Source organism: Lygodium microphyllum, chromosome 5 (assembly GCF_053477565.2).
Source record: "Lygodium microphyllum isolate KBCC chromosome 5, Lygodium_microphyllum_v1.1.10, whole genome shotgun sequence".
In the NCBI taxonomy this organism is placed as follows: Eukaryota; Viridiplantae; Streptophyta; class Polypodiopsida; order Schizaeales; family Lygodiaceae; genus Lygodium; species Lygodium microphyllum.
In genome coordinates this window covers 31,832,054-32,120,411 of record NC_141139.1, presented here as the reverse complement: position 1 = coordinate 32,120,411, position 288,358 = coordinate 31,832,054, and the positions used below count along the sequence as shown (strand labels likewise).

The 288,358-nt window shown below is 42.7% G+C and overlaps 1 protein-coding gene and 2 pseudogenes across 1 annotated transcript; 2 read left to right on the top strand and 1 right to left on the bottom strand.

Moving 5' to 3' along the window:
* Positions 1-94,902: 94,902 nt before the first annotated feature.
* LOC148035659 (putative serine protease EDA2) lies at positions 94,903-280,563 on the top strand. The gene is made up of 13 exons (XM_087677664.1): positions 94,903-95,179; positions 149,533-149,658; positions 151,381-151,548; positions 170,990-171,172; positions 202,034-202,150; positions 202,271-202,324; positions 202,430-202,501; positions 236,159-236,267; positions 257,696-257,792; positions 275,385-275,479; positions 275,753-275,827; positions 279,570-279,653; positions 279,974-280,563. Exons 1-13 carry the CDS (start codon positions 94,988-94,990, stop codon positions 280,078-280,080), a joined length of 1,479 nt encoding a protein of 492 aa, XP_087533790.1. The 5' UTR covers positions 94,903-94,987; the 3' UTR covers positions 280,081-280,563.
* On the top strand, positions 176,830-178,572 carry LOC148035661 (uncharacterized; annotated as a pseudogene).
* On the bottom strand, positions 212,155-212,921 carry LOC148035660 (uncharacterized; annotated as a pseudogene).
* Positions 280,564-288,358: the final 7,795 nt, after the last annotated feature.

Sequence of the window (288,358 nt, the reverse complement as noted above, 5' to 3'; positions counted from 1 at the left end):
AGAAGAAATTAGTAAGGATGGGAAAGAAATAAGAGAGTGAGAATGGAGGGAAGTAATCAAACGTCGAACTATAAAATTTAAATTGAATATTAGTTTTTACTTTAATGAGGATGAGTAAGATCTTGATTATGACAATCTTTGTCACCTTTATGGCAGCCTAAATTTCTAGGTTTGATGTGACTACAAGAATATCGCGACCAAAATATTTAAAAAATAAAAAATAACTTTATTTCTTAAAATATTTTCTCTCTTTAGGCACTTACAGGGCATTTTCGAGACCTCAAAACTCCCCTAATGCTTGAGAGTGAGGGAGAAAGAATGAGGGAGTGATGAGTGAGGAACTTAAGAAAGAGAGACTACTCATCATTCTTCCTCCTTTTCTTATTCTTCTTACCTATCTAAACAATGAGAAGGTACGAGCATGAGAATAAGGGATTAAGAGAGTGAGAGAGTAAGAGAGATTGATAGTGAGAGATTGGTTATGAGAAGAATGAGAGACTAGTTAGGAGGGATTGGGAGATGGGAGAGTGAGAATGAGAGAGATTGAGAGTGAGGAGCCAATTAGGAGAAGCTCCATTCTCTATCCTCTTCTCTTCTTCTCCTTCTTCTCTATTCTCCTCTTAGCATCTGAGTGGCTATAATAGACAAATCAAAAAAGAGAGTGGTAGAGAAAGAAGTGGTGAATTGAAAGGAGCCACACTTGAATCATGGAGATTATTAGAAAACCATATAATATATGAGACTACAACAACTATGGAGAACTACTATAATACTCAGTATATACATTCTTGAATGATCACTACACCCATTCTTGAATTATTTAGCTTTGTTATTTTCATGAAATTGAGAGAAGAGAACTAGTCACTTTGGAGCAAGAATATGAGTCGACTAGGTGATAGATAGCTTGAGCAAGAGAGAGATGAAGCACATTAAAAAATATATGTTTATCAATGTCTCATTCCCATTATTGAGCTCTTGTAGATCCTAACATTTTGGTTCCATTTTTGAAAGGCCAAAAGAATAAAGACAAGTAGAGCAAATTGTTTTGAGCATCAATGTTTCAAATAGAGGGTCTCATAAAAAATTTGTGGATCGACCAAATAGAGGACCTCACCAAAAATCCCATTAATTAGAGTATGATAGAATAGGCTAGTCAAGAGGCGAAATCAATAATGATTTTATTTGTGATTGGCAGTAGATTAGAGTTGTTTAGATTCACATAGTTTTAAAGAAATTAATAATCTTTTTATAAATTGTAAGTTCTCTAATATTTTGTGAGCAATGTTGTGCATTGTAGATTCTCAGCAACTTGTATGAGATTGATTGAGCTTCATGATTAATTTTCTTGAGAGCTTGAGTGGAGATTAGGAGTGGATAAAATTACAATTCTAGCTCACAATTATGAGACAAAGGCTTAGTCTACTTCCTGCCTATGGAAATCTATCCATAGTTGTTGATTGGGAAATCCCTACATCCTAAAATAGCTTTAGGTTTTCTATTCAAACTTTGAATAGGGCCTTCGAGGTACCCAAATCACCTAGAACAATGCTCAAATCATAAATTCCTTTGCCTTCAAAAGATATAAGAGAATTTGTGTGTAGTCTCTACCTAATTACAAATTCTACTACCCATGACCCATTCTGCTTAGACTATGACTCACTTACCCAATTGATGATCCATCTTGCTTAAATGACCCTTCTTGTATGGCCCATTACTTGCTAGGCCCAAGACTTACTTTCTCATCCTCCAACTAAAGAGTCATCCCACAATCAAGGAGCCTCCAACTCAAATGCCCATGACTAGCTTGTCTCTAGTCCATGACTACTAGCCTCGACCTTAGAACTACTAGCTTTCAACTCAAGTTCCCACAATTGGCTTGATAGTCCACGATTGAAAGTTCAACCCAAGACTACACATCCCTAGCCCATGGCTCTAGTAGCCTATAGTCTATTGGGAGTCTACCACCCCATCTAGTCTACTTGCTTGCTAGTCTACCTACCCACTTAGACTCCTTACCTAGGATGAGAAGTCCACCTTCTTGATTATTGAGACTTGAAGCCAAGACCATGGTTAATGCATTTGGAAATCAATATAAGGTATCCTCTTAAGAAAGACTAAAGCAGTACCTCTGAAAGAGACCATAAGAATAGTAAATGTACATGTTGACCATACAAGAGCACGAATTGAGGGAAAAAGAGAGTAAAAGATAGAAGGGTTGAGAGAAATAAGTGGTTGTAGGAGGAGAAGAGATGAGAGAGAGAAGGATTCATCTACGAGTAAGAGGAGAAGAGAGGAGCACTACAAGGGCAAGAAGACATACCGATAGTCGTTTCCAACATCAATAATGGCTGCATACTGAGACAAAAAAACAGTAGTGAAAAACCTAAGTGCAGCCTTTGTAGAGTGAACAAGAGAAAGTGAATGAAAGAGGGAGAGAGCTCGAAGCTTTGTGTGTGTGTGTGTGTGTGTGTGTGTGTGTGAGAGAGAGAGAGAGAGAGAGAGAGAGAGAGAGAGAGAGAGAGAGAGAGAGAGAGAGAGAGAGAGAGAGAGAGAGAGAGAGAGAGAAACCAACTGGCACTACTACTGCCACCATCACTACCCACAAATAAGAAAGAGAGCAGTGCAAAGGAGAAAAGGGAGAGAAACTGCGAAGGCAAAGGGTTTCTTCTTCAAGCCTTTGAGGTAGGTACATATTGTTTCTCCTCTCTTTGTTTTTGTATTTTCTTCTCTTCTCTTTATCTTTTTGTTTGTGAAGAGATGCATTGAGAGAGAGAGAGAGAGAGAGAGAGAGAGAGAGAGAGAGAGAGAGAGAAACAAAGAAGGGAGAGAAACAAAGAGGGAGAGAGAGGGGGGAGAAATAGAGAGAGGGAGGGAAAGAAAGAGAAGGAGAGAAACAAAGAGGAAGAGAGAGGGGGGAAGAGAAATAGAGAGAGAGTGGAGGGAGAGGGAGAGGGAGAGGGAGAGGGAGAGGGAGAGGGAGAGGGAGAGGGAGAGGGAGAGAAATAAAGAGAGGAAGGGAGGGAGTGTGGGGACCAAAAATGGGCCCAACACTAGCTCTAAGTCTCTAGTTGGGCCTCTACGCTCAACCAAAACACCCCACAGTCTCACGGCCAGGACCCTCTAGAGGCTATAACCATACTAATCTAACTTAAGCATGCATTCATACTATTTATAGTCCAATGGATCCCTTCCTAACTCTTCATAGGGAGTATCCAAACACATCGATGTCTAGCACCTCACAACACATACACAAGGAGTACCCCTCGACTGACTACTGCAGCTGCATTACGGCTCTTCTACACCTCACGGATTGGTCCCAAGATGCACCATTTAAACATATAACACATACAATATATATTCCCCTCTTATCATCAATCATTCCAAAAGATAAAGTATAATCCTCACTAAATAAGTCCCTCAAAGGAAACGAATCACTAACCCTATAGCTTGGGACTTCTCCCCCTCAATGTGGGTCAATGTTCGTAAAAGAAAGTACTATGTATCCACCATGTGTATTTCCAATGCCATGCAATGAATGCATTGCAAGAGTGGATGATCTGTCATGCTCAACCATTTTATTTATTCAGAATAGCATTGTGACAGTGCACGAACAGTTCTCTTCATGCTTTTCACACTAACACATTTGCTTCATTGCATAGGGAATAGCACCAACTATACTCATGCTATTGAATCCTTTAACTTTCAAAACAAGCATGTCCTATATGTAATATGTATTAAAAAAAATTAAATGTTAGTCTATATTCAGTACTCACGACCCCCTCTCCTCCGTACCATTTTATATTATACTTGTGGTGGTAGATGTAGAGAATGTTTTTATGTCATTGTCTTATCAATAAAGCAATAAATTACACACTATAGCATGGAAATGGGGCTAATTTGAGACTAAACCTCATAATCTAGGTCCATCATACATCCACAAACACATTTGTAAATTTTTTGTGCATTTGTAAAAAAAATTAATTTAGTTTTAAAAATTTGTTGTATTTCTCTGATTTTCTAATTCAACGTGATTAAGATTACTGAGATACATCGTTATCTTTCATTTCATTCCTAAGAACATGACTTTCTCACCCGAAACAGGTACATGCAAGTATTGTACAAGGTTTAGGTAAAGCACATAATTCTTGATTGACTATTTTGATGTGGTGAGTGATTCCTTTATGCCGGATGATATGGATCTGCTAGAAGTCAATGGTTCGAAAATCCTCTGCTTTATTGGTCTTGTGTGTCCATTCGGATCTCCATGCCAATTGGCAATGATCCATGAAACTCTTGTATTATATCATCCATATAATACATAATGTGTTGAGTCATAGAATATCTCAAGTGCCAATCTAATATGCCTATTAAGATTTGTATATCATGTGGCTGCTATCCTTGTAACAACTACTCTATAATACCCATGTTTCATACAATGTATTGAGTCAAATCAGACTCCTATTCATTATAATAAATTCTATTTTAGCAAAATTCTTTGAGTATTCTTATGCTATTCTTTTCATTATATTTCATGTAAATGGTATTATTAAAGTGATGCCTTGAAATTGAATCTATACTTTGTGTCGATATACATATCCACATGTGTTTTGATATTGATGTTTGTGTCTGTTTACAAAAGTATAAACATCTCTTAATGTCATGTTGATTTGTATGGCATATTGGTGATTACTAGATAGACTTAAAATGCTTATTATTTAGGGATTAATACATAATTCTTTACATATAATGCCTAGGTTATAATGCTTGAGAGAAGAATAAGCATTCTCTTGATAAAAGTACGTAACAGAAAAGATGAAGAAGGGAATTGGATCAGTGATACGTATCATTGCTCGTCTTGGGTACATATGCATCCAAGTATGAAGGAAGCTTTCAAGGTGAAAGCATTTGCAATTGCAGATATGTTAAAGCATTGGAAGGGTAAAATTTTAGCTCTTAGACAAAGGAATGTTTATTCTCACCTTGTAACAGAGGCGTTTGTATAACATGTATTCATGCAAAAACAAATACATATTGCGCCCACTATGCCCTTTCAATGAAACATTGCAAACAGTAAGTATTTGCAACTCATTGAGAATGAGAAATTTCATGATATCTATGTAACTATTTGTCTCGTATTTATAGAAGTATACCCTTTGGATTGCTGTGAGTGGCAAAATGTCGAGAGTTTCACAAGTTCTTTTAAGTATTACCACCTCAAAATTGGTAGATTGCTCTTTGAGGGGCATACAGCTAAGTAGCTCACAGAGGACCTTGTTTTTTTCTATGATTCCAAGTACATATTGCCCAAGGGGGGTCGAGAATATGGAACCCTTGAGTCTATGCACATATCGAATCTCAATAGCATAGAATGGCCATTTTGTAGTAGCAACATTTTGCACATGGGTAGCACAAAAATTTCAGCAGACATATTGAACTCTATGAAGCCAAGCACCAACTCAAAGAATGTACATCTAAGCTTGTTCATACCCATTGCAATTTTTGCACATATGTTCAAGGAATGTAAGGGTTTGAGACATACCAAAAGCACGTACGTCATAAAAAGTGCATTGGAGAATTATGTAAGGATTCTAGGCAAAACTTGGACATAAAAAATGACTCACAATCCTAACACAGTGGAGTGTCGAGTCACAACAAGGGTCATGGCTTTCAAGTAAAATGTTTCCCTCTTAGTTGACTATTATCTTAGTTTGGGATGGATCGGCTAACTTTCCTTTCCAATTGCAAGTACTTTGTCACACTACAAACTTTATGCCTAGTGTTCAAGTATCATATATGGAGGATGCTCAAGGGTAAATGGTTGTGCCTTAATCAAGACACGCATGAAAGTGCAGCTGTGGATGTTACTGTCATTTGTGAGGGCCGCGAGCCCCAAGTGTTGCAAATGGAGGATGATTGGTCCTTGAGTATAATGCGCCAGGAAATTATAATGTTAATGTCGAATCCACCTATTAGCTTCTATTTAAAACTATATGGTAGGAAAATTCGAAGCCACGAGCTAAAGATACTGTTACCAGTGGAAAGTGTATGACTCCACATATTTTAGAAATTGTAGAGTCTCCCTAAAAATCCCAACAAAACAAGTTGTAATATCCAACACTTGTAAATTTTCAAAAAAAATTGCCAATAGAATATTTTCTCTTGCAAACTTATAATATTTAACAATTATGGTATTTATGAAAAATCATACACTTGCTATACACTTTTTACATCAACACATTTATATATGCATGTAAACTTTACAAAGACATAAGTAAAGCCATAACTAAATAATGTATATGAATAGCCCTTAATAGTTCAAAACTTAAGGTTTTTAAGGTAGAACTACTTTAGTTCTTGTTTCATTGTTTCATTTCACACTTTCTCTCTTCATCTCTTTATATCCACCACATCCCTCCTACCTACTACAATGGATGATCACGCACACTTTAACGAGTGGATCCACAAGACTATCTTTGCCACAGCCAAGGTGACGAGATATTTCAGGTTTTCTCTAAGAACTTCAACCTTGAAAGCATGCTCTCATCGTTGAATCCCCCCCTTCAGGTTTTGGAAGACTTTGTGAGCACCATTACTACCTACACATACTCCATCAAGGGATCCGACATGACTCAGGTGCCTCTTGAACAGCTCATGGTATTTCAAGTATGGAAGAATCACCAAAAAGTGTTGAATAGGTGTCTGGCCCATGTGCATCCTTCGCACAAAGTATGCACTGTTCCCATCGGTAGTGCACTAGGTACAACACCTTTGGATCTCATGGAGTGTGCTTGTGCATTGGTAATTTACCTCCTTGCATTGGATACACCCCTAGAGGAGGAGAGTGATGAAGGTATAACTCCACATGTTGTTGCTATCACATACACGGAAAAGAACCGATTAAAGAGCTCATAAATGTTGAAGAGGAACATCGGATGGTGGCAGACCAAGGGTTGGCTCTCATTGTGCCATCTTCTTCAGAGAACATCCACAAGTCGACAAACCCAACCCTGCCTCCTTGATGCCCATTGAAGTAGATAGTGTACAATACTTACTTCTGTCAAATGTGCTGCAATACTTGGAAATGAAGGAAAAATAGTCGTTTTCCATCTTAATCAGGGATTCGATGGAAGACCTGATCGATTATGATTACGTGGATATGCATCCAATGATGGTAGAGATTGGAAGATATGATGGCACAAGCTTAGATACAATGAGTGCCATCATAGCAGCACATGAGCATATTACCTTGGTTGAAGAAGATCACCTTGTGCCGGATGCTGAATTTGAAGCACTACAGCATGATCTGTTCGAACCAAGGCCCTAGCTTCCAACCAAGGAGTTTGTAGATTCCTCTTCCCAAAGAGGTGCCTCACCTGACATACGAGGAAATGAAGATACAAGTTAATCTAGAGAAGGTGATATTTCTAAGTACCATATATTTTTATGTGATGAAACTTGACAGTAGGGCGCATCGGGTCCCCGAGAGTCCACTGGTGAAATCTTGGGAAAAAATGATGCTCAGATGCTAGACTCTAGGGGACTTGATGCACCCTACCATCAAGTTTCATCGCTTTCTGATAACTCTAGGTTAGTTGCTAAATATATTGTTTGATTTGACTTTGTCATTCAGGACATGTTGTATATAGATAAGTTTGCATCAAGGCAAGGAGGAGCTCAGCATGCGGATCGACGGAAGGCTTCAGCTCTAAAGGAGAACATTGGCAACCTTGTTGTAGACTTGGTGGTCTTCCATAAGAAGTTCTCACTACGAGGGCAAGAAAAAATCATGTAAATTTGAGCTTTTACCAAGTTTGGACCTTTTCGAGTGATAGCTATGACATCTAGCTTGGAGAAGGTGGTGCTAATCAAGCGGTCAAAGCTTCTTTACTTGTTTGACCAAAAACGTGGTGGAGCAATGTGTGTGCTTGCTACATTAGGTGACCTTGCTAAAGTGTCAAATCCGCTTCTCTTAGAGAAAGAGCAAAAGGGGGAGCGTGTCATTTTTGAATCAAAGAAGGAACTTCTATTTTCATCGAAAGTTGGTCCCTTCTCTCCACCAATGAAAATGCCAAGGAACGAATGAGAGTTCTTGTTGGCTATCGGCTTTTTGTATCTATATTTTAATTTATCCCTATAAATAAATATTTATTGAATAATTATGTGATTCGTGTAAATGTGACGATAATGTGTGGTGCGTGAATGATGCATTCGTATACATTAACATAATCTAATTTAATTCTGTCAACGTGTAGTAGTACACTTGCGATTGTGCATAAGCAATAACGTAACTCGTATACGTACGTATTATTGCTTTCGATGCATGCGTACGTTAAACAAAAATTAAGAGTCGTGTGTTTCAAGAGACAAAACAAAAGAACTTTACTCAATTATTTGAATTCAGTACACATCGCATGAGATATTTATATATATATATATATACTAATGTGGCAGAGTATACAAAAAAATTTTGCCTTCGAAGAGGCTATGATGCTATAACACTCATTATAAAACCTTGCATCATTAATATCATAACCTATGGAGGAGTCCCCTTGCAGTATCGAAGTCGAACGATAGAGTTCATGTCTTTATCTGTGATTATGATGCACTTTGCGTGGATGGCCGCTAGTTGTGTATCATCAAACAAGTCTATGAGAAACCCCTCTGTAGCCATTTGCAGAGCCTCCATAACTGCAGCAGTCCACCTTCCTACTGGTGGGCCATTCCGCACTCACGTCCAAAATCTTTCCATCCCTTTCAACTCCAAGGCTTGCATGATTTCCCCAACAACCTTATGAAAAGATCTTTTCGGATGAGAAGCTCGTATCTGCTCTAGATTCTCCTTATCTCCCGAAGGGCGAGAGTGCCCGATTTCCAACTCCTCTTCTTCAGTGGTGGTCATTGTGCACTATGTGGAGCACTAGAGGAGGCTCCACCTTGTGCTCCAGGTGGTGGGCCTTGGCATGAGGCCTGCCCATGGCCGAAATGTCGACATGCTTGCTTGCTGTGTGCCATGCAAGGTCAAGGAGAGCAAGATGGAGAAGAGACAGAGGTTGGGTGAGAGAATGGAGGAAGAAAAGAAAGCAATATGTAAAAGTGAGAAGAAGAATGAACTTTTAACCCATTTAAACCCCAAAACTGGGTTAATGCAGCTTCATAGGCAATGTCCATCGTGTGATCGTAAATCCGTAATTTTTTATCGAAATGTGATGAAACTTCACACGAGCACTCGTTAGGTAGCCAAGAGCCTTTTTTTTGGAAAAAAAAGTGCCTGCAAACCCTTGGTCCAAAGTGTGGCGTCTGGAGCAAGATAGACGCCAAACTTCAGACCAAGGGTCTACATGCATTTTTTTCCCAAATTATGCTAGGAAAGTGACTCCATATGCCAGACTTCAAACCATGGGTCTGCATGCATTTTTTTTTCAAAAAATAATAATTTGGGATATTGGCCCATAACGAGTGTGCATGTGAAGTTTCATTGCATTCGGATATAGTTTAGTATTTTAAAAATTACCCCACACCAAAATTATGGATGGATTGATAAATCGAGAAATCAACATCGCAACTACTGGCCCTTAAAAACTTCTTACCACATAGACTATACAAAGGCATCAGGAGTAAAGTTTGCAACAAGAAATGGTAAATTTTTACATGTTTTTTTATTGAAATTAATAGTGCTAGCAAAAACTGTAAGTAAGAGTTGAAAATATAGAAAAAATGCATGGTCAAAGTTGAGAGCGAAGGACAAGAGTAAAAATTTAATTCATATTTTAAGGGCGCGTACAATAGTTTTGCAATGGGACATAGTCATATGTCTAATGCACGAGGAGAACACTATGCCAAAAAAGATAACATTACAAACTGTGTTCATTCCATTGGAACAAATGCATCCTTCACTACATTTCTTACAAGTTGGAAGTCCTTGGGAGTTACAGTGATGCACTTCACATGTATTGCACAACATTGAGCATTAGTCATCAAGTCAACTAAAAAGGCCTCTGCAGCACACTATAGAGCATGAAGACATTCTTTTGTGAAGCGATCAGGTCTTATCCTAACCTTGTGTCAAAAACTGCCTCATGCTTTCTGTGCGGTAGAGGTCTTGCACAATCTTGTAACAAGTCTCGAGAAGCTCACCTTTAGAATGATGAGATCAAAAGAGCATTGATACCTCCCGGTTTCTCTCGAGGCCATTATACTTGGCTTCCGCTTGCGTTTCTTGTGGGAATGCTGAGGAGGACCCTTGTGAGGGTGGCTTGAGGAAGCTGGGTTAGGTTGAGAAGGGAAAGCACCTGAGCTAGTAGCTACTCTAAGGGGCTGAACATGATATGGGGATCTGAGCGGAAGCTTATTTGCAACTACCTTAGGCCTAGCCATCTTTCTTGCACAAGAGATGTGAGAACTCAATGAATAAGATAGAAAGTGAAACCCTTTTTTATATAACCCTAAACTGTAAAACTCATTCACATAGATGCACACTCTCTCTTTCTCTCTTAAACTATGAATTGCATTCACACTAAACACATTGTTCATCTTACTATCTTAGCTCCCTTTGAACCCATTTGCTGCCTTGTCAAAGCCTTGTTTCTAGCCACTTTGCATGGTTTTCTTTGGCACTTAAGGCTTCATAACGCACTCTTTTAGTGACATGACGTGATTCCATCATGTCTGCATCCGATTCATCAACACTTTCATTTGCTCTCTTTTGCGAGGGTTTAGCTTCATCCACTACTATAATCCTATACCACCAAGGTAGTAATTGGATCATTGGATTGCTACCATTCACCCCTCCACCATGATCAATTTTTCTTTGTTATACACCATGCGCTTGAATTTTCCATTCCTTGTGTGGACCAACTCCGATGCTTCCCTTTTTTGCAAGGTATGGCCCATGTGCCTCAAGGATATGCTACAAAGACATATATCACACATGAGTAAAACTATGCTCAATCATTTAATACAATTCATACAATTTTAATATAATAACTTAGTACGCACCATGTAATGTGTGATAGAGCTTTTTTCCCATGCTTTCATAGAAGCTATGCACAACATCGATAAATTCTTGCTTATCTTCATTGTTAAACACCATCTTGCTAACTAAGGGAGCCAATTTGTTAAGACTTGTCCAAACCTTAGCTTTTGCCAACCTTGTTTTTCCTCCATTACTTCGATCAGGAACTGCAAAATGTAACTTTTCCACCCATCATAGTCCTACAACCTACAAACCATGACATTCTCTTCCTCATTGATGGGTGCTGAGAGAAACTTCCTAGCCTTTGCTCCTCCAAAGCAAGGCTTTTTTGACAAGTTATCATATTTTCCTAATCTCTTCTCATCTTTTTCAATCGTCACTTGATGTTTGTGTAGCCCAATTTCTGATAGCACTCGCTCCACATTCCTACATGTTGCAATGGCTTCTTTTTCTAGTTGCATCCTATAAGCAAAGCAAATCTATTCATATACAAGTTTTTCCATAATTCTAACAAAAGCATGCAATGAACAAATGTGAATGTGATCCAGTGGAATGTTGAAGATGGGCTTCCAAGTGGTATCTTCTCTATTACACGTCGGTGTAGCACTTGTCACTCTTTGCCAGTTCTTCTTTCCGTCCTTTCCTTCCAACCTCTCTGTCAAGTAATATAGACATGGATTCTTTGTATTTGTACCATTGGAGATTCCACACATGCATTTTAAATTTTTCAAGTCTTCTGCAAGATGCCATTCAACCAAGTATTGACCATACCCTTCAACTGAGAGCATCTCACCATGTTCCTGATGATCGATGATACTTGATGCTTGTATGTATAAAGAATAGCTGCAGCACCTCAAATCTTTCCTTAGGAACTTCAAATGCAACGAGCCACCACACATGGCGGTCGAATTGAACACTAGAGTTCCCTGGTTTGTTCTTGTCAAATTGTAAAGCTCTATTCATCAGAGTTACACTAACTCTTTCAAGCTTTACTCATTTGATGACCTTACTTTCATCTAATTTTATAACAAACTGCAATTTACCATTACATTCCTCAATATACATATTGTAGTGCATTACCATTGCCGATTGCACCTTGTAAAATCTAAATAGTAATTATTGAGTTCAGTGAACTTCATCTCATATGCATTTTTGGTCCCAACCTTTACTGTTTCCATCTTCTATCAGCTCCAAAACCTTTGTATTAAGTTGCCCTCGGGCCTCTATTAACATTGAAGGTTGAGGAAGAGGCACAATTCTATTTCTCTATTAACTTTAAAGGTTGAGTAAGTTGTTGTGCTAATACCAGCCCTGCCATAAATGGATTGTATATCCACAGCTGAGAACTCATTTGACACATCTTTTAGTGTGCATTCAATCACATTTTCCTTCACAGCCTTAAACTTAGGATTGCTCAAAGCATTTTCAAATGTACTTGCCTTCAGCAATCTACTAATACATTATCCAACCTCACTGTCACCTAGGTTCTCATTTTGAGCTACCTTACATAGTTTGATACGTCACTTCCATTGGCCGCTATTCACAATTAACTCATTAATTGGCTTATTCTTTCGTTTGTGCTCTTGTGTTAGCTTGTTGTTGATCTTTCTCACGACATCTAATTGTGCCTTTGCCTCCTCATATGAGATACCAATGTCATGGATAGAAATAAATTGATTGTTTTGTTGAATTACAGTGTCATTCAGCTGTACCACTTGTCCTATGAGTTGTTGTATATGAAATTGATGTGCAGCGATCACATCATGATAATTTTTTATGGTTGCTTGGCAAGTTGTAAATACTTTGAACACCAGATCATTGAGCCGCCTAGTGTAACTGAGCAACCCATTTTCACCCTCACACACATACTTCAGAAAAATTGTGATTCTTGAGAAAGTTGGAGATCTATTGTTTAAGGGGTCAATTGGGTAGATTCTCCCATCAACCCACAAGTCCACATATTTCAATCCCATTTGCATGTAACTCTTTAAAACCTAAGGGTTGACACTATGATGCTGGATTCTTTTGAATAAAGAGGTGTATTCAATCTCTACCTCAATATGCAGTTCCTTCTTTCTTGTATTCATTTTACTATTAATAGAAACGAGGAGCCTACTTGGTTATCACAGGAGGTAGAGTGGAGATGCACAGAGAGGCACACAAAGGTGCCAAGGGAAAGGAGGGTGTAAGTAATTCACTCTGTTAATGAAGGTTGCATAAACACAAAGAACAGGTCACAATAAAGCCATGAGAGAGTATAAATATGGAGGAAAATAGCTCAAAGGGTAGGGATGTCCAAGACTTTTTATATTTTAGACATTTCTATTTTACCTCCAAAAACATTTCCAAAAAACACGAAATTTGATCGGTTGGTTTGTTTTTTTACCAAAAGCTAGAACATAAAAAATCCCCAAAATATCTTAAAAGAAACTTTTGAAATTTCATTTTCCTTATTCTCGATTTAAAAATCAATTACCTCATATCTACTAGTCATTTTGCATTGAAAACGAAGCACCACACTCTCGTAACTATCTCCTTTTTAATGTAAAATTTGATTGAAAAAGACTTCTTGAATGAGGAGAGAGAAGGAATCTAAGTATATCTTTGTAGATAATATAAAAAAGGCAAAACAAGATTGCAAAAGTGGAGAGAGAATAGGATGATTTTACTATTTTTCTCTCCTCTTTTTCTTATTTTAAGGAGGAGAGAGGGGGGACTAAAAGGTCCATTTATGAGTTCATTTGTTTTCTAATGCTAGGATGGAATGGAAAAGCCATATCAATTTTGAATAGACCCTCAAGGTCACTACCTTCAGCCAAGGTTTCCTTCGATTCTCCAAAATCCACAAGATATTCAACGATGCTCTGAAACTTTGATGGCTTGCTCTTGATTTCATAATCAAACTCCTGCAAAGTGATTAAACACTTTTCCAGGCAGTCAGGCGGCTGCAACTTATTCATCAATAGCCTCAGCCCCTCCACCTTCATATAAAATATTACCTTCTCATAGAGAATGTAATGCCTAAATTTCTTTCTCACAAATACCATCCCAAGGCACAACTTCTCCATGTAGGTGTAATTAGTATTGGATACCCCCAATATTAAATCAAGCTCTTACGAAGAGAGAAATAGAGAGAGGAAGGGAGGGAGAGAAAGAGAGAAGATGGGAGAGAAACAAAGAGGGGGAGAGAGAGAAATAGAGAGGGAGGGAAAGAAAGAGTAAGGGGACATAGAGGGAGAGAAACAAAGAAAGGGGGAAGAGAGAGATAAAGAGAGGGAGGGAGGGAGGGAAACGAAGAGCAAAGAAAGGAGGAGAGAGAAATAAAGAGAGTGATAGAAAGTTGTAGAAACAAAGAGGGAGAGGGAGGGAGGCAGGGAGAGAAAAAAATAGAAATAAAGAGAGAGGGAAGGGGAGGAAAATAAAGATACAAAGGAAGAGAGGGAAAGAAAGAAAAATAGAGAGAGAGAGAGAGAGAGAGAGAGAAGAGAGAGAGGGAGAGTTTCAAAGAAAAAGGAGAGAAGAGAGAGGAAAATAAAGGGAGCGAGGGAGCGAGGGAGCAAGGGAGACAAAGAGAGAGAGGGACAGAGACAAAGAGAGGGAGAAAGAAGGAGAGAGAGAAATAGAGAGAGAGGAGGCAAGAGGGGGGAAGAGGGGGAAGGGAGAAACAAAGAGGGAGGGGGAGAAATAGAAGTAAAGAGAGGAGAGAGAAAAATAGAGAAATAGAGGCAGGAATGAAAAGAAACAAATATAAAGACAAATAAAAATAAAGAAAAATAAATCTATAGAATGAGGGAGGGAGAGAACAAAAATATAGAGATTGAGAGGGATGGAGAGGTAAAAATAAAGAGAGTGATAGAGAGGAAGAGAGGAGAGAGAAAAAATAGAGAGATTGAGAAATAGAAACAAAGAGAGAGGGGGGAATAAAGATCCAGAGGGAGACAGTGGGGGAAAGATAGGAAAAAAGAGAGATGGATGGAGAGAAACAAAGAGAAGAGAAGGAGAGAGAGAGCGAGCGAGAGAGAGAGAGTGAGAGATGGAGGGAGGGAGGGAGAGAGAGAGAAATAGAAACAAGGAGGGGGGAAAGAGAAATAAAGATACATGGAGGAAGAGAGACAAAACGAGAGATGGAGGGAGAGAAACAAAGACAGAGAGAAGAAAAGAGAGGGAGAGAAACAAAGAAAGAGAGGAGAAGAGAGAGAAATAAATGGACACTCAAAAATGGATAAAGAGGGATAGAGGGAGAAAGAGAGTACGAAAGGGATATATGTCGGTCCCCATGGAGAGATAAACAGAAAGAGAACTAGAAAAAAATACAAAGGAAGGGAGGGAGGGAGAGAGGGAGGAAGAAAGGGAGTGATGATTTGAGATAGAGAAGTATATTGTTTGACATGACATAGGGAAAATGAACGATGATCAGGGCCACGATGTTCGAGATCGAGAGGTATATCTCAATCAGTGTGTCCCATATCCTTGCACTCACTTCAAGCTTGCAATTCAACAAAAATGCCATTTGCCTATCTATAGACCACATGTGATGCTTCGGCAAGTTTCAATCGAAAATCATTCATCAAGTGGTCTTGGACTTTGAGTTCATGGTGAGCAAAGTATGTATCAATCATGCTTTGCAATCAAACTCTAGTTGAAATAAACATTAATAATATTAAATGTGCCCTAGAAATATCCACAAGGAGATACCGGTCCATCTCAAGCAATGGACTTATTACAACCTATAAGCAGAGTTCATGGCCATGCAATGGAAGGAGCACTCGAGTCAATAAACTCTTTAAAGGGCACTCTGCTAATAACTGCACCCTTGATACTAATGGGGGACAGTCCAAACCTTCCTCAAATATGTTGAAGCCTAAGATAGAGACTATGATCGATGCATTACTATCCATGGATACAGGATCATCCAATCCATTAAGAGAGGAGGTGTCCATATCATTATACAATGGGTACTGAGTATCTCGCTTAAGGACACCCCTTACACTCTTAAGTATACAAGCAAAGTACGAATGGAGCAATGCAAGTGTGATTGAGTTATTTAGGTACATCCTATACTATTTTATCTTGATATATAAATAAGAAAAAAAATTGTTTTTTCAAATATATTTGGATTTTTTTTCAGGCTACTAAAATATCACATACTACCGTCTGGAAACACGATGCTCAAGTGTCGTGATGATGCCCGATATGTTATGAAAGCTTGGCATGGATTATAACAATATTCATACATGTGTCAGTAACTATGTACTCTTTCGAGGAGAATATAAGTCCATGGAAACGTGTCCAAAGTGTGGTGTTTACAGGTTGTAAAGGGAGCTCAAGCTCAGCCGCCAAGACCCATGGACCGCTTATTCCTTCAAGCATTTCCAGTGAGCACTAATGGCTGCCTCTCAGATAGTCGCGCGCTATCCCTCTCTACAAGTGTAATGAGCTTACCTTCATGCCCCATTTAGTTGCTTCCTCTCTCAAGCACTCTAATAGCTCCACGATTCATGATGAAAGCTCAAACATCCTCAAGCTGCTTCCTCCAAGCTCCATCCTCCATAGCCACGCACGAGATGAGAGAAGAGAAGAGAAGAGAATAAGAAGAGAGGATATGGTGGAGGGCTTCACCTCCAAGATCCCTCACCCTCACACACTCACTCTCTCACTCACTCACACTCCCTCCCTCAAGCACTCACAAGCAAACAAGCAAGAGAAGAGAATGAGAGAAGAAGAAGAGTCTGCTTTGCCACACACCAAAGAATGAGCTCTCATTCCCTTTTTGAACTTTATATACAGAACTCTAAATCCCTTTTGGGTGGTCATCCCCTTATCCCCTTTTTTACATGGGCGGCCATGGCCTAGGCCCTTTTTCCCATTGTCCTCCTATCTTCCTAGCTTCCTTCCTATCGCCCATCTTTACAATTTGCACAAGTGAAAGCCCGCCGACGCTCTTAAAATAAATCATGATGCGCCTTGCACTCTTTTACAAAAGTATTGACTTGCACTTTTTCTTGTGTGCCTTTCTCCTTAATTTAGGACTTTTCTGTACTTCTTGTGTTTCCATATTTTTCTTGGCGCACCTTCGTCTTCCATTTCACTTTTGCCTTGGCCTTGTCTTCTGCTTTAGATTTTCCAGATTTTCCACCTTGTTTGTCTGAGGGTTAACATTATCCCCCCTCCTAGATGAGTGATAATCCCATGGCACTGATATAGAGTGGTTGGAAGGGGTGATGGGTGTAGCCAAATGGCTTTTTTGAGTTTGTATACAAGTCCTTGCAAGGGATGGTGTTGGGTGGACCGACCCTTGAAATTGAAGATGTAGTTGGGGCGTGTCCTTTTTTGTTGCTATTGTTGAGGGGATTCGTCCTTTGAAATTGAAGATAAAGTTGGATGGATCCCGGCGTGGAGAGAGACGGATGTGCGGATCCATCTTTGAAATTGAAGATAAAGTTGGGCGGATCCGTCGTCTGGCCCTTCGTGGCTGCTTTCTCCTGCGACACTGTTCCAAATGAGCTTCTTCATTCACTTTTTTACTAGGGCTGCCTCAATCTACCTCCGCCTTGGTTTTCCTTCATGGGAACATTGTCGCATAAAATGGCCCCTCTCATAGGTGGTTGCTAGTCTCGAGACATTGCGGTTTTGAGTTGATAAGGGTTCGATGAGAAAGGGTGGACGTGTGAGTCAATGATGATGGGGCTGCAGAGGAATTGAGCTTGGGAAGAAACAAATCACCTGATTAAGGTGATGGGGAGCGGGGGCATATTGCATGGATGATGGAGCCACCAAAGTGGGTGATTGAGGCCTTTGTTTACACCTGGAAAGAAATGAAGGTGCATGTGCTAATGGAACTAGAAGATGGGTCTAACAAGCCCTCAATGGTGTCCCACACTTAAGGACCCAGTTTGTGCACAAGGAAGATGCAGTGCACGGGGCTTAAGGTGGCAGGTCCAACCATAGGCAAGAATTACCTTCCATGGTATGTCATGCCCTTAATGTGCCCTAAGCATGTGTGGTGGGGGATCAAAAAAGGCTAGGGTTAGACACAGAGCCAGACACAGAGCCGACTGGCCAAGGCCCCACCGAGCGCACCTAACTTGAGTACCCCTAGGTGCAGTGACTGTGACCTATGTGCAGCTTGTTGTGTCTACGTGTGATTTCTTTCTCCATTGTTGTTCTCTGTGATTGCCTTTTCGCTTTGTGAATCCTTGTCTTTTGTTTCTCTTTTCCTTATCTCTCCTCTTCTCCCTTTTTTTTTGGCCAAGTTGCATAGTCATGGCAGAAGTTAGTCTTCGCCATCAGAGTGAAGTTGAGAAGGGGGCTTAATAGATTTGGTAAGGAATTGGCGGCTTTGGAGATACCCCTGAGGTTTAGGCAGACTTGAAGGGTGGTGGTGGAGAGGAATGGATGATTGCAGTGGGTGAAGCGGCTTTGGAGATACCCCTGAGGTTTAGGCAGACTTGAAGGGTGATTATGGAGAGGAATGGATGATTGCAGTGGGTGAAGCGGCTATAATTCATATCCTCTAGAAGAGCTAAGCAAAATGAAGGTAGTAGAGTAGCTTGCATCACTAGTCAAGCCATTATGCAGCTATCTATAGCGTTAGGATCAAAATGAAGAACTGGAAGGCCGAGCTCTTGCAGAGTGGGATATTACTTAAGGAGTATCCTAAGCATTCTAGGGTAACTACAAGTAGTAATAAAGGTGGGGTGAGGGCATGAAGAGAATTCATTGGTAAAGTGGATTCGGGTATTATACAAATTTTCTAAAGTGAAGACATGGGAATTTTCATATGTAGTACAATGTGGATATTAAATTATTGGAAAATCATAGTGGCCGTAGACACTAGAGTCAAAATCCACTCCCACCCTTCGAGGGTAGGGCATAAAGATTGGGTCATTCCGCTCAAAGGATTGAGTGTTACAAAAGGCCATCCCAGTGTCCATGTTGGTGTTGCAGACCCTTCTTCTCCATGTAGGTTGGCATTCGTAGCCATAGGCATAGACCTTGCCACTTCAAAACTTTATTTTGCCAAAATTTGGCATCTTCAATGGCCCATAATGTGGGATTCTACTCTCTCTCCTCCAGCCATTTCTATCCAAGCCTACCTCTGATATTGATCACCTCCTCCACCACCTTGATGGGTATAACCCTACGCAAGGTGGTGAGGAATTGGAAGTTAAAGTCAAAGGGGCTCATGGACATTTCTTACCTCTCCCAAATTACAAGGTTGGCATGGAAGCTTGCTGGGGCATCGTCCTCACATGGTGGGATAGGTGCATGGGGTGCCCTCACTCACTTGCAATTCCATTTTCTTCTTGTTTCCTCCACCATTTGTTTTCTTCTTTCCCTCAATGTCACCTTTCTTTCTGTAGAGGTGTCTATGTGTTGCTACTCTTCAGGCCACAAGGAAGGAGACGGTGGGACAAGCTCTTTCTCATGTGGTACCATCTCAAAGATCATATCCACCTCCCTCTCCTGCCTCGGCTCCTGCTACTCTTCTTTAGTGAATCCAAGTGCGTCCACTTCCTGGTGGTCTTAGGCCTGCCAATAGGAGATAGTGGCATTGCTCTTCCAGGCTTGGGCCAACTCCCCTAGGTTGTGATGGCATTTGCAGTCCTGCTCTCAGGGCTCTACGAGCCATTTCTAGTTTCTTTTTCATGGCCACTATGGACTCCCCCTCCTCTGCTTGGGTAACGTCCAATAGGGTATTCAAGAAGGCGCTGGTGCATTTGGATGCTCACTTCGGCAGCCTCCGCTCTACTTTCAACAAGTATTTTGTCTTTTTCTACTTGAGCTAGATGGCGTGCTAAGGTTTTAACTCTTTTTTCATTCTGGTTTGGTCCATTCTTCTACTCTTATTTTCATGTCTTTGAGGCTTTCCCCCTGCCTTTGAGTTAGCACTGCCAACCTTTGTTCTTGATCTTCCATTTCTACTCTTAGCTTCTGTTGCTCTTTTTGTGCTAAGGCAACCTCTTAGGTTACTCTTTCCACCTGTCTTTCGTACCTACGAGCTCTTTCCTCCCTCAGCTCCTCTAGTTATTTTGTGGCTTTGGTGATTTTCTCCATTTCAGCTTGCAAATCTTTGTAGAGCCCCACAATCTATTCATTGTGGCACCGTAGACATCGTATGACCTTGGTTTCTTCGTCCAATCGCACTTGCCACTCCACTTCTGTGTCTTCTTTAGCTTGTAGTTGCTCCTTCAGCTCATTAACTTTCCTTTGGGCCATGGCTATTTGGCATGTTTTCTCCAACTGGAATGCAGCCATGGCCTCTTTTTCAGCTTCTAGCTCTACTCCTACAATTTTCTTCTCCTCCTTGGCTTTCTCTAGTTGAGAGAGAATCTCCTTTACATATTCATTGTATTCTCCGGGTGGCCTCTCTGTTGCGGGAACAAAGGTTGTGGAGGCTGCCACCTTTTGCCTCTTCAAGTCTTGCCTCGACTCGACATCTGCTGCAACCGGCCTTTTGGTTCCTACCACAGGGGTTCCTTCTCCTGCTCCTTGGCTCATTTATTTATTCACGAAGTACTGGACCCAAGCCATTAGGTTGCTGGCATCCACCTAGGTCATAGAACTGGATGTAGACATGGCGGTGGTGGTGGCGGGCGCCAGGGGAGTGAGAGTGGGGGTGATTGGGGCCTTTCCCTTCCCCTCTCGCACCGCAAGTGGCACGAACTCTAGCACGTGGGCGCTTGAGCTTGGTCATTCATCTTTAAGCGGGCTCACGATTTTCGACTCGTCTTGCCTGGACTGCTGCTCAATGGACCTATGTGTTGCGAGGGCCATGTCTTCCTCCTCTTGTCTTCTCAACTCCTCTTTCTACTTTTCTTGTGCAATTTTCTTCTTCATCTTCTTAGCATTTCCCCGGCTAGTCTGCTCTTCATGTTCCCTATTTTCTTCTTCCTCAATCAGTGTCCTTTCGCTGGACTGTGCCTCTTGTTCCTGGTGGGGTGGCGACTTGCTTGGTGTTTCATCCACTCCTTCTTCTCCTTCTTTTTGCCCTTGCCCCAAGGCTTCCTTAATGATGGCAGTAAGAACTCCACCGAATCCAATGGTTGCGGCCTTTGAAGATGAAGCTTTCCTTTTAGCCTTGGTGGCAAGGGATTCTCCTCCGACAGGCTGTCCTCCCTTTGCTAGAGCCTTTGCCGAGGTTTCAATGGTCTTCCTCAAAAAACCATTGAGGTTCACTTCATCTAGTGACCGTGTTGCAATGCTCTCTAATAGGGGGACATTAATGCGACTCATGATGGTATTGTATCTCTTTCTAGAAAACAATGTGTGCACCATCTTGGCTTGGAGTTGGACTTCAAGATCCAGAATATACGCCAAGCTGATGCCATCGTTAGTGTGGACCTTCACCTTGTCCATTCCTAGCAAGGCATATACGTCTCCCTTTGGCTTCCTCTCTACTTTGTTTACCCATCCCAATGCTCTTTCCACCAGCTCTGGGGTCAATTCAATCTACACTTGACAAGTTTCCTCTCCCTCATACACAGTTACAGTGCCATGGTTTCTGTGGAATCCACAAAACTTATGCACAATGAATGTAGTCTACTCCCTTTCCTATTTCTTCCATGTATTTCTGCAAATTCCATTGCTCAATGATCTACCTCACAGTCCTTTCTTCGATGGCCACGTCTTCTAAGTTGAAGATATACCTGGAACTTAAATTGATTGAAGGCTTGTGTCTCCACCAAAAGACTGTGTTTTGCATATTCTTCTTCTGAAAAAGGAAATTTGGCAGCCTTTTCTTGGCATGCCATGATGGGTGCCTATCATGAAACCATATTCACAATTAGCATTATTCATAATAGTCATAAACAAAAGAAAACAACTACATATTTGTTGAGCTGAATTGCTCGAGTGCAAAACTTGACATTTTTTCAAATTAGTCTATTGATTTCAAATTTTATTGACATTTTCTGCACTCACAAGTTGTTTCATCCTACTAATGTGTACCTTTCCTTTATTGTTTTCCTTATGTGTTTGGTTTGAGTGACCTTATCCTTACCTGATTTACCTTACCTTACCCCCTCCCCCTTGGAATTGAGAAGAATCCTTCTTAGGATTGAAGGCTAGAGTGTAGAGGGCGTTCTACACATAGGTATAGTGCTTTACTTTTGCATGAGCCAAGTATAGAAGTTTGGATCATATTCCATGTGAGTATACTGGTCCATATCAAAAGATCGAATGCCAAGCTGGGTGCTATAAGTAAGGACATCGAGCAAGAAGTCACTGGAGTCCATGCAACTAGCAATATGCAGTTCCTCCTTGGTGAGGATGTGATCTAAGTAGGGGTGTCCCTGAATATGTTCCTCCATGGGTCGGGCACGAATGGTCGTTAATACCCTATAAGAGGTTGACATATGATTTCTGATGCCGAGAAGTGCTTAAAAATATGAAAACTTTCCAAATTTCATGGGAAAAATAGACTTCGTCGAAGGTGGCGGTTGCAATCAGTACGAATTTAAGTGGCAATGCCCGAAAGTGCTTAAAAGACCCACTAGACAACATTTGGTGAATTTTTATAATTTTTTGGCATGTCAAACGAGACCCTGGGAGATGCTTCGAAGTGGAGGACTTCAAGATGGATGCCTTGGATTTTTTGAACTTCAATTCGAGTATTGGACGTAGAAACGGGAGTGCCCGGGAGGCCAAGGCCAAAATGGCAAGTGGGAATGGACTTTAAAAGTCCCAAAAGTCATGACCTTTGGGGGCTCCCTTTGGTAGCCCCAACCAAAAAATCAAATCGTAGGGAGGGGGAACGTTTTTCACACGCAGTCAGAAAGAGGGCGCCATTATCACATTTGATAGAGAGGGGGGTTGGAGAGCCTACAAGCAACCCCCCCAACTGATCTCATGCCCGGTCTACACTCAAACTTCTCTCCCTATCGCTTGTTTCCGTTCATCAAAAGGCTGCCTAGTTGTGGAGATCAAATTCATTCTTTCTCTCTCCTGCATAGAGGTACTTCATGTGGCAAGAATCAAAAAGAGAATCGGAAGATGGATGCTTGTCCAGGAGGCACCAGATTGTTCCAAGAGGCTGAGGAGGCTGAAGGCTAAAGATCTATGCTAAAATCCATGGATGCTTGGTCGATACACAATCCCAATTAAATATTCAAAAAACCCAAAACACGCAAAAAGGCAGTATGCTCTATTTTAGAAAAGAATTTTGCTTGTTTTTTATCATTCATGGTCTAAATGGTGCGCGCATCGGTGGAAATTTTATTTGAATGTTCCTTGCATTATGTTTGAGGGCTGCAATCACTGTTATGTAGAACCCGTATTGATTTAGAGCAATTATAAATTTTCAAAACTCGAAAAAACACTAATTTTGATGGAAATTGATAGTTTTTTTAATTTTGAGTGGGGAAAAATGAGTGCGCATGGGATAAAATAAGGAAAAATGTTGAGTTTCAGTTCAAATGATCAGTCATCATAAAAAAACTAGAAAATAGCTATTTTCTATTAAAAATAAATAGAAAAAATAGAGAAAAAATGAAATTTTTTAGGTTTCTTGCGTTCGAAAAAATTAGAAAATAAAGATCTGTGTATGTGAATGTCTGACAGGGCTGAAGCATGAGGTTAAGCCTCTGTTTGGCCCTTTTCCTTTCTGTTAAAGTGCATATTTATTGTTTTTACATACAAAAAATGACATGAAAAAATCCTCTACACCTATGCGCCGCAGCAAAATTGAAACGGTGAGGGGGAGGATGATGTTATACAATAGTTTAAGTGTTGAAATAATACAAAGTCTAATTGGTTTCTTTATGCATAACATTTAGCTTGCGGTTTATTTAAGAAATAATGGATCTAACAGCACGAGGTTTGCCTTGGTGCTAGGTTCCTACAACAAAGCATTGCGTATTAGCGGAAATTCACTAAAAGGATTGTTTTTGCACGACACATAGGCTGATTTTAAACCATAATTGTTTGTGCACAAAATAAGGCATACACTATTGCATAAATCATACACACATGGTATCTATTCCTGGTATACATAGCAATTGGTTGAAGTATAAATGGCCCACGCTAGAGAGAGTAAGGCACCCAAGCTATAGGTGTAGACAGTGGGTCCAAGGGGACAAGTAAGTGAGGACTAGTACATTCCTGGAATGATTTAATATTGGTACCAAGAGGGAGTTTGTTTCGTATGTGTTATATGTGTTAGCCACGCATCCAGGGGCCAATCCCTAAGGTATAGGAGGGTCACAATGGGGCCACGGCAATCAGCCGAGGGGTGTCTCCTATGTTGTTCTATGTGTTGAATTACACCAAAATGTGTAGGGTCTCCCTCTGAGGAGTCTAAGAAGGTTAAGGGTTGGACTATAAACATGATACAAACGCAAAATGTACGTACGATGAAAGGGCAATGTGTCCTGTAGACGCTCCTCGTGGGGTTGTCTTGTGCATGTCAGAGATCTAGCTAGTGCTATAGCCAATGCCGGCCCATTTTAGGTCCCATCAGTGGTGCGTCTATCGGGAACCATCAACAAGTGGTGGTTCTAGAATCTAGGGTTTCTGGGGACCAAATATTTGGTTTATGTCCTCTAACAATATGACCGTCAAGCCGAAATACAAAAAGCAAAACGTGCTGAGAGGGCTAGACGGTGGTTGGAGATTGTAAGACGCTATTTTTCTCAAAGGAGCAGCCCGTTACACATAAGCGGTAGTGGTTCTAGTAACCTAAGTGTTACAAGCAGCCCTTTGAGTGCAAGTGGAAGTCTTAGTACTTTCCTACTTCCAATTGATCAACCCACAACAAGTGGGGGTGTAGTTGCACCCACACAAACTCCTGTTGTGAATCCGGTTGTAGCCATGGCACAACCCATCGCAATTCCAACAAGTACACTGGATTTACTGGCATTAGGATCACCGTTGCCCATTTTCCACAGGTTAGCAAAAGAAGATGGAGAACTCCATATTAAGGAGTTTCAAACGCTCATGTTCAACTATCAGATCCAAGATAAAGGACACCTAATGATGTTCTTCAACATGACATTAGAAGGAAGAGCGGAAGTATGGTATCATGGTCTAGAAGTCAGAACCATAACTAGCAGTGCCCAATTCTTTACGGCTTTCCTTAGAGAGTTTGCTCCCAAGAAGGGTGGACAGTATTGGTTGCATGTCTTGAATGTAACATGCCAAGAGCCAAATGAGAATGTCCAGGCCTATGCCAAGAAACTAAAGCAAGTTCTTCGTAAACTTAATACTTATATTCCTATTCCAGTGGCTGCACAGTTGCAATATTTCCTACATGGATTGGATTTTAATATCCAGGTGCAGCTTAGCAGTGTCGCTTTGGCCAACATTCACACTACTATTACCCAAGCAGAAGGAGTGAAGTCACGCTTGCAAGCGGCTTATGCAGCAAGGATAAATTGGAATGGTAATAATTTGGCCTTAACCAATGGGAGTCAAGGTGACCCCATGTCAAACGCGAATGGGAGAGGGAGTATCATGGCAAATTTGCCTATGTTACCAGCTCCTCTTAGCATGACTATGCCCATGGCTAGTCAGGCGGCCTCACTAAATAGTGGTGGAAACCAAACAATGAATCCTAATGTTGTCCCAGTAGGTTAGCGGCCAATTCCTAATCAAGTAGTTAGGCTAATGGGACGACAGATAGATAATCGCAGCTATGAGTCGAGTGCCTCTAGTGTCCTTGGCGAAGTTAAGGACATGATGAAGCACTACACCGATATGATCTCTGAACAATATAGACAAATAGCTGTGGATGTCAATTTTCTTAAGAAGCAGCAAAATTTGATAGAGAGTCGACGCCCTGAGTAGGGTGCCCCCTCAAGATTCAACTGTAAGTGGTGTGGTGGCCAACATTTTCCTAAGAATTGTCCGAATGTCAAATTTGATATTTGTGAAAAGTCTGGCCACTTAGTTGCTACATGTTGGAGTAAGATTAGTTCTCTCCAACAAGGGAGTAAACAACCAGGTCCAATTAACCATCGCGCACAAGGGAATAATCTCTAGCAAGATGAGGAACCAAGACAAATACTGCAACGAGGAAATGCTATTGTAGAGGAGTTACCTCATGGTAGTGGAGTCAGCCTTATTGAGGTCGTATGTGTCAATGATGCTGAAACTTCTAATCTACGAGCCGTAACAAGAGGTCAAAAGATCAATGAGGGTGACAAAGGAATTGTAAAGCCTATTGAGGGAAGCCCTAAGCAAGATGTTAGGGAAAAGCGAGTCATGAATCCTGATATGGAAGGTAGACCTTTAAGACTTGTTGGTAATAAAGTTGATCCCAAGAAGGATAAAGGATTGCCAAGAAAGAAGGTAAAAGTTAAAAAGGAGTCACCAAAGCCGATTGAAAGACCAAAGGAGAGAATGGTTTGGCGTGAGAAGAGAACTTTGGCTAACTACCACGACTTTGACCTAGCAAGTTCTCTTTGAAAAGTTAAACAAGATGTGAATCTCCCACAATTGATTAAACTTTCTCCAGGAGTACGCAAGGAATTCAAGAAAATCTTGCATATAGGGTATATTGTAGAAGCTTTGGGCATAGCTAGAGTGGGAGAAGATTGGTTCGATCATGCTGAAAAGCATTGCCCTAGGGTTCCAGCGTATGTGGATGGAATATTAGTGGAGCACGCTATCGTGGACTTCTCTGTCAATATCATGAGTTCAAATTTGATGGAGAGGTTAGATCTAGAGATCCAAAAAGACGGCTCCACACTTCTTAGAATGGCTGATGACAGTCTAAGACAACCGAAAGGTTACATCACTAAAGTTCACGTTACAGTTGCAAACATGGAATGCTATCTGGATTTTAGGGTGATAAGGTTTGCAAGACGTCCTAGCTATCGAGTTTTGCTAAGTAGGACATGGATTCTACGGACAAATTGTCAAGTCGATATACTTGCTAGTCGAGTGATTCTAGGTCAAGGTGCCCATCATGTAATAGTGGATGCTTAGGTCTCCTCAGAGTGAGAGAGCTCCATTATCCTCCACTAAACTAGAAACAGTAGATGATCCATCTGGTAGTGAGACATCATGGAGTGATGGATCTAAAGAAGGGTCCACTACAGAGGATATTTATCAGATAACCTTGAATCAGCCGATAGAGCCTCAAGAACGAATAAGACATACGGACGTTATTGAGTTGGACCTTGGCATGCCTAATGACTAGGTTCCATGCTCAGTTCGAAAGAGAGAGAGGACTATGTGTCCGTGATTCAAGAGTTCCATGATATCTTTGCTTGGATCTATGATGGACTTAAGGGTATTCCTCCCAGTCTGGCTATGCATACCATTCCTGTAAAGGAAGATACCCACCCTGTACGTCAGAAAGTAAGGTGTATGCCTTTTGAACTAAGGGATGGGCTGTTTGAAGAGCTTCAGAAGTTGCGAAAGGCGGGTTTGATCTTTCCAGTTCAGCATACTGAATGGTGTTCACCAGTTGTGATTAGAAAGAAGAAGAATAATCAAATCCGTCTTTGTGTAGACTTTAGAGAGCTAAATAAACAGACTATTAAAGATTACTACCCGTTGTCGTTTATTGACCAAATTTTGGATCAATTGGCAAGTAGGGAAATATATTCATTCATGGATTGCTTTGCAGGGTATAACCAAATGGCGATTGCTGAGCAAGACAAGTTGAAAATGACATTTATCACTGCCTTCGGTACTTTTGTGTACCATGTGATGGCATTTGGGTTATGTAATGCACCTGGTTTGTGGCAAAGAACAGCCGACAAGACCTTTGGTGACATCTCCCCAGAGGAGTTGAAAGTATTCATTGATGACCTGGGGGCAGCCACCGTAAGAGAAAGGTAGTTGATTATTTTGTGAAAGTGTTTTGAGCGTTTCACACAATTTTGCATAGCTTTCAACCCGCAGAAGTGCATCTTTGGAGTGCCTTATGGACTATTGTTAGGCCATGTGGTCAGTTTGGTAGGGATTACGACTGACCCTGAAAGATCAAGGTCATAGTTGCCATGAGTCCACCACATACTCCAAAGAAAGTGCATAGCTTTCTGACATTGGTAGGGTATTATTGGAGGTTTATCAATGCCTTAGCAAAAAGAACATTGCCATTGACGAACCTATTGTGCTTTAACTGTCAGTTTTTATGGAGTGATGCTTGCAAAGTATCTTTTGATTATGTGAAGCAAGAGCTTGCCAAAGCACCTAAAAGGGGCGAAATGTTCTATATATTTTTAGCAGCAACCATGTATAGTATCAACTGCTGCTTATCCCAAATTTGGGAGGAAAAGTGATACCACCCAATAGCTTTTGCTAGTCAAAAGTTGGTATATCGGAGATTAACTACACCTATATGGAGAAGTTGTGCCTTGAGATGGTATTTGCAACCAAAAAGTTCATGCACTACATTCTTTATGAGAAGGTGGTTTTTTATACCAAGGCGGAAGGGCTTCAATTGTTGTTGAATAAGTTACAGCTGCCTGATCATCTAGCAAAGTGGTTAATCACTTTGCAGGAATTTGATTACGAGATTAAGAGTAAGCCACCAAAGCTACAGGGCATTGTTGAGTGTCTTGTGGATTTCGGAGAGCCAAAAGAGGTCTCGGCTGAAAAGGAAGTGATATGGAAACTTTGTTCAAGATTGATACGGTGTCTATGCCCTCCTGGTATGTTGCTATAACGTACTATCTTTCTACGGGAGAGACTGGAGCTACTTTATCAAAATTGGAGAAGAGAAAAATTAAAGAGCAAGCATTGAAATTTTCCTTAATCGCAGGAACACTATATCGGCAGGGTGTTGATGATATCTATCACCGATGTGTGATGCCTGACGAGGTTCCATTTATATTGGAAGAGTGCCATGACTCCACTTGTGGAGGGCACTTTGCTAGGCAGTTAACGGCACTGAAGGCTTTAAGAGCTGGATATTGGTGGCCGCCCATCTTCCATGATTCATTTCACTATGTCAAGAGATGTGATGCATGTCAAAGACATGACAGTAGAGAGAATAGGAAGCGTCCACTTATGCCGATTATGACTACCCTTCCATTTGAGAAGTGGGGCATCGATTTTGTGGGACCTATTACCCCGTCGTCTACTACTCAGAAAAGATACATTATAGTAGAAACTAATTACTTTACAAAGTGGTCAGAAGTACGGGCGACGAGCAGGACAATGCAAAAGAAACTGCCAGTTTCCTACTTGAGCAAATTATCTGCCGTTTTGGTCCACCAAAGGAAATAGTATCGGACTGTGGAACCCATTTTTTGAACAAGGTGATTAAAAGCATGACTAAACCATGGAAAATTAAGCATAACAAGATGACCCCCTATAATCCGCAAGCAAATGGAAAGTTGAGAGTACCAATAAGCAGCTTGTGGGTATCCTATCCAAAATAGTCTTCGAAAAGAAGCGGGACTGGGATACAAAATTATATGTGGTAGTTTGGGCGTATAACACGACGTTTAAGCAAGCCACTGGCCATACTCCATTTAAATTAGTTTACGGGGAGGAGTGTGTCTTGCCCTTAGAAATTGAGTTGCCAACCATAAGATTCGCAATCAATCATTCTTTGGATGATGAAGATGCCCTATTTGAGCGGTTTACGACTATAGCCCACTTGGATGAACTTAAATTGCAGAGTCTGTTGCACCAGGAGGTGGCTAAACATCGGATGAAGCGGTTGCATGACCTAAAAGCAAAGAAATATACCTTTAAGAAAGGAGAGTTAGTTCTATACTACGAAGCGTGTAGGAAGCTGTTTCCAGGAAAACTAGAACCTAGATGGGATGGCCCTTACAAGATAGTTCGGTTAGGTAAAAATAAATCCATGGCTTTATTAGTTGATCTACAGGCAGTGGAATTTAAGAATAAGGTTAATCTTAATAAGATTAAACCTTATTATTTTTAAATATACTAACGCACTAAATGCATTGCAAGTCCATACTGGGGCTAATTTGAGACCTGCAGGAGAGCTTAAATTGGTCGATGGGGCAGTTAATCCCTTATTTGGAGCACCCATATCTCGAGCAAAGATATCACCAGGGGAAGCTTATCTGGTGGAGCAAAGGATACAAAGTGATTGAGCAAGAAGACGATACCTTTGTGTAGACGTTCAAAGTTTTCTGCCATCACTGTTTGCAGATTTTGACAAGCATCCTTGTTGAGTTTAATGAAGAAGGTGGGATGGAGCCGTCAGTTCATCCTCTAAATATGTTGAATTTTGACTATCATAATTACGAATAGGGGAGTTCTTGATGGCTGGCTATGTTAACTCATTATGAACATACACGTTATACTTTGATGGAGCGTCCCGGGGGCCTAATAAAAAAGAGAGTGTTGGAGTAGTTATCCGAGATCCCCGACGTAGAGTTGCAATGAAATTAGCGATTTATCTCGGGGTAGGATTCACTAACAACATGGCAGAGTATAAAGCCTTGATTATGGGACTGAATATTGCCAAGAAAGGTAGTATTTGGCGGTTGTTGGTAAAGGGGGATTCCCAACTGATCTTAAATCAACTCGATGGGACATATACAGTCTGGAATCCATCCTTTGAATCATCGAACTGCTATAACCCTACTTGATGAATTTGAGAGCGTATCTCTTCAACTCATTCCACATTACTGGAATCAGTTTGTGGATTCCTTAGCTAATTTTGCTTATGAAGAGGACCTCTTCTCCAACAATGGTCCTAGTCTGGATGTCGCTCTTGATAATGAGACAGGACCTGGTCGCTTGTGGGGAATGTTATCAGACCACATGTTATATGGTAGGCGATGATTGATATGGGTAATGCGAAGAGTGGTCAAGACCCATCTACCACTATTATCCTGGACCCATAGGTTGATTAGATGGCATGTTATACGTATGCCTCTTGCTATATATGCAGGAGGTATGTGTCACAACTTGATGCATTTAGTTTAGGGCTGAGAGCCCTATTTTTCCCCTTGGAATGGAGCGTATTTTTGTATATCTGCCTTCTTCCAAGGAGGGATCTATATGAGATTGTTTGCTTGATTTCTTTAGGCCAAGAGGGTGAGTTATTTTAAGATTTCAATTATCTATCTCCTTAGTCCAAGAGGGCCAGTTAGTTTCGTCGTCTCATTTTTTATTTCTTTAGGCCAAGAGGGCTAGCTAGTTTGCAGTGAAATGTGCTATTTCTTTAGGCCAAGAGGGCCCATGTCTGTCTGGTGTAGGTACAGTTAATGGGTTTTTGTTATAGTGATTGCATCATACAGGTTGACGGAGTCGCTGGAGGGAGCCTTTGCTACGAAAGAGCTTCTTGTGCCCATTCTAGGTGGTTTCGTCCCCTCTCCGAGTCTTTTCCCTTAAGCAATTAATGATATATGTGCATGTAAGGGTTACTTTCTTTTGTACCCTGTTCTGCTGACCTGCTATGCGGTCGTTCTACGTGTTCCTGCTAGTTGTGAGGCAGTTAGAGAAGCCTACTAAAATAATGATGAAAAGAGGCAAATTTCTAAATATCTGAAAGACAATATATGAATATACAGAGGTGTGTAAAAAGGGGTTCTAACCCCTCTAAAAATAGAAAATGAAAGAAAGAAAAATCCTTGAGCTGTTGTTCATCGCCTTACGAAGGCCTGGTAGGTTCCTGGGGCCGAGACAAGACCCGGGGCCGATGCTCTATCTTCCTAGGGGTGGCTTCTAGCTGAAAAATAAGAAATGAATAAGAAGGTTAGAGCAAAAATAAAAGTGAGCGTTAGAATAGGATTCAGTGTTGCCTTGTGAGGGCTTGGTAGGTTCTTGGATACCAAGACAGGACCTGAGGCCGATGCCATGTTCTCCTTGGGTCACTATGAGCAAAAATAAAAGTGAGCGTTAGAATAGGATTCAGTGTCGCCTTGTGAGGGCTTGGTAGGTTCTTGGATACCAAGACAGGACCTGAGGCCGATGCCATGTTCTCCTTGGCTCCCTCCTTTTTACACGCCTAAGTATGGAAAATAATAGGCTAAAAGATCCAATGTGCTAAAAGATAATATTTGTTTATCATGCTATAGGAGTTCTCGCCTAGTAGAAGCTCCTAGTTGAGTTGTCCTTAGTTAGGTAGGTAGTTTAGACCACCACTTAGGATGACCTCTTTGATAGTTCTTTTTAGCTTGGTTGTGTTGGAGCAATTGGTTAGTGACTAGCTTTAGACTTTCCGTCAGATTATGCTAAACCTACTCCTCATGGCATCATGCCTTGGTTTTGACAAGGGGTAGGGTGAGAGCTGTGATGTGTTTGTTGTGTATCTATTTTGTATCAGCTTGATGCTCTTTGTGGTTGTGTTTATGTGCGGATCTGTTCATGGGATTCGACGGGCTGAGTCGCCCTATCCCGTGGTTGCTAATGACAGATGATTTTTGATACCGAGAAGTGCTTAAAAATAGGAAAAATCTCCAAATTTCATGGGAAAAATAGACTTCGTCAAAGGCGGCGATTGCAATCAGTACGAATTTAAGCAGCAATGCCCAAAAGTGCTTAAAGAGCCACTAAACGACAATTGGTGAATTTTCATAATTTTTTGGCATGTCAGACAAGACCCTGGGAGGTGCCCGACAGTGGAGGACTTCAAGACGGATGCCCATGATTTTTCGAACTTCAATTCGGGTACCAAACGTAGAAACGGGAGTGCCCGAGAGGCCAAGGCCAAAATGGCAAGTGGGAATGGACTTTAAAAGTCCCAAAAGTCATGAACTTTGGAGCCAAAAAATCAAATCGTGGGGGGGGGAGGGGGGGTTTGTTTTTCACACGCAATCAGAAAGAGGGTGCCATTATCACGTTTGATGGAGAGGGGGATTGGAGAGCCTACAAGCAACCCCCCCAACTGATCTCATGCCCGGTCTACACTCAATCTTCTCTCCCTATCGCTTGTTTCCATTCGTCAAAAGGCTGCCTAGTTGTGGAGATTAAATCCAGTCTTTCTTTCTCCTCTTTCTCTCTCCTGCATAGAGATACTTCATGTGGCAAGAATCAAAAAGAGAATCAGAAGATGGATGCTTGTCCAGGAGGCACCAGATTGGTCCAAGAGGCTGAGGAGGTTGAAGGCTAAAGATCTATGCAGAAATCCATGGCTAGTTGGTTGATACACAGTCCCAATTAAATATTCAGCAAACCCAAAATACGCAAAAAGGGGGTATGCTCTATTTTATGAAAGAATTTTGCTTGTTTTTTATCATTCATGGTCTAAATGGTGTGCGCATGGGTTGAAATTTTATTTGAATGTTACTTGCATTATGTTTGAGGGCTGCAATTACTGTTATGCAGAACCCGTATTGATTTATAGCAATTATAAATTTACAAAACTCCAAAAAACACTAATTTTGATGGAAATTGATAGTTTTTTTTATTTTGAGTGGGAAAAAATGAGTGGATATGAGATAAAATAAGAAAAAATATTGAGTTTTAGTTCAAATGATCAGTTCACTAGAAAAAAACCAGAAAATATCTTTTTTACATTAAAAATAAATAGAAAAAATAGAAAAAAATGGAAAAAAATGAGTTTCTTGCATTCAAAAAAATTGAAAAAATAAGATCTATATATGTGAATGTCTGACGGGGCTGAAGCATGAGGTTAAGCCTCAGTTTGGCCCTTTTTCTTTATGTTAAAGTACGTATTTATTGCTTTTACATACAAAAAATGACATTAAAAACCCTCTACACCTATGCACCACAGTAAAATTTAAACAGTGAGGGGGAGGATGATATTATACAATAGTTTAAGTGCTGAAATAATACAAAATCTAATTGGTCTCTTTATGCATAACATTTAGGATGCGGTTTATTTGAGAAATAATGGATCTAGCAGCATGAGGTTTGCCTTCGTGCTAGGTTCCTATAACAAAGCATTGTGTATTAGCAAAAATTCATTAAAATGATTGTTTTTGCACGACACATAGGTTGATTTTAAACCATAATTTTTTATGCATAAAATAAGGCATACACTATTGCATGAATCATATACACATGGTATATATTCCTTGTATGCATAGCAATTGGTTGAAGTATAAATGGCCCACGCTGGAGAGAGTAAGGCACCCAAGCTATAGGTCTAGACGATGAGTCCAAGGGGACAAGTGAGGACTGGTGCATTCCTGAAACGATATAATATTGGTACCAAGAGCAGAGTCTGTTTCGTATGTGTTATATGTGTTAGTGATGCATCGAGGGGCCAATCCCCAAGGTGTAGGAGGGTCGCAGTGGGGCCGCAACAATCAGCCGAGGGATGCCTCCTATACTACTCTACGTGGTGAATTACACCAAAATGTGTACATTCTCCCTCTGAGGAGTCTAAGAAGGTTAAGGGTTGGACTATAAACACTATACAAACGCAAAATGTACGTACGATGAAAGGGCAATGTGTCCTGTAGACGCTCCTGACGCGAGGTTGTGGGGTTGTCTTGTGCATGTCAAAGGTCCGGCTAGTGCTATAGCCAGTGCCGGCCCATTTTAGGTCTCATCAGAGGTTGAAGCAACATAAGTTGGGTCGTACTCCGATGTTTTGATTGCGCGTCGTTGCTCGACATTTGACATGACCCAATATCCCTCAAGCTCCCACTAGAGGCGAAGAGTGTACCATTTTTTCAAGAAAGGGGAGTTATTGGCTGCAAGCTATTTCAAGTCCTCTATCTCTTGATCGTTGGCACAAGCTATGCACTTGTCATATGAGGTGATGAGGCATTGTTGTTGCGCTTGTTCATGGGAAACCTTGGTGGCAATCAGCTCCATAGCTGCCTCCGAAGCCTTAACAAACACAAATTTCGATTCTTCCCAAGAACAAGGGAGTGTCTGTACTTTCGTTGATATAGGTTCATCCAAGAGTCCCAAGTCTAATCGGTCATAGCTTTTAGCAAGTGACATGAAAGTCATGTCCAAGCATCTAAGGCAAGCAACCAAGTCATCCCCCGTATTTTCAGCTAAGTATGCGGCAAGGTTAGAATTGATCGCCACTCATAAGAGGGTCTAAGGCCAATAGGTGGTTGAGGTTTGACAGAACTAGAGAGTTTAGCAGTTAATGGTCACAGCTTGGTTTGCTCTTTAGGTTGTAGCTTGGCCTCATGTTCGATGGGTTTGGTTGTAATTGCCGTTGTCATGGGACTAGATGCTTTTGAGATTCGAGGGGCACCATCAGTGCTAGATTTGGGTGGTTTGTTAGTAGTAGGCTACGGTTTTGGACAATAGATTAGTTTAGGCTCTGCTGATATAGGCTTTGGAGATCCTATGGGCTTGGTGGCCCAATTCTCTTATGGCCCAAGTGTTTCTGGTTTAATGTTTCGTGTGGCCAAGCTCGAGGGTGTAATGAAGGATTCTTAAGCTAAACTAGTTTAGCCTAATTCTAGCCTATGAACATGAAATTGACAAGAAATAGACAAGAAATTGGCAGGAAACCATAGCTAGAAGTGTCATTAACTATGAAATGAAATGATTACAAGGGAAGAAACAAACCAAACTTCTTGTTCCAAAATAGCATGATCCAAAATTTAATGGCTGCTCCCCTATTTATAGGTAACCCTAATCTAACCCTAGCAAGCCTTAAAATTCCTACATTACAAACTATCCCTTCTCGAAAAAGCTTTGTCCTCAAAGCTTGGGAATATAGAAAGAATTACAATGAAGGTGATGGTTGTAAACTGCTAAAAACTATCCAAATAGGGCTGTTGTAGGAGAATGGTCATAACTTTTGAAATACATGTCGGTTTTCAGGATACGAGATGTGATAATGAAGTAGACATCATATAGTACCTTCCCCAATCATAAATCTTGCAAATTGACTCAAATAAGTCAATTTATTTTATGACAAAAAATTTGGATTAAGTACCCCCATGATCAAAAGGAAATCCCTCAAAATAATAGTCACAATCATGGGTACATGTCCAAGAATCATGCATATCATCTATACCTCCCGAGTCAAATGGGAAACCACCCAAGAATTCATGATTACCACCATGAATACTAGGATCTTAGGGAAATGAGGCATCCGAATCATATGACATGTCAACACCATGATCATATACATGAGAATAAAAAAGAGCATGATCAACTATAGGCTGATGTATCTCATCACATCATAAGTATCCTCAAGTAGATCATCATCATATGAGTATACATTCTCATCCATTTCTGCAAATAACTCTCTTTGTAAGCCATCATCACATATCTATGCATCCTCATGCTCTTCATTGTCTATTAAACACTCTTCTTCACTTTGATCTTCATCTTCATGACTATCTTCATGCTAAAATTCATGCTCTTGGTCTTCTTGTTCTTCAGCTTGGTCCTCTTCCACATCTTCTTCATTGTCATCCTCTGCTTGAGTGTTGTCTTCTTCATTAGCTTCCTCATTTCCATCTATGCTATAACCTCCTTCAGTTTGCATGGTATACAATCTTGCATTAGTTACCATAGGCTGATCATAATGATTTCTTGCATTACATGGTTCATGCTGTCCATGGTCAACTAAATGTGGCCAAAAATAAGATGTATGATGCTCATTCCCATAAGATTGCCCTTGAAAGCATTCATGACAACTGCATTTGACATTGCTATGCTGCCCATAAGCATAGGCATTCTCATAGGTTTGGTTATAAGTGTGATGCCCAACATCATTTGGATGAGGTTCCAAAGAAGAAGCATATCCATCATGTAAATAAGACCCACCAAAATAACCTTGCTAAGGAGGACTGCATACATGGTTCTCATGAACAAATCTATCATAGACATAACCATTTTGTTGATGCTCTAATCCATTTGGAAGTGGATGACTTTGACCATCTTGGCATGAAACATGACATCCATAATGTCCAAAAGAACTCATAAAACTCTCTCCATTTCAAGAAGAAGAGGCATAAGGTCCACAGCCATCATATCTATAGATTGGAGTATCATAGGAAACACTTCCATATACATCAGTGCCATTCTCTTTTTCATGAGAAATACCATATTCATAAACATTTTGCTGAACTCTAGGTGCTTGTTCCATGCACCTATCAACAAAAGACACAAGCTCTTCAACTTTTATCTTCATTTCCCTGACATCTTTGACCAAATTTTCCATTGTAACCATGTTTTCCCGGTTACCCCTATGCACTGTTTTGGCCATAACTTGAGTAATATGGATCCAAATGAGGTGTTTGATAGCTCTAATCGAATCCCACGATGTTTAGCTTCAATTAGGAATCCTGGCTTTAATTTTGGTGTACCAATACCCCATTCTGGAAATGATTCTTTAATCCTGTCCATAGTAGACAGCACCCTATTTATGCCCTGTTTTGACCAAAAATCAACTTCATACCAACTCCAAAGCTTAGATTTGTATAATAGGCATTTGATAGGGTCACTTAGGCATCAAATGACTTGCATTAAATGCATAAGTACCAACACAAAGTCCTTTGCAAAGCTATAGGCATAACTCACTGCCAACCCAAAGCATTACATCATGATCTTCATATAGTATTCCATGATACATTGAAAAACTGCTCTGTTGTAAGCCCAACTGGCATACATTGTATACTCTCAACAATTTTATCAATTGTAGTTCAAAATCATTGAAAGCTCTACTAGATCACTTCAAGATAGAACCAAATCAAGAACCCATAGCTTGAATTGATAGCTATTTCAAAGATTCCAATGGGTTTGAATTATACCAAGTAGATGCAAAGAGAAGAGAACCCGATTGCTTGACCTTGCTTGTTGTACCTTTCTGAAGTAAATCTTATTGAAGGATGCCAAGGGAGTACTCAATCTTCAGGAATACCTGTTGATGCTAACACTGGAGAGCTCAATAGCATAAAAAGAATCCAAAGCTTGAAGAAGAATCCCAAGATTCAATAGGTCTTTGTCTATACCTTGCTGTCCAAGAAGAAGAATGAAGGAAAGAGTGCTCCAATCCTTGAATTTAAGCTCAAAGGTGACCAATCTTGGTAGTTGAAGTATGGTAGAAGCATCCTGAGGTTGAAAAAAGTAAAAGCCCCAAAAGATTGATCAAATATTTGATCAAAACTGGAAAAAGAAACCAAAATGTCCATAGAACCTCCATAACCAAGATCGCAAGAGCTTGAATCCAAGGCATGTCTTCATTATTGCTCCATTAGTTGATGTAGATGATGAAATCAAGGACATGAACCTCCAAGAGCAAAGATTACTTCAAGATTTGAGAGATTTCTCAAATAAAATCTTGCTATCCATGACTGTTATACCTAGGATTTCCATAGCTTCAAGAGATCAAGAAAGGGTGAAAGATCAAGTGAAAGATGGTGTATACTCCACAATAGCTCTCCATTTGTCCACCAAAACATGAATTCTTCAAATGATCCAAAGATGCCAAAATAGTAATGAATAAGATCTCTAATGTTCAAGTTTGTCAGATGAAAATTCTTCCTCCTTGGATGATCTATGAAGGAATGAATCTGGCTCTGTTGAATATCTTGGTGATGTAAAACAAAAAGTCAAGACTGACAAGGACAATTCCCAATTGGTGGAGTAGCTACTACAGACTTCAAGGGAGTTGAAATTGCACCAAGAACTAGAAATTGAGACACAACTGCTCCTCTTTTTCCTTCATTGTGTGATGCATCACAGAGAAATATTCCCAACTCCTGGACATGTAGAACCTTCATCAACTTGGAAAGAAAATCAGTTCCTGTAGCAGGGCTTTAGGGAAGTTTGGTGTCCCCATTCCACCGAATAGATGCTCATCAATCAATTAAGATGGTGAGCAAAGTTCTGGCATTTGGAATGAGGGTTCACAATTTTGAACTCATCCAATTGCTTAAACCGACTTCGCTTGATCGGCAACATAAAACTTGAGGCTGTGGCTTGCAGTATTCCTCAAAGTAAAACCTTTCCACCTGCTCTCATTCAAGAGAGTTGTGTAGAGATTGTGTGGTCTACAATGGAACCTTTCTCAGATTAATAGTCTTGAATCCTTCTCTCTGTTTTGCTTGGATGGAGCCTCTTTAGGTACCACTGCTATAGTCATTTTGATGTTTCCTTTTTGCACCCATAAATGTCCTCTTAGTCACATAACCCTTTTACATTGACAATTTTACCCTTTAATTCATCTCTAGCTGGCCACAAGCCGATCTTGAGAAGGTAGCAGCTTCAGGAAAGCCAAAGAGCCTTTGGGAAGAATTAGCTGATATAGGTGAAGAGTTTGTGGACTTTTTTGGAATTCCCCACAGGACCTTCGTTAAAGACAAAGCTCTCATGCCGATGATGCACTAATGTAGGCCAGAAAGCTTGTTGATGCCCCTTTTCTGCTGATTTTTGAATCATCAATGAGTGAGACAAAGCTCCGACAAATTCCATTTGCCAATTTCATCACAGCATACTGGTCCAAAAGGAGGCCTCAGAGGTTGGGGCTTGCATGTGCACAACTTTCTGTCAGTCCAAATGAGACAGTGTCTAGTACCAGCAATGATGTAAAGGATTTTTGGTGCAGAAAATGAGAAGATTCAAGATCTCCTGGTTCTAAATGTCACACCCCTATCTCTCGTACTAGAGACCATTGGAGGCGTGATGACCTATTATGGTAACTAGCCCGGTGTTTTGATTCAAGTATATGAAGGTGAGAGGACCAGGACAAGAGATAACAATCTCCTTAACAAATTTGAGCTATCAAGCATCCCTCCAGCCCCGCAGATCAATGTGTGCTTCGATATCAATACCAATGGCATCTTGAATGTGTCTTCCAAACATCGCAAGCCAAAGTGTGTCGTTCAAACTCCTAGTGCCTTCAGTGACAGGCCTGAACTCTAATCTTGAAGATCCTTCAAGATCCATGAGTGATCATAACTCCATGAAGCTTCAATGGTCTTCAATGCTTAGAGCTTCTTGTAGGTGATACAATGTGGTCTTCAATCTTGGGTGTAGATCAAGAAGAGATGTTGTGAAACCTTCCAATAGTGCAAATGAATTCAAGAACTAAAGAACCCTGACATTGAAGCACTTATCAATGCCTATGTTGTCCACAGTATTCTATCTTCAAGAAGACGACCAACCTTGCCTATGTTGGTCTAATAATGCGCAATGTTGATTGCCATGAGTAAGAGGATGCTTCAAGAGTTGCCAAAGATCAAAAGCCCCATAAAATGAATTATTAAATCTGGAAATTTTCACTACTGCAAATGACTGTCATGTCTAGGGTTTCAAGAAGAAGATGAGAGCTCAAAATATCATGCTTTGACTGAGCCTCATCACCAACATACTCATCTTTCCGCCCCATCCCAACCATTTCACCAATATGTCGAGGCCGACCAACAATGATTGGAAATACTGCTCGAGGTGCATCATCTCCTGCAAAACCAGCCTTAACCATACCCAATCCATAATCACATACAAGAGGTTGCACATCATCAGCATCACCCATTTTTCATTGGTACAAGAAACCTTGGGAAAGAGGCAAGCCTTGGTAGAGAGCACAGCCGAGATCTGCTCCCCTAGCAAAAGGGAGAAGGAATCTTCAAGAGCAAACAATGCAGAATCAGCTTGCCTTACTTTTGCTGAAGAAAAATGAGATCAATCATGGCTAAAATGGGGCTCCGTAGAGAGCTTATAAGCTATAGATTCAACCGCAAGGTACCATGGAAACCATTGGAGCCAAGCAAGGAGCCAAGGTAGTGAGATGGAAGAAGATTTCTTACACAAGAGCTTTAATGGAAGCTTGAAGAGAGAGAAAGAAACATGTATGTCCAAAAAGTAGTGAAGGTTTTACCCTTTTTCCAAATGCTTGTAGCCTTCTTTTTGCCAAAAGGCCTCAAAATGGACCACGACCTAACAAAGTTAGCTGGAGTCTGCCATTATCCACTAGATCATGCCAAGAACCTCCATCTTGACCAAGATTATGCCAAAAACCATCTTCTTGACCAAGATTAATGATAGGTACTTCAATTCTAACCACGATTTACTATGCAAGTCACCCCCAGTCAACTAGACACAGAAATCCATGGTTCTAACCAAACCAAACCGTAATGTAATCAAATTGTACATGTTGTAGCCAAATTGTACATGGACAATGACCTCCCTAGCAAGGTCATAATCATGAAAATGATGGAATTAAAGCCTGCCTTGGATCAAAGTAAGGCTCTGATACCAATGTAATGAAGGATTCTTAACCTAAACTGATTTAGCCTAATTCTAGCCTATGAACATGAAATTGACAAGAAATGGATAAGAAATTGGCAAGAAACCATAGCTAGAACTGTCATTAACTATGAAATGAAATGGTTACAAGGGAAGAAACAAACCAAACTTCTTGTTCCAAAATAGTATGATCCCAAATTTAGTGGCTACTCCCCTATTTGTAGGTAACGCTAATCTAACCCTAGCAAGCCTTAAAATTCCTACATTACAGAGGGTGGCATTTGAGTAGGTCCGTTGGTTGTTTTGGGTTTAGGTTGCCAAATCCAGGTGTTACCCTCATAGTAGCTTTGCGCTTGCAATAAGGTTTTGGGGACCCTCACGGCTTGACTGTACATCTATGTTTATAGTTTCGTCTTGGCCTTCTAGGTTTTGAGTGTGAGTCCTTAGCTTTGCGAGGGCATGGGTGTCTACTTCTAGGTGGCAGTCCTTGATGTCTAGGTACCCATTTGAACTGGGTTTCATTGGCTTCAGTGTTGGGTTCAACGAGTTGCGGGCATTGAGGCTTGGCGGGTTGTGACAAGTCATGACCCCCCTCCTTAGACTTGACGGTGGGGTTCTCTACTGGTGGCTTTGTGGACTGGGAAGGAGTCATGCCACCCTTGCTGAAACATGTAACTATTCGAACATTTCCCATGGCTAGGTGGATACATTGCAACTCGTAGTCGACATTACAATAAGATTGCTTCTTAAAAGTTTGTCCTAACAACAATTATGTGCCTGCATCTTTAGTTTTGGGCAACACATAGAAGATCATCGGCATGCGTTCAAACTCAATAGAAACTGCAATCTTGCACTTTCCTAAAAGTGAGTATGATCAGCCTCCATATGGGCTGAGCTTAGCGTTAGTGGGCTGTAATTGCGGTTTACCAATTTGGGTCCAATGGTCATGAATTAATACATTAGAGTCAGCTCCCTCATCAGCCAATGCATTGATGGTGCATGTGTGCTTGGTAGTGGCCATTATGCTTAGGTAAGCTAGTTCTATGGCTTCATCATCCTCATTGTCCATCTCAATGATAGTAGCTACTAGTACTTGGATAGGGGGTGCTAGCATTGGAGGCTCATGCAATGAGTGCATGGAAGGGAAGTACTTCTTTATGCAACTACCATTAAAGAAGCATACGCCTTCACCTTCTAAGGTTTTGAGTTCTACATTGCTAGTTCGACTAATGGTTCAAACCCTAAAAGGACCTAGCCCCCGAAACTTCATTTTATGCTTATGTCCTTTCACTGAGTACAACAGTACTAAGTCACCCTATTCATAGTTGCTCTGCTTGACATGCTTTTCAAACCAATGTTTATATCTTACCTTCTCGCATATTAGTGCATGGGTGGTTAGAAGCCGAGTTTCCGATAAGCGTTCGAGCTCAATCAGGTGTTCCATCCATGCCTCCTTCCCGTCCCATCTCTCTTGAAGGGCTATCATGAGGCTAGGCACGAAGAACTCTAAGGGTAGAATTGCCTATGTACCATAGGTCAACCTAAAGGGGGTCTGTCCTACAACCATCTTGTAAGCCATGTGGTAGGCCCACAAGGCCGCCATCAACTTGTTATCCCAATCACTACGCAAAGCAGAGATGACCTTGGTCAGGATGTTTACCAAGATTTTATTCGTGGATTCAGCTCGGCCTTTTGCCTGAGTGTAATAAGGCAATTATTTTCGATGGTTGATTAGGAAGGAGGATAGGAGGTGAGCTATCACTTCCTTGATGAAGTGTATGCCTTGGTCGCTAACTAGTTCGATGGGACAGCTGAATCATGAGATCACTTGCTCCCATACGAACTTGGTGGTGGTCGTAGCGTCATTTTTTATCATAGCTCATGCTTTTGCCCATTTTGTTAAATAGTCAATGGCAACAATGATATATTTGGCTTGAGAATGCTGTGATGCAGGACTAATGGGTCCAATGAAGTCAATCCCCCATTTCTCAAAGGGTTGTCGTGCAATAATTGGGGCTAGCTCCATGTGATCCTTATGAATAGCGACCTTAGTCCTTTGGCACTCATCACAATGCTTTACAAATCGTGTTGCATCTTGGAACAGGGTAGGCCACCACAGCTGGGGCATCAACACCTTGTGGGACATCGAGTCTCCGCTGAAGTGTCCTCTTGTGATTCCACCGTGTGTCTTTGTGAGTATCTCGTGCATCTCACGCTCACACATGCATCTATGCAATAACATGTCTTGCCTCAACCTATAGAGTTGGCCTACTATCAACAACTAATAGGGTTGGATCTTCAGAATGAACCGCCTGAGTCGGGCCTATTGGTCATTCTAGTAGTCCATGCTCAAGTACTTGAACTATGTCATTTGCCCAATACGGCGTCATGTCAGCTCTAAACAAATTCCTTTCGCTAGACAAGCTGAATAGATGTGCATCTAGCAGTTCTTCTACAATGCCTTTCCCAACGGATTCTCCTATGGGGATGTGAGACATATGGTCAGCCATGTAATGTTGCTTCCCTTTATGCACCACCACAAAGAAGTCAAACTCTAAAAGAAGAAGTAGCCATCTAGCGATGCGTCCTGTAGCGCACAGTTTGTTAACCAGTTCCACAAGGCTTGATGGTCAACAAAGAAGGTAAAATGCATAGCCAAAAGATAATGCCGAAATTTCTTTACAGTAAACACCATGTCCAAGCCCTCTCTCTCCATTATTGAGTAATTTATTTCGATCTCAATGAGTTGCCTGCTAGCAAAGCTCATCGGGTAATCCAGGTTGTGTTCACCAAGTTGGCAAAACACTGCTCCTACGGCAAATTTCAAAGCGTCAATGTGCACATGGAATGTGAGTTCCTGGTTTGGGGCTCATAGAATTGGTGTCGTGGTCAGATCCTTTTTTAGTTCCTCATACGCACATTGGCATTCCTTGGTCCATTCGAATATGATCAATAGCTTGTATAGAGGTCTAGCAATCAATGCATAGTTCAACACGAACTGTCGATAATACCCTATATGGCCTAAGAAGCACTGAACGCCCTTGTAACCAGTTGGGGGTGGAAGATCAAGAATGACCCTGAGCTTTGAGAAATTTGTGGCAATGTCGTTCTTTGACACCACATGTCCTAGGATTCATCCATGCTTCACCCAAAACTGGCACTTCAAGGGGTTCAATGAGAGACGATATAGTCAACACCATTCAAAGACCCGCTCGGAGGCTGTCTAAGTGTTCTTTCCAAGTAGAGTGAATACACGAGTCATCCACGGCTCTAACTCCTTTCTCAATATGTCTTTGAATATTGTGCACATCAGTCATTGAAAGGTGGCTGGTGTATTAGTCAACCCCAGCATGACTATGTAGGCAAAGACGCCCCATTCAGTGGCGAATGTGATCTTATGCCTATTATTAGGATGCACTTGCACCTGATTGTATCCAGAGAAGCCATCCAGAAAATTGCAGGCCTCTTTGCCAACCACTCTCTCAAGGCATTGGTGTATGGCAATGGGTAATTATCTCTCTTCGTAGCTGTATTTACCTTCTTGTAATTGACACGCACTCTAGTCTTTCCATTTTTCTTTAATACGATGACTATGGGGGAAACCCAAACAGTGTGTTCAATTTCATAGATGAATCTTGCTCTCATTAGCTTGTCAATTTCTTCCTTGACGGCGTGGGTATGCTTTGGATTCATGGGATACAGTCGATGCTTGACCGATGTTGCATCAGGTGTCATGGGTATGTTGTGAGTCACTAGACTTGGATCTAGTCCTTTGAGCTCTTCTAGGGACCAAGCAAAGACATCAATATACTCTCGTAAGAGAGCAATGAGACTTGTTTCCTCTTCCTTTGTCAAGTCATCAACTATAAAGATGGGTCGTGGTGTCTCCCCTTCCCTATCTAAATTAACCTCTTCCACCATGGCGGGTCCCTCGATTGGTTCGCCTGCTTGCCCCTATTTTTTGGCTCCTAGCAAGATCGCCACCCTATCTCCTTTTTTGAATTTCATAAATCGCTTTGGTAGGTCTTGCGATTTTCATTGCTCTTATGTCTGCATTTCCTGAGGCAGCTTCCATTGTTCCTCCCTTAATCACTAGCGTCTTAGGTGGACGGATAGGTCCCCCTTGGTGCATCTAGTCCTGGAAGTTCGAGGCATCTCAAGATCACTACTCAAAATTAAGCTCTCCGTATTCGCTAGAAGAGGGAGTCTCTCCTGGTGGTCACAACTCAGAAGGTGAATCGGTCCTTAGCAGTGGTGCATCACTCGGTTGTGTTAGAACTACCTACTCATAGTCAATTGCACATATGTGCTCTAACTGGGTTCAATCACAGTCCCTGCACATGACTCCTCTCTCCATCCTAAAGGCATTTTGCTTGTGTGGTCTGGAGTCAACTCGTATTCATTCGATTACAAGTCCCCTAATGTTGTATTCTATTGTATTGATTTCCCTTTCCCTCTCATCACTGAAGGAACAACAGTCTTCATATTCATCATCAGAGCTATCTCTGTCCGAATTGCTCCTCATTTTCCAAGTCCTGATACGTCTCTTCTGGCAGGTCCGGGATTAAAGCCCAATTTCACCTCAAGTTTAAATCGTGCACCTTGGACCATCGCCAATCAGGCGGCTCGTCCAAGAGATCTTGGAGTGGCTTGAGGTTAGTTGCCTGGTGAATCACCAGCCAACTTGTCAATCAAGTACCCTAGGATCTCAAGAAGCTCGCGTCTATTGCTCAGAACTTGGAATGTGATAGGATTGGGTCTTCTACGTAGGCCTCCAACCATCATGCAGATTGTATTAAGGGTGTGTCTCTAGTCTTGACAATCGTTTTGATAGCTTGTTCGTACTCCTCATTGTCCGAGAACGGTAGGTCGATGGTAGCAAGAACATGCATCCAGTCTCTCTCGTCCTCAAGACATGGGACATACTTGGTTAAGGGCCCGTAGGACTTCCTTATCTAGTTGTCACCCTTCACCATGGTGGAGATGGCATCTAGGTCAATCGGCGTAGTCTTCCAAGTGTCCATCTCTACTCTTACAGCCTCCATTCGATTGCCTAAGAAGATGAAACCATTGCCCCAGTCTTCTATGACTCTTGCATTGCGCATCCATGGCCGGCCTAGCAGGATGTCGTAGTCCACCCCCTTCACATGACTATAAATTCAATAGAGAACTCGACTTCTGCGATTTTTATTGGCCAAATCTTCAATACACCAAATGATTTTACCTTCATTCTATTAGCGAGTGTGACGTTGAACCTAGTAGCCTTGACCGGTGTGTTACCCCAAGTTTGGAGTGTTGCATGGCTTAGCACACTAACTTCCATTCTCGTGTCTATAATTCCCTTTTTTGTAATATCCCTCAGGCAGGACCACATGCATTCCTATGCCTTCCCAAAAAACATTGACGTGCAAGGATTCAAGCATGGAGTGTAGCGTGAGACTCGGTATTTTCGTTTCTGCATCATGCTCAAGTAAGTCTCTGGCCACTGGCTCATTTGAGTCGTCGACCCACTGTTTAACTCTTGCCATAGCATTGGATGCTACCTAAGCAGGTCACCTAAGCTTAGAGTCATAGGGGTGATCACTAATGTATTAAGGAGGTTGCTAGCCGCTTGCCTCTCTCTTAACTCTATAGTTCTTGGCCAATGGCCTTGACTGGTTTGCTAGCCTATAGCATTTAGACTTTGTCTAGGCCTTATTGCTTGTGGTGCCATCGCATCACTTGATTTTGGTTGTGGGGGAGAGGTTGGCGCGCTTATGCTTGAGAGATCATCGATCTCATCTTCTAATATGGGATCACCATCTTTTAGGTGCTCTTGGACCATTCCTTCACTTTCTCGATGGCTTCGAGCTGGCACTTCGAGTTGGGGTACTCCGACCTTAGCACTTTTCTTTTCAAATGGGGCCGATATTTCTACCTCTGCATCCATGAATTTGTTTCCAATAGGTAGTGTTGTGGCACTTTCGGTTTTGAGAGTGACCTTAGTGTCTGGCCTTTTCTTCCTTCATCTCCGCCGACTCTTCTTTCCAACTGAGGTTATGTCAAGGTTGCTAGGCCCTGGCAATGATATGTCGGCCTCCTTTGTCTGTGTGTGGGTCATGACATGAATTGTGATAGGCGTGGCCTCCCCATCGAGTGTCTTAACACCGACCGACCCCAATGGAAGCGATGGCTCGTTTGTCGAATTAGAGAATGGTTTCCGCCTAGTGAACAGCACCCTACCACGGCACCATGAGAACCACGAACCGGCCAAGAGAGGTTGCAAATGTACTTGTTGGCCACAAAAACCTGCAATAAACCTCTCCTTCACCAAGAACCATTTCTCCAAAACACACAAGAGGAAAGCACATAATAAATTGAACAATGCTTCCATCCTCACTCTCTTCCTCTTCCTCGCTCTCCATTAGATTTGGCAATGAAGCAGAAGAGAGGAAGAAATAATAATGAGAGAGATAAGAGTTGTGCCAAATGACGGAGAGAAAGAAATGAAGCGTGAGAGGAGAAGATAAAGGAAGAGAGAGGGTGTAACCACCTCAACCTCCCACCTCCTCAAATCACCCGACAAGCCTCCTCCTTTTCCTACTTGATATTATAAAAATTGGGTTGCATACATTTTGGCTAAGGTCTAAAAGACCCTTTATTTTTGGAATGGTACAAAAGGTATTTGACCTTTCTTTTCCTTTCCATATTTTAAGATGTGAGCCTAAGGACCCACATTGTTACATTGCTTCATATTTAAATTTTTACAAAGCGAGTACAAAAGCAAATGCCATTTCATAAAAGATGTTTCCATGTTGAGCACATTTTGGTGCCTTTATTTGCACATATTTTTTCTTGGTCATCATCTAGGGCAATCAACACAAAGATGAGTGATTCCACACTCAACACATCTCAGGTCGGCCTTGTCTCTATTAGCTTGCTCCCTCTCGAGATAGCACAAATAAACATGTCATGGGTGATCGCAAGTCCAACACACGATTGACTCTTGGGTCTGCCCTCCTAGGCCTCTGTCTCTCCCTCTACCTAGCACCATCACCAGCACTGGTCGTTAGTCCATAAGGACTGCATTGCCTTCTTCATCGTACGATACATAAGGGTTTACATAAGGCTCGTCATCATTCGACTCCTCCACGTAGTGGACTAGAGTATTACTCAGTGGATGGGTTGCATAGGGTCCAAGTGGTCTAGGGATTACCGGTAGGGTTTATCTCCATCCTAGGGATGGTTGGCTTAGCATCATTAGGTGTCGGGAGAGCCAACGGGGCTCCCCTTCCAAAGAGGTTCGGTGGCTTGTTTGCAAGGTAGGGTTGACCGTAAGGCTAAGGGTATGGGAGTCTTTAGGATAGTCGACATTGCAGGGAATCATGGCCAAACCTACCGCAATTAGTGCAAGGTCATGACCTAGGGTCGTGACACTCGGCTAAAAGGTGGTTTCCGCCACTATGGACGCATTGGCCGTCTCATCATCTCCTGCAATTCAGCTATTTCCATCTTCATCTCTGCTAGCACTTGTCCTGAATTAGTGCCCTTCCCTTTATCATGAGCACTTGGGCCTAGTCTTTCACTCGGCGTTGAGGCCCTCTCGGAATTCCTGGCACTGGACTCTTCTCAATTCAAGCCTTTGGAGCTTCTCTCCTTGAGCTGATCATCTACTCTAATGGCTTCTTCAAAGACCCTTGTCAATGCGTCTTGCTGCAAGCTCGAGTTGCCATCCAAGGCTTTGTAGAGCTCTTCACTTCATATTCCATTAATGAATACCGTCGACACCACTCTTTTGGTTGGTCTCTCACCCATAGGGATTCTCTTGAAGAGGCTCCTCACATGGGTCACGTAATCTCAAATGTCCTCTTTCTCTCTCTGCTTGACATTCATAAGTCGCACTACCAGGTTATTGGAGTATCCAAGTTCGAAAAATCTCTTAACGAAGAGATTTTTCAAGCCATTGAAATTGGCACACTCCGCAGCATCCAAACTCGTATACTAGGTCCTAGCCTTTGTCACCTAAACATAATCTGAAAGCTTGGGAGCATTGACTAGGATCAGTGAGGCCGTTGGCCTCACACACCTGCTCGAACTGCTCCATAAAGCTATACGGGTCATTGTTTGCTTGTTGGTATTTGTCCAGTTGCTTCACTATCACATGAATTTTCAATTGGCTCTTAGAGCCTTGGTTGACTCCTAACCTTGTCAGTAGCGATGTTGCTAATGTGGCAATGCTCTGCTCTACTGCCGTCTTATCTAGCAACCGCTTCGTCGAAGCTCACTCGGTGTGAGGTCTCCTCTAGCGCTCTCTTGCTCTTTAACCGATTTTTGCCTACTAGGGCTAGGACTCTCTGGATCTCTCGCATTTACATGCTCTAGCGTAAGCTCCTACTTGGTTGATCCTGGTTGTACGTGGCTAGGCCTTGCAGAGCCCTGCATGCTAGCTTCCTCTCCTTCTCAAGATCCACTATGATGTCCTCTACAGGTCTACCGCGGTGTTCTAGCTGGGTTTGAGCATGGTATTTGTTCACTAACTATTGGATAACCTCAGGAAAGTCTCCTAGGTCAAGTTACTTGTTGCTTCTACAACCTGAGTTTCCCTCTTCCATGTCTAAGACTTACTATTCTACCAAGTTGTCGATCATGTTGATGAGGCCAGGTAGATTCACTTCCACGATAGTGTCGATCCTTGTTGTGTATAGCCTTTTAGCTATGTTCTTCGCTTGGTCCTATTTTTGGGGATTCAATCACCCATCTATGTCTTGGGATCTTCTCTTACCAGTGGGTTCCTTCAAGGTTTTATGTCTAAGTGAGTTCCTTATTAATTACAACCAGTCCTCAACTTACCCTCACTCTATGCGCATGTGTGTGTGTGGGTGTATTCCTTTCCATGCACTGTGCACAATCAGGTTTTTAGCTCTTCTCAAGTGTGTTTCGAGTGCTAGAAATCAGAGTGAGTGAGAAAGCAAAGTGTCTACACAGCTCTAGCGTTCTTGTTTATGGGTTGGCCTAATAGGATTGTACATTCGGTTTCTGGCTGTCCTCGCCGACTTATAAGGTTTTTTGCTGTGCTATGTCGTTCAGCTTGCTCAGGGTCAATTTGGGGTATTACAACCAATCCACCGCACCAAAACATCAAGTTTGTGAAAACACGCCGATGCATGATTCCATGTTGTTCGGCCACGATTTCTAAGTCTATATATAACTACATGTGAGGCATTCGGTGGGTTCTTCCGGCATGGGTCACACTCTTCATTGGTCGGGGTTTGTCAAATTTCTAGATTTTCTCTCGCATGCTATGTTCAATTTACCAAAGTCTGATTTTGAAAATTGGACATCTGATTTTACCAATATTCGATTCTAGGAATCGGACAAGGTTCAGGTCCAATTTGTCCCAATCGGACAAGGTGTGTCGAATCGGACAACATGGCTTGGTCCAATTTGGCTATTATCCAATTCCCAAAATTGGATAGGGACACTTGGTCCGATTTGGATAGGTGTCCGATCGGACATGTCACTAGGTCCAATTCCGTAGTCCAATTGTTGCAATTGGATGATCAAGTGTCTGATCGGACGAGGTGGTGAGTCCGATTTCTTCTCATACGATTCTCAGAATCAGACAAAAGTGGGTTGTCCAATTTCATGTCAATTCTGGATGATCTGATTCTATGTGTGTATGGATCGGACAAGGTCTTTGGTCCAAGCGTCCGATTTCGCCACGGCCGAAAACACGTGTTGATTACAATTTGCTAAAAATCTCCACTCTAATGCCGCCACCACCTACAAGAACTTGCAGAAATCAAGCAAGGGTGTAGGCCAAGGGTATCTTGTACCTGAATCTCGCAGAAAACTCCGACATGCTCTAATCGATTCAATGTGGACTCGTGACCTGCTCTCTCTCTCTCTCTCTCTCTCTCTCTCTCTCTCTCTCTTTCTATATATATATATATATATATATATATCACACACACACACACACACACACACACACAAAGCCAGGACTGCAAATGCGGCTTTCCCTGGTCATCCCGGACCTTAAACCCTTGTTGAGCACAACCTTAGCCTTCCCGATCACTCCTCTTACAACTCCAACACATCTCAGCACTCATTTTCTCCTTTCTTTCCCTGTTTGTGCCTTGTTCAGGCTTGTTTTATAGCAACAAATCCTAAGCTTTCCACTCCGATTTCTCCATCCTATCCTACTCTAAATGCAACAAAAATCAAAAGCAAAGTACTAAAATGCTTTCTCCTATTCAATTAATCATCAAAAACCAAAAGTAATTACTTGTAGTACATATTAAAAACATAAAACCTCTTATATATCTCAAGCTCCAGTTCGGGGATGAAACCCTTACTTCGACACTCGATTTAAGCGTACAAGCGCTCAAGCTTGAATCCATTGGTCCCGGCAATGGAACCAAAATGTAAAGGGAGCTCAAGCTCAACTGCCAAGACCCACGGGCTGCTTATTCCTTCAAGCATTTCAAGTGAGCACTAATGGCTACCTCTCACACAACTAACGCACTATCCCTCTTTATGAGTATAGTGAGCTTACCTTCATGCCCAATTGAGTTGCTTCCTCTCTTAAGCACTCGATAGCTCCACGATTCGTGATGCAAGTTCAAGCATCCTCAAGCCGCTTCCTCCAAGCTCCATCATCCATAGCCACGCACAAGAGAAGAGAAGAGAAGAGAAGAGAAGAGAATAAGAAGAGAGGAGATGGTGGAGGGCTTCACCTCCAAGATCCCTCATCCTCACACACTCACTCTCTCCCTCACTCACATTCCCTCCCTCAAGCACTCACAAGCAAGCAAGCAAGAGAAGAGAAGGAGAGAAGAAGAAGATTCCACTTTGCCACACACTAAAGAATGAGCTCTCATTCCCTTTTTGAACTTTATATGCAAAACCCTAAATCCCTTTTGGGCGGTCATCCCCTTATCCCATTTTTTACATGGGCGGCCATGGTGGAGCCCCGAGAGGAACACCAAGGAAAAAGAAATTCTCTTGCAAGAAAAACTATCTTGTAATATCAACAAGCTTGTTTATTATGTTTCATATGATCACAATGAAGAAAAGAACACCGGGCACAACAAATCTTCATGCAGCATCATGTAGATCTCCCACGGATTTGATAGAATCAACCATATTCTTCAACATCTTCACAAAATCCATCAATAGAACAAAGAAAGCAAAAGAATACACCATCTTTGAATGGAAACACATCACATAGTATTCATCTTCAATATCTTCATAGTCTTCTCTCTCAATCTCTCCTATACAATCACTCTGGTTGAGTAGAATTGGCTATCTTTGACTCTCTCTCTCTCTCTCTCTCTCTCTCTCTCTCTCTCTCTCTCTCTCTCTCTCTCTCTCTCTCTCTCTCTCTCTCTCTCTCTCTCTCTCTCTCTCTCTCTCTCTCTCTCCATCAATAATACATCATATCCTTACTACAATCTCTCAAAAATCACTCTCAATAATCCTTCTTAGGTCGTGGATACCCCTCCCAAGAGGTATGTCTGATATGAAGAGTCACCAGAGCCACTACAGTGTCTTTTCATAGCTCATTACTGTCACTTCACTCTAGTCTTCACTTGAGTCTTCAGCAGCTACTTCTTCCACTTCTTTCAGCTCTTTTGTACTTGTATTCACCTCTTTCTAAGGCTAGAAAACTTTCCCAAGCTACACTCTCATCCATCAGAACACATACAGAAGCATACAGAACAGTCACAGAACAATACCAGAACAGCTACAGTACAGAACAGAACAGAAACAGAAGCTCTACAGAAGGTTACAGAAGGTCATCAAAACCACATAACTCATTCTTAAACCATTCCAAACTTTCACAAACCATTCAATAAGCTTTCACAATATCTCATTCTTCATCAATCAATACTCCATCCCTCCTTACAGAAGACAATCAGAACAAAACAGACCAAAACAGAACAAAATAGAAGGTATATAAAACCTATCAGAACCTATCAGAACATCACAGAACCACTAACAAACATCATGAACTTCCAAAACACAATCAATATCATCCAAAACACTCTCAAACCACTTCCAAACCAATCAATCATCTCATAAAATCAACCATTCAGCTCTCAAAAACAACAAAAATCAGCCAAAAAACAAGTCATTTCAACACTCAACATATCCCCACACTTAATAAGGAAGCATCCTCGCGACCCAGGAAAAAGGGAATACAAGTTCAGGGAAAAGCTCAACTTTGATCGTCAATATCTCTTCAAAAAGAATCCATCCACCACGACCCCAACTTATAACCTGGTTCTGATATAAAAATACAAAGAAAGGAAAACCCGTTTTACATTAACACTTCTGACCAAACTAAAAATCACAACAAATTTATAAAGGATATAATAGTTTTCTTCTTCTTCATCAGCATCAGCTTCAACTCTGCAACCACAACTCTAGCACCACAATTCTCCAAAATGTAGCTCGCACACGAAATCCAATAGGAAACCACCATATTCGTATTACATAAATGAACTCACAACACAAACACGAATACACAACACAACCATCTGAATGACTCCTCCAAAAAGAGAGATTTTCATTAAATAGCATCCACCATACATTGGAAAGGTATCAATGAAGATGATCCCTCTTTAAAGATTGATGTTGTCGGAAACGATCCATAGACAAGGATTCATCTACAAAGTTTTTGGGAGGATTTTGAAAAAATTGGAGACAGCACATCCTTTCCAACAGGACCAGGTATCTGCTAGGCAAACAAAGGGCATGAAAATACAATATATCAAGCTGTTGGGAATCAATGCTCACATTGACATTCATGCACAACTTTGGAATAGGCTTGGAATCATTATGAGAGTGCCTATGCATATACGCTAGGTACCAAGCAAAGTGAGCAGTTAATCTCACTGAAGGATCGGCAGACTGTGAATACTGCTGAGCAAAATGAACATAGTTCTGATAAGCTTGACTGGAGGCTGTCCATTCTCCTGGAATTACTGGCCAATTGATCTGAGGTCCTGTAAGGCAATCATCCAAACTCCATCCCCTTCTTTTGGAAATCTGATTATCAAACCCTTCACAGTCACTAACCAACTGAGGTGGATTAGATATAGAAGTGTTAGGAGAGGGTAATGGAATAAGGAAAAGTGGATGAAGGGAGGGATAGGAAAAATCATAAAAGGAAGAAAAGGTTAAAGAAGGAGTGGCAGAAATTTGGAGGGAATCACTAAGGAAGGGTGTTAACTGATAAATAGGAAATGTGGAGGGTACATTAAGGGATGGAGAAAGACAGGGTGGAGAAGGGAAAAATACCCTATCCTCAATAAAGGAACAGTATGTAAAAATGGGAATTTGAGGAAAAGATGAAGGTTGGAAAAGAAGGGGTAAAATAGTTGTGGAATTAGATTGACAAAGGGAAAGATATATAGCATAGCGGTGAGCCATTTGTTGGTAATAGAGGAGGGTAGGATTAGAAGGTCCTAAGAGAGATCATCTATGATAGGCATCAAAGAAGGTAGCATCAAACGGATTATGCTTTGAAAGATAGGCTAAGAGATCCATCCTTAGTTGATTAGTACTCTGGGTAGAGGTAGGAGCTGTGTTTTGTCTTTGATTCAGGACCACAGAATCATTCATGGGATGCTAGAAATTATCATGACAATCAGCCACTTTGGAGGAATAACTCTGGAACATGTCAGCTATGCGTAACTCCAAATGGTTGACATACAAAACAGCCTGTAAGACCACATCCCCCACATACCATGCCATATCCACCTCATCTGGAATTAACAAGTCTCCTCGTAGATACATGTATGACATCAACATGGTATCTGGCGTGACAGAATCTTCAAACACCATCCTTACTACCTCTGTCAACACCTCAGCAGACCAAGCCCTACTCCAGCCATCCTCTGGAAGAGGTAAATCCATCGTGGAAAGCTTCATGTAGAAGACCAACTTCTGCAAGTGGTAGTGGACAAAGAAAGAATGGTCTGGTAGAACATATTCCTGAAACTGCTCAAAGGTAGACCATAACAAGTCCATTCTGGACTGCAATCTTTCCACTTTATCTTGGAATAGAGGGCACAAAGTAGCCTGTCTCTGAAGAGCAGCCAAGTCCTGATGTGAAAGAGAAGGAATCAAGGGAACATTAGGGCTTGGAGGAACAGAGCGTGACTTTGCCAGTTGATCTTGCAACTGCTGGATTTGAGAGGCTTGGTTTGCCACTGTGTCATTAGCAGTCTGTAAAGCTGAAAGTTTGTCATCTAAGATAGCTTGGAACTCCTGTGCTTCTCTGGACATCATCTCCTTCTCCTCTGAAAGGCTAGCAACCTGTGATTGAGCCTCTAGTAACTGGATCTTCAAAGAAGAGATCTCATCTCTTTGGGTGGCAACCAGTTGGGTTTGTTGTTTCATTTGCTTGAACAAATCTGCTAGGGTATCCTTAGCAAAAGCTAACTCGGATGTTGCCTTATGCAACTGGTCCTTAGACTGCATGAGTTCTTCATTAAAAGACGCGTATAGCTGTTGAACACAGGCTGTCACGGACAATTCAATGGAACTTTGAATATCTTTACAGAGGAAAGGAATTGCATCTCCTGAGACTAGACTGTTCAGGGAGGGAACTGATATCTCCAATGATCCTTCTCGATGTGCTCTGAACAGGTTATTACAAGTGAGAAACCCAGGGAGATCACTGCCAGAGGTAGCAGGAATGGGTACTGAAGGAAGTACGGAAGGAGCTTTATCCGCTGCCCTCTTCAAGCTTTTGCGCTGTATGACCAGGGGAGGCGGAGAATCATCATCCTCTATGTCAATGGGTTCGGACTCATCTGAAGGTGGAGGAGGTACTGGATCTGATGGAGGAGGTGGAGGCACAGTCTTCTGTAAACCCGAATAGGTCAAGAAGGTAGACAAATAGGATCCATATGTGACATTGGTAACATTACCCCTGGTGACTTTGACGAAATGTTGATCCATTTTAGTAAGGAGGTAAGTGCTCCAATCAATAGCAACTCCTTTCAACACCATCCTGGAAGCTGTAAAAAGCTCTTTGGACAAGTACTGGGATGGCGTTTTGGCAGGCATAAACCTGTCCTGGAGAAACTGACAGATCGTCTTCCATACGGGATCAATGATCATAGAAAAGGAAACTCCTGAAGAGTTGATCACCTTCTTAACATCCAACATTTCCCTTGTCTGCTTTTGCAACAGCTTCAGAATCTCTTCATTAGAGAAAAGCTGACGAGTGGTAACAAAAGGTTCACCTTTGAAGGGAAGAGACAGAGCCTTCCCTAGGCCTCGAGGTGTCAAAGTCATAGAAATTCCCTGCACTAGTCCTGTCTTCTTGCTGTAAGAGGCCAGAAACTCATCACATAACGACGGATCCTCTAGAAGTAATGGAAAAGAAGTAGCCACAAAAGCAGCAAGTCCCGCCTTCGTGAGAGGCTCAAAAGTAAGTAGGGAAGAGTAATCCCTACTAACTAATGGGACGTATTGGATAGGGGGAGGAGCGTGAGAAGGCGCCATTCAGATGGGTACACACACACCACAAACACAGACAATCAAGGAGAATGCCTGCAAAGCAACAGACAAAAATCCAAGGATAAGAGAACAACCAAAACAATGAAACGGGACTCGACCAACTAACCCCAAGCAAACCACAACCTAGAAAAAATTCGACATGACCTCGAGACAAATGCGACCGAAAGCTTCATGCTATGCATCAGACAAACACCCAGAACCCCGTATCAGACAATAAAAGAAAAAACTGCACACCGTACGCGGAACCGTAACAAAGACAGGAAACCAAAACAATACCACATCCAACACCTATCAAGACTACATCGTTGATAAACCAGTGGTTGACTATGGCAATAACTCCAAGGACTGCGCATACCCATCCCACGAAACGGTTCGTTAAAAAGGGGAATTAAGTGCAGTGAGGGGGATTTAATTTAATGAAGGATTGATTTTAAGAAATTATTAAGAATGGGTGAATTTTTATTAGGTGATAAACCTTAGCAAGAAAACGGTGGTTCGTTCTTATAAATTTAATTACCAATTATTAGGTGAAAACGGTGCTTTAATTCGAATCTTGGACTTCGATACCCAGACTGGGTCTCTAAATGCAAGTTCATTGATTACAAATTAAGGTGATGTGGAGCGCTTTTTTGCCAGCGCGTGCTCATGTGACGGCTGGTTCATTTTAATGAAAATTTTTAAAGTGCCTCTATAGCGCACGTAGCGCGTGCTAAGTTAACGGTGGGTTTATTTTAATTAAAAAGTATGTGTGTATTTAGCGCGAATGCGCGTGCCATGGTGGGATTGTTTGTGTGTTTTTTGTTGTTTGCCGTGGTTGTTTTTTGTTTAGTTTGACATTAATCGTGGGTTTTTGGGTAGCTTGTGTGTATAATTTATTTAATTATTATTTTTAACGAATAAAAGAGAAATACCTGGTAGTGGGTGTATGAAAATGCAAAGAATGCGCTCTCCTCAATCCAAAAATATCTGGATTTTTTTTCTAGACGGTTAGTTGGTGTGTGGAGGAAAAATGTGTTATTTATATTTTATTTTTTTAAATTTGCGAGGAATTGAGGTGCGAAAGGAAATATTATAACACCTAAGAAAAATATGCCAAAAATAAATAAAAATGGTAAGGGAAGTGTTAGGAATTTTTCAGAAATTAATTTGGAATTTTTTAGCATTTTAAATGAATTTTAATCATATTTTTGGGTATTTGGAAAGATTTTGGAATTTTAAAAATAAGCAAAAATAATTGTTCTGAAATTTACAGGTTTAGAAAAATATGGCCATGGGTTGCAAAAATAAAAAGAAAGGATCCTAGATTTTTCTGTAATTTTTTTAAGAATTGAAAGTGGTTGGTAAGGATGTGTCTTGTATGTGTCAATGTTTTTGTGGGTTTGGTTTGTGTTGATTGTTGTAAATTAATGAATTGTTTGGAAATATGGGTTCCATGTATAAAAAATATTGTAAAGTGAAAAAGGAATGGAAAAAGGTCAAGGGGGGGTGAGAGGAAATTTGTAGAATTGTTTTAGAATTGTTTGGGGTATTTTTGACTAATGTAAAATGAGTTTTTGTTTGCTATTTGTTGGTTTTTTTTTTCTCTCTTTTTGTTTTTTAGGTAATTGTGAATAAATTTGTAAAATATGGAATTGTTTGGAATTGTGTAATAGGAAATTTCAGATTATAAATATATATATATATATATATATATATATATATATATATATATATATATATATAAAATGGTGGAAAAAGGTGTCAGTAATTTTGAAAAAAAGTTCAAAATGTTTGTCAAATTCGTTTATTATGATTTGTTTTAAATTTTAAGTGTGTTTAATGGAGGTGTGGATTTTTAAAAAAATGATCGTCGGGATGTCAAAAGGAATACACGGACACTCGTGACAGTTGCGCATGCATGAACCAGCACGCACCACCTCAATCAGCAAATTCAAGCGCGCGTCCCGCGCGTGAATAGCAGCTAAAAGATACTCCCGCGCGAACAACACACATACACTGGCATGCACACGAACGACTGTCGGGGGAGGGGAGGTGAAGCCAACGGGGATTGGGGGGAAAGCTGGCTAAGGGGGGTGGGGTGCGAATGGGTTTGAGGGATGGTTATGGGAGGAATGAGGGGTAGAAAGGGTGGGGGGTTAGTGGTGTGTGAAGGGGGGTTTGGGGGTGTGTGTGTGTATAGGTGGGAATGGGGGTGTGACTGGGGAGGGTATGTGGGTGGTGGGAAGGGGGGTTAGTGAGGGGGTGGAGTGGAATGGGTGGGAAGGGGGGTTAGTGGAGGACACGTGGAGGAGGCAGGAGGTCAACGGGTGTGGCAAAGGCGGCGGCTCGTCAGCAGGCACACGGGGGCGCCACGTGGCAAAGGCGGGCGTCAGAGGGCGACGACGAGGAGGGGCAGCGGGCGTCGGCGTCGTCACAGGGCGGACAGGGCTCGACGGGGCAGGCGTGGCGGCTGAGGGCGACGGCGAGGAGGGGCAGCGGGCATCGGCGTTCAACAGCGACGACGTCGTGGGAGGAAGGGCGCGGGCGTCGAGGTGTCAAGCGGCGAAGGACCGTCAGCACAGCAGGTGGCGGTGTCACAACATGGCCGTGGGCAACACGGGCGGAGTTGGAGCAGGGGCAGACACTGCGATGGCGAGGGCAGGAGCGACGTCGGCGTGCTGGACTGCAGAGGACGGGGAGGGGAAGAGGGAGGAGAAGGAGGGCGTCGTGAGGGAGGAGAGGAGGGGAGGATGAGAGAGGAGAAGAAGGGAAGGAGAGGGAAGGAGCAGAAGGGGAAGGAGAGGAGGTGGAGATGGAGGGAGAAGGAAGGGTGAAGGAGATGGAGGGTGAGGTGGAGATGGAGAGGGGATGGAAGAGGACACGCAGGAGCGGGAGAGGGAGAGAGGAAGGAAGGTAGTTGGGGTGGGGAAGGGTCGTGAGAGGGGAGGGGGGATAGGGAAAGGTAGCGGTAGGAAGGGCAATGGGCAGGGTAGGGGTAGGGTTATGGGCGGGGTAGGGTAAGGGGTACCCAGGGAAGGGTAGGGGTGGGGGAAATAGAAATGGGCGGGGTAGGGGCCCAAGAAAGAGGTAGACCCCCGTTCCGCGCGCGTGCGCGGAGCGGGGTAAAAAAAATTTGCCGTGACGGGATTGAAAGAGCGCCGGAACATCGCGACGGGGTACGTGGAGGTGACCGAGGCGAGTTAAGATGCGTAAAATCAAAAAAGGGCGCGTTCACGCGCAAGATGAGTCGCACGAAAACACGTAAAATTAAAGAAAAATTAATATCTCCCAATCCGGACGTCAAAAGGAAATACCGAAAAAACAAAAAGTGGGCACGACGACAGGGGGAAAACAAGGAAAATATATAACGGAGGTTCCGGGGGGGGGAAAGGGCGGTCACGTGCAAAAAACCCAAAAAAGAACCAAAAAACGCAATTAAAAATTAATATCGGAAGATCCGCGCATCGGAACGAGGTGCAAGAAAAAGGAAAACTGTGCAGAAAGACGTGTCCGACAACCCTATCACATCAAAACACAGTTCCGACGGAGATAAGATGCGTTCACGTGGGAAAAACCCAAAAAATAAACCCAAAAATGGGATCGAAAATTAATATCGGACAAACCATTCACCGGAATGACATGCAGAAAGAAGGAAAAATGTCCGCAAGAAGGGGTGGCACAGGGCTATCATGTTAAACCGCAGTTTCGGTGGAAGTAGGAGGGGTTCACATGCGAAAAACTCCAAAAATACACCCGAAAACGCATTTAAAAATTAATAAGTAAAAATTCGGAAGTCGAAAGAGGGGGGAGGAAAAAGGAAAAAGGAGGAGGAAGACACAAGAACACAGCTGTCAAATCAAATTGGAATTCCGATGCAAACAGGGCAGGTTCACATGGAAAAATGTCAAAAAGACGCATGAAAAAGTCTTAAAAAATCGGAAAATTAATATTGGACAAACCGTGTAGCGGAATGACTTGGAGTAAAAAGGGAAAATGTCAGGGGAAAAGTGGTTGGCAGGGCTATAACATCAAATCATGGTTTCGAAGCAAGAAAAGCGCATTCACATGGAAAACCGGCTAATTTACGCAAAATGCTTCAAAAATTAATAACTCGAAAACCGTGCACCGCAAAAGGGATAGGTAAAAAGGAAAAATGGTCATTGCAAAGAGAGGAACAGGGCTATAAGGTTGGATTTTGGACTTCATTGAACGTAGGATGCATTCACATGGCAAGACCTCAAAAGCAGGGAATGAAGGAAAACTGCAAGGCAACAGCCCCAAGGGTGGGTGGAACATAATCGGGTGGGTGGAAAGGGATCCCATTAGGGTAAAAGCAAGTCATGGCATACATGTATGAGCAGGTTAAGGCATATGCAGAAGGGTATGCAATGTAGACGCGTAGGGACGCGTCCCCACACTTAAAACCTCAATGGATAGGGTTAACCGAGCAACAGGGACCTAGGACCATGCCACAGACCATCCACTAACGTCCCTACACTTAAAACATGACCGTCACGAAGAAACCAAAGTGGGAGGGTTAGAAAAACTTGGCCCATTTCGTCAAGAAGCAAAGTTGAGTGTCGATTGCACGTCCAGTGTTGTTGTCGGCTTCTGGAGGTACCAAGGCATTTTTTTCAGCACACGTCCGTCATGGCAGGGACTACATGGCAGCACCCAGGGAGGTAGCTGATGGAAGGAATCGCAGGAAATTTATCGATGATGAGGGATATTGCACTCAACTCACAGTCACTCAAGTGGAATGAAAGAACTATCACTCGCCCCATGACTAATATCACTCAAGGAATAAGGATGGAAACCCATATCGCGTACCCGATTGAGGAATCGACAAGGGGGAGTGGTGCAGAAGGAGTATGCCAGAGTGCACAGTTGATGGTGCATTAGTGCGTCCAACCCGTCTGGCATAAGTGCAAGGAGGAAGGCAAGGGAGCCTTATAGTGCAATGTACAGAACAGGGTGGCGTGTCTTGTGATGATGGCAAAGACCCATCCCGTGGGTGCATAGGGAAACGGGAACATACCTTACTCCAAGTGTCGTAACGTCCCTCAATCTCACCTCTCGGTAATTGATTAAAGAAACTCCAGTCACACTCAGCCCACCCCCTATGTCTCACGCTCTGTTGAGAGATACAGGAGGGCAGCCTTTTCCTGAAGCCCGTTGATGTAATCCTCACAGTCACTTGTGCAAAGGTTGTATGCCTTGTGTCCATTTGATGGTGCATCGGTGCATCCCTCCCTGTGCCAGCATACGGTGCGAGAAGGAAGACCAGGGAGCCTTATGGTGCAGTGCACAAGAACAAATCGTGCTTTGTGCATTGAGAGGCCCATCCCATACGTGCAACACTTCATTCACACTTCTCACCTCTCATTTGATTTGAAGGGGAAAGACTGGTCTCTCGCCCCACCCTCTGTCTCACTCGTGGTTGATAGTTACAGAGGGCAACCCATACGCACGTCCCCATCCAGTTAGGATGAAAGCTCACATCACTTGATTGTTTGTCGATGAAGATCGCGTCGTCAGTTGTTGAAGAGGCGTACCCAAGGAGGTAGCCATCAAATCGAACGTTGTGTTGGATAAGAACATGGCGTCTGCTAGAGGACAGTTAGATGCTCTGCAGAAAGACCCAGGACACAGCGTACCAAGGGAGGCAGCTTCGGAATTGGATCCTGAAAATTTCAAGTGATGAATCCACTTTCTGGACTGCTGGGTGTTGCCACCTTTTCCACAGCTGGCTTCTCGCCCAAGGGTGTTTACCACCTTTTCTTGGAACAAGGCCTGCTATGACAGGGAATTGCTTCCTTTTCTCTCATAACAGATTTGTTTTTCTTATTATTTTTCTTTTTCTTTTCTTTTATTTTCCCCTATTCCCGAGGGTATTTCCACCTTTTCTCGAAGAATAGGTCGGCATGACAGGGACCTAAGTCCTTTTCTCCCATGACTGATATGTTTTGTTTTTTTTTTTCTTTCTTTCTTTCTTTCTTTTTTCTTTTTTTTCGAATTGAGCAAGGGAATGGTAGAAAGACCATTTGTCAGAACCCACCTCGCCACTGTCGCTGGTGGAAAATAGAGGATAAGAGATCAAGGCTGGAAGGGGGGTTTGAGGGGACAGAGGGTTGTCTCCACTTCATCAGGAGTGACTGAAGAACGGCTATCAAAAGTAGCATCATAAGAAGTACAGCACCCCGCCAATGAGGAAAAAGATCAAGTGACCATAATTATCAAGATCCCCAAGGAGGGAAGTACTTCTTCAGGCGATATCCATTGATCAGAAAGGGATCATCAGAGGCATCAACGGTCTGTACTTGGACAGAGCCATTAGGGTTGACGGCAAGTACCTTATAGGGGCCCATCCACCGCTGTTGGAGCTTGCCAGGAAACTTGCCAAATCGTGAATCATAGGCTAGGACCAAATCACCTTCTTTGAAGTCCTTGTGCTTGATGAAGCTATCATGGTAAGCCTTGCATCGAGCTTGCGTGGCTTCCATGCACTGTAGAGCCATCCTACGAATTTCGTCCAAACATTCCAAGTGCAGGAGACGGCGTTGCAGTGAATCATCGTTCCCCAAACGCTCTTTGATAGCCACTCTCAAAGAGGGCAATTCCAATTCAACAGGGAAAACAGCTTCTGTACCATACACCAGCTGGAAAGGTGTCTGTCCTGTTGCTGCTTTATGGGAGGTTTTCTATGCCCAGAGGGCCTCTATAAGTCGATCATCCCAATCACGACGATGTGCGGCAATCGTTCTTGTCAGAATCGAGCAGAGGATGCGATTGGTGACTTCGACTTGGCCGTTGGCTCTAGGGTAATAAGGAGTGGACTTGCAATGGCGGATCTTATACAACTCTGTCAACTCTTCCATGACTTTATTGAGGAAGTGAGTGCCTCTGTCACTTACCAGCTATAAGGGACTGCCAAAACGGGTGATGATATTCTCATACATGAACAAGGCCATGCTGTTACCATCGTCCCGCTTGAGGGCTTTAGCTTCACACCACTTTGTGACATAATCCGTACAGACGAGGATGTATCTGTTCTGTTTCCTTCTGGTAGGAGGATCGATCGGACCTACGAAGTCAATGCCCCACTTCTCAAACGGCTTCAGGGGAAGGATAGGTTGTAGTGGCATGGCACTTGTCTTCGTGGGTTTCCCCATTCTTTGACAAGCATCACATCTTTTACAATAATCATAGGCATCCTTGTGGATGGTAGGCCACCAATAACCTGCTAGCAGAGCCTTCCTGGCTATAGCTTCTCCTGCAAAGTGGCCTCCACATGGCTCATCATGGCAAGCCTTCAGAACAATCCCAATCTCATTTCCTGCAACACATCTTCTGAGCACTTCATCTTTGCCTTTCTTGTACAGTGCGCCACCTAGCAGGGTGTAGGGGGGCTGATTCTAGCATAAGCTTCTTCCTTTCCCGACTAGAAATACCAGGAGGATACTGTTGGGTTGCCAGCAGATTGGCAATGTCTGCATACCAGGGAGTTACAGTTTCTACCAAGAATAGGGAAGCATCAGGGAGGTCTGGATCATCCTGCTCCTCGTCTGCAGTTTGTGGGATACGCGACAGATGATCGGCCAAAACATGGGAACGACCAGGCTTAGTAATCACCTCAAAGTCGAACTCCTGAAATAGAAGGAGCCATCTCATCATTCGTCCTTTCACATCTGCTTTGTTCATCAGGAAAGATAGGGCCTCATGATCCACATAAAATTTAAAGTGGGTGGACATGAGGTAATGGCGAAACTTCTCTAGGGCAAACACCATTGCCAAGCACTCCAGCTCGGTCACTGTGTAGTTCCGTTCCCTATCAGTGACTTTTCGGCTTGCGTAGTAGATCGGTTGATCCAGCTTTGAGGAGCCCTTTTGGCAGAGGACAGCACCTAAGCCTTCAATTGATGCATCAGTGTGTACATGGAACTCTTTCGTCCAATCAAGAGGTTGCAGAATGGGTGCCTCAATCAGACACTGCTTCAGAGTGTGGAAGGCTTTTTCACATTCTTCCGTCCAAGTAAACTCTGCATCTTTCCTCAGAAGCTTGTGCAAGGAGGTTGCCTTTGTTGCAAAATAAGCTATGAACCTTCTGTAGTAACCCACATGGCCTAGGAATCCCCTCAACTGTTTGAGGTTGGTGGGTGCTGTTAGAGCTGCGATCTTTTCGATCTTTGCAGGGTCTGTTGATATCCCTTGTGCAGAGACAATGTGGCCCAACAGAACTCCAGAAGAGACCCCAAAGATACATTTGTCGGGGTTGAGGGAAATCCCATACTCCCGGCATCGGTCAAAGCATTGTTCCAGGTGTTCCCAGTGTTCACAGAGCAAACTATAGACACAGAAGTCATCCAAATATACCTCAATAAAGTTGTGCAGATGATTTTGAAATGCGGCCATCATGACTCGCTGGAAAGTAGCAGGGGCATTGCAGAGTCCAAATGGCATCACTCGGTAAGTGTAGGTCCCCCATTCTATGGTGAAGGTTGTTTTGGATTGGTCTTCTTCCGCCATTTGGACTTGATTATATCCGTTGAATCCATCCAGAAGGGAATAAAGCTCATGTCCTGCCACTGTGTCCAACAGTTGGTCTATGAAAGGGATAGAAAAGTGATCCTTCTTTGTTTTAGAATTGAGCTTTCGGAAATCCACACATATTCGTAATTTGCTATTCTTCTTGGGTACAACCACAATGGGTGAAACCCATTCACTATTTACCATCGGATAGATGAACTCGGCTTCCAGAAGCTTCAGCAACTCCGCTTTCACCAATGTGGAATAATTCGGGTTCATTCGCCTCTGTCGTTGCCGTACTGGCTTGGCATCAGGCTCCAAGTCAATATGATGTTGACATATTGTGGGATCAATCCCCTTTAGGTCTTTATAGGACCATGCAAACACATCCAAATTTTCTTTCAACAAGTTGTACAAGGTCGACAACTCCTCTTCTGGGAGGCTGCTACCCACCTTCAAGTGGCGTTCAGTGCCTTCTGCATCCACAAAGGTTAACTGGCTTTCACCTTCTACTTCACGGATGAAGGTCCCACGAACTACTTCTGGATATAGATCCGACTCCTTCAAGGGAGTGGTGTCCTCTTCTGATGTCCCACTAGAACCAACTTCTTCTTTTGGTGGAGACTTAGGTTGCTCCTTAAGATGTTGGAATGGGATTAGAGCCGTTTCGGGTTTGGTTTCAAAATTAATTACCTCTTGGTTTGAAGACTCCTCTTCTGAAGATGACACATCCAGGAACGTCACATAACAGGGACCCTCTGATACCTGTTGGGTTGGTGGGATAAGTGCTTGTTGGCACGATGCATCATCATCATCTTTCTTTGGCAAGGATGGGTTAGGACGGCATGAGCCACTATTGAAAGACGGCTTGTTCTTCTTAACCCACGTCTTATAAGAATTTTGCATATAAGAAGATCCATTTACCAAACCAAATGGTACCATCACCATTCTGTCCCATAGCATGAGCTCGTCTGCTTCTGAAGCTTCTGGTACTTCTTCTCCAAATGTATCCTCTTCGGGTGGAATAAACTCTTCTAGCTCACTTTCATAACCTTCTTTGTCCATATCATATCCATCCTCTTCTGTCTCTGTCTCTGTCTCTGTCTCTGTCTCTGCTTCTGTCTCTGTCTCTGCTTCTGTCTCTGTCTCTGCTTCTGTCTCTGCTTCTGCTTCTGCTTCTGTTTCTGCTTCTGTCTCTGTCTCTGCTTCTGCTTCTGCTTCTGCTTCTGCTTCTGCTTCTGTCTCTGTAGGCGCTCTGTAACAGAAGAACAGATTCTCTGTTTCCTCTCCTGCCTCTGTCTCAGCTGTGGCCATGTAACAGGGAGAGCAATACATCCATGCTTCTATCTCACTGTCAGAAGTGATTTCAGAAGTCATTCCTGGTTCATGCAGGAAGTATTCACACATTGATAATGGCTTTGCATCTTTTGGAAGTCGGCTTACAGTATCCACTGCTAAGGAATGTGCCACTGTTTTCTTGGGAAGGATCTGTTTGACAGCATCTCCGTCTGCTGATGTTCCATCTGTAACCTCATTAGGGGAGTCAGAAGATAATTCCAAGGAGGTGGATCCATGTCCTTTTTGAGAACCATACAGTTTCAGCACCACTTTGTTGGGTCCTCTATCCAAGGTCAAGGTTCTTTTGAACCAATCCGTCCTTGCTCGGGCTTCAAAAAGCCATGGTCTGCCCAGTAACAAAGGGTAGGATGTGCCATAAGAGTTTGGCTTCACCACCAGATAGGTTAGCCAATAATCTTTTCCAGTCACTGTAGTCTTCACATATGGGAGAATGCCCAAAGGCTTGATTCTACTCTGATCCGCCAGTCTGATGAGCCATTGGGTTGGTTGCACACCTTGTAGGCCTAGATCCTTCATTGTCGCATCCGTCATAATGTTTACTGATGAGCCTCCATCAATCAGTGCATTTGCAATAAAACAGCCTTCTATCCACACGCCAGTCTCTGGGGTACCTGGATCTAGAAAGGCGTTAGCTACGTCCACTTCTTTGATAGGCTCTGGAGCTTTGTTGGACTTTGTTGCTGTTGAGGGAGCAATCCTTAAGCCACGTCTTCTTGTCAGTATACTTTTGAATCTTTTTCGGCAACTGGGAGACAACATCAATAATTGTCGGAATGTGAGGTTTGGTTTAAAGGTATCTAAATCTCTGACTAGATCGTATTCCTTAATAGAATCCACTGGCTTCTCTAATCGGTTAGGGAATGGGGCAACACCCATTTTCATTTTCCCTCTTTCTTCCAATAGGGGAATCATGGGAACTTCTTCTGCTACTTGCGGCGCTTCCTCCTCTTCTGTATCCTGGACCTCTAGTTCTGTCTCTGTAACTGTCTCTGTAACTCTCTGTGGCATTGTAGGGCTCTGTACGGCACTGTCAGGCTCTGTTCTATTCTGTTCTTCTGGTGGAAGATTGAACTTCACTGTTCTGACAGGAGGGTTATTTTCTTGCTGGACAGGTGGTTCCTTCTGCTTTGCACGCGTGATGGCAGCAACTTCCAATTCCACTAAATTGGAGGTAGGCTCTTGGGCCTTGGCCGGACTATCAGTAGCACTGTTTTTCACTGGGGCTGGGCTTGGACAGTCTTTTGCAGTGTGGCCTTCTTCTTTGCATCGACTACATAAGGGCTTGTAATCCACTGACCTTCTGGGATTTGGACAATTTGGTGAGATGTGTCCCTTTTCTCCATATCTATAACACTCCACTTCTGATCTTTGACCACCGCCAGACTGTCTTCCTCTGTAACTTTGAGAGGGAAATCTTCTGGGTCCAAAATTAGGACCAAACTCTCTAGGCTTGGGTCCAATATCCTGTGTTGTCATTTTGGATTCCAGCAAGTTGAATCTTGTGTCTTCTTCCTTCCTTCTCCTATCATGCATCTCCTTCAGAGAGCAAATGTCCTCTGTATGGTTCTTCCGCAAACAATAGGAACAGAAGGCTCCAGGAATGGTTGGTTTTCGTGTACATTCAGTGGCTAAATGGCCTGCTTGATGACACTTACCACACCAAGTATTTGACCACATCACATCTCTTCCTGCTCCTACAACGTTGGATATGCTCGCGGTATTCACTTTCAGCGTCTGTAGCTGCTCTGTAATCACATCCATCAACTCCTTTTTTATGTTTGCAACTGAGTTGGATAAGTAATCCTTCAAGCTTTCTCCTCCGGACGTACTGGCAGGAGGGTTTTGAGGAGTCTCTGTAATCACTGCATAAATCGGTTGGGCTGGTACAGAGGGGTCTCTGTTCTGGTTCTGGTTCAGAGCTCCTATTTGAACTGTTGGCTGTTGGCTCCAGTTGGTAGGATTCCACTATTGCTGCTGATTTGGCATGGAGGAAATTGGTTGGGGCCATTGTTGTTGTGGTTGAACCACCATTTGAGGCATGGATTGTGGCCACTGTGGATTTGGTGCACTGTACTGTGATACTGGGGGCATCTGTTGGTAAGGATAGGGAACAGTCCCAGGAACTGCATTTGGTGGATACATCATTCCTGGCATCAGAGGAGGTAGGACTCCTCTTCCTGAATTCATCGCCAATCTAGCTTCCACTTCATCGTACAGTCTTGCACCTTCTGTTGCAGCTTGCAGGGTGGCTGGTCTTTGCAGTTCCACAAACTTACGGACTTCTGGTTGTAGTCCTCTGAGAAACACCCCCTTCTGAATGCCATCATCTAGATTATGGTTAGTCCATCTCTTCAGGATGGATTCCATTCGTGAGACATAGGCTTCTACTCTTTTTCCAGAAGACTGACTTAAGTTCATAAATTCCTCTCTCATCCGCTCTTCAAAACCTTCACGCCTGAATTTAATGAGGAAGGCCAACTTCAGGTCGTCCCATGTGCCAAAAGTTCCTACTGCTTGTCTCTCATACCACTGAAACGCCGCACCCTTGAAAGTGGCGGGGAATATTGCCAATCAATGCACAGGGGTTCTGGCATTGTTAGCCACATACGCTACCATAAACTCTGCTACATGAAGATCAGGGTCTTCATTGTACTCTCCCTTAAAAACTGGCAATGGGACTACATTCGCTGGCCTGTCATCAATATTTCCAAGACGGATCTGGCTTGGAAGTGGACCTCCAGCAGGAGGAGGAAGGGCTTAATGTGCCATTGGGACTTCTGTAAAGAGTTCCGCAAGGGCGTCAAAGGCGGCTTCTGGTGCGAGCTCGTTCTCAGCCTTGATTTTTGCTTTCTCTCTTCTCACGTACCTCTGGACTCGTTCTAATGCTTGCCTCTTTATTGCGTCATTCATCAAGGGGTTGGCTCCACTATGTTGTTAGTGCTCCACAGAGGGTAACAGAAGGCTTCAGTCTCAGGAGGACTCTCTTGCCAACATTTCTTCTACTTCTTTCTTTTCAACGTCCTTGAATTCTGCTTTCATTTCACTGCACAGAGGAAGGTATTCGATTTTGAAGGTGTCAAAATGCATACGTCTGAGCATTGTGGTGGTGCCATCATCATAGTAATGCCAGCTTCTGATAGTTTCAACAGTGTATGTTGTGAAAAACACTCTGTCTACCAACTTCCAGTGGGTTGCTAATTGAACAAACAGAAGATTATCAGTACACCAAGCATCCCATGTATCTTGCTGTTGAGCATCCACGAACAAATTCCAACTCTTTTCCTTCTTATCTTTGTGAACCTCTACAGACCAAGACTCCTGAAGCTTCTTCACAATCTCCCACTTGATGTTGTCTTGAAACTTCTCAATGAATGCCAAATCTTCCATGGATGGTCATTCTCTCTATTTCTGCTCTTCAGCTCCCAAACAGTTTGCCACCAAGATGCAAGTTTCTGCTGCTTCAACAGGAAGAGGAAACTGTCCACCACATAGAGCATGCATCATGATGGTGATGTATTTCCGCCATTGTGGGATGAACTTCTTGTGGAAAGTGGCTTTGATTATGAGGAATTCCAACTCTTCAGTGGAAGAAGGAACTTTACAAACATCCATTGAATTCTTCTCTTCTTGGCAATGCCATTTCCTTCATTTTCAGCCTCTTCTGGTGCTTGTTGATGGCAAGTTTCCCCGGCTGTGTACCAAAAACATGGAGCCCCAAGAGGAACACCAAGGAAAAAGGAATTCTCTTGCAAGAAAATCTATCTTGTAACATCAACAAGCTTGTTTATTATGTTTCATATGATCACAATGAAGAAAAGAACACCAGGCACAACAAATCTTCATGCAGCATCATGTAGATCTCCCACGGATTTGATAGAATCAACCATATTCTTCAACATCTTCACAAAATCCATCAATAGAACAAAGAAAGCAAAAGAATACACCATCTTTGAATGGAAATACATCACATAGTATTCATCTTCAATATCTTCATAGTCTTCTCTCTCAATCTCTCCTATACAATCACTCTGGTTGAGTAGAATTGGCTATCTTTGACTCTCTCTCTCTCTCTCTCTCTCTCTCTCTCTCTCTCTCTCTCTCTCTCTCTCTCTCTCTCTCTCTCTCTCTCTCTCTCTCTCTCCATCAATAATACATCATATCCTTACTACAATCTCTCAAAAATCACTCTCAATAATCCTTCTTAGGTCGTGGATACCCCTCCCAAGAGGTATGTCTGATATGAAGAGTCACCAGAGCCACTACAGTGTCTTTTCATAGCTCATTACTGTCACTTCACTCTAGTCTTCACTTGAGTCTTCAGCAGCTACTTCTTCCACTTCTTTCAGCTCTTTTGTACTTGTATTCACCTCTTTCTAAGGCTAGAAAACTTTCCCAAGCTACACTCTCATCCATCAGAACACATACAGAAGCATACAGAACAGTCACAGAACAATACCAGAACAGCTACAGTACAGAACAGAACAGAAACAGAAGCTCTACAGAAGGTTACAGAAGGTCATCAAAACCACATAACTCATTCTTAAACCATTCCAAACTTTCACAAACCATTCAATAAGCTTTCACAATATCTCATTCTTCATCAATCAATACTCCATCCCTCCTTACAGAAGACAATCAGAACAAAACAGACCAAAACAGAACAAAATAGAAGGTATATAAAACCTATCAGAACCTATCAGAACATCACAGAACCACTAACAAACATCATGAACTTCCAAAACACAATCAATATCATCCAAAACACTCTCAAACCACTTCCAAACCAATCAATCATCTCATAAAATCAACCATTCAGCTCTCAAAAACAACAAAAATCAGCCAAAAAACAAGTCATTTCAACACTCAACACATGGTCTAGGCCCTTTTTCCCATTGTCCTCCTATCTTCCTAGCTTCCATCCTACCGCCCATCTATCTTTACAATTTGCACAAGTGAGAGCCCGGCGCTCTTAAAATAAATCATGATGCGCCTTGCATTCTTTTACAAAAGTATTGACTTGTGCTTTTTCTTATGCGTCTTTCTCCTTGATTTAGGACTTTTCTATGCTTCTTATGTTTCCATATTTTTATTGGCGCACCTTCATCTTCTATTTCACTTTTCCCTTGGCCTTGTTTTTTGCTTTAGATTTTCTAGATTTTCCACCTTGTTCTTCTGAAGGTTAACATATGTATCACCAAGACCTATAGGGACAAACCATCTCGTTCCTTAGAAGATTCTCAGATACTTTTCACTTATACCATGTATCCATCACATGTTTTCAATATCATGCATAGTGAGCTTGATAATGTATGATACACAATATAGGTCCAGAGATGGAATCCATCGAATACTAGTAGACTCACGGGGAGGGAAGGGGGGTCACATTGACTCCACCTTTCCAAGCTTTGGACAAGAGCTAAGGAATCTTTGGCTTAGTCTTGCTATGGATGGCATGAATCTATTCAGACTCTGCTCAACTTTTTATAGTATGTAGCTAATAGTCCTTGTGAACTGTAACATCCCACCATGGCTTTCTATGAAGAAGGTACACCTGATCCTTATCTTGCTTGTTCTTGGGCATTACAAAGTCAAGAATATGGACATCTATATCTATCTATTAGTTGATGAGCTCAAGATTTTGTGGAAAGAGGAGATTACTATGGAAGACATGAGCAAGTATATTGGGAGGCAACCACCATTCTTATATAGACCATGGATGACTTTTCGGGATTCAAGAGTGCTTAGGTAAATGAGCTTCTATTTTGTTGTTGGCATCTCACATGACTTGTTTATATTTGTGTTGACTAGATATAGATATTATGACATGCTTGGTCAGCTCAGGTTATCATACATGTCCATTGTGTGGACCTCATCCTCCTTAGGTCTTATCCACTAAAGAGGAACACATGGTGAAGTAAATTATCAATTTTATCCACACATTGATGAGTATGATGTGCTCTCTCATATTCGCATTTTCTAAAGATAACCAACTAACAAGACTAAAATCCCATGATTAGAACAAGATATGTTAGGTTTGTCATGGCCATGATAGTAAGTACATCCAATATTTTATTACTTGGTGTTGATCTATAATTTGTAATGCATTAAATTTCTAACAGTTCATGCTACCAACAATCACGATCATGGGGTGTCTCACTCCAGAGATATGGCGATTTATAAGTTATCAAATTTAGTACAATGGATCTTGTAGAAGGAGATCAAGGCATCCTCCATTGAATCTAGAAGGCAAGGAGAAGTGGAGACCATCCATCTCTTTGAGAAGTACATACCCATGAGTATGCTCATGATACAAACTCACCTCTTCGTATATCTTGTAAACGAAGTGAAGATTGTAGGACCCGTTCATAGTAGATCTATGTTCTTCTTGGAGCACTTCATGAAAACCCTGAAAGGCTTTGTACAACAATGGGCTCATCCAAAGGGTAGCATGGCTAAAGGTTAGCTAGTGTCAGAGGCATTAGTGCATATTTTGGAGTGGTTGCCATAAGTGGATTCAGATAATAGAATGTTGTGAATGCTAAAGGATGACGATAGACTAACAGGAGATGTGGTGCTCAAAAATGGAATAGAGAAGAAGATGGATAGTGCCATGGACGAGAAAGTGAATTTGTTGTATCATGTATCCATGGAGAAGTGGCTCGGCAGATATGAGCAAGTAAGAAGAGAACACAAGGCATCATGATCAGAATTTTGGTGTAGTGTATGCCAATAGCCAATTTGATATCTCGAGGGCATGGAGGAGATGCCGTGGTTTGTGCCTACGAGATGGTTGCATGATGCCTTAACCATTGCTTTATGCCAAGAGGTGGAACTCTCTAAAGAAGAGTGGAAGTTCTCAAGGGAATGTAGTCCAAAGTTAACCATGTGATTTCTTTGTTGTTATATCTAGCAATTGTACATAGCAACTAACCTAAGTATTTTCATAAAAATCTATAGTGCAACATGGTCACATAGGTGACATTTCTGAGCTAGGTGCATTGACAAAATGCAGTCCATGATCGATTGTGGTGTCATGGCAAAGTTTAAGCAAGAAAGTCGATGATCAGCCACATATCCGAACATTATAGTGAATAAGATGCAATATTTTGGCAACCTGCAAAGTGTTCTTTTAGTAGATTATCATAGCTTCTCCATGATCATATTTGATGTACAATGGTTTAATGTGGTACTAGGAGGAGTAGGGATAATCGTTCAACAATGACCCTCCAAATTCTTGGAGGTAGACTTTGAGAAAAGATAGAATAATATGTGTAATAGATTTGTCTTACCAGATCAATGTGAATAGTGGCATGACCTTTTTTGTTAATTTTTCCATAGCAACACAAAACAACCACAAATGCTTTTTTGTTCTTTGTGGCAGGCTCTTATTTGATATTATTGAATAGGTAGTTTTCTATCCAAACCCACAACAATCTCATTAGTCGTATGTTATGCCATTGACATGTTGAAGCGCTCAAGTGGATGATAAAAGTAATATCCCTACTAATGTATACAAGAAGACTATGTAGGTAGAGGAGTCACTATTATGGGGGATGGAGGATGAGAAGGGTTTACAACATGCAGAGAGACAATTACGGGCAATTTAGGCAAAGATAATGGAGTACAAGAATACTTTGAGAATGAAGTAGACTCCTCTTTCCGTGAAGACCTATGCATAGACCTTCTAGTGTATGCCAAGCTATGCTAAGAGCTTATCATGGAGCCATAGGACTAATCATATTTACGTCCGCTTGTCAAATTTATTGACTATTTGCTTATATTTGTACTTTATTATATGTTTTAAAATAACATCCGTCTTTGCAAATATATATTATCATGCTTTACTTTCACCCTTATATTGATTGTGCTAACATCTTTTTTTGATTGTGCAGGTCACTATAGACCATCCAGAGAGAGTAGGATGAGTCGAGGGATGATAGATGAGAAGCTAGGAGATATTTATGCATATGTCTCCAGATCATATGGTACCCTTTAGGGATATGACAAACCAAGGGGTGTCTGAGGTGTCTCGATCATCATTTGGGTGTTCAGCACATTCCACCTTAACACACTTCAAGGATATGGCAAAGCAAGAGGTGTCTAGGCGTTCAACACATTCTACCTTAGCACGCTTTGGCATGTCGATCTCTGACATATAGAGTTGATGCTCCAAGCTAGGCATAGAGTGAGGCTCAAGGATTCCTCATTCAACTAGTTGAGGTGCTATTTGATACCTTGGAGACCTGCAAACTTCCTCTTCTCCTCCTTCTAGGGGTGTTCTAGAGGGATGTTGTGGAGATACAGATACTGTGACCCTACAACTAATCGCTACTCCTTGCTCCTGTATCACTTCTAGAGAGAATGGTTCAGGTGTGCACTATGGAGACATCAATGTAGTGTCCCCATTTTGTCACTCAAGTGGATGCTTATCACCTCCAAAATTTGCTACGTCTATAGGGGCATTTGCTCCCTTGACCCTAGGTTTCGCTCAACCGTTTGCAAGTGGCACCCCTATGGGTGCTACTCCAAGAGATACCATCCCTCTAAGTATGTTATGTGGGGGACAAGGGTCTTCTGGTTATACCTAGGAGCATAATCATAAATGGGAGAAGGCATATCTTAGTTGTACCCCACTTGAGTATGGATACTTAGTGGATGAGAAAATTGGTAGTGTGCTCATAAATGCTGAGGGAAGAAGGGTGATGGCATGCATGAGAGAGTTGTGCCAACAGGCATTTAGGCACAACATTCTAGACCATTGAAAAAAATACCAAAGGGAGGCAAGGAGTATACTGCCTCATTCTTACACGAGGAGTTCTCGATACCTACAGCAATGGCTAATCGATTTTCTAATGGATGGATGATGGACTGTATGCATGCATATATATCACATAAACAATCGAATGCATGCAAGGAAATCAAGAGTGGTGCTCCAAAGCCTAAGTGGTTGGATACAAAGGATTGGTGGAGACTCAAAGAGGAGGCTGCAGACTCTCTAGGACGATGCCAACAATAGCGAGAGACAGTGAGGGCACATGTATAAGGGTCGTGCATTATCTTCAAAGTGGAGGAAATAAAACTTATTTGGAGGATTTTGTAAGTTTTATTTTGGTTATATGCGTACGGTGGTCCAATAAGTCATGCCTCTTTCTTGTTTTCAATGTCTAAAATTTTTATGATGCATTATGTTATGTAGATTACTCTTTGGTTGTTTTATATTGTAGAGTCTATTCGACACTCTATTGCATGAGGATGAGCTCTTAGACAATGAGGAGTTATAGTAGTCACTTGGATTCGTGGAGCATCTATCCCTTTCTCTTTTTGCCCTATGGTCCATGTAGGCTCTTTCTATGTAGGCTTCCTTCGATATATTTCTCGTCTTTTGTGTGTGGACTCCCATTTTGTGATATTTATTCATACATTTGTCTATTTTGGATTTTTCTCCCTATCAATCCATGTAGTTTTATGAGATATCATTGTTGATATTGTACGTATTTGAAAATTGAATCAATGAACCCTTTCCTTCTAGCATCTCACAATGCATGTGTTTCGATAATAGTTGTATGCTCAACTTATAAATGATTTATGGAACATTGTTCAGTACATGTGGCTTGAAGGGTAGCAAGGCTACATGCCCTATCATCCTTTTTCCCCCCTCTACAACCATCACTATTAGCATCACAAATAAACCAATATGCATCACTATATGCGTTGCTTTGTGTCACTATGCAAAAAGTTACATATATTGTGATGCATATAGCAATGATTTTATAGAGACATGTATATCAATAGTTTTAGGGATAACAAGGGTAAAGTTTTAGATGAATAATTCTACCACTTTAAACGTTGATATGTGGCTTGTATCTTATAATGGAGAATGAAGAGATCCACATCTAAATAGCCATAGAATATCCAATATTTTGAAGAAGAGGAAGAGCTTTGTCTCAACATTGAAGCCAAAATCATGCCATAAATTGAAGAACAAAAACCCTATCACACCCTAAATTCCATAAGAGGCTACAAACAAAATATTTGCATACCCATGATTACTAAGAAAATATTTACAACTTCATTTGGCTACAAATTTTGCATCGAAACTCCAAACATGGTCAATTTCGAACTCAAAATGATTAGAACAGTACCACTATCAAAAGTTTTTATGGATTTTCATGCATGTTGAGTAGTCTCTGATACAATGGAACAACCTTCGATTAATGTTGATTAGACTAGTCAAGGAGGGTGGACACCAAGGAAAGAGCAATCTTCAAAGAAAACCCTATCATTGCAAAAACATCTTAGGGTGCAAGATCCTCAAGGCACGATGATCTAACTAGTGGAAAAGGCCAACAATTAGCTATTGGTACTAGAAAAGGACACTTGACCAACCATATATTTAGAGGCTATCAAGCAAAGAAGAAATCTAGGGACAGGTCAAGAATCAATTCATAGAAATAGCTAGTGTAAGCAAAGAATCAAGCCAAGGCATAGAACAAGAAAGGATTAACTATAGCAAGAAAAGGGGAGCTTTAAGTTCAAATCATGTAAGAAGGATGTGGACTAAGTTGAGTTGAGAAAGAAACAAATACCTTTGAATCTAAAAAGTGAGAATCTTGCCCACCAATCGCTCTCAAGAAGTTTTCTTTTTCCTTTTCTGTTAATTTCTTTTTCTTTTTGGTACAAGTAGGAGGAGACAAGCTAGATGTCATCCCCATGCTCTTTAGGAACTTCACATGGGGACCTAAGGGATTTTGCTAAGGAATGCAAGGTTTAGCATGTACCCCTTCTAATTAATCCTTACATTGAGTGGGGTAGTGGAGAGGAAAGGATGGTTACATTTCGAGAACCTAATATCACTCATGTCTTCTAAGAGACTCATGAAAAATGCTGGCAAGAGAGCAGCCCTTAACATTAGGCGGGTCATTCCATAACTGTCTATCCCTACATTGATGTCAAAATAGAGAGGTGTCATGCACTCTTCTTGTTGTACTGGCTTTTGTTTTAAGAGGAGTCACAAGAGATACATGTTATTATAGGTGGTAAGGAAGGCAGGGTAAGGGAATGCTATGAGCTCATCTAGGAAGTAAGCGATGGAAGGTCAGAGGACTTGAGCTCCAAAAACGAGACACTCTTCATGGTCGGAGGCATTGACATTATAGATCAAAGGGAAGTCATACCTGCCATGCTTCCCTTGGTCAAAATCCACACTATGGTGCATGTGGTAAGCCATGTAGGTGGGGTCATATGTGTAGCTAGCCTAGGACAAGTGTGTCACAAAGATTAAAACTTGTAGGCAAATTAAAAAGGGTCTATCAAGCCATTGAGGGCTAAGAGGCATTCGATTTTATTGGCATATAGATCCTTCCTTTGCTCCAAATATGTAGGATTGGACTTCCAAGAAGAATATAACAAGGGGGAACTAGAGGACCTAAGCTACAAAATTGTGCATAACATATATGTTTATATATATACCTATAAGTAATGTTTTACCCATTGAGTCTGGCATCAAGACATTCACTTAAAGGTTCAAGTTTGGCCTCTCAAGGTGCAAAAATGTAAGAACAAAGTTATATGGGAACTACAAGGTTGCATCCGAAAAGAAAAATGCAAACAAGAGGTTCAAGAGCGAAGAGAAGGGCAAGAAAGAGGATGATATGATAATAATCTAATCTAGTGGAGAAAAGACACCAATATCTCTAAGCCCTAATCAAGAACCCATTGTGCTTAGTCAAGGACACAAGCAAAAAATAGCATTAGAGTCCAATGCAAAAGTAGAAGAAAGACTCGTAGGAGCATAAGAACACAATTGAGAATCTACTACATAAATCCAAAAGACCTGCAGAAGCATAGGCGAATGACCACCGAACAACATTCAATCTCTACTAGTCCAAAACTTAGTAAAGATTCCTAGACATCCTTAGAGCAAGGAAAATTTGCATTACTATAAAAGAGTCATAAACATAGCACCAAATAGATGTGACCAAGACCATCACACCCCATCTAAATACATATAACTAGACAAGCATGAACCTTTAACACCCTTGACCTACCTACAAGTTAGGGTAATTGATAGCAAATGTTCAAGCTAGATGCACAAATTAATGAAGGAACAAAGCATAATGTTATTGCCTTAAAACATTTGAACCAAACTAGAACAATAAGAACTTGTATTCATTGATACTCAAATCCATCATCTTGGAGGCTTATCCTATTGGATGCTAGGCAAATGTAAGGATGCAATGATGGTGGAAAATGAAAGAATGACCATCCAACTTTTTGCCTTGCATAAACCAAAGGATGTAACGAGGGTACTTTTGGTAGACCTTTCAAAGCTAAGACATGCTATTAGGGCAATAGTTAGACTAGAATGATACATCTTGTAATGTCCTGCTGCTCTCACATACGACCCCGCCCCCTTAACTTTAAATGAAATAATCAAAATTTTTTAACGCCCCCTGTCGATGCCGCTGTGGCTGATGGAAGGAGGGGGAAGCCACAGAAATCACTTAGTGAGGAAGGGGGAGGGTAGTCAATGATGTCAAAAGCGGGTGACGACAGCAAAAAGAAAGTAGATAATGCCGACGAGGCTGAGGAAGCTGACGACGTGGTGGTGGGAGATGGAGAGACGATAAAGGCAATGACGATGTGGACGATAACCATGAGGGGGAGGAGCACACGAGTGCTACTTTCTTTCCCCCCAAAGACCTACATAAACCCCCATTATCAAGGAGATAGGAGGCCTAGAAGGGCAGAGGACGTTAATTTGCTAGCCCCATAGCTACCGAGAGCCCCCCCTCTTAAGCAAAGGATCTATAGACCACCTATTTTCCTTGTTGCTATTGAGAGAGAGAGAGAGAGAGAGAGAGAGAGAGAGAGAGAGAGAGAGAGAGAGAGAGAGAGAGAGAGAGAGAGAGAGAGAGAGAGAGAGAGAGAGGGGGAAGAAGAGAGAGAAGAAGGAGAAGAAGAAGAGAAGAAGAAGAAGAAAAGAGGGAGAGAGAGAAGAAGAAGAGAAGAAGAAGAGAGGAGAAGAAGAGAAGAGAGAGAGATAGGGAGAGGAAGACAAAGGGAGAGAGAGAAGAAGAGAAGAAGAATAGAAGAGAGAGAGATAGGGAGAGGAAGACAAAGGGAGAGAGAGAAGAAGAGAAGAAGAAGAAGAAGAGGGAAGAGAGGGAGAGAGGAGAGGAGAGAAGAGGAGAAGAAGAAGAAGAAAAAGAGAAAAAGAAAAAGAACAAGAGGGAAGAGAGGGAGCGAGAGAGGAGATAAGAGGAGAAGAAGGAGAAGAAGAAGAGAAGAAGAGGAGAGGAGAAGAAGTTTTATTGCCTTTCCCGCAAACTTAATCCAGTGAGCTTTCCCCCCCCTCTTCTGCTCAAGGGATTGCTGAAATTCCTGCGGAAATTACACCTAAAGTAAGGAAGATCGGGAATGGTCCCCCAAGTGAAGAATGTCGAGTGCGGGTGGCAATTCCACAAACTGCGACGAAGCCTCGTGCAAGGGCACCATTACCAACCCAATCGCAGTTTCGGTCGTAAGTAATGTATTTCCAAATTAATGGATGCTTGCTCGATTATTGCATGAGACATGTTAGGGCCGTATTATGCCGCTCAAGAATAGGACATTGAAAAGGATAAACTGCATCATAAGTATTTGAAGGATCGAATTCCCCAAATGTATGTATTAAGAGAAGTTGATTGCACTTAGATGCCGTACGATAAACTCATAAACAACATATAAGGCTTCAAGCATTGCCGTCTTCCCATCCTCACAATAATAGATGTGTTTCCACCACACCATTGGTATGACATAGCTTGCATATTTGATGGAAGGCATGATAAGTGATTTAGCCTAAGGAAATTCATTTTTGAAGCTCTAGGCTTTGCCCAAGCTCTTACTATCAACACGAACAAATAACTCATGTTTGGTAGATTGGAACCTTGATGTTATGCATAGTTAGCACAAATAACGATCGTGAGGGATAAAACTAAGATGCCTTGGGGACCGCCTAGCAACTACTACCTTCATCAACCCAACTCGGGGGATTGGGCTAGGTACGAATTACAATCCCAATCTTCAAAGGCAAGAGGAGAACTCTAAGGATTGGGAAACCCTTAGTCGAAGGAAAGACAAATGCTTTTGTACTTATTGGGAAGAGGGTTGGGTTATCAATCAATATAAGTGATTAATAGAACTTATGTTTTGTACAGTGTTCGAAGCCTTAGTCGAAAGAAGGGAGCGTTAAGTAATTCTTACGTAGAGTCACTCTTTGATCCCAAGGGGGAGAGCAAATACGCGATGGAAAGGTTCTCGTGGCTATTCCTGCAATGTTGGAAAAGGATACCATTGTTTTTTGTTGAATGATCAAATAACGTCCTAAATGCTTTTTCTTTAAAGTGATTGTTGGAATGTGATCTGAATGATTATTCCAAGTGCTTGTGCTTGAGGGTAAATGCATTGCAGGGGTCAGTATTGACAAGTTGCCATGGGAAATAAAGGAATGATTTTTTGAAATATGATATTAGGATGATTGCCTTGATTGTGCTTAATTCTTAATTGGATTAATTAAGGAAGGATATTTGCATGGGTGGATCATCTCCAAGATTGCACTGTAGATTACCCCGAGAGGGCATTGCTCGATTCATGAGCTGAAGGTCGAGTGGTGAAAAGGCCAACCACAAAAAGTGTGTCTCGCTCCTAGGTCACTTGGGGTCAGTGGAGCTCTGGACACCCCTTGCCAAGTCTGGAGCAAAGTTGAAAACTGTCATGAGCCCAATGTCTACAAGTGTTGGAAGATCCTATTCTAGATACTGGATAGAAATTATGGTGCCATGTGTTTTGGACCGGGTACTTCTTTGTCAGAAGGATTGCTTGCTCTGTATTCGTGTATGTGCCATAAAATTACGCAAATGAACCTCGTTCCCTAACAGGCCTAATTAAGGAAGCTGATTTTGAATGTCACACATAAAAGTGATAGGACCTAACTAGAAAACTAAAGCTATAAAGGGAAGCGGGTGGACAAAACCTCGACGGGTTTGTTTTATGGCAAGGTGGTTCCAAAGAACTAGGAGGCTTCTCACAAGGTTTTACCATCATTTGACCTCTAGGTATGGTTAGGTTAGAACCTGATTCATGTCATTTTAGGGGACTGGAATGGGACTATGCCCTATGGGCAAAGAGGTTGAGCAGCGCATCCCTCTTGTTCCCCATTCTCTTTGAACCAAGTGCGGTATGGATCTGCTTCAGATTGGGTATCTCTGCATAAGTAGGATGGTTCAAAATTCGATGCTAGAATGCTGTTAGAAGACCTTAACCCCTAGGAACCCAGATTTCAAGTCGATCCTAGTGGGTTTGGCCCCGCGAATGTTCCATTGTGGGGCAAACTCGAGAAACTCTATAGGCAACAAACCTTGGAACATTCCATGGGAGTGCTGGGTGGCGACGCTTAGATTCGTTTCTCGATGGACCACTAAAACATGTTTGGAGAGCCAATAGACATGCATGTTATAGTTGGTATTAGAGCCGAACTTCCCAATGCTACATGATTGATTAATGTTTGGTTCATAGATATATCCTCAAAACAGAATAACCTAAGTGGTATGGTTTGACTGTGGCACCTTCTGCACCCATGAATGCTGACATGCAAGAGAAGAAATTCCTTCTTAAGCAAATTAAGGCACCCGAGTTTGATGGAGAAGGGATAGACGTCGCAGCCGAGGTGGAGATATGGATTGAGTCGATGGATGATTATTTCTCTACTTCAAGAACCGCTTTCTCCAATCAAGCAATGATAGGCAAACTTAAGTTAGTTGGCCCAGGTCGAATATGGTGCAAACATCAAGGTGTTTCTGGAGCCGTTGTTACTTGGGCTGAGCTAAAAGATGTTGTACGCGGACGATACCTTCCACCAACCTGCCATACTTTGAAGGTGAATGAATTCTTCAAGCTCAAACAGCTAGAATTAACCTTGGAAGCCTACTACTCAAAGTTTGTAACCCTACTAAAATACGCACCGCCTATGGATATTGCGCGGCAAGTATCCAAGTTTTGCCATGGCCTGAACACTCCTCTAAACCACCATCTTGAAGCAATGTGTCCAACGGACTTGCAAGATGCCTTACTTCGAGCAAAGCCAATCATCCAAGAACTTGGATCAGGCAAAGATGTTTCCCGAGATCAAGACAAGAGATGCCACATGTACGGAGAGTTAGGGCACATCTGTAGGAGATGTCCCAATCGCCAATGTTTTCATTGCAATAAGCTAGGGAATGTCCAAGCGGACTGCCCTAACTTAAGTCTGGAAGATATCAAGCCCCCAAGGAAATGAAGCTAAATAGCGTAGTCTATGGATATATAGAGGAATCAGATGAAGACTAAGACCTAGAACCCACTACACCTTATCAAGATGGCTAGAAATCCTAGAAGTTTTATCGACATGTAATACAATTTATATTGAAAATAAATCCTACTCCTGTACCTACGATTGATTGCAATGTTATGAGTTACACTACTTGAGACACTCCTAACCCACAGGCCTTAAGCCCCATCAATGCTTGTCATCCCCAATTTTTTCCGAGATGAGGACATTTCGAATTGTCTAAGGGGGAGAGGATGTAATCTCCCGCCCACCCCGCATACGACCCCCCTTAACTTTAAATGAAATAATCAAAATTTTTAATGCTCCCTATCGACGCCGCTGGCTGGCGAAGGGAGAGGGAGCCACAGAAATCAGTTTAGCAAGGAAGGGGAATGGTAGTCAATGACGTCAAAAGCGGGTGACGACAGCAAAGAGGAAGTAGACAATGTCAACGAGGCTGAGGAAGTTGACGACATGGTGGTGGGAGATGGAGACGATGATAAAGGCAATGACGATGTGGATGATAACCACGAGGGGGAGGAGCACACGTGTGCTACTTTCTTTCCCCCCAAATACCTATATAAACCCCCATCGTTAAGAAGATAGGAGGCCTAGAAGGGCAGAGGACGTTAATTTGTTGGCCCCATTGTTGCCAAGAGTCCCCCCCTTAAGCGAAGGATTTATAGACCACCTCTTTGCCCTGTTGCCATTGAGAGAGAGGGGGAAAGAAGAGAGAGGGAGAGGGAGAGAAGAGAAGGAGAGAAGGAGAAGAAGAAGAGAAGAAGAAGAAGAAAAGAGGGAGAGAGAGAAGAAGAGAAGAAGAAGAAGAAGAGGGAAGAGAGGGAGAGAGAGGAGAGAAGAGGAGAGAAGAGGAGAAGAAGGAGAAGAAGAAGAGAAGAAGAAAAGAAGAAGAGGAGAGGAGAAGAAGAGAGAGGGGGAGAGAGAGGAGGAGAAGAGAAGAAGAAGAAGAAGAAGAAGGAGCTCTTCCCCTCCTTAGAGGAGGGTGGCTATACACATTCCCTCTTCCTTCTTCCCCAAGTTTGATTGCCTTTCCCGCAAACTTCATCCCTATCCTGCGAGCTTTTCCCCCCCTCTTTTGCTCAAGGGGCTATTGAAATTCCTGCGAAAATTACACCTAAAGCAAGGAAGATCGGGAATGGCCCCCAAGCGAAGAATGTCGAGTGCGGGTGGCAATCCCACAAACCGCAACGAAGCCTTGAGCGAGGGCACCACTACCAGCCCAACCGCGGTTCCGGTTGTAAGTAATGTATTTCCAAATTAATGGATGCTTGCTCGATTATCGCATGGGACACATTAGGGCCGTATTATGTTGCTCAAGAATAGGACATTGAAAAGGATAAACCGCATCATAAGTATTTGAAGGATCGGATTCCCCAAATGTGTGTATTAAGAGAAGTTAATTGCATTTAGATGCCATACGATAAACTCATAAACAACATATAAGGCTTCAAGCATTGCCGTCTTCCCATCCTCACAATAATAGATGTGTTTCCACCACACCATTGGTATGACATAGCTTGCATATTTGATGGAAGGCATGATAAGTGATTTAGCCTAAGGAAATTCATTTTTGAAGCTCTAGGCTTTGCCCAAGCTCTTACTATCAACACGAACTAATAACTCATGTTTGGTAGATTGGAACCTTGATGTTATGCATAGTTAGCGCAAATAACAATCATGAGGGCTAAAACTAAGATGCCTTGAGGACCGTCTGGCAACTACTGCCTTCATCAACCCAACTCGGGGGATTGGGCTAGGTATGAATTACAATCCCAATCTTCAAAGGCAAGAGGAGAACTCTAAGGATTGGGAAACCCTTAGTGAAGGAAAGACAAATGCTTTTGTACTTATTGGGAAGAGGGTTGGGTTATCGATCAATATAAGTGATTAATATAACTTATGTTTTGTACAGTGTTTGAAGCCTTAGTTGAAATAAGGGAGCGTTAAGTAATTCTTACATAGAATCCCTCTTTGATCCCAAGGGGGAGAGCAAATATGCGATGGAAAGGTTCTCATGACTATTCCTGCAATGTTGGAGAAGGATACCATTGTTTTTGTTGAATGATCAAATAACATTCTAAATGCTTTTTCTTTAAATTGATTGTTGGAATGTGATCTGAATGATTATTCCAAGTGCTTGTGCTTGAGGGTAAATGCATTGCAGGGGTCAATAATGACAAGTTGCCATGGGAAATAAAGAAATGATTTTGTGGAAGATGATATTAGGATGATTGCCTTAATTGTGCTTGATTCTTAATTGGATTAATTAAGGAAGGATATTTGCACGGGTGGATCATCTCCAAAATCGCACCATGGATTACCCCGAGAGGGCACTGCTCAATTCACGGGCCGAAGGTCGAGTAGTGGAAAGGCCAACCACAGAAAGTGTATCTCGCTCCTAGGTCACTTGGGGTCAGTGGAGCTCTGGACACCCCTTGTCGAGTCCAGAACGGAGTTGAAGACTGCCATGAGCCGAATGTCTGGAGGCGTTGGAAGATCCTATTCTAGATATTGGATAGAAATTATGGTGCCATGTGATTTGAATTGGGTACTTTTGTTGGACAGAAGGGAATATATAATTTCTCCTATATGGGCAGGAGACAAAGATTAGCTTGAAGATAAGTTAAGGAACTTATTTGTTAGAAGGATTGCTTGCTCTGTATTCGTGTCTGTGCCATAAAATTATGCAAATGAACCTCGTTCCCTAATAGGCCTAATTAAGGAAGCTAATTTTCAATGTCACACATAAATGTGATAGGACCTAACTAGAAAACTAAAGCTATCAAGGGAAGCGGGTGGACAAAACCCCGACGGGTTTGTTTTATGGCAAGGTGGTCCCAAAGAACTGGGAGACTTCTCACAAGGTTTTACCATCATTTGACCTCTAGGTATGGTTATGTTAGAACCCGATTCATGTCGTTTTAGGCGACTGGAATGGGACTATGCGTACGAGCAGAGAGGTTGAGTGGCACATCCCTCTTGTTTCCCATTCTCTTTGAACCAAGTGCGATATGGATTTGCTTCGGATTGGGTATCTCTGTGTAAAGTAGGATGGTCCAAAATTCGACGCTAGAATGATGTGAGGAGACTTTGACCCCTAGGAACCCAGATTTCAGGACGATCCTAGTGGGTTCGTCGAATGCGAACGTTCCATTGCGGGGCGAACTCAAGAGACCCTAAGTGACAAACCTTGGAACATTTCATGGGAGTGCTGGGTGGTGATACTTAGATTTGTTTCTCGATGGACTACTAAAACGTGCTTGGAGAGCCAATAGGTAGGCACATTACACATCTCAGCTTTCCTAGGGCCATACTCATCACCAAGTTTAGCCTCATAGGCCCCGATGATCCAAGACCAAAGCTAAGCATGGGAAAAGGAGCAGTCAACCCTAATTTGAATGTTTTAACTAGTAAGAAGACAAATGGATCAATTTATTCCCTAGAACAAGCTAAGCAAGAAAATCATAAACTAGTTAGTCAGTTCAACATTATCATTGCAACAAGTACAATACTATATGAAGCCAAGGAACTGAAGACCACATTACAAGAGAGAAGACAAGGTTTTGATCAAGGAAGAGATGCATGTGGCTAGTTGATTAGGCACATGTCACATTATCTAAGGTATTGTATGTTATATCATGTATCTAGTTGTTTGACCCCATGAACTAGATGTATATTCTTCTTCAATACGATCCAAATTTATACTGGTGGATTCTTCATTAAGTCACACTCCTCTTGTACATTTAAAAAAACCATCCTTTCTTGTACTTTAAGTTAAAAATCATTACACACAACGAGAAACACAAAGAGAAATCACACTAGCACTTCAAATTATCTTTCTTAACTAATTGAATGTTTCTCTTATGGTTGTACCATGTGGTTGTAGAATAAGAGTAGGTAAAAATTTACAATATCCCAAACTTGAAGAGGAGACCTGGCAATCTCGATCACTTCAATGTACAAACGAGGCTAGGAGGTTCTTCTTCAAGAATGACCCCACCAGCATCAAGAAATTATACTTCAATCACCTTGGCCCTTGACTTTTACTCTATGTAATTATGTGCATATAGCCAATCTAGAGAGAGGTGACGCTCCTACTTCTAATCAGCCTTTGAACTCAAATCTTTATGTATACAACGTTAAGAGCTTAATATATGATGATTTTATAGCACCACCCACAAAAAGAAAGGGATGGGGAAACAAAGAAAAGTAAAGGCACCCACAAGCACCATACAACACCTCAGGGTTTTCATGTTAAAGATGCTTAGTGGCCCCAATTGGCCAGCTCAATCTCTAACCCCCTATCCTTTCTTTCCCACTTTCCCCACATACATAAACTTAGAGCACATCAAGTGCAAGACATGCCAAGGGAGCATTAATCTACCTATATATGTATGTCTCCTTGAGTCACTTCCACCATCCCTTCTCCCTCTACCCCATTCAATACCCTTATGCCAAAGCATTTAACATGTGCATAGCAAGGTAACCAATGGCAAATATGCATTCTTCCATATGTCATCTATTTCTCATTGTAGAGGATGGATTTTTCATATACCTCAACTTAAGGAGATACCCTTGCTTCAACAATAACAACAACAACTACTAACAAGAAGAACCATGAAAAAATATGGTATTCTGAGAAAGTACTTCTTTGTAAGCACATGCACTCATGTAATATTTTCACCATAATCTATATACAGATTGGGTCCTCAAGTGTGGGCCAAACTCAAGACTTGATTAGATCTCAAACCATGTTCCAATCCAATAAAATCTATCTTGTACACAAGAATAGAAGACCAACACTCCCCTTAGGAAGTAAATGCATATGAGGTTTTTGTAGTTGAATAGAAGTTCTTAAAGGATGTTGAGCCATCACTTCTACTTCTACAATGAGCCTTCAACCTTCTACTGCACTCGATCCATTATCAACCCTTCAAGTTCCACCCAACAAGGAAGGACCACAAGTCAAGCATACAGGACCCAAAATCCTTGATAATTATTCAAGTGTATCAACAAGTACAAGACCCACAATCCTTGATGATGAGTCAAAAGCATATGAACAAGTACAAGACCCATAATCCTCAATAACCTTGATAATCCTCAATAACCTTAATAATTACATATTTAGTGTGTTACTTTAGGCATTATATGTATGCAAGGTAAATATGTAATTTTTTTCATCCATTACTTACAAATATGGGACTTTGTATTTTTGTAGAAACAAAGTGAGAGCTACCTAAGTCGCATGGAAGTTGCAATATCACCCAAGGTTAAACTAGAAGACCCACAATGGATGATGAGGTTTCAGGAGACTCTCCCTACTTGACCTTAGACCATGTCTAGAATGCACAAAGCGTGATGTAAAAAGAGAAGGATTGGTCATGAGTGGAAAAGGGATAGAGGATATCTAGCATAAGGTGGAAAAGGAATAGAGGGTATCCATCATAAAGTAGAAACCCAAACACTTAACATATGTATTGTATAAAAGTGAATAGAGAGTTTGTTTTTGTGGGTGTAAACTATTGAGAGCCTCTTCTTCTCTATCTTCTCCCTCTTCTTACTTGCTTCACCCTAGATTGAGAGTGAGGGAGTAGGTGACGAGATCCAGAAAGAGAAGCTACTAATCATTCTCCTCCTCCTCCTCCCCCCATGTTACGATCCAATTCCCATGTTATGATCCAAATAGTTAGAAGGTGAGAGCATGATAGTGAGGGATTGAGTGAGGAAGATAGTGAGAGAGATCAAGTGTAAGGGATTGGTAGGAAGAAGCTCCATTTTCCATCCTCTTCTTCTTTGTCTTCTTCTTCTTCTCATCCTCCTTCTTATTTATTCTCCTCTTAGTGATGGAGTGGTGATAGTAGATGGATCAAGGGAAGGAGTAGTAATGGATCAAGAGGAGCCACCCTTGAGTTGTGGAGCTTACCAAAAAATTGTACATCAAATTAGACTACAATGATGTGGAGGACTATGTTACCATTCATTACATCCATGCTTGATTTGTTTTAGATTATTTATTTCATGGAATTGAGAGGAGAGAACTAGTTGATTTAGAGAAAGAGTTTGAGCTGGCCAAGTGAGAGATGGCTTGAGCAAGAGGGAGAGAGAGGAAACACATGAAATTCTTTCTTTCGTGGAATTACGAGGAGAGAACCAATTGGTTTAGAGAAAGAGTTTGAGCTAGCTAGGTGAGAGATTGCTTGAGAGAGAGAGAGAGAGAGATCACATGAAATAATATGTATATCCTATTGTTGAGCTCTCATAGAGTCTAGCAATATTGATCATACTTTTGCGCATAGAAGTAAATTTACTTTAGAGATTTAGACCTAAGAGTGTTTTGCATTTGTTATTAATACATTGGAATTTGATTTGTATCAAAACGATATAAAAGCCTCTTATTGGCCTCTAAAACTTAAAAGTTTTTGCAAATTGTTTCAAAAGATTCAAGGGTTATCTTGTAAACATATTGATGCATCCAAAATTGCTATTGGAGTGATTTTATGCCAATCAATGGAATACAAGATGGATTTCCCCTATGACGTTGTAAGCAAGCAACATTGAAGTTTAAATGAACTATTCAATGATTGGAATAGAAGAATTGAGAATGACATATGCAATTAAGAAGTTCCAACATAATTTACTTGCAAATCCACTACCTTTTGTGTGGACCATGATGCTTTCCTTAATTTAGTGAACAAGTGCATAACATATTGTGTTACTGCATAATTAATTCTTTTGATTAAGTAGTTTGATTTCTTTGTGATCAGCAATATTGCATGGATGCTCACATGTCAAGGATCACAAGGTGGGAACTCATAGCAATAGGTATAATGCCCATACAATGTATGAACTTCTAGCTGCCCACTTGCTTCATGTCAAAATCAAGAGAAAGAAATATGTAGAGCCAAACCTTGCCTCCTATTAGGCTAATGATATTGTGTAGATTTTAGAAGAAGGACTTTTAGAGCACCTAATAGAGAAGGCTAGACTTACACACTGAACACACCAACACCTAATCCTATAAGCTGATAGTAAGAGCATTATATAGGTTAGAATGGGATGATATTTTGAGAAGGTTAGTGTGCCAATCTCAAGAATTGATTGCTATAAACATTCTAATCTATTTAGTTACAACTATAGATCTTCTATACCTAAGCTCAAAATGATATCATTAAGCATCACATGCATAAAGCATTTGGAACCCTAGTTATCAATGTTTCAAGAATTACATTTTGAAATGTTATGGCGTAGGCTCGGCTTATAATGTAAATCCTAAAGGACCAAACAATTTAAACTCCGATGACATATTTGTGGATCTATTAGACTTGACAATATATGAGCACATTTTCTCCATGCTTATCCATGACAACTAAGATGCTCCTAATAATAACTTTGTTCTAAGGTGTAGCTTTGACGATCGATAAATGAAGCTTATAAAATATCATGAAAATAATAGTTTGGCTAAGCTAACTTGACTATCTAATATGTTTGGCATGTAAATATTTCCTCTTATGCATAGTCTTATAAGTTTGATGCACAGACCCTCAAAGTTACCATAGGAACCTCTTCATATTTAGGGGGATTACCTTGCCATAAGTCCTTATTGGGTAGAACGTGAGGCATATAAGTAGTTGTTTAAAGCACCTAAGACCTTTTTTCTAGTCTTACAAAAAATAGTGGACATAGGCATCGCATGCCTTTAAACAAATCAAAATCCTTAGCTTTTATCTATAATTAAGATTCAAGTATATAGGTAACCAAGTAGAGTTCATATAAGATATGTTCATGTAAGATAATGCCAACCAAGTAGAGTTGTGATGCTTGCCAAGCATTGAAATACATAGACTTAGGTACCTTCAGCTACTTTGAAAACATGGGCCTTGGACTTTATCTTTTTGCATAACATGTTCACCTTTGTTTGAAGGAGAGTTAATCAATTTGCTAGTAATTTGTAGGTTCTAGTGCTCAAATGTCACCAAAAAGAGCAGCTTGCATATTGAGACTGCCATCAAAGATAGGCTTCTCTAGTCATTTGATCATCTTAGACAAGAGTAGTTTCACATCATGACATTCCCAAAAAACGATGAACTGATTTCTCCTCTTGTGGAAGGGGCAACGGTGGGAGGCATCCAAAACCTTAGAAACCTTATCTTTGATAGGGAGATGCATAACGATGACTCTTCATAACATGATATTGATTCAATGTGGGAGCGATATATCAGACAATCTTAAGCCTATGGATCTAGATCTTTAGCTTAGCAAATGGAAACTTAGCCTTTCATGCTTCCGTGCTCTTTAGATGTGTGCTACTTCTCACTACTTCAAATTCCTTACATGCGTTACATGTAAATCAAGGACTTACCTTTTGTGGTGATCCAAAACTTTGTGGGGTTTTGTCCACCTTACATTGAGCCATGGGCCAATAATCACTCAAATGGGCAAAGACTGTGGCAAGCCAACCCCCTTCCTTTTACAAGATAGCCCAAACTTGAGGGGAATCTCCTTGTGGGTAGGAAGAAACCGTTCAAGATCCTAGTAGTCGACCATCATTGTAGCCCTTTATTGTGAATCCTCTTAGATAAACAAGGGTCCTCCTTAATTTAGGTCTGGCCCTCTTCAAATATAGGTGAGAAAAGCCATATATACTAATCAAATGGAACATCACCCTTACCATTCACAACCCCACCTCACTTGCATTGAGAAATAAAGAGCTCTCCATGCCTTAAGGAGCCTAAAGGCAAATTTTGATGTGCATGCCTTAAGGGAGATAGAGTCAAAAAAGGCTACATGTAACCGCTATAGATCCTTCCAAGTGCAACCTGGAATACAAGCATTGGCAAATGTATACTCAATATAAAGGCCAAGGTTAATCAACCTCCATTCTCTTGAACCAAGACAAAGAAAGCCTAAGAGCCTTTTCTTGTAAGTTTTCTAGTCCTAGACCTCCATTAGACTTGGCAAACATGATGGTGAGCCAATAAATTCTCACCTATTAAACATTCAAACAAAGCCTTGAATATCTTGTTTTTGCTTCCAATAACTCTTTGAGAAGGGCAAGGCACCACTCATAAAAATAGTATTGGGAGAGAGGATTGCTTTGACAACCACCATTTTACTAGCCAAAGAAAGGGGTAAGACAACTAAATTTATCCAAAATTTTCCCATTTTCTCCAAATGCAAATGCAAGTGCTACTTCATGGGGGTAGCCAAGCTACCCGAATGCTTCACCAACATCAATTTATGTAGTATAGAATCATGGTAAGCTATCTTTGTAGCAGTTTATCAATAGCCACTCTATTTTGCTTTTGCTTATCTTAGATCCATATAATTTGGAAAAGTCATTGTAGACTTGCATCAATGCCTGAAAGGATTATTGATTAGATTGAACCATATTGGAGTTGTCATATTTGAATAATTGTGCTATAAGATTGATCTTTGGAGCTCAAAGTTCAAAGCAATTCACCGATATACAATCTAGAGGAGGCATTCTTTAAATATCATTGATATCATTAAATGGAAATTGGTACCGAATCATAGCCATTTGATTAAACCAATTACGAAATTCCAACTTATCAATAATAGGCTCTCTCAAAGTCCATGTTGACCAAGGCAAAGTCACATTTGGAGGTATCAACAATGTCAATAGCTAGACTTAGGTTAATATGGAATCATGGATTCTTTTGCCGTACACAAAATCATACTATCTAGAATGGCGAAACTTGGGTAGCATAAACTTAATTTGCAAAGCTAGTGTCTTCACCATGCCCTTATAGGCAACATTGAGCATAGTGAGTAGCCTCCAAGGTGACTCACGATGCTTTTTGGTGTCAACTTAACAAGGCCTCCATTAACTGAAGCAAGAATCTAACCTCTTCTAAAGTGATGAAGGAGCATGGCATTTCCACATAACTTCAAGAATTCCACACATAGGCCCTTAGGATAGGAGACTTGTTGTTTTCTGTATTCAAATTATAAACTTAATCTCATCCTTGGAGAATGGCTTGTCAATTTAGTGAGTCCAATATAGAGGTAGACTCATATCCATTACTTTTAAGCAGATCATCAACATGTCATCGTAGTTAGCATCTCTAGAGCCAAAATGACCCTTGAAGACTTTGCCAGTTGCATCATTGCTACCTTTGTGACACATCCTTAAGGATATTTGAAACCTACAATAGTCTCACATTACCTTTGGCCTTTAGATTATTGAAGTAAAAACTTGGTGTGATCATCATCAAACAAATCTGAGGTGACCCTCAACTGTATCTTGAGGCCTTTAGAACTATGAGCTGCTAAACTTGAAGGTAATCTCTAAACTCTTGTAAGAGATGTTGAAGAGAGAGATCAATAGGTATAACACTAGCAAAAATGATAGTTCTAAATTAACATATACTAACTGACATCTCTCTTCCAATGGCACCCCTCCTCTTGTCATAATCATTAGAGGCTTCCACAACAACATTCATAGCATTCACCCATCTACTAACAAAGTCTTGATATCTTGATGAGACCTTAAACCATTGTTCTTAGGAGGTAATAGTTTTATTGCTAGAGGGGCAATGGGCTTAAGTAGTGCTCCTCTACACATTAGGGCATGTTCTTAAGGAGATGACAGACTTAGATAGTTCTCCCTTGGGTAGAAAGTTGAACAGAACATCTATGCTTTTTTTGAGAGTGATAGTCACTCTTGTGTCATGAGCAACTCCACCAACATGTACGTCCCGAGTTTAGACACTAGGAAATTTAACATTACGTATGTTAAGAGTTCTTACTAGTACTCTCTTTCATAGTTGGGTGCATATGGAGTACCGTTTGATATTTACTTTTGTGACCAACTACTGTTGTTAATTTATATTTTAGTGTTCACAAAAATGATTTATGTTATTAATTCTCGTAGTAATTTTATTTGTGGTTAGACTCGATTAATGATATGTAGAGACATGTGAAGGATATGCTCACAGTGCTAGTTTGAGCATTCAAACTATATTTGATCATCTTATATTTATTTATATTTTTTGGTTACACTAGGAATATTTATTTTAGAGGCGTACTAGTGTCACATATTATTGATTTTTATAAGGCACTTAGTAGTAGATATTATTGATGGGTGTATGTCCAGAGGATTTAAATTGTTATTTCATAATTAATATGAAGGTTTATGTCCTAGTTTGATTTGCAAGCATAGTTAGAAAAGGTTGCTTATTATGTGGCTATAGATCTCCTTACATGGCTTTTTTCGCTTCTGCATGATCAATAGAGTGAGCTCAAAGGACTTCTAAGTAGTCAATATTGATGGCATCAGGAGAGCTCTTGCTCACCTTTTGCTTGGATGGCTATCCCCTTAGATGCATGTGGGAAGCAGGGAGGTGCCACATGTCAAAGCTACTGAAAGCTCTTTAGTGCACCACTCCCCATATCATAACTGTTAATGCCACTCATGCTCTGTTAGTGCCATGTTCTCTTTGCCTTCTTCTAGGATGGCTGCAATTAATGCTCTTAAAATTACATGGTCATAACCATATTAGTGGATGTTTGTGATTGAAATCTTTCAATGGTCCTTTTTGTCTTCTTATTCACCTCCATTTGCGTTCAATGCTTATTAATAATTCTCCTTCTTTTACTTATATTGTCACATACTATTTCTTGCATCTATCTTTTAAAAATAACTTAGCTCTTATCCAAATCACAATATTGACTCTTTATCCTCTTCCTCTAGATGTGGTAGATCTTTGGCTTTTGTTTGACTTTAGATAGTGGGTGTTGTAAATTCTTTGCTCTAATATATATGTTTTAACCAAAAAAACAAAAATATGTAAAATTTGTGAAAATTCCTAAAATACCTCCCAAATATTAAAAATAGAAAAATAACTTGTACAATTTTTGTAAATTGCTTTAAAATTTACCTATTCTCCAACTACCTTTGAGTGCCTTGAACAATAATCACCATTGAATGAATGAGTTCAATCAAGTAGAGAGAAATTAACCTCGTTTGTTCCTACCATCTAACTAGGGGATATAGAAAATGTATGCCTCTTTCTTCTTTGAATTGACTTTATTCCAAGGGCATTTTGGAAATTTTGAGGGTATGTTGGATGTGTTTTCGTAAATGTGGAAATTTCAGGGATATTTTGGTAATTTTCCAGAGAGAGAAAATGTTGCCACAATAGAAAAGCGAAAGAAGCTCGGCAGAGGCATGTGGGACTCAAATCATGTATAGCCTACTGGCAGTATGATGATGTGACCGTGTATCCATGGCGGCTCCCTGCTTTGCTGGGCTGGCTGTAGTGTTGTTCCTCCTGACGCCACCGGCTCGTGCCCTCCCCCCCTTCTTCAGAAGCTCCCTTCTTGACAGAATTGACGCTCCAGGGGCTTCCAGCAGAAGCTCGTATCTCACTCAAGATGCCAAGTGGATTTCTCAGCGCATCGATCATTTCACCTTGCAGGTACACACATAGACACAAGAAAAGAAAGAAAGAAGGAAATGAAGCTGTATTATCGTATACGCGTGGTCAAAGCAGCCTACGAGGCAAAATGGCGGGGGGGCAGATGTATCTGAAACCCAGGTTATCCATTATGGCAAACCGAAGATGAGCGTGAAACTCATATGACAAGCTGCGGAATGTCTAAGACGATCCATATCACTGCATAATGACCCTCGTGCGTCTATCCAGTGTATATGTGTAATATGTAATTATACTTCTATGTACATACATATGTATGTATGTATGTATGCATGTATGTATGTATAGAGAGAGAGAGAGAGAGAGAGAGAGAGCAGTGTGCGGCCATCCTCCCTACCATTCTCCCCAGAAATGATTTGGTCTCGTGGCGTTCGACAGTTTCTTGCCATTTGTTTAGTCTATTTGTGATGACTCTTGGAGAGAGAGAGAGAGAGAGAGAGAGAGAGAGAGAGAGAGAGAGAGAGATTGATGTTCTTAGAAGGCAAAAATGACCTATGAGCTATAATCATTTGCATGAAGATACAATGTTAAAAGCTGTAAGCTAACGCTAAACAACAAAACTCTAGCTGGTAAAGAAAGCTCTAGGTGTTACAATCTCATGTGGTATACAGGCCCAGCCCTAGCTCGAGCAATAATCTCCTAGATCCACATATGGATGTGCTGCTAGTGTCTATATCAGGGTGTAGGACATCTGGATTGGCCAAGCTGGATAGCTTGATCAATCAAAATCCCTTGTGTATGTGGTGTATGTGTAGGCTGTGGCAGTGTCAGAGTCCCTTTGATGATCCTCCTCTATGTGGACTGAGACTTTGTCTACTCTAAGGCCTCTTGAGTCTCCCTCGCGATGAAGAAATGTGTAAGTTGCCTTTGGATAGGGTCTTGGTGCCTTAGAGTTGTACTCTTGAGGAGTGTCTCATGAAGTTGTCATATCTCAAGGAGAAAAATGTCAAGGATTCGCTAGTTAGTAAAATCCATGACTCTAGATAGTGGTCCAAATTTGTCTCTAAAGAGACAACGGAAGCGGTCTCAAATCTCATACTATGTTGGGCAGTGACAAACATAGAACTCCTTTGTCTTTAGCTCTAGTTGACATATTTGATATATGTGTTTCTTTGGTGGTATAGATCTACATCTGCTAGTCTCAATCTCTAATTGATGTGAAGATAAATCCATCATTTGTAGTATGGAGAAGATGCTCTTTGTAGAAAGCCATCGTTCTCTTGGAGTATAGTTGGGCGAGGTCCATCCTAAAGACTTTGTCAATCTCTAAGTGTCTCAAAGTGAGAGATGGTGCATCAAGGGAGTACTGGAAGGCTTGGAGTCCTTGTTCTTCTCCTTCTCGTCTTCCTTTTTGTTATTTTCTATGCAATCCTTCTTCCAATGACTTGTCTTGCCACATTTATGCCAAGTGGTGTCCTCCTTCTTGGTCTTGTTATTCTTTTTTTTTCTCCTTACCTTTCTTTTTGTTATTTGCGTTTTGACATGTAAGAGCTTGCAAATTTCCTCTTGGAGGATTCTAGATCTAGACCTATCTTTTTGATCCAAAACCATAGGAACTAGCTTTCCTATTGGCATGTCTCAAAGTGATTAAAGAAGAGTATAAATCACTGAAACAGGGTGGTAGGTGTGACAAAAGACTCATTGCCATGTCCTTTGAAGAGATTGCCTTTCTAGCATTGAGAATCACCATTTGAAGAGTTTCTCAATGCTAGAAAGGCAATTTCTGGAGTTTGTCAATACGATCCTTCATGTGCACGTACAGAGACTCTTGCTCCATAGGCATTTTCCAATTATATAGCTGCTCCCAATGCAGCCATATCTATTTGCAAACTGTGATATGTGTCATGTGAGCAATGATTGCTAGTGTACAAGAGAGGAAGATGAATGAGCGAATGTGAGTGTTCAGCTTGTCCCAATGTGCTTGGGGCTTCTCCAATTGCAATTTCTCAGATTGAGCTTAGTCACAAGTTTTGCCAGGTCATAAGACTCTAGAAACTGTAGTTCTCACCATTGAGTTTCTGATCTTAGCAAAGAGCCATTAGGACATGGACCTTGCTGCCCATTGTCAAGAATAACAAGTATGCTCTGATACCATATCAAGAAAGGACTAAGCAACCTGAGAGACAATATGGTTTGCAAGGAGAAACACACAGTGTATACGGCAAACAATGAGAAGAGAAGAGAAACTCAGATGAATGAGATAAAGTAATGAATTGAATCTGATACAAGGGTGCCCTAGCATGAAGGATTCCTTGGAGCAGGGAGACGACTGAAGAATCCTTTGAGTCTGCAAACGCACGGATGATGAGGTGTTGCTTGGAGTAGGGAGACTGCCATCAAAGAGGAGGGGGCAGCCTGATATGTGCCTAAACTTGCAAGGGATAATTCTGATTTTTCATCAGAGTATATCCCTATTGACAAACACCTTTTTAGAGACAGGATCATAGAGTCTGTAGCCTTTGCTCTCACTACTATATCCCACAAAGTCTTGTTATCCAACTTTTTTCTGAGTACCTGGGGAATGTGTGCATATGCAAGATACCCAAAGGTACTACAGAAGGTTTCCAGCTGTTCCAAGCCTCAAAACGTGTAATTTTATTTAATGCTTTGGTGGGGCATCCGTTCAAAACATGGCAAGCACACATAACGGCTTCCATCCAAAAATTGTGTGGCAAGCTCTTTGCTTTTAGCATACATCTGGCCATCTCCACGAGTGACCGATTCTTCCTCTCTGCAACCCCATTTCTGTTGTGGAGTATAAGCAATAGTGAATTGATGAACAATGCTCTTCTGCTTCAAAAAAGAATTCAGCATAGAGAACATATATCCCCTCCCTCGGTCCGAATGGAGAGTCTTAATTTTACAACCAGATTGGTTCTCAACAAGTGCAACAAAAGCTAAGAATGCATCATACACTTCTAACTTTTTCACCAAAGAGTAGACCCATCAGAATCGAGTAAAATCATCAATAAAAGTCACAAAATAGTAACATCCTCCCAATGACTTTGTCTGCATAGGCCCATATATATTTGAATGTACTAATTGTAACTTGGCTGTGGCTCTAAAAGCAACATCACAGGGAAATGATGCATTTTTCCCAAAATATATCCTTCGTACAAGTCCTCAGGAGGTCTCTCCAAAAGAGGTAATCCATCTAGCATGTGTGTATGCTGTAAGAGTATCAAGCTACCAAAGTTCACATGCACCATGCGAGCATGCCAGAACTCTGCCTGTATCATAGCAAGAGTAAGAGTGGATGCCAAGTATGTTGACTGATCAATTGAAAGAGCATCCAACTTATATAACCCATGACATAAAGTGCCAGTCAAGACCAAAGTCATGCATTCCTTGTCTCTCACCATGCATCTGTCATCATCAAATGTGGCCTGTAATTCACAATGTGCCAAAGAAAAAATAGAGAGCAGATTCTTCTTTATACCGGACACAAACAAAGCCTCCTGTAGGTGGAGAATAGAGCCATAAATGGCTATGAGCACAATCTCCCCAATACCTCTAAGAGGGTATGATGCATTGTTGGCACGCTGTACAGACTTGCTAACTAGAGAAGCACCAATAGAAGCAAATAAATCTCTGTGAGATGTGATGTGCCTAGAAGCACCATTGTCAGAAAACCAAGTGCGTGCATCCTCAGTAGAGCTAAATTCTCGATTAGCCTAAGAAGTGTCATAATTGCATGTGTAAAAGCAATAGTCCTTGTCTACAACAAAAGACGCAGACTCAGTAGTAGTGGAAGGAGCATCAGAAAGAGAGATTCATGAATCCTTCTTCTTCTCCTTGGCAATGCGCTTTCTACACTCAGTGATGTAGTAGCTTGGCTTCTTGCAATAATGGCATTTTTCATTTTTGGCTTGCGTGCCCCCTTGTTTTTTTACTTCCCTATGAGGTGCCAGAAGTCCTAGAACTCTACAGAGCATTCTTTACTTGGCTACCTTTGCCCTTCTGTCTAGCCATAAAAGCCTACTTAGAGGCTATGACATCCATACCACTATTTCTTCTTGTTTGCTCCTCTTCTAGAAGCAAACTGACTAATCGAAGAAAAATAATCAGCTGTGTGGCAATCCTCATGGTGAGGTTTAAGGCCATATGAAAAGCCAAGTATGAAGGAGGTAATGAGTTCAATGTAGTAGATATCATCTGTGCATCTGAATAGTACTCATCGACATTCATAAGTTGCTCATGCAAGTCTTGAATTTTGTTCAAGTGATCCTGCATAGAATCACCCTCATTCATCTTCAATGTCTCTAGCTCTTTCTTTAAGAAAGAGATGCGAGCCTCATTCTTATCAGCAAACATCTACTCCAAAGTTAGCCAAGCTTCTCGTGAAGGAGCTGTTGAACGAATGTGGGGGATGATGGACCGCTGAATTGCCAATGCAATCAGCGACAAAGCCTGTGCATCTCGTGTATCCCATGCTTTTTGAGTTGCTAATCTTTGGGAAAGTGGCTGAAGTGGAGTAGGTTGAACAAGCTGAGGTGCCCGTTGTCCACGTTCTCTTGGAGGAGGAGTAGATGGAGCCACAACTTCGGGGCCTAACTTCTTCTCCATTGACATAGTCCCAAAGATTTTTCGCAACAAGTGCATTCTTCATCATGAAGGACCAAAGTGAGTAATTGTTACCATCCAATTTGTCCTCCTTGGATACATAGGTAAAGACATCACTTCCCTGATTTGCCATGATAATCAATGCCAAAAGAAGCAAAAGAGCAATGTCTAAGCTTGACCAAACTGGAAATCTCAAAATTTCCAGAAACTACAGCAAATAGCTTGCTGCAATTAATACAGTGAGGTACACTCTGTCAAAACTGTCTATAATGCACGCAGTCCAAGGTGCATTCAGTGTTCAACAACACTGTATGAGTAAAAACCCCAAAATTTCTTGCCCCAAAATTGTCCAAAATAGTCTATCACTGACTGAGATTGCAATACATGTGCAATGTCTTCAAAAACCTTAAAAGCCCCAAAATTTTTGATAAATTTCACAAGAAATTTGCATCAACCGTGTCCCAGACACGTATCCAGACTGTTGTACTTGTTGGGCAAAAGGTCCTTTTCCAGAGATGAATCTGGAGTAAAAAGATAAAAAAAAAAACTCTGAAATGTCGAGTTGAAGGTAGCAGGTGTAGGCCGTAGGAGCTCAGGCGAGGATGACAGAGGGTAGCATTGGCGGCACAAACCAAGCGCGTCATAGGCAGGGGCGGCACAAACCACGTGGCGGGCTGCTCAGATAGGTAGCACAAGCGAGTGCAGTGGGCGGTGGCCTGGTCGGGCGTAGTGGGCGGCGTCTTGGTTGGGTGTAGGGGGCGGCGTTGGGCAAGCGGATGGGCTGAAGACGTAGGGTCGAAATGGCGCAGGGCAGGAGTCACAAACGATTGGTGGTGCTCCCAGACGAGGTGGCAGGCAGCTGGTGCAGGCGAAGTCGCCAGTAGGCGTTGGATAGGGCGGCACTGGCGTTGTAGCCAAACTGGTGGAGGGTTATCTGGAGTAGCTCGCGGGGCATCCTTGAGACCTTGTAGGAGGGCACAGACTGTTGAGCAGGAGTAGGGCAGCTCCTAGAGCTGATAGTGGACAGGGGGCAGCTTTGTATCGAATAGGGACTCCTGTGAGCTGAGCAGAGCTGATCTGTGCAGAGCCTTAGCTGTGATACCAAATGTGAGAGAGAGGATCGAAGTTCAGCTTAGAGTGCAACAGACAGTGTGGAGAGTGAAGCACGACACCCAATATAATAGACTGAAAGAGTGTAATCAAAAAGTACAAAGTACAACCCTTAAACCTTAGGGTTGTAGGGGGTGTTCACACTCGAACACGATAAGTGCCCGTAAGTGTGTGACATAAGCACATACTAAATAAGACAATAAGTCTGGGGGAATAAATCTCTCGTACTGAGAGTAAAAAGTGCCCTAATGTCCTATTGATCATTGACACTCCTCTGTGAGTGTAGGTGTGAGTGAGAAAGCCAATAGATTCGTCTCAAGTATTCAAAACCCTCTCGAAACAGATAGTGGTATTTGCCTTGCATATCATAATATACCGTGCATCGACAGATGTAGTGTTCCTCTGTCTCTGACTCTGTGTTGCATAGTGGGTATATCCATTTCTTAGTCTACATGCCCTTTCATCTACTTGTCTTAATCATCAGGTGGTGGGATGAGGTGTGGATTTGACCAATAACTGGGCGCAATGTATCCATGTAACTAGGTCGGTTGATGGAACCATTCTTAGATACCTGAAGGAAGTGGGTCTGGTAGTGTGCCATCCTCATGCCATGGGGGGAGGGGGGTTGGATCCAAGTCTTCTCCGTATCTAATCTCAATATGTTTGCTTTGATCACATGGTTCAACTTTGATCGGCTTGGAGGAGATCCTACCATAACACGTCTTGCAACGCGACGCGATGACCTCGACATGACACGACGCGACCCGGCCCCGACATGATGCGACACGACCCTGTTTGACACGACACGACGCGACATGACATGGCGTGACGCACCACGTCGTGACACCCTCCGGGCGAGTTTTCTGCTGAAATTTGGAAGAGAATCTGATGTGCCAATAAAGTTGAGAGGGAACCGTGGCGTGATAAGAACGTGCGGCATACCATTCAAAAATGTCTTGGAAAGAGTTGAGGCTGTGGGAGGACACTTTCTTTGAAGAGGAAGATGAGCTATGTCACTGGCTCAAAATCACATACAAGAAGAAAGAGCTATGGCTCAAAATGATTGAGCAAACAAGGAAGACCATCAAGATGCTAAGGAAGACCCAACAAGGAGTCGATGTGTTGGATGATCTCGAAGAGAAAATTGAAGAGTTGGACGAAGACCTGGAAGAGGTCGACTACCAGTTGATCATGGTGCGAGAGAGAGCCAAACTGTGGCAAGTGAAGACGGCCGAGACCTCAACATGGAGCTACAAGAGAAAATCATACTAAGGTGGGATTGGGAAACTGCCTCTGAAATCTGAAGAAGCCAAAAAGAGGGCCGAACCATACTTGAAGCAGATGCGGGCTGAAAGAGTCCAAGAGCTGAAAAATGGAGCGAAGTCAACCAAAGAAGAACCAAAGAGCCAAGAGAAGCAAAAACGGGTGAAAGAAGAAGAAGAAATATGGTCGGACGAAGATGAAGATGAAGACAAGGGGGAGGATGAGCTCGACATTGATCCTGGAACACCTCGCCCCGAAGAAGAAGCCAACGGCTACTACCCCGACTACTACCTGGAAGACTACTACCCTGAAGGCTACCATGAAGATCAATATTTCGACCATAAATACCCTCATGAAGAAGGAGATGGATACTGCTACCTTGAAGATGTTCCCATCGACTACCACCCGGAAGGAGAATACCTCTACACCGACTACCCCTATCCCGAAGAATGCCAAACCGAAGAAGTTCCAGAAGAAGAAGAAATGATGGAATATTATGTGAAGAGAGAAGGATGGAAAATGGATGTGAGTTCAAAGGTAGAAAATATTATGATGGAGTTAGGATACAGAAAAGAAGAGGAAGCAAGGTGGACATGTCAGAGGGATGAACCACCGTACCCAAGAGTTGCAGCCTATTTGGTTGAAGAACCAGTGTTAAAAAAAGAGAAGGGGGAGGATGAGCTCGATACTGATCTTGGGACACCTCTACCCATTAAGATTGAGGGTGAGGCCAAGTTGGCACCCTCTTGCGAGGCACAGGATGCCTTTGATGAAGAAGTAGATGAAGAGATAGAGTTAGAAGATGAGAATGGAAGGGCGAAAGCACTCGGGGCAGGGCATCCGCCACATGGAACCAATACTCCTACTTTAGATGATGATATAGGTGAAGAAAAAGAAAAGAGAGAGGAGTTAGAAGAGAAGAATGAAAAAGAGGGGGAGAATGAGCTCAACCCAGATCTTGGAACACCTCGACCCCAACAACCCCAACAACAAGAATCAACCAAAAACCCTTGCAGCTCAATGATAATAGGCTAGGAAAAGAGTTGAAGGAGAGAATCATGAAAATATGGGATGAGATAGAAGAAGATGATAGGAAAGAAGAAGAAAGAGATTTGCTAGATGGAGCCATAGAGAAGACCAAGGAAAAGATGAGACAAGAAAATAGAAGAACAGAGATAGAAGAACAAGTCGAGTTAGCTAGGAAGAAGCTAGAAGAAGAAAAGAAGCTAGACCATGATAGGAAAAAGAAAACAAGTAGAAGAAAACAAGAAGAAGAAAGTTGGAAAAAAGATTGAGCAAGAAGAAAAAGACAAAAAAAGCAAGTTGAAAGAACAAGTATGGAGAGATAGGAAGCCAAAGGAAGAAGCTAGGCTAGAACAAGAAGAGCAAGAAAAGATAGAGCAAGGCAGGAAGGCCAAAGAAGAAAAGATAGAAGACAAGAAGGAAGAAAAAGAGCAAAAGATAGAGGAGAAAAGGAATGAGAATGAGATGAAGAGAAGGCGAAACCAAACGCTAAGAAACGGAGGCAGGCCAATAGAGCTAGGATGAGAGATGAGAATGAAGATGCCTCCAAAACCCCCCAAACTCAACTTGTGGCTGAGGATGAAGCAACCCCAGCTTTTACTCCAAGGCCACATCCCATCCCAGCCAAATCAGATCAAAGAAAGAACCAAGTGCACTTCAGCAATGGAGTCATTGGCTACGCCTTTGAGCCCGAAGAGGCAAACCCTTCTGAGCTTGAAAAGGAGTAAGAGGACAAAGCCTCAAAGGAGGGAGAGCATGAGGGAGTGCTTGCAATATGAACCAGCCAATGTAACTTAGTGCCATGAAGGGGACCTTGCTAGTTGAGCCTTGGAGAACTCTCCAACTCACTCTTAAGGTGAATGCCTTTGGACTATGGAACCCGTTGTTGGGACTATACTTAATGCTAACAAAGATTGAGATCTCGGCATTTAGGCCGCAAGCAGTGCAAGGAGTTGTCATTCTGATCTTATGGATCCGTGACACACGAAGCACAACCCAAATGGGCGTCACCCCAAGAGCCTCAAGGATACCTCTACTTCTGCAACCCAAAACCCGGTCTAAGTGTGACGACTTAGTCCATTCTCCACCAAGAATCTCAACTCCAAATGAGGTTAAGGAGAGCCAAAGAGGTGCCATGCACCGAGACCGCACCTTCCGTGCGAGAAGGCAAGGTGAACCAACCAGCTTGTCTAAGTACAAAGCAAGCAAGAAAGTGTTAAGAAGACTGCTAGGGTTTGCACTTAGGACACGCAGAGTGTACAACCGCGACAGAAACACAAAGGCAAAGATACAGACACAGACATAGACACAGACACAGAGGGCAAAACTCAAACCCTAAACGCAAAACTCAAAACTCAAACCCTAAACGCAAAACTCAAAACTCAAACACAAATAGAAGAAGGGAGAGAGAGCACAACTTTGAAGTGAATGAATACTGTAAATGAATGTAAGAGTGTACAGTGTGCTCAAGGGTAGAGCAATGTCGGAGTGTGACGTCCACCGAAGACGGATCTCAAGTCTGTGACCACCAGTCGGAGTGTAGGAGTGCTGAATAGTGAATGGCAGCAGGCTGGTCACCAAAATGCAGCAGTCTGGAGGCTGGAAACTAGTAAACGCAGCAGTGTACCACCGATCGGGGGCTGGAAACTGTGCACAGTCTGTTGTAAACAATAGGCTGAAACAGTGTTTGAGAGTGTCAAGGCCTGCAATGCTGAAAACGCAGGCTGGTTGACCCTGGAGATGATGGACAACAGGCTGAACAACAGTCTGGGACAGTTTGGAGCAATCGCCAGTAGCTGAGAGCTATCGCCTACAGCAATGGATAGGCTGAAGATGATGTGGCTGTAGTCGATGATGGCTGGACAGCAGATGGAGGCGGGTTGCAGGTTGGAAATTGGGCACCAACAACAGCAGAGGGTGTGTGGGCTGGTGTAACCTGCAAACAAGGATGATGGCTGAATGGGGGCAGCTTGTCTATTTATAGATGTGGAAGGGCGCCCCAAAAATTAGGGTTTCCACTAAACTTTCTCGTACCGCTCCCCGTTTTAGGGTTTCCACTGAACTCTCTCGAACTGCTCCCCGTTTTAGGGTTTTACTCTAAAAGAGCATTTTTAGTGTGTTTTGGGGTTGTTTAAGAGGCTAATCAGCAAGTAATGCATATTTTAGCTCAACAGAAAGATCCGGTAAAGAGGTCAAAGAAAACAACCCAAGTACTTGACTTGGCGATGAGGGCAAAGCGTCTTGGCAAACGAACCAAGAGACCCAAGTCGCCAAGGCCCAAGGCGACGGCACGAAGAAAGGGAGGTCCGGTGTAAGGAGCAACTCAGCGGACTGTCTCCCTTAAGGCATGGCACAACATGGCAACAACCGCGCCACCACGCCTTGACCACAACATCGCGACAACTTGGGATTGTGTCTACAAAGCTTGGTATGCAAAGTCATAAGCACCAAGCTACCTCAAGTTAGGACTATGAAGCCTCCACTCCTCAAATGTAATTGAGTCGAGGATGGATTGGAATGAAAAAACAATAAAAGAACTAAGTCTAGATGGGTAGACCCTGGCCAGCTTGATAGCATAAGCTGACTGAAGACCCCCAAGTCGTAGTGCAACAGACACTGACCAGCTTGATGGAAAAGGTTGCGTTAAGAACCCACTAAGGAGTCAGTCGTTAATTACTGAGGACATCAATTCATTAAGCTGTGTTAAGACCCCGAAATGAGTCAAGAAACCGCCCTTAATTACTGAGGACATCAATTCATTAAGCGGGGGTGAGTGTAAGGGTACGGGCTTTGTAGCTATACCATGGCGTAGGAGCGAGAAACACCTATATAGGGAGTAGTTGTGACTCTAAGCTCAGCTTGGTTTCCACTCTACGTGTGATTCCCTATGCTCAGTGGTGAACCCTTATCTGTGCGGCGTCACGAGGGTGTAGTCCTGAGATGTGCCTCAATGTTGTACCTTTTGATATCACGAATACAAAGATTCCTTATTGATATATCTCGTGTGCCATTCCGCTATGCCTTTTTGTGCCTCGTGACAGGTTTTACCATGAAGTCACGTGAAGGTCTGTAGCAAATCCCGCTCCCCCCCCCCTCGAAAACCCCTAAACCCTAAAGTACTCTCTTTCTATAAAAATCTCTCCCTCTCCTCCATCTCATTCATCCTTTCAAGTCCTCCACCCCTCCTACTCCTTTCAAGCTCTCCATCTCTCTTGCTCTCTCAAGCTCTCTCCTCCCTTAACTTCTCAACCCTTCCAAGTTCCTTCTCCATCATCAAGCTCTAGCCTCTTTCTACTCCCTCAAGCTCTCTATTCTTCAACCTCTCTACCGTTTCCACTCCCTTCTTCAATCATCTCACCTAACTCGTGACCCTCTCTCCATACATCATCAATGGCACTCCCTCTTTACGAGGCCTTTCGCTTGCATTGTGCCTACTTTGAGTGAGTGAAGGAAAAATCCAACACTTGCAAGTAGCAATGCAATTATTGCCCAAAGATCTAAATCTCATCCGTTACTTGCCATCTCGACTACTTTTGGAAATTAGGAGGGGAGGCCACACCATGGCCTGGTATTCTTGATAGTGACTATTAAGATTGTCATCGGAAAGACTTGCCATTGAAGCGCCACAGAGGCCTTTCAAGGGCGAGTGAGGAGTTGGTCTGAAACTAGCCTTCCTCCTCGGATTGGGAGATAAATAATATGATTAGGCACTAATTAAAACAAGCATAAAATTCACATAAATTGAAAATGTACACTTTACCACTTTAATCTTGGACATTGGATACCTTGTTGGCCCTAAAATTGGTGTCCCTTGTAGTATTTCTTTATCTTATATTACAAATGGAAGGAGCATAACTGAGATTCTTTGATCTCCTTTGCTATTCCAAGTGCCTCTTGTAAAAAATGACCAGCAAGCCTCCAAACCAAATTGCCCCTTGATTTACTTGGGGATTGGCCTTCACCCTGCTCCTTGAAAGACAAATTCAGTCCGAAATCTGATCTTGCATGGTAGCCTTTTGAATCTCTCTGAAATTTCTTAATTTCAGTCGCTAGAATTCAAGTTCTAGGTCCTCAATTTTGAGCACGCATCTTGAGGCGGCTATCAAAACCTTGATTTCTGCAGTAAATTAGGGTTTACAGCAGATATTGACCAAAATCTCTTCCTTTGATGGCTCAAACTACTAGAAAATGTTGAGATAACTTGAGAGATGGCTAGGGGATGAGAGAAAATGCTGTAGATAGACAAATATTAGAGTTTCATTTTGAGAAAAGATGAAAAACTATTGTTGCCCTGCTCAAACAGCCATGGAAGTTATCACCTATAGCTTAGGACCACCAGAAAGACTTCCGCGCCATCCGATATGCTGTTACCTGCAAAAGGACCTTGGGTTGCTATCATCTACTCTTAGAGGCCTCCAAATTGTTGTCACATGTTGTAGGACTAAGCCTTGCTGGCTGCAAATCATAGTAGTAGTCTCTCCTTGCCTTGTAACAGTCTCCTCCTCTCTCACAATGGCTAGAATAGACTTCTACTAGCCCCCTAAAAACGTTTTTTCCATTTGCATGGGCAAATTTTGCCAAATGGTAGCCTTCTAATTTCATTTTTAGCATTATCTAGCTTATTAAATTAATTTTTAAAATATTACTTTAAAAAACTAATTTAATAATTATTCTAGTGCTATAAAGTTAATTTCACCAGCTAATAATTAAGTTGGCTAGGTCAATTTGTCTTCCAAGTATCCTTGAGCAGTTATTGACCCTTAGATTGGTATTAATTAATTAATTAATGCCTCATCTCTAATGTCACCATTGATATTAGTGGCTAATAAATTGGTCTAGGGCCAAATCTGACACCCAGTACCACCTAGTACCTGTTAAGGCATAACTTATTACAACTTTTGCCTTTGACACCCATTGCAACCTCGGGATCCTTAGCTTGTTACCATTAGATAATTGCCATAATATCTTAATTAAATGTTATCAGCAATATTAAAGCATCTCAAAATTTCATGTCCCTGGGACATGGTCTGTCCCGATCATGAAGTCTCGGATGTGGAATAAGGTCTCTCTTTAATGTCTCCGTTTTCTTCATTAAAGGGGCTTCTTCTATCCCATTTAGAAAAAGCCATTTGAGTGATGCATCTATACGAAAGAGGCAAGCCACTCTTGCTCAAGCGATGAGGCAAGTTTCTGATTCTCTTTCTTTTCTCAAGAAGAGGCGAAGGCAACTGGAAATAGAGATTGCATGCATCATAATTAAGTGCAATCTCTTTTTCTATATCCTCAAAGTGGATCAATGGAAGCGGATGGTAAAAGCCGTTGCTGTTGTCGGTTCACACAAGAGCTGGTACAATGCCATTTACAATGACATGCGTATTAAGAAACTTGATGAGAAAAGAGAGGATTGACAAGTTTCTTGAGCCCATGTGTGCTAGTTAGGTGAAGTACGGATGCTCTATCCTATTCGATGGATGGAGTAACCGCAAAAAAAGAGGGATGATTAACATCCTTGTCTCGTGCTCGCTTGGTTCTTACTTTGTACGAGCAGTGGATGCCAGCATAAGGGAAATAAGAACCATGGGCTCCTTAATGTATCGGCACATACGATAAGCCATCATTGAGGTAATCCTTCTAAATCCATTATTTTTCAATCTCTCTTTTCTTTGAATCTTTTAAATTTATTCTAACTTCATCGTGTGTAAGCTTATAGGTTGGTCCACAAAATGTTGTATAAGTTGTTACGGACAATGCCTTAAATTGTGCATTTATGGGATGGAAACTTAAGGATGAGTCTCCATCCATAGTATAAACACCATGCACTACACATTGTCTAGATCTTCTTATGAAAGATATAGGCAAGTTGGAGTGGGTGGCGAGGATTGTCAACGATGCTTGCACAATTGTTGGCTTTGTTAACCTCAAGGTCTGAGTTTTTGCGATTTATCAGTTATACTCGGACTTGGAATTGAAGAAGCCTTTGAAGTTTCAATTTGTGGCCATATGGCTTTTCCTTGAGCGTCTCTATGATGTCTATAACAAGCTCCAAAAAATGGTAATGTCGAATGCATTCAAGAAGTGGCTTGAATGGGAGTTCACATCAAGCCAAGTGGAAGCAAAGGCTGTTCAATTGCTTTGCTTAAAGGAGGAATTTTGGATGAATGTGAGAGGAATTGTCATTGTTGTCACTCCCATCCATAAGATGTTGAGCTAAAAATACATTAGCTTGACCTAAACAGTGCCAAAATATGCTTAATTAATGACGAAAACCTATTATTTTAAAAAGAAACGCAATCCTAGAGAGTTACTATGTCCCACATGCAAAACCCTAATTTGGGTGTCCCAAGCTTTCTATAAATATGCATGCAACCTACCACTCTCCCTTAATCTCATTTTTACAGGTTTCAGGAGCCGTACCTCTGTCGCTTACACCTTTTCGCAGGGGACATTGCAATCAGTTGTGTTTGCTATTGCCAGGGCTAATTGCCACCATTTGCATCAGTCGCTATCATTAGGAGCTATTACCATAATCATCTTCCTTGCGTTCGCAGTCAATCAGCATCTGCACTGTTGCCATTAGTTTCCACTTGTCGCCCATCACAATTAGCTTGTGTTTATGGGTTATGTAGAATCTTCAGTTTTTCTCTCTCCTCAGGTACTTGTGTTTTTAGTCTTTCTCTCTCTTGCATTGTCGTTTGCATCAGATCCAGTCTTCCTTGATTGCGTTTGTTGGTGTTCGAGACTCAGAGGCTGCCTTTGTTGCGATTCGGGATCCGTTCGGAGTACAATACACTCTAAGCTCATAACCTCTGCCCTGACCTCAGAGATACAAGAGTTCGTGGTTCAATATTTACTGTATAGTGTGTTTGCTGCATGAGTACTATATATTCATTATTCATTCACTTTATTATTCATTGTGTTCATTGTCTTTTGAGTTGCCCTAACCCTAACCCTAATAGTGTTTTGAGTTCATCAATTTGTGCTTTGTCGTACGATTGGTTTTGTGCATTTTGCATCTAGAGCATTTCTTTACATGGTATCAAAGTCAGGTACTCTTTGAGAAACCTTGGCCTTTGATTGGAAAGCTCATTCGTGAAAGTAGGAATAATAAAAGGATCAGATGACTTCGAACACATTTACAACACCGCTCCAGTCTCCATAGCTAAACATGGATAGAAACGATCAGGAGAGGGCCTCTCAGCTTGCTATTGCCTGATTAGATATTGGTGGAGAACCATCAGACTACGATGGAGTCCACAGACCATATCAAAATTTTACTGCTAAGTATGATCTCATCCTTATGCAAGGGGTTTAGCAGGAGGTTGAAGGTAAGCTTGGGTTTTCTCCTTTAGATTGGTGCACAGAACTAATGATCTTGCATGATCTTCAGAATATCACTACGGACCGTTGTCCATCGGTAAGTGGAACTTGGCTTGAATTACGTATCACTTTCATATTTCTTTTCTCCAATGCGAGGTAGTACGAATCCTATTATTTCAGATTCTATGCCAATTGATTATGTATTTTCTATTGGATCGGGAGATGCTCATTAAGAAGAGACTTTTCAAAACAAGCTTTGGTTTGTGAGTAACGAAGAAGACTGGTGTTTCTTCATGAACTCAAAACTAGGTAACAAGCCAAAAGAAGAACTTGTAGGTATTCCTATCCTTCCTTTTCCTTCAAATGATTTTATTTCTCATGGCCAATATGAAGTAGGTGCATTTTCATCAAGTGCATTTAATGGACAAAAGGAACCTATCATGTTTTCCACAAGAATATCCATCACAAATCTATTTGGGCTCCCACTGATCCCTCCCTCATCTTTTGCTGCACCTTCCTTTTTGCTTCTATTAAGTGCACCATATTATGCACCATACATCACACTAGGGGGTTCAACACATTTAAGCACAACCTTTAGGACCTCTACATACCCGTTTCTAGGTGGTGTAGCTATGATGGAGGCTCAACCTTCTACACTCACACTTTTGGGCTATCCTTTTGGGAGTGTATCCTAGACATACTCAAGTGTGGATCATTTGGCATCGCAGTTTGCCTCTATGGCATTATCTTGTGGATCATCCGACATTTGGAGAAGGCTATTGTGTCCTAGTGCCTCCCCCTATACCTATGGTATCATATGGACCTATGCCTGTTTTGATACCTTCACACTTCACAGACACCTCATGGTCCTAGTTTCTCATCTGTCAAGCATGCATGAAGTGACAAGACTCATTTCAACGGGTCAAACTACACCACTTGGTCAAATTTGATGAGGCTTGTTTTAAACTTTTAGAACCTATGGGATTTAGTGCAGGGGTTGGAACCCCGACGTAATCCCGCTCTTGTTCCATATGAGGTTAACCGCTCATGGAAGGCTCATAATGCCTTGGCTATTGTTGAGCTTATGCAGGGCTTGTTGCTTGAGTTTCACTCTCAGCTTTAGTATTTCGACTTAGCATCCGAGTGTTGGGCACACTTGACTCACTGCAATGTGGCTTGGGATAGAACTTGCCGCATCAATTTGGGTCATGAGCTCCAAAATTTCAAAATTAGAACCTAGGATGACTTGAAAGTCAAGTTGGTGAAGTATCGGCGCCTTCTCGTCGAGTTCTCAACCACTAGGGCTTCTAAGTCCTCTGACAATCAAGTTACCCCACTCCTTAACAATCCGCTAAGAAAATATCTCTATTTTGTGCAGCAGGTGATTTCATAGTCTTAGAAGCTCACATTTTATGAGTTTGAGTATCAGTTGTTGCATTACGCATAGTTGTTCGATCAATTTCATAACACGTCTTGGATAGGGGGGGCTTTAGTTGCATCTTCTCAAAGGGAGCAATTAGGCAAGGACATACAAAACTTAAATTAAAATCAACATCAAAATAGGGCTAGTGAATTCCAGTGAAACCCTCAATCCTTTCTTAAACGTGGATGAGAGAATGTACCTAAAAAGAATAGGTATTGTCAACATTGTTAAAAGACTGGCCATTATAACGACGAGTGTTGATCCAAGGGAAAAGGCACACAACCAAAATCCAAGAATTAGACCCCTGTACCCCAATTGGGTAATCCCCAATAGGGAAAGTAGGGTGGTGGCAATCCTTAGTAGGGGTAGTGGTGAGGCCAGATCCACACTGTTATATTAATAAGGTAAATTACGGGAAACAGGGACGAGGGATGTGTCAGAGTGCAGCAGTGCGGAAGCGTAGGACTGAGAGAGAGAGAACGCAGAGAGAGAAGAGAGAGAGAGAGAGATAGTGGAAGATGAAGATCTGCTGTATAAAGTGTGCTGTATACAAAGATATTCAGATATGTACACGGGCCCAGTGCGCTGGACTGCGTGTCTCCACCTCGACGATGCAACCTGCTGTTCACCTCGAAGTCCGCTGCAGTCTGCATTGTCTCCTGTCTGAAATCTGCGAACAGAGACGGAATTTGCGCGTGCCACCAGTCTGTAATCTGCGAGCAGAAAAGTGCGGGAGACTGCTGAAAAACTCGGCTATAAATAGCCAGAAACTGGGCGCCAGAAAAAGACCTGTCGGCTGCATTAAATGCAGCCGACTGACAGGACAGGTTGGACTGCCACGTGGCAGTCCGACTGTGCAGTCCGACTGCACCTGGACAGAAACTGTCCGACTGCACCTGGACAGGGTCTCTGACTGCTAACACCCCCTCTCAGAGCCTGGGTGGGGCAGAAGCCTGAGGGATCTGGAATGTCTCCGAAGTAGAGCCTGGGGAAGTGCCTTCGTAAACAAATCTGCAAGATTGTCCTCCGTCTTGCAGTACTCCACAGTGATAGTCTCATCCAGAAGCTTCTCTCTGATGAAGTGGTACTGGATCTCTATGTGCTTCGTCCAGGCATGAAAAACAGGATTCCGGGCCAAGGCAATGCAACTCTCATTGTCACATTGCAGCAAAGTAGGACGAGTCTGGGGGCAGCCAAGCTCCTCCAACAATCTCCGAAGCCACACAGCCTCACATGTGGTGGAAGACGCGGCCCGATACTCCGCCTCAGTAGACGAAAGGGCTACCGTGGTCTGCTTCTTGCTACTCCATGAGATAACACCTGCACCCAAGGTAAAACAGTAACCTGTAGTAGACCGCCTGTGGTCCACATCACCGGCCCAATCCGAGTTGCTCCAACCTGCAAGTACAAGATCTGAACCATCTGTCCCTGCGGGGTAATGAATCCCCAAATCAGACGTCCCCCTCAAATACCGAAGTATCCGCTGAGCAGCCTGCCAATGCACTGTCTGAGGGTCACTCATAAACCCTGCCAAGAGCCCAACAGCAAACCAAATATCAACACGAGTGTTGAGGAGCCAAATCAATGATCCAATCAACTGACGATAGCGGGAAGCATCCGCCATAGGAGAAGCTGAATGGAAAGTGGCCTTCCAGTTCAGATCCATAGGAGTAGAAAGGGTCCGACAATCCTCCATCGCAAAAGAAACCAAGAGCTCCTGTACATATCTCTGCTGAGAGATGAAGATCCCCGTCTGAGACTGATAAATCTCATGGCCCAAAAAGAAATGGAGTAGACCCAAGTCCGTCATCTCGAACGTCTGATGTAAAGCTGCCTTCGTCTCTTGGACCTTCTGTGCATGATCACCTGTGACAATCAAATCATCAACATACAACACAAAAAGCACACAACCATCCTCGGAAGTGTGAACATAAAGCTGCGGATCGGCCTTAGAATGCCGATATCCCAACTGTGACTGAAGGAATGAATCAATCTTCTCGTTCCATGCACGCGGAGCCTGCTTGAGGCCATACAAGGCCTTCTTCAACCTGTAGACTTTCCCATCTGAAGATCCAAAGCCAGGAGGTTGCTCGATATAGATCTCCTCCTTCAAATCACCATTGAGGAAGGCCGACTTCACATCCAACTGATAGACAGGCCATTGCCTATGGCCAGCCAAGGCAAGAACAGCTCGAATAGTCGCCATACGAGCAATGGGGGCAAAAGTATCATGACAATCAATCCCTGGGTGCTGTGCAAAACCTTTAGCAACAAGGCGAGCCTTGTGCTTGTCCAAAAAACCATTGCTAAGGTACTTGGTCTTGAAGACCCATTTGACGCCAATCACCTTCTTATTCGGGGGGCGTGACACAAGTGACCAAGTGCCATTCCTCTCAATAGCCTCCAACTCGGCTTCCATAGCTTTCTTCCATGGTGCGGACTGTAAAGCCTCCTTCACGGAGGTGGGCTCTCGATCCTGCATAACACGGGTCATCAAACAATAGTTAGAGCAAACAAGCTCCGTAGAATGTGCCTGGTGCCTTCATGACCGCCGCGGATCATCCTGCGGTCCCCACTCCTCAGGAATCCCCTCGATCCCTGAATCACGGAGTGTGTCACGGGCCCATCGAGGAGGAGGCCGGACCTCCCCTCGTCTTTCTCCATCAGCTGAAGACTCTGGAATATCCACCGGTGGTAACTCCTCGGGGGTGACCGGTGGAACAGTAGACTCTGTGTCAGAAACAGAATCAGAATCAAAAGGCACGGGCTCCAAAGGAACTGTAGCAGGAGCCCAACTCTCCTCTGGATCTCCCAGAACGGGATGCTCCTCACCCGTTGATATGGCCGGAACCTCCACAAACCACACATCTCGACTAGTGTACACATCCCGCTTGACGGGATCATACATTCGATAGCCTTGGGACTGGGAGCTGTAGCCAACAAATACCTGACTTCGAGAAGATGCTTCAAATTTATCACGGTGAGCCTTGGGAATGTGAACATAGGCATCACACCCAAAGACCCTAAAGTAAGAAACATCGGGCTTAGTCCCAAAGTAAGCCTCAAAAGGTGTCATCCCATCAACGGCCGAAGTGGGGGATCGATTAAGGATGTGGACGGCAGTAGCCACAGCCTCGGCCCACTGAAACTGAGGTGTCTGTCTGTGCTCCATCATGGTGCGCGCCATCTGGATCACATTGCGGTTTTTCCGTTCAAGAATGCCATTTTCTTGAGGAGTGTTGGTATTAGCAAACTCCTGGTGCATACATTTATCTGCACTAAAACGAGCAAACTCATTAGAAACAAATTCACCACCCTTGTCGGATCGCAAGGTCTTCAATCTCCGGCGTGATCGGTTGTAATGCCTGCACAAACGCAAAAGCAGCCCCCTCTGACTGTGAAAACTCAGCCTGCTAGGGCTCTTTCGTGTCCTGAAACTTCTTCACCCGCCGGAGGCGATGAAAAAGCAAAACCTGCACTTGAAAGCTGAAAACTCAAACTTCCTCCTCGTCAAACAGCAGTAAACAGCAGCAAATCCACCACCTGGACTCCTTTCCTGCGCACCCACGCTTGCTTCAGCCTTGTTCCGAGGCGCAGCCCTCCTGCCTGCCCTCAAACGCTGAAAACGCAGCCTTGTGTCGTGATAGAAACTCCTCTTCAGGTTGGTTCTGCACTCAGTCAGCCCTTCAACACTGCTCTGATACCATGTCAGAGTGCAGCAGTGCGGAAGCATAGGACTGAGAGAGAGAGAACGCAGAGAGAGAAGAGAGAGAAAGAGACAGTGGAAGATGAAGATCTGCTGTATAAAGTGTGCTGTATACAAAGATATGCAGATATGTACACGGGCGCAGTGCGCTGGACTGCGTGTCTCCACCTCGACGATGCAACCTGCTGTTCACCTCGAAGTCCGCTGCAGTCTGAACTGTCTCCTGTCTGAAATCTGCGAACAGAGACGGAATCTGCGCGTGCCACCAGTCTGTAATCTGCGAGCAGAAAAGTGCGGGAGACTGCTGAAAAACTCGGCTATAAATAGCCAGAAACTGGGCCCCAGAAAAAGACCTGTCGGCTGCATTAAATGCAGCCGACTGACAGGACAGGTCGGACTGCCACATGGCAGTCCGACTGTGCAGTCCGACTGCACCTGGATGGAAACTGTCCGACTGCACCTGGATAGGGTCTGTGACTGCTAACAGGATGACCGTCCGGGGCCTTGGGCGCCCGAACGGGGTTTAGGGGAGCCTAGAATTAAAGAGAGTCCAGGAATGGTAGGACTCACCAACAAATGATGGCTGGCAATCGGATTACGATGAGAGTTGCTAGCAATAACTAGGCAAGGCTGGGAGGCAAAAAGGATCTCGTGCCCTTTGAGTGTCGGACTATATTCTCTTGGGTTCTCTTCATCTTTTCAGTCGCTTAACATTGGTATCAGAGGAGGCGCAGGCGTTGGATTCTGCTTCTTGAGAAGTCGTCGGATCATTCTGTCTTCAAGAGCCGACGGGTCTCGCTCCGTTTACCCGCTCTGTTTACCCGTGAAGCTGTTCTTCCCCAGTGCCCTTATGACATGTCATACGAAATTTGACGTGAGGTTCATTTTTGCCACGTCACTTATTCGGCGAAAAGAGGCTGCCCTTCACGTCTAATGCCGTATCCTGGATCACGTGTATTCCGTGAGGTGCAATCAAATAAAATCAATGCTACCCTCTGGTCTCTCTGTGACCAGCCGATTGCACGCTATCCTCTACTATCTGGTATCTCTGTTGCCAGCCTCGATTGCACTTGTATGACAAGTACAGGTTGGGCAGAGAACAAATTCAGGAAAGGTGTATAGATGGTTTGCGTGACCATTAAGAAGGGGACTAAATACTAGCCGTTTCTGCCAATAAGCTCCATTTCCTGCGTGACCGGCTTAGTTCGGAAGATAAAAATTGTTCCTCACTCTTCGGGCTTACTAATAAAACCAGCAACAACTGCCCTGTCATTATAACAAGGGAAGTACTTTACTTTGTATGCAAATTTCTCATCTTTGCTTTCCAATTAGTGTATTAATGGCAGAAAAAGGGAAAGAAGGAGTAATGGAAGGTTCTAGTTCTGGGGACCACCCTATGGTAGATCCCCATGAAACGGAGATGCAAGAAGAATAGTGGGAAGAATTCTTTGCCACACGAGAACAATTTGATGATCTAACTGCTCGTGTGCAGGCACAGGGGGTTCAAATGGAATTTTTAACTCAAACACTCACTGAAATAAAATCTCAATTAACTTTATTACTAGAAAGGGATAAGAATAAGATAGAAACCTCGGATATCCCATCTTCATCGAAAAATTTAGATGTGACTATGCGAGATCCTAAGGAACCTCACCACAAGTTGAGGGATAATCCAGTTCTAAAAGATATGAAACCCCCTCAGTTTCACGGGGAGGAAAAAGATAGAAATAAAGACACTATCCTTAATTTTCTCCAAAAATGGAAAGATTTACATAAACTTAAAAATACTCCACCACATCTCCAAGCACTAGAGGCCAGTTTAACTTTGGGGCCAAAAGCGTATAAATGGTGGCGAACTTTAAAGGAGGCAAATAAAATACCTGAAACTTGGGCTCAATTTGAATCCGTCTTTTTGAAAGAATTCCTTCCTGAAAATGAAATGGAAAGAAATTGGGAAGATTGGGATTATGTCAGACAAAAGGGAAGACCCCTGCTGACATATTTGGAGGAATATCGTGAGATAATCCTCAAATTGGAAGGAATAGATGAATTTCAAAAGACGAGGATTCATTAGGGGACTAAATAAGGCCTGTAAAAAGGAGTTCACCTAAGACGCTGCAAGAGGCAATGAAGTTTGCATTAATCAATGAAGATAGTACGCGTCCAGGTACACTCACTAGTCTCACTGATACGGACCCCAAGTCTAAGGAATTTGAAACCTCAAAATTTGTGGGCAAATTTAAAAGGAAAATGCCATTTTTTAAGGGCAAAAAACAACCTTTTGAAAAGAAACAATATGTAAGGCCAAAGTTAAGTCCAGATGACTTTGATAAGGCCAAAAAAGAAAAGCTATGTTTCAATTGCCTATCCCCTAACCATGCTGCTTGGAATTGCCCTCAAAGGAAAAAGGGGGAAGACAAAGGAAAGGATAAGGACAAGGCCAAGGGAAAATAAAAATAAATCCATGTAGTGCAGACCTTAGAATTAAAGGAGCATGAAAGGTATAAATCTTTAGAGGTCTTGCACATGGATGTACAACACAAGTGTTGTATGTCAACTTCTATGTGGCAGCCTACTTTTGGGCCACATGATTTAGTTAGAGTGCATGGATTGATAGCTGGAAAGAGGGTTAGAGTCATGATTGATGACCCTGCTACCTATAATTTTATAAATTATGCACTTGTAAAAAAATTGAAACTTCCCCAACAAAAGAGTGAGCATCAATATGTTGTTCGTATGATGCAAGGTCAAGATAATAAAATATAGGATACAATGGTATCCAATTTGGAAATTGAGATTCAAGGATATAAAGATAAACTTGATTTCCAAATTATGAACATGGAAAGAGCCGATATTGCTCTAGGGAGGGAGTGGCTATGGGAATTGGAACCATCCTTAAAACGTAGTTATCATCATAATACACTGGAATTTGAAAGGGATGGTAAGACTTTTGTCATTCAAGGTGAATATGAAGTATCTGATAATCCTTTGTTGTGTTCCACTGAGGTTCAGAAGCTGATAAAGAAGGAAGTTTGTGAGGTATACATGTTATGGTCTCTTCCTGTACAAAACACTTTTACTTTTTGTAATATAAAGCAACAATTTTCTTATGTTTGTGAGTTGAATGTAAATAATGAATTAAGTAGTTTGTTAGATGAATAAAGATGTGTTTCCTTCTGATTTACCTAGTGGTCTTCCATCAGATAGGGGTGATATAAATCACCCAATTGACACAAATAAGGATACATACCCTATTTCTAAACCATCGTATAAGTTAAGTGAAACACAACACCAAGAAGTTGAAAGACAAATTAAGGATTACCTTGATAAAGGGTTTATACAACCCAGTAATTCACCTTGGGCTTCACCAATTTTATTAGTAAAGAAAAAAGATGGTTCTATGCGACTTTGTGTTGATTATAGAGCACTTAATAAAATAATGGTGAAGAATAAATTTTCTATGCCTAGAATGGAAGATCTTTTTAAACAATTACAAGGGGCAAAATTCTTCACAAAGATAGATTTAAGATCAGGCTATCACCAAGTAAGAATTAAGGCACAAGATGTTCCTAAGACAGCATTTCGTACTAGATATGGGCATTATGATTTTTTGGTGATGCCTTTTGGCCTCACTAATGCACCAGCTACCTTTATGAAGCTGATGAACAGTGTGTTACGGCCCTATCTAGGACATTTTGTAGTAGTCTTCTTGGATGATATCTTGATCTTTAGCAAATCAAGAGAAGAACATTTGGAACACTTATAATTGGTATTCCAACTGTTAAGAACACATTCCCTTTATGCGAAGAAAGCTAAATGTGAATTCTTCGCACAAGAGGTCAAATATTTGGGGCATATTATCTCGAAGGAGGGAATCAAGATGGATCCAAAAAAAGTAAGGGCAATTATTGAATGGCCATCTCCAAGGAACCTGGAAGAGCTGCAGATCTGTCTAGGTTTATCTGGATTTTATCATAGATTCATTCGAGATTATGCCAAAAAAGCTGTTCCAATGGCAGACCAACTTAAAGGGAAAGGAAAGAGCTTTAATTGGGGAACAGACCAAAATGAAAGTTTTCAAAAACTTAAGGTAGCTATTGCTACAGCTCCAGTACTATTAATTGTGGATCCCAATAAACCATTTGTGGTTGAAGCCGATGCTAGTGATAAGGCGATATGCGCGGTCTTATTACAAGAAGGTCGACTAGTTGCTTTTGAAAGTAAGAAATTAGACCGTGCAAAATAGAATTATTCTGTTTATGAGAGGGAGTTGTATGCAATAGTACATGCAATGAAGAAATGGAGGCACTATCTGTATGGTGCCAAACTTTTGATCTTGTCGGATCATGAAAGCATTAAGTGGCTTAATGATCAACCAGATCTACAAGGGCGTAAAGCCAGATGGGCCGAACTCCTCCAAGAGTTCGACTATGAGATAAGATATAGAAAAGGAAAGTATAATATAGTAGTTGATGCACTCAGCAGAATGCCCATCATAAATGAATTGAGTTTTACTCAGTTCACTTCCGACTTGCTTGAATCTTTAAAAGGGAAATGCCAGGTTGATCCGGCATATTCCAACATATGGGAAGCAATAAAAAATGGGGATCCAAATGAAAGTGCTTCTACTGAGGAAGGAATATTTGAGGATGTTCAACAAGGAAATGGAGCATCAGGGGTTGCTCAACCCGGATTCAAGTGGAAGAATTTTACCATTGATAATGGTTATTTACTCTACAAGGGTAGGGTATGTGTCCCAAAAGATAAAGAAATAAGGTGCCAGATACTCTTTGAGTGTCATGATACCCCTAGCGTGGGACATCCAGGAGTTAATAAGACTTATAGTCTTATTAAAAGGCAGTTCTATTGGCCTGGAATGAATAAGGACGTCCTTGACTATGTGGTCAAATGTAGTAAATGCCAGGTTAATAAAGCTGAAAGATTGAAAATGGGAGGACTTCTCCATCCACTAGAGATTCCTTCAGGAAAATGGGAGAGTATCTCCATGGATTTTATTGTTGCATTACCCAGAACACAGAGGGGGCACGACTCTGTGTGGGTGATTGTGGATAGGTTAACCAAAATGGCTAGGTTCATTCCAACTTCAACTGATGTTAAAACACCAGAACTGGCTAGATTGTTCGTAGAGAACATATACCGATTGTATGGCTTTCCGGCAAATATAGTTTCTGATCGGGATAGAAAATTTGATAGTCAATTTTGGCGTGCGGTATTTAGGAAGTTGGATACTAAACTTAGCATGAGTACGGCGGATCACCCGCAAACTGATGGGCAAACTGAAAGGGTTAACCAAATCCTTGAAGATATGCTTAGGGCATATGTAAGTAAAAGGCAAACTAATTGGGAAGAGTATCTACCGATAGCAGAGTTTGCATATAATAGTGCCAAGCACTCTTCCACTGGATATAGTCCATTTATGTTAATGTATGGGTTTCAGCCCAGAGCTGCTCATGCAGTAGGACTGCATAAGGAAAAGGTTCAGGCAGCTAAGGATTTTTTGGAGGATATGAATAATATATTAAAATTTGCTCAAGAAAATATTAAAAAAGCTCAAAATCGAGCTAGAGCATATGCAGATCCTCACCGAAGAGACATCTCCTTTGAAGAAGGAGAATTGGTCTATCTTAAAGTGCCTGAACAAACCAAAACCATGAAAACGGGACAATGTCCAAAGCTTTCACCCAGGTATTGTGGTCCTTTCACAATACTTAAAAAGGTGGAAGAACTGGCTTACAAGCTCCAACTACCTGCTGGTAGTAAAATACATCCAGTTTTTCCATGTAAGTAAGTTTAGGAAGAAGCTGGGTGATTTGGATAATGTAATCTTAAATGATAACATTGAGGAGCTATTAGATGACCAATCTAATCCACATGAACCAGAAAGAATATTAAATGTTCGTAACAAACGAACAAAGAATACTATTTATCAAGAGTGTTTGGTTAAGTGGAAAGATTGTTCAGAAGAAAGCTCAACATGGGAGCGAGTAAGTACCCTAAGGAAAAGGTTTCCCAATTTACAGTTAGACCTTCCAAGTATCGTTTTCGAGGACGAAACCGATTCTTAAGGGGAAGGAAATGTTATATTAATAAGGTAAATTACGGGAAACAGGCACGACGGATGACCGTTCGGGGCCTTGGGCGCCCGAACGGGGTTTAGGGGAGCCTAGAATTAAAGAGAGTCCAGGAATAGTAGGACTCACCAACAAATGACGGCTGGCAATCGGATTACGATGAGAGTTGCTAGCAATAACTAGGCAAGGCTGGGAGGCAAAAAGGATCTCGTGCCCTTTGAGTGTCGGACTGTATTCTCTTGGGTTCTCTTCATCTTTTCAGTCGCTTAACACACACTGCCACCGGTCCGTCATCACAATCGGCGAACTACTCAACTCTAGAGGGTTTGTCTGACTGGTTTTAGAGGTTCACATGGTTTCCTTAGAGACATCGGATGTGAGTCTTGTTCACATCTATGAGTTGCCTCCTGATGAGGTGCTTGTAAAGGCCTACTCATCATAACCGAGCATGTCAGTACTTGTTTGACTTGCGAACAACAAAGCTATCCATCACATGACTCACAGACATTTTTATTTTTCGAGCTCTTACAGCCGAGTGTGTCCAGGAAACAACTCCTTGATCAAGATTCAAGCCTAGGGTTGTGTTAGTTTTCCCACTGACCTTGGTCAGAGCTCGCTTCGCTAGATGATATCTATCATGTCCCATAGCTTTAGGTGAACTTCTTGTCCATTCAGCGACTTTGCTAGTTGGGGCGAGCAATTTTCTTCATAGCGACCATAGTTGAGGTCCTAGACTCTCAAACTAGTTTAGTGATTGCTCACGGCACGACATAGCCTAATGGCCTTTATCACATGACCCACTTTCTTATCGAGCCGACTACCGATGATTCGGAGTTTCATTGCTTCCAGGCTTTAGCCACTATAGGGTAGCCCATGGACTTTGAGCATCTTTGGCATTTTCGCTTAGAACATCTTGGCTACAGCTCTCTCTATGAGCTGTCGCGTCAAGGGATGGTTGAGGGCCTTTTATGAGAGTGCGTAATGGAAGAAGGAACTTGAACACAGACGAAGAGAGAGAGACAATTTGCAAGAGAAGAAGAAAAGAAACTTGTATTGAACAAGGAACAAATGCTGAATACATGAGGAGTGATTAGTCCTTGTATGCAGCCCACAACGTCAGTGAGGACACCAGATCAGACTGAAGATGATGGTAGCACCGGAAACAAAGGAAGATGATGGAGTTCGAGTATGCATCTTCCAAGGAAGGAGGGAAGATAATGATATATATAGTTGCCAAGTGGGAAATGGCTATAAATAGCCAAATATCCCAAAAATTGGCTGACTTGAAATTTGGGGCCAAAAATGTGACTGACCAGCATTTAATGTTGTTAGAAATGTCAGAAATGCTCAGAAAAATCCCAAAAAGGATAGACAATGTCGAGTAGAGGAGACAGGCTGAAAAATGCAGAAGCTATTCGGAAAATGCACATAAAATCCAAAGTGGGGGAGAAAATGCATTGAAATGCAATAAACTGAGTGCTCTAGAATGAGCTATCTCCTTCGTCAAAATAAGTGATAGGCAGATCAGAGCTCCTAAAGTCCTCATCTAATCAATAAAGACAACCCAAGTACCAAGCCTTGTAAGGCCATAAATTGAGAGGAATGGAAAGCCCAAGTCTGGAATATAAAGGTCCTGTGAAAAGGAGCTTGATGCGCAGTCGAAAATAAAGGCAAAGTGCCAACATTACAAATAGGCACTGAAATAATGTCACCAAGAGTGACGGAACCCTCAAAAGGGCATAGATCCTGCAACAGCTCACCTTGTGGAGTTATATGACTAGAAGCTCCACTATCAACCAGCCAAGGCCTCTCACAAGATGAGACAACCATTGAAGAAGGCTTCTCAACAGTATGAAGGAACATTGACTCATGGGTAACTGTTGGAGTAGAGGTAGAAGACTCGGATGTGTTAGCTCCATCCTTTGTTCTAGGATCAAGGCGAGGGTACTTCTTCCAACATTTCTCCTCTGCATGTGTTCCTTTCCCACAATATGGGCATTTAGGCTTCTTGGTGTCGGACTCGGAACCTAAAGAACTCTCTTGTCTTTTAGCCTTTGACTTTCCTTTTTTCTTCGTCCTCCCTCTTAAACCTGCAACAAAACCTTTGGTGGAGGTGGATCCATTGGCTACCTCTTTGGTGTGCTCGTCATGCTCTAAAACAAGCGGGGCAAGCTCTTCCCATAGAAGCTTCGCACTAGTCCTCAATGTAAGAAGGTTGATGTAGAAGACATCAAACCTAGTAGATGGTAGCTGAGTCAAACGAATCATAGCCATATCCTCTGAAGAGATCATGCTACCAAGGGACACAAGCTAATTACTCATGTCCTCCAACCTGTTGATATGATCCTTCATGGAAGAAGAATCATTAACAGTGAGCATTCATAATTTCTTCTCGAGAGTAATCCGGGGGGCAAATGTCTTTTGATGGTACAAAGAAACAAGTTTTGTCCACACTTCCATTGCTTTCTGCAACTTGTGCACATGCACTAGGACAGAATCTTGTAAGCTCATAAAGAGGAAAGATCGGGCTCTAGAGTTGAACCGATCCCATAAGACCACACGATCCATCGATTATCCAACAGTGGGATCCTCCACTAGACGGGGAATGGGTGGGTAACAAACTCCCAAAGATCGAAGGTATCATGGATACACTCTACTTTACACGACCAAAGCGAGTAGTTGGAACCATCAAGCTGGTCATCTTTGGGCAAAGAAGGGAGTATAGGCATTTGTATCGAGGGTGCCATGAAAGGCATATGAAGGCCAACAGAACGGGCTTTTTGTGAAACATGGGGAGAACAGGGAGGAGAGGGATCTCCTACAAATGGGCTAGGTGACCTCTAGTCATTGCGTGAACTAGTCTCTTAGAGGAAGGAATAGAGACCTCATCCTTTGAGTCAGCAAAGAACTAGTGATAAGACATCTTTGATATCCTGCAAGATACCGACAATAAATTTGCGTTTTGGCGGTAGACAGCCTTGAAACAAGGAAGAAACGATTACAAGATTACAAGAAAGTCGATGTAGAGGGTTCGTCTGGGGAAAATAGATTGTTGCCCCTGCATAAGGACTATTTGCGTTTGCTAAGGAGAGTTGTTGCCTAACCAAGGAACATTGCGTTTGCTGCAAAAGATTGTCGGCTGATTGAGGAAGCTCGTCGCCTCTAGCAAGAGAGGAAGTGGGCAGCAAAACGGGTACTTGCCATAAGAAAAGCGGATGCACCCAAGCAAAAAACTGCATTTTCAGCAAAACGCTGATAAGGCAAGGCCGCTTGTGGTAGTTTGGGGTGGTCTCCTCCATGAGAAATCAGTTGGGCGTCTCTCTTAGACAATGATACCATGCTTTGGTACCATGTGAGAGTGCGCAACGAAAGAAAGAACTTGAACACAGAGGAAGAGAGAGGGACAATTGCAAGAGAAGAAGAAAAGAAACCTTCATTGAACAAGGAATAAATGCTGAATACAGGAGGACTGATCAGTCCTTGCATGCAGTCCACAACGTCAGTGAAGGCACCAAATTAGATTGATGATGACAGTAGTACTAGAGATAGAGGAAGATGATGGAGTCGCAATGTGCACATGCCAAGGAAGGAGGGAAGATAATGATATATATGATTGCCTAGTTGGAAACGGCTATAAATAGCTAAATATCCCAAAAATTGGCCGACTTGAAATCAGAGGCTAAAAATATGGCCGACCAGCATTTAATATTGGTAAAAACATTAGAAATGCTTAGAAAAATCTTGGAAAGGATGGACAATGTGTGACAAGTGAGACAAGCTGAAGAATGTAGAAATTGCTTGAAAAATGCACACAAAATTCCGATTGGAGGAGAAAATGCACAGAAATGCAATAAGTTGAGTGCTCTAGAATGAGCTACCTCCTCCATCGAAACAAGTGATAGATAGGTCAGATCTCCTAAAGTTCTTGTCTGACTCAGACTAAGGCTCAGAGGTAGGAGATGACAAGGCATGATAAACATGACTGCTAACACCTTCTACGCCTAAAACTATCTTGAAAGGTCTGTAAAGCATGTTAGCTAGGTAAGCGACATCTAAGCAGTCTAATATCACTCATGTGGTGAAACCCCTTAGCCACATTCATGTAGATCTTTGTGGTCCCACATCCACTGCCGCCTTAAATAACGCATTGTACTTTTTTTTGATAGTGGATGATTTTTCTAGATACATGTGGGTGTATTTTCTCAAGCAAAAGTTTGACGCTTTCACTTATTTCATTGTTTGGATGTTGCTGATTCATAACCAAATTGGTCGTCGTGTGGGTACTATGAGGAGTGATTGTGATGGTGAGTTTATCTCCCACAAGTTTTGTGAGTTTCTACCGGAGCAGGGCATTGCACGCCATCTCACCTCTATCAACTCCCTTGCTCAGAATGGAGTCGTAGATCGTAGGAATTGGACTATTCTAAATATGACATGCTCTATGTTGTTTGTAGTAGAGCTCCTAAGTGCCTTTGGTCGAGGTTGTTAACACTTAAGTATACATCCTCAACTGATGCACAATAGCGGTGGTCTCTAAAAAGACTCCGTACGAGGCATTCTTTGGCTCTTGGCCTGTTATTTCTCACTTTAGAGTTTTCAATAGTTGTGCTTATATGGACACTTTTAATGACAAGATAGGAAAGGTCATCCCTCGAGCAGAGCTCTTGATCTTCGTCTTTGATGAGAGGGACATAGTGCAGTCCTCTACCCTGGACTCTTTGTTCTCACCTTCGCTTGTATCATTTGAGATCGTGCCTACTGAGTCAGGTCTACTCTCTGCTCTTGACCTTTCTGCGAATACTTCTGCTCCTAAGCCTCCTTCACGAGACTCGTTACCTCACTGGTACAAGTAGACTATGCGGGATTTGGGAATCCTTCCACCGGATTTCACTTTGGAGGGTCCTAGAAAGTTTGTTCGATTCATCCCTCATGCTTCACATGCAACGCTATTTAGAGTTGATTACATTGCCCATTTTGAGCCAAATAGTTGGCATGAGGCTCTCTAGGACCCTTTGTAGACTGCAATGGGACTTGGATATTGGTGGATTGACCTGGTCATCGGAATGAAGTGGATGTTTAGGACCAAGTTGAAGGCTGATGGTGCTTTAGAAAAATGCAAGGCTCGCCTTGTAATGCAAGGTTTCAGGCAAAAGCACGGGATTGACTATGAAGAAACCTTTACACCCATTGCTTGGTTAACATCATTTTGTTTGTTGATTGTGCTCGCTGCTCACTACGGTTGGCCGATCTATTAGATGGATGTCAAAGTGCATTTCTGAATGATTATTTGGAGGAGTGAGTCCATGTGGACTAGTCTCTCGGCTTTTTTTCTGTTGATTGAACTGACAAGGTATTTCACTTATATAAAGCTCTTTATGGATTGAAGTAAGCATTGAGATCTTGGTACCAAAAGATGAACAAGTTTTTACGGACTCTTGGATACCATTCTATCCCCTATGATTCAAATTTTGTAAGTGTGCACCACTAGCGCAGGGGTCAGCTATATCCTACTATATGTTGATGATATCCTACTCATTAACTCAGATTTTGCGGCTTTAGCAGAAATTAAGACACAACTTTGCACTACCTTCAAGATGATAGACTTAGAATTGCTGTCTTATTTCTTGGGGATAGAGATTGTTAGATTCGGGGGAAGTATCCTTCAGTCACAACAGAAGTACGCCCTATAGCTAGTGGAATAGTATTGCACTGATCAGACACGGCCAGTGGCCATGTCTCTAGATTCCACTGTCCATCTACACAAGAATACCTCAGGTCAGCCTTTTGATGCTCATACCTCGTTTTGTTGTAGGAAAATTACTTTGGTTGCTTCATACTAGGCCAGATATTGCATTCTCAGTTAGTTTGCTTAGTCAGTATCTTAATGCACTTAGAATGTTCCATTGGATTGCTTGTCTTCATGTATTAAGATATTTAAGTTGTACCTATAATTTTGGACTAACTTATGGTTATGGTTTATGCTTGTAGGGATACATTGATTTTGACTAGGTGGGAGATCTTGACACTCGATGTTCTCATGGTGGCTATTTCTTCAGTTAGTCTAGCAAGAGCCGGTGGCGACTTCTACAGCCGAGGTAGAGTATCAAGCTCTTTTCGATGGCACTACAGAGACCATCTATCTAAAAAACTTGCTGATTACATTACAGTTTTCTTGTGAGTCGTCTACAGTTGTCTATTGCAACAACTAGAGTGCCATTGCTCTTGCAGGCAATCCTATTGTGACCCCTCGGACATGGCATGTGGCAGTTCATTACCATTTCAGTAGAGAGTAGGTTAAGCTATGTACCATTTGCCTAGAGTTTGTGTCGTTAAGCGACAATTTTGCAAATATTTTGACCAAGGCGGTAAACTGGCCGGTTCTTAAGTATCTTCTACCACGGTTCGGCTTAGGTACATCTTTCTCTACTTCTTTTGATCGATGGGGAGAAGATGCTTTTCTCTTACTTCTTCTTCCAGTTTGAGAGGGGACGGTGTTGTTCTATTGATAGTGACAGTGATGATGTTTGCGGCTTTTTACTTTCAGACATTTATTTATTATGTATTTCGTATTTTGGATATTTATAACTTCATCCGTATTGTCAGAATGACATGATTGCAAAAGAGCGCTTGGACAAGTGAACAATTCTCTTGCGAGAGCATTGTCCAAGTGACACCGTTGCATCACATTTTGTATGGGCATGAAAATTTACGTTTTCCTTTGTATTACCCTATGCATTACCATTTTGTTTATGTAAATATGCATTTGTGCGTAGTTATCCCTTTTCGGTCACCCTTGGAGTGGTTGACTTTGGATCTACTGTATTCGTGGCATTGCATTTGGTAGTTTCTAAAGATAATTTTTCCCTATGCTTGTATATTGGCTTTGCTTGTCTTGCTTGCTTACCTGTCTTGCCTTTCTGTCCACATATTTTTTATATGATTGGTACACATACACACACATACACACTCTTAGAAATCCCGAGTCACTTATCCTAGTAGTATGTGGGGTTGTTTTGCTTGTATGAAGGTTATGAAATAATCCATCCTTATTTTCTTGTACTTCGGGACATAATGACTCAATGGGATGAAAACTGATTGCAAACTATCATTTAATGCTAAATCTTTTGAATAAATCGTACCAAAAGTCCTTTAAAAAAAAATCAAAAAGTCCATCGCTGATTTCATCCGCCTTTGCAGGACTGGTAGACCCCTAGGCAGCCGACGAGCACCTTTGGTCTGATGCCTTGGCCTCTCTAGGGTGATCACCTGGGCTCCCTTGGTACGATAATCATCGCCTCTATAGTCTTGGTAGGTCACTGGGTAACCAATGTGTACCCTTTGCCCGATGCCCTGGTTGCTTTGGGATGGAATGCCTTGGGGTTCAAGAAAATATATATTAAGGGCTTATTTCTCATGGCTTAATTTTGGCGTGAGAGGAGGTGTTGAGCAAAAAATGCATTAGCGTTACTTAAACAGCTCCAAAACACATTTATTTAATGAAAAAAACCTCTTATTTCAAAAAGAAACTCGATCCTAGTCAGTTACGATATCCCACATGTAAAATCCTAATTTGGGTGTCCCAAACTTTCTATAAATATGCATGCAGGCCACCATTTTTCCTTAGTCTCATTTGTGTAGGTTTCAGGAGTCGCATCTCTGTTGTCAACACCTCGTTTGCAGAGGATATCGCAGTCAGAGCCTTCCACCGTAGTTTTCTATCACATGGCATCTATTTTTAGGTTATGTACCTAGTGCTTATCTCTTGGAGTTGTCCCAATATTAGGGAATTTGCGTTTGTTGTTGCTAGTGCTAGTTGCTATCATCTGCATCAGTCACTATCATTAGGAGGTGTCAGCATCATCATTTTGCTTGCGTTTATAGTTAGTCTCTCTTCTCCAACTGTGGCTATCAACATCTGCATTGTCACCATGAGTTTTCACCTATTGCCCAGCACAATCAACTTGCGTTTACATGTTCTATACAATCTTCAGTTTTTCTTTGACCTCAAGTACCTGCGTTTTTAGTGTCTCTCTTCTGCACTGCCATTTGTATTAGATCTAGCCTTTCTTGGTAGCGTTTGCTAGTGTTCAATACTTGAAGGTTGCCTTTGTTGCAATTCAGGATCCATTTGGAGTACAATACACTCTACAACTCATAATCTCTGTCTTGATCCTAGAGATACGAGAGTTCAAGGCTCAATATTCATTGCATAGTGTGTTTGTTGCATGAGCATTGTATATTTAATATTCATTCACTTTATTATTCATTATGTTCATTGTCTTTGAGTTATCCTAACCCCCTAACCCTAATTGTGTTTTGAGTTTATTAGTCTGTGCTTTGTCGTACGATTGGTTTTGTACTTTTTGCGTTTAGAGCATTTCTTCAAAGAAGGTGCTTCGTATGACGGATATGGAGGAGGTTGGCCTCCTCTATCATCTTATGGTGGATGGGATAGAGGAGATATAATCATTGATCTTCTTGGATGGGAGGCATTTTCTTCATGGTACTCTTTTTATTTTCTTAAAAAAAAAGATTTATGCTTCTTTAAGTTGAAGAATTTATAATTCACATTGTCTCACTTTCTTTTTAAAAAAACCTCTAAATCTCTCTCTAAATCTCTACCCTCTTATATCTATATAGTGAAATCTTGGGCTTCTCCCTTAAAAGAGATGGTATTCTCTTTTTGAACAAGAAGAGATGGGAGTGGATAAAGCAATCCATTCATAGGTTCGTGGCACTCTTGCATCCCGTCTTAAAAAAATCCTCTCTTTTCATGGATGCCAATGTCCTTGTTGCTGACTGCGATATCTTTCTTCCAAAGGCTTTGGTAGAAGAGCACCATGGTGCCTTCCTCCAAGAGCTTGTAAATTATAGTGATTAAAGGGACATTGTTTTCTCATCCACCATTTGTTGGAAGCAGGAATCACTAGTGAAGTCTCTTTTTTGGTAGGATTCATTTGGCTACCAATTGCCTCACCTCCAAAGAGTGGCGTTATGTACTCTTGCATAGGTCGGAAAATCTCTTTATTTTTTTCACTTGATTCTAGTTACAACTTGCAAGTTTGAAGTTTAAACTTATTTTCTCTTCATATGGTTTAGGATTGTTTGTTGGGTGCATGTGAGAGAAATTGGTTCGCCTATTCCCTCTTGCACACTAAAATTCGTAATAGGCTTAGCACGCGGCAATTGGAGCAGCTAATTTATTGTCACTCCAATTTACGCCTGCTATATAATATGGATAAGATGTCTATGGCAAGCCATGTATACCATATTTTTCTACTTGTGTAGTGTGGTCCACCCAAAGAGCATATTGCAATATCCTCGGCCAATCCTTGATCTTTCCACCACAAGCTTTGGCTAAGGACTTCATTATAGGTGGATGTTCTCTTTGACTCTTTTCATTACCTTTAGGACTAAGCTGAAGTTAAAGTTAGTTTAATGCCATGTTTAGAGAAAAATTCTCTAGTCTCATGTGCATCCGACTCTTCTCGATATGCAGTAATCTTCCCAACACATCGATAACTGCAAAAGATCTCCTCAAGCATAGTTGTTTTTAGACATGTCTGAAAAAATTTCAGAGTTTGTAGAGACGTCTGAAAAACACATTTTAGACTTCACGTTTTCTTTTCCATAAAAGATTTGGTATTTAAAAAAAAAGCATTGATTTCAGGTTGCTTATGCATATTTCTAGGTCCTAAGTGCACATAGCCTAGAAATCGTCTTTTGCGACTGAAAACAACTCAAAATCCCTCACAAAGTCCACAAACTGTGGGCAACACAGCTGCATGCTTGGAAACACTATTGCCCCAAACCTTTTGACCATTGGGGAAGATCCCTCTCTCAGCCTTTGAGCAGTGCAATGTATTCAGTCTTTGCATTCTCACGGTTCACAGCCTAAAGGCTGAAAGCTGAAGTCTTAACTCTAAAGTTTGAACATTGAAAAGAAAACCTTCTCTTCTATGTGTGTGTATGTGTGTGTGCCTTCAAAGACTATAGCGTGCAGTGTAATCAGCCTGCATTGTGAAAGCTAAAGTCTCTTTCTTTCTCTCTCTCTCTCCTCACACACACACACACACACACACACACACACACACATAAAAGCTGAAGCTTGAAGGCTAAAATTTTGAATTTGGAAATTGGAGCTTTGTTGTAATCAAAAGGTAGCAAGCTTTTACAGCCCAATGTCTTCATCTAATACTAATGATGTTAAAATATGTTAATAAAGGGTCACATATGATTCAAGTCAAGGGTCTAAATCATACTCGAATCATACTTTCATATGCGTTTGTGTTTGACATTTGATTCATGTATGAAAAAACTGTGTCCTTAGGTAAAAACTTACATATGACACTAGTGGTCTTCGTCCTTGATGCTCTTCCCTTAACTTGATTGGTAAGATCTTCCCTTGCAAGGACTATATGTCTCATTTGCCAAATTCCAATTGTTATAGTAATCAAATCAATAACCCACTTTGACCATTGTAGAAAGATGTGGGTGTAGTTCCTTTGTAATAAGACTCAAGCTTGTGATAAGTTTAAAGAATGGTTAAACCTTATTGAGTATGAAATAGAAAAAAGTGTGAAAAAATTTAGAACACATGGCGGTGATGAGTTCAACTCAAAGGAGTTTGAAGACTTTTAGAAGAGTAAATGGATTAAGCGTCAATTGACCATATCTACTACACCTTAGTAGAATCGCATTGTTGAACGTTGAAATCATACCATTGTGAAAATGGCAAGGTACATGCTTAAGAGCAAGGGATTCTCTAATCAGTTTTGGGCACAAGCTTCGAATACTGCAATCAATATTCTTTACAAGTTTTTCATCCTTTAAATATATAGGTGAATGTGAATGCGCTCAAGCTCTCCACTAGCACACTTAAAAAGTGTGACTTGTGAGAGGAGCAAATATTTAGGGAGCTTTATTTGGAGCTCAAGGAGATAGACCGGTGGGTCTCTTGCACTTGTGCACATTTAGCCCATGTTGTTGTTCACCTTTGCACTGCTAGTTGTGGAGCTTTGACTTCAGCATCCACATCGGCAGCCCATGATGCTTGTGGGGCCCTTAGATGCTACAGGAGGCGTGGGAGTGGCTCGAGAAGCACTCCTAGTTTGGCCCATGAGGATATACCTATCACTACATCTTACATAGAGCTTAGAGAGCATGAGTATGACGAGGACAGTGTCATTAGTGAGGGTGATTTTGTTGAGGAGGGTGATGTCTTCTCAAGTGGTGACGAGGGTGTGTCTATCTTTGATGTCGAGAGTGATATAAGCACTTACGGCCTAGGGATTTGTCATTTGATCATGTATCTTAATTCGGATTGAGCCATAGTTTTTATCTCAATCCATTTTGTATATCTTATTATATAAGATTGTCAATTTGGCTCATAATAAAGTTGTTGGTTTCATTATTCATGAATCATGAGTCATGACTCATACTATACTCTTGGGTCTTGAGTCTTGTTTCAACTCTCTTTTGCACTTACTTTTGACTTGAATCTCTAAGTTTATGCTTTAAGAGCAAACATTAAGTATAGGCTTTAAATTATATGTATTTTTTAAAATCGGACGTAGCATTGGATATAGGTCCAAGATTTATTAGTTGATTATATTGTACTAGTATCAGACGATACTAGTTGGATGCTGTCGGACACGATAACCTTGGGTATGGTACATAGATGAAAGTGTATACATCATGATGAAGAATCATACAAATAAGAGTAGATTTGAGAGAGAGAGAGAGAGAGAGAGAGAGAGAGAGAGAGAGAGAGAGAAGGAAAAAAAAAAAGAATGGAGAAAGAAAGAAAGAAAAGTAGGCTCAAGGGAGAGTGGCAAAAAAGGGGTTTTTTTTCCTACTAATTTGTACGAATACGTATGGTATGGTACCGTGCGGATCAGTCCGTACTACATACAAAGACAACCTTGGTGTGAGTGCATGTAGTGAAGGAACCTCCCACTCTTTGTACAAATTAAATTAACTTTGACCACAAAGGCAACACCTGTAGGTGAAAGAGGAGAGAGAAACATGTTGCAGTCAAGTAGAATAAATAGGTCTAATTGGTGTAGTTGGCTGGGTCACCATCATATGGCAATCCAACGCGCATGGCTAACTTCCCCAAACCTACTGGTTGTTGCTCGTGCTGCCTGCGCTTCCCATAATAGCCACGCCTAGCTAGTGACTATCCATTGCCCTGCTTGCCCCACCCAACACGCCTGCCTATCTAGGAGGTGACCTTTAACAAGAATCTCCTTTGCTTCCTTAGATAGAGAAGTTGTAAGAATCGGTGCAGTCGATCTATTTCATGCTATGGGAAAAGCAAGGAGATTGTTTGGGTGAGCAACAAAGTACCATGCAAAAGCACTTGGATGACATCGCCTTGTTGAATGCCAAGGTTCATATGACAGCTTTGCGGATGGCCTTTGTGGTAGCAGCATCCTTGGGTAAACATTGCTATGGTTTTCATTGAGGAAGTTGACATTTCACATGGTTGCACTAGAATCCCAGCCTCACATCAAAATGCCATAGTCATTTTTCATTTCACACTTGCCTTCTTCTTGGCAAGAGTTTCTTCACTTCACTATTTGGTGTCCTCGTGACTCTATAAAGGAGTCTAACTCATTTCAGGTTGAGGTTCTGGTCACATCCTAGTTGCATGACTGGCATGATAAGCACATGGAACGTGATAAGTTTAATAGGATGGTGCGATTGGGTTTGAGGACTATACGAGATGCTATAATCCCTAGCGAGTCTCGGGTTTATTATTTCATTGTTCGTGTCAATATTGTTGGGTTCCTCGTGGTTATAGTCTGATTTGGACTAGCTTGGAGGAATAGCTTTTGGGGCATTCTCTTTTGCTCGCATTTCAGTCTTCATTCCTGTGGTTGGATTTGGTTTTTGTGTACATGGATGATTTCTTGACACAAATAGCCAATCAAGTTTATCAAAAGCTGGTTGAAGATAAGAGATGGGTGATTGAAAAAGTAAATAAAGCTTGACATTCTCTGGATAGTAAATCTAAGTGGTGTCATCAGTTGCTTCAATTGTAATGAAAACTCAAAAGTGACTACTGTAGAGGCAGATGCAGATCAGATTGATGCAAAAAAGTGCCAAAAAAACTCAAAACACAGCAGCTGACTGTATGTATGGATGATGACATGGAGGTTGAAGCAACTAGATCAACAATCACTGGGGAATGGGTTTGAATTTGGTGTGGGTAGAATACCGGTAGTTGTGGATGGTACAATTTTGCGTGTCAGTCTAAGACCTTTGGCGTAGACCAGCAACTAGATGATGGTGAGGGAGTGCTCTAAATTGTAAACTGTAGCTGTTTTAACAGTTAACCGATGGCGACAGGGAGGAATGAAGGACGGCAGGTTGGGCAGCATGCAACAGTAGTGTAGAAGACCTCTAGATAAATGAACAGTAACAGAGCAGCCTAACGAGCTGAAAACATAGCAGTCCACTAGGTCATCTTGATCAAGGGGGCAGTTGGGAACACCATGGGCACGGCAAGTGCTCTACAAGAGCAAGGAGATTGCTCTCACAACTTACAAGAGAACTTGAAAGAGAAATTGAACTAGATCTTGATTGTGAGATAACTTGATTAGAAGAGAACTCGATTACAAGAGAATGCTCACAAGAGCGTTGCTTGATTACAAGACAAGACTTGATACAAGACAAGAGTAGAACAAGACAAGAACTGGAAGGTGACTTACCTCCTATTTGAACAACAACAGTGCATAGTTTGGGTCTTCAACAGTGGGACAATTGTCCAGGCTCGCTTAGAGTTTGATCCATTGCCTAAACCAACAATACGTGTCCCATGTACAAAAAAGAAGACGAGCACTTCCCTCAAGGAGAGAATACACGAAAGGTTTTCCATTGCATGTATAAAAGATTACAAAGACCCTTGTATCATTACCTTTTCTTCAACACTAACTCTTCGGGCTTCCACAACCTTCAATCCAACGAGAATCCACCACTAGACATTACCACTCAAGGATACCATTCGAAGGTCATAATCTTTAGTAGTCTTGTTATCCACCACTACTTCGACCACCAATTATAAGTACCAAGTAGCGTTCTCACAATTGGTGTTAGCAAGATCAAAGGGCTTGTAACCCATGACCCCTATTTATACTATAGCCTAGGGAGGTTAAGTGGAACACATGTCATTACAAGAGGATGTCACATGGCGTGTGAAACCAGCCTTCCTTCTCGGATAGGGTGGTCATTCTTGATCAAGTACTTAATTACAGCTATCAATAAATAAATATAAACTGAAAATGCACAATTTACCTTGAAAATTATTGGACAATAGACACGGTGTTGACCTCAAAATTGGCATCTCTTTCGGTATTTCTTTAACTTTATTGACTAATTGATTGGGTACAAGTTGAGATTTCACAATCTCCTTGGTTGATCCAAAAGCCCTTTGCTATAGATGCAATCAACACACAAAATGAGCCAATTGCCCATTGAATTTCACCCAAGACTTACTTTAATTGGATCCCAATTGGCCAATTGCTATCCCAAATTCACAATGGATGGGTTGGTTTGTGAATTTCTTGATAATTTCATAAATTTTAGGTATTGAATTTAGTGTACAATGTCTTCTACTGATGTCATGGGTCTCAAGGTGGTTGCTAAACCCTAATTTTTGCAGAAATTTAGGATTTACAGTAGAATTCCCTCTACTGTCCACTAAATTTGGTTGAGATATACTCCAAAATGGTTGAATTAAGCTGAGATTTCCAGAATATTGATTGAAGTAGGTAAGAGAATGTCAGAGAGAGAAAATTCAAAGATTTCTCTTAGAGAAATCCTCCAATCTACCTATTGCCTGTTTCAACCAATAAGAAATGTAGTCATCTGTAGCCCAGAAGGACCAGAATGCTGTCGCAAGCTAGCCGATGATGTTGCTAGTCCTTGATGGGCCTTCTCCTGCTGTGGCTTGCTTGTTGATGGCTCCAGATGGTATTGTAATCTACTGTTTTCTGCTCAGAAAATAAACCAACAGCCTTCTCTCTCTCCTGCTTCAGCTGAAAACTGATTTGAATGGTTGAGACCAAGTCCTAAAAACGTTTTCTCAGTTTGCACGGGTATTTTTGCCAAGTGGCAACCTCTAAACCCAATTTCAGTATTATCTAGCCAATAAATTAATTTTCAAAATTAAATAATTTAAAAAAATAATTTCAGCCCTTCTAAAATATCCAAAATTAAATGTATCTATCCATAATTAAATTGGCTAGGCCATTTACAACCTGGAGCAGTCCCTAACCTTTGTTGACTCTTAGATTGGCATTAATTAGTGAATTAATGCCTAGTGTTATCATTGACACTTAGTGGCCAAATAACTATCCTAGGATCCATAGTGGCACCAATTGACCACCAAAGCCCAGCTATCATAACTTATCACAACTTTTGCCTTTGATACCCACTGTATCCTCAAGGTCCTTGGCCTGTTACCATGAAATAACTGCTATGTATCTCACACGTGCTAAACAACCTTGCACATTTGATTCGTAACTTAATCGATTGCTACAAGCAAGATTAAAGCATGTCAAAATTTCACATCCCTATGATAGCATACATGCACGTTGACACATGGGATGACATGCATACTGACACGTCAGTGATGACATAATCGGTGATGGAGATTTTCTTGAATCTTCTAGAATTTTCATGGAACCAAGGGTTGTCCTTGCTTGAGTGTCTGTTACATTATCCCCCTTCTAGTGTTGAGTTTCACGAGGGGCGATGGTGTGCTGTTGAATAGGCCTTGGCTTAATTGGGTGTTGAAGATGAAATTTGTGAATCTTAATAAAAGCCCTTTCAATGGACAAGATACTATAATCTATCTCTTGAAATTCTCGAATCAAGGATTTTGTCTACTTTATATTCTTGGTGATCTTCAATTATGATTGGAGGCGATGGCTTTGGTATTATTCCAGGGATTTTGGATATATGACATGGCTCCAAGAGCGAAATATGCAATATAGAATGGATTTTCATGGAGGGAGAAGTTGGAGATGTTAGGTTTGGATTTGCTTGGTTAAGAATCTTGAAGGGCCCAAGTTGTTGATAATCAAGTTTCTGGGAGGGGCAAGAAGAACGTAGATCATATTGAAGAAGTCAAACTTGATTTTCAATTTTATATGATGGATGTAGCATGTGAAGCTTATCTGCATTTCTCTTATATTTCTCTTGAGCTTATTTAATCTATGCTTTCAACTCTTTATGAATATCAAAGAGGTGTTGAGCTAAGTCTGTAGTAGTTAGATTTTTCTCCTATGATCTTACATGGTTGTCTATCCTTGGGTATCTATCTTTATTGGCAAATAATGGTGTGTATTGAGTGGAGGCATAGGAGGAATTATTGTATGCAAACTCAGCAAGAAGTAATAAATCCACAAATTGTCATGTTGATAGTTGATTGTGCATCTAAGGTATGGCTCCAAGACTTGATTCACTCTTTCTGTTTGTCCATCACTCTGTGCGGTGATTGGCTGAACTTGTTCCAGGAAGAGCCTTTTTGTCCCTTCTCCGTTGATACACTTGGTTGTTGGGATAAAGTGTGCCATTTTTATGAATCAATTAACTACCACTAAGATAGAATCGTACCCTTTGGAAGAAGGTAGTTCAACAATGAAGTTCATGGATAAGGATGACCATGGCTTACTTGGAATAGATAATCGTTGAAGAAGGCCATGAGGTTGATGATGAGGGACTTTAGTTTAATTGCACGTGTCACAAGAACACACAAAGTTCTTGACTAGTGTCCACAGTTGCAGCTACCAAAAGTCTCTTGAAGCCAACTCGATTGTCTTGTTAACCCCAAAATGTCGTGTTGAGGGAGAGATCATGTCTTTTCTTTAGTATATCCACTTGCAAAGGACCGGGAGGTATGTAGAGGAGTCCTTTATAATAGAGTAGCCCATCAATATCTTGAAAATCTCTTTGAGTTTGTTCTTGGCCTTGATGTAATTGCCTCCTTATGTCCTTGACGAATGAGTCTTTTGTAATTTCCTTCTTCACCTTTGATAAGAATCCAAAGTCTTTTGGGGCTTTGTTGATAACTGCCCTTAACTTCAATTGCTCAGGTTTTAAGATTATTGAATTTTGTCGGTCATGGGCTTCATCGCCCTTTTCTGGTGCTAGGTAAAATCTTCGAGATAAAGCATGTGGTTTTCCTTGTTGGTGGCCAAGCCTATAGGTAATGGATGAAGTTAAATTTGGGTAGGAAACCACTCCATTTTGCATAGTGATGATTCAAGACATGAGAAGTCATAAAGTATTTCAGATTCTTGTGATCCATATAGATAGTGATCTTATGAGGGGCGCCTTCAAGTAGGTGTTGCCAGGTCTCCAAGGAGTCCACAATAGCTAGAAGTTCTTTATCATGAATTTCATAGTTGATTTTTGTAGCAAAGAATTTTCTCAAGTGGAAAGTTGTTTGATGAACTTGATTGTCATCATTGATTTGGACAGCTCCAAGTGCAAAATATGATGCATTTGTCTTCGTGATAAAGGACTTCAATGGATTTGCATGGATGGGAATGGGTACTGAGGTGAAGGCTTGCTTTAATCTTTGAAAAGCTTGTTTAACCATTTGATCCCATATAAACTTTTCTTTTCCAGTTAAGGTTGGTTAGAGGGGTAGTAATATCATTAGAGTAATCCTTGATAAATATTCGATAAAAATTTGCAGATCCCAAAAAGCATTGTCATCTTGCATAAATGAAGGTGTCTTCCATTCTAGAATAGTTTGTACCTTCTTAGGGTCCATAGAAATTCCATTCTTAGAAATTACGTATCCCAAAAATGCAACATTAGTTTAATGGAAAGAACACTTTTCTACCTTTGCATATAGACCTATTTCCCACAAATTTTTTAAGACTGTTTTAACATGATGCTTATGCTCCTCTTGATTCTTGGAAAAGATCAAGATGTCATCCAAATAGATCACAATAAAGTCGTCCAAGTATTCTTGAAAGATATCATTAATCATATGTTGGAAAACTGTTGGTGGAGCATTTGTGAGGCCAAATGGCATGACAACATATTCAAAATGCCCATACCTTGTACGAAAAGCTGTTTTCCATTCATTACCTTTCTTTATCTTGACAAGATTGTAAGCACTATGAAGATCTATCTTGGTGAAAACTTTGGCTTTTCCAAGTCATTCAAGGAGTTCTAGAATCAAGGGAAGAAGGTAGTAATTCTTGATAGTAATCTTATTGAGCCCTCTATACTCCACACATATAGGGAGGGTTTCATCTTTTTTCTTGATGAATAAAATTGGAGCACTTAGTAGAGATTTTGAATGACATATGAATCCCTTGGCAAGATTCTCATCTTGGGATAGCTTATAGATGGGGTTGAGAAAGAAGGTTCAACTCTTTTTTGTAAATCTATTGCACAATCATAAGGTTGGTGTTCCAGTAGCATATTCGCATTTTTCTTTTCAAACACATCCTTGAACTTTGCATATTGAGTTGGGAGTGTGTCCAGGCTTTCATCCTTTGGCTTCTACATTGGAATTCCATAAATAAAAAAGGATGGATTCTTCTTTGCTTGATGCATGAACACCTTTGCCCCAATGTATTTTGATTGAGAATTCTTCCTTTTATTATTTTGCACTAACCTTGGTTAAACCTTTCTAGACCTTGAACTGATATCGAGGTTATGTAATTCTAGCCAGGGTAGCTGCTATGAATTCTCATCCTTTCTTTGTTAGGACAATATTTGCCTATGTGTCATGATTGGCTGCAATACATGCATAATCCATCAATGCGTTGCCTTTGCTTTACTTGAATTGTCAATGGCTTGAACCTCATCATATCAGTTTTCATAGGCTTTGTCTTAGGTACTTGGTCTTCTTGGCTAGTTGGATCTTTAAAAGTCTTCGTCCTGCTTGAATTTAAGGCAGCCCCTCGATGTTTTTTTTTGTTTTCTCTCCTCAGACAAGCAGTTGTCACATTCAATTGCTTGACAGATAAATTCACTAAGTGTATGCACCTTTGGCATAGTGAGCAAAAGTGCTTTAACATAATCTCTCAATCCCCAATGGAATTGACTAATAAAATAATCCTTATGCCATGTTAAATGGCATGTGAGTTGCGGAAATTCTGATGTATATATTGAGGTAAGTCTCAACCCTTGCATAGATTTCTAATCTTTATTTCAGCTACTCTTGCTTTGTCTAGTTCTCCAAATGTGGCAAAGAACTCTTGTATGAAGGTCGCAAAGTAATACAACAATGGGGATTTCTTCTCAAGTACGGGGGCAAACTAACAGAGGGCTATACCTAAGAGAAGAGTTCCTATGAGGCATCTGTATAAACAATCACACATGCTAGAGGAAACCTTTGAATTTTGACGTTGTGCCATCAAATTTCTTTGGAAGAATGACCTTTGGTTCTTTCTTATGTTGATCATGAAGGTTGTGAGTAGTCAATGGACCTCTGGCTTGATGTAGACTTCTCTCTTGAATTTCTTGAAGTAGTTGTTGTAGGTATTGCATAGCTAAGCACAAAGCTTGTAGTTACTTTGCTTGTAGCCTTGCGTTACTTTCTTGAAGCTCTTGGATTTGCTATTGGATGCTTGTCAAAGGTGCACATTGTCAGAGGGGTTTTTGTCGAAAGGTCGAATCCACCGGGGATCAGAGGTAGAAAGAAATAGAGATAGGAGATGGAAAAGAAGAAAGAGAATAGACAAGAGGTAAACACAACAAAGAGAAAGTACAATGAATTGAATCAGTATGTATTGATAGAACCTGAATTCTTTTGTCTGGCACCACTCAAAAACAATCTCCAAGTATTTAGATCTCCTGGAGCTTCCTCGTAGAAATGTAAATAAGTAATGATATGTTTCATCATGGGCTCTATCATGACTAGGCAAGATCGTGGTAGGAGAGTCTTGCCAAATTGTTATGGGCATAGCAAGTGCTCTTCAAGAGCGAGGAGATTGCTCTTACAACTTACAAGAGAAGAACTTGAAAGAGACATTGAACTAGAATTTGATTGTGAGATAACTCGATTACAAGAGAATACTCACAAGAGCATGGCTTGATTACAAGACAAGCATTGGTACAAGACAAGATTAGAACAAGACAAAAACTAGAAGAGGACTTACCTCGTAGCAGCCTCACAACTAGTGTTGGCAAGAATAAAGGGCTTGTAGCCCATTACCTCTATTTATAATATAGCATAGGGAGGTTAAGGGGAATACATGTCGTTGCAAGAGGATGCCACATAGTATGACATGCATGTCGACACATGGCATGACATGCATATTGACACATGGCATCTTAACATTAGCGATGATATAAGAGATGGTGCAGATATCTTCCAGAATGTTTTAGAATATTTTAGAAACTTCATGGAGCTAGCGGTTGTCTTAGGTACTGGATTATTGCACATTCGAATGAGACAGGATCACTTATTAGTAAAGTGCATTATGCTTCTAGCGTTTGTTTAGATTATCTGCTTAGAAGCAGATAATGGGCAACAAGGCATGGGGATGTGAAATTTTGAGATGTCTAATATTGTTGATAACATTTGATTAAGATATTAATCAAATGTACAAGGTTGTTTAGCACATGTGATGCACATGGCAATTATTTCATGGTAATAGGCCAAGGACCTTGAGGATGTAGTGGGTATCAAAGGTAGAAGTTGTAATAAGTTATGCCTGACAGGTACTAGATGGTACTCGGTGTTAGATTTTGACCTAGATCAATTTATTGGCCACTAATGTTAGTGGTGACGTGAGGAATTTCGAGGAGATACAAGAGGCTAGCTAGCCCATATCAGATTTGGGGCTGAATTAGTCTTTCAGGGAGTAGAGTGAAGGCCAATCTCCAAGCAAACCAAGGGGCGAATTGGTTTGGAAGCTTGTTGGTTAGTTTTGACAGCAAGAGGCACTTGGATTAGTGGAGCTGATCAAAGGATCTTAGCTGTACTCCTTCCATTTGCAATTTAAGATAAAGAAATACCACAAGGGGCAACAATTTTGGGGCCAATAGGGTGTCCAATGTCCAAGATTGTATGGTAAAGTGTGCATTTCAGTTTTGTGAATTTATTAATTGCTGTAATGTATGCTTAATCAGATTATTTACCATCCTATCCGAGGAGGAAGGCTGGTTACAAGGTTCCATGATGGGATATGCCATCATTTCCCTTGACTTGTAGGCTTGAGGCACCTGATTGAAGGTTAGAAGTTGTGCTCTAGTGCTGAAATTGTATTTAGCTGAGCATTACAACGAGAATATCTTCAGAGAGTGAGATGGGATCAAGCAGGGATGATGCCTCTCGATTTGAAAGCTCACAAAGTGTTGGGAAAAATGCAATGTGTAATCTTGGACAAGGCACCCAGCATGGACAGCAAGTTGATAATGTTAGTTTAGACAAAAATGTGGGTCCTTCTAGGTCTCTTGAAGCTGATGACTAGCAAGAGAAAGAGAAATTTAATGACTAGTGTAAAGATTTGTTGAGGACAGTAGTTGAAATGTTAATGCAATTAGCAAATGATCCTCAGTGCATATGCTTTTTGAATCCTTAAAGGAGAGCAGCAAAGGCAAGAAGAGGAAATTGTCTTCCAAAGGTTCGACTAGCAAGATGCACCGAAGGAAGAGCCAATATAGCAGCATGATGTTCCAAATGTGGGTAGTGAGCATAAGCAAGTAATGCTAGTGGGGCAATTGATGCATATGGAAGGCTAACTCGGAAGTGCCAATCCAATGTTTTTTGGACAGCAGGGCAAGCATGCAAATATAGGGCAGCTATGATACTTTGGTGGTGGCACTAGTTTCCATGTTATGGTGGGTTGGGGACCGCATATGGGGATTTATGACACAACTCTTTATGGTATGCAGCAACCAATGCATGGTGTGCAAGGCCCAATGTATCCATGTATCGCTGGTAATATGCAAAAATCCATGCATAGCAATATTGACATGATGCCGGGGCACAATGTAGTAAGTTTGGCAATGTATATATGCAACGCACTATGTTTGGAACTCATGGTATTAATGCTGGTCATGCAAATGCTCCGTATAGTGTTGGCCATGATAAGGAAAAATATATCTTCGTAAGGGAAAATGTATCTTCGTATGGCCGGTGGTATGTAAATTCCCATGCAAAGTTGCATTGCACTGGTCCAAAGTATGCAAAGAAAAATATTTTCTAATGCATTTGGTGCTCCTAGCATGTTAGGTACACATGAGGGGCTATCAACTGGATGCAATGTTGCATATTAGTTAAGTTGGAATTGCAGCAATGCGAAAGTAAAACGCATTACAATGCTTAAGGAGAAAAAAGGCCACAACATAGTGGAGGTTTGAGGCAAGTAAAGTTAGAGATAAAGTTTCCATATGCTTTTTGGTGAAGCTTCAGCATTGTTTCATCAATAGATGCAAAGTTGATGAAAGAGGATGACTTGACAGACCATTCTCAATTGTTGCAACTTTATCAAGATGCCTTTCAGTTAGAGTCGATGAACCCAAACACATGCATGGGCAGCATCTTGAAGCTACCGCTTCCTTCAAATTGGACAAAGATTCGTCCCTCGTGTCGAGTCTCCAAGCTGAAATAAAAGAAATATGACGAGAATTAACCGAGCTCCACACTCTCCATTTTCCATTCGTGCTTGCAGTCATGAGGATGTTGTCTCTTCAATTCCAACTCGATCCATTTAAAGGGAAGAATAAGGAATATGATGAGATAAAAATCAATTTAGGATTGGCCAAATAGACAGAGTATTTTAATTTGTGTTAGTTCGATAACGCCCATCGCATCGGACAGATATAAATCATATTACAAGGAAAAGTGTATGTTTGGTGGGTGGGCCTACACCCTAAGTTGGTGACTTGGGCTGCTTTTCAATCCATTTTTTGAAAATGCTTTGTGATCAATGATTGGATTGAAAATGTTCAAAAAATTTTGAGCTTGATATAGGGATGAAGAGCTTGGATGCATACTCTCAGGAATTTAAAGATTTATAGTATAAAATGAAGGCATTGGACGATCCTCAAGCATTGCTCTACATGCGATATCTTTTTGGATTGCTATTGGCCTACCAGAATGAGGTGCTATGCAATCCTTTTCATTCATTTAAGGACGTCTACAATTATGCAATAAATCTTGATAACACTTTGGTTGCAAGTAGGGATAGCGAGTTGACAGGTGGTTTCCATTGAGTTATCTCAATCTTTAAGTCAAAGAAGTTGTCTATCTTGGTAGCAACCCCTTAGCCGACTTTGGAGTTACGTAAGGAAAAGGTTGGCAAGCGTAAGGTCACTCATAGCGAGGATTACTCGAAGGGCCGTTGTTTTGCAGGTCATTTTCGTGGTGATCGCTAGTGTGCCTAGAATAAAAAGAGGAAGTGTACCTCCAAGACTTTGATAAATACTCTTGAGGCTCTAGCTATTTTTTCTGAAATTTTATTCGAAGAATGTTTTGTTAATGCTAGCAATAGCGATAGTAGTGTTAGTATGGCTCTACTCATAATTTTATTTCTTTTCGCTTAATGTAGAGACTGTGACTCCACACAGTATCTATTGATTGTATTTATTGTGTTCGATATGCAGAAGGCCTTACGATAAATCATTGGTATTAAGTGATATCAGACTTGGATCTTTCGATTCAATAGTACTATCAGATCATGAATTTTCGACTTATGAACCTTGATCATTTGGACGCCATTCTTAGCATGCCATGGTTCTTTGAAAAATACTCATTGTATATTGACTATAAAAATCATGTATTTTCTTTTGAACTTGACGATTGTTTCCATGTGATCGAGGGTTGTTTACCCTCTAGAATCATAGAAAATAATATATATATGATTTCAGAAATGGAATTTACTCAATGTTTTTCCAATCCAACTGCTACTACTTAAATTTGTTTTGTTGAAAAAGTTTAATCATTGGATTATTAATGTAATTCTATTTCTTTTTATAATAATCTTGATATAAATTCAAATGTGAGTGAGTATTTGGATTTGATATTACATGTCTTAGAAAACCTTAGACTATAGGACTAAAAGCTTGCCCAGTAGCCATCCCGTTTCTTAGCAACCTTATAGGTTTAGTCAAAAAGAGGAGGATGAGATAGCTTAGTAACTTCAGGACTATTTGAGTAATGGTTATATTGAGTTAAGTAAATTCCCATGGGATAGGCTTGTCCTTCTCGCCAAAAAAAGGATGACACGATGTGCCTTGTCGATTACAAAGGTCTCAATAAGGTGACCATCAAGAATAAATATCTGTTGTTGAGGAAGGATGGCCTTATAGATTGGCTTTACGGTTCGCGATGTTTTACTAAAATCGATCTAAGGTCCAGTTATCATTAGATATGGAGAGCTTTAGAGGATGTCCCGAGAATTGTGTTTCAAATGTGGTATTATGGACATTATCAAGTTTTTGTTCTATCTTTTGGATTGATCAATACTCTCACAACTTTCCAACAGATGATGAATGATTTATTTCGTCTGTATCTTAGAAAGTGGATAGTCCTTTTCCTTGACGACATCCTTATTTATAGTAAGCTGTTGGAGGAGTATGCCAAACACTTGCGTATCGTCTTACGTCCTTAGCCAAACTATTCAGGTGTGAATTCTTTCGTACGGAGCTGTTATACCTCGGTCATGTCATCTCGATTGATGGCATTTGGATTGATCCCGAAAAAGTTAGGAGTAGTGCTTGATTGGCCTATTCCAAGTACCATAAGGTAAGTAAATATTTTTTAGGTTTTATGGAGGTTTTTCAAAAGTCATTAAGGACTATTCTCATGTTGTTGAATCCTTGTCACATTTGCTTAAGGATATTCGAAGCAAGAAGAATCACATTAATTTACCTGTTGTTTAGACTAGTGAGCTCAATCAATGTTTTCTAACATTGAAATGGCTTGTTGCCACTGCAACGATGTTGGAGACTATTGATCCAAGCAAACCTTTTGAGGTTCATATGGATGCGAGCGACTATGCTTTAGGTGCCGTCCTTTATCAAAATGGTCGATCTATCGCATTTGAGAGTCGTAAGCTTACCAATACCCAAATACGTTATGCTACCTGAGAGAAGGAATTGTGGGCCATTATCCATGCGCTTGAAGTATGGCTTCATTATTTGTACAATGTCCGGTTTATTTTTTGGATAGACTACCATTTGTTGAAAAACCTATGTGATTAGCTTAATCTTGGTGGCTATAAGGTGAGATGGGTGGAGCTTATGCAAGAGTTTGACTTCACAATTTGCTATAGAAAGGGCGCAAGTAATATGGTTGCTGATGCTCTTAGTCAAATTCGTGAAGTCAATGCCTTATCCTTCTCCGAACTTTGAACTAATTTTTCTCCCTCTCAAAGAGCGTTGCCAAAACGATCTTCACTTTGGTAAGATCTGGCAAGTAGTTCAAGAGGGACCTAGTAGCCCAAGAAGCTTAGGTGGTCTAGACGTTCAAAGACTGTCTACTGAGAGAAAGATGGCGGAAAAGTATTCTATTTGGAATGGATTACTTTTTAACCATGGCAAAGTGTGTGTACTTGATGATTAGGATATTTGTAAGAAAATTTTATATGAGTGTCATGGTGCAACTAGTGTTAGATAACTTGGCATACATTGGACTTTGGCTTTGGTAACCTGTTAATTTTATTGGCCATATATGAAGATTGCAGTTGAGTCTTATGTGTGTGATTACAGGCGGGCATGTGGCATTCTTTACAAATCTCTAATAGGGATTGGAGTAGCATTTCTATGGATTTTGTAGTAGGGTTACCCTCCATGAAACGAGGTCATGATGCAATTTGGGTTGTGGTCGATTGATTGACGAAAATGACTTAATTCATTCCTATAAAGAAGATCGTGAAGAGCCATGACTTGGCTGGTCTCTTTGTCGAGCATCTCTATAGACTTTATGGTTTGCCCGACAAAATAGTGAGTGATTGGGATCCCAAGTTCACTGGCCATTTTTGGCAAACGGTTTCCCAAAAGCTGGAAACTCAATTTTCCACATTCTCCTTGAAACACCTTGAAACCGATGGACAAACCAAACAAACAAATCAAACCATGGAGGATATGCTACATGCATATATCTCCCGTAGACAATTTGATTGGGAGCATTATCTTCCTTAGATTAAGTTTGCTTATAACAGTGCTAAGCATTCGGCTGCTGGTTATAGTTCCCTTATGCTTATATACGGTTATGAGCCGAAACCACCGATCGCCACAAAGCTCAGGGGGGTGAAAATGCAATTCATAGTCGACTTTTTGCACAATATGCAGGAGATGTTGATGATTGTTAGGGAAAGCATTAAAACAGCCCAGGATTATGCCACGTTCTATGCTAACCAACATTGTGCTTTTAGGAAGCTCTAGGAAGGTATGTGGGTTTACCTTTAAGTCCCAAAGGACTCCGATTCAATGACTACCAGCAAGTGCTATAAATTGTCTTTAGTTTCAAACAAAGAATCTCTTTGTGGACATACTGAGGCATGCTTTCACATTGGCTAAAGACAAAAGTGCCATGGTCCATTGCTTGAGATGCTCACATAATGGTCTCAGAACCACATTTACTCAGAATTCCTTGGGCATTTTGTGTTTTACTAGACAAATTCTTTGTTTGGGAGATTATCTAATGGACTATTGAACTATTCATATTCCTTTGGACTAGATATAGAGACAATATAAAAAAGAAGAAATTTTATCGAATGATTTCTTTACTATGGCTTCCACATTGGTGATGTGCATTGTTCATAGCTGGATGTGTTTTATCCATGTTTTGATATTTTATCTTTTGTCCTCTGTTCATCTGAGAACAATCTCTTTTAAAAGTTAATGTGAAAACTAAAGAACAATGGTTCCTTCAGGGCAAAAACAAGTGGTACTCAACATGTGCTCACACTTTAGACATTTTCATCTATGCTCACAATTCCCATGACCGCATGTATGTGCCCATTGTTTTGCATTTACTTGTTGCTACAGTCTTCATGTGCGTGACTGTAACTGTGTTTTGCTCACATTGTTGACACTTGTGTTGACCCTATAGCCTTTGGGCTTATCTAGCATGAGCTAGATATTTACAGCCATGATCTGCACAACACACTGCTCTGAAACACACAAACACAAACAATGCTTTGATGGTCTGGGAAGTATCTTCATATAGAAGCAACCGTGGCTCTCTTACCATGTCAAACTTAAAGCTTGTCATTATAGAAATTCATTATAAGCTTGAATCAAATAGATAGAGTTTGCATGGTGATATACACTTGAATTCTAACTTGATGACAATGGCAGTTTGTATTTTACACTCTTAACCACATGCACACACTTCATTGTCACTTTCAACACATCACCTGCATGATCCATATTTATAAGGCACATCAACCTCATTTAGGTTCCGCCTGCTGCCTACAACACTTTCTCTGATTCTTGGTCTCCCAAATATGTTGCCCTTTCTTGCTACCTTCTCATGTTCATTTTACCTCCTTATATACACTTACTTTCTCCACAAACTAAGAGCACATTATAGCTCTATATAGAGGCACATGTGAATGACATAATTACAAAATGGATATTGGTGATCAATAGATGGAAATGTTTTTCCCACAAACTTATGTAGACAATGTTACAGCCCCATATTGATACCCATGTGAATGACATGCTTACAAAATGGCACCACTGATTTCTACAATATTTGACAGGTCGAAATCTTTGAACCAACTGAAGCGAGCTTAGAAGATTAGTTACATAATTTCGTGCTTTATTTCAGCAAGTCAAGTTTGTTCTTTTGTTTATGTACTGTTTAATTTACTTGTTTGGAAACCTTTTCCATTTTTTGCAGGATCGTCGTGAGTTCCAACAGAGATATTATGAGTTCTTAGATTACTTTGAAGAACCGAAGGGGCCTATATTTTTGAAAATTTGTGGAGAGTCTACATGTGGTGGTATCGCAAATGACTATTCTGGGGTACTTTTTTGACAATCTGACTTGCTTCTTTGGTATAGGTTTGCCATTCAACAGTTCAGAACTGTCCAAAATTGTCAGCCACCATTTGGAGGATGTTAAAATTGTTCCCCTCAATGACCAGAGTAACAGCAAGTATCTAGCATCCCATAGATGGCATAGAGAATTCATAGCGCTCTTTTATTTACAGAAATCTCTTAGTAGGAAATGACTGTCCAGGCTATTTTCTAATGATGCATCCTCTGATTTTAATGACTAGAAGGCGTGTTTAGCAGATCATAGAATATATTCACTTGATGATGACACTGCATGATTGTTGCTAGTCCCTAAGGTTGGCTTTGACAAGTTGTGATATCGTGGGAAATCTAACAGACATTAGGTGACTGATAACGTCAGTGAAGTTTCATATGAGTACATGGAATTCGTAAACAAAAAACTGCTCAGGATTGCTGGGTGCCACATTCCTTGCAAAAGCAGTTATTTACTTTTCCTTGCAATCATATGCAACATCTGTGAAGTAACAACCTATACAGCCCACAAAGTCCAAATTGCATGCCATACTTCTAAGGAATTCTCAGTTTTGTGCTGGTGTGTTATAGTGGGTAATCAACCACATAAAGCATGTGCACTTGAAAAAGAAAACCACAACTTTCAACAATCTACTGCTCAGGATTGTTGGGTGACATATTCTTTGCAAGAGCAGTAATTTACTTTTTCTTGCATTCATATGCAACATCTGTGAAGTAACAGCCTGTAGAGCCCACGAAGCCCTAAAGCATATGCAATTGACAAAGAAAACCACAATTGCCAACAATCTCTGTTGTCACCACAGTTACATTGTACATATATATCATTTAATGTGTCTTTTTTTTTTCCGTAATGACTAATTTATATTATATCAAATGATTACAAGATTACAAAAAGTCACATGACTAAAAGTGTACAAAAGTCATGGCCTGGTATTATACCCTGTATTTTTGGGCACCATCACATAATAGTCCCATATTTTTTGTATAATCACAAATTCCATATTTGTATTAATGCAACCTAAGTTTCGAGTGGTAATTATTGAGCTACATGAACCTAACATCATAGGCATTTTTTGTCCCACCCTTCAATGTTTCCACACCTATAACATGTATGGGATGTCCTATTACCTCCAAAACCTTTATATTGAGTAGCTTTTATGCCTTATTAACTTTGAAGGTGTAGGAAGAGGCATAATTTAGCACATGACCAAACCCACCTTTAACATCCTTGAATATTTTCAAGTTTGTATTCTAATCTTGCCTTTGTCATAAATAACTTTTGCTTTCATAGCAAAAATCTCATTTGATATGATTGGGATTGTCTTCCTTTCCAGCCTTGAGAAATTGGTTGCTGCAGCTTGAACCCATCCTGTACACTATCTGTCCGCATCCTTGAATATGTTAAGTATATATGGGTGTTGGGGTACACTGTACTATGGCTTTACAATTCAGTTTCAGCATTCAATCTCTTTCCCTTTTCTTTACTTGTGCGTTGTTTCTGTTCTCAGTTTGGATTGTGTTACAACGTTTATCCAGTTACACTTGCACACATTTTCTTTCATTATTGCAATACCATTTTATTTGACCTAGTAATTTAGTCAAGAAATTTGCTGACAATTTTCTTCTTCAGGGTTTGCTCTATTGTTTTTGTTCAAGTTGTAACATCTCAGAAAAGCAGTTTGTTAATATCTTTTAGGCTGATCGTCAGGTTTTGGCCAGAAAATTCAAAGCTGCTATAGTTTCTCTTGAACATAGATATTACGGTGAAAGCTCCCCTTTTATGGAATTGACAACAGAAAACCTAGTTTATCTCACATCGAACCAAGCTTTGTTTGATTTAGCATCCTTCCGTCAATTTTATCAGGTGAGTTAAAAAGACTTGTGTAACTGTCTTTGACTTATCTAAAATGTTGTACAACTTGTTTGTTGTGTGCCATGTACATTTTTACCACAGCCCTCAAATGTGAACATGCTGGTGCTTAGTATCTTGTCTATTTTGTATGTTTGTGAGGTAGCTTTTGGTGATGAAGTTATGGTCTAAGCTGTTGACAACTGGAGGAGAGAGAGAGACAGGAACCCAGAGCAATGTGCTGTCTATACTTCTTTCATTATGCCATGTTGAATTGAACTAAAACCACGCAAAGCCATATGACTTATTTGCTAACCAACCTAATATGAACACGACCTTGATTCTCAATCCTCCCCTTCAAGTGCAAAACTAATGTCTAATTCCACACATAGTTGCATTTAGAATTAGTCACATTTGAATGAGATTTCAGACGCTTGAAACAAGGCAGAAAATCTGGAGTACTAAAAACTATATCATACTTGCTTCTTTTTTGGGGGGATGGAAAAAATAATTGCTCTTTGTAAAAATAGAATGTGAAGTTTAAGTAGTTGAATTTTATTTTTTAGTCATGTAAATTGAAGTACTCATTAGGTATAAATGACTAGTTCTAATTGAATGCTTCTTAAATTTCTGAATTAAACTTAGGACAATGTATGATTCAGCCCAAATGTCTAAGTCATGCTTGAATCATACTTTTGTACTCATTTGTGTTTGCTACATGGAAACACATGGAAGAAACTATGTGGCTAACTTGCTAAAATGGCTCGTCTCCACCCAAAAACTTGATAAAGTTGTAGCTGCTCTTCATTCTTTACATGCACTAAATCAAGTTTTCTTGCCATGACCCTCTTTTTGATATCAGTTTGACGTCGCAAATCAAGTAGCTTTTGCACCTATAAAACAAAATCGAGTAGATTAGGGTTAGACTTGCATACGGAAAGGATTAATACCTTGGAGTGTGGGCTAGATTCACCAAAACAGACAATTACGATTTGTGAGTGCACAGGTAGAAGCAATAGTGTAACTATGAAAGAAGAGGAAACATAGAGAGAAGAATGCAGAACCTCGACAAGGGTGAAGAAATGAGGATTGCATAGAATGTTGAATATGAGAATCGGACCCTTGCACGAGTGCCTTGTTAGCAAGATGTGTTTTTCTAAGCTGGGGATTAACATCCTACCTCTTTGGCAAGGCAAGACATTTTGTAACTTGTGCACGATAGGGTCAAGTTTGTCAATGCCAAGGTTTCAATAGTTGAGAGCTAGAGATTAATTAATGCATAAGTGCAAAGTGCACATTTAAATAATTGGGGCTTTCTGAACCTTAGTGCCAAAATTTCAATTAGAATTTGACCTTGTAAGAAGTAAATCATCAACATATAAAAGGATGTAGCTGGCCCATCCTCCTTCAGTAGTTTTGACCTAGAAACTTGGGTCATGTGGGGTAGAATGGTAGCCATGAGTTTGGAGGAACTCATCCATGCTATGGAACCATGAATGCGGTGTATAAAGAGCTTTCTGCAAGTTAGAAACCTTATTTGTACAGTCTAAATGAGAAAATCTGAGACGTTGCTCCACGTAGCCTTCCTTATCCAAATATTTGTTTAGAAAGGCACTTTTGATGTCCATCTAATAGAGTGGTCAATCATGATGAGTGACTACTGCAACTAAGAGACGGAATGATATTAACCGTGCAGTTAGAGCAAAGGTTTCTTCATGGACAACACCATGCTTCTGTCGAAACCTGAACAGAGACGGAAATAAGGCAATAACTACGAGTGAGACAGATCTTCTAAGTACCTTCAAGATGGAATTCAGTGAAAGGGTCCTCAAATCTCGTATGGTTTGCTACTAGTGAGGTAACAAGTCCTGGGAGCAAACGACTATACGAGTGGGTAGTAGACCTGACTGAGATGGCACTATCTCAGGCAATGTGGATTGAGGAATCGACTCGAAGGTTGGTGTAGTGGGCTGCATAATATCTTTCTCATAAAAAACTATATCTCTCTACACAGTAACTTTGTTTGTCTTGGGATCAAACAAGCGGTATGCTTTTGCCTTGGAGGAGTAAATTGTAATCTACAAAGATCAAGAGATCAGCTCAGGGCTTGAGCTTTTTTATCTTATCATCAGGAGTGTGCGTGCAAGCATGACTCCCAAAGACTCTTAAGTTGGGAAATGAGGGGCCGAGTATCAAGAATGTCTTGAAGGGGGTTTTCTAAGGGACCACTATAGTTGGGCATCGGCTGAGGATGTACACTGAATTGTTAACAAAGGCACTTGAGAAGCTCTACTGCAAATAACATCGAGCATGCCATGTTCATCACTGTCTAGTTCCTATGCTCTACAACTCCATTTTGATAGGGGAGCTGGTAGAAGTGAACTGGCAGGAGATGCCATGCTTATGTAAGAACTTGGAGAACTTGAGGTAGACGAACTCACCACTATTGGCACTTCTCATAGAACCTATATGAAGATCAATTTGATTTTGCACAAGGTATATCCAAAGTAGAGATGTATGTGAAGACATTAGACTTACACTTTAGACTTTAGAAAGTAGACCCACATATATCTTGAAAAGTCATCCACGACATAAATAAGTGGAACATGCCATTAATGGCAGTAGTGGATATCGGCCCATAAAGATCAATGTGTGTCAACTTAAGGGGGCCCCTTAGCTTTGTGAATAGCCTACTGAGGGAATAGTGTGTAGTATTGTTCCCCAAATTGACAATGATTAGAGACATTCTCGGACAGCTTTAAGTGTGGAAGACCCTCAACCATTTGTTAGTGTGATAGCTCATGTAGAGAGTCGTACCCAAGGTGTCCTAGGCGGAAATGCTAAAGACTCTTGTTATTCATTGGTTCCCTAGTGGAAGCTAGGGCTTAAATTGATGGAGCTTAGAGTTCTCTGTGGTCGGTTGGGAGAGAAACTAGGATATCATATAGAGGCCACTAGGCTGTACCTCACCACAAGCAATCACTAAACTAGTTTGAGCATCAAACACTCTCTCCAATTGGCAAAGCTACTAGATGGAGAAAAGATCGACCGCAAGCTAGGGGATGTAATACACATCATCCAACGAAGTGAGATCTAAGCTGTTGTTAGTATCAAACTTGATGTGACCTGGACCCTAAGGAGTTGTTATCGCATGGAAAATTCCTAGTTGCAAGGGTTCAGGTGAGAAAAATGTCTTAAATGGGGGTCATATGATGGCTCCACTATCCCCAATCCAAGTAGTGGGAGAACTAGTTTGTTGGGTAGAGTGAATCTCTATGGTTAACTCATTGGTGGGCAACTCACAAATATGGACCAAGCTCGCATCCTATGATGTCTCTACAAAGATGAGGTGGGTTGGAGGAGGGAAGTCCATTGATGGTCCATCAAACCAGACATGCCCTTTGGTGTTGAGAGTGGTGCTGATTGTGATGTTTGAAGAGTGGTTGTGTGGGTCTAAGATCTCCACTGCCCCTGATTTTGCTAGTTGTCACCACCTTGCTTCCCCTTGGGGGGTTACCCTTGTACTGAGGGGTGGGAGTAAGATTTTTGGGTTTGGATTGTGTGCCTCTATTCTTTGGATCACGCTTATTGTTAAAATGGCTAATCTTTTGACAATGTTTGCAGTACCTTTTTTTCTTAGGCACATTCTACCACCCTGGTTTGAGAGATGACTAGGAATTCCTTTATGATTCATTGTTTTGATTTTGAGGTTGGTTTGGATTTTGATTTTTTGCCATTTGGCCCTTCCCTTTGTTGCCCCTTCTAAGAAATGTTTATAAAAGCCCCCGCTAAAGAGTGAGTAGCATTGTTACAAAATTGATCGAATATTCTGGTATAATGCAGTAGTTGACACTCAAATTCATAAAACATGGGTATAGATGCTTGTGAAATCACTTATTGAATGAAATCAAAATATTTCGTTGAAAGCTTATTAAGGAACAATATGACTTGGTTGTTAGGGGACTTGGAGGCCCCTATAGTGGATAACTCGGTGCTGCAAACTTTTTAGTGAAGTATTCCCACTGCTCAGATGCAAGGTCAAAATGCTATAGCTATGAATAGAATTTAGGAAGCAGGCCTTGCATGAACTCAACGATGGTAGAGGCATTTCGTGTCTTCTAGGATGATCGAATATTCTTAGGTGGAACAAGATGAGGGTTTGGTTGGGGTTCCAGCACTGTGCAATGTTCCACAAGTTTTTCCCACCCTTGGCTCATCCTGAGCCACCTTCTTCTCCACCCTCTTCCACTCAGGTTCGAGAGGCCACTTCTGGGTGCTTTCCGGCTGCTTCTTCCGAGCCCAAGTTACCTTCTTCGGCACGACAAGCGGCATGTCCTTCGTCATCAATGCTTCGCAGTTCGTGAGCCATGAGTAGCTAGATTCCCTTTCTCTCTTAGATTGGGATTCAGAGGGGGATTTTCTTACTTCGCCCTAAGAGGGGGCTTCCAGTTCTTCTTTGGCTTTAGAGGGGGCTCCTACTTCTACTCCTTTAGATTCAGAGATTTGCGTGAGCTTTTCAGTGACTTATCAAGACTATAGAGGTGATGGTCATCTTACCAAACGAGCCCAAGTGATACCCTAGATAGACCAAGGCATTGAAACAGGGATGCTTGTTGGCTGTCTAGGGGTCTATCAAGTCCTGCAAAGGCAGATGGAATCAACAATGGATATTTTTCCTTTGTTTTTTATTTTTGTTTTATTTTTGTTTAAAAAAAAAAAATTGTTTTAGTTTGCCACAAGATTTAGCATTAAGCAAGGGTTTCAAATTAGTTTTCGTTCTATTGAGTTAGTGTGCTCCAAGGAATGAGAAATAAGAATAGGTAGCCTCACTATCTTTATAAAACAAGCAAAACTAGTCTACACACTACTAGAATAAGTACTTAGGGATTACCTAAGGACCCTGTGTGCCATGAAGATCTTCACACACCACTACCTTTCACTTTCGAGGAGTGGCTCTCCTTTGAGTAGTCATTTTCTCTACTCATACCCAGGATCTAGAGGATCTACCCAGATCGAGGTCCTTGGGTCTTTAGCAGCGACTTGGTAGCTAGTGTTGTGCTAAGAAATGCACGTAGCCACTTAAACAGCCCCAAAACATGCTTATTTTAGGCTTATTTTAGCTAACGGGGAGCGGATCGAGAAAGTTAAGTGGGAGAGGATCTAAAACCCTAATTTTCTATAAATTGGCAGCTCGCCCTCCACTCTTTTACAATCTCGTTTTTGTAGGTTTCAGGTGTTATTAGCTTGCTGCCCACACCTCGGTCACGGAGGACATCTCAGCCCTTGCTGTCCATCACTGTTCCCTACAGTTTGGTGCTTGTTTCCAGCCCTCCGAACTCTAATTGCTGCTGTTTTTGCCTTGCGACTGACTGCTGTTCATCTGCACTGCTGTCGTACAGCCTGCCACGCTAGCAAACTGCTGCGTTTGCAGGCTCCAGTTGCCGCCTTGATAGTTTTCTCTCTTCTGTCTGCAGTCGCTATAGTCTTTCTCCCTCCTGTAGGCTGTCTTGCCTGCATTTTTAGTCCTTCTCTTTCGTGCAGGTTGTTCTGCCTACGTTTTTAGTATTTCTCTCTCCTGCAGGCTCCGTTTTTAGTCTTTTTCTCTCTTGCAAGCTCCATTTTTAGTATATTTCTCTCTCATCATTGCTGTTTGCATCCGTTCGGAGTATGACACACTCTCCAGCTCACTACCCCTGCCTTGATTCTAGAGATACAGGAGTTCGAGGTTCAGTATTCATTCACTGCATAGTGTGTTTGCTGCATGAGCATCGTATTATTAGTAGTCATATCATTTCATTTATTCACTGTGTTCATTGTCTTTGAGTTACTCTAACCCTAAACCTAACTGTGTTCTTTTTATCAGTCTGTGCTTTGTCGTACGGTTTCTATTTATGTTTTTGTGTTAGGGTATTTTTGTTTACATGGTATCAGATCCTGGTATTCTTTGAGAAACCTAGGCCTTTGATCTGAAAGCTCTTCGCAAGAAGCAAGAACAACAGTAGGTGCAAATGACTTCGAACACATCAACACCGATTCAGTCTCCAGATCAGCCTATGTCGAGAACCAGGCGAGAGTGGGCCGATTAGCTTGCTCCACAAAGTTTCTAATTATACGATGCCCAAATCCCATGGTGGTCATTAGCTGCCACAAAAAAGACCAGCTAACATGAACAAATGCCTTTTCAATATCAAGCTGAAGCATAACAATCTGTTGGGTTGTAGCTTTAGCTTAGTCAATCCCTAGTTGAACATTCAAAATGTTGTGCATTATATTCCGGCCCTTAATGAAACCGTATTGACGTGGATGAATCAACTGTGGAAATACTTTTTGCAATCTATTGGCAATGATTTTTGAAAAGATTTTATATAAAGAACCCATAACAGAAATGGGTCTCCATTGTTTCAAGGAGGATGGAGATGGAACCTTAGGCAATAATCGAATAACAACAATCTTCTTGTCTAAACGCATCTCACCAGAATTCCACACTTGTTGACATAGACAAGACAATGGGTCCTTGAGTTGCTCCACATGGGCCGAAAAGAGCTCATTAGGAAGCCCATCCCAACTAGGGCTTTCCCTATGAGGCAAATGAGACATCTCTTCCACTTCCTCCTTCGAAATATTGGCCTCCATCAAATCAACCCATTCTGGCTTAACTTGATTACCAACCAAATTGCAAATATATTTGCAAGCAGAGAGAACGGCATCTGAAAGAATCTCTTGTGGGCCCAATAATGATTTATAAAAGTCAACACACATCTGAATGATGGAAGTGGGTTCAGTCTCAATAACACCTTGATCATCCATCAGACGCACAATATTTTCTCGAACATATTTCTGATGCAAACGAGCAAAAAATTGATGGGATTGACAGTTATTGTTGTGTAACGCTTCTGCTCTGGCCAACAATTTGTATTTAGCATATTCCTCTTCCTGTACAGATTGAACTCTAGCTTTCAACCATTCAATGCATGTGAGCAAGTCATCAGTGGAGTCCCCCGCCGACTGACACAAGGACAACGAGTGGGTCATCAATGATTACGCATGCTGCAAATCAACGTGTAAGGAGGAAGCATGCTGAATACCATACAGTCGGGATAATGATTAGGCATTATCCCTAAAAACAACCCATGCTTTCATCCCTTTAGAGAGGACCCTGGAGCTAAAAGAAGCAATCCGTTGCTGAATGCATTCCAAAAACTGACTTTGCAGTAGAAATTGAAATGAAGAGGCAAACGGGCAAGGAGTGCCTTAAAGGCATGGACATGTCTGTGATTCAGTTCCAGGACCAAAGGATAGTGGTCTGACAAAACATGCTGTCTCTCCACCCACGTATCAATAACCTTAGGAAGAAAGGAATCACTCTGACAAATGTAAATCCGATCCAGTCAGGTCTAAGTATTTGGATGCTGAAGAGAGCGATAAGTATATCCGGCATGAGAAGGATGCAACCAAGACCACATGTCCTGTTTCAAAGATACAGCTGTTAGAGCATCCCAAGCCTGTCGCTCAGGACCATCCATGATTGAGTGCTGTGAAGTCGCCTAATCCATAAATACACATGCATTAAAGTCACCCTACATCCCCACTAGCCACAAAACCTCTCCCTTATACATGATTTCCAGAATCATAAATTTACCGCACTGGTCCTGAGAAACTAGAGAAGGTCGTAGGGAGGGTTTGACGGCCAACATAACTCCAGATTTATGTGGAACCTGACCACTCAAAAAGACTGAATAATCCTTGTATACATAGGTAGATCCTACCAAAGCATGCTGTTTACCCTCCACAGCACAAAAAACATCCCAATTTCCAGCTAACACAACTTTCCACAACCGTACTGCTTACTTGCCGAAGAAACACCTTTCACATTCCATTACGCAATTCTCATGATAAAACAGAGAAAGAAAACTACTAAACTACGCCTTTTCCTGTCCCTTTCAATTCAACAACTTTAATTGCGTGAAATTTCTCCATCTCACTTCGGATTATGCCTATCAGATTTGTTCTCTGCAAACTAGCAATTGAGTCACGGGAAGGAAACTGTTGTTGCTGAGAATGGAAAACATCACGAGGGGGCAGAAGCCTCCCACGCGCATCAAAACGCAAAGCAGAATTAGAAGCCCTCTTATGCTTCACAGCGACTGCAGGAGAACGTGAGGTTTGAGGTTTCATGTAGAAACCCCTACCTCTACGTTGAAAAGTCTGAGTGATAGGCTATGGAGGTGGGTGGGCAGCAGACAAATGAGGCTCTTGTCTAGCATTGTATCTAACCACAGTGACTCAAGAATTATCCTGCAGAGGCGTATTCCGACCAATTGAAAGCGATCCATGATCTATACCAGCTTGAGAGGCATCCTTCTTTCCATCATCATGTCCGTGTTGGATAAGCGGCACATGATCAACTTGTGGCTGTTGGACCACTTGCTGGGGATAATGCTCATGCATATCCATGTCAAGAACCATTGAGCTTTGCAAAACGTCAGGACTTCTAATCACATTCAGAAATGAAATGGCCCAATTGGCCACATCTGAAACAATGACCAGCAAATGTGCCCCATTTCAACTCATAAACCAACGTTTGCAATCCCGGAACCTCAAACCAGACTTTGGTCGGGGTGAGGTTTTCCTGTATCCCAAAGCATGCAAGCCCTATTCTTGTTACGGGAGGCCAACTGAAGCTCGACCAACACCTCACCAAGAGATCTCAATACCAAAGGTAGAAGTCTCCAAAGATGTGCAGGAAAATCAACCACCTCAACCCAAATTGGACATGCCTGCCTAAGTACCTCTTTAAATTCTGCCATAGGTCTCCAAGGGACCATATAAAGGCACACACTTCCGGGGAACGAAAAAGGACTTCAAAAAACCCCTTTGGCCCGTTATAAATCTCTTCAACAAGAGGGGCCTACACCTGACCCATCTCAGCACTAACAAGCATAGACTGCAACCAGGCACGAATTGTAGTGATTAAGGGAGTCCTTCCCGTAAAGTAAAAGATGGCTGCCCTCTCATGGAAAGCAGCAATCTGCCGTAAAACCAGATCTGTTCCCATAACTGCTACCACATGTTCCCCTTCTAGTAAAGAACTCGCTTTACCCTCATTGGCATGAGCATAATCTGACATTAGATTATTGGCAGTGGCCAGCATAAACTGAAGAGGCCCATCAGGCTGAGAACATGAAGCATGAACATTTGGCTGAGACAAATTCTGAGCACACAAGCCCGGTTCATCAACGAACATTTTACGACGTTTACCCATCTCATCCCCATCCATCAGCTGCCCAGAATCTTCTGCTGACGAATCACCATCCAATTCGACCAAATCTTTATCATCCCCATTCCCTATATGCTGGTCAAGAAAGGCCATTTCAATACCATTTGACTCCTGCAGATTCTCCATAACCAAGCTTAATGCTAATTATGATCTCTGTTTTCAAACCCTGATAAACTGACGTGACCTGTCCTTGCAATGATATTTCTCTGTCCTTGCAGATTCCTGTATGCAAGCCTTTTGACTGCAGGTTTATGCCTGTAGGTCTGGGGACCTGTGACTGTCTGCTTTTATACCCTGCAAGAACTTGCCCAGGCATGTATTGAACTGATAAACTGAAGCAGAAATGGTGTACCTGACAAAATGTGTACCTGACTGCCTGCTGACGGGCACCCAGGGACTGCGCTGAAGTCTGGGTTGCTCTCACAACAGGTCTGTACCTGACTGGCAGCGTGAAGGCTGATCACGCAGGGTCAGGGCAGAGCTGTCAGATACGCAGTAGGGTCGCAGCAGATGTGAAGGTTGTCCCGCAACAGTAAAAGCCATAAAGGGCAGACAGCGCGCGCAGGGATGCAGGGCCCACAAACCAGGAAGAAACGTGCCCTAAGACAGGCAGCGCTTGTCTCCCCACTGACTGTGTGCAGAGCACCTAACATGCTCTCTAAGCCTCAGTGCCACATGAGATCATCAGAGCCGAGCTAGCAGCTACACCAATTGTGGTAGAGGCCCTCACTCGATTGGTCGCATACATACATAGCCTACCTATGGGACTTACCCAGACACAGATATGCACGGTTGGCCCTTGAGTCCTCCAGGCAGCTTGCCAAAGAGGGGGATACTTCATGTTGGTATGCACAGATGTTGGCTTGGTTTGAGCTACATGGCTTTAGCATGGACAAGTTACCCCCCTTCCAGTACTCCCTTGATGCACCATCTCTTGATCTGAGCAGGTTAGAGATTCGCAAGATCATTAGGATGGATCTTACCCAGTTGGATATTAGGTGGACATAGTTGATGCTAGGGTAGGAGCTAGGGACAAAGATGGCTTTCTACCGCGAGCATTTCCTTCATACTACAGATGATGGATTTATTGTTCGCCCGAAATACATGGACACCCACCTTTCCCATGGGATCAGATGTACTATTGGCCAGTCACGCACCTCCTCACATCAGCTAGAGATTGAGACTAGCAGATATAGATCCATCCCATCAAAGGAGCGCATATGCCAGATTTGTCAATTAGAGCTAGAGACAGAGGAGCATTATATCTGCCGTTGCCTAGCGTATTATGAGGTCCGTGGTCAGTTCCACTGTCTCTTTAGAGACGGATTTGGACCACTATCTAGAGTCGTGGATTTTATTGATCAGTGATGCCTTGGCCTCTTTCTTCTTGAGATACGACGGCTTCGTGACACACACCTCAGGAGTATTGCTGCTCCAGGACACCGAGGCCCTTCACAGAGGCAATTCACAGACTTCTTTGCAAAGGAGACTCAGAAAACTTAAATACAGTTACAGCCACAGTCCACACGAGAGCCTCTCTCGCCGCCACGGTCCACACACAGACAAGGAGTACTAATTGATTGAGCCGTTTTGCTTAGCTGAGATCAAGACATTTTAGGCCTCGACACAAGACACTGACGACACCTTCATAGGCGGATATAGGGGATTATTGCTCGGGCTAGAGCTAGGCCCTCCATATCCACATGAGATTGTACCACTTGGAGCTCGTTGTTACTAGATAGAGCTCTATGCTTTACACATAGCCATAGTCAGTTTCCTTTCTTATTTTGCTTTGTGCTACATATCTTGCCCAGACAGTTGTACCATCATACACATGATTATAACTCATGGCCTCATAGGTCATTTTGGCCTTTTGTAGACGTTAATATATCATTTCATTTCATTTCTCTACGCCATAGATACTCTAGATTGGCACTAACCTCATCTAGACAACTAGCAGCAAGAGGTGAGAAGAACTGTTGGTTTTCACAGATGGCTATTTGGATGAGCCTACATGGTTTGGATATTAACCCGTCTTTCACCTTTGGATTATAGCCTTGACTGCCCTACACTTTCTCTCAGCCGATCAGAGTTGAACCAGGTGATCAGAGCTGATATTTTGAGAATTGAGATAGCAAGGACATGGATCCATCCACCACTCCCTCTAGGATTGAGGATGGAGTTCTACAAGAGTCATTTCTTGTGTCTCTCTGATGATGGTTTCACTATTTGGCCAGGATATTTGGACACCCATATCTCCTATAGCGTATGGGTTGCTATTGGACAGTTTCACACCTCCTCACATAGGCTCTAGACACCTTACAGGCCACACCATGGAGTCACATTGGATAGAGCCATTTCCCTTCGTCGAGCATGACAACCTCGTCTACCAGGACCATGTCTAAAGAGGCCACACCACAGTCGGATTAGAGCCATTATCACAAGACACCACAGACTCACCACCAGGCATATCAGTGAAGCAGCTAGGGATCCCATCATAGCTGAGATCATGTGCAGATCTTGATATCAGCTACAACCCATAGTCTCCACCATACTTTTGTACATGGTTCTATTAGATCTGGTTTTCCTTTTCTTTCCTTTTCTTTTCTATTGATGGAACAACACTACACATGGTTCAACCCTAGTATAGTCCCATCGTATAGTTATTTTCAGTATTGTTTCATAGGCCACCCACTTATTTATAATGTTATCTTTACCTTACTGATGAGATGACATTAGATATGGATATACTCAGGATTTTGTCTCATAGGCCACATTGGCCTTATGTAGACATTAATATATCTTTCTTTCTTTCTTTCTTCTCTCTCTCTCTCTCTCTCTCTCTCTCTTTCTCTCAACCACACCCCCTCTTCCTTCCCTCTCTCACTCTCCCTCTTTCTCACTTTCATCCATACTCCATGTCCTTCTTCCTTTGCATGATCTATCTTTAAGTTTTATATTCTATGTGTACAAGCTGATTTTATATATAGTTAATATGTATTTTTTCATGAATCTACGAAACAATGTACTTTATTGTTAAAATTTTTGTGTACATTCCATATTGAACATATTCGTGTTTTAAACATATTGTACGAATTATGTGAAATCACCTTGTTCTAGATCACCCATTTTTTAAGAAAATATAAATATATATTTGAAACAAAGATTTATTTAGGGAGGGGAGGCCTTGAAATTGACCCTTCAGTATTTTTGTTTTTGGTTGACATGAAATGTGTTTTAGTTTCAGCTTTCATTTCTAGTCTTTAAATTCTACTTTTATTACACACATTTATATGTCTATATTTCTTCATTAAAACCATGTATGTGAGGGGATGCATAAAGTCACATAAATATTTTCATAACTATGAAGGTAATACTAACTCTCAGTCTTTTGAGATAATTGGTTTTACCCAAAAAAAGAAAACAAAGAAAAAGGAAAAATACATTTGTTTTTGGGGGGGAAGGGAAGGGGAGGAGAGAGCAGTGGGTGTCGAAGGAAAAAGTTGTAATAAGTTATGTGTGACATTTACTAGGTGGTTCCGATTGTCAAATTGTGGCCTAGACCAATTTATTGGCCACTAATGTCAGTGGTAATATTAGAGACTAGGCATTAATTAATTAATTAATGTCAGTCTAAGGACTGATAATTGCTTAAGGATACTTGAAAGATAAATTGGCCTAGCCAATTTAATTATTGACCGTTGAAATTAAATTTTTAAGCACTAGAATATTTATTGAAATAATTTTCAAAATTAATATTCTGAAATTAATTCAATAAGTTGGATAATGCTGAAAAATAGAATTAGAAGGCTACCGCTTGGCAAAACTTACCCTTGCAAGTGGAAAAAACGTTTTAAGGGGCTAGTGTAGTTGATCCTAGCCATTGTGAAAGAGGAGGCTGTTAGAAAGCAAGGAGATGCTACTGATGTGATTTGCAGCCATCAGGGATCAGTCCTACATCATATGACAGCAATTTGGAGCACAACCCAAGGTTCTTCTCATATAAGTGATAGCAGACAGGATGGAGTAGCAGCCTTTCTGGTGGTCCTAAGTTGTAGGTGATAGTTTCCATGGCTGTTTGAGGAGGGCAGTTGCAACTTTTCAATGTTTCTCATGATAAAACTTTGAGATTTCTCTGTCTACAGCATTCTCTCTTATCCCCGAGCCATCTCTCAAGTCATCTCAACATTTTCTAGCAGTTTGAACCATCAAAGGGAGAGATTTCAGTCAATCTGTGCTGTAAACCCTAATTTACAATAGAAATTTGGGTTTAATAGCCATCTCGGGATGCGTGCTCAGAATTGAGGGCGTAGGATTTGAATCCCAGCAGTTGAAATTGAGGAATTTTAAGGAGATTTAAGAGGCTAGCAAGCCAATATTAGATTTGGGATTGAATTTGTCTTTCAAGGGCAGGGTGAAGGCCAATCCCTAAGCAAACCAAGAGGCAAATTGGTTTGGAGGCTTGTTGGTCAATTTTGATGGCAAGAGACACTTGGATTAGTGGAGGAGATCAAAGGATGTTATTTGTATTTCTTCCATTTGCAATATAAGATAAATAAATACCACTAGGGGCGTCAATTTTAGGGCCAACATGGTGTCCAATGTCCAAGATTAAAGTGACAAAGTACGCATTTTTAGTTTATGTGAATTTTATGTTGGCTATAAGTAGTACTTAATAAGGTTATTTACCACTCTATCCAAGGAGGAAGGTTCGTTTTATGGTTTCATCGTTGAGATACTACTCAATCCCTTGATTTGGTGGGCCCAAGGTACCTGATTGAAGGTCAGACTTTGCTCTAGTGCTGAAATTGTATTCCCCTGAGCATTACAATAAAAATATCTTTAGATAGTGAGATGGGATCAAGCAAGGATGATGCCTGTTGATATGAAAATTCATAAAATATTGGGCAAAATGCAATGCTTGATCTTCGATAAGGGATGTAGCTTGGTTAGCAAGTTGATAATGTTGGTTTAAACCAAAATGTGGGTCCTTCTAGGCTTTTAAAAGTTGATGATGAGTAAGAGTAAGGAATTTGATGACCATTTTAAAGATTAGATGATGACAATAACTAAAATGTTTATGCAATTGGCAAGTGATCCTCAATTTATGTGCTTTTTGAACCCTTCAAAGGAGGGCAACAAAGGCAAGAAGAGGAGATCATCTTCAAGAACTTTGGGATAACAAGATGGACCAAAGGAAGAGCCAATACAGTAGCATGATATTCCAGATGTGGATAGTGAGCATAAGCAAATGGTGCTAGTGGAGCAGTTGATGCATATGCATGGCCAACTTGGAAGTGCCAATCCAATGCTTTTTGGACAATAGGGCATGCATACAATGATGGGACAATAGGGCTCAGTAAAGTTCTGTAGAGCAGGGATCGAGAGCATTGCTTGATGTTCAAGGGGGAGGTAGTACTTCCACTCCTCCAGTTGTGGATAACTCTTATATGTAGTGGATTTTGGATCTATTCAGCATACATCCAAGGTATTGTGCTGATAGTATGTCTACCGTGGGGTCACTACTGAGTGTACTAGTCACTACAAGATGTATACAGATGAGTATGAGTTTCATTCACTTGGGCACTGAAACTATACTTTTGCATCAGTTGATGATTAGTTTGGCATGAGTTTTTGCCTCAATTTTGAGATCAAATTCTGATAAGTTTTATCTCAGTTTTTGATTAGTTTGAGAACCGTTTATGGTCACTTTTGAGATAAGTTTCGCATATGTTTTTGTATCGATTGCTAATCAGTTTGGGATCACATTTGCAGCAGTTTGTGGTCAGTTCTCAAATTAGCAAATGATCAGTTTATGATAAGTTATGCTCACTTTTCAATGGTTTATAGTTGGTTCTGTAGACAGCAGCATGTTAGTAAATGACATTGATAGTTTCTGCCATGGTTTATGTTGAGAATATGCTTTACTATGGTTTTGAAGTCAAAACAGTTGAGAAGCATGAGTTATGGATGTATCTAATGAGTTTCTAGCAACAATTTTAGATTGTATTTCCGATTTATATCATGTTTATACTGGTTGGAAATTTTCGATAGTTTTGGGGTGTATTGCATGGTTAGACAACAATGGCCAATGTTGTGATTGTGATGCCTTATGGAAATTCCAGTGCAGTATGTGTTTCCTGTGGCACAATGCAGTGCTATTGAGGATGATTGCAGGGATTTCAAGGGGGAGGTCTGTCATGGAGATGTGAAAATTTGAGATGCTCTAATCTTGCTGATAACATTTGATTAAGTTATTAATCAAATGTGCAAGGTTATTAGCACATGTGATGCACATGGGAGTTATTTCATGGTAATAGACCAAGGACCGTGAAGATGCAGTGGGTGTCAAAGGCAAAAGCTGTAATAAGTTATGCTTGACAGGTACTAGGTGGTACCCATTTTCAAATGTTGGCCTAGACTAATTTATTGGCTACTAATGTTAGTGGTGATATTAGAGACTAGGAATTAATTAATTAATTAATGCAAGTCTAAGGCCTAATAATTGCTCAAGGATACTTGGAAGACAAATTGGCCTAGTCAATTTAATAATTGATTAGTAAAATTAATTTTTTGAACACTAAAATAATTATTAAATTAATTTTTAAAATTAATGTTCTGAAAATCAATTTAATAAGCTAGGTGTAAGAAAGCAATCAACCATGGAATGAAATCTAAGTGAAATTGAAAATTAACTAAGCTACAACAAAGAATTAACAAATCTATTGCACCAAGACATTCTCATCATGTATTAATGGTTGGGAGTTCAAGAATACATGACGGCCATGGCTGAGTGCTTCAAAGGCTAAGAAGAAGCTAACTCCAAGAAAATGGTAAAGCCAAGATTATTGAATGATCAAAAGATGTCTTGCCTTTGGCCTCTAGTCCCTCTTTATTCTAACCCTCTTCCAAACTTAAGGGCTGTTCACACATGTACACATAGGCTAGGGCTAAATTTACAAAGGTTGGAATTAATCCAAGGTGCAAATATTAATGTTGTATTTTCCCTTCATGACAAACCATCCCGTCCTGAAGATGGTTTTGTCCTCAAAACCAAGAAGTAATGGACTAAATCCAAGTCAAGGATGATAGTAATCATGCCCATTCATCTTCCAAATGATAAGAAAGCACTGTCCATGAAAAGAAGACCTTTTTGCATGCCAAACTGTGAGAAAACTGGCTGCTGTCCAAACAGGGCTGATTCACTAAAACTGCCATAACTTTTGATATATTGGTTCAAATGAGGCGTATGAGGTGTAGAAACGAAGTATACACTCCCAAGCATCACCCCATAACATCAGAATCAAATTTTGATGAAGTCAGGACAATTTTATTGTCTGCAGAAATTTCATACAGCAAGCTGTCTCTGCACAGTCACTGCATACTGCATCATATATCATCCTGTAATAACCAAGGAAAGTTACTGACATAAGTGGATGGTTGCCAAGAAGACTCTTCAATGGGCAAATTCTTCCACTTAATGAGATACTCAATGAGAGTACGATTTCTGAGAACTTTCTCTCTCTTTCCAATAATGCTTTTAGGTTCATATATGATCAGTCCTGCCTCATCCAATGGTGGTAACTCTTCCAATACTTGTACATCGGGCCCAACATACTTCTTCAGCTGTGAAATATGGAATACATCATGTATTCTAGTGGAAGATGGTAGCTGAAGTTTATAAGCAAGCTCTCCAATTTTGTCCAAAATCAAGTATGGCTAAGAAGAAGCTAACTCCAAGAAAATGGTAAAGCCAAGATTATTGAATGATCAAAAGATGTCTTGCCTTTGGCCTCTAGTCCCTCTTTATTCTAACCCTCTTCCAAACTTAAGGGCTGTTCACACATGTACACATAGGCTAGGGCTAAATTTACAAAGGCTGGAATTAATCCAAGGTGCAAATATTAATGTTGTATTTTCCCTTCATGACACTAGGTAATGTTGGAAAATGGGATTAGTCAGCTACCAGTTGGCAAAACTTGTCCATGCAAGTGGGAAAAACGTTTTAAGGGGTTGGTAGAGTCGATTCTAGCCATTGTGGGAGAGGAGAAGGCTGTTAGAGAGCAAGAAGATATTGTCGATATGATTTGCGGTCACTAGGGATTAGTTCTATAGCATGTGATAGAAATTTGGAGCTCTCTAGGAGTAGGTGACAGCAGCCCAAGGTCCTTCTTGTACAAGTAATAGCAGATAGGAGGAGGTAGCAGTCTTTTTGGTGTCCTAAGATATAGGTGATATATTCCATGGTGGCTGTTTAAGAAGGGCATCCACATTTTTTCAATGTTTCTCGCGATGAAACTTTGAAATTTCTCTCTACAACATCTCTCTCATCCCCTAGTTATCTCTCGAGTCATCTCAACATTTTCTAGTAGTTTGAGCCATCAAAGGAAGAGATTTCAATCAATCTTTGCTGTAAACCCGAATTTACAACAGAAATTTGGGTTTGACAGCCACCTTGGAATGCATACTCAAATTTGGGGGCCTAGGACTTGGAGGCTTATTGGTCAGTTTTGATAGCATGAGGCACTTGGATTAGTGGAGGAGATCAGAGATCTCACTTGTACTCCTTCCATTTGCAATATAAGATAAAGAAATACCAGTAAGAGCGCCAATTTTGGGGCCAATAGGGTGTCCAATGTCCAAGATTAAAGGGTGGATTTTCAATTAATGTGAATTTTATGCTTGCTATAATTAATACTTAATCAAGTTATTTACCACCCTATTCAAGGAGAAAGGCTGTTTTCAGACACTCTTATCTCATGGGTAGCCACTCTCATGTTAAAACAAGTACTAGACTAACCCTTGTATGCTTGGTATTGTACCTAGTCCACGGACTAGATGGATTAGACGGATCATGCCTGATTACCTAGATTTGCATAAATATGAAGGCTGTATTGACTCAACTCTTGCTAGCAACCAATACCTATTGAGTAGTGAGTGTAACAAACATCTATACTTATGTTTTTATATTTATTCTTTTTTGGTTCCTATTTTGCCATTTTTGACGGACACTGAAACTCCATTTTGGACCCCAAAACCTGTTTCCATCTCCCTATTTTTGAAAGTCCTGGCAGCCGTGTTACTGTCTTATGGTCATGTACTCAGAACTCTATGATGCTACCATAGAGACCATTTATCTTCACTAGTTTCCAGCTGATAGGCATCCTTGTTCATCCTCCTCCGCTTGCTCCGACTTGATGGTACAAGAGGGTGCTTTGGCCTCAACCTTATATGAGGGGAGGTTGGCAGTTGTGTTGCAAATGAAAGGATGCTCCTAAGGGTCTGTATTGAGATTCAATAGGAAGCTCACAATTTCTCGAACCAATTGGGTGCAGCTCAAGACCATGAGAACTGATTTGTTTTGACTACTTAACCCTAAGCATGTTGCCATAACTCAGAAAATAGGTTATTTTGAAATAGGATTGACATAAGGGAGTACCTGTTTTCATATATCCAATTGCCTATTTTCAATGGCCTTCCCCTGTATATTCTTTTAAATGGGAACATGAGTAAGCTAAAACCTCAATAAGGATGTTACTCTTGTGAAAACCTGCTGCATAATTTGCATCTCCTTTGTCTACGATTCTGTTTTGTGATTGACTGACCATATGTGCATATTTCTAGCTTCCCCAGCGTACAGGTTGAAATTTCCTGCCTATTTACGCAGCTCATCAGCATGGTGCCCATTAGTCTCAGTCCCAGTTTCCTTGCTTCTGCTGTCACACATTGCATTCGTTGTTGGTTATTCACTCCTTTTCTTCTCTGTTTCCATCAAGAGAATCAATGCAGTAGTCACATTATTATGAGATTCAAAAAGTGTGCAATACTGTGCTACTTAATCATCCAATTTCTGTCTCTTTCTTATGCTGTGCATGCTCATTATTTCTTCCAAATACCAAAACATAGAAGGCTGGGCTTATCATTCCTGATATCTACCACCTCAATTTATATAGCTTATGGGTTTTGTTTATACACAATAGCCACCCTGAAAAGTGATTAACCAGGAATAGACTAATTGCCTTTTCTTTCCTACTTTGAGACATTTACAATGCTTTTGTCAATTGATGCAAGAAATCTGGAACAAAATTCATGTGAGATGTCATGTGAATGGACATAGAGTAAATATTGATTCATTTACAGGTTGACTTTTTGGTGTGCTGAAGAGTGATGTGCGTGCAGGATGAAGTGAGAAGCAGATACAACTTACCTTACCTAGAAAATCCCTGGTTTGTGTTTGGGGTTTCTTATTCAGGAGCACTAAGTGCATGGTTTCAGCTAAAGTTCCCTCATCTATCACAGGGAAGTTTGGCTAGTTCAGGTGTGGTCCAGGCCATTTTCAACTACACAGCCTTCGATGAACAGGTTCTGTATTCACATCATTTTTTTTGTTCTTACTTTTCCTTTCTTGGTCCTGTATGACAACCATTGTAAACTTTCATTTTCATTTTGAGAAGGTGCCTGTGGGATTTATGGTTAGATTAACTATCCTTAAGAATGTCAACGGTATTCTTTTTTTCCAAGTTAGATTATTTATCTTAAAAAATGTCAACAATAATTTTTTTTTCAAGAAGAGAAAACTTCTATAAACAACTCTCTCAGAACAGAATATCTTCAGCCAAAGTACAGGATTAGCCTGGCAATGGATTTGCAACATATAAACATATATAAAATACAAAGTGAAAAGTTTAGTACAAGACCTGTGAACAACCAACAGGAAGGTCGATAGTGTAGAACAAATGTGATTCAGAATGAAATAAAGTGCAAGAATCCCAGATCTTGAGAAAAGCGCTCTCTCCTCCTCTTCATAGTCTCCAAATCACTTTGTGGTCTCTCTTATCTCTGCGGAGAGAGTGAATAGATTGTCCATATCCTAGAGGGAGTCTTTGTAGTGCATGTCCAATAACTAGTGTGTCTACCTTTGGCATTCCAAGTGGACCATGTAGTGATACTAGCTTTTTACATCCATTTATGACAATGCTCCTCGGTCCATTCTGCCTGTGAGAAGTTTGGTGGGCTATCTTGCTCAAGAGTTGGCTAGAAATGAGATAGGATTGATTGCCTTGAACATCCTCACATAGGTAGGACCTTTGGGCACAACCCAAGATATTGTCCCCCATGCCGCTATCATACTCTCTGTTCAATTGTATAACAAAGCATAGACTGATATAGGACATAGTTAGGGTTAGGGTAATTGAGAGACAATGAACATTGAAGAAGGTAATGAATGCATGAATGAATGCTGAATATACATGATGCTCAATGCAGCAAACACATTATGCAAAGGTCAAATATTGACTCCTGAACTCTTGCGTCCACGAACTAGGGTAGAGAGTATGAGCTAGAGAGTGTGTCATACTCTGATGGATCCCAAAACACAGTAAGTAGCCTCTATGAATGTCTAGCAGCAGCAAACATAGCTTAGGTGTGTTCGAATCAATGAGACAGATGGGCAGATTGGATTGGAATAGCAAAACGTAGCCTGATTTGATGATGTGGTCTCTTGCTAGTAGTGTTTTCCTTTTAGGCAAATTTTCACTTTTTAGGCTAAAAATATTGGACCCTAGACAAGTCAAGCGAAAAGTAGGACATTTTCGAGCCCTGCAAAATCATAATGGCTGCCTAATATTGAAAAATTTGGTACAAATTTGGAGTTTTAATTGCCTAAATTGGCTATATCTTAAGGGGAAAAGTATGGGTATCCACAAACATGCATACAAAAGTATAGAGCAACATGCAATTAGATACTTCTCAACTTGAGGACCTTGTTGCCAAATCATGGTCAATTTTTTGAGAGAGGTCTTTTAAAACAAATCATTGCCTACCACAGTGGCCACAAACTGTAAAACATAGGCTGATGTGACACATAGCTGCAGAAGTGGCAATCGGAACAATAAAATGTAGATCAACAATCCATGTGGAAGGTAGGCGATAGCTGGAAGGTCCTGAACAGAAGAGCAGATGATAGACAGGTAGTACACGCAAGTTGAATCAGATCGCCAGCTGATAAAGAGGGCTAGATAACAGGCAGTAACAGCAAACAATACTAGACCCAAACTGAGATATTCTTTGTGTAGGGTGTGGTCAAGAGAGTTTAGGCACGAACAATTTGCCAAAACGAAATTGGGGCTCAGCGGTGGCCAGCTTGTCTTTGAGGGAATGGATTTGAAATATAAAGAGGGACTTTTTTTTTGCAAATAAAGTGTGGCTATTTATATTACTTAAGAAAAAAACCTGAACAAAAATAAGTGCTCATGCTCAACAGACTGGTTGGAGTTGATGATGAGTCACAGATATATCAAGTATACGAGCCTCTAAAGGTGGTCTAGGGGGGATGGGGGCAAGAAGCCATGGAGGGGGGGTGTATTGCCATCTGGGGCTGCCTGCCTGCATCATGAAGAACAGGTCCTGGCTGCCCCAAGTGCGCATGAAGTGAAAACGGAGCTCCTGACGAGCTCGAGACTCACCCTGCACCTGGTCCCATTGGCCGCGGAGGGAGTGGATGATGGAGGTCCAGAGCTCTGCCAAAGTCACATGTACTGAAAGTCTCTCCCCGACGAAAACCTCCTGACACGGCGCCTTCTAGATGTGCCATCTAGTAAGACTCCCTACAATCTTCCATACCTCAGAGCGGTCTGCTTGGCTCCACCTAGCGGATGGGTAGAGCCTCCAAGCCGACCACTGCGCATGACCCAGCCTCAATGATGAAGATTGTGTCTTGCATCCCAGCCTTATACAAAAGGTAACGGCCTTGGTTGACTGTCTGCCAGCAGAAAGCACCCCATGAGATACATCCAAGGCTGGGTGCTATACAATGGAGAATGTGGCATGCTCCTCTCCACATGAGCTGCGCCGCCTTACACGACCAAAGGCAGTACTTTGGAGTTTCCAGAGACTGTTGTGGGCAGCGTTTACAAACTCCATGCTTCTGCATCTAGGCTAACCAACTCCCCACCGCCAGGCCTCCATGTGCAACAACCATAAGAAATACGATACCCTCCTCAGCCTCCAGTTGTCCCATTGGCAGCGCCACAAAATCTGTCGGAAAGCATCCGTGATGTTGTGCTGCGCCCAGTACCTGTTACGCGAGGGCGCCCAGTCCATGTCCTCCTGCATCATTACGTGTCTGCCAATCGTGGCTGTGTATTCCAGGTTCCTTGGTGGCTTCTTGGCGACCACAGTGGCCGGCCATAGCCACTCTCCAGGTTCCCACGCCAACTCATCAAGTGGTGTGCTCTTCCATATCCAAAGGCGCTACTCCCGGAACTCCTCCCAAAACACATAAGGGTCCAGACACCATGTCTTCCCTTGAAGGCCAACCACCCGAATCCTCCTCCACGAAAGGACAATTATCCCCTCATCCTGCTGTCCTCTGTCAAGAACCAGACGCCCTTGCTCATGCACGGTAAAGAAAGTCCCATGTGGGGTGCCGCCCACTCTACCTGTCACATGTTGGTGAAAACTTAGCAGCCCATACCTCACTAGGCTCTACCGGCTCTCGTATCAAGGTGTTAAGCCACTCTTCAGGTATCACATCGTCAATCTCCCTTCTCCTCAACTTAGCTCCTCTTTGGCAATCTGATGCCCGTTGCAACACCTCCTGGTCCGCCATCCTATATACCTTCCGCCACCTCCTGATGGTACCAGCCAGGGGCCGGCCTCCCAACTAGCCGACTGGATGTGGAGGCGCTCGCCAATTTGTATCCCCTCCCGGTCTCTGACCTAGGGGTTTCAGATCACCGGCTGGCGGTCTATCTTCTCCTTGCAACTTGGGGGGACTGTGAATAAGGGCCTTATGGAGGCCCTGCCACACACGAAGTAGGCTACGGAGGAAGGAGGATTTGGGGGGTGTGATGTGGGCCGTCGTGAAGATCCATCTCAAGGAGGGCCTCCAATCACTGCCAAGCCTTAGTCTGCACTCCTGGAGGCCCTCCTGCAATAGGACCTTCCATGTTTCCCATCCTGGTGTGAGACCGCCGACTACTAGCTTGCCCAAAAGGGCGAGACTCCGATACTCTGGGTCTATGATCCCAAGCCCCCCCTCTGACTGATGCTGGATGGTCGCCCACACTGGCCCGGGAGTCCCTGGAACCGTCGGACTCGGCTTAGAGAAAATTCTGCACTAGGTGGCGAAGCTGAACTACACAGGACGAGGAAAAGCACCAACACGAGGCAATGTACCAGGCCATTGCTAGGAGGATCTGGTTAACCACCAGCGCTTGGCTCGTTACGGAAGGGTGAGCAATACTCCAATAAGTCAGTTTCCGTCGAATAGAGTCGAGGACTAGAAGAAACTATTGGGCAGGAGTGATGTCGAGTCCCACGTGGAACCCTAGGTAACGTATGGTTTGCCCTCTGCATATCCATCTAAATCTCAAGTGGATGCCCCACTTCGTGCTAGAGTTTGGGTCCGCAAGAAAACCAACCGACTTTCGCCAATGGATTTTCGCTCCCGCTGCAGTGCAAAACATCTCGAGAGCTAGTCTCACTCTTTCCAGCATTAGCTCATTGTCCTTTATGTAGAGTGCTATATCATTTGCATACTTTGAGTCTAGCAGCTCCGTTTGCTCTCTCACCGGAAGTTGGAGGCCACGTAACCCGCTCACACGTGATCTGAGGAAGTAAGACATCGCCTTTGCAAAGAGTAGCAACATATACGAGGCGAGAGGGCAGCCTTGTTGGATCGATCTCTCTAGTCGAAACTCCTCCCCTTGCCTACCATCTATGAGAACCGTGCTGGTAGCTGATCTGTAAAGTGCTGAGACCCCGCAGATCCATGCCTGGGGGAAGTTCAACCTCACCATGGTTCCCTCTAAGACGTCCCAGTCAACCCTATCATAGGCTCATAGTTGCACAAAACACCGTTTCTGGTCCTCAGAAACAGCGTACCGTTTCTAAACCAAACCCCCCCCCCCCCCCCCCCCCCCCCCCCCCCTCCAAACCTCCTCCTCTTTTTTTGACTTTTCAACGCATTCATTGCAAGCCTTTTTAGGCGATTTTTCCCTGCGTTTTTGACCCCCATGTGAAAAAACGAGAGCCCCGATTTGAAAATTGCTGCAGCTTGCGCATGCTCGTTTCTTGAATGCTGCCCGCAGCCATGGGCTGTACACACACTTGCGTTTGGCCTGCTCTCTCTCTCTCTCTCACGAGTTCTCTCTCTCTAGACTCACACACACACACACACACACACACACACACACAGAGTGCACACACACAATCGTGGGCATTGGAGTTTGGGCCTTGGCACTTGCAAGTTGCTCTCTCTCTCTCTCTCTCACTCACAAACACGCGCGCGCGCTACGCAGCAAACTCAAGATTCAGGTGGGATTCGGGAATAATCAATATGCCAAGGATCAAGCATAGAGTCACGTCACAGTGCTTCAAGCTTACGGAGGTGGTGGTGGCTCCAAGCGGTGGCAATGCAATTATTGCGGCATTCAAAGAGGAGGGGCAGCCACAAGGATCAAAGATCATCTTGCCCATGTGCCCAATAAAGACATTGGTCCATGTGAACATGTGCTTGCTGATGTTAAGGCTTCCATGGAGCATTGGAGGCTCAGCCACTTGGCTATTACAGGTGCATCTAGTACAGGAGAGGGAGACCATGGAGATGATGAAATTTCAGCAATAGGAGGTCCTATAAAGAGGAGTAGAGGAGCTTTAGAGACTGGCACAATGAGTAGTGCACATATAGGGGGTTCTACTAGTGGAGCACGTGGGACACCTCAGGCAACAAAAGGTTCATTGTAGGGTGCTAGTATTAAAGCGGGTATTCAAAAGCAAGCCATTGCAGAGGCCACTAGCTCACTCGATTATTCATTTAGTGTGCCATTCCTTTCCATGTCTTGCGCACGTCGAGATCGTATGAGGGTATTCGGACAAGAGAGCTTAAAAATGAGAAAGCCCGCATAGAGGTTCAGTTGCAGCCATTGAAGGCCACATGGGTGAAGTATGGTTGCACGATCTTGTGTGATGGGTGGTTTGATGTATGTAGATGAAGTGTCTATAACATTCTAGTCTCCTCTTTCAAGGGGACAATGTTCTTGAGGGCCATTGATGCTTCGGCGGTTGGCACAGTGGTCATTGGCTCATATATTTGGCAGCATATACGCAAGGCAATCATGGAGATAGGGGCAGATAATGTGGTTCAAGTAGTCACAGATAATGGGTCCAATTGTGTTTCCATGGGTTGCATGCTTGAGGCTGAGTTTCCGAAGATAAGGTGGACCCCATGTGCTTCTCATTCTTTGGACTTGCTTATGGAGGACTTGGAGAAGTTAGATTGGGTTGACTTGATTTTTTCAACAGCCAAGTCCATGGTGCATTTTGTCACAAAGTGGCCTAAGGTGCAAAGTATCTACCGTCCACACAATGAGTTAGAGCTACTCAAGCCCTCAAGCACAAGGTTTGCATATATGTTTATTGTTGTGGAGAGGCTTGTGCGAGTGCGCAAGGACTTGATACGCACAGTGGTGACCTGAGAGTGGTGTGCTTTGGAGGATAGTCAAGATGCAAAACACATATCTTTCTCATGGATGGTAATGGATCAAGGATGGTGGGAGGAGGCTGAAGCCTTAATGAAATCAATCCAGCCCATTTATTCTGTATTGCGCATTACTGATATGGAGGGAAGCACCATGGGGCTACTCTATGAGTACATGGATAAGATTGGAGAGGCCTTGGACAACAATACTTGCCTTTCTCGTAGAAAGTAAGTGATTTTTATGGTTTATGCAAATATGTATTATCATTTATGGTTTGCAAATTTATGTTTATCCACCATAGCTTCAATTGCCCATCTTGAATCCAGGATCGAGGAGCTTTGATGTGTATAGCAGACACGATGGAATTAGTTTCATAGACCAATCCATGCAGTTGCACATGTATTGCATCCCCTATGGCGTAGTGAGGATTAGTCTGCTGATGATGAGCTAGAGAACGGTATTCAAGAGTACTTTGAGAAGTGGGCAGACGGAGATTTGCAGATGGTCACGAGGCTTTAGGATGAGCTTCTCTTGTTTCGTAACCATAGCCTCTCCTTTGGTCGCTCGACAACCCAGCTTCGAGAGACACAGTTGCAGCCTGTGTCTTGGTGGGAGAAATATGGGGCATCTGCACCTACCCTGGTAAGTTCTAGGATGAGGCTCTAGCTTTTAAGTACTTAGTATTCATACATTGCGCATTAGAAATGTTGTGCAATCTGAAATTTCTTCTCTTGTGGATCGTGACAGAAACGTCTTGCTATTCGAGTTCTTTCACAAGATTGCAGCTCAGGCCCATGTGAAAGAAATCGGAGCACTTGGGCCCTCTTCCATACAAAGAAGAGGAATCGTTTGAGCACAGCTCAGTTGGAGAGGCTGGTCTTTTGTCAGTGCAACCTTCGCCTTCTTGAGCACACCTCTACCTCTCCTGAACCTTGCCAGGTGAATTTCGACAAGGTAGACATAGAGAAGGTGAAAGACATACCAAATATTCCTAGTGAGGAGTTGGACATCTACACCATGTTGTATGAGGAGACGTCAGCTCCTGGCCATCGCACACGAGCTTCACGGAGGGCCACTTCGCGATGGGATGGCGCCAACACTTCAGCAGTTGCAGCCTCGCCCTCCTCTACTAGCTCTCATTTTGAGTTAGATTCTACTTCTTCTAGTGCATCTGCTAGTGATGCAGAGGCCGAGGATCAGGACGATGAGTAGTCACTCCACAGTCTAGATTCCAGACACGTTTCAAACATTTCAGCTATTTATGATTGTATCAAGGCTTGAGCCTTAACTCTTTATCTTTTTGGTATTTTGCTTTGATGATCCACTGTCCATGCATGATTGCACATGTTCACAGTATCTTGTACTCTTCTTTTTGAAATGATATAGACACACATGGATGGTGGCAAGTGCATGTGTACTGTGTAATCTCTCTTGAACTTTAATTTGATTAGTGTTCTCTAATAATTGATTGTTGTGGACTATAGTTAAGAGTCTATGAACTTATGAAGACTCTAGAGGGTCGAGTGGCCCGTGGGAGAAATCAAATGATATTCATCTTTGCTTCGGATTTGGATGGTCAATTGTATACAATGGTTAATGAAACTGTTTAGTTTGTTATATTTTACATGTTTTTCCCATTAAATAGTTTTCACCGTTTCTTGTTAGGACCGAAACTCCGTTTTTTCCGTTTCCCGCCCGTTTCCGTTTTGCCGTTTCGGAAACTCCTAGCAACTATGCATAGGCTTTCTCGAAATCCAGGAGTAGTACTGCCAATCCCTGACCACTGTGCTGGGCCCACTCTGTCGCCTCAAAGAAGGTGAAGACATTTCTAGGATGCTCCTATCCTGGACAAAGCCTTCTGTGTGTCATGAATGATGTCTGGAAGCATAGGGCGGAGTCGCCTACCAATCGTCTTGGCCAGTGCCTTGCAGGCCATTGACAACAAAGTGATCGGTCTCCACTGGGATAGCTCCAACCGGTCTCCCCCTTTGGGGAGGAGACTAATAAGACCTGCCGATAGACTCCCTGGCATCCATCCTGAGCTGAACATCTCCTAGAAGGCCAGTAGTAGGGGGTCCTTGACCACCTCCCAATAGGTAGTGAAAAAGGCCTTGGAAAGGCCATCCTCTCCCGGGCATTTCTGCCCGTCATGTGCATGGAAAGCCTCCTCTATTTCCTTCTTTGTGAAGGGGTCTAGAAGGGAGCATCCCACCTCCTTTGTGATGAGGGATGGAATGTGATCCTAGATCTGCTGTTTGCATCGCTGTCCTCTGGCTGAGGCTGTCTCTTGTTGGAAAAGGCGTTTGTAGCAGTTAGTGGCAATCTCCATCACCTCATTTGGGCTAGAGCGAATCCTCCCATATTGATCCTGGAGGTTGCGTATCTGCTCTTTTGAGGTACAAGACTGATGCACCTGGAAGAACTTGTGCACATCCTGTCCCCTCGCCGCGCTGAAAAGGCTGCTGAGCTGCAGAATGAAAACTGCGAGCGCCTGTCCTCTAGGCCAGCGAGGGCCGCTCATGCGCGCACCTCTTGTGCGTGGAGGATTGGATCCAATGGTGCCTCCTATAGGAGTCTTTTTGTGGTTGCTAGGTCTCGCCGGAGTGCTCTCACTGTGCTTTGGCTGAGGCCGTCTCCTGTTGGAAAAGGCGTTTGTAGTAGTCAGTGGCAATCTCCATCACCTCATCTGGGCTAGAGCGAATCCTCCCATACTTATCCTGGAGGATGCGTATTTGCTCTTCTGAGGTGCAGGATTGATGCACTTGGAAGAACTCCCTGCACATTGTGTCCCCCTTTCACGCCGAAAAGGCTACTGAGGTGCGGAATGAAAACTCCGAGCGTCCGTTCTCTAGGCCATTGAGGGCCGCTCGTGCGCGCACCTCTTGTGCATGGAGGATGGGATCCCCTGGTGCCTCCTGTAGGAGCCTCTGTGTGGTTGCTAGGTCTTGCCGGAGTGCTCTCTTCTCCTCCTAGCTCTACTATCTAGCCTGTAGGGCTGCCTCCTGGCAGATACTGCTCGACTCGGCTAGGGCCTTTGTAACCTCCTCTGCAATATGGTCCCTCCTGTTCCACTCCCTAGTCCAAATCTACTCAATCTGTCTCTTCATCTCCTCCCTCCTGTAGATCGAGTCAGGGATCCGATAGGATGGTGTGTCTAGGGCAGAGGTTGGGGCATCAAGTGTCAGGAGGACCGGGCAGTGATCAGACAAAGTGGTGCTTGCCAACTGCCCTACTTGGCCTCCGCGAGAGCACCCCCACTCTCCCACATAAAACTTGGCCCGCCGCTCCAACAAAAACTCCGCCTAGCCGCTAGTATCCCAAAGAGAAGTCTAGCAACCTCTCCCTCCTGTGGAAAGCAGGGTCTCTCCAAGCATCGCGTGCTCCTATTGCCAGTAGGAAGACCTCCCATGTCTCCTGCTCCTCCCTAGCCATGCCCTCGTAGTTTTTGCCTCTGCCTTGCAAGTCCTCTAAGGCCTCTAGGTTGTTGAAGTCTACTCCAACAATCCAGGAGTCCACCTCTGGGAGTCCTGCTGTGATCTCCACCGAGAACTTGTTGCGTGCCCTAACCTCAGTAGGGGCATAGACATTGAGGACTCCAAGGCTCGAGTCCCCAATGTCCAATTTGATCCATAGAACCCTCCTTGCCACAATTGTCCCGTGGTCCCGTACACAGGCGGTGAGGCTCGGGCCAATAGAGGTGCATACGCCTCCACTCTTGTTGTGGGCACCGATGACGTACTCCAGTAAGTGTGTGAACTGTCTGGGAGTACCTTCCCTACCTGTTGGGCTTGGGCAGGAGTGAGCTAGTGCTTCTGCATAAGTAGAATGTCGATCCATTTGGCGAGGGCAGGCTGTAGCTTCTGTCGAACAATCAACTTCTTGGAACCAGGTGCCCCACTGTAGTGGAGGTTGTTCACATTCTAGGATGCAAGATGTAAACTCATAGGAAAACCTGCGGTTGACCGAACAGGCATCTGTTCAGTGTGGAAGCTGCTGACGAAGAAGAAGAGCTAGCAACAAAACCACATGCGTAATGTATTCATTCCAGAGGCAACCACCCTCTAGTGAAATGCCTCAATCCCCTTGCATATATTGTGAAAGCTTTGGACACAAAACCATGCCTATCAAATGCCTAAAAGGCTACCATAACCTCAACTCTAACCACAACAATTCTATCCTATAAATAGATAGCTTGATTATGGACGAGAAGTTCTATTGGCCTTATCAGTGCAAGCTCATTTTTAAGATGTTGAAGTAATAGAAGTTGGGCAATAGAAGTGTAAGCTCATTTTTAAGATGTTGGTTTGGTCCATTCGATGGTGCTAGTAGATGGACCTTGCCGCTCCTTGACTTGTGTATTACTAAGATTCCCACCTCCAGAGGCAGTGGGAACTCTCCGTGCTACACAACTCTCAGGTAAGACCACAGACCATTGCAAAAAACTCTGTGGTAGTAGCTATGCCGGCCTCGGGAAAGTGTGATGGGCGGCATGGACAGATGAGCTGGTGGCTGTGTGGGGAGTGGGGGGGCTAGGCTGCTGGTGAGTGGAGGATGTTGGTGTATGGGGCTCTTCACCTCTTGTTGGGGGGGGGGGGGGTGGTTTCACCTGTATTGGGTGGGGTTCAGGGGGGCTGATTGGCGGTGGGGATGGTGGGGAGAGGGAGGATGGAGGGATGGTGGGGTGGTTGGAGGCACAAGGCAGGTGTGTGGGGGGGCTGTGGGTTAGAGTCCGGGTGGGGGGGGGGGGAAACGTCAGGGGGAGGGTGTGGGGGATGTGGGCCCTTGGGTGAGGTGGCCTGTGATGCCTCCGTGGGAGGTGGATGTGGAGGCCTGTGGTCCTACCGAGTGGGATGAGAAGGGGGGGCCGCGTGGTGCTTTGCCTAGGAGGGGGGGGACATTCACCCTCCTGCTCCCTGTTGCCGTGGCTGTGTCTGAGGGGCTGACTGCGGCCCCCCCTGCCATCTCCCTCTCTGTCGTCTTTGGACCCGCGTAAAGCTATCCGCGTCCACTTTTGGGCGTGTCGGCGAAGCCGCCTTGGCTCCAAAACACGTGCTGCAATCTACTGCTTGATGCCCAAAGTCATGGCAACGCAAGAACTGCCCTGGCTGCCTAGTCACAATAACCTGTTGCCTGAGGGAGTGTCCGCCTGCCTCAATCTCCAAAAAGTGTGGTACATTCTTTGTCTCTTTCGCTGCCACCTGTACCTTTGGGACTCTTGCGGCTGTCACTGCGTCCGCGAAGGAGGCGGGAAGGACAGTGCCAAAGAGCCGTCCAAAGTCATCCACTAACTAGCGATACTCTACCGCCAGTCCAGGGAAGAGTAGGATGACCGGATGTCTAAGGAACTTGTTGTGGAACGCGAATGCCTCCACTGTGAAACCATTGTACCAGGAAACCACTGTGAAACCATGATTGTAGGTCAGCGGCGTGACGGGCGGGAGCATCTATAAAGAGGGACTATTCAGGCATAATAAAGGATTTGCAACAAATGGCAAGCATCAGCACTAAGGCTTTGTACTGTCTTTGTGCAGAGTGGAATCCAGGCCTTGAACTTTGTACTGAGGCTCATGCATCGCTAGATTTGTGATGGTCATAGATTTACCCGAAGAAGAGACCCTCCACTTACCATGGGCATAGAATTTGTACACATCTTTATCAACAATTTCTTCAAAAACTCTTGAACTGGCCGACTAGTTGCATAACCTGTCTCCATTTCCCTTTGCCGAGTTGCCTTGTGTTATATCACATTAGCTAGTCATTGGCTTCGCTTCCTTCAAAATATGGCCAGTTCAGGAGTTTTCAAAGAAATTGTTGACAAAGATGTGTACAAATACTATGCCCATGGTGAGTGGAGGGTCACTTCTTCAAGAAAATCTGTGACCGTCACAAATCTAGTGACTCATGAGCCTCAGTACAAAGTTCAAGGCCTGGATTCCTCTCTCCTCAAAGACAATACAAAGCCTTAGTGATGATGCTTGCCATTTGTTGTGAGTCCTTTATTATGCTTGAATAGTGCCTCTTTGTATGGTGAATCCAACACTTGCTTTTTCTTGCATGAATCATGCCATTTCAAACTTTGATGCAGCTCTGATTACTCTCCCTTCATATTCCACAGTCAGAAACACTTCCACATGCTTGCATACTTTTGTAAATGATTCCTTGCAACTTTTGTTTTTTTAAATCTGTATTCAGCTTGTAATTAGGAAGAGGTGTATAAGGCTCTTGAAAGTGCAAAGGCAACGCAAAATCTCTAGGCCAAAATGCCACTATGGAAAGGAGCCGAGACCCTCCACAAGGCTGCAGCTATCTTGAAACAGTACGAGGACCCCATTGCAAAGTGCTTTGTCAAGGAAATTGCAAATCCTTGGAAGGATGTTGCTATTGAGGGCAATGCTTCACTGTATTTGCTCAACTCATTGGTCATGTCAATCACTTATTGTGGGACGAAGTTTGATGTAATTTTTTGGCTAACTCTAAGGAATCTTGGAGCACTCTTCGTCATTCCAATTTGTAATCCTAAATTCTTGGAGCTCATGGTTGAGATTTATATGATGGTACCTATCCCGAATTGTATAGTGGTCAGTCAAGTATTGTCACCACTTTGATACAAGTTTAAAATGTTGTAATCGAGAGTGAGACGACGGGAATAATCCTTGCATCAATTCAACAATGTTATTGATGTTTCTAGTTTTCCAAGAACAGACAACCTTGTAAGGAACAAGGCAAGGGTCTGGTTGGGGTTTTATCCCTTGTACAATGTCCTAGAAGTTCTGTGAGTTGAGAACATGCCTCGTTGGGTTTGACTAATTAGTATAGTTAGACTTGTTAAAATGAGTCTTGTCAGTAAATACATGTTGGGGGTAAAGGCACTTGTGCCTAGCCACCCGTGTATTAGTTACACAGATAGTACCCGCACACCTGTACATTGCAGGTGGTGGTCCTCATCACTATCACTTCATTCTTTATTCCTTCAGTGACATTTGAATAAGGGAAGATCGGTTACACATTGTAATTGTTGGAGTTTCCACATCTCTTCTCTTCTCTCTCTCTCTCTCTCTCCTTCCACTATAGCTCTTACTTCCGCTCGTGTGTTTCCACTCCGGGCTCACTCCCTTCAATTGGTATCAAAGCCATTGCATCGGCATTGAGGAGCTCTTCCCTTCAGTTTGCTTCAGCCCAAGACGAAGCTTCAGCTTGAAGGTTCCATAGCAATTCAGCCCTCTTCTTCCTGAGGTATGAATCTTGCTTCTACTTCTTCTCTAGTTGCTCCCATCCATTGAGGCTTGCTCCTAGGGCTAGAGACATCTTGCTTACCATTTCCGGGGCTCAGTATGGAGCAGGAAGACCAGCAGTAGTGATCAGCAAATCAGCGTGATTTTCACTTGTGTTCAGGCCCTTGTTCTTACTCAGCTTGACCATCATCTCCAGCTCCCGAGCTCCTGAGCACTCTTGGGCATTCATTTGGCATTGTACTCCGCACTTTGGGCTTGAGTTCAGGCATCATTTGAGGCCCCTAGGATCAGCCATTGTCTCACAGTTTATGACAGTTTGCTGTAATAAAACAGGGACAGCCATTACTCCATTGTTTGAGCTTCAGTGATGCTCATACACCTATGCATTGATGCTAGGATGCTTGATACATGTCTCGAGATGCTTTTTGGATAGGTTTGAGCTTTCTTTTCTTAGTTTGAAGCAGGGTTCTTTGCTATATATATACGGTGGACAGCAAGTATTTCACTTGAAAGCCTTATGCATTGGAGGCTTATATGCTTCTCGGGTATGACATATGCTAATGTACATACTTGGCACTGATGTATGGGCTTGGACATGTCTATGGTGGCATTTGAGGTTTTGTTTTGAGCCACATTGGATGCTTTGGCACCTTGGTTTTATGCTTTTGTTGCTTCCATCATTGCCATTACGGGCTTAAAGAATATATTGGCTTTTATGCTTCTGGATGTATGCTCTATGGACCTTGGATGTATGGATGCCATTCCCATAATGTTTTTGAGCTTTGCTTGCTCATTTGGCATTTGACTTATGTTTTAGTGGGAGTTATTTGGCTTTATGTATTGAGCCACACTTGACACTTGGATGTACTATAGAGCATTTGGTTTATGTAGTTGAGCTTGAGCTTGTTATAGTGAGACAATGGGACTCAGTGTGACATGTATATGCTCTCTTCATGCTATATGTATGCAGTTGATGCTAAGTGGGTCGATTTGACTTTTGTTTTGGGCCGATACCTATCTCTATTATGCTGTTATTAGTGATGTATTCACCTTCCATGTCTATGTATTGAGCTTGTGTTGTCATTGCTTAGTCAGTTTTTCCTTTGGTAGGTCTCTTCCGTTATCTGTGAGACCTACTATATGCATGATGGTTATGCCTATTGGATATATCTCGGCCTGACACTTTGGCCTTTGGCAATTCTCAGTGCGTGTTGCTTACTCACTCACTGCTAGTTGCAGTTTGGATTTTATCAGTGATAGCTCATACTTGCCCTTGATTTCTTATTGCTGTACTCTATTTTCAGTATGCTGTAATTGTAGTTACTGCACTATTTATGAGAGTAGTCATCTCCTCTTGATAGTCTTTTGCTTCTAGTTTGTGGATAGCTCATTGCGTTGGCAATATCTCTTGTCTCCCACTTGATTTGGCAATGGTTTTGGGACTGATTTGCAGGAAATCACAACAGCCTATTTTTCCCTTCTGTGCACTTGCTTGGCCTCATTATGGTTGGCGGTTCTCACGATAGTGCTATCTTCAATATTGAGAAATTGGATGGGACCAACTATAGCTATTTGAAGACCCAGATATGGGGGGTTTTAGTGAAGAAATTGCAGGTTAGACCACTCAAAAATGAAGGTGCCAAACGTGAAAACATTGTGGCCGAGGATTGGGATGAATTGGATAAGCTATGCAAGTCCACAATTATTTTATCACTCTCTAAGCAAGTTCACTATAATGTTGAAACCGAAAATCAGATTGCATATGAGCTTTGGGCACTATCTTCAATATTGAAAATCTGGATGGGACTAACTACAACTATTGGAAGGCCCAGATATGACAGGTTTTAGTGTAAACATTGTAGGTTAGACCACTAAGAAATGAGTGTTAAACCCGAAAATATTGCGGCGAGGATTGGGATGAACTAGATGAGCTATGCAGGTCCACAATTATTTTATCACTCTCTAAGAAGATTTACTACAATGTTGTAACTGAAAATTGGATTGTATATGGGCTTTGGACATAAACTAAGAATCTTTATGACAAGTAGTCTTGCATCTTAAATTTATCGGCTGAAATAGTTGATGGATCTATGCATGAAGGAAGGGATCACTATGTTTGCACATTTGAATTTTACTCCATCGTCAGCAATCTAGCATTGTAGGAGATTGAGTTCAAGGACCCTTTGTATCCTTTATTTCGGCTTGGTATTCTATTTGAGTTGTGGAACACTTTCCGTATGGCTTTGTGTTAAAGATGGGCTGAAATTGTAGGATGTTGAGAGTGTCCTCTTGATAGAAGAGGTGAACAAAATAAATTTAGATGCTTCCCGTACGTCACATGTATTGATTGTGAGAGGCCTGCAGGATGGAAATGATTGAGGATTGGGATGAACTGGAGAAGCTATGCAAGTCCACAATTATTTTATCACTCTCTAAGAAGGTTTACTACAATGTCATAACTGAAAATCAGATTGTATATGATTTTTGGACACAAACTAAGGATGAAGTAGAGTCTTGCATCTCGAATATATTGGTTGAAACAGTTGATGGACCTTCACATGAAGAAAGGGACTTCTATGTTTGCACATTTGAATGAGTTTCACTTCATCATTAGCCATCTAGCTTTGCAGGAGATTGAGTTCAAGAACCCTTTGTATCCTTTATTTTTCCTTGTCATATGCATTGACTGTGAGAGGCCGGCAAGATGGAAATGGCCTTGGTAGGGACACTCAAAGGTCTTAGTCTAGGACACATGGATAGTTTCACAGTAAGTCTCGTAGCCGTAAGTCTTGTCTTACTTGTCATTATTGTAGGAAAGCAGGTCATATTTGGCAACCAGTGCCATAAAATGCATGAAGACAAATGCAAGGAAAAGGGAAAGGGTAAAGTGAAGGACAAGAATGATGATCACAATATTGTGCCTAGCAAGTCTAGCATCAAGATTGTGGAGATTAATGTGGTGCAGCTTGATGTTGCTGATGATCTTATATTGGCAGCCTCTTCCTTGGATGTGCCACAATTGACTAATGCTTTGTTAGAATATACTCAGTGTTGGTTGATAGATTTAGGGACTTCTTTTTATGTGACTCCTCATAGAGAGTGGTTTCACTCCTATCGCAATATGTTTGGATTTGTCCATTTGGGTAATGACTTGGCATTGGAGATAGTTGGTATTGGTGATATCCAACTACAGTTTCAGGGAGTATGCTCACTCTTCATGATGTACGTTATGCCTTGGCTCTCACGAAGAGTCTTATCTCTATGGGCACCTTAGATGATGTAAGTTATATTGTCTCTTTTGGTTTTTTCTCATGGAAGATTACTCCTGGGAATCTTGTTATTGCACATGGTGCTAAGTCTAGTATCCTCTATCCCTTGCTTGTATTTGGGTTAGCTGACCATGTTTTGTTTATGGCTGTAGTTCCACATGTATCTCTTCGGCATCATCGCCTTGGATACGCCTTTGAAAGGAATGAAAATGCTTACTAGTTTGTAATATCTTCTGTCCCTAAACTATTAAGTGTTTTGAGTATTGTGATCATTGTTTATATGACAGGCAGATACGTAGTACACATAAGAAGTTTGGCATGAAGTGCATAGGTGAGCCTTTGGCTCTTGTTCATTCGGATGTAGGTGGTTCCATGCCCTATTAGTCGCTAGGTGGTGCGAAGTACTTTGTCACCTTTATTGATGATTATTCACATAAGGTTTGGGCTTACCCTATTAAGCAAAAGTTGGATATCTTATCTACCTTTCAGCATTGGCTTGCTCTTGTTGAGAATTAGTTTGGGTATAGGCTGAAAATGCCTAAGGTCCGATAATGGGGTTGAGTATGTCTCGAAAGCTTTTGAGAAGTTTTGCAATGAGTGGGATATTAAGCGTCAATTGACCGCCCCTTACATCCCTTTCTAGAATGGTATTCCCGAATGCATGAATAGGATGATTTAGGAGAGAGTCCGTAGTATACTTAGCCAAGCAAGCTTACCACAACACTTTTGGGCTGAGGCAATTACTACTGCCATATACATGATTAACAGGTTCCCTTGCATTACTATTGACTATCAAGTCATAGAGGAGATATGGAATAGAAAACCTCCATTATGTGCTCATTTGCATGCCTTTGGTTGTGAGGCATTTTGCCATGCTTCCAAGGACATGCGCAATAAGCTAGATGCTAAGTCCATAAAATGCATCCTTCTTGGTTATGGGGATGTAGGTGGGATGGGCTATTGCCTATGGGATCCACAGGCTCGTCGAGTTATCCCTAGCCATGATATAGTTTTCCATGAGAAAAGGTTGCTTAAGCAACCTGAGCAAGTAGTTGAGGTATGTAGGGTGATCTTTGAGGAGAAGCCTCTAGGTCTTGTACAGCCAGCTAGATAGCATGCTATAGTTGATACTCCAGTGGCCAGGATCCGCCACCTGTTCTACATGATTAATGTGTTTTGAAATGCTCTACTAGAGCTAGACGTCAGCCTAAGCGCTTTACACTCTCCATGGATTATGTTATGGTGGTAGATACAGGTGAGCCTCTCTCTTATGATGAGGCCATACATAGAGATGATAGTCACTCTTGGGACAAGGCTATGTAGTCAGAGTTTAACTTCTTACAGACAAACCGTATGTGGAATTTGGTTGCTTTGTCTAGTGGTAAGAAGGCATTGCCATGGAAGTGGGTATACAAGTTGAAAGGTATAGTTGGATGCCCTAAGCCCGCTTATAAGACTAGATTGGTAGCTAAGGGTTTCAAGCATGAACATGGTGTTGACTTCGATGAAGTCTATTCTCTTGTGGTCAAAATGACGACCCTATGCTTGGTAGTGTAAAAATTACACGGCGCAGCAAATAGAATCTGAGAAAGAGATAGAGATAGAGAGTACAAAACAGATAAGAGAAGAATTAGAAAATTTCTTTAGCTCTAAACAACTGATACAAAGATGGCTCTGTCCATCCGTGCGCTTCCACTGTGAAGCTTAGATGGCGATCTAGACAGAAGATAGGTAAAGAGCTTAAGGCTAGCTAAAACAACTCTGATTGGGTGAAAGATAGATGATCGATGATTGTGAAGGGGTTTAGCTTTTATAGCCCGCGAAGGCGGTTAGGTCGGCCTGACTGACCTACCATATGAGCCTCTACTAGTCGACCAAGGAATATTCCCTTTACCGTCGGGCCGAGGGCGTTGCTCCCGAATCTCGGCCATGTAACGCCCTTACCCCACAACTCGATGCAATGTGCCTCGAGTTGCTACGAGCTTAACTACTGAGTTCAACCCAAAGATTAGACTCACAATAGTCATCTTTTTTTCTATCCGGTCATATAGACCTCATCTGATATACAAGTCAGGACTCAACCAATATCCGGGCTCACATTTGGCTTCTCCTCATAATGGGGGCCTTACAACTTTGAGCACCATGGATCATTGGTGGCACATTATGAGGGTGGGGCATTGAGCATATCTAAGAGCCCCCCTCAATGTCGACCCGTAGGTGAACTATCTCCTCGGTCCAATGTCGAGTCTCTAAAGAGGAACTTGAAGCAGATCCTTCGTAAGTGCTTTGGTGAAGATATCCGCTCCATTTTCCTTTGTTGGATAGTAGACTAGTTCCACTATCCCATCCTCCATCAAATCACATACATAGTGATACTGGATCTCTATATGTTTGGTGCGCGCATGAAACACTGGATTTTTGGCAATGGCGATGCAACACTGATTGTCACATCTTAGCACAATTGGTTCTTCATCCTGCACTCCCATATGCCATAGAATCCTTCTCAACTGCTTCACATGCAACAAAACAAGCTGCCTTGTACTCTGCTTCCGTAGAAGATAATGCCACTGTTGGTTGCTTCTTACTAATCCAAGAGAAAATTCGTGAACCCAAAGAGAAACAATAACCAGAAACTGATTTCCTGGAATCAATGTCTCCTGCCCAATCTGAGTCATAATTCCCCACAAGAGAAGTTCCGGAACTGTATGTAATACCATAGTCAAGAGTTTTCTTCAAGTATCTGAGCACCTGCATCTTAGCCTTCCAATGACTCTCATGAGTTTTTCTTGAGAACCTGCTCAAAACACCAACAGCAAAACTGATATATGGTCTGGTGTTACACAAGTAGATCAGACTGCCGACCATCCTTTTGTACCTCCCAATGTCTGCTAGTGCTAATGTATCCTCAACGGATAACTTTGCGTTCACCTCCATAGGTGTAGCTATCTCCTTGCACTCGGTCATGCCAAATGCCTTCAAGATCTCCCATGCATACTTCTTCTGAGAGATGAAGATATTTCCTAGCTCCTTGCCAGACTTCAATTCCCAAACAATAGTGCAGCGAGCCCAAGTCTCTCATTTCAAACTCTGAACTCAAAGCCTTTCGAGTTTGGTTGATCATATCTTCATAGTCATCTGTAATAAGAAGGTTGTCCATATATAGGACAATTACTACAGACATTTCACCATCCCTGTAAACATACAAGTTAGCATCTGAGGTACATCTTTTGAAGTTTAAGCTTAAAAAGAACTATCTATCCGCTGGTACCATGCTCTGGGGGACTTGTTTCAGCCCATACAATGCCTTCTTCAGCTTACACACTTTGTTCTCAGAATGGGGGGCCTCAAACCTTGGTGGCTTTGCCACGTACACCTCCTCCTTGAGGTCACCATTTAAGAACGCTGACTTAACATCCATTTGGTAAATTGGCCATTGCTTGTGGGCGGCTGGTCATTCTGGCAGTTGGGGGAAATGACTCTTGAAAATCAAACCCTTCAACCTGTGAAAATCCCTATGCAACCAGTCTAGCTTTGTACTTTTCTAAGGTACCATCAGCCTTGTACTTTACCTTCCAGATCCACTTGGTGCCAATAACCTTCCGCTTTGCTGGCCGATCCACTAGCTCCCAAGTGTCATTCTTCATTATGTTGTCATACACGGCTTGCATAGTTGCCTTCCATGCTGGATCTGCAAGTGCTTCTTCTAAGTCAGTTGGCTCCTTTACTTCTTTTATAATCTCAGCCGTTAAGGCCATATTGACTATGTGAGCACAAGCCCTCCTTTGCTTCTCTATTCTCTGAGACCTCATTGATCCGTCTGCCTTCTCCTCAACAGACTTGGGCATAGGATTATTGTGGTCATAGAGTTGCTTCACCCAATAGGGCAATGGCTTTTCTGGTGGGGTGATGTTAGGTTGGTGAACTTTTTCTGCATCATCTGAAGATGATGCTTCCTCCTCCTTAAGGATAGGGACAGCTCTCGGGACAGGTTCATAGTGGACTACTTCGCTTGATGATAAAGTGGAAGAACTTGCCTTCTCCTCCTGCACTGTATGTAGCTGCTCCTTGAACACCACATCACGGCTCGCGATGATCTTCTTTGCCTCTTGGTCATATAATTTGTAAGTCTTCTGCTCATCACTATAACCCAAGAAGATACATTTTTTGCTTTCTGTTTGTAACTTGTTTATCTTCTCATCTGGAATATGTGCATAACATTCACATCCAAAAATTCTGAAGTCTGAGACAGATGGTTTCTTACCAGTGTAAGCCTTATGAGGTGTTTTTCCCTTGAGAGCCTTTGTGTAGCTCCGATTTAAAATGTAGACTGCAGTATTAATAGCTTCAGTTAAAAAATGGTTAGGCAATCCCTTGCCCTTAAGCATGCGTCTTGCCATCTCCACAATGGTGCGATTCCTGCGTTCCACAACATCGTTTTGCTGAGGTGTGTGAGGCGTCGTCAATTGATGCTTCATCCCTTTGCTCTTGCAAAAGTCTTCAAAGTCCTTTGAGTTGAACTCACCACCACCATTTGCTCTAAATTTCTTCGCACTTTTCCCTGTTTCATTCTCAACAAGTTTTAGCCATTCTTTAAACTTATCAAAAGCTTGAGTCTTATCACAAAGGAAGTACATCCACATCTTTCTACTGTAGTTGTCGACAATCAACATAAAATAAGAAGATCCCCCCAAGGCCTGTGTAGGCATCTTACTGCACAAGTCAGCATGCACCAACTCTAGAGAAGCCAATGCTCTATTCTTGCTTTTCTATGGAAATGCCTTTCTCTGCTGCTTGCCTATCATACATGCTTCACATGGTTCCTTCAATTTAGTCATTGCAAATAGGTGAGCAACCATACCTTGCTTGTGCATCTCCTTCAACACTGCAAATCCGATGTGTCCAAACTTTTCATGCCAAAGCTTACTTGTGCCCACTCTAGTGGTGGCTGTAAGAGCACTGAGCTCATATAGGTTGTTTCTTCTTTTTCCTTTGCCAACAACTTTGCCATCATTGTCAAGAATTTCTGCACTTGTCTTCTTGAACCTCACTTCAATGACCAAGATCAGTTATGGCAGCAATTGATAATAGATTTCTCCTAATTTGGGGAACATACAATACATTTGAAAGCTTTTTGACATCACCATTTGCAGTAACAAATGAAATAGTACCTGTGTTCGCAGCAGGGCATTTTGTATCATTTCCAACCGTCACAATGATTGATTCTTGTAGAGGTTGCATAGAATTGTATAGACCTTTCTTGTTGGTCATGTGACGGGAGGCCCCACTATCCAACACCCATGAGTCAGTGGTAGTTTTTTCTTGTGCCGAGAAGCACACCTCCTCAATGGTCGCCATGAATAACTCCAACTTTTCTTCAGCCATATTGGCTGTCTCTTTCCCTTTACTTTTAAGGGTACCATTCTTTTCACCTGCCTTCTTGACACGACAATCTGTGATTGCATGTTCTTTCTTCTTGTAGTAGAAGCACTCTCCATGAAACTTCTTCTTACTGCCCTTCTTCTTTTTGTCACCATCATTTTTGGTGGAGAAATCACCTTTGCCTTTTGCATTGGCAGAGAATGCAGCATCTTCAAGCTTTCAGCCTCAACTCCTCCTTCAGCAATAATGCACAAAACTCCTCAAAACTCAAAGCTTGAGGTCTCACCTGAGTACTAAGGGCAGTTACTAGTCCATCAAACTTTTGTGGACAAATCCGAAGACACCTTCGAGCTAGCTTCTCGCTAGTCCTTTGTATCCCAGCACCAACCATGTGGTCGCACAGATTCTTAATCCGAGTGATGAATGCTTCAGTTGTCTCTCCTTCAGTAAACTTCTCCGCTACTAGTTGATTCTCCAAGTTTTAAATTCTTGTTTGGTTTCACATTTTATACTGACTTCTCAGTACATTCCAAGTCTTTGATGCTTTGGTTGTATGCTGAATCAAAGTCAGAATACTGTTAGAACAGCTTGTAACTAAGGCACACAATGCATCAGCATTCCTTCGTTTCCAAGCTCGTAGAAGATCTGCATTCGGAGGAATCATCACACTAGGATTTGATGGGTCGGGGGTAGGCGGTGGTTCTACGTCTGTTCCCAGCACAGTCTGCAAAATCTCATAAGAATCAAGGATAGTTGTAATTTTGAACTTCCACAAGGTATAGTTTGTACCATCTAACTTGCCTTTGCTGAAGGTTGGTTGACGAATCCTCAGTGTTTGAATAGCTGGTATAGCAGCACCACCTCCTACACCGCTTCCTGATGCGCCAGAATCGCTTACGGAAGACGGCATTGTTCCTCTTTGCTGTTGAAGCCTTTGCCTCTTGCGCACTCTTCGATCCCTAGAGCCCCTTGGGCTCTGATACCATCTAAAAATTACACGGCGCAGCGAACAGAATCTGAGAAAGAGATAGAGATAGAGAATACACAACAAATAAGAGGAGAATTAGAAAATTTCTTTAGCTCCAAAAAACTAATACAAAGATGGCTCTATCCACCCGTACGCTTCCACTGTGAAGCTTAGATGGCGATCTAGACAGAAGATAGATGAAGAGCTTAAGGCTAGCTGGAACAACTCTGACTGGGTGAAAGAGAGATGATCGATGACTGTGAAGGGGTTTAGCTTTTATAGCCCGCGAAGGCGGTTAGTCGGCCTAACCGACCTACCATATGAGCCTCTACTAGTCGACCAGGGAATATTCCCTTTACCGTCGGGCCGGGGGTAGTGCCCTTGAACCCCCGCCAGGTAACTCCCTTACCGTGCAACTTGATGCAATGTGCCTCGAGTTGCTACCAACTTAATTACTCAGTCCAACCCAAAGATTAGACCCACAATGGTCACCTTTTTGCCATCCGGTCATATAGACGTCATTTGATATACAAGTCAGGACTGAACCAATATCGAGGCTCACATTTGGCTTCTCCTCATAATGGGGGCCTTACAACTTTGAGCACTATGGATCATTGGTGTCACATTATGAGGGTGGGGCATTGAGCATATCTAACAGGTAGTAGCATTGATTAATCAGCTAGATTTGGATCTTTATCAAATGGATGCAAAGAGGGCTTTTCCACATGGAAACTTGCATGATGTGATTTCTACTTAACACTCTTAAGGGCTTTGAGGAAAAAGGCAAGGAACACCTAGTGTGCAAGTTGAGAAAAAGTCTTTATGGCCTTAAGCAGGCACTTGGGGAATGGTACCATAAGTTTGATGTTTTTATGCATTTACAGGGATATAGCCATAGTGTTATAGATTCGTGTTTATACACGAAGAAGGCTCGTAATGGCAGCCTTATAATTTTGGTACTCTAATGTGGATGATATGCTTAACAATGAGCTTCACCAATAAAACTCGGCTTTGATAAAGTGGATCTATGGTCCTCGAACCACCTTTGGATTTGGGCTACATAATGTCATCCCAAGCTACCTTTGCCGTGGCAGGGCTTTTGTCTCCATCTGACCAACTAGGTTTCTTGATGAGGCCCTTCACTCTGAGAGTTGCAGTGGATCGAAGCTCAGCTGAGAGTGGAGTAGACAGTATAGAGAGTGGAAGCACAACACCCAATGCAATAGACTAAAAGTGTAAGATGAAAGTACAAGGTACAATCCTTAAACCTTAGGGTTGTAAGAGGGTGTTCACACCCGAAGTGTATGCAATACGATAATCACCGGAAAATGTGTAATATAGGCACAAATAAAGAGAATAAATCTGGGGGAAAGAACTTCTTGTACGGAGAGTAAAAAGTGTCACAGTTTTCTATTGAGATCACCAACACTCCTCTGTGAGCGTAGGCATGAGTGAAACCCAACAAACCCCCTTGGATTGAAGAGTGATCAAAATACAAGGATCATCCGCCACCAAAGGAGATCAAATTTAAAGCATTGTGAAATGCTTCAAATTTGTCACGAGGAAGAGCTTTGGTGAAGACAAAGTGATAATGGATCTCAATGTGTTTCGTGCGTACATGAAACACTGGGTTCCGTGCCACTGCAATGGCACTGTGACTGTTAGTGAACAAAGGAGTAGGCTCTGTGACAAATACATCCAGATCAGCTAGCAAGTATCTAAGCCATACACATTCAATTGTGGTAGTGAAAGCTGCCTTGTATTTAGCTTCACATGATGATGTGGCAACAGTGGACTGTTTCTTGCTAAGCCAAGATATGCAAGATGAGGCAAGAAAGAAACAATTGCCACTAGTGAAGTGACGAGAATCATAATTACCAGCTCAATTAGAATCACTGTAAGCATGTAAGTGTAGTGGTCCCCCCTTGGCATAAAGCAATCCAAGAGATCTAGTACCTTGCAAATAACGGAAAACACGCTTGACAGCTTGCCAATGTGACATGCGTGGTTGATGCATATATTTGGTTAGGGCTAAAACTGCAAAGTGTATGTCCGGCCTAGTGTTGCATAGGTAGATAAGGCATCCAACTGCCGGAGCATACGTGTGTATATCAAGCAAGTGATTGTCATCATGCAATGAGAGCTTCAGTCCAGGTTCTATTGGTGTATAGACTGGCTTGCAATCCTGTAAGTCAAACCTCTCAAGAATTTTACCAATGTATCTTGACTATGATAAACCGATACCTCTAGCATCATGAATGAACTGAATGCCCAAGTAATAATGCAAAGACCCCAACTTTGACATCTCAAAAGTTTGTTGCAAATTTTGTTTAAATGCTGAAATCTGATCATTTGTCTATATGTTGACGACCTTTTGCTTACAAACCAAGTGTTCCAATCCCTCAACTGCAAAACCAATGGGTTGCTGTACATATACTTCTTCATGAAGTTCCCCATGTAAAAATGTAGTCTTTATATCTAACTGATGCATAGTCCATCCATAATGGGCAGCCAAAGCAATCATAGACTTAATGGTAGTCATACGGGAGGTAGGAGAAAATGTCTCCTCGTAGTCAATGCCTTTCATCTGTGTATAGCCCTTGGCTACAAGCGTGGCTTTATATTTATCGATGGATCCATTTGCATTCCTTTTCAGCTTGTAGACCCATTTTGTTCCAATGGCTTTCTTCCCAATAGGCAAAGACACTAAATCCCATGTTTGATTCTTAATGATGGAATCAAACTTAGCCTGCATTGCTGCCATCCAATACACACTATGTTGTGCATCTTGAAAACATTCAGGCTCCTCATCATCAACTGTGTTTGTTGCCATAACAAACTCCATGGTATGTGCATTATCATGCATATGAGCTTGCCTTCTAGTATGACCAGCCATGGGAGCATCCAAATGACTATCTCTCATAGTCTGCAAATACCATCTAGGCATTTGTCTTGCCTCCTGACTGTGCACAAGCTCTCTCTAAATCTCAGATTCAGCACTTATGCTGAATATTGAGATTAGCCATTGGCTGAGTTTCTGCATTATCCAATGGAGCAGCTGGTTGAACATTAAGTTACTTGTGCTGAAACTCCAACTGAATCACCACATGAAATGGGCAGCAGCTCTTCAAAGGAAATAGCCTTTGTGTATTATCTTATATAATCTCATGTATATAGATTATAAAGAAAGATTTTTTTTTTTGTAATATTTGAACTTGTATTTATATTGAAAGTAAAGAGATATTTTCTTCAATGTCCTTGCACTGTATCTTTCTCTCTCTTCTCTTTGATATCTATAAAAAAATTAGCATAGATGTTTATTCAAGAAGTGGAATCAAATATATATATATATATATATATATGACTTGATATACAAACTTACTCATTTGTTGTTAAGTTAAATGACATGACAATTCATTCTATAAATCCAATCTCACTTGATGTAGTGTACATGACGATCTAACCTTTAGTATTGTAACAATACCCTTATTGAGTCAAACATTAAGATCCACTATAGGATCTTTGTTAAAATCCTCAAGATTCAATACATCACTGGCAGCTTGATATGTGTCAAAACTAACAAGGGATAATTTTAATTTTTCATAAAAAAATACATTTCCACTGAAAAATACATTTTTAGAGACATGATCATATAATCTATATCCTTTACTCTCACTGCTGTACCCCACAAAAATGTATTTAACAGCCTTGTTATCCAACTTTTTTCTAAGTACCTTGGGAATGTGTGCATATGTAAGACACCTATAAGTACGAAAGTGCCCAACAGAAGGTTTCTTGCTGTTCTAAGCCTCAAAAGGCGTGATATTCTTTAATGCTTTGGTGGGGCATCTATTCAAAACATGGTAATCACACATAACGGCCTCCATCCAAAAGCTATGTGGTAAGCTCTTTGCTTTCAGCATACATCTGGCCATCTCCATGAGTGACCGATTCTTCCTCTCTGCAACCCCATTCTACTGTGGAGTATAAGTAGTAGTGAATTGATGAATAATGCCTTTTTGCTTCAAAAAAGGATTCAGCATAGAGGACATGCATTTCCCCCTTGGTCCGAATAGAGAGTCCTCACGCTGTGATCAGTTTGGTTCTCAATAAGTGGTACAAAAGCCAAAAATGCATCATACACTTTTGACTTTTTCACTAAAGAAAAGATCCAATAGAAGCGACTAAAGTCATCAATAAAAGTCACAGAATAGTAACATCCACCCAATGACTTTGTCTGCATGGGGCCACATATATCTGAGTGCACTAAGTGTAACCTGGCTATGGCTCTAAAAGCAACATCATGGGGAAACAAAAACCGATGCATTTTACCCAAAATACATCCCTTGCATAAGTGCTCAGGAGGTCTCTCCAAGAGAGGTAATCCATCAAGTATTTGTGTACGCTGTAAAAGCATCAAGCTACCATAGTTTACATGCCCCATGCGAGCATGCCATAACTCCGCCTCCTATAACATAGCAGGAGTAAGAGTGGATGCTAAATAGGCCGACTGATCAAGTGAAAGAGCATCCAACTCATATAACCCATGATATAGAGTGCCAGTTAAGACCAAAGTCATGTGTTCCTTATCTTGCACCATGCATCTATCATCATCAAAGGTGATCTGTAAACCACACCGTGCCAAAGAAGAAATAGATAACAAATTCTTCTTTATACATGGCACAAACAAAGCGTCTTGTAGGCAGAGAATAGAGCCATCAATGACTGTGAGCACAATCTCCCCAATACCTCTAATAGGGTATGATGCATTGTTGGCATACTGTACAGACTTGCGAACTGGGGCTGCACCAAGAGAAGTAAACAAATCTCTACGAGATGTGATGTGCCTAGAAGCACCACTGTCAAAAAACCATGTGCCTACATCCTTGGTAGGGCTAAATGCTCTATCAGTTCAAGAAGAGCCATAAGTGCATGTATAAAAACAATAGTCCTTGTTTGTAACAAAAAAGAATGCTGACTCAGTAGCAGTGGAAGGACCATCAGAAACAGACTTCCTAGACTCCTTTTTCTTCTCCTTGGCTATGCGCTTTCTACACTCAGTGATGTAGTGGCCTGGCTTCTTGCAATAATGGCATTTGCTCTTTTTGGCTTGCGTGCCCCCTTGTTTCTTATTGCCTTGTGAAGTGTTTGAAGTCTTAGAGCTTTTGTGGAGCATTCTTTGCTTGGCTGCCCTTGCCCTTCTGTTGTGCCATAAAAGCTTGCTCAGAGGCTATAACATCCACACCACAGTTTCTTCTTGTTTGCTCCTCCTCTAAGAGCAAGTTGACCAGCTGAAGAAAAGTGACTGTGGGGCAATCCTCATGGTGAGGTTCAAGGCTATATGAAAGGCCAAGTACGAGGGCGGCAATGAATTCAATGTAGCAGATATCATGTGTGCATCTGAGTAATACTCATCAACATTCATAAGTTGCTGACGAAAGTCCTGAATTTTGTTTAGGTGATCCTGCATAGAGTCACCCTCATCCATCTTCAGTGTCTCAAGCTCTTTCTTCAAGAAAGAGATGCGGGTCTCATTCTTACGAGCAAACATCTGCTCCAAGGTCAGCTAAGCTTCTCGTGAAGAAGCTGCAGACCGAATGTGAGGGATAGTAGACTGCTGAACTGCCAATGCAATTAACGACAAAGCCTGTGCATCCTGTGTATCCCATGCCAATTGTGCTGCCGATCTTTGGGGAAGTGGCTGCAGTGGAGCAGGCTGAATAGACTGAGTTGCCCGTTGTGTCCACGTCCTCCTGGGATTAGCAGGAGCCACAACTTCGGGCCTAACTTCTTCACCGCTGACATAGTTCAAGATTCTTTGCAATTAGCACATTCTTCATCATGAAGCACCAGAGTGAATAGTTGTTACCATCCAACCTGTCCTCCTTGGATAGATAGGTAAATATATCACCTCCCTGATTTGCCATGATAAACAATGCCAAAAAAGGAGCAAAAGAGCAATGTCCTAGCTTGGCCAACTTGGAAATCTCAAAATTTTCAGAAATTACAGCAAGTAATTTGCTGCAATTAGCAAACTGAAGTACACTCTGTCAAAACTGTCTGTAATGCACGCAGTCCAAGGTGCAATAAATGCTCAGCAACACTGTAGAAGCAAAAGCTCCAAAATTTATTGTCCCAAAATGCTCAAAAACAGTCTATTTCAGACTGAAACTGCTGTGCATGTACCTATGTCTTCAGAAAACCCAAAAGCCCCAAAATTCTTGACTTATTTGTCGACAAAATTTCTGTATAAATCGTGTCCCAGACACGTATCAAGACTACTTGTGCCTTCCCGGGAAAAAGCCCCTTCCCCAGATATGAATTTGGAATAAAAAAGTAATTTTTACTTAAAAAAGTTTTTGTACCTGGTGCAGGAACCAGTGGTGGGAGGAGCTGGTCACAGTCGAGCTGTTGGTAGACTGGGGATTGGCGGCCAGATAGGTGGCAGACGGCCTGAGCAGGTAGCAGATTGGTGGTCTGGGCATTGAGGCTGCAGGGGCGCTGGACAAGGGCGGGCGGTGCTGGCCAGAGGCGGGCGGGAGTATAGACGGGCTGCAAGGGCAGTGGCGGGTGATGCAGGGTGCAGAGGAGCTGCACAGGCGGGTGGCTCAGGCACAGGCAGGTGAGCTGGGCATCGCAAGGCACAGGGTGGCGTAGGCGGGTGCAGCTCGTGCTGGTGCTGGTAAAGGCTGCAGGTCGCTGGCTGCTGCAGGTCATTGGCTGGCAGGAGCTGGCTGTTCCAACTGAAGGGGCAGTTCCACAAGGAGTCAATTGAGCTGTACTCAGAGAAGGGACTGAGCTGTACTCTGCTCTGATACCAAATGTGAGAGTAGCAGTGAATTGAAGCTCAGCTGAGAGTGGAGTAGACAGTATGGAGAGTGGAAGCACGACACCCAATGCAATAGACTGAAAGTTTAAGATGAAAGTACAAGGTACGACCCTTAAACCTTAGGTTTGTAAGAAGGTGTTCACACCCGAACTGTGCAACACGATAAGTGCCCGAAAATGTGTAACATAGGCACATAAAACAAAGAGAATAAATCTGGGGGAAAAAACCGCTTGTACGGAGAGTAAAAAGTGCTCCAGTGTCCTACTAAGATCACGGACACTCCTCTGTGAGCGTAGGTGTGAGTGAAACCCAACTTGGCCAATGCATTGACTTGGATAAGAGTCAACATGAAATGATACATCACCTGGTGGTAAAAGGGTCTAAACAGCTACTGCTCTGCCTGCTAACAAGAGTCTTGCCATGCTCAATACATGAGGTTTTGTCTATTGCTGAAGAGTAAGGGTGCTGGTTGCTGCTCCGAGGCAATATCTATGCCTACAAATACCTTACTGGGGTTTTGTTAAGTTAGATAAATGTTAGTTGTTTTAGGTTGGGATAAGAAAGTAAATGTATCTCCCTATAGCATCTTTGTTCTACTTTATTTCTGTTTGTTCCAAAACTTGTGCAGATGGATCCAAACTTTTCACCCAAAAACTTGTGGATATGGATCTGATGTCTTTTTATTGAGCTGGCCAAAACTCGTGGTTACTTTCAGGCAGGAGGGGAAGGGTATACATGGGTATGTCTTCTTGGGTAAGAGAGAGATTTTCTCAGCTATTCTCTTACAACAGTTAAAGGTATAAGTACTCAAAATGATTAAAACATAGGTATAGCAAATAGATATCTACATCCTAGGTAAGTGGAGCTACCCTGCGGAGGCTGTATTAATGGGGTTTATTTTTCATATCTTTGCCATAGGGTTTATGCCATAATGATGCTGCTGTCTGTGAACTTTTGAAATTGCCTGTGTCCCTAATCTTGTGTTTCTCTGTGCTTGGTTTTACTCCCTGTTCCATGTTGTTCTGGTCAGAATTGACTTTCACATCTTGTGATTGGTCACTTTCAGGTGGCAGAATCAGCAGGTCCAGCTTGTGGAAGGGCTCTGCAAGATGTTACTGCAAATGTGGAGGAAGGCCTGTCTAAAAATGCTACATTTGTGAAGTCTATTTTTGGTGCAGAACAGGTTCGAATAGGTTCAAAGACCATTATCATGTTATTTGTTTTGACTCAAGGTTTGAGGTCACTGTAATGTGGGTGTCACTCGGATCTTACATTGTCATTGTTTGTGGCTAAAAATCACCAGCTCAAAGTTGATGGAGATTTTATGTACCTTCTGGCAGATGCAGCAGCTATAGCAGTAAACAACGTTCTTGTGTCATGATTATAATTCAATGTGAAAGCTCCAATTCTGGTGATGAAAATGTGTGTCTCACTTTGGTGAATTGATATGTTGGTGACACAGTTTCAGTATGGGAATCCTGATGTGCTTTGTAGACCACTTGTAGCTGCAAGCATGGCTGGAGAAGACTTGCTGGTATGCTATATGAATTTCAAACTTTGGCATTTTAGTTGCCATTCAAAGGAAATGGATTTTGATTTCTATTTTAACAGTTAGCTTGAGACAGTGAAGGGGAAGGGGAGGGGTAGGAGAGGGAAGGACGTTAGTAGTTGAGCTAGATGCTTAGACAATATTTATTGGTATTCAATATTGTTTAGAGTTTTCTTATTGAGGAAATGTTGGCGAACATGTGTTTTGTTTTGCTTTCAATAGTCAGCTTGATAGAGGAAGGTGGAGCTGGTGCTGAAGCAGAGAGGAAATAGGAAGGGGGGAGGGTTGGGGCTACGTTATATGCTCAATTCTAACTCATACGTACTTGCAGTTAATACACACATACATGCACATACTTCTTTTTTGGTGGAAATTTTGTATTGAATTACATTACATCATGGTGCAAAGATGGCTAGGTCAGAAACACTGAAAAAAGAGAGTATTGATCCTCATCAATATCTTGGAGTTTATAATAGTCATAAAGGGACTGCTCCAGAGATTCTCTGAAGAAAGTGAAAGTATCCATGATAGTGCTACCAAAAACCATATGTATGATTGGAGTTCCAAATGGTTGAATGTGTCCAACATCTCATCCAACCAAAAAGCGTGTATCTTCTCAAAGAAGTAGGAATAATTCCTACATGCAAAAGGTATTTGCCAAAATCCATGGAAGGGGGACACTTAACCCAAAATCGTATCTGTTTAATCACATGACTAAGGCAAAACCACAAAGTATATGGAATTGTTTCACTTTGACAGCACAACGTCCACAAACAGTAGCTGCAATTCTTCTCTGGACAAGGACAATACTGATGATAGAATCCCAACCAAGTAACTCCCTCAAAAAAGACATGATTTAAGAGAGAATTTGCATTTCCAAATGCCCTTCATGCTCTGTTCACCATTTAGAGGTGTGCTGATTCTGTCATTGCTAATTCTGTCTATTGAAAAAGGCGTGCTGATCTGTGAAGTATGGTGCAAACTCCAATCATCTAGCCAAAAATCCAAATAAAGAGAAGGAACTGGTTCAAATGGTCTTATAAAGGTCTTGAAGTGTAATGTCCCCATTACTTGGTTTATTTTAATAAACAATGAGCGTATACATTCCAAAAATCGATTTATGTTGAAAACAAAATGGTAAAGATTGCACATTTTTAAAACTAGCTCTAACTATGAAGATAATTGTTATTATTAATGAGGTATTATATGCCAGTTCATTGAAGGAAGGCTTGGGATGTTGAGCTAAAATATGCATTACTTGTTGATTAGCCTCTTAAATAGCCCCAAAACACACTAAAAAATACTCTTTTAGAGTAAAAGCCCTAAAACAGGGAGCAGTTCGAGAGAGTTTAGTGGAAACCCTTATTTTTGGGGCACCTTTCCACATCTATAAATAGACAGGCTGCCCCCATTCAGCCTCATTCTGTTTGTGCAGGTTTCTCACTCCACGTACAGATTTCAGCCATCAACCTCCTCCCACGTGGTTGTCCAGCCCTCGAGACTGTTGTCACTCCATCTGTGTTTGCTCTTGCTATTGGCGCATGCTGACGTCAACTGCTGGCAACATCATCGTCTGCTATGATCTAATCATCCAGTCATCAACAGCCACATCAGACACTGTTTCAGCCTGTTGTTTACAGTAGATTGTGCATAGTTTCCAGCCTCTGATAGGTGGTACACTGCTGCGTTTACTAGTTTCTAGCCTCCAAACTACTGCGTTTTGGTGACCAGCCTGTTGCCATTCACTATTCAGCACGTCTACACTCCGAGTGGTGGTCACAGACTTGGGATCCGTATTCGGTGGACGTCACACTCCAACATTGCTCTGCCCTTGAGTACACTCTATACTCTTACATTCATTTACAACATTCATTCACTTCAGAGTTGTGTTCTCTCTCTCCCTTCTTTTGTTTGTGTTTGAGTTTTGAGTTTTGCGTTTAGGGATGAGTTTTACCCTCTGTGTATGTGTCTGTCTTTCTGTGTTTCTTTCGTGGTTGTACACTTTGTGTGTCCTCAGTGCAAACCCTAGTAGTTTTCAGCTGCGGTCGGTGGTACACTGCTGCGTTTACCAGTTTTCAGCCTCTAGACTGCTGCGTTTTGGTGACCAGCCTGCTGCCATTCACTATTCAACACTTCTACACTCCGACTGGTGGTCATAGACTTGGGATTCGTAGTTTTCAGCTGCGGTCGGTGGTACACTGCTGCGTTTACCAGTTTTCAGCCTCCAAACTGCTGCGATTTGGTGACCAGCCTGTTGCCGTTCACTATTCAGCACTCCTACACTCCGACTGGTGGTCATAGGCTTGGGATTCGTCTTTAGTGGACGTCACACTCTGACATTGCTTTGCCCTTGAGCACACTGTACACTCTTATATTCATTTACAATATTCATTCACTTCAGAGTTGTGTTCTCTCTCTCCCTTCTTCTGTTTGTGTTTGAGTTTTTGTGTTTGAGTTTTGAGTTTTGCGTTTAGGGTTTGAGTTTTTGAGTTTTGTGTTTAGGGTTTGAGTTTTTGAGTTTTGCATTTAGGGTTTGAGTTTTCCCCTAGTGTTTGTGTCTCTCTCTTTGTGTTTCTGTCGTGGTCGTACACTTTGTGTGTCCTCAGTGCAAACCCTAGCAGTTTCCTTCACAACTCTTACATTCATTTACAGCATTCATTCAGTTCAAAGTTGTGTTCTTTCTCTCCATTCTTCTGTTTGTGTTTTTTTGTGTTTAAGTTTTGATTTTTACGTTTAGGGTTTGAGTTTTGAGTTGTGTTTAGGGTTTGAGTTTTACCCTCTATGTGTGGGTCTGTCTCTTTGTGTTTCTATCGTGGTCGTACACTCTGTGTGTCCTTAGTGCAAACCCTAGCAGTTTTCTTCACATGGGAAATTCTTTCAAGATATGCTTATTAAAACTATGTTTACAGTATAGAACAACAAAAAGAACTAGCCTAGTGGATAGTCACTTGGCAGTTAAGTGCACTTGGGTGACAATACTATCGAGATGGGTGACCTCCCGGAAAGCTTTTCCTACAAGCTAGTGGGAGCTTCTCGTGTGCAGCCAACTGTTCCAACGAAGCCTTCGTAGCCTGTTGCCAAGTATGCCAAGGCCAAGATGCCAAGGTCTATGTTTTGGTCACCGCCTTAGTCGCCGTCTTATTCGTAAACCTTGGAGTGACACCTGCCCGATGACGCGACACGCGGTGCTCGTCGTATCTTTATCTCCATGCTATGTTCAAAAAACGGAGCCTCTCTGTGATATTATCGATAATGTCATTGAAAACGCTAAAAGCAAGCGTTTTCTCTTTATCCCTTACTCTCTCCCTCCCTGATTACTATATAAACATGGATAGAGTGTCACGTTAGAACAACAACCCATGTAGAAGACTCTCTGTTGTTGAGGCGATGAAGCTGTGCTACAATCAGTCGAGCCTCTCTCTCTCCACATCTATGCGGAAGCATATCTCAAATCCATCAAGCTTCTTCCATGGCTCTGAAGAGATGTCGAGATGTTGAGAGAAGTCATGCTCGGGGAGCTCCTCAACGTGAGGAAGTAGTCGCCGCTGATGGAACTCAATACGGAGCTGAAGTGCAAGCGAAAGTTATTCTCGAATCCGTTCAATTCGAAGGACCGGTTATTCCACAACAAACCGAGGTTGCGGTTATAAATTGTAATCACGATGGATGGCGGAACGGAGATAATTAGGTTTAGTATATAAGAAAAGGATTAACTTTTAAGCTATTAACTCTACAACTTCTTAATTTTTCTATTTTATGTTATTACTTTTTTTACGTATTAGGATAAAATTAGGGATAAGTTAGTAATGCTAGAAAAGCCTATAGGATAAGTTTGTTAGATGGATTACGATTAGTTAGAACATACTTAAACTTACAAAAACATGTTAGTATTATCAATTGCTTTTTAGGAAAGAACACGGGAATTGATGAGGAGGATAGATTCTATGCATTGCATACATTGATAAGTGTGTAAAAAATGCTTTATGGTCATTTTTTCTTTTGGATTTGTGAATGATGAATTATGTCTGTTATGCTTCTATGCTTGTATTAGCCGGACGAGTTATGGATTGTGGTGGTTCGGGACGTTGGGTCCCCAACCCAATGCTTCCTAACACTGTGTGAAGTGTGGAAAAACTCACCTGCGGATGGGGGTTCTATACTCCTGAGGGAGGTAGGTGTTTTTGGTTTTTGATCACTCAAGCACTTGAGAAAGCAAAGGGCCGAGCGATAAGTGTCCATGCTATGTAAGATGGCTCCTGAGGCTTAGGGAAGCTTAGAGGGGCTCTGAGCCAGTAAATTCCATGTTGACTGTGGACGGAGTGCGATCATATACAGCCCAATCCTATGAGATTGGAAGGTCCTATCCTAGGCTGGACAATGTCTTTTTGCAGAAAGACGGTTTTGTACCAATCTGCGGAGTGATGGTTGTGCTTGTTATTATGAAATAAAGTATTTGATTTTCGAATTGTTTGTTATGTGCTAAAGATTGAGTTTAACTAACCCAATTTAATTGAGTAATGAAAGGAAGCTGTTTTTTATATGTCCAAACAACGTGGTAGTATGCTTTGCTAATTAGAAAACTAAAGCAAACCCAATCAAGGAAAGGGGGATGCTTCGATCCTGACGATTGAACGCTTATGGCCTGGTGGACCCGATAAGTCGGGTAACTTTCTAACACTAGAGAGAGCTGATTAGAATGTGACCCTCCTAATATCGGTAGGATTGATTACACTCTCCCCTGTCTCTCACTCTCTTTGAACCAAGTGCGGTGTTAACCTTGCTTCTGCCTTTGATTGATTACAAAGTGGTCTTTCTCTGGTGGATGTTAGATTGCTGTTGGGGGTGACTTGTCCATGCCTCCCCTGTGAAGTAGAATTGAGATTCCCATGTTCAACTAAGTCCTAGGTTTCCCATTGGGAGATTGGATGGTGATGTGTATGGATATGAATTTGGGTCGACTACTAAGAGGACTCCTCCGGGTCTCTTGGAGGAGGCACCTCACATGAAGTTTCCTCCAACTAGTTTACGATATATGCCCAAGCTATAATGAGCAGATGCAAAAACAAAGGAAATTGAATATCTATCATGATCTATTACATCCTGGATACATGCAATTCCTTTTTGCAATAAAGTAAGTCTTGTTGTCCGTGGTCCATCCTATGAGAAAGAGACCATAGCATGAGTGTATCAAACCTGAAATGGGAGGGAGAAGAAGATAATGGTATCTCACAAATGATGCAATGGAATGAAGAAAAATCAGGAATCTAAGGGAATGTTGCTGCTCCTCGCAACCTATGCTGGTCTTAATGGAAGATGAGGATCTTTAGCTCTTGGGACACTGCCGGTCTGATACCATGTGAAGGAATAGTAGGGTTTACGGAGGAAACATAAGAGTGTATTGCAAAACATATGAGACAATTAATGAACTCAGAAACTTAGAGAATGGATGAAATGTAGAATGTAATGAATACAAGGGGCCTTAGGGTAATGTGCCTCCTAGACCGATACTAAGGTGAGCGAAGATGAGTTGATGATGCTGATAAAAGCTCGGAGATGGCTGCACTTTCGTGATTGACCATGTGGCAGCACTTGTGAAAGACGTTGCCTTGTGAAGGGAGTAAAACAAAATCCTTTGGGTAGAGGAGTGTTGATGATGACCACTAGATGAAGGCAGTTGCAGTTTGATGATGGCGACAGCTGCAGCTGAAGAGTGCCAACTCTAGAAGGTGGGATGATGGTGAAACACAAACCTGGGAGACCTTCAATATGCAGGCAACTCATGTAGCTGATGACACTTTCTGCCAGATGATCAAAACACCAGGAATGATGATGGAATCTCTCTGAAAACGTGGCAGCAATTAGGCAACTGCTGAGCACACCATCTGCAAAAGAAGACAGGCTGAAAAAGGGTGATAATGACGTCCAGCAGCTGCACGACCGCCTGCCAGGAAAAATGTGGCTGTAGGAGGGCAGAAAATAGGTCGCAATCAGCAGCTATGATGTCTCCAGTGTGTCGACACCAATCAGGTCCTCCATTGACTAGTGATGTCCTCTGGATCGGGTGAGGGCAGTAGTGTGAGGAAAGGATGAGGAGTGAAAATATAGGAGAGCAATAGTATGCCCAGAGCATGTCCTTATAAAGGGGATTTTGGGCATTTGTCCTACTGTGAACAGCCCAGTCACGACTGTTGTAAACCTTCAATGTTAGACTTGAACTAAAATACAAACCTACCATCAGAAGAGACTAGTGTGAGTGCTGCATATTGAGATGCTTAGTGCTAAGCTAAGACAAGAAGCAAAGAAAAAGCAAAAGGAAAGAATAAAATGCATGGAAAAGATGAGTGAATGAATATGTGGAACATGGCAAGTGGAAATCCTAAAGGTTATGGGCCTATGGGCTATAGCCTATGGGCCTAAAGGTTAGCAAGAGGAAAAGATTAGCATATGGGCCTGATGGATATAGCAGGTTGAGTTAAGAGTAGAAGTGCTAGACTAGCCTGGTGTACTGTGTGGAACCTAGAAGGTGCTAGCCTAAGGGTGTCATGACCATTGCACATATCCTTCAGTAGGTTTTTGGTAAGGGTAATTGTGTTGAGGCGAAGAAATAAAATCAGACTCTGATCCCATTAGAAACCCTCGTAAGAGTGGCTAGATGGGCATGTGGTGAGAAGTCTAATGTGCTTGGTCACAAGATCTATCAGCCATACCTTAAGTTATTTGGAAAGGTGCTGACTGAGGGGGCTGTCCATATGCCCATGTCCAGCAATGTGCCGTGCTGGAGGACTTCCTCTTGGCTGCCTAGGAGATATTGGTCATTGTTGTCGTGGTTTTCTATGGAGTAGATCTAGAAGGAAGGCCTTGAGCCTTTGTATGACTCTCCTCGTCTATACGATTTGAGTGTTGGCAGTGATTATTGCATCTATTCTTTTTAGGAAAGTGTTGCCAAACTGATTTAGTGTCTTTGGTTCTGCCTGAAGAAGAGGTGTCAACCTTTTTAGGACTTGCCTCGCTCGCTTGAACATTCTTGTTAACTTTGGGCTTACCCTTTGGAGAAGAGGAACTCAAAGATCCCTCTGAAGTAGACAATGTGGAGGTCTTTATGTGGACTTAATCATGCAGCTTTCTGTAATGGCAGAGCTGACATTCGAACTCATAATTGATTGGCAGTTGGGGCAACAAAATGACTTGTTGCATAAATTGGAATCATTTAGAGGCTGCTCGTTTAAGAATAATGTGACCAAAGTATCATTTGACTTCAATGAACGAATAGTGGCAAACTTAGCGAGCAGTTGCCTATGCTCAGCCATCTTGACTTTCAAACCATCCCCTTCCTTATAGAGAATTCGTGCACCCATAGTCGAGATCGATATCTTGTCAGATAGAGTTGATAAGATGACTCCAATGATCAGATGCTAGAGGAAAGTGGTGAAACTCTGAGAGAAACTCAAGTATTAACCCATGTCTTAACTCGACATTCACTTTTAAAGCATTACAAGCCTTCCATTGATGGATATGATTAGGGTCAGCAAGTCCAAGGTCCTATCATAGCCTACAGGCCATCTGCAAGGTCCTCATTGACAATAACAAACTGATATTGGTGACTCCAAGCCTGGTTTAGATGAAGATGAGGGTTCCCTAGTTGTATGTCATCCTTGAGTGCAGAGATGGGCAACCTCATCAACTGACTTTGATTGATGTGTAACTCTTGATGGAGTGAGATAGAGGTGTGTAGTCGTGCCATCTTCTATGTAATTATTTTGTGAATTCCATGTCGAAAGTTGGCTCAACAGGGAGAAGCCTAAGAAGGCACAATGGGTTCCCAAGAGAAAAAAGACTCAGCCATTGTAACTCATACAAACCTAGCCTTGATGATAGCCATAGGATTCTCTTCTAAAGAACATTGGCTTTGATACCACGTGAGGAACTGCGAGGGTTTGCACTGAGAAAACATAGAATGTATGAACATAACTAAAACATGATAATTCAATCAAAAACACAAAAATAGGAAAGAATTAGAATCTGATGAATAAATGAATATTGAAAATGAATGAGTGAAAAAGATGATACAGAATGAGATGCTCAAGGAGCATAGATGTCCAACACCCATTGACTCTCATGAGCAGTACCTCCAAATTTGATGGGCATATAGCTGATTGGAGCTGAGGGTGATGTGACACAGCAGCTGAGGGCCAGTTGGGTAGAATATAACTGAATTCTGATGCAGAATGACTGACATCTGATGAATAACCTGCTGGATGGGCAAAATGCAGATCAGCCTGTTGTGTCTGAATGATAACAAAGCTGCTCCTGATCGTAGGGCTTCATGATGTCACCAGGTAGTAAACAGGTCGCAGCTGGTTTGGATGACAGAATACACAGCAGCTACTTTTTTCTTTCCTCCAGAGAAAAGAAAAATCTATTAATAGCATCTTTGGGAAAATCCCGTGAGGGAAGATACAAAGTACAAAATACCTTTGTCTATGTACATTACAAGTCCAATGGTTGTGTGAACAACCAATCTGGTGGGCTATAATGCTATTTTGGGGGGTCATATGGAAAAAAGTGCATGAGTCCTAGGTCTTCAAGAAGGGCTCTCTTCTCTATTGCAATCCTTGAAAGAGTTTCATGTGGATACATCTTGAAGGTCAATAATGTGGCTACATCTTATGGTCCAAATGTACTAGGCTATAAAACTAGCAATTAGCTCCTATCAATGACAAACTCACCATAAAAGGGATGGGACATTGGACTCACCTCCCAGGTGTAGAGCCAAATGGGCTCACCCTCAAGCTTGCGAGCTAGCAGCAGTGCGGGTCATGACCACATCCCAAGGGTTAGCGTCCTGTACCACCAACACATACCATCCTGGTGTATGGGTGTGTTGGCCAACGGGCAAAGAGTCCAAGAGTGGTGACCACACAATGAATGCGCATAATAGGCATAGAAACATGAAACGGGGAACGGGAATGGGGAACGGGGACGGGGACGGGAACGCGAAACCTAGGGAAAGGGGACGTGGGAACGGGAATGGCATTTAAAAAATCAAAATTCATGAAAAAAATTTAATATTTCACTCATAATCCATGTGGACTTTGGAGTGTTAAAACTTAAAACCAAGGTATATAATCCACAAGGACAAATCATTTTAAGTTTTAACTTTAAGATATCATGCATTATTCTAAAACTACTCATTAGAAATTGAATTGCAACGTACAAGGCTCAAGAGGTAAGCTATTCAATTATAAATAATAAAATCCATAATACATATGCAAAAAATGATAAAACAATGAACAATGAACTAAACTTTAAAGTCTAAGCTAAAAGAACATGCCTATGGTACCATTGCCAAAAAACTTAAAAGATTACAAATATGAAATTGAAGTCTAATCTTTGAAAGAACATGCTCATTGCCCCAAAAAAGACTACAAATATAAAGTCTAATCTCTAGATTGAAGCAAAATGCGGCATGCCAAAATAGCCAAAAGGGCAATTGCAAGACTGCAAGACTCAAGTACAAATATAATATTGGCATGACACAACTGTCAACAACCCAAGTGTCACACTGTCATCAATGATCATAATATCATATATAATGTAAATGTGTCATGTATCATGAGACTCGTGATAAGTAAGCTAAATCAAAGATCATGATCATGATATGAGGCTGCTCTAGCCACTCCTGAACTGCCGGTCTCATCATCATGTGTACCATGAATTGCTGCATCTCCCTCAACATCAACATGTGTCTTCTCTTCTTGCTGCATCTCCCACTCTGTGAATGGATCAGGCTTTGTTGTCATACTGTTACTTAACATCCTCAAATTAGCACTAACGAATACTAGATCGTTTGCCCTCTCCACACCAAGACGGTTCCTCTTCTTTGAAGCAATGTGAGCGCATGTACTCCACAATTGCTCCAAACAAGAGGAGCTAACTGACTGACTTAAAATACAGATGGCTAGTTGCTGCAACTCAGGACCATCCGAACCATAGTCCTCCACCACAAAGCTGTCCCAATCTTACAGCGATCCTCCTGTGCATCCCCACAACCAAAAGAACCCCGAAAGGTCCTATAACATGAAAGCTGATCTCTGATCTTTCATCTAGTGCCATGATCAGACACTAGACGAGACAATATAAGTCTCCATGCATCCATAACCTCAGTGTCATTCTCCTGACCCTTGCCTTGGAACTCAGGATCCACAACAAATGCAGCTGCATGCATGGGTGAGCTATAGGAGTTCCACCTCGTCACAACTAAATGGTGTATTTCCTCATACTCCTCATCATTTGGTGCCAACTCTTGCAACTTTTCATTCAGCCTATCCATAGCCTCATATACCTTGCCAATGCAAGGTTGCATAGCATCCATAACCCTCAATAAATGTACAATGGGTGATACCATAGCATCTATCCGCTTTACATCATCTCAAAAAGTGGAGTTATTTGCTTTCTCCAAGCATAAGATACCTGTAGGAGTATCTGCCAATGTTGATGAGGTAAACTCATCACTAAGAAATAACTGCCTCAAGGCACCACTGTATTCTCTTAACCTGCCTAGCATCAAGAAGTTAAAGGCAAATTTGGTATCAGAGTATTTTAAAAGTGTCTTCTTCGACCGCAAAGAGAAGTGATGGCGAAGAAACCGGTGATTCAAAACAAAGCTAACCATTTGAGGTCCTTGCTGTATGACAGGTGCAATCCATGACAGGTTACCAATATCCTTTAGTAGGTTGTTCAAGCAATGAGCCATACAATATGAAACTGTGATATGCGGATAATATCCTTGAATAATACCTGCTGTCCTATTTGTGGACTCTCCATTTGCAACAAATCCCACAACATGCTCTGGGACAATAAGCTCAACACTTGTAACCCACTCTGCTGCAAGTACATCTGCTGACTTTCGTGTCCCCGATGCATCATGTGAAGATATGAAATACATTTTCCCACGAGAATAAGCAACCATACCATGAATGGATCGCTTGTGTGTATCACTCCAACCATCAACAATCAAGGAAACTCCATTTTAAGCCCACATGCTCTTTCTAGTCACTGCTGCTTGCTCAACAAGGCACTTTTCCTTGTCGAGCAAAGTGGTGCGTAAGGTCTCTGATGATGGAGGTACATACGAAGGGCCATACTCATCAATCTTCTTGCACATCAATTTAAAATACTCTGACCTGGCTGCACGAAATTGAATGTGGTCATGATAAAAAAAGCGTGCCACTGATGTATCCACCTCTTCTTTATTCTTGGGATCCCAACTAGCATCAAGTGTGCTTCATCTACGTGCAACATGTGGCATTGTTGATGCCATGGCCAATGCAATGCCTGCAGTAGGTGTGGAGGTAGCACTTCTTGATACTGACCTTGCTCTAGATACATCTGATGGGGATGGTGTCACAAAAGTTGTAGGGTTAACTGCAACACGTCGTGGTCTAGATGCAAGATAAGCTTGTTGACCTGCTACACGGTCACGAAGCTCCCTTTGCTTCTCCAAGGTCACATTCAGACAAAACTGCACCTTTGAATTTGGCTCATGTAGGAGATGTGCTCGGACCTGATTATGCATAAATATTAAAATGGAACGAGTGGCAATTGGTAGTCCATATTCTAATATTTAAGTAACTTTGAAAAATTAAAATCAATAAAAATTTGAAATACAAATGCTCGGCTCAATGGATTACCTTGTTTGCTCCACTAATTCGCTTGTATGGGCAAAGCTTGCAAGTCCATGGTCGAGATCCTCCACCACTCAAAGGGCGGTCAGCATTTACTTCTTCCCACCATGACCAATCATCAGACCTTTTTCCTCGACCACTAACCCGACGAGCGGGGCGGGAAGATGAAGCCATTTATGATTTCAAGCTGAAAATTGAAGGCTCGAGAGAAGAGAGAAGGCTCAAGAGTCAAGACTCACTCAAGCGTCGAGAGAGAAGGGAAAGGGAGAGAAGGGAGAAGAAGAAGAAAAGAGGAGAACTTGGAACTTGGAAAATAACTTAGAAGGAAGACTCAAGAGAAGAGGAGAAGAAGGAAGAGAAGGAAGAAGGTTCAAGGAAGAAGGAAGAAGAGAAGGGAGAAGTGAAGAGAAGGTAGAAGGAAGAAGAGAAGGAAGAGAAGAAAGAGAAAGAAGAGAAAGAAGAAGAAGGAAGAGAAGGAAGAGGTTGGAGGTGGGAGGAGAAAGAAGAGAAAGAAGAAGAAGGAAGAGAGGGAGGAGAAGGAAGAGAAGAAAGAAGAAGAAGGAAGAGAAAGAAGGTGGCTGGGGGCAGGATGCAGGCGGGAGCAGGACGCAGGCCAGGACTGGGCGAGAGTAGAACGCGAACTGGGCGCAGGCGGGAGTCGAATCTGTAAGAAGCTGAGAATAAGGAATTAGTGTAAATAATATTGATATTATGCCATGTCACACTGACATTGGTATAAAAGAAGAGGATATGTAATTTTACACATCTTTTTGACACATTAATACAATTACAGACTTTCTCTCCCTTCTTGCTCACAGCTTCTATGACTTCCCCTTCTTTCCTATCTTTCTCCCTCTAAATCTAGTTTTTCTCTCTCCTCGTCACTCTTCTTCTCTCTCTTCCTATTGTAAGAAGCTGAGAATAAGGAATTAGTGTAAATAATATTGATATTATGCCATGTCACACTGACATTGGTATAAAAGGAGAGGATATGTAATTTTACACATTTTTTTGACACATTAATATAATTACAGACTTTCTCTCCCTTCTTGCTCACAGCTTCTATGGCTTCCCCTTCTTTCCTGTCTTTCTCTCTCTAAATCTAGTCTTTCTCTCTCCTCATCACTCTTCTTCTCTCTCTTCCTGCAGTGTTTCTCTCTCTTCTGCAGTTTTCTCTCTCCTCTTTCTTTCTCCCTGGTTCTCTCTCTGACAAGTGGTATCAGAGCTTATGTCTTTGATCCTTGTGCAACACATCATTTTCATGATTTAAGATCTTGCTGCGGAGGTCACAGTCATGAAAAATTTGGTTACAATATGTTTGGCCTGGTTTGGAACCATGTTTGTTTGTGCCTAGTTAGTTGGGGTAACTAGCACAGGGAAAATCATGATTAGAACTATGGTGACTGCATCAAACCGTGCTAAAGATGGTGGACCATGAGAGTATCCAGTGGACAATGGCAGGTTCCTACCAAGAATTTGACAGCTCGTGACAAATGAAGGGAGATGGAATAAATGCAGGTAATTGTGGTTTGGGAATGAGTTTGGTTGGGTTACTTTTGGGAGGTAGGGTTTACCTTTGTTAACGGACTTTCTCTCCCGCCCAAGCTTCTTACAAACTGCCGCATTCTGCGCCTGCAATTTATGCTGAAGTATAATGAGGATTTTAAGAGCTCCTTGAGCTCTCAGGTAGCCATGGGAGGCCAGAGAGGATAATCGTGAGGAACTATTGATTCCTTCCTCTTCAATAGCATGGTTTGGATCACATATAGGCAGATTTTATGGGCCACATACAAGCAGATTTTGTGAGGCTTCATCGTGGCTTTTCAGAGGGTAATGGAGCCTTAGAAGAGGAAACATCCGACTGCTTCTTGTACTGTCTGCTTCAGTGAGGCATACTCTTCAAGTGAAACAGTCACACCTGTATGTCCCCCTCTGGTTCTGACTCTAAAACGGCTGTTTTTGTTTCAGACTCAGTAAGGGCTTTGATTTCAGCAAGGGCCATTGCTTCTGATGCACGAGCTGCTTCAGACTCTTTTAAAGCTGCTTGTAGTCTACTCAATGCAGTGCTGGTGGCAGCCTTAAATTGCTCAGATTCAAGTCTTGCTCTCCGCACTGATTCTCTGGATGCTTCTGCAGCATCCTTGGCTTGATCTGCCTCTGCTGCTAATTGTTTTATGGATGTTGGCAGGGTCTCCTTGGCCTCTCTAGCTGCTATCTCACCTGATTTGGCTGATATCAGCAGCTCTCTAACTTTGCATAGCTCTTCCTGTAAGGAGGCTAGAGTTGTACACGCCATCTGTTCTTTTGAATGCATACTCTCAAGTTCCAGTTGAGTTCTTTCCAACTCTGTTTTGGCTGCCTGTATTTCTGAAGAAAGAGAAGACTCATTTTCTGCAGCATTTGTCTGCCTAACTTTCAACTCATCTAGCTCTTCCAACACTTTGCTAAGAGCTGTAACAGATGCCAACTCAGTAGACCTGACATGGTCCTTAGAAGAGGAAACATTCGACAGCTTCTTGAAGGTCCAGATGGCGTCCCCCTCAATGTACTTCCAGCAGCAAACACAGAGGAGGAAACGTATCACATTCGGCAGCTTCTTGAAGGTGAAGGTCCAGATGGCGTCCCCCTCATCCATGTATGATACCTTAATGAAACCAGAACCCCCACACAAATTCTTGGCATGATCTTGGCCAATCACAAGAGCATTGCCGAGAAGAACCTTCAAACTAATGTGGCTGATTGTGTGATCGGAATACCAGTATTCTTCATGAGATTCAGAGGAGGGCCGTCTTGGATATTGCAGCTATTGCAGGCCTCTGCTCGTTGCGATTGATGTATGAGACCATCGCAACTGCACTTGCTTATGGAATCTATTTCATCTACCTTTCAAAAGCATCAATCTCCTACCAGTGCCTCTGCTCCAACTTGGATGCATACCAAGCCTTCTCCATCTCCAGCCAATCTCGCAACCGTGGATTCTTAGATGTGCTTCTGGGATTGAGCTTCATGTATATGACTACCTTGAAAATTATTCTGGTCTCATGTCCCACAGTCGAAACATTCATTTCCTTTAGATTCCTCTGGATGACACTCCCAACCTTCAAGTTTATGACTTAAAGAAATAACCTTCTTCTCCAGTTTTTCCTCTGGCATGTTACTGGTCTTTGGATGGTCTGACTGCTCATGTATTTCACAATCACCAGCATCATCAACACCAGGCTCTTCCAGTAATTGCTCAAGATCTTCAGATTTTGTTATTGGATAAGCATGTTGGTCAAACTCCACGTCGTGCATCTGAGCATCTACAGATTCAGCAGTCTCTCTAAAGCTTAGAGCTATGCCTTGCAGAACCAGTGCTAGATCTTACTTGATCAATGGAGATGACTGAAAGATGGTGGGGAACAATCTATTCTATCAAAACAGATACAGAGGCTGGTGTTGACCTCAGAGGAGGTTGAGGAAGAGGAGTAGGTGTGCAGATGTTACCAAGTCCATCCCAATAGAGGTTGAGTTGAGAAGCTAACAGTAGTTGTTGGCTCACATCACACACAGGAAAAAAAAAAGGGGGGTTACAAGAACAAATGCTGCCCTAGATCCTCAGTCTGATGAGGCCTAGGATATTGATATGCTTGAAGGCTACAGAGAATGTCACTTTGAGCTATCTAATACCCAAGAGATCAGCAAACAAGTTGTTCATATTAAGTGCAATCAACTGATGATGATGAAGATCATGAAGATGATTATAATGATGTCTGTACAGCTTGACTACACTTCAGATCACTGAACCTGTAGAACCTGTAGAATTCTGATCAACATGTTTTAGCTCTCTTGTGGAAACAACAAGTGTTGAGCCAATCACCATCTGACCTAGGCATCTAAAGGCATTAGGAGTCTCATCAACAACTCAGAAATGGTCAAAGAATGGGAGATGTAACACACTTTACATCGATAAAATGAAGAGATGTATTTCTTATACTTTGTGCACCTGGAGCAGTTGATGTCATAAGGACAGTTATACTGAGTTTTTCAAGCATTACAAATCATTTACCCCAGATGTTGGAAGCAAGTTGGATATTTCAGAAGAGCTAAGTGGACTTTCTGATATCTAATTCCAAATTTGGAAAAACATTGAGTCTTGGCTGTTGCTACAACTGTTGCAGGGACAATGGCTCTTGAGATCCAGTAACTTCTTCAGTTACATACACTACACATGCTACCCTTGCATTGTGAGTCCAAACCTCAGCAGCAAGAACATTGCACTTGAGGCTTGTGAGAACAGCAGAGATATCTGACAACAGTCCTGGTCGATTAGTGCCAGTCAACTCTATGGATGTGTGTTCAGCAATTGATTGAACACCCACAGTACGTCCCAAACATGTTCTTACCTCTGAACTTGCAACTGTTTTTTTTGCTCCCAAAGCTTGTTGCATATACTCAATTAAACTTTCATCTGTAAGTTTGTGTCCAAGTTGATTTGTAACATGGAAAACATCCATGAACCAACCACCATCTGAGGAAGGGAAAGCATCAGTAATGATGGCAAGCATTTTCGATTAAGGAACAACTCTGAGTATGTTCTCACATATGAAGATAAAGACGGTGACTGGATGTTGGTTGGAGATGTTCCTTGGAGTATGTTTGTTAATACTGTGAGGCGGCTCCGGATTATGCGAGGATCGGAATCCAGTAGTTTGGTTCTGAGAGGACCAGAGAAGCCTAAATGTCTCACATGAAGAATGGGGTATGAGCTGCTGACCCTGTTTTGGGTATAGCTCGTCTTCCCTTAGGAGGGTGCCAAATAAGCAGCAGTGAAGTCTATTATGTCTTTCAATTCAACAGCAATATTTTTGAGGTCTTTCCTTCATAAATAAGACCACTTAAGTAGACATGAGGTTTACTTATGTCCTATGTAGATGGCTTCTGGGTGTCTTAAAACTCTTGTGACATATACCTCTGTATCATTGGTAGAACTTGCAGCTTCAACAATCTAGTGCTATTCTTTACAAGTGAATGAGGCACCTGCCCCTTGATATGGAGGATTGGTGCTGATCAACCTCAGCTAGAGAATAACATTGAGCTGAGAGGCAGATTTTCTGTTACAGAAGCAACTGGATACTTCTCCTGATTCATCATAGTTGGTTGTATGGGTCTGATCGAATGGATTTGGTGGGTTTAAGGAGCTGTAGCATTGTAGTGGCCCTGTTTCAGCCTTTGCAACCATGCCACTGTTTCTATGTGATTAAAGGACCAAATTCAGTGTGGAGTGGGAGTCCCTTCCTATTTTTGTGCAATGCTCCAGGTTTACGGATACATATCTTTTTCTCAGGTCTACGGATAGCACAAGATTGTTGGCCGCAAATTGAAACTATTCTGAATGCAATGCTTTCCAGGAATGACAAGTGGTAAATGCATGCTTGTGATGGATATGAAGTGATATGGCTATAGTTGACTTCTGTCATGATTTGGAATATATAATGCAGAGTATCATTCCATTGAACCTTGGCAGCAGAATGGCTATTATGGTCAACATGCTTATGCTTATGAGCATCCATCTCTTCAACAAAATAGTTATGATTATACTTGTGAAGCTCTCTTGGTTGACCAGCCTAGTTCTTATGGATGTGATAGAAATGGTTATGCTTATCAGTACACTTCTAGCTTTGATCAACAGCAAGCAAGTGATCATGACCAATGCTGTGGGATCAATGATCAAAGGCAGCATGCTTATGTATGCGAGCAGCAAACATCAGTGGAAGCAAATGCATATGCTCAACCAAACTGTCCCTCTGATGCGCAGCAGGGCTATTATCACCATATGCAGTATGGACAGCATGAGCATTATGGTGATGAGCATGGACAGCCATCTGTTGTACATGATGAGCATGGACAGCCATCTGTTGTACATGAGCAGCAAGATGACTATGAGCAGCAGGTCAAAACTATTATAGAGCTGACCAATGGTGATGAGCGTGTGTAAATTGCTATCTAAGGCTAAACGCGTTAGACACCTTACTAGTGATACGATACGGGAACTGCATGCTGCGGGCTTATGCTATCGATGTGCTAAGCCACTATCTTGTAATCACCAAGCCACATGCAGGGCAAAGATTGCCAAAATATTCTTGGTATTTGACTATTATGATGCAAAGGATGGAGAAGATCTTGTTGAAGACCATTTTGGTATGAGTCCACAACAAGAAGCTCAGTTCAAGAAGGCAGATCATGGACAGCATGTGGATTTGGATGATTATCATGCAATGGTGACTTCAGCCTCATATACTTCAGTTATACAGAGCATGGTGATGCTTGAGAGACTTATGGAAAAGTTAGTGAGTACCATCATGATGATCATGCTTCCAGCTGTATTTGACTTTGATCTTATGAAAGTTGATCCAATGCATGGCAACGATACAACTTTCCCTTTTGATCCGGGTGGCTATAGGCTGATTTTGACCCTCTGTATAGATTAGTACTACTATTGAATATTAGGTAATCTTTTCTTTTACCACTTGTAATGCTGTACAGAGTAGTACTCTGCAGCCCCTACTTGGCTATACCAATAAGTCCGATATTTGTTTTTGAGGACAAAAACTTCATTTTGAGTGGGGATGGATTGTAAGAAGCTGAGAATAAGGAATTAGTGTAAATAATATTGATATTATGCCATGTCACACTGACATTGGTATAAAAGGAGAGGATATGTAATTTTACACATCTTTTTGATACATTAATACAATTACAGACTTTCTCTTCCTTCTTGCTCACAGCTTCTATGGCTTCCCCTTCTTTCCTGTCTTTCTCTCTCTAAATCTAGTCTTTCTCTCTCCTCGTCACTTTTCTTCTCTCTCTTCCTGCAGTCTTTCTCTCTCTTCTGCAGTCTTCTCTCTCCTCTTTCTTTCTCCCTGGTTCTCTCTCTGACAGAATCTAGATTGCGTCATGACCTCGATTCATACGGGACAATCCTACCATGAAATCTATAGAAATGCTACTCCATTTCTTATTAGGGATTTGTAAAGGATGCAACATCTTTTCTTGTATGTGCCATTCAACGTTGTTAAGTTGATACTCTATGCACTCACATACATAAGACTCAACTATAGTCTTAATATGTGATCAATAGGAATAATGAGTGACCAAAGCCAAAGTCTGGTGCATGCCAGATTATCCACCAATGCTTTGCGCATCGTGAGACTCATATAGAATTTTCTTACGAATACCCTAATCATCGGACACTATCATGGAAACGGGAAATTTTGAGATGCTTTTATCTTGCTGATAACATTTGATTTAGTTATTAATCAAACGTTTAAAGTTATTTAGCATATATGATGCACATGGCAGTTATTTCATGGTTATAGGCCAAGGACCCCGAGGGTGCATTGGGTAGCAAAGACAAAAGTTGTGAAAGTTATGCTAGCTGAGATTTGGTGGTTAGTTGGTGTCATTTTTGACCCGAGGACAATTGTTTGGCCAATAAGTGTTAGTAGTGGTGACACCAAGGTCTAGCATTAATTAAGTAATTAATGCTAGCTTAAGGGTTAATAGAGATTGGGGACCACTGTAGGTTGCAAATGGCTTTAATTATGAATGGGCACATTAAATTTTGGGGAGGGTTAGAAGGGCTGAAATGATTTTTCAAGATGATTTAATTCTGAAAATTAATCAAATGACATGATAATGTTGAAAAATGGATCTACAAGGTTTCCACTTGGCAAAAATGCCCATGCAAATTGAGAAAAAGTTTTCGGGGGATTGGGTCTCAGCCATTCAGTTAGTTTATAGCCTAGAAGAGACAGAGAGAGAGCTGCTAGTCCATTTTATGATCAAAGGACAACAATTGGCTGCAGAAGACAGCCATCTAGGGGCCTCAGTAGGGAGGGGACAGCAAGAAAACATCTTCCAAGGGCTGGCAACAGCATTGTTGATTAGATGACAATATTTTGGAGGTGCTAGCAATAGGTAACTGCATTAAATGCAAGCTGGAGCAGGTAGCATGTAGATTTTTATGGTTTTCTCGTGAAGAAAATCAGATTTTTCTCTCATCTTGGCTTTCTCTCACATTCTCCAGTAATTTCTCAAAAGATCTTACCATTTCTGAGCCATTTGGAGGAGATCTCAGTCATATTTAGTGGACAGCAGGAGGATTTCTGCTCTATAAACCCTAGACTTTTATTGAAATTACAGTTTGATAGCCACCTCGCGACCCGTGCCAATAGGAGAAGGCATCATACACTGAATTCAGCACCTAAATTTTGTGTAATTGTCAGGGAATTAGGAATTTCAATTTATGTTTATTTGTTGATTGCTGTAATTAAGTGCTCAAGAAGGAAGATTGGTTTCAGACATACATAGTTTGACTTGTTTCAAAGGAAATCCATTATGAATGGAATATTTTACCGCTATCTTTTGTTAGTACCTAGACTACTGGCATTTGAACCGCCTAAGATTCCTAAGCTGCTAGGTCCCTCTTGAACTAGTTGCTAGATCTTACCAAAGTGAAGATTCTTTTGGCAACGCCCTTTGAGAGAAAGATAGAAACTGGTCGAAATTTCGAAGAAGGATAAGGCATTGACTTTAGGAATTTGGCCGAGAGCATCAACAATCATATTAGTTGCGCCTTTCCTATAGGGAATTTCGAAGTTTGACTCTTGCATAAGCCTTGCTCATCTTGCCTTGTGGCCATAGAGATAGAGCTGATCACATAGCTATTTCAATGAATGGTGGTCCATCCAAATAACAAACCGGGCGCTATACAAATAATGCTGCTATACTTTAAGTGCATGGATGACTGCCAACAATTCCTTCTCTTGGTGGTATAACATGTTTGGGCATTTGTGAGCTTACGGTCCTCGAATGTAATGTCAAGAAATGATTGAGCAACTAGGGAGATAGTAGGGTTTGCAGGGAGAAACAGTGAGTATGTACAAGAAGCATTGAGTGGAGAAAAAAAGAGAAACTCAAATGAATGAAATGAAATGAAATAATAAAGTGAATTTGATATAAGGATGTTGTAGCACGAAGGATACCCTTGAGCAGGGAGACTACCAAAGAAGCCTTTGAGTTTGCAATTGCAGGGATGATGAGGTGTCGCGTGGAGCAAGGAAACTCCGGTCGAAGAGGAGCCTTTGAATTCTCAACATAGGAATGATGAGTAGTGATGTTTGGGGCAAGGAGACTGCCGTCGGAGGATGAGGAGTCTCTAAATCTGCAAACATAGGTCTGAAGATTGACGCTACCTGTAACAGAGTGATGCTGGAGGTGGAGTTAGAAGCTGAAAACACAAATGTAGCAACCTCTGATATTGACACCTGGTGAAGGAGAAGGTCGCCCCAGCAGTGAAGGAGATCCTAGATGCAACAAATGCAAATGGATGAAGCCTCTTGATTGCCAAACACAAGGTGCAAGGTTTGGTAATTTGTTGCTAGGTGATGAAGGAGCCAACCAGATAGTCAAATGCAAATTGATCAATCGGCCTAGAGGGGAAGTTGTTGCTAACTGTCAAAAGCCAACGACAGGTGGAGAAGTGTTGTCGCCCACTATGTAGGGATGTTGCCAACCGAGGAGAAAGCCATTGCTACCATAAATGCAGATTTGGAAAGGAGATGATTGATGCCTGGTAGCACGACGGATGGAGATGGTGGAAGGAGAGGAGAGAGGAGGTCTGATGAAAAGAAGTGTGTGTGGTGAAGAATGAATGGAAAGTGCCGTATATATAGGCACAAACAGTCTCGCCCACTGAAGTCTCTCGTACAGTGCTCCACCACTCTCAGAAGACCCTAGAAAGCCTTTTTGGGGTTGGAAACTGAAACAAAAAATGAGAATAAAGAGGGAAATTGTATGGAATGATGTGGTTTCTCAATATCCCCTCTTAGGCCAAAAAAGGAGCACAAAAGAGGAGTTAGTTGAATAGAATAAGATCCACCATGTAATCTGAGAATGCCACCTGAAAGGAGACCTGTGAAGATAGTCAAGAGACCAAATGAGCAGTAGAACTGGAAACACAACCTCGAGTGAGAAGCCACTAGCTCCGTACACCATGTTGGAAGGAATTCGAAGGTGAAATTCGAAGGGCCCTAATCGAAGATAGATCTTTTAAAGATTGGGTAGGAGTAGAGGAAAGGACTACTCAAAAGAAATCCACTCCTTGAAAGTAAATGATGGTGGGTGAGGAACTTCAAGAGTATTAGGGTCCCCTATTGAAACTGGAGGAGTAGGAGCCCTCTCCGAAGTCGAAGAAAAAAGAGATGCCTCCTCTGAGGGCAAAGGAAACATATCCCCCTCTAGATCCCTTGCTGAGAGAGATAGGGACTCCAACTCATGGATCATGGACTTTGAGGTATCTTATGATGAAGGAAGTACCACTGGTCATGCCGAAGAAGGTATTTGGGGCTTGGAAGGAGGAGAAGCCAGAGAGTACCCAGAGGTGTCTGCTTGAAGAGGGTGGGGTAGAAGGAGAAGGCTCACAGTAAGGCAAGGGTGGGGAATAGTTGTGGTCTCTCAATGGAGAGGATTGTGGAGGAGATGTGGGCCGTGGGAACCATTGGACCTGAAAATGAGTAGGGGAAACCTCTGCGCAATGTGGTGGTCTCGAGGAGGACTTTTTGCCTCGGGAGATCTTAAAGTCTTTGTCTGCTCGTGAGGTCGGATGCGGCTTAGTGCCTTGAGCATAGTAAGTTGAGAGCCGATATGGAACAATCTTTGTGGCCTAGAAAGGAGAGGTGGCACAAGGAGTGCCTGGGGAAAGACACATATACTTCGGTGGGTTAGGGAGCAAAGGTCAATGTCGACAATCTTGGGGGGGGGGGGGGGGGATTTGACCGTTCTTGATGCAGTAGGAGCGCTCAATATACAAGCAATCTGTTGACGGAGATGCCATGATAGCAAAGTGACAACCTTTAAAAGGGAGGGTGTGAGGGAGGGAGAAGAAGGATATCTTTTAGTGACAGTGGAAATGGCAAGGAAATTAGATGTAGATGTTGAACTTGCAACTTGTCTTTGCCTTCATTGATGTAGAGCATCTCTGTGGCTCAATGAGCACCTTTGGCTCTAATACCATGTCAAGAAATGACAGAGCAACCAGAGAGAGAGTAGGGTTTATAGGGAGAAACACAGAGTGTGGACGGCAAATACTAATGGAGAAAAGACCAGAAACTCAGATGAATGAAATGAAATGAAATAAGGAAGTGAATTCGATACAAGGGTATTGTAGCTCGAAGGATGCCCTTGAGTAGGGAGATTGCAGAAAAGGCCTCTGAGTTTGCAGACGCATGGATGATGAGGTGTCGCCTGGAACTAGGAGACTGCCGTTGAAGAGGAGTCTTTGAATCTGCAACGCAAGGTTGTTTAAATTTTCATTTTTTTGAACCCTCCTTCTCTCCTTTTTGAAACTCCATGCCTATATTTACACGCGAACCCCTTGTGCCACTCTTATGTTTTTACTGAGTGATGGCTATGTGGTCCATGATCCACCGCCTCACTTTGTCATCCTCATGACCTTCCCTCTCATGGTCATGCCTGAAAGTAACAGGCTACTATCTCCATAGTAGTCTTGTTTGTCGAAGCTTATATTTCTGGGCTATCTCTTCTTTTGGCCATGGCTTCTGGCCTACTCTCCTTTCCCCACTCTATCATCATTGTGTAGTTATGCGTCTGATCCCTGAACCCATCATATTGTTTTCAATGGTTATACAGGCTCAGAAGGATTAGGGCCATCTTGGCTGTGCTGGCTGTTGTAACTCCTCGTATTTTCTGTAGTAATGACTGCAGTATCCATCGTCCCCTTTCTGTTTTGCTCGTGTGTTGATTGTCCTTTACATTCCTCATATCAGGCACACTATTATAATAATGCCTGGGTGCCCTCCACGTTCATTTCTGATTGATAGCGTCTATATTGTGCCATCATTCACTCATGAATGGCTACAAAAATTATTGTGGCTGTGTTCTAAGGATGGTTGCAGAATTGCATAGTCTTTGATACATGGTGGTGGCTATGTCTCCTGTCAGACTAGGTAGGTGGCTGTCCTTATGCCACGGCATATTATGCATGGATAAGGACAACACATGCAGCAGCATGTTACAATGGTCTTCTGTAATACCTGAACAATGAATATTGTATTTCGGCAGGTAGGCATGTCATGCTGGTTGACTATTATTTTCTCATGCATACCATTTCTATGCTGCATGCTGGGTAATATTTTGGATGCATGGTCATGGCACATGCATGGCTTCCCATGCAGCTTTGACTGACATCCATATAAGCTTGGATTGAGGGTAATATTTTAGATGCATGGTCATGGCACATGCATGGCTGCCCCTGCGGCTTTTAATGACACCCACATTTGCCTGGATTCTGCATCTGTATGCTTCATCACATCATGAATCCATGCATGCACTACATCAGGGATCGTGCTCATCTCTGCTGAATGTATGCATTGCCTGTCTTACCTGTGCATATATCCAAGATGTCCATTGGGAGAGTAACCCGAACATGTATGATAATTATTACAACCTTTTGTTACTAATCCTCTATCATCACGTCCATGCTGGTCATATTTAACACTTGGGACCATGAACAAACTGTACGTATACAGCCATGATATGGTTAAGCCAAACGATGTGAATAGCCCCCCAGTAAAAATCCCCCTTCCACACACACACACAACACCACCCCCCCCTTGTACTCAGGAAAGCCCTCAGATATAAAGAGGGTGTGCTTCAGAATACATCACTCACCAACCTTTCTTCTACCATTTTCCACTTGTGATCTCCACAAATATTCCTTGTTTGTCCTTGCCAAGCCGTTGCTGCAATCTGGATCAACAAAATTTCTGCAGTTTACCTGAAATGGATTCTTGAAAGGAAAACCAGATGTGTTGAAGGAAATAGCAACCAGGAGTGAATGTTGAACATATGACACAAAATCATTTATTAGTCCTAACTAATATGTTGTTTTGCTTGGTTCACATGTACCAATTTGCTCCTCTACCCAAATCTTGGCTCACGATACATCGCAAGCACCTTTACCTTTACCGTGAAGAATGTGACAATTGATGTAGCTTGGCGGACCACTCTCTTCACCCACTTGAGCTTCCCAATGTCCTCCATGAGCAAGTTCAAACAATAACTTGCACATGGAGTCCACACAGTTGTAGGGAACTCGGCGTCAAGCAAATGGCCCATGCACTGATAATTTGATGCATTATCGGTAACAACTTGCACCACATTTGAGAGGCCCACCTATAACCACAATTTACAAATTACAAGTAAGTATACTTATTACTAAGAATACTTGGAAATTAGAGGTTAGAGAGAGAGAGAGTCTAGAGAGAATTGAAACTTGAGCCTTTTAAGTTTCAACTTTCAAGATTCAAGGAATCCAAAGAGGGTTGGGGGGGGGGGGGGGAGTGCATGGCTTGAAAAGGGGGTGGGATGAGATATCCAAGGCTTCCCACCCCCCCAAAAAGTGCCACGTAGGTAGGTGAAACGTGCAAGAGTAAAGGCGGGGGCACAAGAAATGTGGGATGCGGGACCGAGGACGCGCAGGCTAGTTGGCCCAGAAAAAGGTACAAATTCATACAGATACGTACCGTATGGTACCATACGGACAGTGCCGTACGCTAGCAACTATGGCTCTACCTTACATCAAGAGTGTGGACGACCATGGCAATGCATTTCCCTTCAAGAAAATGGCTGCCTTTTGAATCTTTGAGGATTCGGTGGAGTTGCCTCTCAAATAGGTTGCATCAACATGTTGAATAAAAGCCAAGGCTTTCAACCTATCTTGTGCCCCTTTGGGAGGTAAGTTATCATACACTAACTACTGCAACTATTGTCATACATGGGGTTATGCATACTACCAGCCATGTGCGATACATTGGTCTTTGCATACCATGCATTGGTTGCTATATACCATAAGGAGTTGTGACATATATCCCCATATGTGGTTCTTGACCCGCCAGAGCATGAAAAATAGTGCCACTACCAAAGTATCCTTCTTGCCCCATACTTACATGCATGCCGGCTGTCCAAAACTCACTAAGTTGGCACTATCAAGATGGCCTTGCATTTGCATATCCAATCCCACTGGTACCAATTGCTTTACCTTATCACCAATCTTTTGTGCATCTTTAGGCTGCACTGGTTGTCCTTTGTTGGGAGCTTCTTGTTGCCCTAATGCCTTTGAAGATGACATTTTCTTCTTGCCCTTGGTGTCCTTTTTAGGAGAGCCTCAAAATCTCTCAAACTATGAATCTTTGGCCAATTGAGCAAACATGTCAGCTGTTGCCTTTAATCGAGCCTTAAATTGGTTGTTATATTTAGAAGGATCCGCTTCTTGGTCAACCACCACATCTTCTCCTTGTTGTCCATGCTGTGAGTGTGTTCCAAGATTAGACATTGCATTTTCAGACTAAGATGCATCATCATTAGTTGATCTATCTCACTATAAAAAGATATTCTTGCTGTAAATGCTCACTTAAACCCAATTTCAGCACTAGAGCAAAGCTTCTGACATTGAATTTGGTGCCTTGAGCCCACCAAGTCGAGGGAATTGATGGCGCTCAGAAATGGAACCGTGAAACCAGCCTTCCTCCTTGGAGAGAGTGGTAATAGCTTGATCGATCAATAATGACAATAAGCAATTAAAGCACATAAATGGAAATGCACAATTTATTGCTTAATCTTGGACAATGTATAGCCTATCGCCACAAAACTAGCGCCCGTAATATTTTTTTCATCCTTTATTGCAAATGAATAGAGGACATTGAGATTCTTTGATCTTCTCTAGTAATCCAAGTGGCTCTTGCTATCATAAATGAGCAGCAAGCCTTCAAACCCATTCATCCCTTGGTTTGCTTAAGAATTAGTATTCCATTGTGCTCCTTGGATGACAAATTTAGCCCCAAATGTTTGTTGGTTCAATGGCCACTTGAATCTCTTGAAATTCTTGATTTCAGTGACTAAATTTCAAGTCTTTGGGCCTTCATTTCTAAGCACACTTGTTGAGGCACTTGTCAAACCGTGATTTTTGTTGTAAATTAGGGTTTAAGTAGAGATTCATTAAAATCTCAACCTCCAATGGCTAATTATGTTGGAAACTACTAAGAAAGAATGGAAATTGGTTGGGGGTGACAAAGAATATTGAGAAGAAGGAAAATGCCAATTTTCTCATGAAGAAATGGAGGAAAACATTTGCTGCCCTCTCCAAACAACCTTTGCAACTATCACCAATTGCTTGAAGGCCCTAGAAATGGTGTCGCTAGTTGTTTGCTACTATCACCTGGCTGAGCCTCCCTTGGTTGTTGCTTGCTTCGTGGTTGGGATTGTTGGAACTTGCGATGGATGTTCTAGCCTCTTGTCTTGTTCCTCCACCTTTAGAATGGTCTCTCTCCCTCTCCCCCAACCTCTCATAACCTTTTCCCACTTGCATGGGTAAGTTTTGCCAAGTAGCAACCTTCCAAGAACAATTTCTAGCATTATCTAGCTTTATTAAATTGATTTTCATAATATTATTTACAAATTACTTTAAGGATTATTTATGGCTCAAACAAAAATCTAATTGGCCAATCATTAAATTGGCTAGGCCAATCTATCACCCAAGTAGTCCTAACCACTCATTAGCCTTGAAATTGACATTAATTAATAAATTAATAAATGCCAATTTCCTAGTGTCACCACTGATACTTATGGCTAATTAAATATTCAAGGAAAAATTCTAACACCAAGTATAACCTAGTATCTATATGGTGTAACTTGTTATGACTTTTTCCTTTGGCACCAATGGACATCTTGAGGTCTTAGGTTCCACATTGTGAAATAACTATCTTGCACATCACATACGTAAGTCACATTTGCACATCTGATTATCTCTTAATCCCATGCTAAAAAAATCATTAAAATTTCACTCTCATGACAAGCATTACCTGATGCTCAAGAGGGGAATAGTACTTTCACTCCTAGTTAGGTACACTCAGATATCTAGTGGTCACTTGACTCACTTGGTATACTTAATGCTCATTTGACATACTGTACGTTGACAATATATCTGCTTTGGGACGAATTGTGATTAGTGTTCTAAACACTATACGCGTTGCTATGTAGTTGTGTAAGGATGCTTACCATAGCAGCGAGTATCATACATTTTGGACAATGGCGATTTGGATTATATTTGTGGACATGTATGTGGTAGTAGCAGTTGTACATGTTGCTCAGCTCATTCTTTATGTTACATATCAATGTACTTGTTTTGGTATATCTTTGGTTTATACATGCATGCAATTGGGATCAATTGGTAGGTTCTAAGACATTAATGTGTATTAGCCATTAATGTCTGTAGTGACATTAGGAAGTAGGCATTAGTTAATTAAATAATGCAAGTCAAGGCCTAGTAAATGCCTAGGAATACTTGGATGACAAATTGGCGTAGCCAATGTAAGTGTTAGGCTAACATGGTTTTTTTTGTGAGCAAGAACTAATAAATCGATTTTCAGAACTAATATTCTGAAAATTAATATAATTGGGCTGAAAAATGCTGAAAAATGCATTTAGAAGGTTGCTACTTGGCAAAACCTTCCCATGCAACAGAGGAAAAGGCTATATGAGACTGGTGAAGCCTCATTCCAACATTATGGAGGTTCAAAGAGGAAGAGACAGAGCTGCTATTGCAACTTTCTAGCCATTGGAGGCCATCAAAGAGCTGCCCCCGGTTGATCAAAAGGCCATGGGGGGTAGTTGACAGCCCTTGTAGGCTATCTTCGAGGAGGTGACGGCAAGTTTGGGACCCGCAAGGGCAAGTGATTGCATGTGGGGCTCTTGTTGATGGTGAGCTGCAGTAAACTAGTTATTCACAATAGGGCAACATCAAATTTCAGCTAATTTTGGTGGTAGCTTCCCTCAAGATCTCAACCTAATTTAGTCCCATGAGGGTGAAATTGACAAAATTTATGCTGCTAAAATCTAATTTATAGTAGCAAAAATAAGGGTTTATGAGCCATCTTGGGAAAAGTGCTCAGAATTCAGGCCTAATACTTGAATTCCAATAGCTGAAATTTGGGGATTTTAAAGATGTTCAAAAGGCCAACGAGACAACATTAAGTGTGGGGTAGAATTTTTCTTTGAAGGAGCAAATTGAAAGCCAATCCCCAAGTAAACCAAGGGACAAATTGGTTTGAAGGCTTGCTGGTTGCTACAAACAACAAGATGTAGCGAAGATTGAAGGAGATCAAGCTAGATCTCTATGCAATTCAACTTTGAGTAATACAAGTTAAAGAAATACCACAAGAAGCCCTAGTTTTGGGACCAACAGTGTGTCTATTGTCCAAAATTAAGTGGTAATATTTGCATTTTCAATTTATGCGAATTTTACGCTTGCTATAATTCGTGTTTAATTGGGTTATTTAACACCCATTCCTTGAAAGGATGGTTGGATTTAGACCATTGCGCTAGCAGTGAAAGATTTGACACTAGAGCATGTAGTGGACAAGTGTGGTATAAAGACGAGACAAAAGAAACAAAGGTGCAATGTGAAACTTCATTGAATTAAAAGTTTCCACCTTAGAATTGAGTTACATTGAGAAATTTTCGCAGTGAGCAGTGCAGTTAAGGCACTTAAGTTATAAAATAGGCGTTAAGCCCAAGTTTGATCAAATGAGCAGTTCAACTGTAATTAATGATCAAGTCATTAAGTAGTCCTTAATAAAAAATGTGATTTGATTAAGAAGCAAGTGGTTATTATTTTAGAAACTTAATCTTGGCTATTTGGGAGCTCTTTTCTCTCTCAGACTCGTGTTTGGATTGCTGTGGCAGTAAGAGGAGATGCACGCTTGTTGGATTTTCAAAATAAACAGCAAGAGGAGAGTGTTTTGTAGCCATTCCAAGTTGTTGCACAATTGGGAATCAATCTTGTTCTTCTCCTTTCTCTCTTTTAGATAGTGCAAATTGGTTTAGAATTCAGGTTTGCTATTGACAATAGATTAGTGGCTAGGGTTTGCAAATATCAATCATTTTGGGTATGGAATTTCTTGTTGTAGAGATTCAACCAAAACCTCTAAATTTTCCCTTATTTTGGGTCACCAAATCATTAGGATTAAGAGTAGACATTAGGACAAATGTATTCGGACATGAAGTGTGATCTTCTAGCCATTGAAAACATTACATTCCACGGCGATTGCATGTCAAAGATTAGGGTTTATGGACATTAGGTTCACAAGTTTGAATTACTACAATTGGATAGCAAACTGAAGTTAGGGCAAAGCTCTACGATTATTGGACAATGAGAGGTGAGGCCTCATTCAACAAATTGGATTGATTTAGGGTTGAGGTTCATGCGAATTCCTTATCGATTGCAATGTGTTAGTAGTGAGAGAATATTTGCATTTTTCAATGTCATGTTGGTCAACATTGGAGTGATTGTAGCTTTGTATACCTTGAAGATACTCTAGTTTGAGTTTTAATTGATATATAAATTTAGAGCTCATTGGGTTAAGGTTGATAAGAGCAATTAGGGACGTAGCAATGCGAGTGTATCTAGTCCATTGAAGAGCCAAGCATGCGAGGAATCATTAGCGAAAGAGTGTTGGTTTGTAACAGCTACATTGATCGCAAGGGCATGTCAAAGTGGTTTGTGTAATGGCTCATCTTCAATATTAAAGTACCATAAGGGACGCTCACCTTGAGGGCCAATGTATTCTTGTCTGTTGTACAAGAGCGCTCTAGCTCTTAGGTTCTTTGTGTTGTTTATTTTCTTTGCTGAATTGAATAGTGTGTGTGCTGTAAGTTTATGTTCATTGCCCCATAGATCAAATGTGCAAGCTGGTTTCACCATCTCAAACTATGGATGTTATGTTCGGTTTGACTCATGCCTATGCTCACATAGGAGTGTCAGTGATCTGCAATAGGACACTAGGACACTTTTTGCTCTCCGTAAGAGAGATTCTTTCCCCGGCTACATTATTCTCTATTTTGTGTGTTTATGTTACACAGTTCGGTCACTAAGCATACTTTTGGGTGTAAATGCACCTTAAGGCACTTACACAACCCTAAGGTCTAAGGGATGCACTTTTGTAATTTCACTTGCACACTTTTTGAATCTAATCGTCTGTCAAATTGTGTCTACACGCTCACTCTCTCTCTATTGTTCACTCTGTGTATTGAGCTTGGAGCTGCGATCTCTCTATCTTCAACATTTGGTATCAGAGCTTGAGGCTTGCCTGGTCCAACTCCTTGTCAACTCTCGAGGAGCTACCTACTATCTTGCCAGCTAGTAGTTGTAGCGTCACCCAGAGCCAGTGCCCGCCTATAGTGCTAGTGCCACTAGCTTGTTCAGGATGCCGCATGCTTTGTAGCACAGCAGGCTGCAGTGTCTATGCCTACCACCCTTCTCTGTCATTAGAGCAGCCAGCTCCGCATGTGCTCTAGCCAGTGCTGCTTGTGCTCCAGCCAATGCCACGAGTGCCAACAGCTCACCAGCTTGGGCAGTCTCACTTGCATTTTCGGCAATTATAGCTCGTGTTTGGCTTGTCTTTGGCTATCACAGCTATATTTTATAATTTAATTTGAAAAATCAGAGCTACAGCAAGGGGCTTCTACAGGGAAAGGTGCATTTCTGCTTCAACAAGTGCTTTTGGGCACAAATCACAGAAATTTCCTGGAATTTGGGTAAAAATTTGGGGCTTTTGCATGCTTGGCAAACATTGGCACATGTATTGAAAGCTTAGTCAGAAATTGGCTGAAATTCTGCCCATTAGATGGTCAAATTTTGGGGCTTTTGTGTTTTTTCGGTGCTGCTGAGCATTGTTCTTGCATTGGACAGCGTGCTATTGGCTGAAATCTGTAAAAATTTCAGCACACTGGGACAGTAGCAATCAAGTGTGACACGGTTTTGTTAATTACAGCTTGGTGTTTGCTGTAATTTCTGGATATTTGTAGATTTCCAAGGTATTCTAACTTTGGTTATTGCTCTTGTGCCTTTTGGAAGAGTGACATTTATCATGGCCAATCAAGGATAGAGTGAGGTATTCACTTATGTATCTAAAGAGGATAGATTGGATGGCAATAACTATTCTTTGTGGTCCTTCATGATGAAGAGAAGGTGAAGTCAACCAAGGTGCTAAGAACTCGATGCTGAATAAGTAGAAGCACCTTAGTTGGAAGAGGTGCACCAGAGAAGTATGCACCATTGTAGCATCAATGCTTGCTTGAAGCTCAGCCTCCCTTACCTCCCTTATTGCTATTACATATTAGTACCGGTATGGGTCTCCTAGGTGACTTGCAGCTCCTCCATACTAGGAGCACTAGAGAGAGGATTTGGCTTATGCAATTTAAAGGTACTATATGACCCTGCCATTGAGCCTCGCTGAGATGAAGGCATAGCCGCCTCAAAAGTGGTTTGGCCTCCTCAAGCTAACAAGGGGCCATCCTCTCCGACTCTTTGCCACAATCGATATGCACCTCCCTTTGGCTTGACTTTAGAAGAGTCAATGGTAGCTTTTGTTCAAGTAGGTGGAGAAATATGCAGAGCGTCCATTGAGGAACAATATGTCCTTTGGATGTATTTCCAAAACTCCACCTAAATCATAAGCCTGAAGTCTACTTGAAGGAGAGGAGGAAGAAGAGGAGGGAGCAATGTCCTCCATGTCAAGGGAATAGTGCTGCCTTAGAGCCCTTGGAGAAGGAGAGGTAGTGTGTGTAGGAAGCTCCTAGGATGAAGGTTGTAGAGACATTGTAGGTTAGTACATGTTGCTCATGTAAACCTAATGCTCATATTAGCTCATGATATTCTTTAGAGGAGCAGCAGCAATGGTACCATCTGATGATACAATAGGGTTCGCAAAGAAAACATAGAGAGTGAAGAATCACGACTGAAACATTGAATTCAGACAAGAACACAAATAAAGAAAAATTTGAATGAGTGAATGGTGAAAACTAGTGAACAAATCAAGTATACTGGATGTGATACAACTGATGCTCAAATGCTGCCCAACAGCCACCCTCTCTCATGGGAGCTAGCTGGTGGAGAGGGAGAGAGAGCTGTTCTTCAAAAAAATTTGAGTGCAGGAAACAACTTATGGTTGATGCCAGAGGCTGAGAAGGAAGTCGCTTGGTGTGAAACAAAACTGCAGAAGCTGACAATGCAGCAATCTTCAGGTTGGAGAGCAGTATGGAACAGCCACACAGCACTGGAGTGATGTCAAACAGAAGCACGGTAGGAGCAGCAACATAAACACAGCACCTGAAATCTGGACAACAAGGACAGCAGGCTGATCATCTTCTGAGGCAGCACTGAAATACAGCTCTAGGACGTAGAATCATTGCTGTTAGAGTATGCAAAGGATGAAGCAGCTATAGATCCAAATACAATGATGGAGAGGGCAGGGCACCAGCTTTGCTGATGGTGATATGTCCTGTCGAAGTGAAGTTTATGGTGAGGTGCTTCACTTGGCCAACATAAGAACTAGAGAAAGCCCAAATGGTAATGCACCACCTCTCTCCTTGTTAGAGAAAGTCTGTCTGTACTCTAATATATCAGCTTCTGCCAAATGCACAGAAAGAATGGCTACATAGACAGAATGCCAATTCCCACATGAGCAAATACTGTGTTTGGGTGGGTTTTCAGACTATTTGAACTTTATGGAAGTTAAGGTATGTGCTTTCGTACATATATATATTTTTCAGCAAAGTAACCATGTACTCCTAGAATTTGATTGTTAGGATTGCGCGACTTTTCCTAATTTTCATGAGGAATTCATGCAAGTTCTCTTGTTGGGCAATATTCTACAAATTTTAGTGCAATGAAACAACCATAATAAGCTTTCGAGGAAAAAAAATTGTAAAATTTCCTAAATTGCATAATGTTAAATTTGTAAGTTTCAATGAGTCACACAAATCATTTATTGACATCCATGTTTGTAACAAGGTCCCATCTTTATAATTAATTCATTATTCTTGATATTGACTTGAACAGGACATTTTTTCAGAATATGTGAGAGGATACTATCTTGGAGTCTTTGGGGCATCTATAGACACTTATGACCAGGAAAAGTTGAAGAATACAAATTCTGGACCTAGGACAGGCAAGACCATCAAAGCATTGTTTGAATAATCATGCATCTGCAGCTATCAGAATTGAAACTAACAATTGTGTTCTGCTTTTGGCACAAGAACAGTTCTTCACATTAAGTTTTATTGCAATTTTTATTTGGCTATCTTGAAGATATCTTCATGCCACATGATTTCAACACTCTTATTTCTTTTTTCTTTTCGACATTTCATCCATATATGGGTATCAAAGCTGGAGCTGTGGCTGAGAAGAAGAGAGACACTTATGTACTCAAAATAACAAGCGCAAAGAAACTTGCTGCACATGATTGAGAAAAGTGAAGATGTCACCCCTACAATGACTCAATAGTTAATTTCTGAGACAAGAGTTGAGCTTGTGATTGTTTGTGAGGGGCCTTGCCTCAGCTGTGTTGCCGCCATCCTTAACTTGCTTCTAGTCCAGATGCTTTGCCCATCTCATCAGTGTACCCTTCAGCCAGTCCTCCACCTTCGGTTAATGTCAGCTTGGCCTCACCACCTCCTCCTTGCTCCCAGTTTGCCCAGTCCTCTTACTGCAGTCTGCACCTTGCCTTTCCCACCTTTATTGTGCCCGTCTCTCCTTAATCTTCTTCTCTTCCCTACCTGCATTGTCCTCTCCTCCCAGCCCATCTGCTCTGCTTCTGTTCTCTTCCAAGCCAGCCACTACTTATACTCTTCCTAGCTTGGCACTGCCCTTCCTCTCCTCCTCACCCTTCGCGCCCTCTCCCTCAGCCCTTCTCTTCACCTTCTCCTTTCCTTTCCTTGCTAGTCTCCTTCTCCTACTCTCTGTTAGGCCTTCAGCCCATGCATTCCTAGTTGGGTTCCTTCACCTTCTCTCTCTTAGGCCTTCAGGTCCTCCCTTTCAGCCTTTGCACCCCTCATCCTTCTATGCCCAACCTTTTACTTCCTCCAACCTTTTTTGCCCTTGCCTGCATGGCCACAACACCGGTCTCTAAGTTGTAGATCCATGCCCTATTGTTGCTCATTCATCAAGCTTGAGCCTCAAGGGTGTACTTTCTTTTTCACCCCCAAGAGAGCATTCGCAGCAGTCCCTCCCTAGGCCTGTTGGTGGACTCCATGAGCATGGAGGAAGCCAGAAATTTACTATGTGGTTTTCGGTAGAACTCTCCTTTATTAGCAAAGTCATTTCAGGCCTCAACCTCAAAGAATTAGCTGACAATTTTGCTAGAGAACTAGGTGACAAAGGGAGGATCCTTCACTAAGGATGCATTTGATGCCAAATTTTAGAGTAGTCTCCATTACACGCCAACCAATGTGTTCTAGCATGTGGGGTTCTTCTTAGAGACAAATCTCCTTCATCGTTGTTACGTATGAAAGGTACGATAAAATACGGTACTAAATGGTACCTTATGATTTTATAAGGTACGGTATGATATTTGTACAAAAAAAAAAATAACGTGATTTAAAAAAAACCATAAATCATTAAATGATAGAAAACATGTTTATCGTAGAAATAGCCATTTCATTACAAAATAAGATGAATACATGAGGGTGACCATCATGGTTGCATAGGCTGCATAAAACATGCGATATAATTACGGTCTAGATTCTTGTGTGTCACAGTGGTATCATGCATGTGGATACAATAATAGTAGATACAAAAAAGAGAGAGACCTATAAATCTATGATGAGGCATCACTATCATTATTATGATCATCGTCATTATCAAAACCGTCTAAGCGCTTATCAAGAGAGTCTAAAGATGACTCCTCGGCTTTAGATGACGAGACACACTCATACTCATTCTCACTGATGAGATTACCATCATCATCAAATGATGGCTCCCTAGGTGGCAGCTATGTAGGCAAGGAGGGATGTCATTATGAGACATAGGATGTGAGTTACTAGAGCCCCACCTTACATATGTCAACATATGTCTGTAAGCCACTCGAACCACCCCTCCTTGATGTTGGAGGGTGTCGAACAACCATGTCCCTGTTATGACCTACTCGAACTCCTCGCCTATGAGCACATTGACTGCGAGTGTCAGGACTATTTGCTGCTATAAGCTCTCTATAGAGCTTTGCAAAAATCATCTCCTTCTCCTTGTCCACCTCCTTATCTATACTCGGAAAAGTGTCGCCCTTCAACTTGAATGTATCAACATTCACCTACACAATGCCGTAATGCATGTAAGATTGATCATTGTAAATGCTAAAGTCTAAATTGTAAAGTACTAAACTTCAAAGTTCAAAGTTTAAAAGTTAAAAACAACAAATTTTAAATGTTATGGTTAAGTGTTTAAACTTTATGTGCTTCCGACTACCCATGCTCATTATAGCCCTCATCATGCGTAAGTTAGTGCGGCAATATACTAGCCGCTCTAACTGTCGTGTGCTAAGCCGATTGTGAATCTTTGTGTGAATGAGAGAATAGACACTCAAGTTTCTCTCATATGCACCCAAAGAGCAATCTTGGGCAAGGATCCTCATGGCTAAGGGCTGAAGGGTCTCCAGAGCCTATCCAAATTTTTGCCACCAAAATAAAGACTTCATAAGTGACTCTCTCCTCCAAGAAGTGGGAGAACCAAAAGCTACATGTCCTCTCTAATTTGCATAGCATCCTATCTCCTTGAGCATTGCATTGTCATTATCCACAAGGACCACACTAGTCAAATAAGCAAGTTGGTCCGAACGGAGCTCTCTATCATTGATGACCACTAGCGACTTGTAGACCGTATGTACCAATGCGGCAAAATCATGGATGGGCTTATGTATCCATGCCCATCTCCTATCTGCTATCTCTAAAACATGTGTACGCTGTGTGTCTGTGATCACTGTACAAGCACGTGCCTCCACCAATGCTGCTCTAAAGAAGTGAACGAGAAGGCCCATGGTGGACCCCTCGCAATCACTTATACATAACACCCTATAAAAGGGAGTTACGACAATAACAATGGCACAGAGTTTTTGCCAAAACTGCTCATTAAGGCACAAGCACTGCATGGCTTTAGTCTCCTCTATCTCGTGCTCATCCCACTCATTTCATAGAGTAGACACCACTGTCTGGCGCAAGGTGGCGCAAGGCGGACCGCATCTCATTAAGACGCTCTAGCAGTAACCACATGTAAGCAAAGCGAGCTAAAGAGGGCTTCTTTAACTCTAGTGTGCTATGCTCATGATATATGGCAAGCACGTTTACCTTTGTCATGAAGAAGGTGACAATTGGTGTAGATTTGCGGGCCATCCTCTTCACCCACTTGAGCTTCCCAATGTCCTCCATGAGCAAGTCCAAACAATGACTTGCACATGGAGTCTACACAATCGTGGGAAACTTGGCCTCAAGCAAACGGCCCATGTGGCGATAATTCGATGTATTGATGGTAACAACTTGCACCATATTCAAGGGGCCTACCTACAACCACAATTTACAAATTACAAGTAAGTATACTAACAATACTTGGAGGTTAGAGAGAGAAAGAGAGACTTGAGAGTTGAGGCTTTCAAGTTTCAACTTTCAAGATTGAAGAATAAAGAGAGATGGGGTTGGAATTCGGGGGAAAAGAGAGAATTGAGATAGATATTAGAGAGAATTTAGAAATTAGAATAGGGAGATAGATAGTTATGCATAAATCAATTATAATAATGAAAGAAAGTGAAACAAATTTAAAAGGCAATGACAAATGTATACCTCAATGATAGCTCGCCGAATGTGGTGGTAGATGAATGCGCATGTCGTTTTCCTCACCCTCTTGCCGGTATCTATAGCCCGCAAAAAGTAAGTGCCTAGTGGACATGAGATGAGTATGCTGATGATGCCCCGCTTCTTGTGATCACTCCATCCATCACTGAGAATGGAGCAACCATATTTTATCTATGCGGCCCGAATAGGTTCAAGGGCTCTATCAATCCTCTCCTTCTCTTTATTAATCTTTTTTGTCCTCATATCGTTGGATGTGACACTGGTCCATCCTTCACATGGACTCACATTGGCAATAGCCTATACCATCTTCTTCCATTGCTCTTGCTTTAGGACATTGAATGCAAGATTACACTCAATCACCGTATGTGCAATTTCAATGTCCGGAAGCAACGCCTTTCTCTAAGAAAGGCAATCGATCCATGCACATGACCAGGAGCTTGAGAGAGAGAGGATTGTCTCTCTAGCATTGCATGATCCTCCACTCTTTGCCTTTTACTGGAGCCGGATGTGGATGTGGAGCCCCCACCACAATGTGATTAATTTTCAATCACATGATTAAGTAAATTTTGCACATGTGAGATGCAACTGGGATTAGAGTAAATTTATAAGCCCGGGACCCGAGAAAATCACAGGACGCCAAAGGCAAAAGTTGTTATAAGTTATGTTGCAGAGATACTTGGTGGTATCTGGTGTCAATTGTTGGCCTAGGACATTCATTTGGCCATAAGTGCCAGTTTTGGTGACACTAGAGAAGTGGTATTGAATGGTACCTAACGCCAATCTAATGGTCAAAGATAGCACAAAGACACTCAGGAATGGAAGTTGACTAGCCAATTTAATTACTGGCCAGCCAGATTATTTTTCAGGGCACCCAAATAATTATTAGATTAATTTTAAGTATTTAAAGATTGAAAATTAATATGTAATTATGGATAAGGCTGGAAAAATACTTTTGGGAAGGCTGTCACTGTGTCAAAAATGCCCATGCAAGACTGGAAAACGTCTTTAGAGGCTGGAGGGAGGCATTTTTAGTGTATTCAGCTTGCAAGAGAGAGGGAGGAGATGCTCGTGGAGGAGCTTTTGAGGTAGTGAGAGGCAGGAGAAGACCAATCAACAGGAGGATGACAGTATCTACAGGCTGTTGAGACAGAGCAACAACACTAAATGACTGATTTTCTTCAGTTCTTTGCATCTACAAGTTGTTGTGGCAGGGCAATAGCTGCATTTGACTGATTTTCAATCATTCTTCATGACAAAACTCTGAATTTTCTCTCTCTACAGCTTTCTCTCTCATCTCCCAGCCATTTCACAACCTTGCTTCGAAGATCTCAACGTTTAGACCCTTGGAGGCTGAGAAATTGCAAATTTCTCTGTTGTAAACCGTAATTTATAGTAGAAATTGGGGTTTAGGAGCAGCCTCGAGAAGTGTGCTAGAAATTGGAAGCTCCAAGACTTGGGTTCAACAAATAAAGCCAAAGAAATACTGAAAGGGGCGTCAATTTTGGGGCCTATCAGGTGTGCATTGTCCAAGATCAGTAGGTAAATTTGTATTTTCAGATTTGCATTAATTGTTTGTTGCTGTAATTAAGTTGTAATCAGGGATTTACCACCCATGCACGGAAGGAAGGCTGGTTACATCTGTGCTCTCAAGACATCATATCTCAAATGGCTACTGCTTCTTTTGTACAACAAGCGAAGAAACTTCTCATCATCTTTTTCTTTCTTGTCGGGTGGCAAAAAAGTTTGGTCTTTGCTGTCTGCTTTTTGGTCTCGAGTGATAGGGCTGTTGACACTTCAAAAGGACTAGGTCTTTGGATAGCCCGAATTCTGAAATCCTATGCCACCACGTATAAAATTTCTCTTGGGCTTCTTGAGCTTTTGGGGCTGTTGGCACATACGGACTATGCAGAATGCTTTCATTTTTTATTCCTCTTTTGGAGTGCAAAGTTATATCACCCACTTGCGAGGCCGTCTGCATTGGCAACTAGACATCATTGAGCCAACAGATTTCTTCCTAGACAGGATTTCTTCGTTAGCACATTGCAGTTTCTTTGATTCCCTTGTTGGCCATATAGACCATTTTTACTTGTAGTCGTGTTGCACTTTTGAATTTTGTGTTTTGGTAATTATTACAATTACCCTTCACGAAAAAAAGAGCATGTACTTGACTCCAAATTGACCTATGAGAGAGAAATGATCAGTACTATTGATTCGTGGTAGACCATATCATGGATAAGCAAAAGCAAAATGAAAATAACCTGAAAGGTGACATGAAGTCGTAGTTACCAAGAACGGGGAATGGAACCCCCCGGAATGGGGGGAATGCCCAAAGTTAGGGAACGGGAACGGAGGAATCGGCATATATATATATATATATATATATATATATATATATATATATATATAGAGAGAGAGAGAGAGAGAGAGAGAGAGAGAGAGAGAGAGAGAGAGAGAGAGAGAGAGAGAGAGAGAGAGAGAGAGAGAGAGAGAGAGAGAGAGAGAGAGAGAGAGAGAGAGAGAGAGAGAGAGAGAGAGAGAGAGAGAGAGAGAGAGAGAGAGAGAGAGAGAGAGAGAGAGAGAGAGAGAGAGAGAGAGAGAGAGAGAGAGAGAGAGGCCCATGTTGAAGGATGCGATGGCAGTTGTGGGAACAGTGCTGGTCCCCCCAAGCCTCAGGGCGATGAACCGCAACCGTTTATGCATGCTCTGGGACACGGCCAGGAAAAGGCCCGCGTGGCTTCGCCTCAATTGTTCGGGCATGCATCCTTTGTATTTTCGCTTAAAATGGGGCAACTTTGCGGGCCACTGCTTTTCATGTGGAAAACTGGGGCATTTCATGGCCGAATGCCCTGAAAAGCAGACGTCTTCGGAGGATGCACAGGTTGCGCTGCCCAAGGACGACATGGTGCTTGATGCCACGCCCCAGGAAGCCCTTCAGTCTCCTCATGTCATGGATAAAGGCAAACAACAGGTCCTGAGTGTGGATTCCGGTCGCACTGACTGGGTTGAGGCACGTCCTAAAAAAGGTAAATAGTTGGATGCAGGCCTGGCAGATCCTGGGCCTCCCGCTTCCCAGGATTCCGTGCGCACGTATACGCACCGGAAAGACATGGCCACTTCACAGCAGGCTGCGCGTCCTACGGCCCCATCGGGCCCCCGCAATCAGTCTCCAAGGAGAGCCTACACCGACGGCCCCAGAGGCCCACCTGCCAAGCTGGCGTTCGATGCCAAAGGAAATGTTATTACACCCTGGGATCGGCGTTATCCCCGCCCCTCTCCCAAGGTAGTGGATTTCCCTTCTACCTCCAAAGCAGGTCGCCAGAATTCTTTCGCAGTATTGGCTGATTTTCTGGATGAGGGTGTCCTGGATGCTCTCGCGGAAAAGGTGAAATCGAGGTAGCAGGCGCCTCGTTCCTGACTTCCTTCTTTGAGAATACATGAAGATAGCCACGTGGAATGTGCGAGGCATTTGCTCTCGCCATAAGCAACATGCCATGTGGACCGTCTTGCACGAGAATCAGTGGGATGTATTGTGTGCAGTTGAGCACAAAAGTCACGGTGAAGCAGGAAAAGTGATAGATTGTCATGGATTTCGTCTGTTTTATGCAGGGACTCATGCTTCGCACTATTCGGGCGTGCTGATGATTGTCCATGAGAAATATCAGCCTGTCCTTGTTAAAAATGATGTGCAGGGCCGGTTTTTGGTGATCGAAGTCTTATTTGAAGGAGAGATTTTATGGCTGTTGGGCCTCTATGCTCCGAATGATCCCGCATCCCGACGGGATCTTTGGTCCACTTTGCAAGGCTCCATGTCACTCGGCCGAAGGGGGTTCTTGATGGGCGATTTCAATATGTGTGTTGACTCTTCGCAGTCCACTTCAGGGCATTCGGTAATGGATACGCTGGAAAGCCGGGTGTGGAATTCCTTTGCTTTGCACGTGCTCAAGCAAGATCTTTGGTCGTGGCTTCACCCTTCTTTTTCAGGGTTTACTTTTCATTCCGCACAATATGCAACTACCTGGTCGCGACTGGACAGAATATATATCATGCAGGGAGATGATTTTCTTCCCGAGATGCTGGAGATGAAGGTCTTGCGGCAATATGCGTTGTCGGACCATTTCCCCCTCCAGCTTGAGATGCGAGCACACTCTATTGCACCTTTTGTGCAATTCCTGGATAGGCTCCCTTTACGTTTCAACTCCTCTTATTTGAAGCATTCAATTTTCCAGGGCTATATGCAGCAGCTGATTGAGAGGTTCTTATTGGACTTTGCCTCGGAGGGCTTGCCTTCATTTGCACGACTGCTCTCCAATGTGCAGCGAGTTGCTCGCCAGTATGGGATCCATCATGCCTCGCTTTGTCGCCGGCGTCGACATGCAGCAGAAGACCTACTGGCGTTGGTCCGTTCCTTGCTCCTGGATTCCCCTGATGATGATTTTCTGCTGTCTCTGGAGAGGCGGTTGGCCCATCTTATTCAAGTGTTTCAGTTGAAATCTTATCAACAGGCCAAGCTGCACAACTTGACGGACACAATGCAAGACAGCGCCTGCCAGTCTCATAATTTCTTTCGCGCCTTGCATGAGTCTCCAGCTCGCGAAAATATGACCAGACTCCAGGATTCGGAAGGTCGCATGGTCACGGATCCGCAGACCATTGTCACTATGTGCAGAAACTATTTTATGGACCTCCTTGGTTCCTCTTCCTCGCCTTCTAGCCAGGTTACGCTTGCCCGTTCGGTCTTCTATCAACTGGTCCGCCAGCAGGTTCCACTTGATATGCAAGCCGCTTTGGAGACGAATATTTGCGAGGAAGAGGTTATGGACGTTTTGTTGCACTTGTCGAATGATAAAAGTCCTGGCTGGGATGGTCTCACTAATGAATTCTTTCAGACCTCGGCCACGCAGTTGGTGAAGCCATTGGTGGCCATGTTTCAGCAAGTGTGGGAAACGGGGGTCATGCCCTCCTCATGGAAAGAAGGCCTTATGAAACTAATTCCAAAGGTCCCTTCGCCGTCAAAGTTGCAACACTGGAGACCAATCTCTTTGATGGGCTCCATGTATAAAATCTACGCCAAAGTGCTGGCGAATCGGCTTCACAAGCACCTTCCAGCTATTGTGCATCCTCTCCAATATGGCTTCATTAAGGGCCGCAACATTCTGCATAATATCTTAAATGTGCAAATGGCGATTGACTATGCGCGGCACTCCGGTCAGCAAGTGGTATTGATCCAATTGGACTTGGAAAAGGCGTTTGATTATGTGGATTGGTCGTTTATTGCAGACCTCATGTCGGCTATGGGCTTTGGTACCCGCATGTCCCGACTAATCTACACCATTAGTGCTGAGGCTTCCTCCAGAGTTATGCTTAATGGTGGAGTTACAGAGCCATTTGTCCTTGCGCGCTCGGTCAGACAGGGTTGTCCTTTGAGCCCGCTCTTTTTTGCCCTAGCGACTCACCCGGTCCTTTCAATGTTATCCTCCATGGCAGCATCTGCTCAGCTGGCCGGGCTGTCTCTTCCGTTGGGTCAGCACTTCGTTAGCCAATCTTTGGCTGACGATACCTTTATGATCTTGCAGGCGGACAGGGACAACATTCGCAGGGCATTAGATGTTTGGACACTCTTTGGTCAGGCCTCTGGGCTTCGCATCAATGCCCTTAAGTCAGCCATTCTCAGTTGTACGGAGCCTGATCTGCAGTCCTTAGGCTGGCAAGGCCAGGTGGTTTCCCGTGGCTCCATTGTCAGGCATCTTGGATACCCATTGGGGGTGGATGTACGGCCAAAAGACCTGCTGGACTGGATTTCACAAAAACTGGCGGCGAAGTTTATGTATTGGAAGTCGCAAGCGTGGCCATTCCATGTCCGCCTCAAAGTGGCCCAGACAATCATGCTTCCGATGCTTACATATTTCCTGCCTTTGTTGCCATGGACGCCTACTACTTTGAGGGCCCTCACTCATCCCATCCGTTTCACGTTGTGGAAGAAGGATTCACTGCAGGCCGTCATTTCCTGGATTTCATGGTCACACGCATGTACCCCTAAGCGCATGGGTGGAGGAGCTATTTTGGATGCACACACGCATATGTTAGCTCTCCGCTGGTCCCTTTTTCGTGCCATGTGTGTGGACCATCACCCATGGACCATCATAGCCCGCTATTTTCTTGAGGACAGCGGGCTCCGCCATGGTAACACACGGCTTCGGGCCTCCTGGTGGCATGTCCTTAATGCGGACTCTCGTGTTTCCAGTCCCTCTTCCTCTTTGTTACTGCACTTGGTCGGCTCTTGGAAAGTGGTGCTCCAAAAGGCCCGTTGGCACCCAGCGGGGGACCGCTTGGAGACTAACTCCTTTCAGCTGGAATTGTTGGCAGTATCGAGACTCCTTTCATGGGAAGATAAACATCAACTCAGGCCGAGATTTAATCGCATGGCCCGTTTAGGTCTGACGTCGGTGGCCGATGCTACCCTTGCCACTCGCAATGTCCTCGTATCTTTTCGGACTGCTCGGCGACTCTTCAAGATCCCGCTTGGATACCGTGATTTATGGGAGCAGCTTTCGTCGGAACTTCAGGGTCGGCAACCCTTTCCTGCCTTGACTGTGGACCGCCCTTGGCAGGACTGGGACCTTGCAGGCCGCCTGAGTCTGGAAAAGGCCTCTACTAATCAGGTGTATCATCTTCTTATTCAAGATCACCAATGGCTGGGAGAGAAAGCTAATACTGTTTGGGGACTGCGGAAATCGCTGTCATGGTGGCAGAAAACACTGATGGAGGGCTAGCTAAATAAGACGCCTTTCAAATGCAAGGTTTTTCTTTGGCGGGTGATGATTGGTGGTCTTCCTCTGGCCTCGGCCCTTGCCAAGCGTCGCATCTCGAATGGCAATTGTTTCTTCTGTACCACACCGGCGGAATCGGCCCGACATCGGTTTCTCTCTTGCCCGCTCGCCAAGAATATCTGGTCGCTCTTGTCGCACATTTGGCGCGCGGTGGTCGGGTCCTCGCTAACTCCTTTCGACTGGGTTTTTGTGCGCCCGAAGTATCCTGCACCGCCACAGTTGCATGAGAAGATCTTATTTCACTTTTTCAGATATTGGGGATGCTAGCACATTTGGACCACGCGCAATGCTTTTCTCTTTGATTCGGCCTCTAATGTACCCCGACATATTGCCAGGCTTAAAGGGCTCTTGCATTGGCAGCTAGATATCATCCGACACTCCGACCTGCTCCCTCGGGAGGATTTGCATCCGTGGCATATGGCAATTGCCTCGGGGTCGTTGCCATGATTGGTGTAAGCTTTTCAGTGCATTACTACGGGGTTTCCCCACATGTTGGCCTAGGGCCCTCGTGTATCCTGTAATCAGGAAATCCTCTGCATCCTTGCCATGACGTTGTAACTTGTAGTACTTAGAATCTCGTCACATGATGACTTACATTGTCGTCATGTATCTTGTAATCAAGTAATCATGTACTTTTTTCGTAATTAATACAATTACCTTTTACGAAAAGAGAGAGAGAGAGAGAGAGAGAGAGAGAGAGAGAGAGAGAGAGAGAGAGAGAGAGAGAGAGAGAGAGAGAGAGAGAGAAGAGCGAGAGCGATGGTGCCCCTGCTTCGTGCCGCCCTGCCATCGCCTGGTCCTGCACGCCCTGTCGTCGCCTTGATCTGCGCTGTCGTAGACTGAAGACCCGCCTGTCTTCCTCACTCGCTCGCGTCCGCACAGTCGCTGCCTGACGTTCCGTCGCTGCTCGCCTGACGTTCCGTTGCTGCTCGCCTGTCACTCGCGCCTTCTCAGCTTCGTCGACGCCTGCAGATCCGTCCGTCCTCGACCTTCTTCGTGCTTTCTCCCTGCGCCGCCAGCAGAACCCATCGCGCCCTGTTCCTGACGCCCTGTGCCTGCCGCCGTCAGCGCGTCCTGCGCCTGGCGCCCTGTCCACGGCCGCCCCTGACGCCCTGTCCACGGCCGCCCTTGCTGCCCTGTCCCTTGACCTGACGGATCCCTGCCCGGCACCCTAGCCTGTCCCGTCCTGCCGTTGCGACCGCCAGGCCTTTGTTTCGCCCGTCTGCCCCTGCACGGTGACAGGTACAGCTCAGCTTTCATTAGCTGTCTTTGCAGAGTACACCCCTGGACAGCGCCTCTGTACAGACCAGCGGGCGAGAGAGAGAGTGGGAGAGAGACAGGGTCAGTCCTCCTTCAAGATCAAATCGTCACACGATGGCTGGTTTGGATCTGGATTTCATAGACCAAACAGTGGCAGCACTTGGCCCGGATTCTGATGCCGAGGAACCTGAGGACATGGTTCCGTGCAACGAAGAGATGCCCCCTGGTCCTGACATTCAGCCTGCGGGTAAACGTACCAAGCATACTTCGGAAGAGATAGGTGTTCCTCAGGATCGTTCCTATGCTCAGGTTGCTTCGGATCCTGTGGACTCTCAGGATGTTGACTGGGAGCATTTGCTGGAATTTGCCAACACGTTGCTTGGCAATTATGTTCAACATAATCAGGAAGCCTTTTCTGACTCAGCACTTGACGATGTTCTGGACGCCACCGTGGACCCAAAAACTGTCCTACGCTCCTTTTCGGTATTTTATGATCGCGCTGTGATACTCTTCTTCACTGGTTGAATCCCGCTGCTTTCCCGTATTCGCCAGTGGCTGCACAGTCTGCTACAAGGGGAATGTGTTGAAGAGATTTTTGTTGGCTCCCGAGGGTTTTTTGAGGTTCTGTTGAAATCAGAGACGCACCGTGCTGCTCTCCTGTCTAAACTGCCTTTGTTTTTTGAACGCCGGTTGGTTCATGTGGTTCCATGGCGCCCAATGGCAGATTTTCAGCGTCTGCTGCAACGTGAATGCCCTGTGTGGGTAGAAGTGGAAAATTGTCCGGCTGTTTATTGGCCACTGTTGAAGGATGCTATGGCCGCGGTGGGCACTGTTCTGGTCCCTTCCAGTCTTCGGGCAGTGAATCGCAACCGCTTGTGTATGCTATGGGACACTGCAAGAAAAAGGCCTGCTTGGTTACGCCTCAACTGCTTGGGCATGCATCCGTTGCACTTTCGATTGAAATGGGGCAATTTTGCAGGGCATTGCTTTTCCTGTGGACAGTTGGGGCATTTTATGGCTGAATGCCCGGAACAGCAACATACCTCCGATGTTGGCCATGTTGCGCCGCCCATGAAAGATATGGTGTGTGATGCCCCGTCGCTGGATGCTATCCACCAGCCCCAAGTTCTGGCCAAAGGTAAACAACAGGTTTCGGGTCTGGATTCCCGCGCCACTGATTGGATGGAAGTACGTGCAGAAAAAGGCAACAGGGTTGTTGCTAGCATGGAAAATACTGTGCCTACTACCTCACAAGATTCCATGCGTACATATATGCGCAGGAAGGAAATGTTGTCTTCCGAGCGCTCTGCTCCTGCTATGGTTTCCTCTGCCCCCCGTCATCAGCCCGCCAGAAAAATGTATTCGGATCGTCCAAAGGGTCCCCCTGCTAAGCTGGCATTTGATACCAGAGGTAACGTCATTACCCCGTGGGACCGTCGTTATCCCCGTTCCAACCCCAAGCCAGCAGATATGCCGTCTACTTCCAAATCTGGTCCTCAGAACTCTTTTGCCGTGTTGGCGGATTTCTTGGACGAGGGAGTCCTGGACATTCTTGCCGACAAAGTCAAATCGAGGCAAGCTGTGCCTCATACCTGATTTGGTTTTAACTACACATGAAAATAGCCACGTGGAATGTGCGAGGAATTTGTTCTCGCCACAAGCAACATGCCATGTGGACTGTATTGCATGAAAATCAGTGGGATGTCCTGTGCGCTGTTGAGCACAAGAGTCACGGTGAAGCCGGAAAAGTGGTGGATTGCAATGGCTTTCGACTGTTCTATGCAGGGACACAGGCCATGCATTATTCGGGAGTGCTCATGATTGTACATGACAAATATCAGCCTGTTCTTATTAAAAATGATGTTCATGGCCGCTTTTTGGTGATTGAAATTTTATTCGAAGGGGAAATCTTATGGTTACTTGGCCTCTATGCTCCGAATGATTCGTTATCTCGTCGGGAGCTTTGGCAGACTTTGCAGACCTCCTTGTCACTTGGCAGACAGGGCTTCTTCATGGGGGATTTCAATATGTGTGTGGATTCTTCCCAGTCCACATCGGAGCATTCGGTAATGGACGCGCCGGAAAGTCGTATGTGGCATGAGTTGGCTCTTGCTGTTCTTAAGCAAGATCTTTGGTCCTGGCTACACCCGTCTTCTACAGGGTTTACTTTCCATTCTGCCCAGTATGCAACAACATGGTCGCGACTGGATCGTATATATATAATGCAGAATGATGATTTTCTTCCCGAGATGCTCGATATCAAAGTGTTGTAGCAATATGCCTTGTCAGACCATTTCCCTCTGCAGCTTGAGCTGCTTGCACAACCCATTGCACCTTTCAAGCGATTTCTGGACCGACTCCCTTTGCGTTTCAACTCGTCTTACCTGAAGCATGCAATCTTTCAGGGCTATATGCAGCAATTGATTGACAGATTCGTCTTGGACTTCTCTTCTCAGGGCACTGCGTCATTTGAAAGATTGCTCTCTAATGTGCAGCGGGTTGCTCGGTAGTATGGGATTTATCATGCCTCTATTTGTCGGCAGCGTCGCAAGGCAACAGAGGATCTGCTGGCTTTGGTTCGTTCTCTGCTGGTGGACACTCCGGATGATGCATTTCTGCTCGCACTGGCCATGCGGGTGGCTGATCTTATTAAAGCATTCCAGTTGAAATCATATCAGCAGGCCAAACTGCAACATCTGACGGAGACTTTGCAAGATAGTGCATGTCAGACCCATAAGTTCTTTCGAGCTCTCCATGCCTCTCCTGCTCGAGAAAATATGACCAGACTGGAGGATGCAGAAGGCCACCTTATCCTGGATCCGCAGACTATTGTGCATATGTTCAGGAATTATTTCCGTGACCTTCTCGGTTCCACTTCTCCACCTTCGGCCCAAATTACTCAGGCCCGTTCGGGTTTTTATGACCTGGTCCGCAATCAGCTTCCGTAGGACATGCAAGCTACTATGGAGTCCGATATTTGTGAGGCAGAGGTTATGGACGTCTTGTTACACTTGCCTAAGGATAAAAGCCCGGGTTGGGATGGTCTCACTAATGAGTTCTTTGAAGCTTTTGCTTCCCAACTGGTGAAACCTTTGCAGGCTTTGTTTCAGCAGGTGTGGAAAACGGGGATCATGCCTTCCTCATGGAAAGAAGGCCTTATTAAACTGCTTCCAAAAGCTCCTTCGCCATCTAAGTTGACACAGTGATGCCCAATTTCTTTGATGGGTTCAATGTACAAAATCTTTTCCAAAGTAATGGTGAATCGGCTCCATAAGCATCTCCCGGCCATTGTGCACCCTCTACAGTATGGTTTCATTAAGGGCCGAAATATTCTACACGATGTATTGAATGCTCAACTGGCAATTGATTATGCCAGGCATTCCAATCAGGAGGTCGTACTGATTCAACTGGACCTGGAAAAGGCTTTTGACTATCTGGACTGGTCTTTCGTTGCTGAACTTATGTCTGCTATGGGCTTTGGTCCTCGGATGTCTCGTCTAATATACACCATTAGCGCTGCAGCGTCTTCGTGGGTCATGCTGAACGGAGGTGTTACTGAGCCATTTGTCCTTGCCCGCTCTGTCAGACAAGGGTGCCCTTTGAGCCCTCTATTTTTTGCCCTTGCAACACATCCAGTTCTTTCGATGTTATCTCATATGGCAGCCTCTTCTCAGTTGGCAGGACTGTCGCTTCCTACAGGACAGCACTTCATTAGCCAATCCCTGGCGGATGATACTTTTATGATTTTGCGTGCGGACAGGGATAACCTTCGAAGAGCATTGGATGTTTGGGGCCTCTTTGGTCAGGCGTCCGGCCTTCGTATCAATGCCCTCAAATCAGCCATTCTCAGCTGCACGGAGTCGGATTTGCAGTCCTTGGACTGGCAGGGTCTGGTTGTTCCTCGTGGCTCCATTGTCAGGCACCTTGGGTACCCTTTGGGTGTTGATGTTCCCCCAAAGCAGCTTCTGCAGTGGATTTCTCAGAAAATGGTGGCTAAGTTTATGTATTGGAAATCTCAAGCCTGGCCTTCCCATGTTCGCCTCAAAGTGGCCCAGACAATTATGTTGCCAATGCTCACATATTTCTTGCCATTGTTGCCCTGGACTACTACGACTCTGAATGCTCTTACCCAGTCTATTCGTTTCATGCTATGGAAGAAAGACTCATTGCATGCAGGTATTTCCTGGATCTCTTGGTCGCATGCGTGCACCCCCAAACGCATGGGTGGCGGAGCTATTTTAGATGCCCAAACTCACATGCAGGCACTCCGTTGGTCGCTTTTCCGCGCCATGTGCTCGGATCATCATCCATGGGTCGATATAGCCCGTTATTTCCTTGAGGGCCATGGGCTTCTACATGGCAATACCCAAATCCGGAGTTCTTGGTGGCATGTTCTTAATGCTGATTCGCGGTTCTCCAGTTCTTCTTCGTCGCTGCTTACTCATTTGGTGTGTTCCTAGAAACAGGTCCTCCAGAAGGCTCAGTGGCATCCAGCGGAGGATCGCTTAGCTACTAACTCTTTTCAATTGGAGTTGCTGGCAGTCTCGCGTTTACTTGCATGGGAAGGTAAACATGACCTTAGACCACAATTCAACCGGATGGCCCGTTTGGGCTTGTCTTCAGTTGCGGATGCCACCCTTGCCAGTCGCAATGTGCTTATATCTTTTCGTACAGCTAGGAGGCTTTTCAGGATCTCTCGTGGATACAGGCCTTTATGGGAACAACTTTTGAGGGTGCTCCAGAGCAGACAACCCTTTCCTGCCCTTGCTTCGGATCATCCCTGGCAGGATTGGGACCTACAAGGCCGGCTGACTTTAAGCAAAGCTTCTGCTAACCAAGTGTATCATATTCTGATTAAAGATTGTCAATGGCTCGTCACCAAAGCGAATGCTTTATGGGGATTACGTAAATCCCGGTCATGGTGGAGGGAAACTGTGATGGCGGGCTGGTTGAACAAGACACCCTTCAAATGTAAAGTCTTTCTTTGGAGGATGATGATTAGTGGTCTTCCGCTTGCTTCGGCTCTTTCCAAGCGACGAATCTCCAATGGCCACTGTTTCTTTTGCACCACTGTTGTGGAATCCGCCCGCCACCGATTTATTTCTTGCCCCATCGCAAAGAAAGTCTGGTTATTTTTGTCGGCTGTTTGGCAAGGAGTGGTTGGTTTCACCCTGCGCCCCTTTGATTGGGTTTTCGGGCAGCCCAAATACCCCGCTCCTGCACAGCCACATATGAAGCTCGTGTATCATTTTCTTCGATATTGGGGCTGCTGGCATAACTGGACCATTCGGAATGCTTTTCTTTTTGACTCCGCCTATAATGTTCAGCGGCATATTGCGAGGCTTAAGGGCCTCTTGTATTGGCAGTTGGATCTTCTCCGGCATTCTGATTTGCTCTCTAGGGAGGACTTACGTCCCTGGCATATGGCAATTTCCTCTGCAGCTTTGCCATGACGTTGTAACTTGTAGTACTTAGAACCTCTTCACATGATGACTTAGATTGTCGTCATGTATCTTGTAATCAAGTAATCTTGTACTTTTTTCGTAATTAATACAATTACCTTTTACGAAAAAGAGAGAGAGAGAGAGAGAGAGAGAGAGAGAGAGAGAGAGAGAGAGAAACCATAATTCGTGAAATTAGAGACATAATAATCAAGTATCAACAATAATAAAGATTCAAAACATTGTAATCAACAATGGATTGTCGCATTCATGATTTAACATTGTAATCAAGTCCAACAAGTGTGCATTGTAAACACACAAAATATGCACTAAACTTTAAAGTCTAAAGATCCAAGTTACAAGAGCTCCAATTTCCAAGTCAATACTCTAAAGTTCCAAAAGGCTAGCCGCGTGCTTTGATTCATGGAAGATGGCTCCACTGTGCTTGAATGCTCATCTTGCTGAACAACATCCTCACCATCACCATCACCACCACCATCATCATCATCATCATCTTTTTCCCAACGTATAAAAGAATAGGCCTTTGCAACTGATGTACGAGCTAGCAAGCGAAGATAGGAGCTCACATAAACTAGGTCATTTGTCTTTATTGTACCAAGACGATTTCTCTTCTTTAAGTGAATGTGATTAAATGAGCTCCATAGTTTCTCTAAACAAGAAGAGCTAATTGTTTGGCTAAGAATATGAATAGCCAAACTCTGCAACTCTGGAGCTTTTGCCCTGTAGTCCTCCCACCATAAAGCAGCCCCAATATTTGTCGTGTCGTCTAGTGCATCCTTTGTACCAAATATCCCTAATGTTTGCCGATACACAGAGAGCTGATTTTTAATTTTGCGTTACATTTCACGGCTAGGATAAAGCCTTGCAAGCAATGTGTTCCAAGCCTTGACCACCTCAAGGTCTCTTTTTTGCATCTTTCCTTGAAACTCAGGATCAAGCACATATGCTGCAGCATGCATAGGAGAGTCATACTCATTCCATCTGCTGATGCATAACTCCTTGATTTGCTTATACTTGTCTGCATTTGGTTCCAAACTCTCCAACCTCTCAATCATGCGATCCATATCTTCATAGATCTTCCCAATGCATGGATCCATGCCATCTGCAAGCCTCAACATGTGCATAATAGGATCAACCATTTGGTTGGTGCGATTCATCTCATCCCAAAAATCTCTATCAGAGACATGCATTACATAACACAGTAGTAGCAGTGGCTGCCCGAGTCCAATTTTCATACTCATCACTAGCAAAGAGCTCCCTAATTGCACCTTTGCAATAGTGCAATCAACCAAGCATAAGAAAGCTATATGCGAATTGTGTATCTGAGTATTTGAGAAGTTCTTTGTTACTTCTCTTGCGAAACTCCTCATGCAAGTACTGATGATTACATAGAAATGTGTTAATTTTTTTGCCTTTCGCAACAAGAGATGCAATCTATGGCAAGTCTCCAATATCCTTCAACAAGCTATTCAAGCAATGCGCCATGCATGGACTAAAGGTGATATGTGGATACATTGCCATTAAAATGTTTCATGCTGCCCTGTTTGTAGGTTTACTGTCTACCACAAAGTGCACTACATTTTGTGCCCTAACAGCCTGCACTGCCTCGCACCACTTGGATGCCAACACATCTGCACTCTTTCTAGTCTCTGAAGCATCATGACTACCAATGAAGTATACATCCCCACGAGAATATGCGACAACACCATGTATGGACCTATGGCGTGTGCCACTCCATCCATTTGCTATCAATGTCACTCCATTTCTTGCCCATTGATTGCGGATATTTGCTGTTGCAATCTCTATGGTTGCTTTCTCCTTCTGAAGCAATGTAGTCTTGATAGTTTATGATGAATGGGGCTTATATGTGGGTCCATACTTTGCAATCTTTGTCACGATATTTAAAAAATAAGGTGACCTGCTTGATTTGAATGCAATATGGTCATGGTAAAAAAAGCATGCCATTGCTGCATCTGTTTCCTCTTTTTTCTTTGGTTCCCATGAACTGTGCAATGAACTTTGTCTAACACCACGACCTGCTGCCACTGATGGCCCACGAGAAGGCTGCGTAGCCACTAATCCTGGTGGTCTTCTGCATGAAGCACCATGCCCTATTGGCGTTGGAGTCCATGTTGTTGGATCCATTGCTATATTTGGCATCCTCCTAGCATGTGAATTCCCCATAGAAGTGGCTATGCGATCAAGTAACTCTTACCTTTTCTCAATCGATACATTGGTGCAAAAACAGACCTCTTTTTCCTCATGTAGAAGATGGGCTCTCACTTTATCAGCCCCACTAGTGCGAGCATAACAGCAAAGTTTGCATTTCCAAGGGCGAGCCCCTCCATCTCTCAATGATACCCTTGCATCTACCTCATCCCACCATGACCAAGTAGTGCTTTGACTTCGTCTAGTTGTTGACGAAGTACCTGCTCAGGATGATGAAGATCCCATAGATGTCAATGCTGCCATCTATACGAAAGTGACAAATAAAGTTCAATGAAATTGCAGAAATTTGCAGCCAAAATTTCAACATGTATGTGTTAAATGTTTGCTAAAAATGCCGAACTTTGGTGCTACTTCAGCCTGCATTCCTTTTACTGAAAATGCCACAAATTTGGGGCATTCCAGCCTGCATTCCCTTGCTGAAAATGCCCCAAAATTTGGCTCATTTTCAGCTCTCAAATTTGGGGCAATGACTGATTCAAAATGCCTCAAATTTGGGGCATTCCAGCCTGCATTCCCTTGCTGAAAACGCTCCAAAATTTGGCACAGTTTCAGCTCGCAAATTTGGGGCAATGATCGATTCAAAATGCCTCAAATTTGGGGGCTCTTTTAGATCTTGGGATGATGGATCCCATTGCCCCAAATTTGGGGACATTGCAGCCAAATTTGGGCCCCAATCCTTGAGAAATCCTCAAATTCTGGGGCAACTGCCAACAAGTGATCCAAAATGCCCCAAATTTGGGGAAGATAATGGTTCTACTGAACAAAAATCAGTAAGTTAGTATTGAGTAGACAAACACTTTGGTTGGTGCTTGATAGGAGATTCCTCACCTGATCACGGGCGGGAGTGGGCTTGATCACGGGCGGGAGTCGGGCCAGATAGGTGGAAGAGGCAGGCAAGAGCAAGCAGGTGAGGCAGGCGGGAGCAGCAGGCAGGACAGGTGGGAGCAGGCAGGGGCAGCACGCGAGGTAGGCGGGATAGGCAGGGCAGGTAGGAGCAGTAGGCAAGGTAGGCGGGATAGGTGGAACAGGCGAGGCCAGCGAGAGAGACGAGACGAGGGGCGGCGGGAGAGGCAAGGCCAGCGAGATAGACGGGAGAGGCGAGAGTCGTTGGGCCACCAGTGAATCGCGACCCTAAACGGGCGCTAGCAAACAACCTTAAAAAAAAAAATCCATTGTTGGAACGGCCATTCCAAATAGGGAACGGCTAGGGAACGGGAGGGAACGGGACATGGAACAGGCTGGAATGTTCCGCCAGCGTTTCCTGGGCTCGGACCTCCTGGAACGCATTAATGCATTCCTATGTGCCGGAACGGCCATTCCTTGTCTCTATGCATGAAGTACAATCAATGATGACAAAGGGGAAGGAGAACATAGAAGTTGTTGAACATGCTTTGACACAATGATGGAAGCCATGAGTGGAAAGGCAAGAAAAGAGAGACAAGCAATAGCTCCAATGAATGATAAACTTGTGCACTGAGTTAGGAAATACAAGGCGGTCTATAGAGATACTTTGTAGTGCCATACGAGCCAAAGGAAGAAGTGGCTTGACCCCCAAAATGGGTGGCTGGATAAGTAGCCCAAAATGCCCAAAAGACAAACTATAAATCCAAGGCTCTATAATGTGCCCTAGACTTTGGTGGGGCATCAAGTAGAGTCGCGTAAGAAAGTCTGAAGGTTTCAACAATGATCTAATTGTATTGTTTGTGATTGTCCTGGTACAGAGATTTCATTTACATTTTGCGATTTCAGAAAAATATTGTGCACATATGTATGTGTATATATCGGATTATATCGAGCTTTGAGTTTAGGTAGAGGACATCCAAAATATTACGGAAAGTGATTGGAAAAGGAACTTAGCTATGACCATTTCCACTCCTAGTTTATATTGGTACATGCCACACCATTTTTTTTGTCAATGATTGCTTAGTCCCTGCTGTTGTAAGAACATTATCCAAATCCTTTTTTTATTTTTTGGATATTTAGGGGATCGCCAATGGTGGTACCAAGTATGTACAGAATTTGCTTTTTTCCAAGTGGCTCCAGCAAACAACAGCATCCGTTCCCAACTTGTAGATTTAAAGTAAGAATTTTTATTAAGCTTTATTTCTCTTGATCTATTGTGAGCTAGTAAGAACTTTTATTAAGCTTTATTTCTCTTGATCTATTGTGAGCAGATGACAAATATTTGATTAGTTTATTCAATTTTTGGGAGTTTCTTTACTTTGTGAGAAATCTGCGCATGCTTTTATCTGCCCTCAGCTTTTTACTTTTGTTTGTTGATCATAAGAATCGGATGGGTTAAAGAGGGGCAGGTGCAGTTTGCATATCTTGTACTCTGATTGATCCTTGCTATAAAAAGGACCGGGAATTCTAACATAACTACTAAAACAAAAAGGATATCAGACATGAGATTGATGATACCAATGTGAAAGGTCAGGTGTCCATTGAAACTCATTGCAAGTCTCCTGAAGCTGTTGAAATCTGCAATTTGGAAGGTACACAACCCAAAGAATGTCATGGGTAACCAATCATTCAAAAAGGTAACAGCTCCTGCCCGTCGCGCCGCGTTTGCTATCCCGCCCCCCCCGCCTGATCCCTCGCGCCAGCCCGCCTGCCCCCTCCCATCAGCCAGCCATCGCCTGCTCCCTCCCATCCGTCAGCCCGCCGCCTACCCCCTCCTTTCTGCCCCACCTGATCCTACCCACCGGCCTGCTCCTGCCCGTCGCCATCGCCTGCTCCCCCTCGCCCGCCCACCTGCGCCTAGCCTCCGCCAGCCCGCCTGTCACCTGCTCCTGCCTGTCGCCATCGCTTGCTCCTCCTCGCCCACCCACCTGTTCCTGGCCGCCGCCAGCGCGCCCGTTGCGTGCTCCTACCCTTCAGCGCCCGCCCCACCTGTTCCTGGCCGTCGCCAACCCGCCTGTTGCCTATTGCAGGGTGCCCCCACCTGTTTCTGGCCGGCACCAGCCCGCCTTTTCTCATTCTCCTGCCCTGCAGCCCCCGACCGCCGCCCCACCTGTTGCTGCAGTCTCCCGGCCCCGTCTGATAGACCCACCCCCCACCCCCACCCAAACAGCCACCCCCCGCCCCCCCCCCCCCCCCCCTTCTAGTTGCTCCCTCCCCAAAGAATGTCATGGGTAACCAATCATTCAAAAAGGTACACAACCCAAAGAATGTCATGGGTAACCAATCATTCAAAAAGGTAACAGCTCCTGCCCGTCGCGCCGCGTTTGCTATCCCGCCCCCCCCCGCCTGATCCCTCGTGCCAGCCCGCCTGCCCCCTCCCATCAGCCAGCCATCGCCTGCTCCCTCCCGTCCGTCAGCCCGCCGCCTACCCCCTCCTTTCTGCCCCACCTGATCCTACCCACCGGCCTGCTCCTGCCCGTCGCCATCACCTGCTCCCCCTCGCCCGCCCACCTGCGCCTAGCCTCCGCCAGCCCGCCCGTCACCTGCTCCTGCCTGTCGCCATCGCTTGCTCCTCCTCGCCCGCCCACCTGTTCCTGGCCGCCGCCAGCGCGCCCGTCGCGTGCTCCTACCCTTCAGCGCCCGCCCCACCTGTTCCTGGCCGTCGCCAACCCGCCTGTTGCCTATTGCAGGGTGCCCCCACCTGTTTCTGGCCGGCACCGGCCCACCTTTTCTCATTCTCCTGCCCTGCAGCCCCCGATCGCCGCCCCACCTGTTGTTGCAGTCTCCCGGCCCCGTCTGATAGACCCACCCCCCACCCCCACCCAAACAGCCACCCCCCCCCCCCCCCCCCCCCCCCCCCTTCTAGTTGCTCCCTCCCCTTGCAACAACTCCCCGTTCCGGTAGCACTGTACCGTGATAGGTAGGTTTTGAGCAGGGACGTGCAATGGAAACCTCTGGTTAGACGCCGGCGCATTTTGCGAGTTCCCCCCCAGTCAAACACCTTGCGCATCATCCTCTTTGAGGAACAACTCCCCCCCTTGCAACAACTCCCCACTCCGGTAGCATTGTAGCGTGATAGGTAGGTTTTGAGCAGGGACGTGCAATGGAAACCTCTGGTTAGACGCTGGCGTATTCTGCGAGTGCCCCCTAGTCAAACACCTTGCGCATCATCCTCTCTAAGGAATAGCTCTTAGCTGTCCTTGCCACAGAGTTGGAGTTGAAAGAAACAACGATCTTTGGTTAGGTCGTAGGACATTCCCTATCGAGGGCTCAGTTGCCGGATTGACTCCACTCCACGCTGCTCATTGGCACAACCCAGATTGTGGAGGCAGTCCTCATGGGCCGAGGGATCTTCATGGTTCGACTCACCTCTGCGGATGCAGCTCGTGAGTTAGTGGAGAGCTCGCTCTATGCCTCCACGAAGGGGGTCATCTACATGGTTCCTTGATATAGCGGCTTCATAATGGAGATGTTTGCGTTGCACAACAGATTTCTCAGCCATCTAGTCACCTTACTCCTTCCTAGATTGAAGGTAAAGTATCACCAAAAAGTGGAGGACTTTGGATGGCTCTTCGGCACAGTTCTTCCTGTCTCCTTCGCAGATACAATGACTGCTGCAGGAGTCCCAAAGGTACGAGTGGCCGTAAAAGACACAAAGAGTATACCAAAGTTCATAGAGATTGAGATAGGAGGTCACTCGTTTAGGCAGCAGGTCATTGTGATTGGGCAACCAGGGCAGTGCCTGCGTTGCCAGAAGTTTGGGCATCAGGCAACAGATTGTACGCGTTTTGGAGCCAAGGCGGCTCTGCCGACAGGCCTGCAGGTGGACGCTGACGGCTTCATACGGGTCCAGAGACGACTGAGAGGGAGAGGACAGGGGGGTCACAGCTAGCTCCTCAGACGCAGCCTCGACAGCAGGGTGTAGGAGGGCGAGCGACGCCCTCTCGACAAAGCACTCTGCAGCCCTCCCTACCCCCCCCCACGCGGCAGGACTGCAGTCCCCTCCATAGCCACCACCCGCACCATAGACTACCTCACCTAGGATCCCATATCCCTCACACCTACCCCCCCACTTCCCAGGCTCCCCCCCAGTGACCCTAGCCCACAGCTTCTCCTTTCCAGGGCCACCAGCCCCCCTCCCCCACACCCGCCACGTACCTCCGACCATCCCACCATCTATTGGGGTAAAAGCCCTTGGGCCTGCGTGTGTACAGTGACCACCCATATTCTTTATTTACATATATGAGGTAGTGTAAAAAGGTTGTCATATATCATTCTTGACAACATCTACATTGTGTGTGTTGTTTTCTCTCGTATCTTTCTCTTCTCCTTCTCCACTGCCATTACATTCCCTTCAACTCGTATCCGAGCTTTGGATTAGAGCTTGATCATGGAGCTTGGCTTGGCATTACTTCAGCCTGAATGGAAGACCTAGAGCTTGGAGCTTCAATGCTTGCCATAGCTTCTTCCCCTGGAGGTAAGATTTCATCTCTCGCCTCTCGCCGGCCCTCATAGGCTCTTTGCAGGTGTTTCTTGGCTTCATTGGGCACCTTGTATGCCCCCATTTGTCCCCTTATCCTTAGGATAACCAAGAGGCCCAATTGCAGCGGCTCACGTTTTTTTGCGTATGTTTTAAAATTTGGCTCAAAAATCCTATTTTTTCTCATATCTTGGGCATTCGGAATCCGATTTAGGCAAGGTAAGAGTCTAACTTGGGGTTTTGATACGCTCCGAACGCAATGACGATGTCAGATCTGCCAAATTCTAATCACAGAATTTTCAGCAACAGATCTGAGTTTATTTACAGTAAGAAAATGTCATGCTCTTAGCTTATGTGATGCTCCCAAGGCTTGGTATTTGATGCCCAGATGCTTTGGGGCTGTTTGCCCAATGTTTTGAGATGCTTTGGGACTTGGTTTGAGCTTTCGTAGCTCGATTTATGCAGGGATTTGTTGCTATACATTGTTTGGGCAGCAAGGTTTTATTAGGGACGGCTTGTGCATTATGCTCTTTGTTGACATTCGGGTGTCCTGTTGGATGCTTGGTTATCATGGTTTATGCTCGGATATGCTATTTAAGAGCTATTGAGCCTTGATTTGGATACAGACACTTCGTTGTTGGTTGGGATTTATGCTACCTTGGTTGATAGATTATTTTACGTCCAGTTTGGTTATGCCTATGGTCTACGAGTGCTCCCGACTACTCGGGATGATATGCTGATGTATTTGAATGATGCCACTTTGATATTTATGATCCTGGATGTTTCTTGAGCAAAGAGTAGAGCTTAATTCTTTGTTCATTGTCATTTTCTTTGCAGTTGGCATTTCATTGACAAGGTTTATGCCCCGTGCTACCTATTATGGGACTGATGTTTGATATGGATTGATATTTATGCTCCCGGATGTTTCTTGAGCAAAGAGTAGAGCTCAATTCTTGGTTCACTGTCATTTTCTTTGCAGTTGGGATTTCACTTGACAAGGTTTATGCCCCGTGCTACCCATTATGGGACTGATGTTTGATATGGATGCTTTTCAATTCGGTTACAGTATGGCAGATGTTTGGGCTTGAATCAACTTGCATTTGAGAATTTTAGTGAGCAATTTACATTTGGTTGGCTTATCACTTATGCAGCTTGGATGCTGTTTGGCCCTTAATGCCCCGATTATGGATCTTGGATTTACTTGGATGTAGATACATGTTTGAGTAGTGCTTGCTCCATTATCTTGGCAATTGGTTATTGAGCTTTCATTGCTCATTGATGCTTGGTTTGTGGGTTACTCCTTGATCAGTGGATTTCTTGAGAGTGTTTGGGTTTAGCAGTGATGGCTTTGTTGCTTTTGTGTTGCCTAGCTTCTATGCTAGTTGGGTTGCTTTTGCCCATACAGATCAGAGAGCAGTTGCTCTTGATACTTACCCGGCTATGGACTTTTTCTACTGTTGTGTACTTTACAGAGCCACTTATTTGAATGTTGTTATACAGATACTTGGGCTTCTCCTGGAGCTTGACGATTGCAAGATCTTATGCCACTTACCGGTCTTGCATTGACTTGGATGCTACTATGTGGTTTGATGTACTGCAGAGTCATGTTTGCCATTATGGTTATGGGCTGATTTCATGGCTGAATACTGTATGCTCTTTTGACAGATGTCTTGGCTTTTACATTATTGTGGTTGGTTATGCCATGCACTTAGCTACGAGTCTTTTTCATGTGGGATCTTTTGCATCCCTGGTTGATATTTCTATGCTTCCCTCTCCAGTGAGGATGGAAGAGTATTTGCAGCAGCATGCTTCTACCACTTGTGCTTCTACTGACAGTTGTCTTGATGAGCAAGTTCCCTATGTTGGGACAGCCCTAGACTCTTTGAGTTCATTGGATATGGATAGCCCTATTCATGATGACTTGGATTCCTTGTCGTCTTCTACAGGTTCTTCTAGTTCAGATGTTGTTTGCTTCCATTGTGGGAAGCTTGGGCATGTTCAAAGAAAATGCTTTAGACGGATTAGAGAGCTACAGAGACAGAGATGGACTCGACATGAGTACAGAGCCAACGATGCAGCAGGTGTTACCACTCTTTCTAGTGGTGAGGTACATGTAGTTACCCATGATGATGTAGTTGAGCATGTCCTCCTGTCATCTAGTTTCCCTACAGCCTACTTACTCAATGATCGGGTCTATGTCTTTGATTGGTTGTTGGATTCTTCAGCCTCTTGTCATGTTACCTCTCATAGAGCATGGTTCTCTTCTTACACGGAGGTTGATGGATCTATTGATTTGGGCCTTGAGCAGTCTTATGCTATTGTTGGTAGAGGGGATATATACCTAGCTTTACCTAATGGGAGTTCTCTTATGCTGTGGGATATTTTACACGTTCCCATGCTTAGTAAGAGCTTGATTTCTGTCAGTCAGTTGCATAATGCAGAATATATTGTTTCTCTTCAGGATGGGTCATGGAAGATCTGTCATGGTTGCTTGGTTTTGGCCAGAAGTTCTAGAGATGGTTCTCATTACCGAGTGCATGTCTCTCATGTGGGAGATTCTATGGTTGCAGTTATCCGGATACCACATGCATTGTTATGGCATTATCGCCTAGGCCATATGCACCATAGAGAGATGGAGCTATTATCTTGTATGGGCTCCTTGCTGCCTCCTATGTCACATGTAGATCTTGATGTGCTCTGATTGTACTCTTGGTCCTTGTAGAGCCCCCTTGGCTTATGGCGATCGTGTGAGGCATGCTCCTCTAGATATTGTTCATTGTGCAGTTTATGGACGTATGCCTTCCTAGTCACTTGGTGGAGCTTCGCATTTTGTGACCTTCGTGGATCATGCTACCCACTGTGTTTGGGCTTTTCCCTTGGTACGAATTGAGGATGCTGTAGTTATGCTTGAGAGGTTTATGGATTCTGCTAGTTGCAGGCTTAGGTGCTTGCAGATGGATTATGAGAGTCATGCTATCTCTCCCAGCTTTCAGTTCTATTGTCAGCAGTCTTGCATTGATTTTCTATGCCCACGGGATTATGGGATTGCTCATGGCATGTGCCTGATTCTAGAGGCAAAGGTTGCTTCTATGCTTACCACAGTTGAGTTATCTTATGGCTTTTGGGCTGAGGCCCTTACGACGGCAATCTACTTGCTTGATAGGACGCCATGGTTGACTTTTGATTGTATTACATCACACGAGGTATGGAGTGCCATGAGACCCTCCTATGATTACTTGAGGATGTTTGGCTGCCAGGCATTTGTATGCATGCGAGATATGCCTATGTCACGCTGATGTATCCTCCTTGGTTATGGAGATAGTGACTTTCAGGCTTACATGTTATGGGATTTGGATGCCCAGCAGGTTATACGTAGCCGTCATGTTGTCTTTTATAAGACGCAGACATCTCTCAAGCCTCTTGATGCGCGTTCAGTGCGCTTTATGGTTGATGCTACAGCCGTATGTCAGTTTTTTGCTTCGTTGAGGCCGCATACTATCTTGAGACCCCTTTTGACATGTGTCCGGGATGCTGGCCCTTCTTCTATGATTGACTTTGGAGAGTCTATGTGCTCTCAGTTATCTCCTACGTGCCACGCTGATGCTATGCGCTACTATGATGCTTATGCATTACAGTCTTGCACTCATGAGTTTTGCTTGCTATAGGGGAAGCATTCTTGGATTGCTCCGTTGTATGGAGTTGCGGGATCGCTTGTCTCTTGGATGTCATGGACTCGGGGATGCTTGACTCTTCTTTCGCAGAGATTCCCACTTATTGTATAGCTCGCTTTTCGATTGGGCGTTGGGTGAGATGTCATGATTCCTCACGTTGTCTTGTTTCCTTTTTCTTTGTTTTTTCACTCCTTGGCCCATTGGCCTTTTAGTGGGAGGTTGTTGGGGTAAAAGGCCCTTGGGCCTACCCGTGTACAGTAACCGCCCATATTCTTTATTCATATATATGAGATAGTGCAAAAAGGTTGTCATATATCATTCTTGATAGCACCTACATTGTGTGTACTCTTCTCTCCCGCATCTTCCTCTTCTCCTTCTCCACTGCCATGGTATCCCCTCTGCGTCTTTTTTCTTCAGTCCTCTCACTTAGGGGATTGGACGACGACACAGATGGAGTTGAAGATTCAAGTGGCGGACCACATCTCCCAGTGGATGGGTGTCACGAGGACGTGAAAAATTGATGCTTTGCTTATGTTTAATTGACATTTAATCAAATGTGCAATTAAAAGATGCACATGTGTTGCACATGTGAGGTGTAAGCTACTTTTTCACAGTTGAAGGCCGAGGGACCCAGTGAAAAAGATGGGTGTCAAAGGCAAAAGTTGTAACAAGTTACACTTCTTAGATTCTAGGTGAATTTTGGTGTCAGTTTGCCCCTAGGACCATTAATTGGCCATTAAGTGTCAGTGGTGACACCAGGGACTAGGCATTAATTAATGGATTTATGCTTGTCCAAGGATCAATTAATGCATGGGACCACTTTGGGTTGCAAATGGCCTAGCCAATCAATTTTTGGATGGGCAAGGTCAATTTTTTGGGCATGGATTAAGGGCCGAATTAATTTTCAGAATTAATTAATTTTGAAAATTAATAAAATGGCTGGAAATTGCTGAAAATGGATTAAGAAAGCTGCCACTTGGCAAAAATTTCCCATGCAAGTGGGGGAAAGGCTAAATAGGGCTGAAGGGAGAGGGAAATCTCGTTTTTTCATTTTGGAGCTGTTGGAAAGAGGTGTTGGACTGTTGCTGCCAGATTTTGGGGCCAATTCCCAGCCATTGGAGACCATTTTGGTGATGGAGATTACATATTCTTGACCTTGGGAAGCTGGCAATTGCTGCTGATGTACTTTCTCATGAAGATCATAGTCTCTGATGCTCCTATTGTTGTTGGTGCATCCGTTTGGGGCTGATACAGCAGGGCAGCAGCTGATTTTGATCAGTTCTTCGTGACAAATCTTAGAATTTTCTTTCTCTACAGCATTCTCTCATCTCCTTCAGCCTATGCTCAGCCATTCTCAAGAATTCTCAGCCATTCAGAGGAGAGTTCAGCCATTTTTGGTGGTCTGAACTGTAATTTCTGCAGTAAACCCTAATTTAGAGCAGAAATTAGGGTTTAGCAGCCACCTTGGGATCCGTGCCAGAGATTGAATGCTCAAGGGACTGAAATCAGCAGCTGATAATTGAAGATTATCAAGGGAATTCAAGAGCCAGCCCATCCCGAAATGATTCGGGGCAGCATTTGGCCAGCCAAGGGTCAAATTGGAGACGAAGTCCTGGGTGAATCAAGGGGCAAATGACCCAAAAGGCTTTCTGGTCATTTATGACAGTAAGAGCACTTGGTTAGCAGGAGGAGATTCAAGAATCTCAAGTTGTGCTCCTTCCAATTGAATGAAAGTTAAAGAAATACCGCAAGGGGGCCAATTTTGGGGCCAACAGGGTGTCTACTGTCCAAGAATGTTATGGTAAAGTGTGTATTTTATTTTATGTGCATTTATTTATTACTGTAATTAACTCTTAAATTAGGTTATCACCACCCATTTCAAGAAGGAAGGCTGGTTTCAATGGGAGAAGGACTAGCACTGTTTGCACAACAGTGGCTTGGTTGCATGATGGACATTAACTGGTGGGCTGGTGCCGAGGTTCCACACTTGAGCATTATCTTCTGAGCCCCTCCACAGTGGAGAGCTCCGAGGATGTGACTGAGTGACACCTGGCACAAGCGGCTCGTTTTTACCAATGTACAGAGTCACGACTCTCAGCATGGCTGATAGATGCATTGATAGTACCACCTGGAGCATCTATCACCCCTATGGTTCAACCAAGGACCACCATGGGGGATTGGAGTTTACTGTCCAGACCTGCCGCAAAGCATACTTGCATGCCCCATAGTCTTTCCTCTTTATCAGTAGTTCGGTCAGTCGCAGGTTTCCTCATGAGCTTACACCTTGTATCCTGGAATGCGAATAGTCTCCACTTCAGTGGGACATGTGGTTCCAAGAAGTTGATTATTCGGCAAGAGCTGCAAGAGCTTGCCCTTGCTGGACGGATCGACATCTTACTTCTATTAGGAGCACAAGCTCACTCCCACCCAGGCCCAATGGGTAGGGAAGGTACTCTCGAGCAGTTCGCACACTTACTGGGAGCATGCCATAGGTGCCCACGATAGGAGCTGAGGCGTATGCACCTCTATTGGCCTAATTCTCACCACCTGTGTAGACGAGACCTCGGGATGATAGTGGCAGGGAGGGTTCTATGGATCAGATTGGATATTGGGGACTCGTGCCTTGGAGTCCTCAATGTCTATGCCCCCACGGAGGTTAGGGCTCGTAGCAGGTTGTTGGTGGAGATCATAGAGGGACGTCCAGAGGTGGATTCGTGGATGGTTGGAGGAGACTTCAACAACCTAGAGGCTTTGGAGGACCAGCAGGGCAGAGGCAGAAACTACCAGGGCATGGCTAGGGAGGAGCAGGAGGTATGGGAGGTCTTTCTACTGGCAGTAGAAGGAGCATGCGATGGCTGGAGAGACCCTACCTTTCACAGGAGGGAGAGGTCGTTGGACTTCTCTTGGGGATACAGGCGGCTAGGTGGAGTCCTGTTGGAGCGGTTGGACATGTTTTATGTGGGAGAGTGGGGAGGCTCTCGGGGAGGCCATATTGGGTAGTTGGCGGCACTAGGTTATCCGATCATTGTCCTCTTCTCCTGACACTAGACCCCCTAGCATCTGCCCTAGACACCCAATCCTATTGGATCCGTAACTTGATCTATAGGAGGGAGGAGGTGGCGAGACAGATAGAGAAGATTTGGACCAGGGAGCAGGGTAGGGGACCAGATTGCAAAGGAGGTTGCAGAGATCCTAGCCGAGTCGAGCAGAATCTGCCAAGAGGCAGCCATACAGCGAGGCAGCAGAGTTGGGAGAAGGAGAGAGCACTCTAGTGGGACCTTGCAGCCACGCAAATATTATTATAGGAGGCACCAAGGGATCCCACCATCCAAGCTCAGGAGGTGCACCCGCGTAGCCATTGCTGGCCTAGAGGACAGGTGCTTAGAGTTTTCTTTTTGCACCTCAGTAGCTTTGTGGGCGCGGAAGGGGGGCACGATATGCAAGGAGTTTTTCCAGGTGTACCAGCCTCACACCTCAGGAGAGCAGATATGCAGCCTTCAAGATCAGTATGGGAGGACTCGTTCTAGCCCAAACGAGGTGATGGAGATTGCCACCGACTACTACAGACGTCTTTTTGAGCAGGAGACTGCCTCAGCTAAAGGACAGCGATACAGGTAGTAGGTCTGGGATGACATTCTGTCCCTCGTCACAGAGGAGATGGGATGGTCTCTCCTAGCCCCCTTCAGAGAGAAGGAACTAGAGGAGGCTTTCCATACACAGGACGGGTAGAAATACCCAAGAGGATGGCCTCTCTAAGGCCTTTTTCACTATCTACTAAGAAGTGGTGAAGGACCCCCTACTGATGGCCTTCCAAGAGATTTTCACTTCAGGACAAATGCCAGGGAGCCTTTCGGCAGGCCTTATCAGTCTTCTTTCCAAAGGGGGAGACCGGTTGGAGCTTTCTCAGTGGAGACCGATCACCTTATTGTCAGTGGCCTACAAGGCATTGGCAAAGATGATTGGTAGGCAACTACGCCCCATGCTTCCAGACATTATCCACAACACACAGATAGGCTTTGTCCAGGATAGGAGCATCCTAGACAATGTATTCACCTTCTTTGAGGCGAGAGAGTGGGCTGAGCACAGAGGGCAAAGACTGGCCGTACTACTCTTGGATTTCGAGAAAGCTTATGACAGGGTAGACTTGGATTTCCTAGAGGGCATCATGGTGAGGTTGGGTTTTCCTCAGGCTTGGATTCGTGGGGTATCCGCACTTTACAGATCGGCCACAAGCTAGGTTCTCATAGGTGGTAGGCGAGGGAAGGAGTTTCGGCTGGAGAGATTGGTCCGACAGGGTTGTCCCCCTGGCCCTGTACCTATTCCTACTCTTTGCAGAGGCGATGTCTCTTCAGGTCACGAGTGAGCGGATTACGTGGCTTCCGACTTCCAGTGAGAGAGAAGATAGAGTTGTTAAACTCAGACTATGCAGATGATACAACACTCTCCATAGAGGACGATGAGTTGATGCTGGAGAGAGTGAGGTTGGCTCTTGAGATATTGTATTCTGTAGTGGGAGCGAAAATCAACTGGTGAAAGTCCGGTTTTCTTAGAAACTCGGACTCTAGTACGGAGTGGAGCGTTCACCTGGGATGCAGGTGGGTGAGCAGAGGGTAGACCGTTCAGCGGTACCTAGGGTTCCAGGTGGGACTTGACATCACTCCCGCCCAGCAGTTTTTTCCAGTCCTCAATTCTATTCGGAGGAAGCTGGCCTACTGGAGAACGGCCCGCCTCTCACTAGCCAGCCGAGCCCCGGTTGTTAACGAAGTCCTCCTAGCGACAGCCTGGTACATTGCCTTGTGTTGGTGCTTCTCATCATCTTGCGTAGTGCAGCTTCACTGCCTGATGCGGAACTTTCTTTGGTCCGGGTCAGACGGCTCTAGGGATTCTAGGGCCAAGGTGGCGTGGGCGACCATCATACGGCATCGGTCGGAGGGAGAGCTTGGCATCATAGACCCAGAGTATTAGAGTATGGCCCTTCTAGGCAAGCTAGTTGTCCATGGTCTCACACCGGGAGGGCAAACCTGGAAGGTCCTATTGCAGGAGGGTCTCCAAGATTGTAGACCGAGGCTTGGCGGTGAGTGGAGGCCGTTCATGAGATGGATCTTCATGTCAGGTCAGATCATCCCCCCCAGATCACCTTTGCTACACAGCTTGCTCCGCCTGTGGCAAGGTCTTCGTAAGGCCCTAATCTAGAGCCCCCCAGGCTGCCAGGAGGAGATAGATCATTAGTCGGTGATCTGGAATCCCCAGGTCAGGGATTGGGAAAGGGTGCAAATTGGCGAGCGCTCCCACATCTAATCCAGAGCCCCCCAAACTGCTAGGAGGAGATAGACTGTCAGCCGGTGATTTGGAACCCCCAAGTCAGGGATCGGGAAGGGGCGGAGATTGGCGAGCTTCCCCACATCCAGTGGGCTGGTTGGGAGGCTGGCCTGGCTCGTACCATCCAGACATGGCGGGAGGTGTATAGGATGGTGGACAAGGAGGTGCTGCAGTGAGTATCACGCTACCAGAGAGGAGTAGAGTTGAGGAGAAGGGAGATAGATGCAGCAATACCTCAGGAGTAGCTTTGTCCCCCGATACAAGAGCCGATAGAGCACGGGGAGGTATGGGCCGCTAGGTTCTCACCAGTAGGCATCCCCCTATAGGTGGCAGGTAGAGTAGGCGGTGCTCCACTTGGGACTTTCTCCACTGTACAGGAGGGGGGGAGTTTGGCTTTTGATAGAGGGCAGCAGGATGAGGGGATAGCTATACTTTCATGAAAGAGGATCCGAGTGATTGGCCTTCAGGGAAAGACATGGCGGCTGGATCCTTTTGTCTTTTGGCAGGAGCTCAGGGAGTAGCGCCTTTGGATTTGGGAGGGCAGGCCACTTGATGAGCTGGAGTGGGATCCGGGAGAGCGGCTATGGCGGGCCATTGTAGTCGCCAAGAAGCCAGCGAGGTTCCTGGAGTACACCGCCAGGATTGGTATATACGTATTGATGCAGGAAGACATGGATTGGGCATCGTCACGTAGCAGGCACCAGGCAGAGCATAGCATCGTGGAGCCTTTTCGGCAGACTTTCTGGCTCCGCCTATGGGATAGCTGGAGGCTGAGGAGGGTATCGTATTTTCTATGGCTGGTGGCACATGGAGGCTTGGCGGTGGGAAGTTGGCTTGCTCAGATGCAGGAGGAGGGAGATTGTAAGTGCTGCATACAACAACCTCTGGAAACCCTAAAGCACTGCCTTTGGGCATGTGAGGCGGCGCAACTCGTGTTGAGAGGAGCATGCCGCATCCTTTGTTGTATAGCAGCGAACTTTGGATGTATCTCATGGAGAGCTTTCTGTTGGCAGGCTCACAAGGGCCGTCACCTTTTGTATGAGGCCGGAATGCAGGACATGATATTCATTATCAAGGCATGGTCGTGCGCAGTGGTCGGTTTAGAGGCTCTATCCATCTGCCAGGTACTGGAGCCCACAACAAACTGCTCTGAGGTATGGGAGATCATAGGGAGACTTACTGGTTGGCATATCTGGAAGGCATGGTGTCAGGAGGCTTTCAGCGGAGAGAGACTTTCAGTACAAGCGACCTTAGCTGAGCTTTGGACCTCCATCATCCACTCCCTCCGCAGCCGATGGGAACAGGTGCAAGGCGAGTCCAGGGCTCGTCAGGAGCTCCGATGTCATTTCATGCCCACTTGGGGCAGCCACGACCTGTTTTTCGTGATGCAGGCAAGCAGCCCTAGATGGCAATACACCCCCCCTCCATGGCTTCTTGCCCCCATCCCCCCTAGACCGCCTTGAGAGGCTTTTGTACATGATGTACTTGTGACTTTTATCAGCTCCAGCTAGTTTGTTGAGCATGAGCACTCGGTTGCAATAAGTTTTTTTGAGTAATATAATCAGCCACATTTTAGAAAAAAAAAGATGTCATGGGTTGTGGAAAGACTTGAAATTGGCATGGTTCTATCCATGAGAGTAAGCTCAAGGGCCCCCACTAACGATGAGTGACAAATACCAGAGTACCAATGACTAGCATTGCAAAAGTAAAGAAAAAAATGGCAACTCAAATTGTAAATGTAGTGTGTTTGGACAAGGAACAACTTTTAGAATATAAAAGAGTGCAAAGTATGGAATTTGAAAACATTGCATTAAAGCTGATATACGTCTTCAAATTTTTTAGAATATGTAGATGAAAGCCTAATAAAATCACATGTACTTAACCTCTTGTCAGTATTGCATTTGAGCTTGTGATTGGGCAGCCAGGGCAGTGCCTGTGATGCCATGACTTTGGGCATCAAGTAGCAGATTGCACACGCTTTGAAGCCAAGGCGGCTCCACTGACAGGCCCACAGGTGGATGCTGTGTTGGGATATAAAGGCGCGGTAACCTCCGTGTATAGTACATGCGCATTGTACATGTGAACACACCCTTTACGTGCCCTAAGTATAAATACATTTTATTCTTTGTGTACCAGCACATTGTTGGTTCCAGGTCCCAATAAAGCTACCATCTAATGCTATGATAAACTAATTGAGTAGGCACAAAATGGTATATAGGCTGGGTACGATTCATATGTGTTCCAAGTATGGTGTGGAACTGCTCATGGAGCTTAGTCATCCTAAAATGTCCTACATGGGTCTATCTAACATTGAGAGGCTGAATCGGCAAGGCAGGGCCCTCTGGTGGCGGTGTAGTATCCCTTGTATCCTCGACATATGCCTCTTGTGGGGGTGGGGGCTGGTTGGGCGTGGGTGCCGGGGGCTTTGCTTCTTGCCGTGGCGTAGTATCCCTTGTATCCTCGACATGTGTCTCCTGCGGGGGTGGGGGTGGTTGGGCATGGGCGCCAGGCTTTGCTTCTTGCCGTGGCTATGGCTAGGGTGGTCCCACGCTATCAGGAGGTCAATGGTCCTAGTGGGGGCTCAAGGGTGGGGATGGTAGTTGGCTCTCGATAGAATTCTGTGAGCAAGCGTTGGGCAGCTCCCTATCTCTGCTCCAAGGTCCGAAGGAGGTGGTCTGTATGGCACCATATTTCCAGCAGGAAGAGCCCAAGGCATCTTTAGTCCTTGAAATCCATCACTCTGGAGAGTGGCCTGAATTCTTCTCTGAACAGGCAATGGAAGCATCCCCAGATCTCGTAGTACGTTGGGCATCTACATATGTAGTTTTCTTCTGTCTCCAGCTCGAGTTGGCAGATTTGGCAGATCCGATCTTCTAGGGGGAGGGGGTGGGCCCTGTATCTAATTGTCTCGACTGTAGCTCGTGTGAAGGTGTACGGATCTGTTCGATGGCGCTTCTAACTCCATGGGACAAGTTTGTGTCCATGTAGCTTGGGCGGGTAATGAAGCCATCCGGAGATATGTGCAGGAAGTGCTCCCGGTAGAAAGCCTTCTTTGTCCGTAGGTCTTCTATAGGAGTCACCCATGTCTTGGCTGTGTGTAGCTAAATGATGTCCATTATGATGATACCATTCACCTCCTCCTGGCTAAGCCGCCCCCGCCCCCCCCCCCCCCCCCCCCAACAACACACACACACACACACACACACACAGAGCAAGTATACATAAACTGAAAGATAGATTGATAATAATACATGAGGTGAAGTACAAGTGATAGGATCTAAATATATAGGCAAAGTTGTGTAGGTAACCATTTGACCCTTATTTAATTCTAAGTGGTGTAAAAGGTGTTTGCACCTAGGACCTAGTTTGTCAACAAGCTGGAGGACCCGAAGTATGACATGGTTGAGAGGTGCGTGTGCATTGCTGAGAGGCTGATCAAAAACCAACATGGCTTAGAGGCATTGGGTACATGACTAGAGGCCAAATAAGCGGGTACACCTTTCGGGCTCAACTTAGAGGTCACATAGGAAGTGATTACAATCCCCCTTGAAGCATAAGTCCTTTATGAACTGGAAGACAAATAGATCAAAATAGATACAACTCCTTTTGAATTAAAATCCTAGAAAACAACCCTACACAATTATTTAATATTTATTTGGTAGTGCATGTGTAACCATGGCGAGTGTCTAATTCCATTCACATTTCTATATGCTATTTTTAAAATTATATTTTTTATTTTTGCTATTTTTGTAAATTTCAAATTTATTTTTATTTTAAATTTTTTATGGAATTAAAACAATCCTTGATGTCGATCTTGAGGATGATGCAGTCAATGTTGACCACTTGTGATGGCATCATCAAGCATTGGAGGCTTGATAGGTGATTTTACGCCCAATGTTGAAGGTGGGTGCACATGTGGTCTTCAACATGTTGATGGAAGCTCTGATCTGATGGCAAAGTGCTTGGACATGAAATGCCCCATGTTTGATGATGAAGTTTGGAGAAATCTTGCTTAAGATTGAAATCCAAATTGCATGCAAAATGCCCTTCATTTAAGTTTAAAACCTTAATAAATTAAGGTTTTAATACAAGAAAAACTGTGATGATGAATGGATGAGGCCATGATGAATGGGCTGGAGGCAACAAGTGAAGATGACAGATGGTATGGCAGGCAGCAATTGACAGGATGTGACGTGGCAGGAAATGAGCTACAGTGCATGCATCAGGTCAACAAGTAGGAGACGAGTGTCTTGAGAGGTGCACAGGATAGAATAAGCTACAGTCAATTTGAACAGGCAACAGATGTGCCACATGGTACAGATCGATAAGGGCAGCCCGTTTGATGCAGTCGCAAGGTACATCAGGTCATTGATGAGCAGATGCGACATGTGCAGTATTGCACAAGTGACATGGCAGTCCTGAGGGAGGCAGCAGACAGGAGAAGTGTACTGCACACAAGCAGATGAGCACTGTTGGGTAGACAACTTCTTCTTCTGCAAAAGCCTGCAGATCCTCTCCTTGTTTTTGTCATTTTCTTCTATACACACACAAGCGTCTTCTTTAACCTTTGCTGCACATGCAGAGATGAGACCCACTCTGATACCACAATTGGGTATGGAGTTCATGTGCATGACCAGCAGGCTATGACGGACAGAACTCCAATGGAGGTGTGAGAGAGGGAGAGAGAATATGTGAGATGAAAGTACAAGTGATAGGGTCTGAATATATAGGCAAAGTTGTGTAGCTCACCCTTTGACCATTATTTAATGCTGAGTGGTGTAAAAGGTGTTCACACCTAGACACGTACTTTTACACACAATAATGTATGTTCACATATGGGGATAGATAAAGCTAACAAGGCTGTGTTCAAGGACTGTTATTTTGGCAAAGTTAGTTCCATGGTTTCTGCTTGTGTGATCCGAAGAGAGCTGGCCTCTTTGTGGATAAAAATCATTTGCAGCACCATGGTCACACCTGCTTCATGATTCCCTTCGTTGTCATTGTAGCCCTATGTTTTTGTAGCCTTCTAGCTGTTTGTGTTGTTTTCTGCTTGTATTTGAGTCCACATGGTTGGTCAAAAGGCCCTTTGTAAATATTAAGTTCATGTGTGTGCAAGGTCTTCAACAAATTTTCCATTTTCTACAGTCGCATGTTTGGCTTTTTTTAATTTTGTGTTTTCCAATTGTGAATGTATATCTAATTATTCTTTTATTTAGCAACCTTAGAGAGAGAGAGAGAGAGAGAGAGAGAGAGAGAGAGAGAGAGAGAGAGAGCGAGAATGAATGATCTTCAACATCAGGTATCACTTGGACCTTTGTAACAATGTATTTGGAAAGGGAACATATCCTGAGGTTAACATAACAAACCTATACTATGGAGGAGCTAGTATTGCAGGTAAGCTTTTTTGTAATACTCAAGGACTATACATTGTCTATGAAGCACCTGTAAATCACAAGGTCATTTGTGATAAGAGTAGTTTTAAAGTGTCTCAAGCTATCACAGACATAGCATTTGAGGATATTATACAAGACATGTTTTTTGATAAGTCAAGCACTTTGCCTTGTCACCTTGCATTGTGATCATAAAGGATCTCAAAAGCTTTTCTTTGTATTGCATGAAAAAAGTTTTTATGAAATTTGATGAACCTTCAAATTTGTTTTCGTGAAGGATCTAAAATTCTTTTCACAAATGGATCCCAAGACCCGTGGAGACATGCCTCCAAGCAAACATCAACACTTGGTGGTAAGTTGATCTCTTGAATCTTTTTTTTTCACTTTGGCGTATTCAGCAAGTTAGTGTATGCCTAAGGCTTAAGGGGTGTGTCCATAATGAGCCATTACAGTTCAACATTGTCATCCGTATCTCTGAGTTGTCTGCCTCATAGGCTGGGCATCCCTATTCAACTGCCTTGCCATGAGTGATGACTTGGCCATTTCTATAAACTGCCTTCTTGTCCTCCTTCCTAGCCTTAATTATTTTGGGCATACTTGTGCGCCTATGTTCCATGTGCATGCTGGTAAGGTCATCGTCCAAGTAGATGGGATCCCCTAGGAGTTGGCATAGTATGGCTTTCTTCCTCATGAAGGCCGTCCTCTCCATTTCCTCCCGAAACCTCAAGATGAGTGTGCGTCTTTGTGGTTCCTTCCCAACTCTCTGAGGTGTATGCACAAAATCTTACCATCCTGCTTGGGCGATTGCATTGTTGATTACCACTACACACATATTAGATCCTAGGGTATGACAACTCCAACATTTAACTCATTGATAGACATAGCTAAGATGATGGTGCTCTTCTTAGGTCACTGAAAGAAATCCATCACTTGGATCATAGAACTAATCCCACTTTACCTTCAACATTCAATAGTTCACAGTTAATATCTTCAAGGACAATCACGCTATTTACTTTGGCTTTGATGTAGGTGCATTTTGAAGGGTGATGTGCAATATACTTCTCTCCATACTTAAAGCAAAGCATCCTTCCTCCTTAGCTCCTTGTAAAGATCCATGGAAATAAGCTTGTCATTATTTGGAAGGAAAGTTGGTGGAAATTTTCTTTCAACATATTGGCTCCTTATTTTATCACCATTCATAGGCTTAGAATTAGCTCTTTGCTTGATGTTATTGAAAGATGGATAAGTAGAGATCTTAGGTTGCTTGTTTTGGTAGGTTGGATTTCCCAAGATTTCTTTCAAATTGGCCTTGATCTAAAGTAATACCTTGTTGTCCTAAACTTGGCTTTATAATAAAAGTATGTTATTGATGTAAATTTTTGGATTGCTTTGTTACTCTCAGTGCAAATGTGGCATGCACTGAGAGCCATTACAGGGTGGAGGATATAAATGAGTAGAATCAGGGCAGACAAAGCAATTACTCCTCCTTGGCATAGACACATCATCTCAAATCCCTTCTTGTTTGACTTTTGGAGGAGGCTAGATTGACAGCCTCAAGCCTAGGAAGATTTCTCTCTTCCTATGGCTAATAGCTCATATGAGTTAAAACATTGGTACATGGCTTGGTTATGGTTGGGCCTAGTGGCATGTGTGAGATATGGAGAGCTAGAGGAGACTCAGAAGTATGGTCTAGGCACCCATGTGAACTTGGGTTCATTGGCCTTGGTCACACTCTCAGCAGTTTTCTGGCATTGAGGCTTGGCAGTTTGTGACGAGTCACGATTCCCCTCCTTAGACTTGGTTGTAGGTTTATCTATTGCTGGCTTTGTGGGATTTGATGGAGCTACATTGCCATTGCTAAAAGCTGTCACTATGCATGCATTGCCGATGGCATTGGATTGTACCAGAGTTTAGGTGCGGTGGATCACCCTTATGATGCTCTTTCACAACACAAATGAGACTTTGGGCTGCTAGGTGTAGCCATGCTATCAACCTTCAAGATGTTTCCATTGTTGATACTCTCTCTAGGATTTGGACACAGATCATCCATACTCTCCACAAGAGATTGGAGAGGCTGCAGAGGATGATTTTGAGCCAGTGAGGAGAAGAGATGGTTTCATGGGGACATGATAATCCTGAGCTTAGTAATTATTTCGAGGTTTTGCTTTGAAGCAAATAAAACAGAACAATTCACAAAATTATGAAGTTGGGTCTATGGTCTTTTTCCAGGCAAGGTAACCTGTTTTGTGATGTCTTACATCAATCTCTTCTCTTCAATAGCCACGTCAAACCACAAACAAGGCACACAGTAGGCCTAAGACCTAGCTATGGCAGGGAGTATTTTCATCAAAGATTGTCAACCCTATTGGAGAGCATCATCAATTTCCAACACTATGGGAGATGGGTCCACCTTCATAGACCTACATACTTACATCAACTTGTAGAGATCAGAAGGTAATGATGCAGGCTATTCATGGGAGTGTAGATGAGTGGAAGATGGATCTACCTATTGTACAAAATTCCTTGTTTGTGTATAAAGTATCTCTACATTCTGTTGGGTATTTGACTCACGCCTCACTTACACCTACGCTCATATGGGAGTGTCGGTGATCAGTAGGACACTGGGGCACTTTTTACTCTCGGTAGGAGAGGGTTTTTCCCCCAGACTTATAGTCTTATTTTCGTATGTGCTTATGTGCTTATGTTACACACTTATGGGCACTTACCGTGTGTCGGGTGTGAACACCCCCTACAACCCTAAGGTTTAAGGGTTGTACTTTGTACTTTCATGTTACACTCTTTCAGTCTATTCTCTTGGGTGTCGTGCTTCACTTTGTGTCTCTCAGTCTCACACTGTCTACTGCACTCTCAGCTGCACCTCGATCCTCTCACCCCCCTCACACATTCTAGCTGGAGCTGAATGCAAATCAAATTACACATTGGCAAGGCCCAGCATGTAAGTCTTTTGAGTCTTTACCTCATGACCAACCAACTACTACCATGTAAACAATTACAGATTAATCTTTGCTATGACGACTGGTGCTAAAAAAGGGGTATGTGTCTGCCCTTATGCCAAGACCAATAACATCAAGATATGACTCACCTTCTGATCTAAAAAGGAAAAATTGTATTAATAACACCTCAGAAATAACCCCTGGAGTAAAAGAGAAAGTACAGAAAGTCCTATGAGTGAAAGTACATCATAGATACAATGGTTGGGTAAACAACCAATCTGGTGGGCTGTTACTTTGAGTGGAAGAAGGTGCCAAAATCCCACGAGTTCATAAAAGCATCTCTCCTCATGTACTGAGAGTCACCCTGCAGTCTCTCCCATCTGCCACAGAGCATATGGATGATCTAAAAAGTTTTTGGCTCTACAAATTTCATATTGTCAAATTTCAACAACTGGATTGTCTCTCTTTATAACATTCTTTACTGGCCATTAAGGGTTATACTCTTATAAAATACTGCAAAAATGTCTGATTGCACCAACATGATAGAAATTTGATTCTTAGCATTGGTATCTGTTAATACCTTTGCTTCCAATCAGTCAGACTCCTCTAATCAGGAGTAACAAAGATATGTTGGAAAGAGAATTCTTTTTGTATGTGTGTGTTTCCTCAAATGAATCACCTTTGGCCTATAAAAGCTTTGCAGCCACATGATCGTGAATCATTTTGAGGATAGAAACTTTTGTTCTTGATACACCAGCATTTGCCTATATCATCAGGATGTGCAAGTCACATATATTTATCATGTGCAGTAAGTGTAGGGAACCAAGCAGTGTTGAGAAGGCATGGAGATCTACAACACCATTTTTTCCATTACAACATTTCCTCAGCAATTTTCTCCTTCAAGAAATGTCATAAGTTATTTAATATTTTTTTATTAACTTCATTGGATCCTCATCAGATGCATTAGAAATTAATCAGTGTTTCTAGAATAATTTTGATGTCATATGAACTGTAATTGTAACTTTCTGTCTTCAAACGATCTCCTTGTTTTTGTCAATCTGTTTGAATTTATTGGGGTGGAAGTACAAACATTTATTTATCCTCAAAGACAGTTAAATTTAGAAACAAAACATGTTGCAGAACCAGCATGGCTCATAACTTGTCACAATTGTGGCCATGGTAGTGATCTTCGAGGATGTCCACAATCACCTCTTCAGCTAGAAGGTAGAATGATGTTTCGCTCTACTCTATTCTGTACTCTTCTACTTATAACAATGTGAAACTGTGTGCATTGCTGGAAAAATGGTCGCACAGATAATATTTTTCAGTTAACATTGTGTCATTGTGTGCATTGCTAGAAAAACAGTGTTAACCTGTGCATTCCTATTCTCCAGAGAAGTGCCTTAACAAATAGATGACATGTATTTATGGGAAAATTTGTAGATTGCATTTGTGAATATGTAGCTGTGTGTTTACTTGCAGAACATTGAATCGATTAGCACACAAATTTGATTTGAATCAGGTCTATTTCTTTGAATTTCCAGGTGATGCAAGCAAATGTGCAGATCCTAATGCAGTGCATAGTGCTCGAGAAGCCATTATCAACCACATACAAAACTGTCTCATGGTTGAAATATGTGCAAGAGTGTGAACTCTTGGAAAGATGTCAATCCAGGGGGAGGACACGTTCCTTGAGCTGTGTGACATCCAGATGGGAAATAACATATACAATGAAGAAGTTATATTTTATATGTTATGATTTCTAATAAAGGGTGCATATTGTTCTATGTTTTGGATCTAAGTGCTACGTTCTAATGGCTAGGGACAATTGAGTAATGTGCAGGTTACTAATTCGGGGCATAACATGGTTATGATAGCAACATAGAACCCCCAAGTCATGTTGAGTTGAGCTTGCTAATGGCAATCTACCTTCTTGAATACATATATAGTTATAGGGAAGGGTACACACATTGTCAATGCAAGTACAAGGTCAAAACAAAGTCGGAATGCTATTCAAGTGGAAGATTTGGTCACCTAGAGAATACATGTTTGAACCAAGGAGCATTAGAACATCATCACATGGAAAGAAAATAACGAGTTACTTCAAAGTTCAAACCAATCATTTTGAGCTCTTGTTTTAGCCTCTGACCAATTGTGGTGTAGACCATGCTACATGTTTATGTTCATGTCTATGTTTTATATCTTTTATGTTTTTATTGAGAAAACCATCTCTTGATGCTGAGGATGTATTTATGTCTATTATGTTTTTATCATGAAACCATCTCTTGTCACAAAGGATGTAAATAATGTGGTATATTTCCATGTACCCGTGTAATTCAATGTTTCCCTATGCATTTTTCTCTTGGGAAGATTCTCGTTGATGCACCAAAGGAATTCTTTAAAAATGCCAATGTGGTGAGAGAGGAATGTAGCTTGAGATGAAAGCTAGAAATGAAGCTTGAGCTTAAGATAAGTTGACAAAAATGGAACCTTGGACGTGGGGAAGGGCATTTAGATTTGATACCATGAAAGATTCACAGTTGTAGGTAAAGAATACAAGAGCTCCAGGAGGAGGATGGAGATGAAGATTGTGCTTGATGGTGAGAGAGAAGCAAAGAGAGAAGCGCTTACAAAGATAGCAAGAGGCTAAGAGCCAATGTACAAAGCTTTGCAAAATACAGCTCATGGATCCCTTAAGATGCCTCTTAGATTAGAGGAAAGGAAGCATGAAGATGGGGAAGAAGGGCATTCAAGTTTGTTATCATCAAGGATTTATGGTTATATCAATAAGGACAAGAGCTAAAGGAGGGTGAAATTACAAGCTATGGATGATGGAGATGAAGAGAGCTTATATTGGAGTGAGAGGGAAAGAAAGTGAAGCACTTGTTACATATGGCAAGAGAGTCAAAGCTAATGTACAAAGCTTTGTGCACAAAAGCTAGGCCACGAAAAAGTTACACAAGTCATGGCAAAGACCCAGAGGAAATTGTCATATGCCAGGGAAGTAAGTCCTCCCGAAGGAGCAAGTCTAAGTGTCGAATGAGATCTATCTGTCAATGCAAGAGACCTTTAAGCCGGGCAATGTGCCAATGCAAGAGTGTCGAATGAGATCTATCTGCCAATGCAAGAGACCTTTAAGCCGGGTAATGTGTCTCGGTACATTAGAGGCCGAATAAAAAAGAAAGGCATTTCGAGTGGTCCAAATATGCCAGTATCCCCAGTATCTGAAAAAGTGGAATAAGATCTTCATATGCAATTGTGGCGGTGTGGGGTATTTTAGGCGCACAAAAACCCAATCGAAAGGGGTTAGTGAGGACCCCACCATTGCGCGCCACATCTGTGACAAGAGTGACCAGATATTCTTGGCGAGCGGGTAAGAAATAAATTGATGTCGGGCCAATTTCATAGTAGTGGTACAGAAGAAACAATTGCCGTTCGAGATTCGACGTTTGGAAAGGGCTGAGGCAAGAGGAAGACCACCAATCATTACCCGCCAAAGAAAGACCTTATATTTGAAAGGTGTCTTATTCAACCAACCCTCCATCACAGTTGCCTTTCACCATGACTGAGATTTTCGCAATCTCCATACAGTATTAGCTTTCACACCCAGCCATTGACGATCTTTAATTAGAAGATGATACACCTGATTAGCAGAGGCCTTTTCTAGACTCAACCGGCCTGCAAGGTCCCAATCCTGCCAAGGACGATCCACAGGCAGGGCAGGAAAGGATTGCCTGCCCTGAAGCACTGACAAAAGCTGTTTCCATAAATCACAGTATCCGCGCGGGATTCTGAAAAGTCTCCTGGCAGTACGAACCGATGGGAAGATATTACGACTGGCAAGGGTGGCATCCGCAACTGAAGTCACACCCAAACGGGCCATGCGGTTAAATCTTGGTCTGAGCTCATGTTTGTCTTCCCATGAAAGTAATCTCGAGACTGCCAACAATTCCAGTTGAAAGGAGTTAGTATGCAAGCGGTCCTCTTCCACTGGATGTCAATGCGCCTTTTGGAGCACCACTTTCTAGGAGCCGACCAAATGCAGTAAACAGAGAGGATGAGGGACTGGAAAACCGAGAGTCTGCATTAAGGGCATGCCACCAGGAGCTCCAAAGTCGTGTATTACCATGCCGAAGCCCGTTGTCCTCAAGAAAATAACGGGCTATAATGGTCCACGGGTGATGATCCACACTCAGCGCGAAAAAGAGACTAACGCAGAGCCAGCATATGAGTTTCAGCATCCAAAATAGCTCCACCACCCAGGCGTTTGGGGGTACATGTATGTGACCATGAAATCCATGGAATACCTGCGTGCAATGAATTCTTCTTCCATAACATGAAACGAATGGGGCGAGTGAGAGTCTTCAAAGTAGCAGGAGTCCACGGCAACAGTGGTAAGAAATATGTGAGCATTGGCAACATAATTGTCTGAGCCACTTTGAGGCGGACATGGAATGACCACGCTTGCGACTTTCAATACATAAACTTAGCTGCCAGTTTCTGTGACATCCACTCCAATAGTTGCTTTGGCCGAACATCAACCCGCAATGGGTACCCAAGTTGCCTGACAATGGAGCCACGGGGAACAACCTGACCCTGCCAGCCCAATGACTGTAAATCAGACTCCGTGCAACTGAGAATGACTGATTTGAAGGCATTGATGCGAAGATCAGAAGCATGACCAAAGAGCGTCCAAACATCTAATGCCTTGTGAATGTTGTCCTTGTCCGCACACAAAATCATAAAGCTATCATCAGCCAGAGATTGGCTAATGAAGTGTTATCCCAAAGGAAGAGACAATCCAGCCAGCTGAGCAGAAGCTGCCATTGAAGATAACATTGAAAGAACCGGGTGGGTCGCCAGGGCAAAGAAGAGAGGACTCAAAGGGCAACCCTGTCTCATCGAGCGTGCAAGGACAAATGGCTCTGTAACCCCACCATTGAGCATAATGCGCAAAGAATCCGCAGCACTAATGGTGTAGATTAATCGGGACATCCGAGTACCAAAACCCATAGCAGACATGCAATGAAAGACTAGTCTAAATAGTCAAAAGCCTTTTCCAGATCCAATTGAATCAATACCACTTCCTGACTGGAGTGCCTCGCATAGTCAATAGCCATTTGCATATTTAAGATATTATGCAGAATGTTGCGGCCCTTAATGAAACCATCTTGAAGAGGATGCACAATAGCTGGAAGGTGCTTATGAAGCCAATTCGCCAACACTTTGGAAAAGATATTATACATCGAACCCATCAAAGAAATTGGTCTCCAGTGTTGCAATATTGACGGAGAATGAATTTTTGGAAGCAATTTGATAAGGCCTTCTTTCCATGAGGAAGGCATGACCCCTGTTTCCCAAACTTGCTGAAACATAGCCGCCAGTGGCTTCACCAGTTGGGTGGCCGAGCTCTCAAAGAATTCATTGGTGAGACCATCCCAACCAGGGCTTTTATCCTTAGTCAAGTGTAACAAAACATCCATAACCTCCTCACAAATATCTGCCTCCAAAGTAGCTTGCATATCAAGTGGAACCTACTGGCGGACCAAATCATAGAAGACTGAGCGTGCATGTGTAACCTGGTTAGAAGGCGACGGAGAAGAACCAAGAAGATCCAGAAAATAATTACTGCACATATTGACAATGGTCTGCGGATCACTGACCATGCGACCTTCTGAATCCTGGAGTCTAGTCATATTTTCTCGAGTAGGAGAAGCATGCAAGGCGCGAAAGAACTTATGAGTCTGACAAGCATTATCTTGCAATGTGTCAGTCAAGTTGTGCAGTTTGGCCTGCTGATAAGATTTCAATTGAAATACTTAAATAAGATCAGCCAAACGCATTGCCAATGATAGCAGAAATTCATCATCTAGGGTGTCCACCCGCAGCGAACGAACCAAAGCCACTAAGTCCTCCGCTGCGTGTCAACGCCGCCGACAAATAGAGGCATGATGGATCCCATACTGCCGAGCAACCCGCTGCACATTAGAGAGCAGTCGTGCAAAGGAAGCCAATCCCTCAGAGGCAAAGTCCAATAAAAACCTCTCAATCAATTGTTGCATATAGCCCTGAAAGATTGGATGCTTCAAATAAGACGAGTTGAAACATAAAGGGAGTCTATCCAGCAACTGCATAAAAGGTGCAATGGGTTATGCAAGCATCTCAAGCTGGAGAGGGAAATGGTCCGACAAGGCATATTGCTGCAAGACTTTCATTTCCAGCATCTCGTGAAGAAAATCATCCCCTTGCATGATATACATTCGGTCCAACCACGACCAGGTAGTTGCATATTGTGCGGAATGAAAAGTAAACCCTGAAGAAGAAGGGTGGAGCCAAGACCAAAGATCTTGCTTAAGTACCTGAAGAGCAAAGGCATTCCACACCCGACTTTCCGGAGCATCCATCACCGAATGCCCTGAAGTGGACTGAGAAGAGTCAACACACATATTGAAATCCCCCATCAAAAAACCCCTTGTGCCAAGTGACATGGAGCTCTGCAAAGTCTTCCAAAGATCCAGTCGGGATGCAGGGTCATTCGGAGCATAGAGGCCCAGCAACCATAAGATCTCTCCTTCAAATAAAACTTTGATTACCACAAAGCGGCCCTATACATCACTTTTAATAAGAACAGGCTGGTATTTCTCATGGACAATCATAAGCACGCCAGAATAGTGCATAGCATGTGTCCCTACATAAAACAGGCAAAACCCATGGCAATCCAAAACTTTTCCTGCTTCACTGTGACTCTTGTGCTCAACCGCACATAAGACATCCCACTGGTTCTCATGCAAGACAGTCCACATGGCATGTTGGTTAGGATGAGAACAAATGCCTCGCACATTCCACATGGCTATCTTCATATATCTTCAAAAAAGAGAATCAGGAACAAGGCACCTCTTGCCTCGATTTCACATTTTCTGCGAGAATGTCAAGGACACCTTCATCCAGAAAATCGGCTAACATTGCAAAAGAATTCTGGTGGCCCGCTTTAGAGGTAGATGGAATATCCACTGCCTTGGAAGTGGAATGGTGATAACGACGATCCCAGGGTGTAATCACATTACCTCTAGTATCAAACGCCAACTTAGCAGGTGGGCCCTTTGGACCGTCTGTATATACTTTTCTTGTAGACTAATTACGGGGAGCAGAAGGAACCATAGTACGCGCAACATGCTGTGAAGAGAACATTTCTTTCCTGCGCATATACGTGCACACGAAATCCTGTGAAACATTAGGCCCAGAATCCGCCAGGCCTGCATCCAACTTTTTACCTTTTTTGGGACGTGCCTCTAGCCAATCATTGCTACGGGGATCCAAACCCAAGACCTGTTGTTTACCTTTATCCAAAACATTAGGTGGCTGGGGGGCCTCCTGTGTCAGAGCATCAAGCACCATGTCATCCATAGGCAGCACAACATGCGGATCATCTGAAGACGGTTGCCTCTTTGGGCATTTGGCCATAAAATGCCCCAATTTTCCACACGAAAAGCAGTGTCCTACAAAGTTGCTCCATTTCAAGCGAAAGTGCAAAGAATGCATGCCAGAGCAATTGAGGCAAAGCCGCGCAGGCCTTTTCCTGGCCGTGTCCCATAACATACAGAAACGGTTTCAATTCATGGCCTAAAGCTTGGGGGAACCAACACCGTTCCCACAACTGCCATTGCATCCTTTAACAATGGCCAATAGACCGCCGGACAATTTTCCACTTCAACCCACACCGAGCATTCACGTTGAAGCAGGCGCTGAAAGTCTGCCATAGGGCGCCATGGCACAACATGGACCAAACGGCGATCAAAGAACAATGGCAGTTTGGACACGAGCTCAGCCCGATGCTTCTCCGATTTCAGCGGCACCTCATAAAAGCCGCGGGGTCCAATAAAGATCTCCTCAACACACTCCCCTTGTAGTAAATGGTGCACCCACTGGCGAATATGGGAAAGCACTGGGATCCTGCCAGTGAAGAAGAGTATAACCACACGGTCGTAAAACACCAAAAAAGATCGCAAGACAGTTTTCGGGTCCACCGTGGCTTCCAGCACTTCATCAGTTCCCGAGTTAGAAAAAGCTTCATGATTATGCTAGACATAATCGCCAAGCAGAGTATTGGCAAATTCCAGCAAATGCTCCCAATCAATCTCCTGTGAATCCACAGAATTAGAGGCAACCTGCACATAGGAATGTTCCTGAGGACCCATTGTCTTGTCGGAAGTATGCTTGGAGTGTTTGCCCGCAAGCGGCAGGTCAGAACCAGAAGACATCTCCTCCGTGCAAGGAATCATATCCTCCAGTTCATCTATATTAGAATCCGGACCAAGGGTTACCATCGTCTAGTTGATAAAAGCCATATCCAGGCCAGCCATACTACTGTCCTCTCTCTCAGTCTCTCAGTCTCTTGCTCTCGCACTGTCGCTAGAGAACGCGTGGGGCTGGGTGCAACCCTACCCGAGCAGATGCAGGAGGGCGAAACGCGTGGGGTTGCGCGCAACCCTAACCACACAGGTGCAGGTGTGCGGGTAGATGGTGGCAGGGCGCCAGCAACGGTCACAGGGGACAGGTCTGTCAGGGCGTGCAGCTGAGGGCAACATCGCAGGTCAGTAGGGTAGGCCAGCCAGGGCGCGCAGCCGATGTCACAGGTCAGCAGGGTAGTGCGGGCGCTCGACAGCAGGGCGGGTCACACGACGAGCTAGGCGGGCGCACCGACACAGGGACCCACGGGGCAGGTCGTCGTGCAGACGCAGGGACTGCCGGGCAGGGAAAATGGCAGTCTCGCGCACGTTGGCTCGCAAAAGGTCAGGTCGATGTCGGGCAAGGTTCAGGCACGCAGGGCAGGGATGCGTAGGTCAGGGCGCCGCGCAGGGCAGGGATCCGCCATCATCGACCTCTCTCTCTCTCTCTGTGTCTCTCTCTCTCTCATAAATTGAGGACTAGGCCTATAAAAGCATCAAGTGTGTATCATGCATTTGAGCTTATCTTTTGGTTGTTTTTCAATGTGTGGATGAAGTCCTAAGCATTTTAATCAATTCTAAATAAAAAGAAATGTGCATGAGCTTGAAAGCCCAAAAAGGAAGTGCTTTGTATATGATCTAATTTATCATGCATGAGTCAAAATTTTAAAAAAATAAACTTGAGTGAAATGGATTATTTTTCCATTGCATTAATAACCCTTGGTTTATTTTGGCAACTTCTAAGTTTATTTCAATTAAACTTTAACACCTTAGCAAAATTTAACCCCAACTTTTGCCGCCTTACGAATCATATTACCCCCTCAATGTTAACTCCATCGCTATGATCCTCCCTAAAACATTGATCCCTTAAACATTCCCTACTAGCAAGAATCGTTCAAAACCCTAATCCCTTCTTTAAAATCCCAACTCTCTTACCCTAAATACATGACCACCATAAGGGAGGGAGGGAGAAGTGAGAGCTCTTAGATAAGCATACATATATTCAAATTTTGTCTCGTTACCCTTTGTTTTTAGCGTAAAGGAATCAAGCTATACAATTGTGTTTGCAAGGTAGTTTCTAGGATAGTATTTGGAATATGTAGCAATATGCATACATTGATCCGCTCCAAAAACCTTGAATCCCCTTCTTAACAATGTAACTACATTGATTCTCTCTATATACACCACAAAGAGAGAGAGAGAGAGAGAGAGAGAGAGAGAGAGAGAGAGAGAGAGAGAGAGACCTTGGCCAAAACCTCTTGCAAGGCCTTTGCCCCCTCCCTAGATTTGTAACTTTGTAGGCTTTCCCCCATGTTTCTATGTAAGTGAATCAAGCTACACATTTGCATTGTAACTTTCTAGGCTCTCCCCCATGTTTTTATGTAAGTGAATCAAGCTACACATTTGCATTGCAAGGAGTGTGTAGGGTAGAATATGTAGCATGTAACATGCAATGTATGGAATGATTTCTTAATACCTCAATAT

What these genes read in the sequence shown, in the direction of transcription:
- LOC148035659 (XM_087677664.1), top strand. Translation starts at nt 94,988, where the DNA reads ATGGCGGCTCCCTGCTTTGCTGGGCTGGCTGTAGTGTTGTTCCTCCTG. An exon ending in TCGATCATTTCACCTTGCAG is followed by an intron (nt 95,180 to 149,532) that starts GTACACACATAG and finishes CATTTTTTGCAG; the next exon opens with GATCGTCGTGAGTTCCAACA. An exon ending in GCAAACATCAACACTTGGTG is followed by an intron (nt 275,828 to 279,569) that starts GTAAGTTGATCT and finishes AACATGTTGCAG; the next exon opens with AACCAGCATGGCTCATAACT.